Below are 288358 nucleotides of genomic sequence, written 5' to 3'. Positions count from 1 at the left end.
TTAAAAATTTTTAAGAATAATTCAACTGCAAACTTTTTTAAACCAACACGAAAACCTACAAACTTTTAAGCAAGACAAATCGACAGACGGGATGGACCTCTAATTCAGCCGCTATTTTAGGATGAATGTCCAAAGAGCTGTTTCTTGGGTCATTATTAGACAGGGTAGCAATCATCCTATCAACTCAAGCGCTTTTCTTTCAAAGCAAGCAAGCTTTAAGCAAAGGTCTTTTTTTCTTCAAAATGCTTAATTCCAATAATGACGACAAGCCCTCCTCCCTAAGTGCTGCAATTGCTCCTCGTTCCTCAGCTGTACAGCATTTTACTTTTCCAATAGCTTTTGACTCTCTTAACAATATTTAAATAATTAAAAACAAATTAAAAATTAATAAAAAGAATGAAACTTAACAGCCTTAGAAATAATAGAAATGTATGGTCATAAATGTTCTGTTTCTTAGCAAAAATAACATGCACTGCACATTTATATCACAAAATATCATGTGACATTGATTAATCGTTATTTGAATTCCAAAATGCATATAGAGTCAGATAGCCCTAGTTTTCTAATTTATATTAAGGTGTGCAAGCGAGTTCATATTTCCATAGCTGTAAGTATTCACTTATATAATAGATTCTGCCCGAAAGACATTATGCAAGGTCACATTTGTTACTGTGTAATAAAAAAATGCCCAAAAATACAAAGCTTTTGGTATAAAAACATGATTTGGAAAATCTTGGGTACGTATTTTGGTCCTGGTTTACCATTTCACCTGCAAAGGAGCTTCAACGATTTGAGAGATAAATTTTAAGATTTTATAGAAAAGACATGAAGATTGTAAAATGACCCCGCTACTCCAATATATGTTGAACTAAACCGACCCAATGGTTTAGGAGCGTGAAAAGACCGGATGGAATCACGGGACCCACTTTCTTCGACTTTTCTACCATCGTAATATGATGTTTAATTAAAATCTAGAGTTAGAAATTTTGCACGAATGCAAAACTTGCCATATAGTTACTATATGTCTATTCTTTGCCTAGTTTGATTTAAAATAAATGAAACGTTTAAGTTGAGGGTTCTACATTCACATAGCTGTAGACACTTCCAGTACTGTTAATAAGTTTGAAACACACATTTAGAAGCACATCATCAGTTCCAAATAATATGGGTCATAGCCTTGAGTCATTAAAACAATCAAAAACCTTGAAGACAATTTCATTATCCTTTGCATATACTTTATTATAAGGTACATCTGCTTTTATAATCAAATATGAAATTTTCATTGATGGCCCGAGGTGTCATTTAATAATTTATCTTAAATCCTTCGTCTGCCTTACAACAGAATACACACAAGTCTTTTTTGTGAAGAAACTTTCAATAAATACCCATACTTTGAATGATAATGGAAAATAGTTAAATTTACATACTCGTACTTATGCTTAAATAATTAAGATAAGAAATTAGAACTCATTTCATCCCCTAAAATTGCATACATCACATCTTACAAACTCGATACTTACCTTCGCCTCTTTGTAATATGTAAATATTCTAAGTTTGTGCAAGGTAATGGGAAGCCTTTATCAGTTTGCTTGTACCCATCTTTAGTTTGCCTCTGGGGGACATTTTGCAATATTGACATAATCAACAGTCGACCATGCTATGACAAATGTTCCAACTCATACCAATTCTTGTAATACATCAATCGGTTAACCGTAATGGATTCCATCAGGTGTAACTTTACCCTCTCCCCTCCTTACTAACAATACTATAGACATAGAAGAGTAGTTTTTGTTCATGAAAACAACCCCCAAAAGTGGGTACATTTAATATTTCTTACGTTACGTTCATTGCTCAGATATTAAGCTAGCTATAATATTCTGTCTGTTTGTCTGTCTATTACCATTACCTAAACTGTATAGGCTTGAAAACGTAAATACCAACAGCTATGGCCGAAATAATAGGTATATTTCTTACTTTTGAGTTTTGCTTTTATACTTAATTATATATAGATATATACATAGATAAATATATTATTATTTAGATTTTGTACAATAAATGGTTTTATACAAAATGATTATGACATGACTGAAGTAAAAGAAATTCTGTACTTAGATAACCTTCCACTAGTTGTAACATTCCAAAGGACGGTACAGAGAAATGATGAGAGCTCGAACAATTTATCATTATTGCCAAGACTCTATTGGAAACCTCCAAAAGCGTCGACTTTTAGGCAGCGACTAGACATCAATCTTCAGTAACAAAATGCAGACTTTATCTATTTGGTAAATATAGTGAAAGTATCCCATCCTTAACAAAAGAGGAGTGAACAAATTAATAAAACTGAAAGGAGTTTGATGAAGAATTCGAAAAGCTTCAGAAAATCTAGTTTGCATGGTTGAGGAATTTCTCAAGATCTTCTCAATGTTTATTTAAAAATAACTACATTTGGATTAAAAAAAAGTGTAAGGAACTGACACAAATAGGGTATATACACATCAGAAATGTGAAGGCTTTAAAATTGCAAATATCCCACAGAATTGTTTAAATAGCAGTCCAAAAATCATCTGGTACACCGGCGGCGCTACACACACACTTCAAGGATTAACTTAATCAAAATACGGCACCGAAATTTTGTCATTATGGGTCACCTCTATTAACCAGTGACGTTTAAGAATCTAAATTAACTTTAAGAGAGTTAGAATAAAAGTTGGGATGTCTAATGGATGGAAAAACTGCAGTGGTACCTGCTGTATTCTAGTTCAAAATCAAATGTGGTGGCGCAACAGTCCGTTGTGAACCAGGGCCTAGTGACTTACAACTCTCAACCATTCCTGTGTGCGAGTAATGTTGTCAGGAATGGAGGGGACCTACAATTTTATGCCGAATCCGAACGGCTAGTTTGAGAAAGCAATTTTTCATGACAAGAATTACTCTTGAAGGAATTGTCAATTCCTCGCAAGAGGCAGTACCCGCGAAAATTAAATTTTTTAAATTAAGGTGGCACAGGCAGGGATTGAACCCAAGACCCCTTGCATGACAGTCCAACGCACTAACCATCATGCCACTTAACTGTATTCTAGTTAAGCTGTATAAATATGGAACTGTTGCGCTCAAAGAACGTCTAGTTACATTGTTTCAACAAAGTTATGGAAGGAGACCAAGTAGTTAAAGAATTTCAGGATGCAATTACATATATTAACAATCCACAAAAGGATCGGCTATGGGAGCTTTGAGCTACCTCGAAATTCCTTTTCTTAACGCAACGTATAATATATTTTTAAAACGATGCTACATAAGCGTCTCACAACGTGGACAGAAAAGTTTTAAAAGAAATCAAAGATCGCCTTAGATTAGGTCTAAACCATCGATAATATAATATTTTCATTCTTAGAAGTTTATTCTATGTGTTTTTTCGTCAACTTCAAAGCAGCTTTCGACACAATTAATTGGGGTTCTTTGTTTTATAATTTGAATGGTTTATGAGAATCACTCAAATTCTGTCGTGTGCTCGAAAAGTTTGTACAAAATAACTCGGTAGTGTGGAATGTGGCGGAACTTTCTGACTGGTTCGCAAAACTGCAAGATTAAGGCAGGATTGTAAATTGAGCCCGACCTCATTTTCGCTTTTCATCAATTAGATTTCTGGTGGCGTCGATTTCGACGGAGTTTCTATCAAAGTTCTATTATTAGCAAATGATATAGTTATGTTTGCTTATTATCCAGAAACTCTGCAACTCATGATTAAGTGGTTATACTACTACTGCCGTTTATAGAACTTAATATTCAAACTCCCTACATATGGCGTTTTTCTGTTTTAGTTTAGAGCTGAGCACTGAGCAGAGTCTGAGCGAGCAGAGTAGAGTTCTGAGCAGAGTATGTTCAGAGCTCTCTGATTTAATTACAACACTAAACTGTTATGATATGGCATGTCAAATGTCAGACTGTCAAACGTAAATACTTGTTAATCAAGAAAAATAAAACTAGGTTATTGTTCAACAAAAATGGATAAGGCAATTATTTTAAGGGAAGTATTTAGTTTGTTTTTTGATGATGAAGATGAAGAAGATGAATAAAATACTGTGAAAAATGAATTCAAGGCTAATTATAAAAAATGAGAACTATGCCGAAGTAGTGGTTCCGAGATTCTTCGACAAGACTTTCAAACAACATTTTCAAGTAAATCCGATTGTATTTGAAATGTTGTGCCAAGATCTTCTTGCCATGGAAGAACATAATTATGGACCTGATAGGGAATCTACCGATATAGAAAACAAAATTATGATCACTTTATAGTACTTAGGCAATCCCGAATGCATGAAGTTTGTATCGATGGTTTTTCAATACACTTTTTACTAAAGGTACAAGGGCGGGTCAATAAGTCCGTGACTTTTGGAATAAAACACAGATTTTTTGATAAAAAAATAATTTTATTTTTCTACGTAGTCTCCCTTAAGCTCTATACATTTGGTCCAACACTTCTCTATGAAAAAAAAGATTTGTTGAGGTCCTCAAAATAGGCCTTTGTTTGCGAGATGACATTGGAGTCAAATCTTTTTCAACCAAGCTATTTCTTCAGGTTTGGGAACAAGGAGTAGTCGCTCGGAGCCAAATCTGGAGAATAGGGTGGATGAGGGAGCAATTAATAGCGTTATGATTATAGATCGATTGCAGATAGATTAGGCGTTTGCATTGCAAACGTATTCCAAATGATCACCAACATTTGTGATAATCTCATTCTATTAAATAGGGCGAAGAGATTTATAAAATGGCCCAATTCAGATGAGGCTGCCATAACGCATTATTTGCGGAAAACCCGTTTGCCAGGTAACAATCACAATTTGTTAAATATTATTTTATATATTATTTATTTTTGAAATAAAATATTTCCAGGAGTAATTGGATCCATAACGAAAAAGTAAGCAAAAAGGAACGGCTACATTAAAAAAAAACGGCGAAAAAAGAAAGCAAACAACTGCTACATTTTATCAATCATTTTTTTAAATAATTCTAAAAATTTATTGGAGACTTCCATCCGCTCACGATGTCGTTTTTGGATCCTATCATCAACTTAAATGTTCTTCCTCCTTCTGTAATAAGTGGTGGATTTTTCTACTTGGACGTCAGAATTTTCGGAAGAAATAACAACCAGGTGATGAATTTCGGGTGCTCGAAATAGAATATCATGTATTGAATCGAAGTACAATCAACACTTTCTCATGTTTCCTGTTGACTCGTTGCCTTCTTTTATTTTTTTGTAATGACGCTTCAGCCTTTCCATTTACGTTAGAGTCGACATGCTCAAATGTTATGTTAACAACGAATTCTCCGTTAATTTGTTGGCCAATATATTGAAATATTGGTTTCTTGACGCCTGTTTTCTTTTATCAAATTATTTAAAAAAACAGTCATATCGTTGGTCCTTTTGACGCCTCAAATAAATTTGATTCATAAAAATGCAATATGCAATTAGTTTTTTCTAAATTGGCTTACCTTCTGCACTAGATGGACCAGCTTCTTCCGCCATTTTTATTGTATTGACGATGATTTTTTTTTAATTTCCCGATTTTGTAAATTACTTGTGCTCATCATTTTACTCCGTTTACTCTGTTATTTTTTTCTGAGCCTCACAGAGCGCGCTCTGAACATGTTCAGAACTAAAAAAGAAACACGAATTTAAAGCTCTGAACGATCAGAGCTCAAAAAGAAACACAATTATATTTTTGACAGTTTAAGATCTGTTTAAGAAAAACGCCAATAGATGAATATATTGCAGGCTTAACCATAACCTAGAAGATACATTCCGATATGAGAATATTTTAAGCATAATCAGTCAGGCTCCGCAGTGAATTACTCACCCTAAACTTCATACCGCTAGGAACAAATTTACCGTTGGAATGCAGAAACTATAACTTAAGGGAAAGGGAAGACATTTTTCATTTCGAAGTTGTGAATGTGAAAAGAATTCAAACTAAAGCTCGTAAAATCAGCGTTCAAACTTGAAGATGACGGCATAATACTTAAATGTTACTGCTCTTGGGTGACCATGTCACATATTTGATAATTTTGTAAATGTTAAACTCTACATTGGAGAGTTGTTCTTGAAATGGGGTAATATTTAACTCTTCTAAAAATTGTCAATTTGATTAAATAAAAAATAGGACTTTATAATTAAATATCAAATATTATGGAATCTTTAACAAATAAAATCTATTGACGTTTTTTTCTAAAAATTTAAAATGTATTTAAACCAAGTATTCCTTTTTATTTGACCATTCTTTAATAAAGTCTGCAGCAAACGGGCTCCAAATTCTTGGTAACCAATAAATTTTCTTAAAACTACCAATTCGGAAACTTTAACAAAATATGAAAATAATTAGATTTTGAATTTGTTGCCTTACACAAATGATGTTATCTTAAGATATGAAAGACGATTTTAGTATGTAATGTACTTATTATTTTGGCCCTAGATGTATTGTATGTGTGGGGATCTCATGTTGATATTTAATATGCAAGTGTGTCCCATTTGTTAGAATTTTGTCTCTAATCCCGTTGTTTTGCATTTGTGTGTTGAGTGTAACTGTTTATGTTACCCTTATTATTATACCTAATAGGATATCTGTATAGCGGTAGTAAATTATCTGACATTTGATGTGGTCATAATAATTCTCCAAGTCGTATTTATATGTAGAACCTACCTACATATACAACATTAGTCATATTCAACTTAGTTTCGAATATAATTTTCCCAAAAAGGGATGAGCTTTGAGCTATCCTCTGCAGGACAATAAGGTTTTTCAGATACATATTTCCTTTGTTTAATCGCACATAACGATAATAGCTATACGCAATAAATTGTCAAATGTTGTTCCGTATAATAAACTCACCTTAATTATAACTATTTCTGACTATAAAAACAATTTTGCTTTTATTGAAGGTACAAAGTCGGTAGGTTTTAGCGTTTGTTTGTTAATAATAATACCTACATAAAATGATGACGATAATAACCTTTGACTGATGAAAGACAGACTTACTGCTATATATTTAATAGTTTCAGTAGCAGGCTGTCAAAGAATATATTTCCAAAGGCGTGCCGTTTGATGAATTTAAGATTAGGCGATGAGCGTTTAACCATTTTGAATTAAACACACAACTGTAAAACATGAGCTCCGTATAAATATCAGTATTGGTCACCTTTGCTTCAGAGTAGTTTCTCATCGACACAAAAAAGTTAATATTTTGTTTTGATGTATATAGTGACTATAATTGACACCTCCTGAGAACAAATGGTTAAAGAACTTAATAAACCCCAAAATAATGCAACTTTCTTAATATACCAATAGACCAATTATAAATAACAGCATCATGTTATACATTCAAATAAACTGATAATAATTTCAATAAAAGTGATTCAAAGTTGCTCAAGTTCCACAAACGTCCAAAATACACCAAAATATTTGGGGTATTTTTTGCAATTTCTTGACATACATTTCAAATGTAAAAAATATGCAACTTTTGAGTGTATTTTTGTACAGTCAATTTTAATTCCGTGTATATAATAACTCGTTGTCGTTTATAATCTACAGTGGCTGGTACACAAATTAAACCAATTTTCGGAACATAAATTATTCTAGTGGTAAACAAATTACTATAAACGGTTTTTGGCGCTAAAAGATTTTGGCGCCCAGTCGCTGCCATTTTTTTTGGTGACATCTGTTAAATCAGTTGTTTATGCCAAATCATCATAGCAAGTTACACGATTGAAGAACATATTTAAATGATAAAGCTTTTATTATCAAAATGATTGTTCGTTAAAGCAAACGTTGCGCGCATTGCTTTAATTTTACGGTAGACGTAGTGGTCCTTAACAGTCGACTATTCAACGTTTGGTAGCCAAATTTGAGACGACAGGTTCAGTAGACAATCATCCAGAAATTTAAGAAACGTACGATTCTCCGAGAACATCGCCGCGGTCCGGGAAAGTGTACAACAGAACCCGAGGCAGTCTATTCCCCGCCGTGCACAAGAGCTCGGCCTTTCGCAGACTTCAAATTGGATAATTTTGCGTCGGGACTTGGGCCTACACCCGTACAAGATCCAACTGACCCAGGAGCTCAAAGTTCATGACCATAGACAACACCGTTTATTCGCTGACTGGGCTTCAAATCGTTTGGAAGGTGACCCCAATTTTGGCCGAAAACCATCATTAGTGACGAGGCTCATTTTTGGATGAATGGCTGTGCTAACAAGCAAAATTTCCGTATACGACACCACGACATCAACCCACACAAGGTTATCTCTCGGAAGTGCGAAGGTCATGCAATTTGACAACGCTAGAATTTTTCCTGTGGGGTTTCTTGAAGTCGCAGGTGCGAATAAACCACAATCGACGATGCCCTCAAGGTGAACATAACACAGGCCATTGCTCAAATTCAGCTAGATCTATGCCGAAGAGTCTTTGAAAATTGCACCACTTCGATCCGTGAAACCGCAAGAAGCCCAGGCGGACATTTGAATGAAGTCATATTCCACACTTAATACCATGCATGCGCATTTTCAAAATATATATTTTCAAAAATAATTATACCAAATTATATACCAGTGTGATACTTAAGTGAGTGGATACCACGCCTCTGAATGTATAATCTTAGATCTTTTTAAAACGGCTTTAGATATACTATACATTACTCAACTGCGAAATTCTAAATTTCATCATACTTCAAGAAATAAGAGAATTCCACGACCACACGTCAACAACTCAACTGAACTTCATTACTCTACAACACTTAGAAATTGTGTAATTTACGATATTGTAAGCTAATTTTGATGATGGGCAAGTCAGTTATGGTTTTTGAGATAACTGAAGTGCTGTATCTTGAGGGCTACATTTGCTTTAAGCTGAAAAACGTATGTTAGTAAGTAAGTGTGTTTTTAGTAAGAATTTCAATTTTAAAGCTCCTCGCTAAGTTGATACTGAAGTCACTGTAGGTCGAAAATCTGCTGAGTTTGTTCCTATATAAATCTAGCAGTCTAAGAACTTGATTGACTTGGCCCTATCTTGTATCGTATATAAGCCACATGGTGTTCCTTTTTCAATTATGATGCAAATATTTGTTTTAATCAATAAATTCATTACTGTCGATAAATGCCAAAAGCAATTCTATTTCCATACATAAAAATCCTCATATCAATTTGATGTCTAGAAAGGTATAAGATTCTCACATCCTCTACAAAAATTCCCCTAAACATTCCTTTGAATCTTTAGTCGCATGTGCATAAATATGTTTGTTCATTTCTAAGAACCTGACAAGAAGACAAGAACTCTAATTGAATCTGACACTCGTTTTTATTACACAGAAGAAAAAGTTATATTAGATTGAGGATTGTATAAGCACAGTGGCATATCCGGGACAAAAGAGATCAACTCCTAAATTTACGTATCTATTTAACGCAAATAAAACAATAAAAACATGAATTGATTTAACAGTTGCAAGAGTCATATAACTTGCAGCAGCAACAGCAGCAGCATCCCTCTTGATATGGCAACTATAATACTCCTTATTATATTATTTATTTGTTTGTTGATATGTTCTTGTTCGTATGGGTTCTGTTCCGGATTTTGTCAGCAATGATTGTGTACGTACGTAATATGGATTTGCGAATTCAATCGTAAAATCATGGAAAGAACAAATTTACGAGCTTGCAGTAAGTGAGTATAGAGCGATGAAGTTATAGGGTGGGGATTGGGTAGATTGGGTATTTTACACACATTACTTGAGTACGGGGTTGGAGATGCTTTAGTTCTTGGTGATAATGTCTGAGTATGTTGTACACAGGCGTATGTAATATGGATATTAAGGTGGAATCGAACGGAGATATAGTTATCAAGCTATAACGTTGTTTTAGGATGGAACCAGACAAATTTTGAATTCGTTGCTCAGCTGCCGCCAATATTTTACAGAAATATGAAAACCATTTACGATTGAGACATGTGTCTGTGCCAGAGCCAGAAAACTAGATTAAATTGACTGTATGGTGTTACGTAAGGTTGTCTAAATTTTCCAAGCAGCCAGCGGGTGATAAAAGATATATGTTTCTTTGTTTTCGATTAATGGAATTGCGCGTGGGGACTGATTTGCAACAAATTGAAAACTTTTCACTTGGCTTAGCTTCATTAAATTCTGTAAAACACCTTACCTACCTATGCTCATTTTATGATAACATAAAAAGTACAAAAATAAAAAAAAAGACTGTCATTTAAAATAGTCCAAGTAGCCCAAGTTTGGATACCAATTATTTAACTTTCAACGAATTTGATGCGCTGCCGTTCACAATTCTTCGTGGCTTCTACTATCTAGTCAGCGAACACCCCAAGGTATGTCGAAATTTTTTAGTTAAGCCACCTAAATTAGTTGTCAAGCCAACTTGGATTCCTGACGTTGCATACCGTTCAGTCCGCCAACACTCCATGAATGTTTCTTTGCTCTGACCCTATTAAATATGATGTCTGCTAGTTTTACAAGAACCGTATGGCAATATAAGAGAGCCAACTGAAACTGTCTCAACGACTTCTTCAGGATCGTTTAATGGTAACTATGCTTCTTCGATAATGACGTGGATTCCAGCGCAGATATAATTACAAACTTATTAAAACCTCATGGTTTGATTCGTGCAGTGAAGAGGTTAAAAGGATTAAGGAGGTACTTTTCCGGACTCCACTCGGAATAAATGGAATCAGTAAAAAAAGCTCTAAAGTCATGTAACGGACTTACTCAAGCATTGCATTTTTGTATCAGCAGAAAATACTACAAAAAATACTACAATGTCCCAAAATTAGTAAGAATTACAGGTCATTTGTAAAAAATGCGCGCAACACTACGTCATCGTCGTTTTGAATGGCACAATTCTTGTAATCTCAGTAGAAAAAGGCAATTTGCTTGCAGCACAGTTTGTTGTTAATTCGATGTTACCAAAGAGTGTAATTACTCCGCCTGTACGCTCAATTCGAATTGAATTAAACTGGTTCAGATCTAATAACCACAAAATAAACAATGGTGTACCTCAGGGTTCCATTTTGTAACCGACACTCTTAATTATTTTTGTAACTGATAGCTTGTCTGAAAATTCTTCCTCACTAAATTCTTTCGTTAATGACATCAGCATTTTATATTTTTTTTATAGATTCCCATCCTTGATCTTCCGATGTTGTCCCAAAGGCGTATGATAATCTAATTAAATTCTGATCTTGACATCATTGTTCAATGGGGACCTAAAAATAGTGATGAATTTAATGCTTCGAAAATTCAATGCTCTCTACTATCACAAAAGAGTTACCCCACCCAGCGATTCCACTACCCATGGTCGGTACTTCCATCGAGGAGACTGAACAGCTTTCAGTTGTAGGTATATGCATCACAAACCACTTGTTGTGGAGGAATCACATATTCGACTTCGTGGAAAATGCTAATAGTTAATGTTATCTCAATGGATACAAGAAGTTCTTCTGATCTGGCTACAATTAACAAAGCTTTTATTCGTCCTAAACTTATATATAAGTCTCATATTTGGGCTGGTGTCCAAAAAGCGTACTTCAGTCTTTTGGATAAAATTGAAAAGAGAGCTCTAAAAATGATAAGAAATCGTTCTATTACCGAGACATTTGCTTCTCTTGAAAACCGCCTTAAGTTCTCATGCCTATGATTGTTTTATCATTATTCTCATAGCCAGTGACATTCTTCTCCTCAATTCAACTGTGATTTCTTTTCGTCTAGGAATGATTATCAGTTTATCCTTGAGCCTAATTTCGAACGTACTATAAAGTACAGAGATTCTTTATTTAGCCGCACAACACGAATGTGAAATGCTTTACCATACTAAATATTTCCCACCTATTATAATGTGCAGACATTCAACACCTTTCAAATTCTACCCTCCCTTCGTAACTGCTCGCACTGCGTATGATCATTATAAGGATATTCATATCCCCTTGAGTATGCGCACAATCAAAAGAAAGTCTTGTTAGTTACAGTATTTATAAATCAAGAACGTCTGTACCGATATGACTGAACATTGGTGGGTAGGTAGTTTCGAGCCAGGAGGCGGACACAGGATACTGTTTATTCCGTTTTACTTGACATAAATAAGACTTGGAAAAGCAAAACGTAAATGACAGCTATGCAATATACGTACATCTCAATTTATGATCGGCATATTATTGTATTAAAAATTATTTGTCTATTACTTGACAGTCACAACTATCTGTTAGCTTCAAACGATTTTAACAGATGGCAACATCTGTTGACTGGATTGACAATACTGTTGTTATGGACATACAGAATAGACGTACCTGGAATTCCACTACATAATCTTCGATAAAAGATTGGTTCACCTATAATTCTCCTGCGTGGTTTGAATCTACCTTAATTATGCAACGGCACACGTTTAGTCATCAAAAAGATCAGCGGAAATATTGTTTGAGGCGTTGCCACACAGTCCAATGATACAGTCAGATTCTACCATATCTTCAAAAGGTTACTGTTTCAAATTCGTTTAGATTTTGACATGTCTAAAACCGTCGAACTAATTTGTGTTACCGAAAAACAGGTTAACCAAAAATATTGTGCACCGATTAGTTCTACATTAAATTAAAATTAAAAATATTTGCAATTCAAAGAGCAATAAATATTCTTGGAAGATTTTAAACTATCAGCCCTACCTACCTAATTTTTAAGTTTAACTGTCGAATGAACTTAAAAGCCTTGTAATATACTCATTTGTTACAAACTTGAATACAAATAATAATACATTTATTAAACAATACAATTCTTTTGTTTCGATGTTCGCTTTACATCAACTGTACGAAAATAATGAGTTCAAAATCTTTCCTTTTGAAATCCCCAACCAGTACATTTTTATACCAGCTTAAAAATTTCCATCTTCGTTTGTAAATAATAATTTTATTGTAATAAAGGGTAACGGTATTTGAAAATCAGTCATGAAGGTCGCCATGCTCCTTTTTGCAAATGGCATTTATGTAAAAAAGCATTTTGGTGCCCATGCCTGATGTTTTCCTATCGTTCCTCTTTAATAAAGGGTGATTTTTTTGAGGTTAGGATTTTCATGCATTAGTATTTGACAGATCACGCGGGATTTCAGACATGGTGTCAAAGAGAAAGATGCTCAGTATGCTTTAACATTTCATCATGAATAGACTTACTAACGACCAACGCTTGCAAATCATTGAATTTTATTACAAAAATCAGTGTTCGGTTCGAAATGTGTTTCGCGCTTTACGTCCGATTTATGGTCTACATAATCGACCAAGTGAGCAAACAATTAATGCGATTGTGACCAAGTTTCGCACTCAGTTTACTTTATTGGACATTAAACCAACCACACGAATGCGTACAGTGCGTACAGAAGAGAATATTGCGTCTGTTTCTGAGAGTGTTGCTGAAGACCGTGAAATGTCGATTCGTCGCCGTTCGCAGCAGTTGGGTTTGTGTTATTTGACCACATGGAAAATTTTACGCAAAGATCTTGGTGTAAAACCGTATAAAATACAGCTCGTGCAAGAACTGAAGCCGAACGATTTGCCACAACGTCGAATTTTCAGTGAATGGGCCCTAGATAAGTTGGCAGAAAATCCGCTTATTTATCGACAAATTTTGTTCAGCGATGAGGCTCATTTCTGGTTGAATGGCTACGTAAATAAGCAAAATTGCCGCATTTGGAGTGAGGAGCAACTAGAAACCGTTCAAGAACTGCCCATGCACTGTTTGGTGTGGTTTGTACGCTGGTGGAATCATTGGACCGTATTGTTTCAAAGATGCTGTTGGACGCAACGTTACGGTGAATGGCGATCGCTATCGTTCAATGCTAACAAACTTTTTGTTGCCAAAAATGGAAGAACTGAACTTGGTTGACATGTGGTTTCAACAAGATGGCGCTACATGCCACACAGCTCGCGATTCTATGGCCATTTTGAGGGAAAACTTCGGAGAACAATTCATCTCAAGGAATGGACCGGTAAGTTGGCCACCAAGATCATGCGATTTGACGCCTTTAGAAGAAATTCGGGCTATTCCGGCTGAAATGCTCGAAAAAGTTACCCACAATTGGACTTTCCGAATGGACCACCTAAGACGCAGCCGCGGTCAACATTTAAATGAAATTATCTTTAAAAAGTAAATGTCATGGACCAATCTAACGTCTCAAATAAAGAATCGATGACATTTTGCAAATTTTATGCGTTTTTTTTTAAAAAAGTTCTCAAGCTCTTAAAAAACCACCGTTTAGTTAGTTTACAACACTATAACAAAAAACGTTCCACAGCAAAGCTTGGCCGGGTTAGATAGTACCAAAATAAAAGAAAGTTGTATTTTGTTGTGAATCGCCTTTAGTGTTATGGAGCAATTAGTCGTCAAGTCGTTGGCTTCGTTTTCAAGGCTTTCCTTCAAAAACTTTTAACCACGACCCATAGATCATTGATATTTTTTAGGTTTTGACTACCAAACCTTCCCTTCGATATCTAATCACAGATTTTGTTTTAGATTAAGGTCGGGGGACTGAGCAGGCCACTTCATAAGAAAATTGTTCTTATCTCGAAACATATTACTTTGGTTTTCCATTTGTGTGTTTTGAGTCACTATTTCATTGGAATATCCATATTTGAGCGACATTTCACCGTCTGCATTGGTTTTAAAAGTTCGTTTGAAATTTTTTAAATAATTTTATATTCAAAACTGAATATTTTCATCCGTTTATCGTTTTTAAGACTCTATTGCTTATGTTAAAATGTAAAAAATTAAAATTTCGTTCTTCAAGAAACATATCCTTGCTTCATTATGAAATTAATGTAATACAGTTGTGTTAAACAGTCGTGTAATATAAATGTAAGTATGGTTAAAAACGTTTATTTTTTTAATTCAATTTTAATTTTCACAAACCATTCAGAGAATTTTTTCCTTTTCTGTTCCAAAGGATTTTATATAATTTTCATAATTCAACCAAAGGCTTTCAAAAGTTAGTTTTCTTTTTTTAAGTAAGTTACTCAATATGACCAAAAGTCCATCAAATTCAAAAAAAAAAAGGAAAAACAAAAACATTTTTCTCAACAAGTGACTCGATATTTACCCATAAAAACTTTACAAATTCAAAGTTGTAGTAAATTATCTTGTTACGAGGAACTTTCTTTCCTTTACTGATGGAATCAATTTTATTTTATTTCTTTTATCCTTCTCGCATTCACCCATCACCATCAACTCCTAATTATCCAACCAGACACGAATTACTAGGATTACTTTATCCTAGAAGCAACAAGGACAACAACAAAAATATTGTAAAAAATAAATCCTAAAGATTGAAAGCTAAATTGGTGAATAAGGAACCCAAAAAAAAAACATGAAACTTGATCCTTGAATTTAATGCTCTCTCTTAAATTGTTTTTTTTTTTATTTTTTAAAGTTGAGAGTTCAGAAAAAATAAATGAAATACAACTTTTCGCATCCACGGATACAGGAACCAAAGATAAAGAGACACTGTGCTGTGAAGCGTGGAGCTCATTACCCATCGTAAAGTAATTCATTTCCTTTCGATCTATGCCAGATATACCTACTTTATTATCTTCGTAAAGGTAAGTTTGATACACTCCACGTTTATCGATTGAGGACATTTATGTCAGATTTTTCTTAAAATTATTACTCTCGTGTTTTGAGAGCAATTTGAAAAGTAATGTTAAGTATTTAAGACAATTTAAAACGGTTGATTCTTTTTTTCAGTTACTTAAAAGGAGGTAAGGATATCTCTAATTAAATGCCAATATGACTCAAATTCCAAGAACTAGTGTGTATTTAAATATATATTTTGCTTTAGATCCTTTATGGTCTCGTTAAATAGGAGTTAATATTTTGTGAATCCTATATATATGCATATACAGTGGTGAAAGGAAGTAAAAAGGACCTGTTCTGCAGTATGTAAACGGAGAACATTTTAATTGAACTTATTTTATTAGCGTTCATGGTTGTGAAATTTACGAGAGTGAAAATTATTTTTGATATTTAAATAAATTGCACTTTACCATGGTATCGATTACGGCGAACGGCAACGGCATCGATATCCTTTGTCGTCCTTGCATTATACCTTTTAGCAAGGATATTTTAATTTTTTTTTACTATTTCGATTTTCAAAACATGCAAAGGCAATAACTTCCAGATAAATTTTATGCATATAAATAAATTCACTTCGGGTATTTTTTCTTTTCTTTGCAGAGACTCGTTATGTTTTTAAAACATTTTCAGGATGTGCAAATATATATAAAAAAGGGATTTTTTAATTTTCTACCATTTCTAATGTCATAAATGAAAATTAAAATGAGGAAAATCATAAAAGAATCACATGTGAATGCGATAAAAGTTGTGAAGCGTGAAAAGAGAATAATAATACGTATACCTCCACATACTTTTCCTTATATCGCAATACTGATACGTTTGTATAGATGTAGAATGGTAGCGGTGGGCGGCGCGGCGGCGTCGCGTCGTCATTGGTGCTGGCTATCCTTGGGGATAATATTATAAGGATGCTGTTTATATCCTTAATTTTATTTTGTCTTCCATTCAAATACATTCACCATATACGTATTCCATGGGAAATGAAAAGTGCGCTTCTATGGGTAGTTAAATTTTTTGATTTCAAAATAAAAGCACCTTTTTTTAAAAAAGAGAAAAAGAAGAACACAAAATATAAGGACAGGATAAAGGATAATATAAAGTCTCCCGAGTATTGGGGGTGCCATCATTTCCCTTATGATCAGATACAGATTTTAAGACGGTCGAGGACATTAAGTTTAAATGCTGCGAAATAATTTCAGTATCTACGTTTATAGAATGTTGGATTCTTTTGATAAGGACATACCTCCTTACATATCTTGAAGTTCAATCTGTGAGTATAGAAAACTTTATATGCCATCGAATCAGGCAATATAATGTATTTTTCTTATTTTATTGAAAGGAAGTTCCAGTATTAAAAAGTGCACGATTTGGGGTGATGAAATTGGGCAATCTTCTTGTTTCGTATCGTTAAACTTTTTTTCTTTCTTTTTAGATGTTACACTTGAGAAATTTACCCATTAAAAAGAAATAAATTTAAAATTGAATAGAACCAATCAATTAAAATCGTTGATTTTTAGATTTGTCGTAAAGAATGTTCTTTTCAAAAATGGATATAGGTAACAGGATAAGGGTACTAAAATAGAACTTTTAGTATTGTTATGTATTTGAGGGAATAAAAGGGGTTATCTGCTTTGTTGGAGTCATTGTAATGTGACTAGAAAAACGTAAATGGAGGGAGACAAAATAATAAAAGACAAGGAATTCACAAAGCTCTATAAATTTAAGATATACTTGAAAAAGAAAATATATTATTCTTTTATTTGAAATTAAGTCTCATTTTGATTTTTCAAAAAAAGATGCTGGAATGAGCCAAGACTGATAACTTGCCAGAAGCCAAATTTATATTTAAGGTTCTTCAATAAGTTTGTAGCCCAAAATTAAAATTTAAGCCACTTTTTTTTGGTTTTCTGGGCGTTTAAGGAATCTATTGTGGCATTTTTGGCATTTTGTTTATAAAGTGTCAGATGAATTTTTTAGTAAATGAAAAGTGTCGAAAATCAAGTTAAACCAATTTGTACCTATTTTTTTTGTTGTTAAATTAATTAAACAACAACAACCAGGGTAAAATTACAAAATAACTTTGGTCATAACATATTCAGAGTTTAATTGAGTAAAAAAGGAAATGAGTTAAAAAATAACCTGCTCGTTACAAATAACCCGAGTGACGAATTTCAGTTCATATCAATTTACTAAAATAAAAAAACTTAAACCAAAAAAAACAATAGCGTTATTATTTTGCGAAATATTGAGTTCAACAAAATATTTCACTTTTGTATAAGGTCCTGTACTAAATTACTCACGCATTATAACCGTTTCTTGGAAAAAATCCAATCCAATCCAAAACAGTTCTCTTTTTATAAATCATAAAATAAAAAAAAATATTTGTCACCTCGAACACTAATTCAAAAATTATTGTATCTCCAAAATAATTTTGTGCAATGAAAAATAACTTTTTCAACATCTGGTAAAATTTTGAGAAAAATCGAATTCAAATTTTTTTATAAAAAATAAAAACCTAATTATTATGGCTTCCAACAAATTTTAGCTTATAAGAAATATTGTTTCCAACATTCTGACAAAATTTGAGAAAAATCAAATTGACAGTTTTTTAACAAAAAAAAAAACGATACTAAGAACTACTTTTGACTCAAATAGCTTTTTAAAAATTAAAAATTTTCAAACTAAGCTTTCTCACAGAAAATATTGTTTCCGATATTCAATAATTTTTTATAAGAAACCAACAGTCCGTTCCTAAAAAAACCCTACAAAAAATAGTACGCAAATTTGGTATCCAATCCATTTTTTGTTCGACTAAAAATCTCGTTTTTAAAAATATATTTTGAAATCAAACTATTTTATCGTATTTAAAATATTGTTGGTAATTTAAAAATGTTGCTTAACTTTTTGAACAAAACATGAAAACCTACAAACCTTTTAAGTAAGACAAACCGACAGACGGGATTTGAAGTTATCAGTGTGGGTCGCATCCCATCCTCTTTTTATACAGTAATTTCTAGGCAAGATTATAGAATTTGACGTTGAGCTTAGCCAAAACCAAACTGTATGTTAATGTTTTTTATGACTTATTAAAACCGTTTGTTTTTTTTTTCAATTTTTTCAAAAGACAGCTTTTAAAGTGTTTAAAGATGGGATGCAGAACTTCTTGATTCAAAACATGGTATCGATATTTTTTCGCATGAGAGACATATCCTATATGAGGTTCCCAACCTTGGCTACCATTCAAAATATTGATACATGAGTACAGCAGTGCCTCTATAGTTTTCTAGTTGATCACGATCACCTTTTTGAAAAGAAAAACGGAAGTTTTAAAGCCAATTTAAAAAAAAAATCAGAAACTGTCCCTTTATTATATTTATAATCTATTGACGAAAGAAAGTATATATTCCAAAAGCTCGGGTGTTGCTTGCTTATAGAATTCTACAGGAATATTTATCGCTATGCTTTTTTGCATATAATTTCAATCAAAAAAGTTTGTAATTTAATTATTGTAACTAAGGAAAGTTACCATTTTGTTAAGTGGAGAAAGTAATGTGGCCATTTTAGTCTTTAAAGGTTATTCCATTTAATAAAAGAAATTCAAAATCTTTTATCATTTCCAAAATACATTTTCCAATTGGATTTAAACAAGTATCTAAAGAATTTCTTTCAATTGACAACTGACCAATTTTTAGGCCAATTGAATTTTAATAATCTCTGATACGAGCATCCAAATCACCTATTAGAATAAGATTTGAATGATAATTACTTTATGCCAATTCTAAAACATAAAGGGTCCGGCAAAAAGATCTCCCATATTTAAAAGGCAATGACAAATAAATAAACAATTTAACACACAAATTTTATTGAATTTTTTAAATAAAATATGCCATTTTACATTAAATTAAATAATTACTTAGTTTCAAACATTATATCCATTAAAATATATTTATAAAGACTTTCCCGGAAGTTTTCCATTGCTCTTCTAGTCATTTGTGGTGTAATGGCTGCCACTTCCTGAGTGATTGCCTCCTTAAGTGCTTCCAAAGATGTTGGGCGATGAGTGTAGACTTGGGCCTATAAATGTCCGCAAATTCAGCAACAACACACCAAACTGTCACATAAGGGCTGTGAAGTGGTCGTTGATGAATTTCTTAAGGGTTTTCTGTTGCCCAGTACCGATAAATGGAAATGAGCCTCGTTAGACGAAATTAAAACAGCACCAATGTTTTGAAGAATGTCTTCACAAACAGCTCTGCGAGTTCCAAAATCTCTCTCACTTAATTCTTGTGCGATCATCATTTTGTAGGGATGCATATGAAGATGTGTGTGCGAAATTCGTCTTACACTCCTATCAGACAATCCAAGGGCATCTGCATGTTTTAGTGCTGAACGCCTCAGAGATTGCTGGATAGACGCACTTGCCACATTATCCGGAGTTGTTGCGGTTAAAGGGCAGCCAGCCAATTTTCTCTTTAGCGCAGAATCCGTTGCTCTAAAGTTTGATAACCAAACTTGAATTGTTTTTTCATCCGGAACAGGATCATGTCGTCCAAGTTGCAAAATGCTCCCTGAGTAGTAGTCGCAGAACCACCATTACGGATATATTCCTCTACGACAAATGCGCGATGCTCACCGTGCCACGCCATTATGATTACTAAAAACGACACGTAGACCTCTATCTATCTATACCCGGAGATCGTGCAGCTGTCAAATGACTCACACTTTGGTTTATTTTAAAAGAAGTTCGTTCCTATTATTTGTATTTAGATGTCTTCACTGTACCTAGCGTCTCGTTGGGATAAAGAATGTGGAAGAATAGGCAGCCCTAAGTTGTTGATAAGTTGATAAACTTTGTAAAGGCGGCCACCTTTAATGACCATTTTGTCTCCTAATTTTCATTTAAAAATTATGATATCTCTACTCGTGAGTCAAGAGACGGGATAAACTGTATATATCATGCAATTAACTTAACAAATTGTTTCACAAAACATTTAATAAACAAAGATTTGTGTAATTCCTTGTATTCGACCCATCATCATCTATAAATCAACCTAATAACTTGACAAAATGTCAATCTATTGTGTTTGTTGTCACTTTATATCCATAATAATTAAAGTCCTTCTATAATATTAATGTACAGTCACATATGTATTTATATTTAGATTATTTTATGTTACATGTTAATTTGCTATCAGCAATTTAAATGAAATTACACTTCATGTCTATTGAAGCAAAAACATTTGTACCCTACCTATAAATAATGTATAATGTATTGTATATAATATACACCTTTCTATATATATGTATGTTGGCTTCTCGTATTGCAAATAAATGTTTGTAGAAATAATTTACTTAGTTGATTGCAAATTAAACTTGATACGATTAATGACAATATCCTTATCTAATGGCATTTCAATGCTTACACCAACCAATTCCAATATCCATACCTACCTTCAAAAACCCCCATATCATTCGAATATTTAAGTTCCTAAAGGATATTTGGATGTTTATCTCCTTTCTCATTTCTCTATATGCATCTATTGAGTTTTAAGATTATTATACATTGCTTGATGCAGCTTAGACACATATACATAATATGTATGTGCAAAACAGCACCTTGCAACTAATTGCTAAATGACCGATTAATACAAGGCCTCCAAATTAATTGTAAATCTAAAGTGTGCATTCTCTTACTTACGAGTATGTGCCATTTGCAGTATAATTTTACCAATGCCATTAGGACCAACTATATCTTTCCTGGATGCTGGCTGATGCCAAGGGAATAGGTATGATTCTGGACATTTATTAAATGAATATTGGGAGAGATATTGTAATGCAAATGCGCATATCTGCATGCATTGCTATTTATTCATCTAATGAGCAGATATCTGCAAATGATAACTAAATAAATGTTTGCGGTAAGTATCTCGATGTGGTTCATTTTAAGAAGGAAGGGATATGGGCGAAAGCAATGTAAGACAATGCAATAGTTTCTTTTTCGTAAGGGTCCTTAACTGTTGTTAAATCATCATTATTTCATTAGTAATGCTTCGAATTGGAAGCAACAATAATGATTTGATATGACATGAGAAAAAAAGGCTAGGATATGATCCACACTCATAGCTTCCCAGCGTTTAACTTAAAGTTGATTACTTATTATGTTCAATAAGCCAAATTTTCATTTAATAAACTCTCCATTGATATAAATAAATCTTCGGATCTGGAACTGCAACGTCAAAGTATGAAAAGCTCATTAAATTCCGATCTACACATCATTGTACTCAAAATCAAATGGGGTGGCGCAACAGTCCGTTGTGAACCAGGGCCTAGTGGCTTACAACTCTCAACCATTCCTGTGTGCGAGAACTGTTGTCAGGAATGGAAGGGACCTACAATTTAAGGCCGAATCCGAACGGCTAGTTTGAGAAAGCACTTTTTCATGACAAGAATTACTCATGAAGGATTTGTCAATTCCTCGCAAGAGGCAGTACCCGCGAAAATTAATTTTTTTTAATTAAGGTGGCACAGGCAGGGATTGAACCCAAGACCCCTTGCATGACAGTCCAACGCACTAACCATCATGCCACGGGTACTACTACATCATTGTACTATGAAGAATTAAAATCGTGTGGAATTGAATGTTTCGAAAACCAAATGCTGTCTTGTATCGTTAAAGCGATATAAACCCTCTTTGAATGACGCTTGCATCAACGAAACGGAAAATCTCGACATCCTCAGAATGTGCATCAGCAACCACCTTTTGTGGAACGATCACATACGCGATTTCGCCATAAATGCCGCAAGATGTCTAGGTTTTTGAAGACGTTGCAAGAAATTTTTCTCTCCGTCTAATTTAACTACAATTTACAAAACCTATATAGTCCGAAACTTAAATATAACTCTCATCTCTGGGTTGGTGTTCCAGTAACTTATTTAAGCCTCTTGGACAATACTCAAAGAAGAGCTTTTAAAAGGATTGTTGACTTTAACATCATCAACACGATTACGTCATTCGAACATCCGCGTAAAGTTTGTTTTCTTTACCATTTTAACTTTATTGTAACGGACTTTGTGAAAAAGCCAGTTGCATTCATCCCCTTAAACAATTTAACCGTAATACCCGTTGTTCTAGGAATGCCCATCAGTTTTACCTTGAACCCAACCTTGGCAGAGATTCATTTTTTAGTCGTACTACATGAATGCGGAATATCTTGCCATGCTCTATCTTTCCCTGCAGTGTTCAGGAATTCAAAATTGGAACTGACCCACAACCAACCAAAATAGAAGCTTTCGTCTGGAATGTTTAATTTTTAAAAAGAGAAAAGTAAGTCAAAGTTTGAACAAAATTAAGGAAACAGCAAAAATAAATCTAGAAGAAATGCCAAAGCATAACAGACAAATGGAAATAAAAACTAGAGCTTAAAACCAAAATTTTGGAGTTTGAGATTCACAGGTGCGGGATTTTTTAGGGGCCCGTAAGATTTAAAGCAATGAGAAGAGTGTTTTTTTAATATACTCTATAATCATCATCAACATACCTATTACCAATAATTTTTAGGGGCCCGAAAATTTAAAATCATTCATGCTTTCTTGATCGGGTTCCTGTTTCCATGTTATCTAAAAATCTATCAATCACAAGATTGCCTACCTGGGCCTCTGATTATTATTAGGGTACATTGTTAATATTTAATCGAAAATTGGGCAACTCTAAACTATTGAAAGAAAGTTGTACGAGTACTTAATTCTTTCGCTTTTCTTATTTAATTTAACATAAATTTCAAATTTATTTTATTTAAACAAATTTTAAAGTCAAAATAAGAGGCGTGGAAAATTAAAACGAAACACAGATATTTATTTCGGTTTTTGTTTTTATAAAGTTTCTTTTCTTCTATTTTTGTTTTTGATGAAAACGAAATTTTTGGTTTCGGGGGGCCGGAAAACCCCACGCTAACGTTTTTCAATTGTGGTTTCCCTAATATTCATTAATTAATACTTTGAAAAAATTATTTACTAGAGATTTGAAGGATATCAAATCACTTCAAAATGTGTATATTAAACTAGCCATACAAAAATTCAATAGATTACATAATAAAACTATGACCGACATAATTTTCAACTTGCTTAGCAGCAGTGCCCAACGTTGGGATATTCTTAAGAAAAATGTGCCCGGATCCCTTCACAAACTTTCCGATACAAGATGGTCAGCTAGAATCGAGGCAGTGAAACCATTTGCAAATCATCTCAAAAACACTAGAACATCGTTAGAAGCCTTAAGTGATATTTATTTAATTACTGAAGATCGAAGAGAGGCGTTTTAAGATATATGCACAAATTTGAATGCGTCCTGATGTCTTCGATTTGGTGCTAGAAAGAAAGTATAATTTTTCAATCCAGAAACATGACTATTGAAATTCGAAGTCTGGATCTCCGATTTGAACATTATTCGAAACGGATGGGATCAAATTTTATCTGAATGCAAAGCAAAGGAGATGTTCCAGAATCGTTCCCATCAAACCGAAAAAGGCAATTGAAGAGACAGACGAAGAAATAAATTTAAAGAGAAACACCTTTTACGTCATAGTTGATTCAATTATACCTGGAATTTCTCGTAGGTTCGTTACGATGAAGAATTTGAATGCTATATTTTTATTTTATGGCAGTTTTCAATAATGGACGAAATTGAGATTAAAAACTCCGCTACAAGGTTCATCCAAAAGTATAACTCGCATGTGTCTCAAGATTTAAAAGAAGAAATAATTCATATAAAACACATTTATGAAGCCAATTTTGAAGCAGAACTTCCGCCTTTGAGTTTGCTCAATGCTATTTATTCCCAAATCATCGAGACGATTTTGTATGTTTTCCACCATACTTGTAACCGTAGCTAGTGCCAAACGTTCATTTAGCGTTCTTGCCAGGACAAATAATTTTCATCGTTCGTGCTCATCAGTTTCTGGACTTGCTACGCTATGCATCGAAGCACCTTTGGCAAGGAAATTGAATTTCGATGCAATTATAAGTTGTTTTCATGCCCAGAAAGCTGGAAAACCTAATTTGCAAAAAGAAATATTTCATTGAATGCAAACTAACTCTAATAAAAACATTGTGATAATATTTAAATATAAAGAAAAACAATAATGAGTATTTAATGTAAACCTTTTAAAATACATAGTTTTTTTTAAAGACAAATTTCAAATACTTTTACATCGTTCTATTTTATTTTCATTGTAGGTAATAGATCTTTAGGCTAATTTGTGTTAAATAGTTAATTGATCGTATTATCAGTTACTAACATGCCGTTGGCAATATCGAATTGAATATATGATTCTGTTCGGAATCTGATCTACTCGCAAGTATAGAATTATTTTCTATCCATCTTCTATTTCAAATAAACTGAACGATACCCGTGAGATTGATTTAATGATTAACACTTTTTTCTGTTCACTTTGCAAAAAAACATATTATTATTTCCGATAATTCCAAACAATTTTATGTTATTCGTAGTTAAAATTAGAACGTACCATATCAGTAGACATGAACTTTGAAAAAAATGGTAAAAATGGGGGGCCCGAGATTTGACCGCCTTGGGCCCGGCTTTCCTCTCGAACGGCCCTGTTCACGGGCACGAAATCACCTTGAGGGAAAAAATTGATCTCTGATCTTGAAGTTTAATAATCCTAATTTTCCTTGTCCATGTTTTCTCCTTGTTTACTTTCTTCGCATTCGATGACATCGTTAAAGGAAATGCATACGTTATGCATGGCAGAACATACATTAACAATTTGGGTTACCTTCCTATATTTTAGATGCCGGGCGGCTTACAAACATCGAAATCTGTTTTTGAGCAAATCTATCGTTCTTTTAAAGACGTTTCGTGCTTTACATTAAGATTTGGAGTTGGTGTTTCTAAAAGGTGTCATCAACCGAGGTTCTGATATCCTTACGAAATTGAAAATATTGAATTATATTTCTCAAAAATCTTATTTTTTCTTCATTGAACTCCTTATCCTTCGTTTTCAAAAACACATCTTTAAAATCTCTTGTTCTTTTACTAACGCTTGTTCACTGAAATTACTTTGTGTTGGCAAATCTAATTTCAAATACATGCTTCGATATGCTTCAAAAATTGTTTGCGATTCGTATACTATGAATCGAAAAAACCGCCACCGATCGGAAGTTTTTAAATATTGTACATTTCTCCCGACGGATACCTTAATACTACTGAATACCTTTATTTGATCTCGAGATATTCGAGAATACCTTTTTTTTTTGTAAAAAAAAAAATATCTATCTTCGTAGCCTAATAGTTATCTCTCAACTTCCAATCCCAACCATTCAGTGGCGTCTTAAGGCATGGACCCGGTTGGCTAGGGCCCAGGGCCTAGCAGTTATTAGGCCCCCGAATGCAACAAGTCAGAATGAATGAATTTATACAAGAATTATACAGAAAACGAAATATAGTAGTAACAGAAAAAAGTTTATTTTTACTCTCCGTTCCGTTGAAATTCTCCTCCTCAACATACACACGCTGTGAACATTATTTTAACAACTCTGCTATTTCTAGTCTACAGTTCTGCAAATGTGTTGGCAGTACACCCTTTGACTTTTGTAATTCGGTATCTTAAAAATTGTGATCCCATATCGTAAAGTTCTTAAAATGTATACATTTTTAAGAGCATAAATCTAAATATTTGGGTGACACAATCTTGACATTTCTGGAAAATTATTATAAGAATCTCTAGGCCTGTCTAAGAAAATGTCAAAGCTGTTCCTTTGACATTTTAACAGAAATTTGGAGGACAATATTAGAAAGAATTCATAAAACCAGCAAGAGCAAGAGCGAAATTCTTGGGAACAGTTTTCAAAAAAATACCATAGAGATGTTAATGCTAAAACAATTCAATAAGGATGTAAAAACAGATCTTATACAATATCAAAATTGATCCGTATAATTACAGTGGATAAAATTGGAAACACATTTTCAAATATAGAAACTGCCTGTAGAATTTTTGTGTATCTTTGATGGTTTTAAACTGCAGTGCAGTTAAAATAAGAACTTCGAAGAACAATGCTACAAGATAGACTAAACAGCTTGTCAATTTAATCAATGGAAAATTAATTACTGCAAGAAATTGAATTTGATGACTTAATTCATGATTTTGCAACTGACAAAGTCAGAAAAGTATGACTTCAATAATATTTTATTGTATGAAATAAACGTTAGAAATCAACCAAAACAACACAAAATTTATTAAAAAAATCAACTTTAAAGATAAATGTTCAACTATTGAAGGTAAATTTAAAAAAATATAAAAGTATAAAAAAATATCTGTTTTATTTTCTAAGTTCTTTTTAAAAGTAAAAATATTTAAAAAAAAATACAAATTAATTTTAAAATGATTTTTTTAACCTAAAGAATTAAAAAAATATATTTTACCTACTTTTTTTGGCCCCAAATCATATTGGCCCAGGGCCCCGAAAAGACTAAAGACGCCTCTGCAACCATTGCTGTGCAACTCATATTTTTTACCGTTTTATATCAAATCCAAAAAGGTAACTTTGAACTATTTCCAGGAGCGGTCGACCAAAACTTCTTTTCAAACACTGCATAGCCCTTACTTTGGAAATAAGTTAATCAAGCTCAAAGTAACTCATTTAATTTCAAAAAAAGAAACTGGGATTTTTTAAGAACAATTTCTTACGATAATAACAAAATGAAGCACAGAAGGAAATCATTTTGAAGACAATATTTTGAAAAGATATTTGAGTCGAAAATAAACGTTTAGCAACTTCTACTATTTTTTTTTGTATGTTCTCATTTTTTGTATTAAAAACTGTCTATTTAATATTTCTCAAAATCTTAGCAGATGTCAAAAAATTATTCTCCGTTGCAAAAAATTTAAATTTCGGAGATAAAATCATTGTTTGTTCGTAAAATTTTCTAGGTGACAGATATTTTTTTTCATTTTTTTTTTATTTATAAAAAAAATCTTTATTGATTATTGTTTTCAAAACTATACAATATGGACGACGAAAAAAAACGTTTTAAACGTACGGAAATACTCGAACATAAGTACACACGCACGCACAGACATCTCTAGAAAAATATATTATTATTATGACTCTAGGTACCTTGAAACGTCGAGAAATGTCAAATGTTCAATTCGAAAATCGGGCAGATTACAATAACTTCCTATAGGAAGTTAAAAAACCTACGATTTAAAAAGAAAACACTGTATTTTGTACTGCTACTCATGTATGTGATGAGGGCCTTGACTTAACGTGCTCTTTGTAAACCTCTAAATGTTTCTAAATTCATTGAATGCTTTTATGTTTCTCACACCAACAAATATATAAAATAACTCTTTCGGAAGCACCCAAACGACCATTATTGTTGTCTTTTAAATTCAAGTAAGTATTTATTTATTGGTGTGTATTTCCTGCCGATATAAACATGTCCGAATTTCCTCCCTCAAAATAAATTTAAAAAAGAAAAAAAAAAAACAGATTTCTTGTAATTGCAAATTCATGGCTTCTTCGGCTACTCCCCAATTTCATTGTATATTTAGTTTTTCTCTGCAGAATTGTTCTCCTATAAGGATAATCAATTTTGTTGTAATTTAAAACGAACATAAAATAGATAAAGGAAATCACTTCCATTTTAAAATATTGCATCCGACAATACACAATGACTTCCATACAATGCCAAATGTATAGAAAAATAAAAAATGAACCAAGTTCCGGTCAATTTTTCATTCTTTATAAAATCATTTTCTTTTTTACTCTTTTTTTGAAAAATACTCGTATACAAAAGAAATCTCACTTTTGGCCATTAACAACTTTTTCCTGCTATGTCGTCTATCGTATCTAACCAATAAAACAAGGCTAATCATGTGAAAGAAAGAAGGAATTTATCATGACATCCTTTACATTGATTCGTCTTGCCAAATGATACAGTCTTGTGAGCAACCCTCTATACCTTCTGTACCCCACATGTGATATCCTTTTTTACGTTTTATCAAATAGTTCATCACAAATCATCATCACATTCACTCGTATCCTTTATGCATTTTAGCACTCACAGGATTATGAATTGAAAAAAACAAAGTTTAATCGAGAAGAGCAAGATAAAAAGCTCTGACATCCTCCTCATTTTTAGCAAGCGATATAGGAAAATATTATTGTTTGTTCTGCTCCTGATGATTATCCTTGAAAACACAGAAATGCTCTCACTCGGTGTTTTTCTTTATGCTATGATTTCTAGATCCTGATGATAGAAAAGTTGTTGGTTTGTTGTTTTATTTTCAAAAACAAAACTGGCACATCAAAGACGAATTATACAAAATTAAGAAGACACAAACGAAAAAACACCACCCATCACCCCAACCCTTGTGTGTGAGTTGTGTTGGCGTATGGTATTTAGACCCTTTTTTAGACAGGGGTGTTTGATGGTGCTACTTACTACTTATTCATAGTGAAAGAGCATCTGTTGATGGTTTCAGAGTTTCGAAATAATAAAGCTGATTTCAAAAGATGCAAAGATGACAAATTTGGTCAATTAACTATGAAAATAAACATCAGCCCAATGTAAGTGTTTCTAAGTGCCAACCTCAGGATCATAGGGATGTGGTTTATGCTATTGCAAAAGAGGATGAAGTGATGATGAAATGAGAGATGATGTTTAGAAAGGCAAATTAGATAGAACCAACAAAACGATATAATGGTTGTTATGGTATCATTGCATATTGGTTCAGTGGTTCCACGCAACGTAGCTTTATAATTTGATGAGTCTTTCCATCAGAGTCTCTGAACCCTTTTATAGTACTTTTGGTTTTGGAATTAAGGGTTTTGTTTTGGTTTGTTTTTAGTTTCTTTTTTTTTTTGTTGCCTTATATGTTGGGATTGGCCTTTGTGTTGGACAATTTTCAAATTTACGGTTTATTTATTTTCTTTTGCGAATAATTTTTAATCCCATAAAGGTTGTTTAAAAATTGGATTAAACATACATACATAGGTATATATATAAATTAAACATCTGAAGCAGTTGGACGACTGAATGTTGAAAGGGTTGAAGATTTTTGAATTATTGATGCGTTCGTAATATGCACAAAAATATTGTTTCTTTTGGAGTTTTATTTTTTAATTAAAAAGGTTCAATTAAGCAATTTATGGTTGCTTAAGTCGGTTTAAGAGATTTAAGAAATAATTTTGGAGTGAAAAATAAATATATTAATTTTGTTTGGAGGTGAACAAATTAAAAGTATATGTAAATTTGTTATTTGTTAAATAAATAATAAATTTAAAAATCTATCTATATTTTAAAGAGTATTTTTTTCTCAAAAATGTTTATCAAAGGTATCTAAACTACCTTTTATTGGTTCAAAGTTCGTTAGCTCATAGTTTGGCAGTTACTCACTTACTTACCGTGACGCTACTGTCCTGGCCTTCAAACAGCATCCATCTCCAGCCAGCTCAGTCCCTAGCTAGCAGCCTCTAGTTTCGTACTCCAAGTTGGTTGGGGTTCCCTCCCACCTGCTTGTGCCACCTGAGCCGCAGTCTTCCTCTACTGCACCGTCCTTCGCTAATAGATTCGAAGACCTTCCCGGCTGGAGCGTTGATGTCCATTTGCTTTATCAGCCATCTAAGTCTTAGTCTAAGGTCAATTTGGCTGTACAGCTCTTACCGTTCGTCGTTGTATCTTCTTCACCACCCTCCATCTAGGCAGACGGGACCAAAAATCACCCGAAGAATTGTTCTCCCGATTCATCCTAAGACATTATCATCTTTCTTTGACAGGGTCCAAGCATCAGCGCAATAAATGAAAGCCAAAATGATCAGTGTCTTATAGATATTGACTTAAGATGCTCTAGAGAGGACTTTAAAACTCAATTAATAATCCAAAGAAAAAGAGATTTCCAATAGTTATTCTCCGTTTGATTTCAGCGGTGGTGTCGTTGTCTAAATTTATAGCGGTGCCTAAGTAGAGAAAGTCCTTAGCTACCTAAAAATTATAGCTCTCAATGGGGACGTTTCGTCGTTGTTTAATGTCCTTTTTTTTGATGACAGCATATACTTGTTCTTGCCCTCATTGACCACTAAACCCAACTTCTCCGCTTCCATCCCAATGCTCAAAAACGCTCTACTGACATCATGCTGTGATCTTCTAACTATATCAATATCATCGGAGTATTCCAGTAATTGGATGAATCTTTCTAAGTTTGTGACGGCTGAGTTTTAGACAATTCTATGAAGAACGATGTTGAAGAAGTTGCATGGATTGTCTAAAGCCTCTTTTAACATCAAATTTCTCGGTGAGATCTTTTCTTCTTAAATCTTAATAGATCAGCGTGCGGATAGTTTCACGGAATGATTATTGAGACATTGCTCCGTAAAGCTTTTCCTTACGTTCACATAATAAATCAGAAAGGATCTTTAATGTTCAGAAGACTGATGTCTTTATATAGTTGGCGTAATTTAGAGCGTCTCCTTTCTTCTTGTTTATTTGGCAAACTATGCTGATATTCCATTTATCGGACATGATTTCTTCCGACCATATTTTTTAGATACTCCCTTCCAAGTCATCGTCTTTTTTTTTTTGAATAATTCAGCAACGATGCGCCGTCAGCTCCAACAGCTTTGTTGGACTGCAGTTTCAATATAGGAGGAATTGTTGTTCTTCGTTGCCTAGGTAAAATGGTTCTATCTCCCTTACTGTGGAATTCGATTCGTCATCGCTGTTATATAATAAAAAGAACGGCTAAGTACTTTTCTAGACAAGACTTACTCTTGGGAGGTTTGTTAATCCTCACAATAGGCCGTACCCATGAAAAAACTTAAGATTCCACAGACAGGGTTTAAACCCATGACCTCTGGCATGACAGTCCAACGCACAAATCATCACGTCACGGGTACTGAAACTTTGTCCTGAATCCATTCTCGTATGTGCTGTAGAACTGGCTGTATCTGACTTGTCAGTTTAGGGCTTCCGCTAACTTGTCTATTATGGCACCTAACATTCCCCGAAAAGATTCATAATTTGTTGTCCATATTTCGTTTGCTTATTATGCGAGGCTTGTTGGTGCTTCGCAACTAGTATATTTTTATGTGGTCAGGAAGTCACCCCAACGGCACAACCCCAAACCTGGAGGTCTAGATCCTTAGGACGAATAGCTGGAGAAACCACTCCTTACGGGTCTGCTCTCTAAATATGTCGTAGAAGTCCTATAATGTGTTTACTAAGTAGTTCAACCTAACTGGAACTGTAGACTCCACCGTTGATTGCATCTCGGGAATTCGTCCCCTGCCATCTGGATAAGGAGAGGTGCCTAAGTGGCAACACCTTCCCCCCCCCCCCGGCTTTTGTTTGCTACCATCAACAACTTAAAACTGGGGTTAGAACCCAATCTCCAGTTAAGGTACTAGGCGCTCGATGTTCTCCCGCGGGGAATTGAGAATAAGAGTTGATATACAGGTGGGTTTTTGGGAAAAAACTGTGGACGCTTGTTTTTGGTTCATTTCAATAAAATAAAAGAGTATGAAATGCGACCCATACTGATAACTTCCCATCCCGTCTGTCGATTTGTCACGCTTAAAATTTTGTAGGTTTGTGTGTTGGGTTAAAAAGCTGTGATTCTTCTATTCTTCTATATTTTTCATATAAAGAATTAATTTTTGAAAAGCTATTCAAATTGAAAGTGCATTTTTACCGAGTTTTAGTATTGTTTTTTTAAGGTTTTATATTTTTAAAAAAAAATTTCAATTTGATTTTTCTTAAAATTTTACCAGATGTTAAAAACGTTATGTTTGGCTGCACAAAATTGGAGATAAAATCATTTTGTATGCGTAAAATTTTCGAGTTGACACATTTTTTACAGGTTTTTTCATTTATAAAAATATACTTCTTTGGTATCACGTTACATTTTATTTTATAAAATGTAATTCAATTCACTAGCGTTTTTTGTTCATGAGATATTTAGGGTTAACCAAAATGTTTACCTTTTTTTAAACTGCTGTGGTAAAAAAAAACACCCATGCAATTTTCTTGAGAACCCTTTCTGCATATTTCTGTATTATTATCTGAATAACAAAATTTATGGACGACAAATAAAGGTAGCGGACGTGCGAAGGTAAATACTATATTTTAAAATATTAAATAGAAACAAAATAATTAAGTAGTAAAGTATCGAAATTCCAGAACCATATCAAGTTGTTGGCATAGAACTTTTCTAATAGTTTCAATTAGAGTAATTTTTAAAAACATGTGGGGCCTTACAAAGTTAAGAATACATTACATTTTTTATACATTTTTTTATCAATTTTTTGTCTTATTTTTAGTTTGTTTTTATCGTAGAAAAATAAATTTAAGGCCTTAAAGACCTTTAATGTTTTATACCACAATTCAAAAAACCATAATCGACTATTTAAATTTCCAAAATTTTGTAATATTTGGTTAAAAATTCCTGCACGAACACAAAAACGTCTCATCTGATTTTGGCAACTGTCTTCTAAAATAATTCAGAACAAACGTTTTATGAAGATTCGATTTTGATTTGAAAAACAATTATCCCGTTAATGCAAATCAGTTAAGTACACCTATGCATACCGTCATTAAAAAATATTGATGTTTTAAAATTTGTTTGTTTACGTGTGTTTAAATTATACTGAAATAAAACAAAATTTACATATTTTAAAAATTGTATTAAACTGTAGGTTTATTTTTTTTAAAACTTAATCAAAATGAAAAATTATTTTAATTTTGTAAATAACAATTAAATAAAAATAAATAAGCTTCAATTTAAATTAAAAATTTTAAATCATTTAATTCACGAATTGATTAACTAGAACATTACCTATGCACTAAGTATAATAAGCTATTAGTTAATCAAAACATTTCCCTTAATCCTCCTAAGTAGGGATAAACATAGCTACAAATATATAATTCACACGTAGGTACGAGTATATATAATGGCAGTAATTTCCATGCCAATAATTCGATTACCAAAATCAATTTGATTATAATATTTAAGCTCTTTAATTGCAAACAATAAAATATAATATATGAAAACCAAAGAGAATGGGAGAATTAAGTGTGAGATATTCAATTCTATTCATTACAGATGATGATGATAATAATGATGATGTAAATATTGTAATTCAAAGTTAAAATCCGATTTCATTTAAATGGTGTGCCTGGTGTGTCCGTTCTCACGACGACGACGACTGGCATTACAAACGACCACCACATTTGGTTTCTGCATCAGTGAAACAACATATAAGCAAAGGACAACAATCCTGATGTGGTATCTTTCAAAAGGATTATAAATCCCTTGTCTTTTTTTCTTCTTTGGGTTAAAAGCGAAAACGCTTTTTATTTTAAATCTGTAAAACCTACATCAAAACCATAATTGCTAACAATGGTTTAAGTCAAGAGTGTTGACCACAGTGCACAAAAGCGGGACACACAAATACCCACCTTTGCCCCACTCGCAAACAAGGGAATTATTGGCACGTTAAAGTCTCCATACACCTCCCTTTTGTGTGCCTTGGCACCGTGTTCCATTACTGAAATTGATAAAGTTACTGGTTTTCAAGCTATTTAAATCCTTGTGCGATTTATAGTTCAAAACAACCATAAAACTTTTATATATTTTGTTTTAATGCTCCTGAACTGCTTTGTTTTTTTTTTAAGTTCACATAAGCTGCAGCAAGTAACCAAGCTCCGTATAATTTGCAATAAAATTCATAGCAATAAAAGAATTCAGAAAACTAAAGCTTTGAACATTGCTAGGATTTCTTTTGCTGTTCCTTTTTTATCATATCGAAGAAATTCGAAAAAGATTTGAATAGCGCCATTATACCAATCGAAGAGCCAACTTTATGACCCAGGAATTCGCGCACCATAACTTGGGAAACGGGAAATGGGTCCGTATGTGACTCTTCTGCATTATATGGCAGTTAAGTAATTGCAGATTTTATGGGAAATTTGGCCAAGTACCATGCCAATACCATACCGATGACAAGGACCTTATATCCTTGTAAATATCATATGAAAATCATTCTCTCTATTTCCACTAAAGTATGTGATGCGGGCAATGAATATATGAATGCGGATGGGATGTACAGTATATGGTCGTAAAAATTTGCATAAGGATATTTTCTCACTTGTTTTTTTCTTTTATCACGGAAGAGCAAAAATACAACATTTATTTTATTTTTGTTTTTAAGGAATATTCAAGTTAAAAATTTTAATGGGATTTTGTTTTCCATGGATAGGGATTAAAAGTGATATCCTTTGTGTGCCAAAGGATGTTTGTTTTACGTGATGGTGTCTAAGTCTCTGTTTTTCAAAGAGCGGACAAACAATCCGCTTTTTCACATTGATTTATCCTTTTGCCTTTGGGACACTATAATATATCTTTGGAATTACTGTTTTTGCTTTTTTGGGACAACCAACATAAGGTCAGGGAACAAACATAATGTTGTCTTCCCGCATGTGCATTCTGTCTTTATAGGAGTAAGGATAAGACTCCTCATCACATGTTTGTAGGTAGGATGTGTCTGGGAACAAATCGTGTTACAAATGGTTGTAAATTTTGTAGCTTTTAATGCATTGCTGTCAAGTTACAGGCGCCAAGCAACAGTTAACATTCGAATAAAATATATTAGTCGCAAAAGATTAAGTGTTTGTATAAATTCGTGTAAAGTATTGTCTCTTTTTATACTATATGAGGATTATGACTTGTATATGGTGTTCTTTTTATTTTATTTTGAAGGAATTTATAGTGGTACTAATAAAGTCAGTGTAATTTATAAGAAGCTTTAAGGACACTTTTCAAAGGATTATTCAATTGAATTAATAACCTTTGTGTTTTGTAAGGAGATTAACTCTAGTTAGTGGTATTGAGTTCAATATTAAAAAAATGTTTTTTTACTGTGATGACGTCCTCATAAACATCCAGAGGTACTCATAAATGTTCGGTTTGAGGTAATAAATGATACAAGTATGGTTGTCAAAGGTCAATTGCTTGCAGAGTAAGCGTATTTTCTTGTAAATTAACTTGATTGAAAACACCAATAAAGTGTCAAACGTAAAGGGTAGGTAAGTTAATTTTGAAAAATACGTTCATTTGATATTCATGTCACTATTCAAAATATTGTTGCATTCCTCCAACTAACGAAAATTTGCGTTAAAATTAAGTCCTCGGATTTCCCGTAAGTTTAGATACAACGGTACAAAGTGTATTATATTTTCGTTCTGATCAAAGTTGCAAAGTGAACACACAAGACTGAAATCAGATCTTTACGGTCTTTAATTCAATTCTAGTATTTCAGTTCTGACTTTGTCAAGCTCATTTCTGAAACTGAAATAATTGTTTTCACCTAGGGTAAGACTTAATTGTCAATAAACACTCCTTGCCGTTCAAAGAGAAAAGCTTTCCATACAATTCTGATACAACTTTTTTTGTCTATTTGAGCTGTGCAGTAGCATAAAGACATTTTTAATTCTTTGATATTATCGGTTCGCAATGTGATCGGAATCATACCAGTTTTTGACTAGGCTGTAACCACTACAAAAACTTATCCTAAGAATTCGTTTCTGATGGTTAAGGTCTGGTCGACTTATCGATTTGATAATCCGCATTTGCCTTTAAGTTTTTAGAAAAAATTAAGGTAAGCGAGACTCCGTATGGATGGCATAATTATAGGAAATTGGAAACTGCATCAACATAGTTTTTACTAAATAAAATTAGACTTTTGTTTTTTCTTTAGTATGTGCACGAACATTTAAGTAAATGTAAGTGTGTGTATAACCAAGATATTTAAATTCTTCCACAACTTCGATATTATCGTCGCCAAAGGTCCAGTTGTGACGTTAGCCTATAGATCTGTTGCATGATTTAAAAACCATAGTTTTAGACTTCGAGGTATTTATTTTGAGATCCCAACTATCACCGTAGTTTTTTATCTTATTGATTTGAAGCTCTAGAGTAAATGGATTATCCGACAAGGTAACGAGTTCGTCTGCATAAATGACCTTAATATCAACATGACCTTTAGTAATATCTTACATATAAAAATGAATCGCAAATCTGTTGGTTACCTCATAACTCAAAACGCCTGAACCAATTTGGCCAATTCTTTTTTAAATGTTCGTTGAAGTTCAAGGATAATTTTTACGGTGAGAAAAATTCCAATAATTGCAGGAAAAACTATAAGAACAGCCCTTTTATTTTTCCCATACAAATGTTTTCTAACTAAACTAACTAAACGTAGTCGGGTTAAAGAATTTGACTTCAAGTCATATCAAATTAAAAATAGAAGAAAAAAGTGTTGATGTCGATTTCCTGTTGTTTTTCTTGGATTTTTTATTACCTTATCTACTGAGTTTGCTTTTGTCAACTGATAAACGGCTGAAACGAGTCCGTATATCGTGTTTTGTGCAGGGTGTTAGTGTTAGTGTTTAGTGACAAAGTAATTTTTATTTGATGTGCCTCCTAAAAGACCGATCGTATCGTATTGTGTTGCGCAAATGGTAAAGTGAAATTGATATCATTGCATCCACCGCCAGAGCCATTGTACTCATTTATTTCAGGAATAGGAACAGGTTCCATTCACTTTTTAACACATATTCCAAACTATAACAATTGCTTTCAAATTGCTTCGTTTTGGGCAACAAATCTAGTTCGGGAAAATTGAATGCCAACTTTCAAGGTATGTATTATAGCAGTAGGTAATTTATAATTATTTTAGCGAACAAAATTTTCTATCACCTAAGTTAAGATGTTTATTGATAGATATTAGTTACAACTAAATATATAATTTTTAAGATCAAATATTATTTAAGTTTGATCACTGATAATCCATAAATGTATACCCCATTGCTTATTTATTTTATTTTATAGTGTTTGGTACAAAAATATTTTTTTTTTTAAAGAATGGGAAATCCAAATATACAGATCAGTGAAGAAATTTACAATAAAGCATTGATTTCAATTGAGGACATGTTTTTGATAGTAACAAACTATTTATTCAATTAGGCCTGACCAGGTCCAATCGTCCAATGCATGATGCTTTTAACCAAGAGTTGCATCGAGAAAAACCGTATGATATCAACACTTTGAAAGAATTAATTCAAACAAATCTTCACCTGTTGAATGAACAACAGAAGTATGTATTTTTTACCCTTATGAAAGTAACAAATGATGAAACTGGAGGGATTTTCTTCTTAGATGCCCAGAAAACCTTTTTTGATTTCAATAATATTAGCAAAAATTCGCTCACAAAATAAAATTGCACTTGCGCTTGCTTCGTCGGGAATTGCACCAACTTTGCTTGTAGGTGGTCGGACAGTCCATTTAGCACTAAAATTGTCATTAAATATGCAGAGCAATAAAATTCCAACCTGCAACATTCCGAAGAACTCTGCAATGGCAGGCAAGGTTTTGCAGCAATGTAAGTTGATTGTTTGGAATGAATGTGCGATGGCACATAAAAAATCTGTGCAGGCTTTAGAGAAAATCTTAAAACATCTACGAAGCAATAATATCATATTTGGTGGTGCAATGATTTTATTAGCAGGAGATTTTGTCAAACATTGCCAGTGATTCCACGATCAACGATAGCTGATGAAATCAATGCAAAGTCTTCCAATTTGTGAAAACATGTCAAAGTTCTTAATTTAAACAAGAATATGCGTGTCGAGTTGCAAACATATTCTCTAAACAACTCATTGGTAATGGCTAATTTCCTATAGCCATGTTGATTGACTATATTTTCTTTCCTCAAAGTTTTTGTCAGTTAACGCAATCAAAAGACGAACTTATTCAGAAGGTGTTTCCAGATGTTTTTCAAAACTACAGAAACCACGATTGGTTGAGCGAATGAGCTATATTGGCTGCAAAAAACATTGATGTAAACGAATTGAATTTCATAATTCAAGAACAAATTACAGGCGAACCGAGGATATATAAATCAGTTGATTTGGTTACTAACCAAGATGATGTAGTCAATTCACCGGAATTTTTAAACTCGCTGGATTTGTCAGGATTGCCTCCTCACAATCTTCAATGGTTGGATCAATAGTTATAGTGTTGCGAAATATCAACCAACCGCGTCTTTGCAACAGTACACTGTTAGCAATAAAAAAATAACTTCAATTAAATAATGTTGGCATCATTGAAATTTGACGAATGGCTAAGCTCGCTAACGATAATATCATCAAAAAAGAAATTCGCTTAAACATTCGAACTCAAGCGAACGTTAGCTTGGCTACTCATAATGAGGGCATAAGACAGTTTAACCCCTAAAGTTCTTAGCTGATCTCTGTTACCTTTTTTAAAAACTGCTGACATTTTGGAATACCTTATATATTATATTAATGAAACTTAAGATGTATTTCAAAAAATCAGAAGTGGTATGTTTATAGAACTCAACTGGGATACCCTCAGGACCAGATGTTTGTAATTTTTTTTATTTTTATCAAGGACGATTTTAATTCCATCATTGTAAATGAAGAACCTAATTCTGAGATGACCACATTTTGGATGGCAAAACTAATCATTTTTGAAATCGGATTGGGCAATTGAAGTTATAATAAATCGGGAAAACATTTGCCTTTGAAAGTGAAGTGATCCGAAAAAGATTTTAAATGTTTACACATTATCAGTTTCGAAGCTACGTTTTGTAGGTACTTATCCTTTTTCGAGTACAAAATCGTTTATATTCCTGTTGTTACAAATGTTTGGTAAAAGGATAATTTGTTTTTCTAAAAAATTTCAAAAGTACAAATGATTTTCGTTCACCTTTTTTGCATTCATTTGTATACGATTTTGTCTCTCCATATTAACCGTTTGGCTTGTACTATCAAAAGTCCAAGTGACGAGAATAGGTAGGAGTGGTTATAAATTAGCTGGAACACCTTTAAAGTTTTCTGTTGAAATAAGACATACATTTATGACTTAACAACCTTGAGCAGAAATAAATGTTAAATTATCATCTGAATCATTAGGAGTAATTCCATTCAATTTATTACAACAGATATGTAACAATTTTATTTAGAGAACTATTTAAAGATTTTCTTTCAATAGGAAATTATTTTAATAAATTGGATTCTGGTATTCACTGATACGACGATTCCAGTCCTCAATAATCATAAGGTTTTCGTCATTTATATCTTTTATAAGAGTAATTTGATTTTCAAAGTTTTTAAAATGTATACTAATATTTGTATAATCATTATTAACACCTATGTTATATGGCTTGCCACTCTGCACGAATCAAAAATAGCCCCTCTTATGCAACGCCCATCCAAGCCTCGTCACAAAAATAATGGAAGCAGATGGAAAGCAACATTTATTGTTCTCAATATTAATTTCTAAAACAAACAACGTATGTTCTACTAAGACTGTAAGTAAATCAACTTGGTTATTAAAAAGATTTTTAAAACTATGTGTCCGTCAAATATACCTCTAAAACAGTTTTATGTCTTTAATTAAGAGTTAGAGAAAACTTACCAGTATTCCATGTAATATTTTTTTCAATTTCTTTCAATCCCAAAACATCCACGAGTCCCTTTTCATAAAATAATATCATTATTTGTATTCAATTCACATCGTCAAATAAAAACCAGAAGTCGGCAAGGCAATAAAATTGTGTTTCTCGAACAATATAAGAGGATACAGGTCCATTACTTGTTGTTATATATAGGTATAGGTATATTATTTACCCCCAAAGAATCACACAAATATAAAGGGTGTGGATTTCGAAAAGGAATTAATTTGTAACCTCTTTTATGGGGTAAACCATCATGTTGGACTACTTTTGGCAGCCGTTTTGTCTCGCCACACGATACAGGATGATGACTACAACGACGACGACAATGTTATACAGCCTATGCGAATGTGCGTCTTAGGAGTTTCGCAGGATGAAAATAAATGATTGATATCTTTGCACACTTTCTTCTGTATATTTGACCAATTCCTTCGTTTAAATGATTAATTATTCGCGACAAAAACTTGACATTCCGGTATATGCTTACTATGTTCGAGGTTATATCCTTTGGACAAATATTTGTTACAAGAGTTCAAGATGGTTTGATGTGATTTCACATGAACATAAAGCCTAATCTATTTGCTCGACAACCTCTCTCTAACGTTCGGATGGTGAATGGGAGGAATTAGAATTGGAATTGGAATTTTCAAGCATTTATGTAAGATGTCAAAGCTTAAGAAGATAAATCATTAAAACAGGTTCGCTTATCAGTTCAAAACGAATAAACCAGATTGTCGTCCCAGAGTTAGCTAAATTGAATTTCAAACAACAACAAACAAAAAAAAGACGAATAATGAAAATAAAATTAATAGAAGCACACAAATCTGTGATTAATGAGCAATTTAATTAGTCCTGGCAATTTCCATTATACTTAGATTTTATGCGTATAACCCTTTTTGTTATTGGTGTGTGTGATTTTAAGAAACATAAACGAAGGGATCTTTGATTATCCTTGATTCGGGTTCTCTTAGAATGAAATCTCTGACAAGACATTGAACATAATAGGGTAAATTGCGAAAAAATCCAGAAAGAAAAGCATCACAGTATGGTATGACTACACGTCTCTTTCGATTAATGATTCCTTTGACTGTTTCCTTGGCAGTGACTTGGGCCGATATAGCTGGAAATCTATAAATAAATTATGTTTTTTTAATTGATTTTTGTTTTGATTCTTTCAACAATTTAGTACTCAGTTAGTGTGAAGTAAAATTAAATTATTTCGATATCAATAATTGTTTATCTTTAGTACTTACCTTAAATTGAGTATGTTCATTAGATCTAATCGTGTCGAAACAAAATAAGGATAAACTGTAGTGAAATCAATTCCATTTTCATGATTTTCTTGACGTAATTCTTCTTCCAGACCCAACATAAGTCCTGTTACTGCATATTTCGTCGCTGTATATACAATAGCACCAGGAATAGGATGAAGAGCTATACATTTAAATGTATGATATTTATTTTATTAATTTGCAAAACGTCATTTTTTATACCTGACATTGATGCTATTTGAACAATATGTCCAGTTTTTCTTTTCAACATTCTTGGAAGAAATGTTCGTATTGTCTATATAGAAAATAAAACCGCACTCATTACATTTTTCATATCGTAGTTAGTATAATTTTTATTTAAAATAGATACTCACCCAAAAGTTTGAATTTAAATTGACATCAACAATTCGTTTTATATCAATGGAATTTCCTTCTCTTAAGGAAGCCAGTGGCATAAGACCAGCATTATTGACTAAAATATCAACTGACCCTATTGATTTTTCAACATATTCTTTTAAGTCTTCAACTTTTTCAGAATCGGAAACATCAATCTTTAATAAAAATAGAAAACAAATTTTTAGAGTTAAAATAAACAATCCGAATTTTTCGATATTCTTATATATTTTTAATTAATTTTTCAAAATTAACAATACCAATTATGAAAGCCCGAAAAACTTTGTTTTTGATTTTTGTATGTTCGTTGCAGCATTAACGGTTGGACCGACTGATATGAAATTTGAAATATGTTTAAATGATTGCAATAAAGGGTGTACAAAAATGTACATATACATCGAAATTATGGTGTAAAGATTTTTCTTGTTTTTCTTTGTTTCCCTAATTTTTTGGTTTTCTATCTATGAACATATTGACAAAGTTTAAAAATATATTTTCCATCTCAATTAACTACTTTCAGCGGATAGACATCCAAACTGAAAGACATAATTTAATATCAAAAATTGACTAGAGACAATTTTGTAAAATTTTTAAGCTTAAAGACTTAACACTGTACTGAACTTTAGTTCAAATAAAAACTGGATAGTTTAATTAAACCTTTGAGTCCCAAATATATTTTTTTTGTTCATACTTATAGCTATACAAATAATCGACAAGCAAACTGTTTTCTATCCATTTTCACTTCAGGCTATTTTCCAAAAAAATTATAGATTATTTTAGTAAAAATGCTATTAAAATAAAAAACTTAAAACAACAAACACTTTTTTTTGTTAAATGTATATTAGAATTTTAAATCCAATATTTGAAAAATTTAACCCATGAATAAGAATAAAGATTTTAACTATTTGTATAAAGTATAGAAATCAACTTACATATCGAAATCAATTTAATTATAACATGAAAATCAAAAAAAAATGTACTCACCGAATAACTTAATGATTTAACATTAAATTTCTGTAACAATTCCAAAGTTCTCTCTGATGCAGCTTTATCAATATCCGCTATTATAATATTACATCCACATTGTGCTAATTCCAATGCAATAGCTTTTCCAATTCCATTAGCCCCTCCCGTTATCTTAACAAAAATACATATACATTCTTCAAAATCATTTAAATAATAAATCCAACATTATTCCATTACTAGAGCATTTTTTCCACTTATTGATTTTGGTCCACGTCTAAACCACACACTTATTGGTAAGACAAAGATTTTGACTAGAACTATTAAAATAACTTTCACTATATCAAAAATAACTAAAACAATCAATTGTATTTTTTCATAATGAGTTTTGGATTTTAAAGGAAATGCCTCTTGATATGGAACCTTGCCAGCACTATGAACGTTTAACATTTTTTACAACCGAGTCTAACCGTGCCGCGAATACGATTCACAAATAACTGGTGTTAATTGAGAAAATAAAACCTCTATTTATCACATATTTTTCGGGCACCTATATAAATATTCAACAACAATAATGTTAAGTGCATTGGATAAACAACGATGATGTATTGTACTTTGCTTCAAGCTTAGAAATTAAAGATAGATACCTATAACCTATACCAAAGGCTTGGGGTGTTTATTCTTTGTTCTTATAATTATCAATACTATGTGAGTTATGAAGTTTTACAAATATTTGGTTAACATTACATGAATTAAGTGGAGAAAAAAAATAAATTGAATCATTATGCAAACAGATAACTTAAACTTATATTTGACTTCTTTCCATGAGAATCAACAAGAAAAACGCAAATAATGAGCAACAGCTCAGAATGATTTTATTTGTGAAATTAATTATCATTTTGATTATTCTTTCGTTATTTTACTCGGTTTTATAAATCAAAACAATTGTTAAGATTATGAAATATATATTTTTGGTAAAAGTTTTATATTATTTTGTTTGTTGTTTTTACAGTAATTTTTCAAAATAATTTAATTGGGAATAAAAGAAATAATTACTTGTTTTTATTGTATTTCGAAACTAACGACTAACTTCAAACAATTGTTTACGATTATACTTTCATCTTTAACAATTGTTCAACTTGATTTTCTTGAAACTTAATTAGGAAATTAATTCACCCTCTGTCATCATATATGTACATATATTTTGGTATAAAATCAAATAAATGCATTCATCAGACGTTATTTTCTAAACATCAAATTGCAATTTGATCTGAGTCTATATCAAATCAACCGGAAGTATCTATACACATTTACAACCCATATGATACTTTCATCAGACTTTTCTCTTAAACCTTATTCACGGTGCATAACAACGCAAATCCTTACAAAAGCCATTTAATTACAACATTCTCCTGTTTTATTAGCCCCTGCCATCATCGTCATCGTCGTCGCACTAAACACCCAACACACATTCATCCCCATCTTTAACAACAATAGAAATAAAACAACAGCAACTTAACAAACAAAAAAAAACAGGATGAACCATCAAGCAATTGAACAGCCACATCGAAAATTATCACCTTCTACAACAATGCACCTTTTTCATCAGCCTTTATTTGGATCTTGAGATTGGGTAAGGGGTATAGACTTCCTTTAACATTATAACAAGTAATCTGTCCAACCCTTAGCCAAAAATGGGTATATTTTCTGAAAATAGCATCTTATCGTAAGGACCACCGTGCCTAATGAGAAAAGAACAATCAAGTGGCGCATATTAGAATGAAAGACCACGAAGAAGGACACGATGACGATATGACTACTTCCCCATAGTAATATTGGTAAGTACTCAAGAAGATACTGAACCACTTTTGTTGATATTAATACACCAAAGATACGAAGAAAACGACGACGAAGATGACGGGTGTACGGTGACGGTGCTACGAAGAACATGAACATGGAACGAGATGGACGAAAGGAAAAAATGTTGTCTGTCAGTCAAATGCTTGCAACACTTATTTTAATGAAAAATTCTAATTTACCGATATCACCCGAGTCCAAGAAGACACAAAATAGATACAGATACCTATACCTAAAACAATCTTTTAGATACACTCATCAACGCAAAAATATGTGCATAGTATGTATGTACAAACAAAATATAGCCATTGTGTGACAAGCTAGAACTGCGAGAATTGAAAGACTCCCTCTGCAGCACGGCTATTTTTATTACTTTCATCCCCTAGATCGTCAGAAGATAGGAAACACAGGAATATACGGTAAACATAGAAGACCCCCACGTCACTATGAACATACATATAGCTCCAACAAGTCATTATGTTCCCTATCGCATCAAGTTAAACATGCAGAAAGCAGATGAAATGGTCATAGATACCAGACCAATGGTTATCTTCGTTTTTAGAGTACCAACAATTTTTTGGAGAACTAAGTGCTATAAGGATATAGTAGATATAAGAAAAACGAAAACATTGGAAGAATGTGATTCAGGGAATTAATTAATACATTTGCTTTCCACTTCTTCGTCTCTCCCGTTCCTGCTGCTGCTTCGAATGAAAGGTTTCCATTTCATTGTGTTTGGATCAGCCCCAGCTCTAATATCAAACCTCCTTCAACTCCCACACAAAGTGCAAGTGTCACTTTGGAAAAGCCAAAAAGTCAGAGTATAAGGACTTGAAATTAGCAGCGATGTTATATTTTGATGCTATAGCTGGCCGTTAATAGAACATACTTTATAGACCGCAGCTTCCAAAACCAACCAACCGGTCACGTTAATCTCTTCGGTTCCATCAATTTCTTTAGTCTTGTGAGGATTGTCAGTCTTATCAGTCATGTCATTCTTCTTAGTTCTGGTCAATGCTATCAGGTCTTATTAGTCTCGTCAGTCTTGAAAATAATGCATACATTTTTCGAATTTAAAGACACATTTTCTGACTGGTGATGAATTCGCATCCCATGCCAACAACATCTGGTGAGTTATTTTCGATGGAAGGACTAAATTCCCTCGTAATGGAGATGATCAACAAATTAGGTTTATGCAAAACTAAAGTAGAACAATTAGAATAAAAATATAGAATTTTTGAATTTTTTGAACCAAAATGCAGTCTGTAACAGAAACATGGTTAAGATCAGATTTATATTTTCCTACACCTAATTATACATGCCATCGCGTAGATCGTTTTGATCAAATAGGTGGAGGTGTAGCAATTTAAGTAAGAAAGTCAATTCAACATTCTCTTTTGCCCGTTTCTAGGACTCGATTAGTTGAGAATGTTGGTGTGGAAATAAGGCTAAGGAATCATACAGCAATAAAAATGTTTTGTGTGTACTTCCCAAGAAAAAGGAAAGAGTTTTGAGCAAATAATTATTAGAAACGAAAGCTACATAATCGGAGGTGACCTCAATTGCAGACATAGAGATTGGGGATGTATAATTCGTGCAAACTCGTGGGGTAATGTTTTTGCTTATATGTCTTGTTAGTATCCGTTTTCTATATTGTTTCCGTTTAGTCCAAGATATTTTCCGTCTGGGTCGAGAGGTTCACCTTCCGTTCTTGTTCTGTTTCTAACAAATGTACCTTCATTTTTTACTCAGCCCGAAACTATAAATGATTTAAGTTCTGATCATATTCCTGTTTTTTGTAAAATGAACGAAACAGTAAAAACCAGAGAGCAATACTTTCTGGACCTTAAAAATACTAATTGGTGTCGTTCTAAATCAAAAATTAGGTCCAAGTTTAGGCTAATTCCATCTGATTTGAAAATAGTATCTTCAAAAGAAGATGTTGATTTTCATGTCGATTTTTTCTCGAACAAAGTTCTAGAATCAGTGCAGACATGTGTACCAACAAAAAATGAGAAACCATTGTAATTAAAAAGACGGATTATATTTTAGCTAATATTTGTATAAGGAATTCTTTTGAAAGACAATGGCAATGTTATCGCTTACAAGAGTACCGCAATGAAATTATGTAAATTTAAAAAACAAAACAATTGCAGAGGAATTGAGTAAATTCCGAAATAAAAATTGGAATGAGAAACTTAGTAAGTGGGAAAAGAATGCCAAACCTTTCTGGAACATATCAAAAATTATCAAAAATAAAAACTGACAAATTCCTAACCTTCAAAATAATGATGAAGTTATTTATCAAAATTCAGATAAAGCCAATGTCCTTGCAATAACATTTTTGAAAAATTATGGTATATCTCAACACCTTAGAGATGATCCTATTAAAATACAAGTAAGTAAAACAGAAAACACAGTTCACTCACAAATCACTGAAACTCCTAGGGATCAGTATATATCCAGTGAGGATCTTAAAAACATCGTTTCAAATTTAAAAGTCAAAAAAACAGATGGGCAAAACATTTATCTTAAAAAACAACCAAAAGCAGGGCTCGAATTTCTTACGTTTTTGATAATCGCATGTCTCAAAACGCAATATTTTCCATTGAATTGGAAATGTGCAAAGGTAATACCGATTCCTTAACCTGGAAAACCGTCAAAACCTTCAACAAGCTGTCGACCAATAAGTTTGCTTAGTAATATATGCAAAGTGTTCGAAAAAACTTTGAAATGTAAAATATTACGAATCGTTGATGCGCAAATTATATTCAGAACGCATCACGGTACTAATCAACAGGTATTTAAAGTCTGTGAACAGATTAAAAAAAAATCGATCTCTTGGCAAATCGACTGGACTTATTCTACTTAATATCGAAAAGGCATTTGACTCAATTTTGCACAAGATGGTATATTTCATGTTTCCTTCGTATCTAGTAAAAATTATCCAAAGTTTTTTGTCCAATCGTAATTTGCTTTCCTCAACAACAGTTCGTCTAACTGTTATCAAGTCAACTATGGTGTCCCTCAAGATTCATTACTAGGTCCCTTACTGTACAATATTTATACCTACTAATGATATTCCTAGATTACCGGGTTTTCAGATAGCCATATTTGCGGATGATACAGGCATCTTTTCTTCGCATGAATTTATTCTTACCATTGAGACAAATTTAAAAATGCGATAGAATTTATGACTATTATTACACTAAATGGAAAATAAAGCTGAATGCTGACAAACTATAAGGCATCTTTTTCAGAATAAAAAGAAAATCTTGTAACTTCAACTTACCGTTAATGGTGTGAATGCTAAATTGGTACTAAGTGTGAAATATCTAGATCAAAAACTGACTTTCAGAGGACATATTGCCAGAACTTGCTATAAATATTTTGTATCCTTTTATAAATAGAAAGTCCTGTCTAAGCAACGACAATAAAATGATAATCCAAAAAATAGTATTCCAAGCAATACTTCTGTTTGGATGACAGGTTTGGGGGAAATGTGTAAATTGTCATCTTAAAAAACTGTAAGTATCACAAAACAAGCTTCAAAAAATGATACTTCCACGATATCATTCAACCACAGACTTACATGTTGAATGACTAACACTTTCTTGTTAAATTGTAAAGCCTTTTGAAAACCCGCTCATAAATCAATTGATTCATTAACCATTTTTCCGATATGTTTAAGTTAGTTTGAATTATTCGTACTTATGTTTAAATATTACTCGTTAAATTGTTAATTTATTCATTTATTTTCTCTATGTTCATCATTTATGAATTATTTGTCAATATATCTATTTATTAATTTACTTATTTATTCAATTATTTACTTATTTATTTATTTGTTTATTTATCTGCCTATTTATTTCTTTATTTTATATATTTATAAATGAACTTATTTATACATAATTTATTCATTTATTTATATTTATTTATATTTATTTATTAAACAATATGTTATTTCTTACTAACATCTTACTAATATATTAAAATATATTTATCAACTATCATTTTTTATACTAACCTTTTTTCTACTAACAAACTTCTAAACTAAAGTCTAGAAATCTAAGTTTTATATGAGTCAAAATGTACCTGCCCTTTTCAATTTGCGTTGAAGACTATGTTTGCATTTTTCTTCAAAAATATTACTAAAATTATTATTATCATTATTCAGCAGAAAGATATATCAAATATCAAATCTCTGTATGTAAACTGTGCGGTAGCTACCAAATGTTAACTGTTAATACGAAAATAAAGAATATCTATCCATCTAAAGATAAAGTTTCACTTTAAGTCTTTTATTGAGTCTTAAATAAAAGAACAACATTTACTGAGTATTCATTTTGATGTTTGTAACATCCCTGTTTTTTTTTAATAATATATTTTCCTATATTTGCACTTTTTTCGGAAAGACGTTTTTATTCTTTCTGTTTCTAGTTTTTAGGGCGTGGGACCGTGATTGAAGATTACACTTTATATATACGTAGCAATACAGCAATCCAAAAGAAATGTATAAAATTCATCTTAAAAAGTAGAAATTCCTTAAGGATTCCTTTTTTCCTTGCAAATTTCTTTACTTCGTCGTCTTCCGTATATAGTCTCTTCTTACTTCGTCTATGATTATGAATTTTATGATAATGATGATGATTATGGTGAGTTTGAGAGTTGAGTTTTATATAAATTCAAGCAACAGTGTAACACAGCGAACAAAGACCACTTGATATAACGAGACAAACACAAAAAAAGTAAGAATCCTTATGAAAAGCCGGCCGACTCTAAACTTGGGAATATAATAATAATAAGACGAGAAAATGGAAGAGATGGAAAATCTATTTGGGCATTCTGGAAGTCTTTGAATGAATTTTAATTTCGTGCATATTTCCCAGTTATTATATTTTTATATATACCTATATTCCTTTTTTGCTCCTTCATCTCAATCCTGGGGATGCATTCAACACAATTCATTAAAAAAAAAAATTAACAGAACTTTGATAAAGATCGCCATTTGCATTGTTGGAGAAGTCGCTTCCTGTGAATTCACCTGATTTTATTTTTTATTTACAGTAACGTAAAATGAAAAGCAGAAATGCCACTCATATTTTTGGACATGTAATTCAGTATTTTCTTTTTATTCATAAAATTGTACAATGAGCTTTTTATTTTGACTTTTTTAAGAGCTGTAAAGGGTCTTAGCTCTAATGGAATTCCTGCTTAATTTTATAGTAGGGTAGAGGGGATTTTTATAAAAGACTTCTCTTTATTTCCTCATCTTCTCAAAAATAAATAATAAGTGTCTAAGAATTTACTCTTGTCCAATATTTTTCGAAAAAATAACAATAAAAAATGAATTGAAGATTATTAGAGGTTTACTCGTGATATTAGTTTTTTTTTTACCGATTGGTTATGTAGTGAAGCGTTCCATTACCGTAAATAAAAAACATTCAACTTGTGACACAAAAATGTGTGTCAATTTTCAGGAGAGACGATTTTGCGATTTGTTTTAAGCATTTTTCATTGTTATGAGTTCTACGAAAACTTTTGTAAAATTAACTTTTAAAAAAGAGGCTGGGATGCGACCCACACTGATAACTTCCCATCCCGTCTGTCGATTTGTCTTGCTTAAAAGTTTGTCTATATGTACTCGTATCAATTTTTACCAAATTTGCGTACTATTTTTTGTAGATTTTATTTTTTATGAAAAAACGGACTGTTGGATTTTTATATAAAAATTACTGAATATTGAAAACAATATTTTCTGTGAAATAAAATAAGTTTGAAGCCAATAATTTTAATTTTTGAAAAGCTATTTGAGCTGAAAGTAAATTTTTACCAAGTTTTAGTATTGTTTTTTTAGAGTTTTATTTTTTGTAAAAAAAACTGTCGATTTGAATTTTTTTAAAATTTTACCAAATGTTGAAAACAATATTTTTTATAAGATAAAATTAGTTTGAAGCCAGTATTTAAAATTTTTGAAAAGATATTTTAGTCGAAAATCATTTTTTACCAACTTTTGTTAATTTTTTTCGGTTTTTTTTTTTGTACAAAAACTGTCAATTCGATATTTTTCAAAATTTAACTGAATGTTGACAACAAGATTTTTTGAAAGATAAAAGTAAATTAAAGCCAATATCTCAGAGTTTTGAAAAGATATTTGAGTCGAAAATCAATTTTTACCAACTTTTATACATTTTTTTTAGGTTTTTATTTTTTGTAAAAAAAAAACTGTCAATTCGATTTTTCTCAAAATTTGTCCTAATATTGAAAACAATATTTCTTATAAGAACAAATTAGTAAAAAGCTATTATCTCAAAGTGTTTAAAAGATTTTTGAGTCGAAAATCATTTTTACCAACTTTTCCTATTTTTTTTTTTCGGTTTTTTTTTTTTTTTGTACAAAAACTGTCAATTCGACTTTTTTCAAAATTTAACTGAATGTTGACAACAAGATTTTTTGAAAGATAAAAGTAAATTAAAGCCAATATCTCAGAGTTTTGAAAAGATGTTTGAGTCGAAAATCAATTTTTACCAACTTTTATACTTTTTTTTTAGGTTTTTATTTTTTGTAAAAAAAACTGTCAATTAGATTTTTCTCAAAATTTTATCAGATGTCAAAAACATTATTCGTCGGTGCACAAAATTGTTTTAGAGATGAAATCGTATTTCAGTCGTAAAATTTTGGAGGTTCAAAAAATCAAAAAATGTCTGCCTTATTATCTGTATAACAAAATTTATTTGAAGTCGATATCTCTTGTGGTTCTTGACCTATGGACGACGAAAAAAACGTCGCGAACGTACGGACGTACGAACGTACGTACACACACACGCACAGACATCTTTCTAAAAATCTTTTATATCGACTCTAGGGACCTTGAAACGTCGAGAAATGTCAAAATTTTCAATTTGACAAATCGGACCCATTACAATAACTTCCTATGGGAAGGTAAAAATGAATGGTTAACATTTTAGCTACATACACTACACTTTCTTTCACTGTTTTTTTCTCAAAGTGTGGAATTTAAGCTAGAAGTCGTATTAGAATATTTGTCTGTACAACCATAACTTTTTAGACACCATATTTTTTCTCTTAACACCTTTGTAAGAAACGTTCTTACATTTTTTGTAAGTTAAGATCCGAGGGCAAGTACTTTACTCGTAAATTGATTACTTTCTACAGTAATGAGAAATAAGTTTTGGGAAAAAAATGCATAGGTGTTTTTATAAATTCTCTCATCTTCAGGCCTTTCCAGGTGGATGACAGCCTTTTTAATTAGAGACAACAAAATTACAAGCTGATCAATTTCTTACTATATTTCTTAGAAAAGTTTCAGGAACGTTAAATGCAAAAGTAAAAAAAAACCTTCGGAAACTTGAATTTTTATCCCATTTTTAATAAAGTAAAATAACTGTGTGTTTAAATGTCTGGATTGTTGAGCTGGAGTTCTAACTAACTTTTTTTGTATCTCTTCGATCAACGAAGAAAGATATTTTGTCTGGTTTTCTGGTGTTTTGAACATTCTTTGTTCATTTTTTCCATTTTTTTTTCGATACATATGACTAACCCGATTTAAAGAAAGTCTTCCGAATAATTTTTTCCAAAATCTTGAATGAAGCTTTCTTTTTGGTGTTGCTCCAGAATTTTAAACACACATCTTACTAATATTATAATTTTTTTTTGACAGGAGGAAATCTTCAAAAGACACTAGACACCAAAAAGTGTTGGACTCTTAACCACTAAAACCACGTCTTCATCAGGATCGCCTTCAGATTTTTCTTTCTTAACTTAGTATAATCACTTTGGGGGAAGTTTAAACTTTTAATACTTTCCCATGTTTTTTAACACCATAAGCTCATGATGCTTGGTTCTTCTTAATCTCCGAACATGGTTTCTTATATTCGAGACGGTTGTCTGGTTGTGCGATACCGCGGATTTTTTAACCATTTCTATTTGTAAGTCACGATGTAGATCGGTATTTCTTATGTACCAAGGTGCATTAACTATTCCTCGAAGGACTTTGTTTTGGAATTTTTGGATGATTTTGGTATTTGTTTTCTTTGTACAGCCCCATAATTGGATTCCATAGGCCCAAACAGGCTTTAATACTTGATCATACAGCATTATTTTGTTTTGGATTGGAAAATCAGAGTTGTTACCAAGCAACCAATACATTTTTCTATATTTGAAGTTTAGTTCTTCTTTTTTCTTTTTGATGTGCTCTTTCCACTTAAGCTTTGCATCCAAAGTCATTCCAAGGTATTTGGCCGTATTGGCGCGAGGTACAGCTTGATTGTTAATGAATATTGGAATATTGTTTATCTTTTTATTTGTGAAGTTTATATGTGAAAATTTTGTTTCATTGAGTTTGATACGCCATTTTTCGGTCCAAGCTGTCACTATGTCGATGGCATTTTGTAGTTTTACTGCTGCCTTGGAGACACATTTGTCGGTTACCGAAATTGCGGTATCATCTGCAAAAGTAGCCATTATGATGTGATTACCAACTGGAATGGTAAATACTTGTGTATGGTAAATACAGGGTAGGAACTAGAACACTTCCTTGTGGAACATCGACTTCTATTTTCTTCAATTCCGATTGTTTTTGATCGTACCTTACACTAAACAATCGGTCTGAGATGAACGATTTTAAGATTTCAAAGTACTGCCTGGGAAGATCCCTTTGCAGTTTGAACTCAAGTCCCTCATGCCAAACCTTGTCAAAAGCTTGAGCAACATCTAAGAAAATAGCTGAACATACTTGTTTTTCTTCTAATGCTTTTTCTATTACATCCGATATTCTATGAACTTGGTCTATCGTGGAATGTTTATTTCAAAAGCCAAACTGATGGTTTGGGATTAACCTTATTTCTTCTATGATTTTGCTTAGCCTCTTCAGAAGAAGTTTTTCAAAAACTGATGGTTTGGGATTAACCTTCTTTCTTCTATGATTTTGCTAAGTCTCTTCAGAAGCAGTTTTTCAAAAACTTTTGCCATAATTGGTATAAGCGATATTGGTATGTAAGCCGTCACTTCTGTACCTGGTTTACCTTGCTTTGGTATGACAATTACTTCAGCAATTTTCCATGGTAATTTTTTATTTGGTAGTTGATGTAAACACATACTTTTTATATCTTTAAGTCTTACAACTGGTATTTCACTTTCATCTATCTTATCAACAAACTGTAAGTTATTTTCAGCCGCGTTTGATGAGTATGGCTTAAAAACATTCGCAAGATGTTCAGCGAAAAGGTTGTCTTTTTCTTTCGGGTTACCGATCCATTTCCCATCTTGAGTTTTCAAAGGCGAGTTTTGTAACTGCGGACTTTTCAGGCGCTTGGCTGCTGCTTTCCATAGCGAGAAATCGGTTGAAGCATCTGTCGTTAAATTCCTTAGGAATGTACTGAGGGAATCATTTTTGAATTTGTAAATTTTTTTTTTAAGATTATTGCTTACACGGTTAAACGTTGTTTTATCATCTAGAAATCTAGTATTTTTCCATTTTCTTCGAGCTCTTCTTTTCTCTATTATTAACTCTCTTATCTCTAAAGGATATTTTATTTCGTTTTGTCTTCTATTAGAAAATGTTGGAGTACTTTCTTCAGCGGTCTGTTGCACATCAGCAATAAATTGTTCCACTTCATGGTCATTTGCTCGATTGTATCCATGGAAGATCTTAAATTTATAAAACTTAAAAGCCTTTCTTTAAAATCACTCCAGTTTGTTTTCTTATTCACAAGCTTTGGATTACTTTTTTCTAGTACTTCCGATTCACTTAGTGATAGAATCACTGGAGTATGACCTGATGACAGGTCATAATTACCTTCTACACTAATGTGATTTCGTTTGATTACTTTAGCTACGAAAAATTCAATAAGGTCTGATATTTTTATAGTATCGGAAGTTAGTATAAATGCGAAAGTAACTCTGTCTGTCTGTCAGTTACTCAATCAAGCCTAAACTACTGAACCAATTTGCATGAAATTTGGTATTTTTTTGATATCCGAGAAAGGACATAAGCTACTTTTTACCCATGTAGGCCGATCGCTTTTACGCCTTAACTACTGGACAGATTTAAATGAAATTTGGTAAGGAGAAAGTTGATATTTGAGAAATGACATGAGTTACTTTTGACCTAGGGAAAACAACGCACTCCCATGGCAAAAATTACTTTCCAGAGAATCTGATCGCTTTCACTCCTAGATTACCAAATATTTGAATAATATGTGGATAAAATTGTTATTACTGGAAAACAACTTTCGAAAAACATCAAGATATATGTATATATTACGTGGAAAAATTTGTCTGAATTTGGGATGACCAGACCACAGAGAATTGGGGAAGTGAGCAGTGATTTAGTTCGAGAATTAATTTATGATATTGTCGCTCCAAAGCAGAGAATAACAGAGGATGTTCCACTTTTAAATTCAGAACAAAAAATAGTTTTTGACACAGTTATACACAAAATTTCCAGCGGTCAAGGGGGTTTGCTATTTTTAGATGCTCCAGGAGGTACAGGCAAAACTTTTCTTTTGAATCTATTGTTAGCCCAAATTCGAAAAAAAAAATGGAGTTGCTTTAGCAGTATCTTCCCCAGTAATAGCAGCTACGCTTTTAAGTGCCCGACGACAGCCAACGCCCTCGGTTCTGAAACTGCCGTTGAACTTAGCTCATGAGGAAACGCCAGTATGTAATATTAGCAAAAGTAGTGAGCGTGTAAGAATGTTACAGCAATGTAAACTATTGGTTTGGGATGGATGTACAATGTCCCACAAAAAAGCAGTTGAAGCACTAGATCTACATGGGAGGGATGGTGGTTCTCTTAGCTGTCGACTTAAGACAGACCCTGCCGGTAAATACATCGGCAGATCAAATAAACGCATGTTTTAAAGCATTTGTGTTATGGGTACATGTACAAAAGTTTTGTCTGACTACGAATATGCTATACACAATGATTCTCAAGCAGGACAATATGCTGCTGCTCTTCTAAAAATCGGAGAAGATTGTATGCCAACAGACTGTAAAGACTCGATTACGTTGAGTCATGAATTCTGTCAAATGTCTGTATCACAGATGAATTAAAAAGTAATGTCTATCCAAACCTGCATATAAATATTGACAATCGAGAGTGGTTGTGTGAGAGGGCAATTTTAGCTCCAACTCATGATATAGTTAGCCAGATAAACGAACAAATTATATCGAACATGGAGGGAGATATCGTCGAGTCCCTCTCAGTAGACAACGTTATGGATACGGAGCAAGTAACATCATACCCCATAGAGTTTCTTTATTCTTTGGAATTATCAGGGGTGCCTTGTCATAAGTTGAGATTAAAGGTTGGTGTTTCAGTCCTGTAAATGAGAAATCTTGACGCACCAAAGGTATGTAATGGTACACGGTTACAGATTAAGTAATATTATAAAAGCTTTAATTATGATTGGCAAATCAAAAGGAAAAACATTTTAAATTCCCCGCATTCCGATAATTCCAACCGATTTGCCATTTCAGTTTAAAAAGAGTGCAGTTTTCTATGAAATCAGCATTTACAATAACAATAAATAAAGCTCCGGGGCAAACGCTAAAAGTTGCAGGTATAAATTTGGAAAACAAAACTGTTTTTCCCATGTAGCGTGCTCACGAGTCTCAAAAATCTTTACGTTCTGGCCAAGGAAGGAAAAACAAAAAACGTCGTATATAAAAATGTATTGCAGTAACCTATCTTCTTCCTAAAATGTATTAACCTAACTTTACCTACAAAAAAGTACAGCTCCGGTTTTTTCTTTCTACTATCCAAAAAACTATTTAATGCGGACGAAGTCGCGGGTAAAAGCTAGTTTAACATAAAGATGAGTTTTTGAGCAAAATGTTCTCTAAAGGAAGCTGACAAAATAGTAATAATATAATAATATAATATGTTGACCTTACATTTATATATTTCAAGTGCTAAAGTGACAACTTTAGTTATTAGATTATTTCTTATATATGAAAGCATTCCATCATTCAAACAGTTTTTAAATACGCCATACTTAAGAGCTTGAAAACAATAGCTTAGATGAATGTTGGTGCATTTCACGCAGAAGTGTTAGAAATTGTGTTGAAACGTAGCTTTTTTAGAAAATAATATATTCGGTTCTTGTTGGCATTTCTAAAAATGCAAAGAACGCTCCAAAAATATAGATCTATTATTGCTATCAATTTAAGTCTGCTTACGCGTAGATTGGAGCTGATGCTAGAAGACAAAATCTAAAAAAAATACCGTTTTGCGTTACCATTTTGAAAGTATTTTAATCTTAAAGGAGTCAACAAAATTTAAATATTGTAGGGAGAACAATGTTTGGTTCTTGAATTTAAACGAAAAAGGTTAATTTCTCTAAAAAATAAATACAAAAAATGATGGCAAACAAATAAGTAAAGAGGAAACTTTAGTATGGCTCACAAATTACACATTGCAGAATGTCTTTTCACTTTAGTTCTCGAGAAATTGGAAGCTTTTACTTTAAATTAATAGATAGGAAACGTTTATTATGTTTTTGAATTAGCCAGAAGTTTAACAAAACTGTCACTTTTGCTGCATTTGGGAAATGTATATTTTTAAAATACGTGTCTAAATCGCAGTTCTTTAGCACTTAAAGAAAATTCACTTCGAAAGATTTTCCAAGTTAGAAATTGTGTCAAAACAAAGACATAAGTGGTTTTTCACAACAAACCGCTTTTAGTAAATATCTTCAAATTATTAACACATCCTTAGATGAAATCTATACTTATACAACGTAGTACCCGTGGCATGATGGTTAGTGCGTTGGACTGTTTTGTTATTGATATTAGTTTTTTCAAAATTTTCTAATAAAAACAAAACAAATAAAATTTAAATTGAAGTAAAATAGATCTTAAGGCCGAAAGGCATTAGTAATTAGTGTTATAGTTTAGCTTAGAGTGTCCGTATGGGACCATTAAGTTAGTTGTAAGTTATGGAAAATTAGGCTAGTTTTATGAATTTTTGTCTAGCTTTAAGATAGGTTTAAGATTGAACTAATAAAAATGAATTAAAAAAAAAAAAAAAAAAAAATTAGTGCGTTGGACTGTCATGCAAGGGGTCTAGGGTTCAATCCCTGCCTGTGCCACCTTAATTTAAAAAAAATAATTTTCGCGGGTACTGCCTCTTGCGAGGAATTGACAAATCCTTCAAGAGTAATTCTTGTCATGAAAAAGTGCTTTCTCAAAAACTAGCCGTTCGGATTAGGCCTTAAATTGTAGGTCCCTTCCATTCCTGACAACAGTACTCGCACACAGGAATGGTTGAGAGTTGTAAGTCACTAGGCCCTGGTTCACAACGGACTGTTTTTCATTTATAATAATATAAGATGGGTCATATCCATTAACGCAATACGATAAGTTTTAAATACAAGGAAAATAGAAAATTATCTCCCATATGACACCTACAAACCACCACCCCCCCCCCTCTCCCTGTATCACACATTGGTCAAGCGATCTATTAATTAAATAATTTAACAGGAATAAAATGTTAGGGGTACTAGCTTGAATTAATGGTCCCATACTTATTTTAAATACGATTCTGAGATACGACCCAAACTGATAACTTTTCATAAGTGTCCTTAAAAATTAGCAAAACAATATTTTCTTTAATAAGCTAAATAGTCGTCAGAACTCTTAGAAGTATGCACTCGATTGAAGTTTAAGTTGTTTTGTGTCAAGTGTACTCCAATTTAGTAGTAATTATTTTAGCATTTAAACAAAAATGTCAGCTAAATTTTGAAATCAGTCCTTCATGTAAGATAAAATAAGTGTATTTGTTCTGAAGATGTTTAAATTTCAAACAAATTTTGAATGTATAGCTTTTAGTAAAAATTTGTTTCAACTTGATGTAAGATACCTTGACATTACTTGAAAACAGACAGATGACTTTTCTTTCCCACCATTATGTTAGTTCTTATCCTAAGACCATCAAAAATTTTTCATTACTTAAGTACCATGGAATAATAATATTTAAATGATGATGAAAATATTCTATCAACTATGCTCAACATATGACACCTAATTAATATCGCACGTAAAGTTATTCATTTTTGAATTTGTATAGAAGACTAATTCACACACAATTATATTTTACCATTGACTAACTTTGCAATTCAAAAACCCAGACCCATTTCATCCAACAGCCAAAATACTAAGTACTTGTAATTTATATCAACAGTCTTAGACACAAAATTTCTTCCTGCAAACAAAAAGACCGACAGCCAAAAATGTTAGCATTTATCATTTTGATTACCAAGCATATATTTGGCGTCTATCTACTGCAAACATAGTCAATGTCAACATAAAACGAAGGTGATATGTGACTTATATCAGAGTAGAAAGTTTCAAAACAATAAGGGTATAATATAAAAGCCAACAGCCCTTAACAATGTGTCCCAACAAAGCAACAATCTAAAAAGGACGAGTGGCTGAATTTAAAAAAAAAAAGATGGAAATATTTTGCATATGAATGGAATCAAAATGATTTTACCAGAAATGAAGAATAGATTTTGTGGTTGAGTAATGATATGGAGAGAATAGTGAGTCCTTTTTTTGATAAAACGATATAAACAAAAAATAAAACCATTGCATTTGACACTGACAAAGATCCTTAAACAGGCACTAAGGTGTATTTGTATAAACATACGCGAGAATTCGAGTAATTATTCATTTTGTCAGGAATATTATAATATTTCTGTGGTGATGATGATAGGCGAATGACTGAATTTAATTAGAATATGGATGCATTACAATTACGATATTCAGATGAGAGAGTTGGAACTAATGTCTACAGGGTGTTCCATATTAATTTTTACTTTGAATTACACCGTGTTTGAAAAGCAAATGAAAGAAATGAGGTTGGTTAGCGACCAACATTGATAACTTCCCATTGGTGCCATTCTTTTAGTATTTCTTAGTATTTTACAAAACATTAACAACATTACTTTGTGTATGATGAAATGAAGGTTGAAGTCAATATCTTTCTCCGCCTTTAAGATACTTTAATTGAAACCGCTTTTTTATCAGTTTTTAGTTGTTTTTGTAGAAAAAAATTGTAAATAGCATTTTTTCTAAAAAAAATAACTAAAACCAAACAACAGTATTTTGCAAATGAAAAAATAAGTTTGACTTTAACATCTTTTTTTCCCGTGATATTTTGGTCAAAACTAAATTTCGGTAGCATTTTTGAAGGTGATATTTTCTTGCCCATAGCTTTTTTCTAAGAAAATTACATTTTCTTAACAACAATATTTTGTATGGAATGACACAACTTTAAAGCCAATATCTTCATTCTTTCTAGAGATATTTGAATCAAAAACCAGTATTTACCAATAGATTTATCTAAAAATGTTGCCAAATGTTAAAAATAATGTTTTGTATATGTACGATAAAAAATACAGATTGAAGCCAATTTCTTTGAATGTTGCAGCAATATTAGAGTCAAAAATAAATTTTTACTAAGTCTTTGGTAATTTTTTTAAGTTTTATTTTCATTTCAATTTTCCTTAAAAAATATATTCTAGATGTCAAATGTTTTCGGAGGTAATATCATTGCTCGGAAAATATTTAAGATGACATATATTTTTGTACCAATACCATTTTGTATCCCTTCAATTTAAATAAAACCGAAAGGGTTTTTATTTCAAGAGTTATTTTTGGTCAACCGAAATTTCGGGCACTTTCAATTGTGCATACAAGTATAATGATGATTTTTATAGTATTTCAAAAATGATGGAAGTAATGGGCGTGGTTGTCTGACCTATTGTGGAATAATATGAAATTCATTATCAATTTGTTAGGTAAATATAATTTTATCCAGCAAAAAAAGATATTTGAAACTGTAAACGCGTTTTTCTCGAAATGCAATTTTTCAAAATAGCTGACATCATAACGAAACGAGAAATTCATCGATCGGTTTTAAATTGATACTCAGTATTATATTTACTATACAATAATAAAAAAAATATACTTTTATTCAGAACTACGCCATTTTCTTTAATTTTTGATATTTGCAAAAATCGTAGGTTATTGTATAGAAAATAACTTCAACTTAAATAACTGTATTGAATTTTTGTGTTTCTGCAACTCTTTTGGCTGGAATCTGCCATGTTTAATAGGGTAGCTTCTTTTTTAATTGGTAAAACTTAGTGTGCAGCTATAGATACAAAGTTATCAAGATCTATAAATTATACATCTGACATACCTCAGGGCAGCCATCTGGATCCTCTTTTATTCATAATTTTTATTGACGACATAGTAACCATAATTAAGTTTTGTCAACGCATAATAAATGCCTATGATCTAGAACTTTATATCGATATAAATAATTATAATGATTGCCTAAATGTATGTTTAGCGTGACTTAAGCATCTAGCCCAATTGGTGTAATGAAAACAGCTTAAAACAAATTAATTTAAAAAGAGGCTGTGATGCGACCCACACTGATAAGTTCCCATCCCGCCTGTTGTCTTGCTTGTTGTAGTTTAATTTTAAAGACTAATTTTGAAAACTAGATTTTTAGTCGAAAACCAAATACAAATTGGATGAATGAAATTAATTTTGCGAAATATTGAGAACCGAACATCAATTTTTACTAAATTCGCGTACTATTTCTTGTAGATTTTTTTTTTGTATGAAAAAACAGACAGTTGGATTCTTAAAAAAAAAACAGGCTGGGATGCGAACCACACTGATAACTTCCCATCCCGTCTGTCGATTTGTCCTGCTTAAAAGTTTGTCTATATGTATTCTTATCAATTTTTACCAAATTTGCGTAATATTTTTTAAAGATTTTATTTTTTATGAAAAAACGGACTGTTGGATTTTTATATAAAAATTACTGAATATCGAAAACAATATTTTCTGTGAAATAAAATGAGTTTGAAGCCAATATTTCTAATTTTTAAAAAGCTATTTGAGTCGAAAGTAAATTTTTACGAAGTTTTAGTATTGTTTTTTTTTTTAGAGTTTTATTTTTTGTAAAAAAACTGTTAATTCGATTTTTTTCAAAATGTTATCGAATGTTGAGAACAATATTTCTTATAAGATAAATTTAAATTGAAGCCAATATTTCAAATTTTTGAAAATTTATATATATAATTTACAATTTAATTGAAGTCTCTAGTCGTTATTGGTACGTGAGATATTTAAGGTTAACCAAAATGTTGACCTATTTTTTTAAATTGTTATGGTAAAAAATCCACCCAATCAATTTTCGTGAGAGTCCTTTCTGCATTATTATCTGTATAACAACATTTATTTGAAGTCGATATCTCAACTAGTTCTTGAGCTATGGATGACGAAAGAAACATCGAGAAATGTCAACATTTTTAATTCGAAAATCGGACTGATTACAATAACTTAAGTTAAAGTTAAAAATGCAATGTCCTAACATTTTCTTGAAGTTTATCGCCTTTTATCTATGATTATAACCTTAGAGGTTGTAAATTAAATAGAGTAAATCAGTTTAAAGATATTTGTGTTATTTTTTACAACAAATTAAAATATAATGCAGATATCGATTATAAATATAATTGCAAAAACTAATTCACTAATCGGTTTTATAAAAAGAAACCGTAAGGATTTTACATTTTTTATATTTTTAAAATTGTAATTAGTCTGTTAATCGATGCTTGTAGGTGATAGTTTCACTCTTTTCACTCTGATACTAAGAACAAAAGTGTTTAACTCGTAGTAAAAGTTTAGATTTTCCCATTTTTGCCAACCAAGAAGCGAAAAGGAACTTCACGACTGTTCAAAATTGCTTAACGATTTTTTGACTGCAAAATGTTCAGCATTTTTGAAGTGCATTTTTATAATTTCAATGCGTTGTTGAAGTGTGTAATGCTGGCATACCAATTGCTACATTTAAACTATTGCTAGTGAAGGACGCTATGAAGAAGGCAAACATCAGATTGAATAACATAAGATTTAAAGCGATCAAGGTGCTTTCTAAGCGGCTAGGCGTATTCTCAAATGACTTTTGCAGAAGCTGATGGATGAGGAAGAGAAGGAAACAGCTCTTCACCTTCTCTTTACCTGCCCTCCTCTTGATCAAAAACGCAAGAATTATTTAGGAGAGTTCTTCTTCAACGATCTTAATCATATTAACATAATCAGCCTCTAACGTTTCGTAAGGGACCCAAACTGGTGTCATTGAGCTTAAACCTTAAACTGTCCTAAGTGTGTCCTAATCCATCACGGACAGCCATTATTACATAACCTATTTTTATTTTATTTTTTAAATATTGGCGTTATTTTAAATGTTAAAAATTATATCTTCAAAAGTGTCAGCTGCACAAATAGCGAGATTTTCAAAATGAAACCACTTATTGGAAAATGAAACCTTTACTAAAAGATTCATTATATATCCCGGTTTTATTGTTTATTCGTGATTATCGCGATAAGTTGTATTGAGTTAAAAGAGTGAAACAATTCTTACGTTCTTTAACTAGCATAGTTAAAACTTTCTCAGCTTTGACTTGACTGATTGATGAACTTACGAGCTTCTCTACAACAAAAGTGATTTTCAGTATACATCAGTCTATAAAAACAAATTCCTTTATTTTGCTGAACAAAAATAATCCACGGCAATATTCAAAACCAAAACCCTTTCAATCCTTAACGCCCTGTTAGGGTGTTACAAAACATTATGGCTCCGTGATAAATTATCCATACTTTTTTGTCTTTGATAAGAAAAATGATGTTAAGATAAACGCAATTAACGAACGCATATGGGAATTTGTTATTATGTTGGTATATCTGTCTGTATGTGAAAAATATAAACGAAGAGATATGTTCTGCATTATAATCGCATAGATATTTATGCAAATATTTTATTTGCTTTTTAGATTGGAATGGATCTGGTGGTAAATGATGTTGATGATGATGATGATGATGCGCCAAAATGTACGGTACGTATCTTCTCACACCATCCTTTTACAATTCAAACCAAACAAAATGAATTTGCATATTTTAATAATACAAAATGAAACACTACCACCATACTCCATTAATTTTCGTCTCCTTGTTTTTTGTACATTTTGTACAGCTTTTTTTAATCAGCTAAAGAACTATGCAATAGGTTCAGAGATGGAAAATTCCTTTAGGTAAATATCAACACCCCATCTCAAACACCACTAATTTATGCAAAAGAAGAATTCATCATTCTTTCACATCCATGTAACCCTTTTTTCCCAAGTTACAAGTGCTTGACTTTACATAAGCTGAAAGATATGTTAAAAAAAAAGGTCCCACATGTGAGTACTTGTACCTTCATCATGAATTTGCGTTCTGGATTTGGAAGTCACAGCCTCGCAGCATTTAGAAAGGTATTAGCAATTAAGCATTGATTAATGATTCCTGGTGCCATGTCATGAGAGAGAAAAGGATTCATCCCGATAATGACATGACAGTCAGTGGCTTAACATAATACGGTAGGTAGAACGTATGGATATCACAGATATACGAAATATCCTTCCGAACTTTGACAACAATGACTTTGCCCATATTGTTAAATTGTGTACTTACTATACGTTGGCATATTGGCTTCAAGCTTCAAGGAACTTCCAGGAGTTTGTCTAGATTTTCCAAGGATTTGTTTGTTATCCTCTGATAATGCATTTGAACTTTCAACCCTTTTACTTTTTTGTCTTATTGGTGTATTTTTCATTTCTTTGATTGCGATGAGTCCTGAAGAAGTGAACAACAAAAGATTTGTTACGGAGATAAATGATTCGAAAATAGGAAGTGGCATTTTGCATTTAGTGTGTTTTTTTTTGTTGACCAAAATTGTATCTTTAAATGAAATCTTTAATTTTATCCTTTTATAACATGTAGAGTTTCTATGAAGTTGTGTTTTTGTATCTTTTCTATTGTATCTGACTGGCGACAGATATAAAGCTGCAATAAAAATATCACAATGATGTGTCGGGGCGATGTTTTTATATCTCGAATCAATTGTGTGGGGGAAAAATAAGTAATTTTTCATCTTCTTTGGCGAAAATTCTTTTTGTACAATTTTTCTTTTTGTTGCTGCTGGTGATGCTGCTTGTTTCCCTTAAACCAAAAATACGGATGTGTCAGAAAGGAAGACGATTGTTTAAGGATATCAAGAAAAAAAGGCTATATAGGGGATGAATCCTTATAGAAAAGAATAACAAACCAGAAATAGAAAAAAATATAGGTCAGATAAATAAATTTTATTTCTTTTTGACATTTTCAGTTGTTCGTATTTACTCGTTCTAGAGCTCTAAGCTCTACACTCTACAGCCTAAACTATGTATATTATTGTAGAACATTTGAGATTTAATCCTTTTAATTAATTGAAAAAGATAGATTTATGGAGTGTGAATCTCCAGTGAATCGGTCGTTTTCGGAAGTCTATATTCATTAATTATGATTATGTTCTTTTGTTCTGGCAATTAACGAATAGTTTTATATACGAATATAAGGCGGAGATTTTTACGAAAAGATGAATTGTTGTTGGAATATTGTAGATGGGGAAGCTGCAGTTTCCATTAGGGTATGATTAAGAGGCGTGGACAAATAGCTTTAGTTTTGAAAGTTTGGTGAATTATTTATTGGAAATCGAAAGATTTATTACGGTGATGATAAAAAGAAACAAGCTTTTAATAGATGACCATTCTCCTTAAGTTCTGAATATTTCTGAAATAATAGCTTCCCATTACCGCCCTTTAAAATGATTATTAAATTCCCATAGAAAGTTATTGTAATCGGTCCGATTTGTTGATTTGAAAATTTTGAAATTTCGTGACGTTTGCTAGAATCTAAATGAAAGATTTAAAGAGATAAGTCTAAATCTTTTTTCGTTGTCCATATCTTAAGAACCTGTAGAGATATCGACTTCAAATAGAATCTGTTATACTGATAATAATGCAGAAAGATTTCTACATCTTCTCATTCTCACAAAAAATTGAGTGTATGGTTTTAAGCATAGCCAGAAACTTATTTTTTTAATTATATATTATAATGGGTTATCCATGTTGCGGTTTCAAAAGTATAGGGCTGAAATTCGACATCTGTCAAACTAAGTTGTTGAAACAATTTGTTGTAATTTTTCAGTTGAAAGTGTGACATTTACGAAAATGGATCGCTTAACTATCGTACAACGCATACAAATTGTTAAAAGCTTCTACAAAAATTGTGATATTTCCACAGCCATTTACCGTGCTTTAAGAGAAGATTGTGGCTAACACAATCGTCCAACTACGCAAGCAATTGCCAAAATTGTGAACAAATTTGAAAAGACTGGATTGGTTACAGATATTGTGCATCATCGTTTCGCTCGTAAGACGGAAAATATCACAGCTGTAAGTGAAAATGTCGCCGAACAATCGAATGTATCGATTCCTCTTCGTTCTCAGGAATTAGGACTGCCTAAGGGTACATTATGAAGTATTTTGCGTTTGGAGCCTACACCTGCATTAAGCTCACACAAGAACTTAAGCCAGCTGACCACTCACAACGTAGTAGGTAAGTCGAATGGGTGCTTGAACAACAGGCGGAGGACGGCGATTTTCGAAAAAAAAATTTCCTTCAGCGACGAACCACATTTCTCACTCGGGGGTATGTCAATACAAAATTGTCGCATTTGGAGTTCTGAGAATCCTTAAGTAATTGAATTTATTCACATCCACAAAGAGTCATTGCTTGATGCGCTCTTTGGACCGGAGGTGTGATAGGACCTTACTTTTTTTACAACGACGATCAACGACTGTCAAAGTCAATTTGGAGTGTTATGGTCATATAATAACCGATTTTTTTGGCTGCTTCTAAAAAGTATGACTTGGAGAATATGTGGTTTCAACAAGATGGTGTCACATGAAACTCAACTCGGTCGAATATTGCTTTATTGCAAGAGACATTTACCGGTCGGGTAATTTCTCGTTGTGGAGATATCAACTGGCCACCAAGATCATGCGATTTGATACCGCTGGACTTTTTTGTGAGGCTACGTCAGGGCTGGATTAAGGGCTTGCGCCCAGGTTGCCCTCCATAAACAGGGGACCCCCACAATAGAGACTTCGGAAATTTTTTGTCTATAATGCTAACTAATAAACACCAGTACACATCTTTTCCTTTGATATATATTTTTTTGTCCTTTTACCTTTACCTACAGCCTACAGTACTTTGTACATACGTGATTATTTAATTATATTAATCTTAAATAACAGAAATCATTGCTCTCGTTAGTCTTGTCGAGCTGAGGCTACGAAAGCCTAAGCCAACGGCTATTCGGAAATCGAAAAAGCTCTAACCAGCATATCTTCGAATAAAGACCAAAAGACATTGTGAGGAATGAAGCAACGCACCTTCTATAGAAGATGAGTGGTGTCGAAACCGCTTTGTTTGCAGCATTTTGAAACGATATCTTGGAGTGATACAACACTACAAAAAAAATGTTGCAAGACCCGAAAATAATTCTTGAATCGGCAATGTGTGCACTAAAATAATTGAAATCATTCGTGGAATCCAAACGAAATGATTATGATAAATACGAGGAAGCAGCCAAAAAAATATCCAGCACCCGCACCAGAACGAGAAATGTGAGGTGGAATCCGCTCGATTACGGGAAAACACAAGACGTAAATCTGTCACCCAAGGAAAAATGCAAAGTACAACATCCAAATGTGGCTCACCCTCGGCCACGAAGCGTTTTTCCTGTCCGTCAACCATACCCGACTCCACCTCTATTTCCAGAGTTCGTTCCTAGTGGACCAACTTAACGTGGGGACACTCATCACAAATGGTCTGTTGCATCATCTGGAATCACCGTGGACCCATGTTTCGAGTGACCATTTCCTGTAGACAGCTGCACCTTCTCGTTCCAGACGCTGGTTTCATCACATGCTTATTGCGAACGATCTCCACGAAGTTGCCCGAATACAACTTCTCCCGATTGATCATCATTTTCATGACAATATTCTCCCCGAGAGGAGTGTCATGCTGTTGGGAATCACCATTGCCGAAATGGAAACAAAAATCACCGAAGAAGTTAGCAAAAGGATCCGAACTGTCCATCATGCCGTCCTTCTTCAGACACTCCTCGCCACATTGATCGTAGGTTTGCGCTTCTCCGGGTCCGATAGAACTTCATAGGCAGCGCCGTCCTTGTTCTTATCGGGATGCAATTCTTTGGCTTGTTTGCGATATGCTTTCTTAATTTTATTTGTGATGGCGGATTTTTTAACATTTAAAATGCGATAAAAATCCCGACCGGCCAAGGTACCCACAGCACAGAAGATAATTGGATTGCAATTGCGAGATATACTGCGCGCATATTGACTTGATTCTTTTATGAGTTAGTTTAGATTAATTATATATTTACAGACGATATTGTTTACGCTTTCAAATTTTAATTCATTTTTCTTTAATAACTTTTCGTTTTTCTCTCTCGGAACGAAGAGTTTTGCAGTTTTTCCTTCATCCCAGTGATTGACCAGCTATCCGTTTCTCTTATTGAAAGATTTCATGCCTATGAAGCTGTACGTTCGAGATTTGGATTCCTGAATCACATCGAGAAGATGACTGCTAAAAATTTGCACGCTGCAGCAGAGGTATTGGTAAAAATGTATCCGCAGGATTTAGAGCCTAGTCTTTGTAATGAGTTGGTTCAATTTGTGTCTTTGATTGAATCATACAAAGAGGATAAGGACTATGGAACAGATCAATCGCCTGAACTATTTTACTACCAAATTCTCCTAAATCAGTATTTCAGAGCTACATTCCCAAACCTCGAAATTGAATTGAGAATGAAAATTATAAAAATAGGCTCCTAACCATGATGGGACATAACCGTCTAACGCAGCTTCCTAGCATTAAAAGCGATTTACTCCGAGAACTGGATTTCAAAGAAATCATCAACGATTTTTCGGCGAAAAAAGCTCGAAAGGTTCCGTTCGTGAGCCCTAAAATTTAATTTTAGATAATTCTTTTTTCCCTTTATATTTATATGTGTTTGTTCAATACTAAAGGAATCTGCATCATTTCACAATAAATTATTTATTGAAAACCCTAGTAAAAAAAATTATTTACTTTATTTTAAAAAATAATTTGGGGCTAGAGGGCCTCCGCTTCTTTACTGCCCCGAGGCCTCTGGACCTCTAAATCCGGCCCTGGGCTACGTGAAAAGCCATCCTTATGCAGAAAACTCTCGAGTACTTAAAAACCAACATTCGTCAAGTAGTGGTGCGCGTGGTGGTCATTTAAATGATTATTATTTTATGAGATTAAGATTTAAGATACCGTTACTTTGATCTTAAAGACACAACAAAATTTAAAAATTGTAATGACAGAAATTTTTTCTTCTTAACATTAAGGAAAAAAGATGCATTTCTTTAAAAATTAAATTAAATTAGTTTTGCACGTTGCAGAATCTTTTTTCTCAGTTCTCGAGAGATTCAAAGCTTTTATATTAAATTCCCAAACCTCGAAATTGAATTGAGAATGAAAATTATAAAAATAGGCTCCTAACCATGATGGGACATAACCGTCTAACGCAGCTTCCTAGCATTAAAAGCGATTTACTCCGAGAACTGGATTTCAAAGAAATCATCAACGATTTTTCGGCGAAAAAAGCTCGAAAGGTTCCGTTCGTGAGCCCTAAAATTTAATTTTAGATAATTCTTTTTTCCCTTTATATTTATATGTGTTTGTTCAATACTAAAGGAATCTGCATCATTTCACAATAAATTATTTATTGAAAACCCTAGTAAAAAAAATTATTTACTTTATTTTAAAAAATAATTTGGGGCTAGAGGGCCTCCGCTTCTTTACTGCCCCGAGGCCTCTGGACCTCTAAATCCGGCCCTGGGCTACGTGAAAAGCCATCCTTATGCAGAAAACTCTCGAGTACTTAAAAACCAACATTCGTCAAGTAGTGGTGCGCGTGGTGGTCATTTAAATGATTATTATTTTATGAGATTAAGATTTAAGATACCGTTACTTTGATCTTAAAGACACAACAAAATTTAAAAATTGTAATGACAGAAATGTTTTCTTCTTAACATTAAGGAAAAAAGATGCATTTCTTTAAAAATTAAATTAAATTAGTTTTGCACGTTGCAGAATCTTTTTTCTCAGTTCTCGAGAGATTCAAAGCTTTTATATTAAATTTAAAAAAAATATGAAACATTTATTATATTTTTCGATTAGCCATTAGTTTAGCGAAAGTGTTCCTTTTGCTGCTCAGACATTAATATTTGTGGCAATCAAAATTAAAATAATAATTTATATATTATAACTTAGTTTAAGAAAAACTCAGTATTCAAACATATTTGATATGGAATTTTGTTTAAATAATCAAACTTGTTTATCGAGTATAAACAAACTTTATTGTATAAATAGTGTTTCAAAATAAATAAAAATCAGTTCTGACTTGAAAGTTAAAGCCAACACATCTCGTTTTATTTTAACTTTCTCACCGGGTTCTACATATTCTTCAAATTCGTAATTAAAATAAAGTTCTAGAACATCCAAAGCAAGTTCTTTTTGAAAATCCTAAAAGTTTTTATCGTTGAATTGGTAACGACGATGAAATTCGTATTTATATAACTACTACTGCCTAGGCCCTATGGCTTATATGACCATCCCTGGATCGTCCAATAGTCAAAAGTTAATGATTTTGTGCTACGAGATTATGAATTCAAGAGAATTCCTACGAAAATTGAAACAAATAATCTTCCAGTGGAGACCCCTACGACCACCAGATCCACCGTTGTTGAAACGTATAACCAAAACTAATTAATGATTTGATTACAACATATTTAAGGTTTTTATATAACAAAAAAAAACGTCGTATTATACTTATATTGTATCTTAAATATTTGGAAACTTGTTTCTGGTAAAGATATTTTGATTATAGTTTACTTAAAAGATACTTTTATAAATGCCTTTCGCCTTTCGATACCTTTTTCTTATTTAAACCTATTCTTGTATAGTAATTATATTTCCTATAACAAAAAACTGTACCCCAATAACTTATTCCTTATCATCTTCATAAATGAGGTCCCATTAAAAATAAAATTTTAAATTCCCCATCGTCCAAAACTCATCATCAATTTAAACCAAAAACAACGACAAAAAACATAACCAACTTCGTATCGCATCTTTTAAATGAAAAAAAGTCTTAAACTTTGTAAACTTATTTTTACCGGATGTTGCCGGCCGAGGTAAAAACACAAAAACAATTCAAAAATAAAATATCTAAGAACTCGAAAACAACAATCCCAAAAAAATCCTCATAACACTTATCTTTTATGAATTTTTCCCACTAAAACGGCATGAAAAATATTTCACTTAAATATAATCTAAGGGCTTGAAGAGTCTCATGCAAATAATGGAATTTGTATAGAGGGACACGACAAAATACTTCTGTCCGTCTCTACTTTGATGTTGCAATTTCCTGTCCAACAGAACAGAGAGTATACAAAAAATGAACACCATGCCATATGATATACGAGATACGACTCCACCATAGGTATGAAGCTGGTCTGTTGGTGTATTTTCAAAAGTCTCCCCTCCTCCCAAAACAACTTCCACGAAAAGCAAAGTTCTCTATTGTCGAAATTAATTGCGAAACCTCAGTTTTCATCTCAATCTCCCTATTCCGGACTCTTACCATCAGCTTACCGCGCCTTTTCCTAGCTTTTAGACTGTAGGTATAAAGAAGTCCCTTATGCAATACCTATAGTGATCCTGAGCCGTGTTGTGGGTACAGATAGGTTTAGGTATATACGTATCTACATAAAAACATTTCTGATACAAGTGTCCTGACGAACATCATCATCATCCAGAAGGACTCAACAAACGGTTGATTTGATATTTGCAGAAGCCAAACCATCGCAAGTAAGCAGCTTGGGGCAATTATCGTGGTCACTAATGGAGGTGCTCTTTGGGAATTGTTCTCGTATGTCGTCCGTCTGGAAAAAATATCGCAAAGGGTCCTTATCATTTACAATGGCAAATAAAGGATAATTAGGGTAAACTCCCATCATCGCATTTTGCATTTAGAATTGTAATGATTGTACGACTCTATATTATACGTTCCATAAGTACCTTCGCTCCTTCAAATGTTTGACGCTTTTCATCCGCATCATAGAGAGGAAAAAACGAGAGGCCAGGACGGTAGTTGGTAATCCAGATTGTGGAATGTCCAGTGGGCTGTTTCATTTGTTTTTCCTCTAAGCAATTTTTTCTAACTCACCCCTTCTTGTTTGATATTAAACCCAGACATTATATGAGATGGTCGGAGATGTAAGTTTTTCATCAGCTTCCCTATGTCAATATACACACTTTTGACGAAAGGGAGCTGGAAGATCCTGATTGCTTACATCGTACATAATGAAAAGCCCCCCATTCCCCCAGTTATACATTCTAATTGAGGTGCTAATGCAACTGGAACACTCAATTTCTATACAAATGGATTCCAATAATTGGGATTTTGGATGTGTGGTTGGAGTGGGGGTTAAAGTGAATGAAGTTGCATCACAACTCACATAAAGGTCTTTTATAAAGGAAGAGTAATTAGTGTTTCTCCGACGAAAACCATAAATCAATCTCGATGAATAGTTACACATCTAGAGGGTTATACGAATTATATTTCAAGCTTTGTGACAGTCATCATATAGCATCGTTGCGTTCGTTGATTCCTCAGACTCCTTCTTTGGCTTTCTCTAAAGATGATTAGAGTAAATATCCTTACATTTACTCCTTCAGGATATCATCGGAAACGAAGGAAAGGCACTACATATATGAATATAACTTTACTCTTTCATAAAACATAATTTCACCAATGCACTTTGAGCTTGCAAAACATCTATAGGTTAGGTAGGTTATTTGCTTATTTGAAGCATCATAAAGCTGAAGCCAGAGCAGAGTAGGAGAATCTCAATTACATTTGCACTTGGTCTTGGATCATTTATGCATTTCGGCGCACGCTTAAGTTTATTTGCAGATACATTTTCATCTGAATGATATTTGCTTTTTAGTGATGAGGCTGGTTTTATGGGGACAAGGGATGACGAACGAACCTATAGCTCTTCATCTTCATATATAAGGAGTGTCTGGATGATGTTGGCCTGGCCTGAAATTACGCTTTTCAGTTTTGAGAATGTAAATATTTTTTACTTTCAAGATGTTTTAGTATTCTTATTAGAGGGAAACGAACGAACGACGACGACGTTAAGTAAACATTTTAGAACTTATGGTTTGTTTGTTGTTGTTGTTTTTGTACTTGAACTGACGATTGAGTACTGGTATTTCCGGTGTAGAAGTGCATGTGCGGTGCACTCTCATAACATATTTTAATGTACAAAGGTATCTCATTAAGGTGAATAATATTATGTGCGTTGTTGAAGAAATATACGTATAATGATTGTTTTAATATTTTGTTTATAATGTTTTAAGAATTAAAAATATAAGAGGTCGTGTGTTGCTACTTGGTTTTATTTCTAAAAAAATAGACTAAAAAAATATGTATTACAGTCATATTTTCACTATTTGGCATATTGTAAAAAAAAGAGGCAGGGATGTGACCCGCACTGATATCTTCCCATTCTGTCTGTTGGTTCTTCTTGCTAAAATCTTTAATAAAATATTCATATCACAATACACACATGTGTGTATTGTTAAGAAAATTGTTAGTTGAATTTTTCTTAAAAGTTAACAACAGGTTTTTTCCTACAATAAAGCTGGTCTTGTAAACAAATCTTTTTTATGTAATTTTTATAAATATATTTGTAAATTTCAAATTTTCTTTTTATTCGAAACTTTTGTTTTATTTGAGAATTTTAAAAATTATGAGAAATACTTCGTAGATTATAAACTTAAATGGATATCTGCTACAAAAACGCTCAAATTTGAAAGAACCATTGGTGGATGCCTGTTTGGCAATAAGAAAAGTATTGAACCCATCTATCAACTAAAGTATGTAACAACGAATAACAACTAAATTCAATACCTTTTTATTTGAATTGTAGTCATTGGAATAGAGACTTTACACTTCTTAAAAACTTATTTAATGAGCTCGCATCCAACAATTTCATTCTCGGAGGAGATTTCAATGTGAGAACAGGCACAAGAGGAATAGTGGACGAAAACTTCATTCCTACATCGTCGATAATGGAAAGAAGATATTTAAAAGATTCTGACTGAGACAGTAACTGCACCAAATTTATTGAATTTCTTGATGATATTGATTCATTTATTCTTAATGGCAGAGGGTTTAGTGACAAAAATATTGGATACACTTTTGTAAGTAGTAGAGGTTCTTCAGAGATTGACTAATGTTGCCCTTCGTACGCAATCTCTAGTTTGGATGAAGAGTTTAGCGTAGATTGTGTAACCTTCTCAGATCACATGCCATTAATTTGTTTCCTAAAATCTTCAGTAACAGCAGAAAATATCAACCAACGAGGTATCTCCAGAATAAAATGGGATGACCAAAGAGGTGTTGTTTATAAACATAAATTCGAGTCACTTGAATCCTCCATAATAATACCAATAGATTCAATTGAAGAACGATGCAACGCATTCAAAGGCTGTATTTATGAAGCAAACGGAGCTCCCATACAACAAAACGTTAAGTTTGAGCCAAAAAAACTTGTTTTTTATTGTTTTATGGACAGGAAAAATTCTCTCTTGAACACCTTAAATCATTCAGAAAACTTAAAATAAATTAAATTGGGTGGCGCAACAGTCCTTTGCGAACTAGGGCCTAGTGACTTACAACTCTCAACCATTCCTGTGTGCGAGTAATGTTGTCAGGAATGGAGGGGACCTACAGTTTATATGCCGAATCCGAACGGCTAATTTGAGAAAGCACTTTTTCATGACAAGATTTACTCTTGGAGAACTTGTCAATTCCTCGCAAGAGGCAGTACCCGTGAAAAGACTTTAGACGGCATAGGCAGGGATCGAACCCAAGACCTCCAACGCACTAACCATCATGCCACGGGTACTTCAGAAAACTTAACCTGGAAATATGACGTAGAAACTACTATGATGCCAACAAGAAATATAGGATTTTATGTAGAAATAAAAAAACAGCTTATTTCGTTAGCCTTTCTAAGAGCCTTGAATCTGTTCATTCAACCCGAGAGTGGTGGAAGATTGCTGAGCAAATACGCGGACAGTCGATTAAAACCACAACGTCAGTAAAAGTAAATGAATTTAAAATGCATTTTGAAAGCTCACTCTCGCAATCAAATGATTCAGCTACTATCTCATACGCTCTTCCTCAGCGACATGTTCCAGAGTTAGATTAGCCCATTGAACCGCACGAGATATATTCTGCTATATCATCAAAAGCTCTTAAAACTTTTGGTTTGGTTGGAATACCGTATGAATTTAATAAAAATGCATGTCCATCTCTTATTGAAGAAATACAGAAGTTATTCACTTTCAGATAATCCATTACATACCCGCTTTTAAGAATAATAAATAAATAAATTGGGTGGCGTAACAATCTGTTTGAAAACAAAGGCCTAGCGACTGACAACTCTTAACCATTCCTGAATACTGTTGTCAGGGATGGAAGGGACCTACAGTTTTAAGCCGAATACGAATGGCAAACGCTGTTTAAGAAAGGAGTTACAAATGTTGTGTCAAACTATAGAGGCCTTTCATTTCTCGATACGCTCTATAAGCTCTTTATTACAGTTCTCTTGAACAGACTGTCACCTTGGTAAGAAAAAAACAACATCATCAATGAATTTCAAGCTGCATATAGAACCAACTATTCTATTGTGGACCATGTTTATAATCTTTCATTCATAATTCAACTTCAACTCTGCCAAAAGAAGAAACTCTAGGCTTTTTTCATCGATCTTGAGGCTGCTTTTGATAGCATTGACAGAAATGCTCTTATTTATAAGCTATCGACTCTGGAAATATCTTCGAAGATACTGGCTACTATAAAGTCTCTTTATAAGGATACTACTGCAGCTGTTTGGGATGGTTCGTGTTTGTCAGACTTCTTCCCCACTAGGAAAGGTGTTCGTCAAGGATGTGTGCTAAGCTCTCTTCTTTTCATTCTTTTCTTAAATGATCTTCATGCGGAACTTCCAATCGGTATTGTAAAAGTGTCTAATCAATACAAGTATCTTGGCGTAGTGTTTAATTACAACATGTCTTGGAATGAGCAAACAAACAGATTGGAAACTTCTAAAAATTCAATCAATGCAACGTGGTCGAGACTTCAAAAGTGCAAAAGTTCAAAATATACAATGCCACCTCAAAAGCTTTTATGTTGTACTGTGCTCAAGTTTGGGGATACCGCGAATACAACCAAGTCGAAAAGTTGCAGCGTTTCGTCATTAAAAGATAATACGCCTAACTATGCTCTGCACATGAAACAGATTGACCGAAGGGTTTCCTAACGTCCCGCCAGCTACATTTTTCTTTCATAAATATTCCTAATTATAGTGACCCAACATTTTATCGAAAGCCATTATACACAAGAAAATCTTCTGAGCTAAGAAATGGTTATATCTTTTTCATGGATGTTCGTTGGATTTTTCTTTTGACATTAATATACTTGAATGGCCCAGCTTACATAACATTCTCTTACTGAAAATAAAAGAAAAACACTGGACTGAATTTACAGTTAGTGCGATACAGTCTCATTTTCACGATGAATATTGCGACTTGATGTACTCTGGCATACCGAACTACTTTGATGACTCCAATTTACGTGATATGATTTCGATAATTTTTAAAGCTCGCTGCGGGCTCCTTAATATGGATGTATTGGAAAATACCATGCACTTCATTGGAACCTGCCCAGTATTCAAAAAGTACAGAAGAAAATTTCTGGGCAGAGCGGCATCCTTTCTCATTCTCAACGTTCTTAATGGCTACCGCTACTCAAACATATATTCTTACTTATATCAGAAAAGCGTTAATTAAATATTGCAATGTTATTATAAATTAGTTTTTATAACATACATATGTATGTATATGTAATCTACTTACTAAGCTTTATATTTTTAAATTTCCTTTTTAACTTAAAGTTATTGTGAAAATTAATTTTAAACCAGCAATACTCATTTTAATCTATCTATCTTTTTCTATCTTAACTACAATATTTTGCATATGACTTAATAGTTTGATTTCAAAATATGTTTTTGTTAACGAGATGCTTGGTCGAAAATTATTTGTTTTTAATTTTAGAAGCATTCTTATAAGGGGTTATCCATTTTGAGGGTTCAAAATTGAACTTTAATAAAACACATACATATAAAATATTTTGTTTTCTTGATATTTCTTTGTAATTATAAAGTTTTTTTTGACATTATGAGTGAAACTTTGAATTATTTAAATGACCACCACTCGAATTGTTGCAAGCATCGATTCTTTTTAAAACATATTAAATGCTATCTCAGCCATAACTTGACTAATGTTGGTTTTTAAGTGCTCAAGAGCTAAAGGTTTTTCTGCATAAGGACGGTATTTCGCGTAGCTATACAAAAAAAAGTCCAACGGTGTCAAATCGTATGTTCTTGGTGGCCAAGTTGTGTTGAAACGACATATTTTCCAAATCGTATTCTTCCATAACATTAAAAAAAAGTCGGGTATCATATGACCATAACCCTCCGAATTGACGGTAGCAGTCATTTCATCGTCGTTTTCGAAGAAGTAAGGTCCAATCACACCTCCAGTGGTTGGCACTAAAAAGCGAGTTTTTGTGGATGTAATGGCCTCTCTTCAATTACTTGAGGATTGTAAGAACCCCAAATACAACAATTATGTTTATAAACATACCCAGCGAGTGAGAAATGTGCTTCGTCGCTAAAGAAAATTTTGTTGGAAAAATCGAAAAGCCAATCCAACGCCTGTTGTTCAATCACCCATTCGACGTTGTGATTGGTCAGCTGGCTTGAGTTGTGTGAGCTGGCAAATGTAGATCCAAATGCAAAATACGCCATAATGTGCCGATAGACTGTTCTAAATCCTGTGAAGGATGAGGAATCGCGTCTTCGGCAACATTTTCACTTACTGCAGCAATATTTTCAGTACTACGAGCCAAACCATGATGCACATGCCTTACAATATCTGTAACCAATCCACCCCTTCAAATTTCTTCACAATTTTACCAATTGCTTACGAAAATCATAATCTCCTCTTAAAGCACGATATATGGCTGTGGCAGAATCGCCATTTTTGAAGTAGGTTTTAACAATTTTTATGCGTATAGTTAAGCGATCCATTTTTGTCGTAAATATCAGACTTCCAATTGAACGAAAAAATTTAGCAACTTAGTTTGGCAGATGTCGAATTCCAGCCCTATACTTTTGAAACCGCTACGATCTACGAGTAAGCAGACTGATAACGATAGAAATAATAGACTTCTGAAAATTGAGACCGAAAAAGATTTTGTTTTATTTTCCAACAAAAAACAAGATCATATTTTTCTGGCAAACTTTCTCCTTTTTTTGGTTTTTGGTGCATTTACATTTTCGTAGCGTTCTTCGCATTTAGATAAAAAAAATGTATATTTTCGGAAAAGCTGCGTTTCTTCAATTTCTGACATTTCTGTGTGAAAAGCTCCAAGAATCATTTAGAAAAGAGTTGGAATCTAGGAATGATTTCATATGTAGAGTGTCTTCGAAATTAAATAGTTGACCATATCTTGTTGGAACAGTGTTCTACAATAATTATGGTATTTAAATTTTGTCAGCTTCTTTTCGCAACAATAAAGCACATTTTAAAGTGGTTTTCAAAAACTCCTCTTTTTGTTAAGTGTTTGATCTCCCTGATTAAAATTCCGGATCCAGACTTGCATGTCAATCGTATCATTTTCATGAGTCCAGTCCATGTCTGTATCAAAAATTCTATCGCATTTATTATAAATACAATCCAATATCAGTTGCTTGAGGCATACCAAGTCTATATTTTAGAGGTCTCGAACTAATCTGTCACTTTATTCCAATTTCTTTTGAAGTATTAACATTGTTGAAGTATTAACATTGTTCAGCATTCACTTCTTAACAGAGATATAGTTTTCTTAGAAATGACAAACTATAACATTTATCGCATTTATAAGTGAAAAAAATAAACAAGTTATAACCAAGAAAGGTAAGGCATATTGGTATAGAATTATATGTGTGTACCTACCATCAAAGCTTTGTAAATTATATGAACTTCCTCAGTAAAACCCAACCGCTTTTTAAGACAAGCATTTCTTAGAAGTTAATAAAAGGCATAAATAACCTATGTTAATGACTTTTCAATTTCCGGAGTAACACTTAAAACAATTTTACTTTGATCAACTCTCAAATTGCTAGATTTCTATTTTCTTCAAAGTAAGAATCCAATTCAATCTTTGTCTCTAATCTATGATGTGGTTAAAAGTAACTCGATACAATTTACTTCAAATCAACTTCATCTACACGTATAGTAAATATAAAATCGCTAATCGACTCGAAATAAGATCAAACATTCACAATTGAATAACAATACTTTACTCAGCATTTTTCCAAGGACCTCTTCTGTTACTCTTCAAAAATATATAGAAGCACATATTTTCAAACAAAACTCTTCACTTATTCACATTCATTTCATCCAAATAACAGACATTTTAAAATATACATACCTCGAAAAGACATCAGCAACAAACATACTTACATTAAAATAAGATTCAATTGAGCTCGTTTTCGTTGAAACAGACGAGAATTCTCTTCCACTTTTGGCTATAAGGACAAAATCACTTCCACATAGAAATCTTACGAAATAGCTTCCATCTCCTCTATGATGGAGGTAAGGTGTGTGTATATCTGTAGCCAGGGTATATTTATGCCAACAGAAAATCTATTGAGAAAGGAAAATTGAAAACAAAAAAAACACCTTTTGAATTGTATTTGCAATGAAACCCCCAATAACAAATCTCAATCATTTTCCTAGTCTAGACTTGAAGTTGAACTTCCAGACCATACGTAAAGTATTTCCTTTGTTCATCGAAATCTTCTCTCCTTTTTTTGGTCGAAGCATAAAATATTTTAAACCACACCACCTTCCAATGGGGGACGACGACGCTCGACGGGCGGTGTCGGCAGCATTACCGAATAAAAAAAAAAGGGTATTTTCTTATGAAGAGGGTACTCATCTGCATGTGGATGGATGCATTTGAAGAATCTTTCAAGGGTTTGACTTGCCGGACAATGGCGATGTTGTGGAAAACATGGAAAATTGTGCAAACCACTACGAAAAATGTATCCTGATGCGAGAGAGTTAGGGAAATTGAATCACTTGTTGAAAAGGATTTCTATACGTACGACTTCTTGTCCGGCTGGAGTATTATACCGGAAACATGCTTAAGTGTCGATTTTATTCATGGAAATTTTTTGACAGATGGATTAAAGTGAAAAGTGAAGTGAAACGAGTGCGGTTTTAAAAAAGGTAAAAGAATTCTTGACCACAAATTTGCGTTCATTGTTTAAGACTTTAATGTTTCTTCTTTTCAGCACTTGTTTTTATTTTTATTTTGTTTTTGGAATAAAAGCGACTTTCCATTTGATTAAAATAGTATCCCAGATGAAAAGAGAAAAACGTGACATTTCAAAAAACAAAACAATCATTAATTACATTGCGCTCCATAAGAACGAAAAAGAAATCATTTATAAAAATCCCAAATGTCCAAGAATGGCACCGGCAAAAGGAAGCTTTCAAAGGTACATTTCAATCCGCAAAAATTGTATCTTTCCTCTAATGCATCCATTTCTTTGGACAAAATTTTCGACTTGTTCTCGTTTATCTCTTACCCTCTTGAATTTCCATAGCTTGAAAATACACGAAAAACGTTCAAAATATTTGCTCTAAGCTTTCATGGAACTAATTTGGAAGTCATAGGGAAGGAGCTAGTGAGACAAATGGAAGTTCGTTCAAGTAAAAAAATCTATCCTGTCATGGTAAACGGTACAAAAAAGAATACGGATGAAGACCAAACAATTTCAGAAGGTTGGAAATTACTTTATGGGAGTCTTTAGTTTTTGTTTCTTGTTCAAGTTATTTTTTCTTAAGTTTCTTTTTTGATTCTTTTTGCAAACTAATTGACTTAATGAATTTCATTTAGAAGTTTCTTTTTTTGTTTTTCTTGTGTTCTGCCACAGCCACAGCCACAGAGTTCGAGGTGGAACAGCAACAAACTTATCAGATTGAAGAAGGTATAGAAAGATGTAAAAAAGATTTCGAGTTGGTGTGGGTAAGTCTTACAAGTACACTTAGTGAGGATTTGAGAAGATATTGGAGTGAGGATAAGGATGAAAATATTGAAGAATCTGTAAAGACAGACGACGACGGTGACAAGTCTGAGGAAATTTTACCCAAGAAAATCAAAATATCTGATTTGCAAATATTGAATTCAGAGGTAATTTGTTTTCTATTATTTGACTTAAAAATATTCCACACTTTGTTTTATTTTTTTTTCAATCAGATAAAAGATTTTCAAACATGTGATTACTTCATTGTGCTAATTGGTAAATTTTCAACTGAAGTATTAATTAAGCTTCTACTGTAAGTAGTTGACATTTATTTGATAGTCCTTCTTGATATTGTATTTAAAATCAGATGCTCAGCCCCCTGAGTTTTCTTATAGGACAAAAACCCGCTCCAAACAAAATTAAAAATTGAAACAGGAATTTGTAAATAATACGTAACATATATCATACATATCTTCAAAAATTTCGTACTGCATCTTCTAGTTCCTTGTATCAAATAAATTTAAAAAAAAACAAAAAAAAATTAAAATTGTTGGTCTAAATAAAGCTTGGAAGGATACAGGATCATTGGTTTCCATGCGCCCTTCGTGACCCTTCTTGCTTAGTCTACACAGAACGAAAAAAGTCATCCTATTGACTATTTTGGTTGTCAATTTTCAGCCGATAATCGCGATAGTCAATAGAACAATTTTCGGTTGTCAATTTTGAAATCCGAAAGATTTTTACAATTTGGTAGTCAATATGACAACTTTGGTTGAAGGAATTTGAAACTCCGGTTTTCATATTGACTGTATGACAGCTGCGGTAGTCAATATGACAACTGCGGTAGTCAATACGACAGCTGCGGTTGTCAATATGACAACTGCGGTAGACAATATAACAATCCTCGATAGTCAAATTGTTGTCATATTGACAGCTCTCGTCCTTCTGCTTGCGTACCTGTTGTTTGGCTGCATTTGCTTGCGTCATTCCTCATCAAACCACAAAACATATCCTTGGTGTTGTCATCCTTCCATTCTGTGGGGGCGTGTAGACATATTAGGCAGATGTTGCCGAATTTAGCCTTCATGCGGATAGTCATGAGGCGCTCGTTGATGCACCCATAGCTCAGGACTTTTTACTTAAAAAAATAAATTGGGTGGCGCAACAGTCCGTTGTGAACCAGGGCCTAGTGACTTACAACTCGCAACTATTCCTGTGTGCGAGTAATGTTGTCAGGAATGGAAGGGACCAACAATTTTAGGCCGAATCCGATAGGCTAATTTGAGAAAGCACTTTTTCATGACAAGAATTACTCTTGAAGGAATTGTCAATTCCTTACAAGAGGCTGTACCCGCGAAAATTAATTTTTTAAATTAAGGTGGCACAGGCAGGGATTGAACCCAAGACCCCTTGCATGACAGTCCAACGCACTAACCATCATGCCACGGGTACTGCCGGACATTTAATTAAGTCTGGCTTTTTTCGATATCAGTCACAATAGTCAACATCGCAGTTGTTCAACTTCTTTTTTTCTAGCCCATCTCATCGCATTTGCTGTATGGCAACCGTTTGCGTGGGTTGGCAACAGTAAATGCACTTGGCTTTTTAATGCTTCGCAACTGTTTTTCTTGATGTGGTCAGGAAATCACGCTGAACTTCAACATTCAACCTGAAGGACTAGGTCCTTAATTTCACGGGCAAGAGCCGGCATAACCGCTCGCTGATAAAAGTTTTTTGAGAACAACATGTGGACTCTTGTGTCCTCTTGACATGACATTTTCATTGATAAATGATATTCCAACTTCCATATCGTCAAAATAGTCCTCTGTAGGGAAATAAAAAGATTTGTATCCTATTCCTGCTAAACACAAATTCGGACAATCGAATTTGATACAAATGATAGTTATGTTCGCTATTTGACGTACATGTTCAACAAAGTCATGTTCAAACTCGTAGACTTTAGCGTTTCCAATAATAAAACTTTCTTTGCTGAAAAGCTAGACAAGAAGAATATACGTAGTTTAAAAATTTATCAAAAATTAAGTGTAATTGACAAAAGTCTGCATCTGTTGTTTCTTTTAATTCTTTAAATACTAGCAGAAACAATTTCATGGATGTAATAAATCAATTTAAGTAGTTTTTGTGTCCACATCTGCAAAAATATTCTATGACTCACATTTTAATTAAAGTTTTCTATAAGTTCTCGATTCGAAAAGAGATGATTTAAATATGCAAATTTTATGCTCAAAATACTAATTCATTTAAGAATACACACAATATTTCTGCTTTTCAAAAATTGTTCCAGACTTCTTTTATTTATTCATCAAAAACGATGCACTTTTCTGTCGCCAGCCAAACTCCTTTCAATGCATTTTACTTCAAATTCTTAAAAACTTTTGAAAGCACACTTGACCAAACAACTAAAATAAAAATAAAAAAACATACACACTCGATCAAGACAGTTGACACTCTTGAAAATGTAAACTTTTCAAACTATAACCATTTCTCCACTATTCCAAATCATATAAGTACCTATACGTATGTTTATTGAGAGTATTCACCAAACTTAAACAAGTTTGTACCTTCCTCCTTGAACATTTTAATCCCCCAAAATCGATTTCAGAAGCCACCAACCCTTGCAAGCAATAATTCACTTCATACCATGTCCAGAATCTGACTTAGAGGTAAACTTTCCCAAATTGCATGAGGATATCGATTTCTTAAGAAAATCTCCGGATACCATGAATGTTGGTATTTTCATTGAAAACTTAAATCAGCTTCCCATTCCCAAGAATGCTACGAGTACCACATCTGAATATATTCAAGACTCTGAACAAGAAGTACAAAAATACTCCCAGCAAATTTACGATCAATTTACATGGTATTTGTATGACATTGAGATGTTAAAGCAACAATTTATCGTTTACCAAACTGACTTTGTCGAAATTAATGATACCGAATTGCCAAGTCAGGAAGAACTATTATGGTCTAAGTTTGTTCAAGTAAAATTCCACTCGAACAAGGATACCAATGATGCTGCTGCTACTGATGATGATGATGCCGATGATGGTACTGGTTCACCAGCTGCTGCAGTGGGTGTGTTTTTGGATAATTTATTTACGGCAATTGAAAACCACGCCAATTTGGAACGAAAAAAAAATTCATCCTCTTTTTGTTGCTATCTTAGCCCGTTTTTGGAGAATGATTACAGCAAAATTATCGTTGAGGAAGCTAATGAATTACTTCATTCAGCTGTGGATAATCAATTAAATTTGGTGACTTATTGGAAGCTGGTTAATATGGTAACTAGAAGTGGTTCTAATTCGGACTGTGAAAAATGCAATACTGAATATGGAATTGACTTGCCCAAATTCTACGAACTCATGTCATGGGAATCTTTCGTTCAAAGATTGGAAGCAAGAAAAATTGTGTATGATGAATGTTGTCAAATTGATGTGTCAATAGAGTGTAAGCTTTTTGTTTTACGAAGATTTTTCGACAGAGTTGTCAAAGTCACAGAAAAATTCCATCTTCCTACAAGATTGTGCTTCCGAGACTTTTGTAGCCACATAGCTCCCAATTTAGCAGATTTTCTAAGAAGCTTCGAGAGTGGCGCTACAACTTCCGTCCATCCAAAGTTTTCTGGCTTAATTTTTAACGAGTGTTTACAAGAATTGATTGTTTCTAAAAACATATTTCGATTTAAAGATGGATTTATATCTTGCGTAATGGAAAATTGGTCAAATGAGGAACAGAAGATCTCAATTAATATGTTTTTATTCGCCAATTCAGTCTATTTTTATCCCCAGAAAAATGGTGCTACTTCAAAATTAAGGTTCGTAGCAAAGAACAATTTAAGTTGCGACATTGAGTTATACCAACAAGACCAGCTTTATCCAAACATATTCATTCAGTGGCCTAATGGTTGTCAAGTCAGGTACATAAATGTCGACAACTTAGCAGCTGTCGAGCAATGTTATCATTCGAAAAGCCAACACTCAGAATTAAAACGTCTTTATACAATGGAAGGATTTGTTATATGTTATCTAAGAAATGAAACAATAAAAGTTCTTACACCAAATGGAATTATTTACAATCTTTATATAATCGAAACTATTTCCTATGCAGATCTGTATTTTGAAAATTCTAGTCAACACGAAATTCCCAACGAAATATCAGATCACATTGATTTTGTTCGAAATTTAGAAAAGTATGGAATATATTGTTCAAATTGTGATGTTACTTTAGCTGATGGAAGAAAACTTAGATTTAGTTTGAATGGAACTTTTGTAAGTGATTATTTATTATTTAATTATATTTAACAAGAGTGTTTTCCTTTTTTGTTAGCAAAACGAAGTTGATCAATTTATGATTTATGAATGGACGGATTATTTTGAGAACAAGAAATTCCTAGACCGTGATGATGGTGTTAAAATGATATGGACAAGTGATTGTTTAAAATGTTACTATCCTTGTGGAACTTCAATAACAACAAAGGTTATTGAAGATTGTATAAGAACTAATTTTGGTAGGTCAATATAAAATATGTATAGAAAATATTAGACTGAACAACAGTCAACACCAACACAGAGTTTTTAACTTAACATAGAATTTAATCTTCGAGGAGATGAGTTTTAAAAATATTTCCAACATTTGGTTTACTGCATTGTTTGATTTCAGATTTAAAACTAAGGCCCCATAAAGGTAATTTCAGATGAGAATTTTGTAATTGAAGATTTAAAATGTTTGTATTTAAAAAGTTCTCCAATTTGAAACGTAAGCTTTAACTTTCAAATTCCGTGCCTATTTGGGTTGATTTCAAATTAAGAGCAATGAAAATATATCTTCAACCAAAATCATGCAAAAATGGGAAATGGGCCTGATTCGATTCTTGTCACTACTAAGGCATAACACTAGTAGTGGCGTGTATCGAATAGCATTCTGTGGTTCAAATCAGTAATATTTTTCTTATAGTCTTTGTCTGTTTTGTTTTTTTGCTATTCGTTTATTTGCAATGGCTGGAAATTTCAGTTTAGATTATTGTAATATTCGTGGGCTTAGAGCGAATTTTCTTTCAGTGTACTCCCACACTGCTTAAAACAGGTCAGCTGTAGTGGCACTAAGTGAAACCCAAGTGGGTGAGGATTCCGATCCCATTGCACTCTTTATTCAAGGATATAACTTGGTGCCATTATTTTTTCCCACCATTTTGAATAAGCAAACCATTCACTATTGGTTCCTTTATCGAAGCATCAATCTAGACAGAGTGTCAACTTCTCGTGAATTTAATGGTTTGTCTGATTCCATCCAAAGAATTGTATCGTCCTATCCTCACACTGAAACCGTTGTCACGGGCGATTTCAATGTACACAGTTCTTCATGGCTTCAACATTCGGGCCAATCAACACCAGAAGGAGTGTTTCCTGATATCTTCGCTGAGTTTAATCACCTAACTCAGCTTGTCAACGAGCCCACTCGTATATCCGTCGTGGTAGGTCAAGCAGAAAACATTCTTTTCTTGTTTCGTACCCCTAACCCTGATAAGTACACTATTAGTATTCTATCTCCTCTAAGCACATCTGACCATTGTGTCAAATCAGCAAATTTATCGTGTAAGAACTCTTCAGTTAAAGAAAGAGCTCCTAAGAGAACCGTTTGGCAATACGAGAAAGCCAACTGGGATGGTCTCAATATTATTTTAGGATCTTTAACTGGTCACTATGCTTCCTCGATAGTGACGTTGACGCCAGCGCTGATATGATCACAAGTTTGATTCTCCTGGGAATGAGAACCTTTATCCCGAATAGGGTTAAAAGTATCAGACCTAAGGAAAACGCATGCTTCTATTTTGTAAAGAGGTTATTAGGGTCAAGAAGGTATGTTTCCGTCGTTTTAAAGACAATCCAACTGAGGAAAACTGGAATAAGTGCAACGCCCATATTCGACGGACCAAATTTTTACATGACCAAAAATTACGGCAAAAAATACTTCAATATGTCCCAAAGGCAGTACAAATTTTTGGTCATTTATAAAAAATATGAGGAATTCTTCCTCTTCCTCATTGTGAATGACACTCTATTTGATAGCTCTTTAGAGAAGCAAATCTCTTTGTTAGGCAGTTCGTGCCAATTCAACGCTGCCAGTGAGTGTTATGACTCCGCCTGTACTTGAGCGAGTTAGTGATTCTATAAGGGCAAATCTTTTTTCGCACTCGTACTGTAGCGAGAGTCCTAAAAGATCTTAATATACATAAATCTGCTGGTCCGTTCTGAAGAGGTGTTCTTCAACGCTGGCAAAACTACTGCGTAAGCTTTTTCATCTGTCCTTGTCTTTAGGTCTCGTTCTGAGCGGATGCAAAACCGCATTTGTCCAGCCTATTCCCAGAAAAGGCGATTCTTCCTCACAGTGTAATTACCGACCGATTGCACTTACGTCCCTTCTGTCCAAGGTCATGGAAACGCTGAATAATTATCAGCTCAAGAAATATCTCTAAGATCGAAAGCTTCTTAATGGCCGACAATAGGGTTTTCCTAGCAATAGGTCCACTGGTGATCTCATGGTTCATCTCACCGAACAGTGGAACAAATCTTTAGATAGTTTTGGAGAAAGTAAGATTATTGCAATTGATATTTCAAAGCATTTGATAGGGTTTGGTATCAGGCTCTCTTATCGAAAATGCGTGCTTTCGGTTTTCATTAATCCCTCCTTTATTGGATTAATAATTACCTTTCGAATCGTTTAATAAAATTTGTATTTGATGGATTCAAGTCTGAAAACCACAAAATAAATGCTGGCGGGCGTGCCCCAGGGCTCTGTTCTATCTCCAACACTCTTTCTCATTTTTATTAATGATCTTCTGTCTGCAACTTCTTATCCAATACATTGGTTTTGTTTAAATGACGATAGTACTCTTAGCTTTTCATATTCGTTTTCAGATTCAAATCCCTCTTCTTCGGATGTGGAACTGCAACGCCAAAATATGATAAGCTCATTAAATTCCGACCTAAACAGCATAGTACAATGGGGAATAAGAAACCGCGTAGAATATAATGCTTCGAAAACCCAATGCTGTCTGGTATCGTTAAAGCGAAATATACATCCTTTGCCATTATCCATACAAATGGCACTTGCATCGACGAGAAGAACATCTCGATATTCTCGGTATGAGTATCACCAACCACCTTTTGTGGAACGATCGCGATGTCGCCAAAAATGCCGCAAGAAGTTTTAGCTTTCTAGGGCGATGCAAGAAGTTTTTCTTCCCTTCTGATCTGGCTGGAACACGCTACAATGATTGGAAAGGCGGAATGAGAGACTTAATTTCAGTCGTTCAGAGTATACACACCTCCACCAACTCCTTCATTTGTTATTGATCCATCCGTGTGAAAGTGGATTGACTCGGCCAATGTTGTTGTTAACCCACTGCGATGAAGCTTTGAGGCGATTAGCTATTTGTTTGCTAAGAATAGAGTATCCAGATCTGCCCATGGGTTAGTTTGAAGCGGTCCGCTTATACATAGGCAAGCTGAACGTTGGACTTTATGTAATTTTTCACTACCTTGCTGTATATTAAATTCGGTCTGATTACCGATGTGTATAGCCAATGCCTAATTCGAGGTTGTAAGACCCATTTATTACCAATAGCTTTTTTGTAAGAAAAGACAGCTACAATAGCCTTTTGGAATTGTATTATTGTAGTGCCCGTGTCATGCGAGAGGTCTTGGGTTCGATCCGTGCCTGTACCACCTTAAGTTTTTTTTACGGGTACTTCCTCTTTGCGAGGAATTGACAAATTCTCTAAGAGTTATTATTGTCATGAAAAAGAGCTTTCTCGAATAAGCCGTTCGGATTCGGCATATAAACTGTAGCTCCCCTCCATCCCTGCAATTACTCGCACACAGGAGTAGTTGAGAGTTGTAAGTCACTAGGCCCTGGTTCTCTACTGTTGCGCCACCTACTTTGACACCCAGTCCATACCGATCAGACCAAAGTATTAGTTTGCCTGAGGCGTTTTGTAAAAGTACTTTAAAGATGCTTTCCTGAAACGGCTATAGCAACGTCATCCACATAGGCATTCACTCTAAAACCTTCCGTATTCAGACCAGATAGGATTTCATTTCCCACCAGGTTCCAGAGGAGAGGGGATAATACACTACCTTGCGGCGTCCCTCTGCTAACGAATCTTCTAGCAGAAGAGTCGCACAGTTTTGATGTAATTATTTTGCTAGTCAACATTAAAGGAATAAGCTTTCCAAGCGAACCTTCTACGTTTAGAGATGTCAGTGCAGATTTGATTGCAGATGTGTCCACGTTGTTAAAAGCGCCTTCGATGCCAAGGAAAGCAACCATAGTGAACTCTCTTTGATGGTGGAGGGAGGATTCGATGGTGCGTACTAAAGTGTATAACATCGTTTCTACCGATTTGCCTTTACAGTAGGCATGTTGTTATGGAGATAGAAGTCTTGTATCAATACTTGCGCTTAAATGGATATCAATGAATCTTTCTAGGGTCTTAAGAAGGAATGATGATTGTTACATTCGAATCTTCTTTGGTTACCAGTTTGACCTTTAATCACTCTATCTTATTTTCATTCAATATATTTTGAGAAAGGGAGAAAATTATGTGCCGTCAAAATGAGTCAAAACAGAAGTCTTCAAATACGGCGGCGTTTTTGTAATCAGTCAACTAAACTAAAAATTATCTTTCCATGGTTCACCAGATTGTCAACTTAAAATTGATAGTTGATAAATATCAAAGTATAACATTTAACCAGCCAATTAATTAAAGCTTTGATACTATCTTAGCTTAAGTAACTATCGATTCATATTTCACATTTGTTTGTTTAAACAATTTTGGACTTTTTAACTATTTTCATATTTTTTTCAGAATGTGAAACTAATTTAATGGAAAACATTTTTAAAAACCCCAATCCAACCTTCGTTGCAAAGGTACATTTGTTGGTTCTTTTACATATTTAAGATTATAATATCAAGCATGAATAAACATTATTTTTAATCTTCAACCTAACTTATTCTAGGGTGCAAACAAAGCCAAAATGCAGGATTCCTATGTCACATATAATCTCAACTATTTAATGCAACATAAAAACTACGCGACTGTTGAAGTCTGTGGCAAAGATAAAGTGGAAATACATTCCCCGAACGGATTTAAGCTCATTCTTAAGGAAGATCGTATCCAATCTGATGATTTAGACACCACTGCTTCCACCGATGACGACGCCACCGACGTCACCCAGAGTACCGTCGTCGTCCTCGTCATTGACATTGGAGAAGAACTTTCCTTTCGTATTGCTTCAGGCGTATGCATCATTCATTCAGGCGTCTCCGTTCCAGAAAAGAAGTGAGTCTTCTTCCTTTTCCATATACATATACAAAGTTCACCCACGCAAAATTTTCATCACCAAGTATGGATGTACATATATAAAATCTGCTGCCATTAAAAACTGCATAGAAATTTCAAAAAACAAGAAACAGAAATGCGTGAACATTTTACAGAACCATAAAATTATGTGCAAATGAGAAGTTGATGATAAGTTCTGTTAAAGCGCTCATATTCCACTTGGTATGGCACATCCTTTAGCATTTGTCTGGAAGAATATGCGGTTGCAGGGAATGCACAACACATCCTATAACGTACCCATAGTTGGCTTTATTATTTTTACGATAGTTAGGATTAGAAAACGCACATTTCAACATCCTTCAGCCATTGTGTTTCTCTCTCGATTTTGTCATTATTATGCAAATGGAAATGTTATCAAGTAGAAAATTGCACAAGCATGAATAATTCTCATCCTACTTTCATCCTTGGCGGCGGCGGAATGCCACATCAGATAGAGTTGAATGGGGATTTAAAGTATTAACGTCATGTACATTGCACATCACCTTCCTATATGAAGATAGAAAATAAAGGTTAATCCCTTTGAGATGAAGAAAGATTCAAAAGGTGGTTAAAAGGATTTAAGAATTCAGCAATTCCTTATTTTGGTTTAAATTATTATCACCTCTAAGTCATAGAAAAAAGGTGACAAATTTTTCGCTGCGTGGAAGGCTCATGAATTTTTTATTTAACTTAATATAAGTTCGAAAGTTTTATAAATAAATAAATTAGGTGGCGCAATAGTCCGTTGAGAAATAGGGTCTAGTGACTAGAACTCTCAATCATTCCTGTGTGCGAATAATGTTGTCAGTGATGGAGGAGACCTAGAGTTTTAAGCCTAATCCGAAAGGCAAATTTAAGACAGCGCTTTTATGGATAAGAATTTACTCTTGGACCATTTATCAATTCCTGGAAAGAGAAAGTAGCCTAACTTTGAGTGGCATGGGCAGAGATTGAACCCAACGCCTCTGTCATAACATTCCTACGAACTTACCATCATGCCACAGGCACTACAATTTCGATTGTAAACATTTCTGTAATGTTAATTTTGACATTTGGAAAAGTGCTAGTTTCAGATCAAGATCAAATCATTTTTTTTTTTTGCTCCGAGAGATAGAAATTTATCTAACCAGAGTTTTCTTTTCAGAAAAATTGATTTGAAGCTTAACTTGTTTCCCGATGTGACAGATAATTTCCTTACATTCCAAAATAAAAACGCTTCAATAAATCTTAATGCAAAAGGAGAAATGATTCTAAGTGGAATTGATGCTGAACCATCACCCTATGAAGAAACTTCATATCTCTTAAGCAAAGACAATTCTTTCGGTAAGTTTTTCAAAATCAATGGCAAAAAGTCATTAAAGAAAACAAAAAATGTATGTATATTGACAAAACATGGTAGAAAATGTTTGAATGAATATTTTACTGAATTTCCTTTGATTAGAAATTCAAATTATTTACTGATTCTGAAAAAAAGAAAAATTTATTTCAAAATTAGTTTTTGTTTTAAATGTTTCCGTGTATTTCCGTATGTAAATTATGTAAATTAATTTTCCTAAACAGAGATTTAAATGGGTTTTATAATAAGGGGTTTCATTTGGAGTAGACAGCTATGTGGCAGCTGTCATTGGGCGCATTCACAAAGCTAGTCAAAATTCAACTAGCTTTGTGAATGCAAAACTACACTACAAAGATAGTCAATCTGGAACTGTCATATTATTGACAAATGCAAATATATAAAATAAGAAATATTTTTGATTTGATAACTTTAACTTATCTTTTGTGTTTTTAAGACACAATTTGAATGATTTATGTTCTTTGTATTTTAATACTGAACGATTTATTTTATTTTGAATTAGTGCATTTTACCGAGCAGCTGATTGTGAAACGTCAAAATCATTCTCCACTAACTTTGTAGCTAATTTTTTTTACACTACGTCGGAGGGGAAATTTCAACTACTTTTGTAGTTAGATTTAGCCAATCAGAATCCCTTGATTACGTAGCCACTAGCTTTCTGAATGCGACCATTTATGTTTGGATTTGAAAAATAAAACGGCGTTAAGGCTAAACGCTTCAATAAAACATTGGACATGTTCAGACAACGTAAGGGACTTCACTGCATTCTTTGAACGTAAACTTTGACCAATTCAACTAGTTAGTTTTTTAAGTGTTATAAACTTCAAACTTAACTTCACAAACCTCTACCTTCAATTGATAGTGCAACAACTATCAAAAAAGTGCTCCTAAATTGAGCATTAAGCAATTTAACGATTAAATTTCAAATTTAAATTATTTATTCATTTTCCAATTTTAAACGGAGTCCCCTTTTACAAAAAACATCAAAAGGAACTTTACAGAAAATAAATAAATCACATGGTAATAAAGTTCAGCTTTCAGTTAAATGAACAATCATGATAAACTGTCATTTTGACAGATATCGACTTGAGTTGATAGTTTGGGAAATTTTTCTTGACTAACTTTCCAGCCAACTTTCCATTAAAGTTGCCTTAAGCGGAAGGTAATTTTTTGACAGCTGCCCGATCACATACTAGAAACTTGCTTTACTTTCAAGTCTTTTATGTCGTCTGAACCTGCCCATTGATCATTGAAGTCGTTAACACCTAAAAAGAAGCTCTTTGAGATCATCGTGAAGCACTTTCCCTGCCGGAAATTAAACTATTGCAAATATTTAATGAGTTGTATAAGATTCCAATGACAAACGTCTTCATCTATGTAGCTTGCTCCCAGTGACGGTGCGTCAATAAGACGTTTTAGACAGTGTCTACCCTCCAGATTTGAAACAATACTTTACTCTCTACAGTACCTAAATACATAACTTTAAAAATGATATGCATGGAAAAAAACAAAAATTTGTACCTAATTATACTAATTCCTATTTTGATTTCATTAAGAATAATATTTCCTATCCCATAGTACCTACTTCTTGTCATTTTTTGTCTAACCCATTTATATGTGTATCTACAATCTACATTCACACCTATTTCTACTTTTATTTATATCACTACCTCACATATACCAACATCATGCTATGCTATGATGGACAGCGTTACCACTTCTTAAAAAAAAGTGGAAGTAGATTTTAGGAAAAAAGTGAAGTAGATTGAGAAAAATCGAAGTAGATTTCAAAAATTAACTTTTTCATATTATTCTACATATTTTTAAATTACATTATTTCAACAAAAAAATAGAAAAAAAATTAATTATTTGAGGCTTCATATCATATACTCGTACTTCAATATGTTAATGTAACATTTCTTAAATCTTGGTTGTTAGCAACGAAAAAGCAAAGATTGGGCTCGTGTTGGTCATATCAAATTACTTTAGGATGTTTTTTTTGCAAAGGACGAGATCTTAAAGAAATAGTTATTGGAATCGTAATACAATTTCAGTAAATTAACAAACCTTTTACCTTGGATTTGGAAAACTTGAACATATCTTTTCATGTTGAAAACAAACAATCAAATCCAAAATAAGGCCAGGGCACAACTTAAAACTTTAACAAACAGAAATAAATAAAATGCACGACTGGTTCGCATGAACCAGTGTAAAACTGTTTCCTGTATTGAATTAAAATGTAGCTGCAAAAAAGTTTGTTTTCAAAAAAGTATATGCCATTTGATTTTTCAAGAAAAAATAATTTTTTTTTAAATTTGCGTTTGAAAATCGTTTTTTTGCCAGACGACTGGCATTTCAAGAAATCAAATTTCAAAAAAAAAATAATATTTGTTTTTAAATTAAAAACTATGATATTTTTGGCAGAAAAAATAAATAGTTTAGTTCTTGAGAAAACTTAAAAACAAAATAACGGTTCTAGCTGGGATGGAATTGCGTTTATATATTTTTTATATTGAAAGAAGCTAAATTAAGAACACAAATTTTAGCAAGAATTTAAAAAAATATATCGGTTTGTTTTTGAAAAAAATCGAATTATCGATTTTTGACCGTACAAATTTGTATTGAAACTACTGTTATTTTTAGTTTCAAAAAATCGGGGAGCACTTTTTTAGTCTTCTCTACCATCGTAATGTCATGTTTGTTTAAAATCTCGAATTCGAATTTGTTTACGAATGCAAAACTTGCCATACGGGCCCTATATGTATGATAAATAAAGATATGTATTTACAAAATCAAACTATGTAAATTTGTTATTGGGAGATCGATAAGCTTTGTCGTTAAGGATTGTTTGAAAACGAAACAAAAACAATAAAAAATGTTCGTCTATTGAAAAGTGAAACGATGAGAATTAGGGCATTATTTTCTAAAATCAAGTCGTTGTTATTAAAATACGGCCTAGACATTTTCAACAGCCCTTTTGAATGGAAATTGTGATAAAGGTCCTTCTAGGCCCTTTGATGTATGTCGATAATGACAAAAGGGTTACACTAGAATACATTAGATAAGACGTTACTTCACTGCAAATGCAAATACTCAAGCGATTTTTGATTCTCTAGAAAGTTTTAAGACTACATACAAGAGTGAGAGAAAAAAGGAGTAGTTTCAGTCTATTTTTATTAAAATTGAAGTAGGTAAAAAACGAGATATTGAAAATGAAGTAGATTTCAATATTTTGATGATGGTGCGAAGTAGGAAGTAGATTTTAGATTTATTTGAAAAAAAGAAGTAGATTTACTTCAATTGAAGTAAAGTGGTAACGCTGATGATGGATAGCTTGGCTCTACATATATATGACTGACTATTAACGAACCTCCCGAACGAACACCGAATACCGAAAGTACGAATGGCACGACACGAGTAAAGACGAAGACAGTGTCTTTGTTTCCCTTTAAAGTTATATGAAGGGAAAAGGGTTAGCTTATCATTTCCAAAAACTGATTTTGTATGGAAGCTAGTAGACATAAGTGAATCTGTCTAATCGCTTGTTTGTTTTGAAAGTAAATTCTTAATTCGAATTTTTCATGAAGAGAACGAGTGTCAGTCAGGAGGAGTAGCACAGTGAATGTGATCAACGCAGCACGCAGCGGCAGCGGCAGCAGGCAAGTGTTACCACTTCTCAAAAAAAAGTGGAAGTAGATTTTAGGAAAAAAGTGAAGTAGATTGAGAAAAATGGAAGTAGATTTCAAAAATTAACTTCTTCTTAATTATTCTACATATTTTTAAATTATATTATTTCAATAAAAATAGAAAAAAAAATAATTATTTAAGGCTTCATATCATAAACTTCAAGATGTTAATGTAACATTTCTTAAATTAAATCTTGCTTGTTAGCAACGAAAAAGCAAAGATTGGGATAGTGTTGGTCATATCAAATGACTTTAGGATGTTTTTATTGCAAAGGATGAGTTCTTCAAGAAATAGTTATTGGAATCGTAATACAATTTTAGTACATCAACAAACCTTTTATCTTTGTTTTTAGACAACTTGAAAATATCTTTTGATATTGCAAACAAACAATCAAATCCAAAATAAGACTAGGGCATAACTTAAAACTGTAACAAACAAAAAAATATAAAATGCACGACTGGTTCGCATGAACTCGCTCATGTATTCAAAAATGTCTGTCTAAAACTATTTCCTGTATTAAATTAAAATGTACCTGCAACAAAATTTGTTTTCAAAAATGTAAATGCCATTTGATTTCTCAAGAAAAAATACAATTTTTTATTGAATTTTAGTTTAAAAATATTTTTGGAATATAATTGTGAACTTATTATTAGACGACTGGCATTTCAATTTTGTAAAAAATGATAACCCATTTTCAAGAAATCAAATTTCGAAAAAAATAATATTTGTTTTTTAAATTAAAAATAAAAACCAATGATATTTTTGGCAGAAAAAAAAAGTTTAGTTCTTGAAAAAACTTAAAAACAAAATAACGGTTTTAGCTGGGATGGGATAGCCTTTATATATTTTTATATTGAAAGAAGCTAAACTAAGAACACAAATTTTAGCAAGAATTTAAAAAAATCTATCGGTTTGTTTTTGAAAAAAAAAATCGAATTATCGATATTGAGCTCTGTCGGAAGACGTTGCGTCTTACATGTGAATTAAATTATTTCCATTTCATTTTGATATTGAACTCTGACAGGACAAGTTAAGGTCGTAAATTTTTGAGATTGCCAACCTGTATTGCGTAAATCAATACATATTTGTAAAATGGATTTTTCAGGAAATGATGATATTTTTGAGTATTTCTCAAATGATACAAATGTAAAGTTTTCAATGCTATCTATAGAAGATAAGATAACTATTAATTCATTATTACAATGCGAAATAATGAATCAAAATTTGTGTCTACCCAGTCAAATGGACTGCCGCACGTCACTGCTTGCTCCTAGCTATATGTCTCCAGTTGGCTTTAGTCACTTTCCGCAACCTGATCCACAGTGGGCGTGGATTCGAAGACTTTCCGTAACGGAGCATTGGTTTCCATGCGCTCTACGTGACCCAGCAATCTCATTCGTTTGACTTTTATCCTTCAGCTTGTCGTTCCATCTTCACTTCTACTAACCTTCTATGCATACGGGACAGTAGATCACACGAAGAACTTAATGACCCAATTTGCTCTTATCCGCTTTTTCACAGCCCATACTTCTGCACCGTATAGCAGGACGGGGATGATGGAGGTCTTATGTAATATAGCCAAACTTTGGTGGCTCGAGAGAGGGCTTAACTACTTAATTTCTTAACACAAAGAAACAGAGGTTAGCAAGAGTAATTCATCGTTTGATCTTAGCGCTGACCGGTGTTGTTTTCTGCCTTCATAGGGGAGCCTAAGTAGACAAAGTCCTTAACTACTTCAAAACTACGTCTGTCGATGGTGGCGTTTTCTTGATGACAGCATGTACTTTGTTTTGCTCAGTTTTGACGCCTCAGCCTCAATACTCACAAAAGCCCATCTTGGATAGTTGGCTTTTAGAAACCTTGTTGAACGAGTTGGATAGCTGTATTGAGATAGCTGTCAAAAAATAAAAACAACTTTCATCTGTTCACAAAAAGCAGAGAAACATTTAAGCTTCGAATTCAAAGTAGATCATAATTACTTCCTAAAATTCGGAGGCAAATAGCTTCTTCATTGTCTATTATGTATCGAACATCTTCAAATACAACTTCAACTAACATTTTGTATCTTTTTGTTTATCAACAAAAACAAAAAGCTGAAATCAATTTTCGAGTTTCTTGAAATTCAACCATGTGTTGGATCAGCTGTTCTGTTAGATACCTACATACCCCAGAAATTCTTGGTTACCTTTGGATTCCTTTTTTGACATCTAAGCTGTTATTTTACACGTAAAACATTAACCAAAAGATATCGGTATACCCTATCTGTCAGAGATTGAACGCAGCCACTGAGTGCTTCCGATTATGTCAATAACATCAGCATATGTCAATAATTGGACAGTTTTGTAAGATGGCGTTAGAGCTCTGCACTATTCTTTGAAGGACGATGTTAAGGAAATCGCGTGATAAATCATCACCTTGTCTAAAGCCTTTTTTGACATTGAAAGGTTCTGTTAAGTTGTTTCCAACCTTTATGGAGCAGCGTGGTCGAATTCACGTTCTTCCAGGACAAACGGACTAGTTTGGCAGGGATGCTAAAACTAGACATGGCTCTATATAACTCGTCTCTATAGATGCTGTCAAATGCAGTCATAAAATAGATGAAGAGATGGTGGGTGTCGGTTTAATGCGCTTGGGTATTCTCCGTAAAGTGAATATTTGATTGACTGTGGATTTTCCTGGTCTAAAATCACACTGATAAGTACCTATCAGGTTGTTGACGATGGGTTTAGACGTTCACATATTAAGTCAGAGCAGTATGTATTTCTATAAAGGCCTGTTCAAAACATAACGCGTTCTGGTGAAATGGTTAGAATGCGCTGCTTCCCTTTGCATTCGTCATACGCCAAACAGAACCCAGTCAGCTTTCAGCGTTCCATTGACCCAGTTCTAGGAGTCAAGGTATTTTTGTTCTTTGCTTTTGAAATTTACTGCGAAAAAAATAATTCAGCAATCCAATTAATTCAAGTATCCTTTTAAAACAGAAAAAGTTAGGAATTATTGTGAAGATTTTCTAAAAGCTTTAAATACACGACAGACCCAATAAATTGGCATCAAACAATTTTGACATTTACAAAATAAAAGGAGGGAACATTAATTATGTATTTGTTTCCTTAAACTTGTATATGAATGAGATAGTTATTATTTAGCGAAAGACCATTGTGTAAACAGACAGAACTACTTGGCTCGTTGTTTCCCCACACATGGCAGAGCCGTTCCTCATTGCTTGCTGAAGATCCAAATAGATCGACAGAGCCAAAACGGGCCATCTCAGTTTCCCCACAAACGGTCCATTTTGGATCGGCTACGGTCCATTTGGCTTTATTGTGTAAAGATATAGCTTAAGAGATTAAGTTGACATTTAAAAAGAAATGTTTGTTTTGTTTTCTCTTTCTGTAATGACGTTTGACCTCTTGTTCTTTTTTTAAATTTACAAACTCCGATTTGATCATCGTCGCGTTTCATTTTTAACCGCTAGCGTTCTGTTTGATCAACAACATATACTTCTATAGGAGCCATTCCCTTGGACTGCGTTCTACTTTACCAAGCTTCAATATATCAGAGATTTCCATTTATCACTTTTGCTGTCAGAAATCTGATTATCGCACAATTCAAGTAGGATGAAAATAAGTGATAAAGTTAATTTGATTTCTAGTTGAAGCTAAAGAGTGATGGCCAACCACAGCCGCACTTTAAAAAAGTAGAGCCTTTGATAGGTTTCTTACCGGCTTTACGATATTTTATGGTACCCACTGTCATAAAGCGTTACCTAAAAATTTGCATAACGTAATGTAGCTTTAAGCCCCCTGCGTTGAGACAATAGTTTACTTTTATCTAAACAAACGAAATTGCAATTACAATAAAGTGGTCAGCTGTCAAAGCGTTAAAATGAGGAACATAGATCTAATCAGGCGTTGGGCTCGAACTTACGATATTTACGATCTTAAGCACAAAGTTTGAGGAAACATTTCAGATTGACTCATACCATAAGAGTCGATCTTTTCTATTCAATATGTCAAAGTTGGCTGATTGTAGCTTAGCTAAGAATTGTGTTTAAATACAAAAATCTTAAAAATATAAATTTGCCAAAGTTTTGTTCAACGGTAGAAATCGTAAATGATCGCTTGACCCAGCTGTCAAAAAAAGCCAATGATTGGTTTTAATGATGGAAACCAAAGATAACTTGCCCTTAAATTAACAGAATAGTGCTAAATAAGTTAACAAAAATGTATTTTATCTTTAAGGCATCGAATTTATATCAAAAAGAAATTATGACGCTTTGATTTCAAAATACAAAAGCCACAAATATATCTACAATAATCGAACTCAATTTGTTTTATTGAAAACAATTTTACCAATTGATGAGACATTTTTAATGTTGAATGCCTCAGAAACGAGCACCAAAGATCTAAAACATTTTCAACCAGTAGTGTGTCACCAGCATAAATGTCATCAAACTCAAGATCGTGTATTTACAGCAAGGTACATATATTGTTTGAAAAACAATTAAAATTTATTAATATAGTGTTTTTTGTTTAATTTTCCAGAGTTATTAATAAACTCAATCATTCATTGAAACCTTTGGCTTTAATTAAAAAAATTGATTTTAATGAAACAACACTGGAAAATCAACTAAATGCGTGAGTTTGTTTTTCTGCCTTTCTTTTTTCAATCATTTTTGGAACAATACTTTATAATTTTTAGAGCCCTACACAACTTTTTCGGTGAGAAACCTAAGGCTGAAAACCCCCTTTGGAAAATCAAAATTATGAAATTAAAAGAAGATTTAGTTTATCGAAAACAACGAACGAGATTTTACAATACACTGTTGAAATATAAGATTTTTCCAAAGTATTACGAATTTGAATCGTTGAATAACGATGTTAAATTGTTGGAAAACAACATTTTGGAAAACCTGGAACAATAAAATATATTCAAATAAATAACAAATAGTCTATTACTGCCATCTAACAATTCATGGTAGTTACAAAATTTGTTTCGAAATAATCTACACATCAATACTAGTTCGAGTGTAAGAAAACTTTCACAACAAAACAAATGTCATATTTTGACATGTGTCATTTCAAACAACCACACATTCGGTCCAAGAAACGATTTGTTACTAGTTTAGAACTAAAAATAAAGAATTTTTGTTAATTAATTTGTTTTAATTTAAACTTAAATAGTTAAATAAGTTAATTAAGAAAATAACACAAAACTTCAATCACACATCGTGCACCTGCCTACGTTATGTCTGCTGAAAATGCTAAAACAACTTTCAAATCAGTTTCAATCAAAAACGAACCAATGACACTCAATGGCAGTGCTGACGCGACTTTCCGGCTCTCTTCGTTCTCGATGCCTCGAGATTTGACTCTGGGTGGCGCTGGTCGTGGAGGACGTGGGGCCGGTGCTAACAAAAAAGTCTTCACACCAAATCTCAATGTTACCCGCAACAAAAATGCGTAAGTTTCCTCTCAACCTTCATTTTTTTTAGATGATAATGATTCAAGTGTTAAACTAATGCCATACATATTATTGTTATTATTTTGTAGGAATGTAAAAACCTCGAAAGACACATCGGCTCGTGGCAGGGGCCGTTCTGACCGCGGCAAGACGGAGCGAGGTCGTGGTCGAGGTGCGGCACGAGGTGGCAGTAACCTCATTCAAACAGCTGGTGTTTTCTCCGAAGGTGCTGGAGCACTGAGCTTGAGAAAACAAATGTCCAGCGGTTACAGTCGTTCGGATGATGCTCCGTCGGCGATGAGAAAGCCCACACTCATCAAACCCGAAGGTGGCTTTAAGATCGATGTCCGAGCCGAACAAGAGCACATACGTGAGCTACTTGGTGACTCGGACGACGATGATTTCGGGGACAAGAAATCAGATCCAGATTGGGTTCCAATTAAACTAAGTGAAGGTAAGTCTAGGAAATTGTTCAGTCAAATATTCGTCTCTCTACCACGTGCATATGTCTGAATATCATGCACCAGAGTAGGTAGAATCTGTTCCTAAACAAAAATGCACATTCCTCCATTCCACTACTGTAGAGATTGAAAAAGTGTCTTTATTAGTTTGGTATGTTCGGTGATTCGGGTGCCACAGAAAATTTTATCTCCAAGAACAAAACGTTTGGCTAATTTTGTATAAATTCTTACAGCCAAATGGAAAGATTTTAAAGTTGAAAAGGTTGAGAAAGTTGAGAAAATTGAGAAAAAGGAGAATGATGATGTTGATGTTGATGAAGTGAAGGCTGAAGTTGTTGTGGAAGGTAAGAGTTGTTGTGTGCGCGGGAGCAAAGGTTTGTTTTCTGTATGTTCGTGCATCGTCTTATAAACTGCTTCGTGTTTTATCTCATCTTTATCTTTTATATACCTTCATATGCATCGCATTTATTTTCATTGCGTAAAAGCTTTTAAATAATTTTGTTATTTTTTTGTTTTGTTTTTATAATTTTGGTCTATACCTTAAAGTTCCCTATGAACAATTAGCCAAACATATATTTTACCACCTTTACTATAATCTCATATAAGTTATAATTTGAAGCCTAACGTAATAGTGACCTCAAGCGACACACAAGATGTAGTGACTGACTGCAAATAATTAATTTGAAACAATATTATTTTGTAGGATCTTTTAATTTAACAAATAACTATTGAAAAACAGTGCACTCATTAAGAATGAAGTCTTTAGTTCGTGGGAGAGTGGCAGGGAGAATTGGTTACTCCAAATTGTATGCTAAAAGATGGGAAAGTTCTCAGAGTCAGAGCTGACGAGCTTGAACTCGCATTTGAGATCGATCGAGCAGACTCGGACTCAGTTTCATATACAAAAAAAAGTTTTTCACTCTCTACAGTTCTGATTCAGTGATTCTTAAGGACTTGGGAAAAGAATTGTTTATTTTAATGCTTGTACATTTTTCATCCGCGTTGCACCTAGCCTTAATTAAGGACACCGAATATGCACGTGGAATGTTATCTCCCTTAACAAACCACGTGCGGCCGAAGAATTAGCGGAGGCCCTAGACCGCTAAAAAGCAGACATCACCGCCATCCAGGAAATACGATGGGATGGGCCGGGCAAAAAGAGGATGAAAAACTGCGACATTTACTGTGCTGACTGCTACCGCGAAAACCAACAGCGCTTATTTGGATGCGGCTTTGGCATTGGAGCCAAACTTAGGCAAGGCGTCTTGAGCTATAGGTGCATCAATGAGCGCCTCATGACCATACGCATCAAGGCTAAATTCGGCAACATTAGCCTGATATGCGCGCACTCCCCCACAGAAGAGAAAGATGGCAACATCAAAGACATGTTCTTCAAGCTCTTAGACAAAATATATGAACAGTGTCCTAACTACGATATTAAAATTGTCCGAGCGATTTTAATGCCAAGCTAGGGAGGGAAGACATCTTTGGTGGAATAATCGGGAAAAACAGCCTGCACGATAACACTTCCGACAACGGATTCAGGTTCATAGATTTTGCTGCGGGGCGAAACGTCTTGGTAGCCAGTACGCGTTTTCCACACCTCAACATCCACAAAGGAACTTGGAGTTCTCCAGATCAATCTACCGTCAACCAGATTGACCATATTGCGATCGACGCCCGACACGCTTCCAGCATCATGGATGTCCGAACTTTCCGGACCACTACCTCGTTGTAAGCAAGGTAGCACTTCGGTTTTCCAGACCCAAGGCATAACAGGGAGGTGCTGGGAGATGGTACAAAGTCGAACGGCTACAATCGCCTGAGATCGACCGAGTTACAAGTAACCTCTCTCGATATTCTCTGCCGCCAACACAATGTATCGAGAACCACTGCCAACAATGCCAAGATACAATCAGAAAATCCGCCTCTGACGTGCTGGGTTTCAAGCAACCACAACAAAGAACCCCTGGTTTAATGAGAAATGTTGGCAGGCAAATGTAGCCAGACAACATGTACGGAAAGCGGCGCTGTATAAAAGGACGAGAGCTGCTCACGAGCTCTATGAGCAGAAGAGGCGAGAGGAACACCGACTTCTCAGAGGGCATGAGAAGCGTCCGGTCGAAAATGTTGAGAGGTCTAAAAGCGGGAATGAAGTTCGAGAGTTTTATGAACAGGTGAAACGAAATTCACAGGTACATAAACCTAGAGCCGAAGGCTGCAAAGGCGAAAGTGGAAACATCATAGCGGAACCGCAGTTAACGCTGAGGATATGGAACAAACACGACGACGAACCGAATTCCGCTGTCAGGCAGGATGATCCATTCAAGCCAACAATCCCGTCCTCCCGACTTAGACGAAGTAAAGATTGCCATATCTAAGTTGAAGTCTAATAAAGCCGCTGGAGCGGATGGCTTGAATGCGGAGCTCTTTAAAGCTGCTGGAGATAAGTTGGTTAGGAGCATGCACCACCTTATCTGTAAGAAAGCCTGCCCGATGAATGGAACCTCAGTATTGTTTGCCCGATCCTGAAAAAAGGAGACCCTCTAAACTGCACCAACTATAGAGGAATCAGTCTACTTAACATCGCCTATAAAATCTTCTCTGCCGTCATATGTGAAAGTCTAAAGTCCATCGTCAACAACCTGATAGGTCCTTATCAGTGTGGTTTTAGACCAGGAAAGTCCACAGTCGATCAAATATTCATATTACGGCAGATCTTGGAAAAAACCGAAGAACACCCTATTGACCCTCACCATCTTTTCATCGTTTTCAAGGCCGCATATGACAGCATCTACAGGGACGAGCTGTATAGAGCCATGTCTAGTTTTGGCATCCCTGCCAAACTCGTCCGTTTGTGCAGGATGACCATGGAGAATTCACGCTGCTCCATAAAGGTTGGAAACAACTTAACAGAACCATTCGATGTCCAAAAAGGTTTTAGACTAGGTGATGCGTTGTCATGCGATTTTTTTAACATCGTGCTTGAAAGAATAGTGCAGAGCTCACACGTCAACACTAGAGGCACTATCTTTCAAACAACTGTCCAATTGCTAGCAATGCTGATTACATTGACATAATCGGAAGAACTCAGTGTGATGTCAATGGGGATTTTGTGAGTATTTAGGCAGAGGCGGAAAAATGGGTTTAACGGTTAATAAGGGCAAAACAAAGTACATGCTGTCGTCAAAAAAGGACATAAAACACCGACGTCTTGGCCAAAACGTCACCATCGACAGACGTAACTTTGAGGTAGTCAAGGACTTCGTCTACCTAGGCTCCGCCCTAAACGCGTAAAACAACACCAGCGCTGAGATCAAACGACTGTTTCTTTGAGCTAAGAAAGCAATTGAGTGGATAAGTCCTCTCTCAAAGGGCCAAAGTATCGCTATATGAGACCCTTATCATCTTATCATCTCCGTCCTTCTATACCGGGCAGAAGCATGGACTATGACAAAAGCGGATGAAAGCACCTTGGGTCGGTTAGAGAGAAAAGTTCTTCGTGTGATCTACGCACTAAATTAACAAAAAAAAAAACCCTAAATCACCTCATCATTAGAGTTTCAAAATTCGTTTCTGGTGTTTCCAGCTTTACGGATCTGAGATTTGTTTATAAAAACGATGATATAACAATGATAGGCATTAGACCTTGCGGCGGTGTTCATATGAAGCAAAAGTCTCGGTAAGAACCCTTTTTTAATTCTATCTAGAAGATTCAAGTACGTTACTGGGGTGTCAGCGAGGATGATAATCTAAAAAACGAATATAGAAAGCTGAGAGTAATATCATCCAGCGAAACAATTTAGTGGGTTAGAAGTTTCAAACAAAAGATCATTTATAAAAAATAAAAAAGAGTGTCAGAGACAAATCGGAGCCCTGGGGGCACACTATCGTTTATTTTGTGGATATCAGATTTGAACCGCTCCAATACTTGAATTGAAAGATCCGAAAGATAATTATAAGAAGAGATTCATATGAGATCACAAGTGCATCTATTGCTACGAAAATCGTACTGCCGGTCATTAAGAACCTTTTGTTCTTCAAGATATTTCCTAAGGTGAAAATTGATCAGAATTTACATGACCTTGGAAAAAGTGACTGAATTGCTATTGGGCAATAGGTAAGGAGAAATGCTTTTTTCCATCCACATTTTTACCACCTTTAGTACATTGTAGTATTTTTTGCCGTACAGGTCTTTCTAGCTTGTTTAAACTTATTCCGGTTTTCCTCAGTGGGGTTGTCTTTGTATATCCGGAAACTAACATCTTGAAGTTTTATTTGGGCTTAATAGATATAACCTTATTCGGGATAAAATGTTTTATTCCACAAAGAATTAAGTTTTTAACAATATCTGCCCTGCAATCCAATCCTCGATAGTGACAGAAGCATAGTGACCGGTTAAAGGTCCTGTAGAACTCGTTGAGACCGTCCCAGTAGGTTTTCTCATATTGCTTAACAGTTCTGGTAAGGGTTTTCTCTTCAACTGTTTTTTTTTGGCATAACAAATGTGCAGATATGACACAATGGTCTTATGTGCCTAGAAGCGTTAATACACTGATCGTATATTTATTAGGATCAGAAGTAAGAAATAAGTCTAGAGTGTATGCGTCAGGTGGTTTAACTCAGCAAAAAACTCGACATATCTTCCTCTGCTTATTGTCTGACCAGAATAGAGCCGTCACAAAGAATTGTGTACATTGAATTTGCCCGTAACAACGATCTCACTAAACTATAAACGTGAAGGTTAAACTACGAATAATAGGTCGATTCCCCAACCTGAGTCTCGCTTAGTGCCAAAAGAGCCCACGAACGTTGTATACAAACATGAACACAAAATAACACAGTTAACTATGCAGCAGATTTCATTTGAGCACTAAAACTTCTCAATTGCAATAAACGAATAGTGCGCTTCCTGAACCCCAAACAAAATATAATTATTTCGTTTTATGCACATACCCAGAACTGAAAGCTGTAAGATAATGGCATACACCTACCTTTACTTAAATAACTTCAAAGTTTATTTTCTTTGTTTTTAAAATTTTAACAAAATTGTTCAAAATACAAAACGGTTTGGTTTAATTTGGGGTGTTTCGCAAAATTTCGTGTTTGAAAAACAATCCATCGATTTCTTTTCGCTTTTTATAGAATCTAGGCTCAAGTCTCGAGATTAATTTTATTAACGTTTGACCACAGTATATCAATTTATCGGTACGTATCGCATTAAAGTAGTGTTTGAAAAAATGCTTTTAGTTTTGATTCCAGTCGACGAAAAATTCAACAAATGACAAAAGGTTTCAAAATAAAAATTGAAATTGGAAATAATAATTATTCCAGTTTAAATAAAACAAAGTATTTTAGTAGTTTTTTTAATTATTCGTTCAAACAGAATAAAAAGTAATAAAGGAGATTAATTTATAGTAAGTTAAAAATTTTTAAATTAAATACCTGTAAAATGTACAAAATTGTTTTATTTATATATTACGAAGGTTAAAAAAATAAGATTTCAGAGATTTGGCTTTCTCAAAAATTGCATTAAACCCAAACATTGATTTTTTTTAGTTAAAAAATAAGATTACTCAATGCTCATGCTACTGCAATTTCATAGATCTTATTTTTCTGAACATTTCATAAGACGTATTTTTATTTATTAAATAAAATTAGCATTTTTGTATTCACTTAAACTATAACCAAAAATATTATTTATACTATAATCTACCTGCGACGTTACGTTACCCTAAAAAAATAGCTTTAAATTTGAATTTTTGCAGCTTCATTTTGAATCAACTCATTTTGCAACCCACCTTTAAAAAACTCATTTTAAATATTTATTTAACAAATAAAACTTTTTAACCGTTTCTTGAACAGAAAAAGAAAAGCCTGATGCCATAATGCAAAAGATTCAATCTCTGCATCTCAATCGAACCGAAACCAACACACCTCGATATCCATTGACTGTGGACGATCTTCTCAACAATACTCAACCACAAATATTTATGATGCAGGTAAGATTCCTCCAACTAGTGAATTCTCTTAACCCCATCCCTAAAATATCCATTTTTGATTTTATAGTTACCAGATACATTACCCTGTGAGGATCCCGATGACAGTCCAGAGAATCCACCTAGTACTAGTAAAGAAACACAACCTCCTCCGGTAAGTTCAAAGGAAACTATATTCTGAACGATATAATAAACAAATGTATGTTCTTCTTCTTTTAAGCCATCGGAACCTTTACAAAAGAAAAATCCCCTCAAGGATATGGTCGAAGGTCAAATAGGTAAATTAGTTCGCTACAAATCAGGTAAACTGAAGCTAGTCCTTGGCGAGGCTCAATTCGATGTTACAATGGGCATAGAAACTGGATTCCTACAGGATCTAATGTCAATAAGCACAAATCGAGAAGAACGAAGTGGAAATATGATTAATTTGGGACCAATTCAAGCCAAACTGACTGCCACTCCTGATTGGGAGTATCTTCTTAAATAAGAAACAAACAAAGAGACAGAGAGAGAACAAAAATAGAATAGAATTAAAAAATAAACAAACAAAAATATGCCGGGATTTAAAAAAAAAAAGAAAAAGAAAACATGAAAATTTGTTCTCTTTTCGGGATATGGACATGAAGTTGAAGATAAAGACGAGCAACGAGAAGCAACAACAGAAAGTGTACGATAAGAAGATAGTGTTTTATAAATTATGTACACAATTCACATGAAAAAAACAAGAACAAGATGAAAATATTATTTAATAGATTTATTTGTTAAAATAACTGTTGATCTAAGCTATAAATTTTTATTTTTTCTATAAACGAAATGAACGAATTACTTTTTGCGACTACAGTAGCAGTGGGTTCCTTAATTGGCAGCTGCTGCAAGGAGCTCAGGCTGAGGTTGTTTCTGATCGGGTGGGCCACCAGGGACAGTGGTGCGTCCGTGGTACAGATTGCCACGGAGATCGATGGAGAAGTTGAAATCCAGAGGATTGGCCAGAGCCGTTTCTATTGCCTGATCGATATTCTCTCGAGTGATGAAGGTCTTTGAAGCTTCCTAAAAGTTCCAACAATTTTGATTAAATTCTTGTTTTTAAAGTGATTGAATATGTTACCTTTTCTTTTCTGACAATCTCCTCGATGCGTTGCAGACGATCTTCCTCACGTTCCTTCGCCAATTCCAACCTCTCTTTGATGTATTCTCTTTTAGCGGCATTCTCCTTCTCCAGACGAAGATTACGTTCGGCGGCAATTTGGTCATTCCACTCTTTGTTTAGATTCAAACAGCGTTGGAATTCTGCTTCCTCTTCCTCTACTGACATCACCAAATGATCAGCTGTTGAAGTTTCACGGATGCGTTGTGATTCTTCACGTAAATACATTCGCATCGATCGCATTTGGGTTCTAGATTGAGGGGCATCATAAGCAATTATGTCATAAGATTGGATGCAGTGCCTAACTGGTTGTTTCTTTAACTTACTTGTAATGATTATGCAATCGTAGCAGCTCGAGTTTTTCATCCATTGATTGGGGTTTCTTTTCGGGAATGCGGAATACTTTGCTCTTGGCAACTGGCAACCAACGAGGCTTGCGGCGCCATCGGACAAATTCCAAGCCAATTGAACAATTTGTAATTTTAGTTTCACTTGTTTGTGAAAGCACCGTCAAGGCGGAGCGAAACATAATTATTAATTAATTGGTTTGTTTTGATTTTCTTTGGAAATTCGGTCTGGATTCTGGAGTTCTGATAACTTTTTAGAGTAGACTTTTCTTAGGTTATTTTTGAAGGGTTAGATGACAGTTCGATGGTGGATTTGGTGGTGAATTTTAGAAGTGTCAAACTGAGTTAATCTGATACAGCGGATGTTGAAGGGTGTACATTGGCTGTTTTGCAAAGGTTGATTTATTTTGTCGTATAGATGGCATTTCAAAATAATCGTTTTTATTTGAAATTCATTTTTCGTTTTCAGGTTTTTTAAGGATCACTACTTTCAAAGTGCGGAGTAAATACAAACAATTTAGTATTGAGATAAATGATTGAAGATTTGATAAGTAGAGAATTATGAAGAATTTTGCAAAACCTTTATTCTCAAATTCTAAAACGACTACCAGCTGAGCTACAATATACCATTGATATAACTTCGCCCATCATTGAGATGATCTTTAAAAGTTGTATAAATCTGGTCTATATACCTCGGCGCTGGAGAGATGTAAATTTAGTTTTCATTCCCAAGTCGGGCAAATGCTCGCATGTCAACCCTAAGGACCTAAGACCTATTAGCCTATCATCTTTCATTCTCAAAACTCTGGAACGATTGATAAGGTGGTGTTGTGTCCCCTGTCTTGTGGAACATAGTGGTTAACCAACGACTAATATCCCTTGAGAGGGATGGCTACAGAGTGGTTGCGTATGCCGATGATGTTGCTATCGCTGTCACAGGGGAACATCCTAATACACTGAGAGACCTCCTCCAAAATCCACTCAATATGCTCACTAGATGGGCTGATAACTGCGGAATTAGTATTAATCATCAAAAAACAGACCTCGTCCTTTTCACACGGAAATACAAGATCCCAGTAATTGTACCTCCTTCAATGAAAGGTATGCCACTAATTTTTACCAATGAAGCCAAATACCTTGGTCTGATATTGGACAAAAAATTAAGTTGGAAATCCAATATACAGGAAAGAGTTAAAAAAGCTACAGTAGCTCTTTTCCTTTGCAAGAAAGCTATAGGAAGCAAATGGGGTTTTCAACCTCGCATAACCTACTGGCTATACACATCGGTCATCCGACCAATACTTATGTACGGGGTTGCAGTATGGTGGACTGCACTGGAGAAAGTCACATACTGCGACATACTCAGCAGAGTTCAGCGCACTGCATGTCTCTGCCTAAGCGGGGCATTGAGAACCACACCCTCAGCAGCGTTAGACGCTCTCCTCCATCTGACACCCCTCGACATCTTCAGTAAACAAGTGGCAGCGAGTACAGCGATAAGACTCGACGCCTCATCTCAATGGACCAACAACAATGTGGGACACTCCATCATTTTGAACCTCTTTGGTTCTATACCAAAGTACATAGACTACACTATACCTAAACCTCTATTTGGAAAAAACTTCCAGGTATCCATTCCATCCAGGGATGAATGGGAAGACAAAAAACTCCTGGATAACAAAAGTATTCATTTTTATACAGATGGATCTAAGACAAATGAGGGAGTTGGTAGTGGTGTGTACTCAGAAAAGCTTAATCTAAGCATCTCATTCCGCCTCCCTAATCATTGTAGCGTTTTTCAAGCGGAAATTTTGGCGATCAAAGAGGTTCTCTCCTGGCTAAGAGAAAACGTGATATGAACTTCTGATATCCGCATCTTCTCTGACAGTCAAGCTGCTATCAAATCCCTTGACGGTGTCTCGACCAAATCTTTGACAGCCCTAGATTGTCGATCGTCTCTTATGGAGATGGCGCAGCAATTGGGTGCCGGGCCACAGAGACATCACAGGTAATTGTAGAGCCGATGAACTCGCTAAAAATGTAACCGTCAAACCTATTTCACCTGAAAGGGAGAAGATAGCTACATGTAAACTTATGCTAAAAGAAACAGCTTTTGCGATAGCAAATTCTAGGTGGCACAGCTTACCAACATGCGCAGCCACAAAACTCATATGGCCTTCACTGGACCTAAAGCGCTCTAAAGACTTGTTATCTCAAAGCAGACTTCATATTAGCTCGCTAATAGGTGTACTTACAGGACACTGTCTTATGGGCAGACACGCAATACGACTTGGCGTAGTCTCAAATGACTTCTGTAGGATCTGCATGGACGAAGAAGAAGAGGAAACAATCTCTCTACTCTTTTGATAATCCCAGCGAACTAGCTAAAAAGGATATTAAATATCTTCTTCGCTTTATAAAAAGCTCAAAATGGTTCTACTAGTTAGAAGTAATTCTCTAGATTCATGTGGTATCACAATGGGCCTTTCTCTTGGCCTAAGTGTGTGGATTCTAAATCCGCAGCCACGTTAACCTAATCTAACCTAAGGCTTTTAAAGAGGAGATTGATTTTAAATGATTGAATTTTAGAATGGTAGGGAAAAATAGAGTTGGGTAAATCATTCCAAATTCGTATTCCTCTTGGGTATTCCTGGAAGTTTGATTATTACGGCTGAATTGTTTGAAGACAGGTTTTATACAATTTATATAAGTATTGGTGATACAACAAAGTTAAGAAAGATATGAAAGAATGCAGTGTTCAAGCAATGTACAATTTTTGTTATTGCTTTTTAACAAAAAGAAGTTCTTTTTCTTTTAAGAAGACGTCTCTGTCTAAATATGTGAGATCCATTTACTAAGGACAAGGAACTTTGGAAATGTTAGGTATGTACATTAACAGAGCACGAGCAGCATTAGCGGAGGCCTTAGACTACTTGAACAATAGGTGCATCAACGCGCGCCTCATGACCATCCACATCAAGGCTTAATTCGGCAACATTAACCTAATATACGCACACGCCCTCAGATAAGATGACAACAACAAGGACATGTTCTTTGAGCTCTTGAACAAAGTATATGAGCCCAGCCAAAATATTAATATTGCCCTGAGCGGGAGGAAGGGAAGACATCTTTGGTGGATTAACCAGGAAAACCAAACTGCAATACAGCTCTTCCGATTAGCGATTTAGCCAAATTTTGCTGCGGGAACTTGGAGTTTTCCACTTTAATCTTCGACGAGACGAATTTGTAGCAGTTCATTGTTCAATGTTTAACATATGCGGTTTTATTTAATTATTGGTAGGTAAATAAATAAGTAATTAAAATGGTAAGTGCAGAAATGTATTACAACACGAGTAGCGATGGTGATGATGATGAAGAAGGTGGAATGCGAAGTTTGCGTCTGCATCTGTAGCTTGAGTTTGTGTTGATGTATGTCCAGTTGTAGTCGTCAAAGGATTTGGAAGTAAATTGGGCTGAGATACACCAATTGCATTTCCGTTAGGGTTTAACCACTATTTGTATTTAAGCAAATTTGCTACAGCATCTTCCAGCGGAGATAAAATTTGCAATTGGTTTGGACCTCCTGAAATTGCTTTTATTTCTTTTGAATTGTTTAATTATTTTCTTCTTCACTTTGAACTTAAAGTCGGTCCAAACCTGATTAAAGAAAACATTAAAATATTTTTTACATTAATGAAACAAGCGATCCAAATCTTTTGCCAACCATCTCCATCTCTCTTACTGGAGGACTCTTGCGGTTCAGCTGCTCAGCATGGAATTCCATTCCCTTTTTATGTCAGTTTTGTTGATTCCCTCCAAAAATACACAAGCCAACTGCTTGTTGCTCTCCATTAGCTCGACGAGGGCCTGGAACTAAGTCTGATTTGTTAATTTCAACTGCAAATGTGAACAAATATTTTGTTTTTGTTTATCGCAAATAAAGTACTAATACATTCCATAAAAGAAATTATTTAGCAACAAATTTTCAAACGAGAGATTCCCTCGCTTTTTTTTCATTGTCGTCGTTTCCTTTCGTCTTACGAAAAGCTGAATGAAAGCGTTCAACACACTTGATGTTTACTCACGACAACAAAACGAGTGACAAAAGTTGAAATCGACTTATGGAATATATCACTTATATTTTGCTGTCGTTTACGACATCGATAATAGGAGTGATTATAATCAGTCACCAAAAAGAAACCCCTGGTTTGATTAAGCATGTCGGCATGCAGATAAGACCACTTCTGCATAACTGTATAACGGCGACAACGGCGAATTCCGCTGTCAGGCAGGATTCAAGATTCAATATAGACGATGGAAGCAAAAAATTACTTCCTCCTGATTCAGACGAAGTAAATATTGTCATATCTCCGCTGGAGCAGATGGATGGAATGTCGAGCTTTTCAAAGCAGCTGAGTATAATCTGGTACGGAGTATGCACCAACTAATCTGTTAAATATGGTCTAAAGATAAATTGAACCTAAGTATTGTTTGCCCGATAATAAAAAGGAGACCTTCTTAACGTCAAGAACTATAAAGGAATCACAGTACTTAACATCGCTTGAAAAATCTTCTCTGTCGAAATATATGAACGTCTAAAGCCCATCGTCAACAATGTGGTAGGTCCTTTTCAATGTCGTTTTAGACCAGGAAAGTTCACAGTAGATAAAATATCAACTTTACCACAGATCCTGAAACTACATTAAAATCAAATCGACACCCACCATTACTGAATTGATTTGAAGGCCGCATATGACAGCATCTACAAGGACGGTATGTATAGAGCCATCTCTAGTTTGGTATCCCTGCCAAACTCATCCCTCAGTAAGCCATGTTTCAAGTATCTGATTTCCCGGCAACCAAAATAATGCTTTACAATTCCAGCTTTATTGGAAAGTTGACTTTAAAGTTAGTCAAGAAATTTCCCTACAAAACAAGTCAAGTAAACTTATGTCAAAATGACAATTGATCATGTTTTTTCATTCAACGGAAAGTTGTGCTTTGATTCATTTTTTATCTGCTAAATTTTATTGAACGTTTTGTGTAAAAGGGATCCTTGTAAAATTGGAAAAGAAATAAGTAATATTGGGCAGGTTCAGCCAACATAAGGGGCTTCATTTGCAGTCAACTTCATTTTTTGAACGTTACTTCGCAAATCCCTACTTTAAATTCATAGTACAAAAAGTACCAACAAAATTACTGCCTTCAAAACACTCCTCAGACAAGCTACAAGTCCACCAAGGTTTGTATTTTGTTTTGTAAAGAAATATAAGTTATTTCTTTTCCAAATTGACAAGGAGGCCTTTTACAAAAAGCATTAACTAAAGTTGTGCAGGAAATAAATAAATCATATAGTAATAAAGTCAGGTTTTCACTTGAATAAAAAAACATTATCAATTGTCTTTTTGACAGAAGTAGACTTGACTTCATAGTTAATGAGATTTTTCTTGACTAACTTTCCAGCCAACTTTCCATTAAAGTTGCCTTTTAAGTCCCTTACGTCGGCTGAACGTGTCCATTTCTTTACATTACAAAAGGCAAGTCGTGAGGGACTTGAACTTGTTTAAGGAGTGTTTTGTAGACTATAATGTTTTTGATCGTTTTTGTATTATGAACTGAAGGTATAGGTTATTGAAGTAAAGTTCCAAGTTTGAAATGTATGACATTTGAAAAACTAACTTGATGCCTTAGTCAAAATGTACGTTCAAAGAAAGCAGTTGACTGCCAATTTAGTCTTTTATATTGTTGATGTCAATGGGGGTTTTTGTATTGAGTCATAGGCTGCGAAATCGGGTTTAACAGTTAATAAGGGCAAAACAAAGTATATATGGTTATCAAGGAGCGATCTACAACACCGAAGCCTTGGTCAAAACATCAATATTAAGGTAGTTAAAGACTTCGTCTACCTAGGCTTCAGCGCTGAGATCAATAGAAGAATTACTCTTGGTAACCGCTGTTTCTTTGAGCTAAGAAAGCAATTGAGATCGAGCTAGATGGAGAAGTTGTTGGTTGAGGCCCTCGTTCACACATGTCTGGAGCGCCACCTTACGTAAGTAAGACTGCTGAGTTAGACAGTTATAAAATGCCAGTACTCCCAACTTGAAACCACGAAATTATATTTTTTCTTGATATAAGTTAAACACTTAGTATTCCTCTGTTCAAAAATATGAAGATAACTTATTTGATTTTCAAAACAATCAGCTTCAAAATAAAACAACTCCACCTTTTTTCTTTTAAATAAATTTCATTTATTCTAAGACTAAAATATTTCATATACAAATAGAAATAATTTGTTATACAATTCATAGTATATATATATTTATATTATATAATTTAAAGAAACAAAAAATAAGATCAATGAACAAATATATATAAATATATATATTTTAATTTAATTTACTCTTAAACATCTAAATTTTACGTGTAAAACTAAATAATGTTATTAAATTTATAAGATTCATTATTATTATTATTAACTTTTTACTTGTAAAACTATTTAAGATTATATTTCTATGTAAACTTTTATTATATAATTACTAAATTCAACAAACAATAAATTGTATTTATTTTGTGCCTGTCTCCTTACAGCAATTTTAATTACCAATAAAAATAATTTGTGTGGATTAATTAAAAATAAAATAAAATTTAAATTAGAAAAAGAAAATAATTTAAACAAATAATGTTTCTTTATTAAAATCACAGTGCCAGCAACGAATATCAAATTGTGGATGATGCTTCGTGCTCCACCATAGGACGGAATCGTTTGCTGTTTTTCTTTTTTAAATTTATTTATATCTATGTCTTCAGTGAATACAATAAAAATGCTGTTAATATTTAATTAAAACAACAAAATATGCAGTGAGTTAAAATAATAATAATTAGAATTATTTACATATTATTTTCCATTTTGTACTCTCATAATTATATCATTTTAAATATAATTACAAGTTTATCCATTTTTGAATCGAATTAAAATTTACGTAACGTAATGGAAGACAGAGAGTTTAATAAAGTGAGGATATTAAAGTTAATGTTAAATTTAAAATTCATTTAAAAATTATGTGTTTCATTAATTCAATACAAACAAATTATAAATCTAATTCAAGAAGATTTTGCTTTTTGCCCGGTTTTGTTTTTGTTTTAAAGAATGTAAATTTTAATCAATTATTATTTATCTACTAAATACTCCAGCACAACAGTTGTACACAATAATTATATATTTAAAAATTAATACATAACTAAAATTTGACGACATAATGCAACGAATTATTATATATTTTTTGTTTTTAATAAAATATGCAATATTACTTTTTACACAGTCTTTCTTCTTAACAAAAAAAAAACAACGTTTAAATTTTAAACGGACTATAAGGTAGGTTGGTGGTGGAGGTGGTGTGAGATTTATATTAATTAATTTAATTTTTTGTTTTTAATTAAACTTCCGTACTATGCGTTTGTATTCGAACTTTTTTAACACTGCCATTTCGATTCATTGGCGGTGAATGCCCGGATCCTGAGAAACCTGGATTCTGTATACCCAGAGTGTCCTTTGGTCGGGGTTTCTTTAAACTGGATCGCAGAGGTGACCGGGTAACAGATTCGACTGTTGAACCGTTCGACACACTTGTTAGGGTTGTGTTCATTGATGCAACACTACCACCATTTCGAATGCCGCTGTAGGGTTTTCCTGAGGCATCTGTTACAGAGACTCCTACAAAAAAAAAATATACATTTTGATTACAAAACTGGAATAAAATATTAAGGGTTATAAAATAAGAAGTTTTATTTTGAATAGTTTGCTATCTGAGCTGTCAGTTTAAAGCTGTTATCTTTTGACATTTGAGAATTTAAAACTACAACATTACTAAAAATTGAACAAAACACAATTTAATGGCTGCGTAGAAAAATAGCTGTCAAAAAATAAAAACAACTTTCAGCTGTTCACAAAAAGCAGAGAAAAATTTAAGCTTCGAAGTCAAAATTGTTGTAAGATAAAACATTGAATGGATAATTCAACTGATTCGTCGGACGATGATGAATTGATAGGTGCGTGACAATTTAAGAAATAAAAGATAACCTTAATCTGTAATCTATGTTAAATTTTTTCTTAGCTAAATTGGAATTGTATACGATTAATAATTCACTTTTAAAATCTCCGGTTTTAAACGATTTACGTTTAACAGAAAACTGTCTTAACAGAAACGTGGACTATTATGAAGTGATAATACCTACATATAGTTAATAACTACCTTCTACAATTCGGAGGCAAATAGCTTCTCCATCGTCTATTATGAATAGAACATCCTCAAATACAACTTTAACTTACTTTGTGTATCTTTTTGTTTACAAATACAAAAAGCTGAAATCACCTGATACCTGTGAATTCCTTTTTTGACATCTCAGCTGTTGTAAACAGCTTTTATTTTACACGTAAACACTAACAAAAAGGTATCCGGATACCCTCTATGTCTGAGATTGAACGCAGCCAATAACGCTCTGAAAATGTTTAAATTTACCAAACAAAAATAGTAGTCACAGTTTGTAAAAATTAAACACTTTTAGGTCCTTGTAAAGCACCTTATCGATACGAAGAATTGAAACCATTGGTGCGGCGAGGAAGGTTAAAAAGGAACCGGATCCTGAAAAACTCGGCTTCGTGTTTATGTTCATTAAATCTACTAAACCAATAGGGTCTATGATACCAATGATAAGTTGGTGGGAAAATATTATATCGGTGATATGACAACGTTGAGAAAGCATTTGCAGGCTTAGCAGTTTTAAGCGGTCTTCATAAGGGGGTACGATTAAAAGATCATTCCAAGGCAAATTGAGCAAGGCAAAAGGAAGAAATCGCCGTTGTATAGCTTCAATTCTTTATGAGTGCGTTATTTGGAGAGATGACCATATCTGGCTAGAATGTTAAAGGCTTGATATAAGTGATATAAAGAAGTAACGTATGATCTATACGTCTAAGTTCCTTAGACCAATGTTTGGTAAGGTCAAGAGAAGTCTATATGGTAGGTTCGAGGAAATGAAGCTGAACATTAACAATAGAAGGTCAAAGATTTTTGTTTTGTTAAGTTCCAGACAGTTTTTTTGCATCAGTTAAAAAAAATCTTCACGTTATGTTGAAGAAGAGAAAAATCTTCGGAATAAGGGATCGCTTTGTTTATTTTGATGTCGTCAGCATAGATGGAAATATCAGAAAACGAAATGATGCAATACTTATGTACGTCATTGATGGCAAGTATAAAAAGAATTGGGCCGAGATGGCTAAAATGAGGAACACCTGACGATGCGTGGATTGGATCAGACACCGCTTTGCTAAAAACAACTATGTATGTAGGATATAATCCACTCAATACAAATTGTTGGAAAGCCAAGAGCTTTCTATTTTAAATTGATAATTTGGTGCCTGATCTTGTCAAAGGCCTTACTTTAATCAGTGGTTATGAAATCAACTTTAAGACTTTTTTCTAGCGCAAGGAAGATTGATCGTGTTGGACCTGCCCATTAAGAAGACGTGTTGGATAGGGGAAACAAGAGACTCACAATGAAAGTAAAGAGAGTTGTAAAGGACACTTTACGCAGAAGGTTTAGCAATCGGACGGTTATTAGAAATATCATTCTTACAACACCTTTAGAAAATGAGGATTACAAAGAATTCTTTCAAACCAGTTTGCGAAAGTGAAAGTTGGAAGCGTTTCGTAAGGGGTTTTTAAAGTACAATAGAGCATTTCTAAAGAAAAATAGCCGGAATTCCATTGGGTAGGAATTAGTAGAGGAGGAAGTAATAGAAAGCGCGACCAGAGACGTTTGTTTAAAATTGGGTAGAGATGTGTAAAAATCTAGACCGGGTTCATCTGAACCATTACTATAAGGCTAATATTTTTGGATCAGATGAAGATGTGCCAAGGAAATTGAGTGTTTAGGGATTTTTTTTGACGTTAATGAATTGGTAAAAACTCTTTGGTTCTGAGATGAGGCAAGCCTCCATCTTATTAAGATATCCCTAGTTAAGGGATTGGCATAAAGCTGAAAAGGAAGAAGATGCTCGTTTATCAAAAATCAAAAAAATCAAATGGGGTGGCGCAACAGTCCGTTGTGAACCAGGGCCTAGTGACTTACAACTCTCAACCATTCCTGTGTGCGAGTACTGTTGTCAGGAATGGAAGGGACCTACAATTTAAAGCCGAATCCGAACGGCTAATTTAAGAAAGCACTTTTTCATGACAAGAAATACTCTTGAAGGAATTGTCAATTCCTCGCAAGAGGCAGTAACAGCGAAAATTAATGCTCGTTTATAGTAAAGGTAATTAAAAGGGGTCTGTAAATTGAAATAAGTTATCCATAACCTATTTCTGACATTATGGATGCTGCGCAGTTTTTTGTGTACTAGGGAGAAAGTGAAATACAGTTCTTTTGTGTTTTGAAAGGAAACCTTTGGAAAAGACAAGCAAAAATAGAGATGTAGAAGATGAAAAGAGCTATTTCGATAGGCGAAGGCGGTATTTAATTAATGCTGATAAGAAGCGTATTTAAATGATGAAAATCGGCTTTAAGAAAATTGAAAGTGGAAGAGTTTTCAGCCTGAATAGTTGGATTATTATCATCCAGACAGAAGAAAAAAGAGAAAGGAGGATGATACTGATCAAGGACGGAAAGAAGATGAGTGTTTTCAGACACGGAAGAATTAAATGGATTCGAGGAGAAGTCGAGGTCAAGTTGTCTACCTAACTTATTGAAGATACTACTAATTTGGAATGAGTAATGTATCCGTGAAAATTATTTATTTTTGAGAAAAGAAATAAGAGAGGATGAAACATGGTAGATTTAAGTCACCGAGTACGATAAATTCATAAATAATTTCATTTTGGAGAAAGATCTATCGATTAGAAACACTAGGTAGGTTGAAAGGAACGATTGAGACATTGAGATGATTAGGAGTGAGATCATTATTTGAAAATCCACACGAAATCAGAACAAAGGTTTGTTTCTGTAATGTTTAGAATTAGGTATTCCAAAAACGACATTGAACCGTATTTTTTCTAAGGACTTAATCCCGAAATTGGATGACATTAAGGTGAATGACATTTATTTTTAACAAAACTGCGATGTGTGCTATAGAAGTAACGAAACAATCGTAACTTTGTATACGATAAGTTTCTTGAAAACGTTATAATGATATTGTCTTTAAAGATGATTTTCACGAAGCTATCGAAAACTGCTTGTAAAATATGTCTTTTTTTTAATATCCATATGAAACCTTTTATTGGAAAATTTATAAGTCAAATTGGATTTTTCATATTTACCATTTCTCGTTCGTCCTTCTTTAAATCCAGGATTATTGAATGTAGTAGCATTAGCTGGTGATGTATCTATAGCCATAGTTGGGTCTCCTTCAGGTTTCCTTGAAAAGAGCATATCATACACTGATGCCACAAAAAGGGCTATTGTTAAACCTATTACAGCTATCTGTATTAAAAAATGAAAATAAAATGAATATTCATCTAAAGTAATACAAATGTCATGAGATTCTTACTTGAATATAAAATGAAACTCCTCTCGTTACTCGAAATCCATATTTTTCAGAATCATCTATTTGTACAGCAAACAAAATTGTTGCAATTATAGCTAGAAGACCTTTAAAAAAAAAATTCATTCAATAAATTTAAGAAAAAGTTGTTAACAGTGGAAATGGTGCATTTATATATTGAACTTACATCCTATTAATGCCATAAACATCTTAAACAAAACCAAAGAAGTATATTTCATCACAACCTTTTCCCTTGAAGATATCATTGCCATTTGTATAATTGCCAGAATACAATATATCCCCAATGCAACCGTACTAAGTACCGCCAGAATGCCACTTACAAAAACAGAAGCTAAAATTTAAAAAAAAGGTTATTTTTAAATGTGAAACATGCACAATTGTTGCCCTTAGCATAAAAGGGTAAGTAGGTCAGTGACGTGTTAAAGTTAAAAGTTCAAAGAAAATGAAAAAGAGACTTACAAGCAAGTTGAAATTTAGATACATCACTCCCACATTTTTCTCTGTTGTACGTCAATTGTTTGCAAACTTTAAATAAACTAAAGTATCCTCTATCGGTGTCGTAATATCCACCTGAATGAATGATAACAAAATTGCAATTAATTAATTTTAAATGAAAACACAGATAATTTATTATTACGCACCTGATGGAGTGTCGTAATGGCCCCATATTGGTATTCCAACTGCAGCTGCAGCTAGAATAAAGCAAATAAATCCCAAGCAGGTTATCCCCGCAGCGTAAATAGAAGTTTTCGGTCTAGCCATTTCAACTTCAGCATAATTAAACGATCAATTAATTTGGGTGGAATTAATTTTCTGTTTTTTTGTTTTTCGTTTCCATTCAATTACTTCAATATCAATTATAATACGACGATCTCTTGATTGTTATTTTCTGTCGAAGAAAAAAGCCAGCAATCCATTTATGAGACCTGAAACATAAACAAAAATTTTGTTAGTTATTAGATAAAACTAATTTAAAACATTTGAATCATGAATGAGTTATACAAAGTGCAGAAACTATTTAAGAAACACTCAAAGCTTATTTATAAATGTTTTGAAAAAGAATTTTTACTTTGTTATATTTAGAATAATTTTTTGGTTGAACTTAAAAATTAAACAAAAAATACTTTTTTCAATCTTTTTATAAAAATGTTTGTGCTTATAGTTTGTTGTTTTTTTGTTAATGTTTTTTAAAACATGTGAATAAGAATCCTTTGGATACGGACAGATTCACTATTAATAACCCACACCAATGATTTAAGGCGCCAACGAACTTCGGATATGCACGTGGAATGTTAGGTCCCCTAATAGATCACGTGCAGCCAAATAATTGGAGGATGCCCTAGACTGCTATAAAGCAGATATCACCGGCATCCACAATATGCGCTGGTATGAGCCGGGCAAAAAGAGAATAAAAAACTGTGACATTTACTATGGTGATTGCTACCGAGAAAACCAACAACACTCATTTGGATGCGGCCTTGCCATTGAAGCCATACTTAGGCAACAACAAGTCTTGAGTTATAGGTGCATCAACGAGCGCCTCATGACCACCCGCATCAAGGTTTAATTCGAAAACATTAGCCCAATATGCGTACACGCTCCCACAGAAGAGGTGGTTGACCATACCAAGGATATGTTTTTCAAGCTCTTGCTTGGTGGAATAATCGGGAAAAACACCCTGCATGACAACACTTCCCATAACAAATTCAGGCTCATCGATTTTGCGCGTGGCGCAACGTCATGGTAGCCTGTACATATTTTCACACCTCAACATCAAAAAAGCAATTTGGAGTTATCCAGATCAATCTACCGTCAACCAGATTGACCATATTGCGATCGATATGCCAATATCATCGAAGTCTGAACTTTCTGAGGAGCTAACATCGAATCGGACCACTCACTACCTCGTTGTAGCAAAGGTATCACTTCGGGTTTTCAGACCTAAGGCAAAGCAGGGAGATGCTGTGAGAAGATACAATGTCGAACGGCTACTTCTTCTCCTCTTTCGAAGTTCTCTGTCCCTTACCCAATATATCAAGACCCAGTGGCAACATTGCCAAGATGTAATCTGAGAAGCTGCCTCTCACGTGGTGGATTCCAAGCAACCTCAAGGTAAACGCAAAATGGAGTTGCATAGAAGGACGAGAGCTACTCACGAGCTCTGAGCTGAAGAGGAGGGAGAAACACCGACTTTTCAGAAGGAAAAAGAGAGAGGTTCAAAAGCAGAAATTAAATTCGAAAGTCTTATGAGCAAGTGAAACGAAATTCACAAGTACAAAAACCTCGAACCGAGGGCTCCAAAGACGAAAATAAAATCATCATATTGGAACCGCAGTCAATGCTGAGGACATGGAAGGCTCACTTTTGCAGACTGAATATAACCTAGAAGACGAACTGAATTCTTCTGTCAAGTGTGATAATCCATTCAATATACACGATGAATGCCAAGTGTGGTTTTAGACCAGAAAATACACAGTTGATCAAATATTCACATTTCAGCAGATCCTGGAAAAAACTCAAGAACATCAATTTCAAGGCCCCAGCATCTATAGATACGAGCTGTTAAGAGCCTTGTCTAGTTTTGTCATCCTTGACTATGGAGAATTTGGGCGGATCCATTGATGCAACAAAATTTGGATTAGGGATTAACGAGTAAAAAAAGTACATGCTGTCATCAAAAAAAAAACACAAGACGTCACCATCGGCCAGACGTAACTTTAAGGTAGTTTAAAACTTTTTCTATACCTAGGAATACCTATGAACACAGAAGACAATACTTTCTGATATCAAACGAAGAATTACTCTATTTTCTATGGACCAAGGCAGGAATTATTTAGTAGAGCCCTCTCTCGAGTGACTATATAAGACCCTCATCGTCACCGTTTTGCTATACGGTGCAGAAGCATGGACTATGACAAAAGCGGATGAAAGCACCTTGGGTCGTTTCAAGAAAAAATTTATTTCCATGATCTATAGTGCCGAATGCATAGAAGTTGAGTGGAGGAGAAGATAGAACGACGAGCTGCACGGGCTGTACAGTGACGTAGATTTGACCAGAAGGATAAAAGTCCAATGACTGAGATGGCAAGGTCGCGTAGAGCGCATGGAAACCAATGCTCTTGTCTAGAGAGTCTTATCAAATCCAAGCGCAGTAGAGGAGGACCGCGAATCAGGTGGAAAGTGACCTCACCGAACTTGAAGGACTCAACTTGAGACACCTAGCTAGGGACCGAACAAGATGGAGAAGTTTATTGGCTAGGCCTTAGTTCACACGTGAGTGTAGCGTGTAGACCACAAAAATGATATTGAATCAATCAAAAAGTTCTAGAAATTAAGAAATTGAGGAACTAAAATGTGTTTGTTTTCCGAAAATATTCAATTTTGATACATATACATTTATCTTTGTTTTTAAACGATAATTGCCTTCTTTAAATATTATCCTGGTATTAATAAACTAATGCCTAACAGTCACCATCGCAAGCATGAGAAAGCATTTCTTTTTCTTTTGTCAGTATGATTTACGACCTAACAAAATGATGGTGTTTTTAATATGCAGAAAAACTAATTTAAGCTAATTGATATTAAAAATAAAAAGAAAACAATAGGAATAAGATATTTGCGTTATCTTCATAGCTTACGGTTTGGCGTAGATATTTTACTTTTTTGTCTTAATTTAATCCGGAAAAACAAAACGACAAACATAAATCTTTTTTAATAGCTCCTTAAAACCACCTTAAATAGATTAAAAACCGCCATAACTTTCACATCAAACCAAACCAGAAAATAAAAAATAAAGAAAGAAACTAAATTTTGCAAGTCTCTTCATTAAGTGTTGGCATATGTATGAAAGCTTAGCATAACAATAAACGGCCATTTACTCAGTTATATTATTAAACATATTATAAGTCACTCGTTTATTTGCTTAATTAAACATTAAATTGTAGATAGTCTTACCAACATAAAAGATTTTATTTACATAAGGAACTCTTTATGCATCTATTTTCTCCAAGGAATTTTATATAAATTACGTAAATAAAAAATTATGTTTTTTTGCAATTCAAATCATTAATTTTGAATGAAACAAAAATAACTACAAGATATAAACATAAAACATAAAAACATAAGTTTAAATCTCGTTTTTTGAAAACTTCCAGACACATCAAAGTCAAAACACATCATCAATTGAAAACCACAAACTATTCACATGTCACATTATATTGAAATTAATGTTTGTTTATAGAAATAAATCTTTTTTTTTATAGTTTAAACAAAATCTCTACAAATGAGTTTGTTTACCTTATGTATTCTTCCCACACTGAATTAAAACAAATTGACTAAGCAATCAAAAAGAAAGAAAAACTATGCATTTTTATTTTTACTTTCAAAAATAAACAAAAGTTCATCTCTAATCACTTCGCAGTATTGTGACCTCCTTGGTTTTAGCCCATATTTAGTCATGGTGAAAGTTAATTAAAACATGATGTTATCTCTGTAACATTAAGGAAAATCCATTTAAGGAATCAAAAATAACAGTTAAATAATCACAAGGATTATTCATGACGTCATACTACAGTAAGACAGTGGAATAGTTTGATCTAACAATTAGAGAAATATTAACAAAAAAAATTTAATTTTTAAAAGGAATAGGTTAACAGTCTTAAATTTTGATGTTAATTTTTGTGTTTGTCCTTACAAAAGTCCCTAAGCCTGAATTTTTTTTAGAAATTTTAACTACTTTAGATAATTTGGGCGAATTTCAGCAAAATTATTAATATCAATTATCAAATATTTGCAAACCTCTTGTATTGCCTTTTTGATACTATGCAAGGTCTATCGTCTCATAAATTCTATAGTTTATCAAGAAATTATCAGGGGGTTTACTCAGATTATCTCAATGGACAATTGCATAATCACATCTCCGAGAAACACCAAGCTTTTCTTGCAAAATTGCGGACTGTGACTGCAAAATATTCAGAGACTAATATAGTCTACAAAAATGTAAACAATCTTCCCCAAGACGTCGTAATACTGACAGAAACTTGGCTGAATAGATTTATTCTTTAGTCTTGGCTTTTTGATAGCTTCTATAAAATCATAAGACGTGATCTTCACCACATTAATAACTTCAACACTGTTTAAGGTGGAATTCTTTTAGCGATCAGAAACGATATTATTTGCTACCTGATGGATGACTTAAGGTCTACCGATATTAAAGTGTTTTGCATGAAGATTAAACTGAGTCTGAGTCTATTATATCGGTTTATATAGGCCCCCAAGTTCAAGTAACGACATTTACGAAAAATTGAATGACTGTAGAGAAAGCATCTACGTTATATTGGAACCTGAAGATAAAATTTTGATCGAAGATGACTTTAATCTACCATACCTGAGTTGGGTTAAATTTGGAGACAATAACTTTTAAGTTTCAGTTAATGAGAAAAGTAATATTGAGCTTTCATTACTTGATGATTGAGCCAGTTCAATAGAGTGAAATTTGTTTAGAACGAACACTGGATCAAGTATTCTACAATACCGTGAGCGCTAAAACTACGATATTAGCCCCAGCTGTTAAACTAATACGTAGAAGATCGACGTTATCCCGCATTAGATATTGCGCTTAATTTTAACCTTTCTTCTCCATATTTTATAACGCTATTTGTTTTTGTAGAACTTTTTCATTTGTTACGTAACATTGACGGGAATCAATTAGTTTTTAACTGCAATATGTGCAATTTTTTTAATACTCTTAAGCTGTTTATACAAAACTATTCCTCTTGAAAGGGTCATGGCCTAATTTAGGTCTCGAAAACATACAAAATAAAAAAAAACAAATCCTGGGTAAAATATAATTAGGCGAGAGCTAATCAAGACTCGGAAACTTTTATTAATTCTAAAACGACTATTTACAGAATATTTATTTATTTATTTCTAAAATAGAACAACATTTAAATCTAAACCAGATAGTTTCTGGAAATTCGCTTGAATTTGTAAAAAGAAAACTTATGCCTAGCCAAACTCTTTATCAAATTCATCGTTAACTAGTCATTATCCTAAGGCTATCGCAAACTATTGCAATCGTCTTTAAAGAAGCTTTCATAGATACAAACGATAAGAACAGTTCTTACTTCTTTTCTTCTGAAGTAAATTTTCCTCGCTTTAATTTGTCGTATTTCGTAATGACTATTTGGATCGCTTTGTTGTAAATTTTTGGCGTCCCTCAGGGATGCCATTTAGGTTCAATTTTATTTATAAATGATTTGGTTTGGATCATACAAAATTCGTTTCGTTTTAAATGTTGACAGGGGTGTTGAGTTTAACACGCAAAAAAGTACCCTTTCATTTTAATTATACGTTTGATAGACGTCATTTAAGTACATTCTTTATTTTTATATTTTTTATATTTGCTGATTGAGGTGTTATTCTTGATCTTTAGTTAACATTTAATGAGCATTTAAGCTACATAGTAAATAAAGCAAATAGGATCTTACGATTCATAAAATGATTCGGTCGTGATTTCCGTGACCCTTATATGCTTAAGCTTCTCGTTGTTTCATTTGTAAGACCTATACTTGAATATAGTTGTGTAGTATGGTCACCTTATTACTCCGTTCATATAACAAGACCTAAAGCAATTCAGAGAAGATTTATGCGATTTTGACTTCGTTCCCGTTCAGGTTTCTAGTTAACAAATTAAAACAAATATCATTTTTGTAATGCATTGTTGAATTGTTCCGTTTTTAGTTGTCACATTTCAATTCAACTTAAAAAAAGGCAACTTGTGAGATAGTAGGATATTCAAAATGAAGCTTTTACTAATAAACTCATAGGTGACCGAATCTTCTCAAGAAATTAACCCATTCATATGAATTTCGATTGACAACGCCTTGTTTACGAAATAGATCAAGTTTCAAGGTATCCAAGCAACGAACGAATGTTATAAAAATCAAAATTTGCCTATTTGTCGGCATAAACTAATATAGCTAAATTCAGGACCCTTAAAATTATCCGGGCTGCGTTAGGTCGTATTAATGAAGGTTCAATTAACAGAACCACTTGTTCTAGAAATAAAGTTGTCAATAAGTTGATTTTGCAATTGATTGATTTTTAAACACTCTGACAAGTTGCGCAACCCGTCTTGTTCGATTATTTTGTAGCGAATCTAAGCTCCATGTAATACCCGTCTAGTGGTGGTTAAGGTGTAGGGATGTCACGCTAGAGGCCTTAGGCTCAATGCCTGCCAGTGCCAGGCCAGCTTAGTTAGAAAAAGATTCTTGTCATGAAAAACTTAAAACTGTAGGTCCCCTTCATTCCTGAGAACTTTACTCGGACACAGGAATGGTTGAGAGTTGTAAGTCACTAGGTACTAGTTCTCAATGGACTGTTGCCACCTAATTTATTTATTTTTTAATCCAAGCTCCATATAACAATTTTTCTATTTGACGAAGCCATTTAACCAGAAATGAGCTTCATCGCTAAACACCGTAAAATGTACGAAGTGCTGTATATCGTTCTATAGTTAAACAATAAAAGAAAGATGATTTGCAAGACTTCACTAACAAGAAATTCAACAGTTTGACATTTTCAACTGTCAAACAATAGAAACCAACTATCCAAACCGCTCATGCAACTTAAAATGAAACAACTTATATAATAAAAACTAAGCTTTGCATTGAACAAAAGTTTCTTGAGAAAATTCAAAGTGTAATATTTAAATTTCTTAAACTGCGTCTTTAGATTCTTTGCCAGTTTCAAAATCTTTATACCCTACAGTTCCGCCATGTTTCGCACCATTATGGCAAAAAGTGATGTGCGTGCAACAAATCTGATTATAAAAATCAACTGAAAGGTACCAAGTAACTAACGTATCAAAAAAACAAGATATTTGTTAATTTTCTTTATAGTACTACCGTGTTTAAGGAACATTAAAACCATTTCAAAATAGTAACACTCTTGGCACATTCTCGCAATGAACTAGGCCATTTTAACAGAAATTATCGAAGAAATTGAAAAAAGTAAAAAAAAAACAAAAGTTTATTCATTTGCCAATGCGGAGCACCAGGTCTTTGTAAATTTATACGTTACGTTGTCGAAGGAACTTTTATTGATTTTCATCAAATTCGTTTCTAAAGAAACTCCCTTACGAAAAATAAATAAGTGTAATCGATACAGTCCTACTGCAATGCTATTAGTCAATATAATCAGTCTACAGTTCGCTTACACACAAGAACGCAACACAACCAAAGTCACAATACGTCTCTAAAGAAATTGCTGAAGCTTCCTTTGGCAACTTCCAGAAGTTAGGTATTGCGTATATGGTATGGGGAAACCCATGGTGCCATGTTTTTTTTGTCATGTCAGTCTACGATAAAACCGCAACTTATAAATGACACACATTTTTAAGTCGTGCGTTGTCGTCGCCAATTTTGTTTATATTTTGTTTTTATATAATGTTTTATATCATTTTTACAACCTTGCACTGTCATCATACAAAATGACAAAATGTCTCGGAAATTGAACTTATAATGCCTTTTAAGTAAGTTAAGACCTTGAGCGAGCGCAGCGCGCCCTGGATATTAATTTTTGATTTAAGCTTTTCTCCTTTGTGTCTATGCACTTTGTCGATGCATGTAACGTAAGTATGATGTAAGTAGTCTCGACTTTGTGTAGCTCTTTTTTGATCAATTACCTCTCTAAGAGTAATTTCTGAATATAATTATGCTATAAAATTCTCGTCTAGAAGTCATTATAGTCATGCATGATCCATATAATGGCAATGTGTCAATCCCTGTAACGTTGTAATATGAAGACAGACGGGACTTTCTATTGTTAATTAACATTCGTTGTTATAATTTATGAACTTGTATACTATAGTATAGACGATTTATTGGTGAGAGTTGAGTCAAGTCGAGGTAGATTAGCATGTGATTTTAATTTTCTTCAATGGATTATTAATTACTAGGTATGCTATGGCAAAACTAAAGTCAATGACACCTCCTACGCCCGTGGAGACAAGCCACTTTGTAAGGGCACATTTTATACTCAAATGTAGAAGGTACCTTAAAAATCATTACTTTTAGATTTTGTTAACTATGAAGGCTAAAGAGCAATATTATAAAGGAACATTCCAAAGGTGCCTATATGACATAAAGTTGACTTTATCACGTACCTGCCTCGCTCATCAGCAATGCAAGTTTTCTAATTTTTAAAAGATATAAGACATACTTATGGCGAAATTCATGTGGCATCTTATTTGTTACGGGTTATCTATTTTGCAGTTTCAAAGGTATTGATCGCTTACCTTTGACAAAGACCATACAAATAGTTAAACTCTACTGCAGAAGTGATGATTCTACCACAGCCACATATCGGAAGCAATTGGCAAAATTGCGAAGGAATTTGAAGAGACTGGTTACAGATATTGTAATGCTCGTACCAATGAAAATATCGCTGCTGTAAGTGTTGTTGAAAACCCGAATGTGCCGATTCCTAGTGATTCTCAAGAATTAGGACTTTTTAACGGCACATTATCTTGCATTAAGATCTACACCTACAGGGTCCGGGGAAAAAACCTCCCGTATTTTTAGACGTATATGTATTTAAAGCTATTTATAGATAAAATGGTATTCCGGTTATAGATAGATAGAGGCCTACGTGCCGTTTTTCGTAATCATAATGCCGTGGCCCTTATGTGACAGTTTGGTTTGCTGTTGCTGAATTTGGTGTTTAGGTCCGTATTTTTCGAAGAAAATGGGCAAAAAGTTACAGTTAATGCGGATCGCTACTGTCACATGATTGAGACCTTCCTCCAACCAAACTTAAATCAGTTTACTAGGAACCGCAAAGAAGTCTGGTTCCAATTAAAAAAATTCAATACAATTTTTCTGTTAAATTATTTATTTATTTGTCATTGCCTTTTAAAATATGAGAGATCTTTTTGCCCGACCCTGTACTTTCATGTAATGTCCAGTTCGCGAGTGCGTGAAGTTAGCCCCTCTTTTTCGATTTTTCTACTTTGGAAAGTTTTTCCAGGTTGTTCCCGGTTCGTTCCGCATTCCTCCAAAGTTTTTTTTGAAAAATACCAAAAAAATGGGGGTTTTAGACACGAAAAATATTTTTGACCTAGGCGCTCCTTTTTCAAAAATGTTTTTTTTTTTTGAAAATTGTTCCAGGTTGTTCTAGTTCTTCTGAACATTTTCAAATGTTTGGACTTTTATGATCAACATTTTAAAGGATATGGGCAAAGTTTGAAAACAATTTTTTTTGGAAATTATAATTTTTTATTTTTTTTAGATTCTAAAAAGTGTTCTAACCATTGTTCCAAAAACTAAGAGCCATAAAATGTATATTTTAAAAGATATTGCGGCCGATTTATTTTTTTTTTTTCAAAAATACAAAACACGTCTGTCCATTTTTTTGTTGTTTATTTTTAAAACCTACATTTTAATAAAACGTGAATAACAGAATAGGCTTATAAACTATTATTTATGCTGATGATCGAACATTAAAAAATTTTCGATGTCTTTTAATTTTGTAAACATTATTTTAGCGCCCCTTTTCCAAAAATCAAAAAAATTCATGTTATAAGAAAAATCGCCGTCCTCCGCCTGTTGTTTAGGCACCCAGTTGTTCCGGTTCTCTTCTAAATTGTACCAGAGATTCGTTTCTTAAAATTTATTTTGGAAAAGGGGTGGGCGAGGAGCATTTTTTGTAATTTTTTCATATTTAAAATCATTTTTGAGATTCGAATCTCTGGAACAATTTAGAAGAGCGCCGGAACAACTGGGTACTTAAACAACAGGCGGAGAACGGTGATCTTTCAAATAAAATTTTCTTCAGTGACGAAGAACAATTCTCACTCGGTGGGTATGTTAATAAACAATATTGTCGTATGTGGGGTTCTGAGAATCGTCAAGTAATGAAAGAGAGGTCATTACATCCACAAAAAGTGAGGAGTGAGAAATTGCCAACAAAACGATCCGCAGAAGCCACAGTTTTTAATTAAAAATTGGTACCACTGGAATAAGATCTGTCAGAATAATAATAAACAAACACACAAGTAGAAGGAAGTTTTGTGAAAATCAAAAATTAAAATAACTTAACAAAAAAAACTAACTAAAACTAATAAAATGGACAATTTTCAAGAAGAAATGTTAAGAAAACATGTGGAAATGGAGATTCTATAAAAAAAAGTTCATTTAACAATTGCTTCAAGGAGGGGGTTTGTTCGTAAATTTTACATGGAGTAGGCAGCATTTTCTCATATGGTGCTGAACAATTCAGTTCTTCATTGCTTAAGACGAATCAAACTATCTCACTTGCACTTCATAAGAAACGTCGAAACACCATTTGCATTTTAGAAAATGCTGTCAAACTTAAACATTTTTAAATCTTCTTCTGCGGTGGAAACACCATGAAGATTTATTTTATCTAAACTGAGATAAACCTTTGGTGGAAACATAGCAAAATTTAAGTATCTTTCCTATTGTTATCTCTTGCAAAATAAACCCAGTAAGTCCATTTTCACTAACAAAACTAAATAATATCAACAGTAACAGATTGATTTTTTTCCCAATGGAAAATACATGATTTCAAATGCACAACTAATCAACGAACAGTGCCATCGAGATACAAACGCAATATCAATCGTACCAACATGTGAGAACGAAATCACATAAGATCCATTCGAGACTCGTATAAATGTCAAAAACCCATCCATAGTAAGAATCTACTTTAACTTTTATCTGTTGTATTCATACTGCGGATATTGTTTTTGTTATTCGTGTAAAATCCTACTATATTATTGATAGTATTCCAACAAAACACGGGTATTGTCTATTCGGAGCGTTGTGGTCATATTATAACCAACCTTGTTTTACCTGCTATTGAAGAATACGACTTGGAGAATATGTGTTTTTACCAAGACGGTGCCACCTCAAGCAAATATGGCTTTATTGCAATAGCCAAAACAAACATACGTCAAGTTATGGCTGAGATACCGCTTAATATGTTTCAAAAAATGTTCGAAAATTAAAAATAAATTAAAAATATTTTATTTACGTTTACTTTTGAAACCGCAAAATGGACAACCCTGTATTTGTAATTTTTACTCAAATATTAATCGAGTTCTTATGTACACAAGTTGAAGCTTATTTTATCTAAATTTGGCTTCTACTTAAAACTATGTCTTATGTTTAAATTAAATTAGATTGCGCCAAAGCCCATTAAGAACTAAAACACTTAAACCGCATTTTTTATTTTCTAACTAAAAATATAATTCTTCGAACACAAATAAATACCAAAAAGATTTAAATACGTGTATTAACCTATTTTTTCTTAAGAAATTAAACAAACAAAAATAATAACAGTAACTAAAATAATCTTTTAAACAAATTTACAGTCGTTGAACGCATACGACACTCCTGTTATCGATGCAAATTTTTATATCACCATAAAATAAATTACAAAACATTAAAATAACGCTTACCACACCTGTTGTGGTTAATATATTATATTTTAATTAACTGTGCCTCACCTGATACTATTTGCAACTTATACGTATGAAAGGTACCTAACCCACTATCTTTTACAAAATTTACGTATTCTTAACGTCAATACTTGCTAAATTCTAATGACAAGTAAAATTTTGCCTAATATCTCCTACCTTAAAGCCAAGACTATTCCTATGAGCATGTAGTAATGAGAAGTCTCAAGTTGCAAGCCGGAATGGTTTGAGGGTGTTATGAATGTTGAAATGAAAAAGGCGCCAAGGGGCATAGATGTTATTTTTCTTAAAGCTCAACATTTTTTTTAAATAGTCTGTTAATTTACATATGTGTAAATTTGACAAAAATAACATACTTTTTATTGGAGTCTAGACGAATTTAAACCATTTTATATAAAAGAGGTTTTTTTAGTCGTAAACTAATTTAACAACTTACAACCATTTTACTAAAGTTACAATAAAAAATATCTACTTTTAATATTAAATGTTATGAAAGTCTTTCAAAATTGACTTAAAATGACTTTTGAAACAATGATGGTTTTAGTAAAATACTTTTACATTAACAAATTTTTGAGGCAATCATTTGATCATAGTAATAATTATTTTAAATTCTTGGCAGAATTGCACTACTTGAAATATTTCTTTTGAATTGGATTGGTTGATGCTTTAAAAGACTTTTAAACAAAATATAAAAACAGAAAAAGTGAATTTCAAACCGGGCGCCATTTATCGAAAGTCCAACTCTGTAAATATAATGCACTCATGCAAATAACAATGAGGCTACATTATGGTCTATGCACTTTCGCGAGTTGAAATACACAAAAAATTAACCGCGCACTTTTGTGTGCTATGCGTGTATTATATCTCTACCACCGAACCGCGCTATACCGCGTTGCAACAGCGTTTCTCCTATGGGAATGGGAAGCTCGTTTGGAACACGGTAGCCTAGAAAACGATAGACATTAATTTGTTATACGGAACGAATGAACAGAATACAAAATGAAGTATGGTCTATTTTATTATAAGCTTAGGAAATATGGCAACCTAATAAAACTAATACTATAAAAAAAAGTTAAAACAAAATATGAAATTATGATTGCTAATACCATGTATGTTTTCAAGTTAATATGTGTCTATATGTATATTTCATATAAGATTGTTTGTTTTATAACCGTCAATAACACATGTCTATATTTGGAATTACAGGTTATTTGGATTTACTTTTGCCGGTATAACCACATTCCAATGCGTTGCCAATATATTCAAAATAACAAATATATCTCAGTATTATACAGGCAACAAAAATGGTATTGCTCATTCAAATTGACCACTAATTATAATGGAAATAAAGAATACAAATGGTTACCTGCACCTTCCTTGTAAATGCATTTTGAATTTTTATAATTTCTTTTTAAAACGTTGTTAAATATTTTATTGAAAATTAATTTAAATAGGTTTTCTTAGTTACCATAAGTTAGGTTTTAAATATTATCCAAACCAATTATAATTTAAATTTTTTTTATCATTTTTGTAGAAATTTCAGTCTGACATAATTTTGTATTTGGATAGCTTTGGTTAAAAATCTGTAACCGAATCATACTAAAAAAGGGGTTATGAATACCCTTATAATAATAAGACATAGTACGAGCAATAAGAAAAGAAGGATAATATTTTGAAGGAGAAACCGATGCCAATTTGTTTTTGAAAATATGGAACCTGGTAAAGCATTCGACATTCATGCAGTACGGCTAAAGTACGAGTCCCTTTACTTAACAGTACGCACGAAATGGGCTAAAGGGTAAACTGATGAACAATCCCACAAGAACGGGTATTACAGTTGAATTAATTGAGGGAGGAATGTAACTGGCTATATCATTAGAGCATTGCTTATGAAAGTAACGATTAAATAATGAGGGAAATGAAACTTTACGGAGAATATTCCTGACACAAATCTAGTTGAAATACCTCAACACGATCACCCAATTGATTTAAATGAAGTAAAGATTGCGATTGAATCTTCAAAAGAAAACAAAGCACCGCGTGTAGACTGCTTAGCATATGAGTTTTATTAAAATGAGAGCAATTCTTTTATTGGGGAAGTTTATACTCTGCTGAAAAGAATCTACGAAACAGGAACAATGCCAACATCCTACAAAAATCAATTATCTTTTTGCTCTTCAAAAAAGGTGACGCTAGTCTCGTATCTAACTATCGTGGGCTTTCATTTTTAGATACCCTCTATAAATTATTCACTTCTGTTCTCCTAACTCACTACTTGGATTGAAAACAACAATATACTCAATGAATACCAAGCTGCATATCGAAAAGATTATAGTACCATATATCAGATATCCAATCTTTCGTGTCTTATTCAGCTGCAACTAATCCAGAAAAAGAAACTTTATGCCAGAAAAAGAATCTTTATGCTTAGTTAATAGACTTAAAAGCTGCGTTCGACAATATTCACAGAAAAGCTCTTACGAAAATGGTTAAAATTAACAAATTATTATACCAAAATACAGTTGCCACCGTCTGTAATGGAAGCAGTACCTCTAATTTTTTTGGAACGAGCAAAGGCCTTAAACGAAATTGCGTTCTGAGCGCTCTGATTTTTGTCTTGTTCTTAAATGACCTACATTTTGAACTTCCCATCGGAATACATGTGGAAGGAATCGGTGTAAATGTTCTTTTGTATGCTGATGATATTCTAATTTTGACTAAGAGTCCAGCTTTACTTCAAACAATAATAAACAAGTTCAGCAGCTATTGCTATAAATATAACCTTGAAGTTAATTTTGAGAAATCTGAAATTATTATTTAAAGGAATAGAGGCCGAAGAGCATTAAGTGAATAATGCAATTTAAAAGGTGTGTACTTATAATATGTCTTGGTCTGAACATCTGACAAAGAGGGCTCTAAGTTCTTGAAAAATAAGTTAGTACCTATATGTATGTATTACTATGCTCAAGTATGGGGGTATAAAGAGTACATACAATGTGAAAAGCTTCAAAGGTTTTTCGTCAAAAGATGTTTCAACATACCAGATAATACACCAAACTTCGTTATAAACATCCAAAAGCATTTCTTACTACCCTAGAAATACATTTAAAATATTTGAGAAAAGTTTTCAGTGTACCCAGCTCTAGATTACCACGCATAGTTTCATCCGCAGTACTTCGCAAAAATATTTATTGAGCCCAGGAATGGTCAGCCTTTTTCCTGGCATCGTTGTCAACTATAAAGCAACTAATTTAGATTGCAAACATGCCCAGAACATGCTTTTTATTAAACTAAAAGAACAACAGTGGTAAGATTCTACCGAACGTGCTTAACAATCGCAATTTCGCAATGTATCATAAACAGAGGTAACCAACTATTTAATGACTCAAATTTACGATAAATGATAAGTATGATCTTAAGAACGAGGTGTGGATTACTTAACTTGAATGCCATTTCAGCATGACACTGTTGTAATCTATTGTAACACTGAATCTTCTGATATAGTGTAGATCTAATTCCGAAATTTGTCGTGTTGATGGATGTTGTTTCGACTTCTCACTTGGTGGTTATAGCTATACTTCTTGAAGATAAGCTAAGCAAAAAATATAAATTTTAACGCTTTAACCTGACAAACAACTATAACAAGTTACTGTCATAACTAATTTTGAACACCAGCATAATCTTGTTTTTATAACCACTTTTTTTTAAATACAATTTATTTATCTATCTATCTAGAAAAGTTTACAATTTCAATTCCAAGCGAAATCATCTCAATTATTGGCAGCATTAAACTATCAGCGAACTGTGCTATAAGAAATCTGACTTTATCAATCGAGCTTACAAAAGGGTGTCATTCTAAACGATGACATATACGAGTAGTATTGCACCAGTTTTGTACAAATGACTAGACATTTTTACTAACTTAAGCACATTGAAGTATTTTTTGCCGTAGTTTTTGGTAATGCAAACATTTAATGCATGGAATATTTCCATTACATTGTCTTTATAGCTTGTTTAAAACTTTTCCCGGTTTTCCTCAGTGCGGTTGGCTTTCTAAATCCGGAAACTTACATCTTTGAGATTAATAAAGTCTTTGCAGTTCGAATCAAACCATTAGTTTCTTTTGGTTTGATAGATTTCCACAAAGAAATAAGTTTACGTATTATCATATCTGGACTGGAATCTACGTCACTATCGAGGAAGCATATTGACCATTTAATTATCAGATTATTATTATTAATGCAAAATTTAACAAAACCAAATAAAAAACAATTAAGGGAAACAAAAAACATATTTAAAAAAAAAACATACATACCTACATAAGTTTTATGTAGACCTTAAAACAAATCTATTAATTAATTTCTTTTGTTTTTGTATCTATACACTTTTATTTGAGAATTAATAAGAACTAATAATATGTTAGAGATCAAAATATTAATACCAAGAAGAGCTTTTGTCAGTAGATCAACTTGTTATCATTTTTTTTATTCAATGTCATTAATAAAATTAATAAACCTAAACGTTCTCAGCTTTCAATTTTTGTTTTATAATTAAACGCATTAAAATGTCTTTTCATGCCAAATAATATGTGTCATTGTCACATATGCGAGTTTTTCTTGTGTTGTATTCATTAATACAAATGAAGGTCATTTTAGAATTACTCACAATTAAAATATCTATAGGCAGATTGTTGTTGATGGGTTAGATTCCCACACTATTTATGTTCCATAATAATAATAAGTGCTCATCGAAAACAATGCATTCTATGTAAGCAATAACAATAAGTATAACTACCTACTGTTTAGCATAGGTTATGTGATACGACAAGTTTTAAACATTTGCATTTAAAGTCATAACCATAACTTTAGGAAAATTTTGTGTAGAAAAGAAATTAACTTTATTTTGATGCGAATTATTGTTACGGGGATTGTTTTTTTAGGAATACGAAATATTTTTGATTTAAGTTTGTTTAAAATCACAGAAAATTTAATTTTTAATTTTAATTGTTGATATGAAATATGTATAAATACCTGCCGGTCATAGACTAGAAGCAGGCATTTTTGAGAAGTAAAATCAATAATTCTCAAGTTACAAAATATATTAGAAAAAAAAAATATGGTAAATTAGCACTTTCGTGTCATCGCATTGCTTCGCTCATATAACTTACGGGTAAGACAGCCCAACACATTTTTAATTATGTTAAGGTCCACGGAATATGGTGACCAAGGCAGCAAGTGTACGTTTTGGATCTCAATTAAGGATTTTACTTCTCGGGCTATGTTTATTGGAGCGTTGTCCTGCTGAATTGGTCCAAAAAGCTAGCTTTGGGGAATACTGATTAAAGCGTTGCTTTGGTAGGTTTTTCCAGTCATTTTTGTACCTTGGACTAGCAACTCTATAGCGCCATGAAATGAAATTGAGCCCCGTAACGACTCCTTCTGCGCTATGGTGACGGTTTAAGACCAGTTCCTCTTTCCTCAGGTCATGAAAATAATAATTATAATCATCTCGCCTATCAATTTTTTTGTAGAAAAAAAATAACCTTAAGCCAATCATTTGCGGTCACTCCATTTGCACATCCCAGCTCATGTGATCTTTTACGAAAAACAAGCGTTGCCTTTTCCTTACGTCACTAAGTGGTGGTCTTTTCTTAATATTCAAGCGCTTTAAGTGTTAAGCAAGATGGCGAATCATCCATTTGACAGTGTATAATCTGACCTTAACTTAGCTTCTTCCCTAGTTTTAGCTGCTGATAAAGCTAAATTTGTTGCAATTTTAAGGATACTTTGCGTTTCGTGAAGTGTTAAGGCAGAACAAGTGTTTCCTTTATAATTTTTTGAGTAAGACGTTGGTTTTTAAATAATTGCTGACACAATGATCACTTCGATTTTTTTCGGGCTATAGCAAGGTATGAAAGATCTTTAGAGCAATACAAATCTATTCTTGCACTTTCATCAGTGCAGTGTACGTAAGTGTGCTTTTTAGATAATATTAAATTTGATAACATAATTTTTAAACATAAATGACTTTAAAATGTGCCTGTTTTCTTTAACAATACTGAGACTGGGTTGTGGTTAAATGATGGCTTCCGAGAAGTTGCTTGCTTCCTGTATGCCCTAAATGTGGGACAAACTCCAACAAAGATGTATTTATTCTCGGTTGCAATTTTGGAAGACTGTCTGCTTTAATAATGAGACCATTTATCTCTTGTGCGTTTTAATCAAGAATTGGAAACCTCAGGGTAGGATAAGTTGCAGTAATCATCATGGAACTGCGACTGCTTCGCATTGCTTATGAATATACTCCAATGTTTTTCTCTAAGCATTTTTAGCAGGACTTTTTGCTAGTTACTTATCTGCAATGTGTTAAAGGGTATTCAATTCACGCTTCTGAAAAAAAACCTCCATTAGTTGGCTCAGTAGATTTTCTAACGAATACAAATTTTTAAAAGGATTTTGGGAAGTCTATTATTCGGTAGCTCCATGACTCTGTATATAGTAATAAAAAATGCTGTTTAATTGTTGTCAGGAACGATTTTGGAAGTCCTGGAGTAAAAAAATGGATCTGAACTTTTCCGCAGTTAACAGAATTGTTGAATTAAATTTGTTTCCACGAATCTCTTTTGCTAATGTCCACCATTCTTTTAAATTGTTTACGGAATCTAGTTGATTGCTAATGTTTTGAAACTATTTACGTTTTTTCGTCGTGTACAGCTTTTTATAAATTTGTTTGGAAACAGTGTATTAATTCTGGAATACATCAAAATTACATTATCTAAATAATTTGAAATTCTTAAAAGTTGTCTTTCAATCTGATTTTTTGATCAAACTTTAACTTTTGACCACAACCTATTCCATTAGCTTCATAGATGCAGTCTTTTATTGCATTACAACTATTTTCTATTGATGAAGAGGTGAATATCCTGCTTCTTAAGGCTGTTATAAAACGTTTGACATTAGTGTAACAATCCGTCCATTTAAGCCGGGGAAGGTAGTTCGTATTTGTTGCAATATATATCTACACGCATTGTTTTTTTCACTGAAAACAATTACCTTTAGTATATCACATTTATTATTATAACTCGTTCCATACTAACGTTAACAATTCCTATTAACATAATATTTCCTTAAAATCTAAAACTTAAACTAGATTGTTTATATTTTTTATATATTATGATTTGCTGAATTAATACATACGAGTAAGTTCAATTTGTTATAGATTTCAATTAATTGATTTAAGGTGCTATGTACACCATAGTTTGATCTGCTAAAATTAGTATTCAATGGATTTTGGAGTCTCATACTTGAACGATTAAAACTAAGGTTTAAACTACCAAGAACTGATGGTGATGAAATTTGTCCGTTTCTTATTCCAACAATAAACCAAAATTGCAAGTACATCCTATGATTTGTCAAAGAAGGAATATTTATGAGGGAAAGTCTTTTTGAATAAGGCGATAATGTTTGAAGATCTGGAAACCACTTAAGGGATCGTAGACAAAAAAGTAAAAATATTTTCTGAATGGATTCGAGTCTTGTGACGTGTACGGCGCGCGTAGTAAGGTGACCATACTATACAAGCATATTCCAGAACTGGTCTCACAAATGAAACAAAAAGGATCACAAAACCCAGAACTCTATTTGCTTTTTTAACTATGAAGTTAATATGTTCATTGAATGTTAGTTTAACAACACCCAAGTCAGAAAATACATATACTCTACTTAAAGGACAAGAATCAAACAAGTAACATAAAACGATTGGAACTTTTTTTGCTTGTAAAACTTACATTTGTCAACATTTAAAACAAGACGATTATTATTGCACCAATCCCTGAATAATATTAAGTCTTCTTGCAAGAGAAGACAGTCAAACGTAGAGTTAATTTTTTTTAATTACAATGTCATCAGCATATATTTTAGGACAGACGAATTTTGTATGATCGAAACCAAGTCATTTATAAATAAAACAAACAGTATAGGACCAAGGTGACTACCCTGGGGGACACCAGAATTCACAACAAATGAACATGAACACTCATTACGAAATTTAACACTATAACATCTATCTTGCAAATATGAACAGATCCAGTTTATGAAACTGTCGTTAAAACCTTTACTGTGAGTTTTAAAAGTAATGTTTTATGATACAATTTGTCAAAGGGTTTGCTGAAATCAGTAAAGATACAATCTACGATTTTTAAAAACATCGAAACAAAAGGACGTATAGTTAAACAGATTAGTAACAGTTGAACGCTTTTTAACAAAACCATGCTGGTTATCACAGATAATTGAACTACAGCGAAGAGAGAGGACGCTACATAATATTGACTCAAATAGTTTAGGTATCACAGATAGTTAAGCAATAGGTCGGTAGTTCATTATTTTGTTTTTAGGACCTTTTTTGTGTACTGGTATTATGAAAGTGCTCTTCCACATAAAAGAAAACAACGAGTAACCTAAAGACGTGTTAAAAAGAACACATAACGGATGTGCTAAATACGCAGCACATTTCTTTAAAATGTATGATGGTACATCGTTGGGACCAGGACTAACATTTGTCAAGTTGTAGGATACTATTAAAGACTTATAACGAAATTGATAGAATTGATGTGGGGCAAATTTGAAATAATAATAGTATTATGATCTTCAAAAGCATCTTTGAAGTAGTTTGCAAACATGTTCACAATTATACCCGGCTCATTACTATTTGATGTCAAATCACTTGCTTTCTTCTTACGATTAATGAATGTCCAAAAACTGTCAGGATTATTTCAAAGGTTAATTTCAATTTTAAGAATATAGTCAGCATCACTCAAGTTGTTTCATCACTTTCGGCAAGAAATGTTTTAAGATTCTCGAAATCATCTCTCCAGTGATTGCAGTTTTTCTTTCAAAATTGTGACTGTGCCATTTTGTATAAACCAAATCTAGTCTTCATTAATATCTTTCTATTTCGGACATAGACAAGGATTTCAATCATAGCTTGGTACCTATGGCCTTATTTTAAAGAAAGGATGTTTTATTAGTTAGTTAAATTTAAAATGTTCTGATTCAATTTTCACTGTTTCGTCTATAATTTATGTCATCAGTAATTTTACAAAACGGAAACATTTATATGAACACATAATATGTAAGCTATCTATATCTAAATTTTTTAATTGTAGCTCAACACAAAACTAAGCCTATATTTGCATTTGCAAAAATATGTGCGTAAAATGTACACATGAACAGAAAACTAGAAATTCACTGTTATTTCGTAATAAGAATGACAATATTCAAAATAGAAACATGTTGAATAATTATACAATTTTTCAAAGGTAATTTGACTGATGGAGATACCCTTTACAACCGCACTACTGCCGCCGCCACCGTCGCAGCCATAAAACTTAAAAACTAAGCTCCATAAGCGCAGTTTGCTTTCGGAATTCCGAATCAACATCATAAACCGGCATCTGTTGTTTGTCCGTCCGGTTGATCAGCGCCTGGCACAAGTTAATTTGAATCAACAACCTATAAAGCAAAACCTCCAACAACAACAAAAACTAAAAATAATAATAAAACTAATTTCAATTGAAGCACCACTAACAATTTAATTACCATATTCTTTCGATGCAAGCAAAATGCAATAATATTATTGTAAAGCTCTGTCTTTATCTATGTCTGTCTAGTCTTCTGGCTGGTTGGTTGACCGGCTTGGTTCTGTTTCTGTGGTCTACTTAACTAGTGTGAATCGAGTCCATTGAGACGAAGCCAAAAACGAACATTTGGCCAGCCATGAAATCATCATAGCCCAGGAATATTTGATATTTATTTCGAAAAAATTCAGAAGAAAAGCTGATTACTCCAAAACTATAGGTTTTTGTAAGAAGGATTTAAGCTCTTCTACATAAAAAAGATTACACTAATCGACAAAATTACATTTATTTCTGTTGCACAAACAAAAGAACACATTTTTTAAAGAATCAAGATATCATAAATAAAAAATGCTGAAATAACCAAAACCTAGGTTTTTAAGACTAAGTCAAACTCAAAATATCTCTTTACAATAAATTGCATGATGATTTCGAAATGAACAAATCTTACTCTTTTAGATAACTTAGTTTTCTCATCAGTTATGTGTCTTTAATTCTATATAAAGTTTCAAGAAAAAAAACTTGAATTTGATACTTTAATATTTAGTTTTTATAATCCGTTTTGGACTTAATTTTTAGTGCTTATTTCGACTCTAAACTATAATTTTAGCTATCTCTTTAAGTTTCATGAAAAAAAGCGTTTTCAACATTATTTTTATACTTTAAAAACTTGTTAAAATAAATTCGTTATAAGAACAAAACTAACTTTTAAACCATTTTGTTTATTTCTGTTGAAAACCATCTATCAAAAATTGTTTAGTAATTCTTTTAGATTTTTGTAAGACAAGTCTTATCTAAAAACATTTGAAGTTTTTTCGAATATTATATGAAATGAATATTTCAATTGAATATTGAAGAAAAGGATTAAAGATTCAGAAAACCATCACGGATTTAATTAAAAAAAAAATAACTTTATAAATTCAGATACCTAACTTCTACGTGTCTTTTGAAATTTTTGAAAAGTGATATCTCAAAAACCTGACGTGATAAATCAATTTGGAAGTCGGATTTGAATTAAGGCCACCAAACCCCATTGGAAAAATTCAATTTTAATGCCAGTAAGAAAACCTTGTCGACCAGTATTATAACGCTTTGTTTTGTCTTATTGATAGATTTTGAGAAAAACGGTATAAAGGAAATAAAACTAAAGCTTCAAGCCAAAATTCAGTTTTGTCGAAATTTTATTTTTGAAGTACCATTTTTTATTTAATTTTCCTGGACTATCATTTGTTGTTATACATTAAAAACATTAACTCACACGTAATTGTACATGAATAAAAGTATGCCATGATCTCATTACCTATCGAATGCAATGTTTTTATGTAAATTTACATAAATTTGATGGCTTGAGATGACTTAGAACTGATATTCGGTTATTATTGCTTTGAGACCTTTCTCTGAAATTAATTGATTTTTGTCTATAGAGGCTCAGTTTAATTGGGGTTTATTGCATCTTTAAAGGGCCACTCAAGTGTCAAAATATTTGAAGTGATTATAGTATCTATTTTCTCTATAACATTTGTTATAAAAGATTCTTAAATTCAAATCTGACCTTTTAACAACCCATATTTCATCATGCCCTGACCTATTATGCAATAATAAAAACTAAAGTTTAATAATTACTGGCCGGTTGTGTATGTACAATTATTATTTATTCCACAAGTTTCTATTTCAATATAGATTCCTATCCTAGGCTAGGCTAGAGAATTTAAAAACAAAAATATGGTACTTCAGCTTGAGTCGTGTGCGATGATGATGATTCATGTTCAACGTGGGAATAATAATTGTATTATTGTGAAAATTCAATTAATAGAATAATATTCATTGTTCTAAAAATGTATATGCATACTTTGACGACAGCTCAGAATTTTCTCAGCTCATAAACATTAAGCTACAAGCTAACAAGCACGTATATAGCTTATAAAAGTTTTATAACTATACTTAGTGACAGTGATATCGAAATAATTGGTTTGGAAGGAATTTTCTTAGTAAAACGGGGAATGTTTTTTTTTTCTCAGCTTTTGAAAATGTATAAATTTAATGAGCTAATTTTTTAAATCATTTACCTGCCAATTTAAAAATAATTGAATAATTTATGGGATTATTTATGGGGAACTTAAAATCATTGTTTGTAGAAAATGTTTACATTTTCATGTCAAGTGAACATTAACCAAAATATATTTCACACGAAAAAAACATTATTATCATTAATTAATAGAGTTTCTTGCTAATATATGTATATTTTGGACTATTTATCGAAAATGAGAAAAATATGGAATGTTACTCAAAGGTCGATAGTGTGAATTTGTTAAATGTAATTTGTAAAGAGTGTGGGCTGTAAAGGTAATTATCCAGCTAATCCAAGCGATCTAAAAATACACAGCTTCACTTAAGAACTGATTAAAGGGGGTTTTCATTTTTTCAAAAATAAAAGATTTTGATAGTATTATAAAATATTGGTTTATATCTTTAAAACAAATTGACTCACACGGTGATAATTAAGAAAAATCAAGATTAATTTTTACGTCTCGAATAAGTATTGTAGATGTTTCGCATGATAAAGTTTATTGATCATTATTTAAAAAATGTATTGTAATAAAATTTTCTTCCACTACATATTTTCGTAAATCAAAAAACAACAATTGAATTTTTCAAAATTCTGTATCTAATATTTGTTTTAAACAACATATTAAAATAAACGGTTGCTATTAATATAAGAGCTTAATTAAAAACCGCCTTAGAATCTATAAATTTGATTAAAGTAAACAAAAATGTTAAAACTCTCACTATTGTTTTTTTTTTTAAAGGCATTCTCCCATAAAGCAGCAACTATAATTATTATTAACAACAATAATAGCATCAGGCAAAAGAAAAACGAACCTATATCTATTGAATATTATAATTAAAATACAAAATGCTGTAGTTGTCATATCTTCATCTATAGAGCTACCTTTTTAGTAATCTCAAAAGCATGAATCTTTCTTTGTCTAACCATGAAAAATGTGCATCATGCGAGGGAAAAAGTAATTTTATTGGTTGATTTTTGTCATTGAAAACTAATAATCATGGTTTTAAACACCGATATAGTTTAAAGGGTGATTTTTCATTGAAATCTCATGATTAAATAATTATAAACACTGGGGCAAAATTTAAAATGATTTTGTAAAATGTTAAAGCCATTTTAGGCAATTTACTAAGCTTGAGAGATGATTCTGTAATATTAAACGAATTTAACATCCAACTATCTCTTTACAATTTATTGAAGTTAAAATCACGGAATAGCTACGTTAACTTTTAGAAATTAGCTAAATTCAAATGACATCTGTGCTATTATTCTCATAAGAACAGTCGATGGAAGGGTTCAGTCTACATTTGGGAATTCTTTTTTTTTATAATAAGCGCACACTCAAGCGGATAATGCTTCCCTTATTATGTAGTATGAGAGAGGGGTAGAAAGGAGATGTCGGTGCACATTGGTTTTGAATGCCTGAATATTGCAATAGCTGGGAAAGACAGAGTTTGGCAAGGAATTCCACATTCGCATAGTACGGCTAAAAAACGAATCTCTGTACTTGACAGTACGACCGAAGTTGGGATCGAGGGTATATTGATGAGCATTCTTAGGAGCGCGAGTATTACGGTTGAACTTATTAAGGGGAGGAATGCAGCTGGCTATTTTTCTAGAGCATAAACCATTAAAATAACGGTAGAAGAGGGTGAGACAAGAAACATTTCGACGATGTTCAAGTGACGTAAATGATCTAATGATGGTAATATCACCAATCAATCTAAATGCTCTACGTTCAATAATATCCAAGAGGCTTAAGTATGTTGCAGGAGCCCAGGTATGGGAGTTATACTCAAGCTTCGGACGTATATAAGTCTTGTATATTTCGCTTTAACGATACAAGACAGCATTGCGTTTTCAAAGCATTAAATTCCACGCGGCTTCTTATTCCCCATTGTACAATGCTGTTTAGCATTAGGTCTGTTAAGCTTAATTGCTTAGTTTATTTTCAGGAACTGTCACTATGAAGACATGTTTGGATTGGGATGATAGTTTTCAATAAATGGGAATAAGCAATTCACTAGTTAGAAAAGATAAAAGGAACTTTTAAAATTTTTGGAGTGTCTTAGTATATTTCTGAATATTTAACAACTTGTAACCTAGTAAAATGTTAGGTACTTAACTATAGGTTCTTTAAAATGTTGCGCCACTTTTGTTGGTAAAAATTAATTTATTAAAAATGTTAAGTTATTTTTCAATAATTCTGAACTTCGAATTGAAACTTGTTGTATTTATTTTTTATTTATTTTTTGAATTGAAAACTTTTGATATTTCTCGACGTTTTAAGGTCTCTAGAATCTTAATCCATAGTATATCCGTTCGTTCGGAACGCCTTTAACATAGTTACATACACTCCGATTCAACTGAATATTCACGAACTTTTTAGAAAATGATTTCTTTATTTATTTTTCCGTCTAGCAACTCCTTTACTCGTACGATGTTGCTGGGATGCGACCCACAATGATAACATCCAATCCCGTCTGTCAATTTGTCTTGCTTGAATAGGTAGTTTAGTTTGAAAATCTGGTTTTGTTAAATTCATTTTTAGTCGAAAACAAATTTTTTAAAAATCTTAGTAGCGTTTCTTAAATTTTTACAAATCGGATTAATGAAATTAATTTGAGAGATATCAAGAACCGAACATCACCATTTACCAAATTTGCGTCGTATTTTTTGTAGATTTTTTTGAAATACCGATAAAAGGACTCTTGGATTTTTATAAAAAAAAAAAACTATTGAAAATAATATTTTCTGTGAAATGAAAAGTTTGGAGACAATATTTTTAATTTTTTAAAAGTCGAAAGTAAATTTTTACAAAGTTTTATTATTATTTTATTTAGATTTTTATTTTTTGTAAAAAAACTGTCGATTTCATTTTTTAAAAGAAAAAAGTAGAACAAATTAGTTGAAAGCCATAATCTCAAAGTTTTGATAAAATATTTGAGTCGAAAATCAATTGTTACCAATTTTTTTAATTTTCTTTTAGGTTTTTAGTTTTTTGTAAAAAAAAACTGTCATTTTGATTATTCTCAAAAGTTTACTGAATGTAGCAAACGAAATTTTCAAAAGATAAAAGTAGCTATAGCCAATATCTCAAAGTTTTGAAAGGATATTTGAGTTGAAAATCAATTTTTACCAACTTTTATTTTAAAACCTTAACTTTGTTTAGGTTTTTATTTTGTGTAAGAAAACTGTCAATGCCATTTTTCTCAAAGTTTTCCCTTATGTTGAAAACAATATTTCTTATAAGATAAAGTTTTTGATAAGATATTTAAATTGAAATTCAATTTTTACCAACTTTGAGTGACAGTTTCTTTTTTTTTAAAAAAACTGTCAATTTGATTTTTCTAAAAATTTTACCAGATTAAAAACGTTATTTTTCGTTGGTTCGTGAGATATTTAGGGTTAACCAAAATTTGAACTAACCGGCTGATAAAATTGGCCAAAGTCTTAATAGTTTTTTATTTACTTAAAAAAATAAAGATTTGTACAGATAAAACACAAAGTAAATAGAATTACAAAAAAAAACCTTAAAAACGTGCAATTTTAAGGCGTGCATATTATTCTTGTGATTCTGGGGCAAAAATAAAATAAAATACTGTCGTAAACAGTTTTAAGTGTTATTAAAATTAAAGCCATCTTACATGAAATAAACTCAAGACAAAAAACCACTACTTGACGAACAACGGAAAATTGTGCTACTATAGTTTTTCAAAATTCAAATACTCTTGCAAGAGTAATTCTTGTCTTTCTTAAAACTTTAAGTCTCCTCCATTCCTGACAACATTACTCGCACAGGAATTCTTGAGAGTCGTAAGTCACTAGGTCCTAGTTCTCAACAGACTGTTTCTCCACTTAATTAATTTTTTTAAGTGAGCGTTTAGCGAAATATCGTTGAACTTTCTCAAAAGGCTGTAGAATTCATACTTGATCTAATTTATGAAATGATTCAAAGCAAAGGTGGAAGAACCCACTACCAAGCTTAACTTGTTTTATTTCAATCCAATAACAATTTAAATGTTTGTAATAATTTAACTGACTCAAACAAATTCTATTTCTCCTAGTTGAAATCTTTGCAGATGGGCGAAAGAAAAATTGGTGGTTGAGTTTGGATGGTTTAAAAAAAAAGTGTTTCCAAAATATTTTGTGCACAAACCATGCCGAAAAAATGCATGCAATGAATTTATGAACAGAGAAGCTACTGCAAGTATGCGGCAGATATACAATATCAAAACCAGTTCATAAATGTCATCAAAGTTGGCGCCTATAAAAAAGAATGACAACAATACTTAAGTTTTTCTTTGAGTTAGGCAGGTTTTGGTTTTTTAGTGTCTTGATAAAATTCTTTCAAAATGACCAATACAAATATTTTATTAGGACTTATTTTAAATGTTTTGAGTTTGTTGGTTCGTGAGATATTTAGGGTTAACCAAAATTTGAACTAACCGGCTGATAAAATTGGCCAAAGTCTTAATAGTTTTTTATTTACTTAAAAAAATAAAGATTTGTACAGATAAAACACAAAGTAAATAGAATTACAAAAAAAAACCTTAAAAACGTGCAATTTTAAGGCGTGCATATTATTCTTGTGATTCTGGGGCAAAAATAAAATAAAATACTGTCGTAAACAGTTTTAAGTGTTATTAAAATTAAAGCCATCTTACATGAAATAAACTCAAGACAAAAAACCACTACTTGACGAACAACGGAAAATTGTGCTACTATAGTTTTTCAAAATTCAAATACTCTTGCAAGAGTAATTCTTGTCTTTCTTAAAACTTTAAGTCTCCTCCATTCCTGACAACATTACTCGCACAGGAATTCTTGAGAGTCGTAAGTCACTAGGTCCTAGTTCTCAACAGACTGTTTCTCCACTTAATTAATTTTTTTAAGTGAGCGTTTAGCGAAATATCGTTGAACTTTCTCAAAAGGCTGTAGAATTCATACTTGATCTAATTTATGAAATGATTCAAAGCAAAGGTGGAAGAACCCACTACCAAGCTTAACTTGTTTTATTTCAATCCAATAACAATTTAAATGTTTGTAATAATTTAACTGACTCAAACAAATTCTATTTCTCCTAGTTGAAATCTTTGCAGATGGGCGAAAGAAAAATTGGTGGTTGAGTTTGGATGGTTTAAAAAAAAAGTGTTTCCAAAATATTTTGTGCACAAACCATGCCGAAAAAATGCATGCAATGAATTTATGAACAGAGAAGCTACTGCAAGTATGCGGCAGATATACAATATCAAAACCAGTTCATAAATGTCATCAAAGTTGGCGCCTATAAAAAAGAATGACAACAATACTTAAGTTTTTCTTTGAGTTAGGCAGGTTTTGGTTTTTTAGTGTCTTGATAAAATTCTTTCAAAATGACCAATACAAATATTTTATTAGGACTTATTTTAAATGTTTTGAATGCAACAAATTAATTTATTCATACATTCCCATGAAGTGGAAATATTATAAAATTTAAATATTTAATTATTTTACGTAATCATCTTGTTCTGACTTTTTCCGGCAGAGTGGCAACGGAACCAAAATGACTACAGTTTTGATCGCAATTCATTTGTCAGGCTGTTTTTTTGAACAGAGTTACCGACTGCAGTAATGCAGTGTTTTTACATTTATGAACGCAAATCTTAAATTACTGCTGCATTTTTACATTAATGACTACCCTGTATCTCTAGAATCAGCAGAGATATCGCCTTCAAATATATAAAATGTTTCACTGAACTTTTCTAAAGTGATTTACGACACAATATGAAATAATTCAGTTGTGTTAAAAAAGGTGCTACTGCCGTGAAAAGAAGCCGGATGAAAGAAGGCCAAATTTTAAGAATTGGTCGTATTTCTCTTTTGTAAAGTGTAATAGAGCCAATTTCCAACATTTAGCCTTATTACACTTAAACAAAGTGAAAAAGCAAAGACATTTTTCATGCACTCAACCTCGCATCTACTCCAATAGTGTGTCTAGGCAGAGGGATACATATGCACCTCACCGTAAAATGTGTTGGCCTTGTTTCTAAAAATAATTTTGCCTTATTTCTTTTTTTCAGAGTGCAATATGTCTGACTACTAAAAATTGACCTAATTGCACTTTTGTAACGAGGATTGAGGCTAATTTTCAAAAGTTGGTCGTACATATTTCATTTGGATATTACCTAAAAACATAGTATTATTCCGATTTACCCTAAAGATGATATGATTTATTTTCATTATTTACACAAAAATCCATTTTAAAAATTCAAAATGTTTTTTCTGCTTTAATTATTAACTTCAAAAACCATTCCGAAAAAATCAGATCGTAATTTGATTTTTATGGCTGAAACACAAACACGCCTCAGCTTCGGCTTAGCCTGAAGTTAACGAGTTCAGCCATAGGAATTCAATTCATGCTATCACAATGAAGCTTCGACCTCACGTTTCATTTGAGAATCGTAAGGAAATAACGTAATGTGACTCCAAGCGGGAGCTCTAGTTCAAATTTGCTGAACATTTGCTTTATCTGACAGCTCAACAGCTGTAAAAAAGTCAACAAACAAAATAAATTTGCTTTCGGAGGGATTTTCATTGGTTATTATAGGCTGAGTAAGCTACTTCAGCGATAAATTTAATATTTTCGATTTTAAAACGTGTATTTTTTTTATTTTGACAAAAAATAACAGCTGCTAATGACAGAAGTGCCATTTAAGAAATGTCATATTGGAAGTGTCATTCAAAGCATCCTCGAAGCAGGCCAAACGTAACGCAGACGAAGCCGACGCTGAAGCGTATGTTTGTGTTTCAGCCATAATTGAATCAAACTTCCGACAAAAAAAAAACACCCTTTAAATTATTATGATGATGCACGGAAAAAGAAATACACATAAAGCTTGAATTTATACAATCCTACTATGCCTATACAAATTTCTTTGTTTTTAGGAATTCTGAAAACTATAAATTGACAATCTACATAACCGCCGTTATACGAGTAAGAAGAGTTGTTGTGTGTCTTTCTTGTTTACATTTTTTTTTTGAGTCTTTTGTTTTGACCATCTTCGAGTTGTAGGCCAGTGACCTTTTAAATTTCGATTTCTATCGTTGGCTTTTATTTTTGGTAGTATACCTTAGCACCTTTATGTTGATACTATAAGAGTCTCCAAAATGCCTGCAACATGTTTTCCCCTTTCTTTCTGGAAATCTACCGTTATAATGTAGCTATGCATAAATTAAACTTTTGAATTCTATTATTACCTCACTTGGTTGTTCGTGTTTTGTGTTTTTTGTGTGTATGGGTAGGTAAGTTGTTTTGTGGTTCCTATGCGACGAAAAATGCAGTAAAAGACCAAAACCAGAACGATTATGTACATAAACTTGATAAAAGAGTCAGAGTGGGTTTTGGGTTAGGTGCTGATGTCGAGATTTATCCAGGTGGAACATTTTTAGTGACAAAAATTTCAAAACAAAAAATTGGTTCAAAATGTGGGTGTGGATCTGAGATTTTTGTTATATTTCATTTTGATCTTTTGTTTAGTTTAATTCGGAAACACGTGATGCGTGCGTAATTGGGTATTGAGTACTCTACCCATGTTTATAGACATAAAATGCACTTCCGCCCGCAGCAGTCCGCACACGTGTTCTCTGTAAAGATCATTTCAAAACGTCGATGGCTTATTCCTGTCTCTGAATATGATCGCTGATGGTGCGTATCGTAGGTATAACAAAAAACTATACTTATAAAAAGTTTTCATTTGGTATAACGAGGTGAAGTTTATTTCACTTGGTTGCATCCAGTGAACAATTTTTGAAATGTGTTTATACTTTTTTGGTTGTTGTTTGTTTTTGAATAAGTTGCCCTTTAAAGTAAACTAACTTGATGGGTTAGTTTTTTATTGTTTTTTATTTTATTTTTGCACTTCCTTACTTCATAAAAAAGTCAACTCAATGACATTTAACAAAATCTACTTAAGACTTGTTTTGCATGTTGATGACCTGATGACAAATGGCGGATGTATACGCAACTTATGGAGTATGACATCATGTTGAATGTCTTGGCTTAGTAGTTTTTGTGTATTTTTTGTTTTTGGTCTGGTAGGTTAACCGGCATTTTTATTTTTGCATAAACTTTGGACTGTAATTATTTAAACAAAAAAGAACATATCTTGATGTGAATGTGAAGAGAAGTTACAAACGATGTAAGGTTTAAATCTGAGAAAATCAAGTTTTGTATGTTTTGAGAAGGTTCTTTGACTTACTCGTAGGTATATTATTCGTCCGATTTGATTTTTCTATAAAAAATAAAAAAAATTAAATTACATTACTTTTAACCACACTAGACTATGGGCAAGCTTGCATCTTGAATGTAACGGTTCGTCCATTTTGCGGTTTCGAAAGTACCTATAGGGCTGGAATTCGATATCTGTCAAACTAAGTTGTTAAACTAATTTTTTTTGTCAGTTGAAAGTTTGAAATGTATGAAAATGGATCGCTTAACTATCGCGCAACTCGTACAAATTGTTAAAACCTACTTAAAAAATGGTCATTCTGCCACACCCACATATCGTGCTTAAGAGGTGAGTATGGTTTACATAATCGTCCAACTACGTAAGCAATAGGCAAAATTGTGAAGATATTTAAAGAGACTGGGAATGGTACAGATATTGTAAGACCTGTACGTCATAGTTTGCTCGTACCACTGAAAATATCGCTGCTGCATATGAAAGTCTTGCCGAATACCCGAATGTGCCCTTAACAGCTGTCAACTTACATAAAAAGACAAATCATGAAAGTTCTACAATTAGATTTACTGCACAGAAAGATCGCTTCTGCCACCTTATCCACATTTCTGTCAAAGGATAATTTTGACAATGCAAGAGCCCTGGATTAATAACGGCAAGTTATGTGGTCTTAAATCTAAAGACCACACAATAGCTATTTGTATGTAAAGGGACCACAGAAGGTACAACATTTATAAATCTTTTCATCCTCTCTTACCATTGTAGCGCTGATATGATGGTGGTAGAAGTGCTTGACAGTTAACACTTTTTAATAACTCTGATTCCAATAAGGTTACAAATTAGAAAGTGTCAAGCAATGTTACATTTTTAAACCTGAGACTGCTTACATTCGAAATAATGTAAGACATTGAAATTCTGAATGCCAGTTGAAACCCCAGAAATTAAACTGGGAAGCCATCATAGTGGCCATTTCCTTAGATCAACATGTGGAACTAACTATTGGAAGTTTCTCAGATATTAAAACTTCTGCCATTTAGACCACTATGAAAACTCTTGCCCCATATTCCAAGGAAAAAGAAAACTTAACTCCGTATGATAGTAAATAACAAGGAGGTTATTTAACAGGGCCAACATTTAAAAATGAACTTGCTGATTGGGAGCAATTAAAAATCAGCAAAAATCAACATAAAAAACAGCCATCTATGCAAAAAGAGCAGTTTTGTCTAACTTCTGAAATTACATTAAGTCAACAAATAATAAATATCGCTGCACGTTTCCTAAAAAAAACCGACTCTGGGAGAGTAGTTAACGAAATATTAAAAGAATTAAGTGTAAGTGGATTAAAGGCTGTATACCTTCAGTTTGTGAACTTCTACAATTACGTCTTAATATGCTCAGTAATTGTGTCAGTCTATTTGGGCTTAAAGTCAACTTAAGACAGAATTGCTTCTATTTACAGGAAAATGAAACATTTCGATAAAAGACTGACCTATTATTTTAGTGTATCCCTACACATTTCAAGTGCGGAAAACATCTGAAAGGAAAACATAAAAGAAAGATAGAGAAAAGCTTCAGTTGCCTTCTATGTATACCTGCAGCAGAATGTTTTGTTAGAAGATAGGGTCCAAACCCTAAAAAACCATTCTGTGGATGTGCACTGCCATTGTATTGAAAATACAACCTCTTTTCTTAGGCGCCAGTTATAGCTATCATTGGTTTTCATCATTTAAAACAAACATTGAATTTTTTTTGACAGGTCGTTTATAGCTATCACTAGAAATTTTTGTCATTGAACAAAATTTCCTGATTGTATTCCACCGACAAATTTTTACTGGCAGAAATCTGTCATTGGAATTGTGTGAAATTGGATCACAAATCAGTGGAACGATTCGTTTCACTTTTGAACAAAAAAAGTATCAGCTGTTCAGGGAAATGAATTTCTGTCAGGAAACTAGAAGAATTCATTTTAAGAGAAAAATAAATGTGCAATTACACTTTTGTTTTCTTTGTGTGATTTCCCATCGATCAGTATATAATTTCTAATCAAAGGGAAACACCATCAAATATCGATTCAAAAATTTGTCCGGATCCATTTCAATCATAGCTATAACTGGCCCCTTAGAAAGATCAATACAGCTTCCAGATTACTGCAGTGTATTCCAAGCAGAAGTACTTGCAGTTTCTGAAGCCGCAAAAGATTTGTCTTCCTACAATTTGAAAGACAAATGGTAGCCAAGCAGCAATCCAGGCCATATCTGCCACTGCCGGGTCCCAGGACACTTTAACATTGACGGTAATTAAAAGGCAGACAAATTGGCCAAAAGAGAAGTTAAATGAGCAAATACAGCAAAGATAACTTGAAATCGCAAACAGCAGGTGGTAAGCTCTTAAAACTTGCAGAGTTTGTAGGAATCTATGGCCGAAGATTTCCAAAGGTAAAACATAATTAATTTTGCAACTAGGTAGGCATCAGCTATCCTCACTCACTTATTGGGCACCCACATGCGCATTCCCAAGCGTAGCCAATAAAAGAATGACAATATTAGGAAATTACTTTTTCGAATACTTATGCAACGTCTCATCCTTGCAACCTAGAGAAATTCTTAGATTTTCTCAGAAATAAAGATGGTTCAGGAAGGTGTTCCTAACTAACCTTCCCATACCTTACCCAATCTTTTCCCTTTTTTGCGGAGCACAAAGAGATCCAGGTGAGATGTTTTCTCGAACTTTACAGATTCGTCACCTCATACGACCTAACCTAACCCCAGATGAATATTCAAAACCGGGTACAAACATAATTGTTCAGGAGTGAAAATTAATTTATCGGTTTTAAGAAATTGATGCTTAGTAAAAGAGTTATAAATTTACTAAAACCAAGTATACCCTCGAAGTCAATAATGTGCTTGTAAGAGAGTAGAAATAAAACTAAATGATTATTCCTTTCTATAAAAGTCATTTGAAAACTCAAAGTATTGAGATATTAATTGAATTTTGTTCATGCAAGTAGAAATTGATTCAAGACCTATAAATCCTCCTTCGAACGTATACATATGTACATATAATACACCAAACATCATTAATATGATAAAAGTTCTCTTAAATATAGGAAAGTTTATACAAAGTTCAATATACCTCAATATAAAACGTCTTACTATATTGTTTCGTATTTATTTACTTACCACTCAACTCAATTGCATATCACTAATTGCATTTTTGTCACCACACCTTTATAAACTTTTTTGTTTTTGTTTTATATGCATATGGACTAACTTATTTGAATAACTTATAAACCTTATAAACAAACGATGATGATGATGCTGTTGCTGTGCCTGATGTGACTATGAAGTCTACTTTCATTTTATAAACTTACGTATGTATATAAAAGCATCAACTTTAACCACAAAAATAAAATTCTCACTTAGGTTACACTCAATGTTAATAAAAGCGTTAACGCACTTAAGTTTCTTTCATGTTTTTGGGTGCAACGATCTTTGAAAACGTTTTTTGTAATATCAAAATGCTTTCACTTTGAATTTACAGCCATGGCCAATATAAAAGGAACAAAACTGAGTTTTTATATTTGAACCATTTAAATGTTAGTGTTGAATATTTTGTAAATGTTTTCTCAATTTGTGAATTTTAAAAGGCAATATTGGATATCATTATTAACTTCCCATAGGAAGTTATTGTAATGGGTCCGATTTGTCAAATTGAAAATTTTGGCATTTCTTGACGTTTCAAGGTCCCTAGAGTAGAAATAGAAGATTTTAAGGAAGATGTCTGTGCGTACGTCCGTGTCCGTACGTCCGTTCATCCGCTACGTTTTTTTCGTCGTCCATAGCTCAAGAACCAGAAGAGATATCGACTTAAAATAAACTTTGTTATACAGATGATAATACAGAATGGGCATTTTGGTTAACCCTGAATTTCCTACGAACCAAAAACGCTAGAGGCTTGAATGCAATTTTATTTAATATACAATAACGTAATATCAAACCGGTATATTTTAGGAACACATTCACTTAACGGTTTTTTTTATAAATCAAAGAAAACTTTAAAAAAATGTGTCACCTTGAAAATTTTACGAATACAAAATTATTTTATCTCCAAAACAATTTTGTGCAACGAAAAAAAAACGCTTTTAACATCTGGTAAAATTTTCAGAAAAACCTAATTGACAATTTTTTTATAATTAATAAAAACCTGGCAAAAAAATAATACAAGCTTTTCAAAACTTCGAGATATTGGCTTTAAACTACTTGCAAATTTCTGAACCAAATCGAATTAACAGTTTTTTTTTACAAAAAATAAAAACTTAAGAGAAAATTTAACAAAAATTGGAAAAAATTGATTTCCGACTCAAATATTTTTTCAAAACTTTCAGATTTTGACTTTAAACTACTTTTATCTTTTAAAAAATATTGTTGTCAACACTCAGTAGAAAATCTATTTAAAAAAAAAAATAAAAACCTAACAAAAAAACAGCACTAAAACTTGGTAAAAATTTACTTTTGACTCAAATAGCTTTTTAAAAATTATAAATATTGTATTCAAACTAATTTTATTTCACAGAAAATATTGTTTTCGATATTCAGTAGTTTTTTTTTTTTTTAAAAAATCCAACAGTCCGTTTTTCATTAAATAAATAAAATCAACAAAAAAACATATTTGGTAAAAATTGATGTTCGATTCTTGATATCTCTCAAATTAATTTCATAAATTAAATCTATACAAATGTAAGAAATGCTACTAGAATTTTTATAAATTTGTTTTCGACTAAAAATCTATTTAACAAAACTAAACTATTTCTTTATATGAAAAATATTGCTGGTAATTTAAATTTTTTTTAAGAATAATTCAACTTACAACTTTTTTAACCCAACACGAAAACCTACAAACTTTTAAGCAAGACAAATCGACAGACGGGATGGAAAGTTATCAGTGTGGGTCGCATCTCAGCCTCTTTTTTTAGAATTCTTTTAGGTCGAGCTATTTAGAAAAACAATCGCTTGTTTCTTTGAAATCAGAGCTTCTTTAACTCTGCAGTAGATATGTATTTGGGGTCGTTATCCTACTAAAAGCACAATCTAAGTTCATATTTTTATAGGCAACATTCCATAGCAGAACTTGTGGCTTTATGGTTAATGTCATAAAACCCTTTATATACCACAAAAGAGTTTTTTTTTTTCACGCGCCCTCTCTTGCAAGGAATTGACAAATCCTGCAAAAGTAATTCTTGTCATGGAAAGTGCTTGCTGAAAAAAGACGTTTGGATTCACCATACAAACTATAGGTCCCCACCATTGCTGACATGAATTCCACACAGAAGGTTGTAAGCCACTAGGCCCTATCTCAAAAGTTGGATATCTTCAGGTTTCTTTAGGATAAAATGTTAGGTAAAATTCTTACAAAACTTCCGTCTACTTTTTAATCCCACCTTTAGATGTGTCTTTTTGATGTAGTCAAAATAATTTGAAGATGTTTTTTAGTATAGTGTTTCACTGAGTCTATTGATGTGAGCCTTTAAAACCAAGATTGAAATTTTTACAAAAAAATTGTACTTTTTTAACCATTACCAAGTCAAGTGTATGAAATAGTTTTTAATAAATCTTTAAAAAGTAAGTTTACCTTATAATTCAATTGAGTTAAGAAAATAGTTAAACTCATAAATTTGAAAGTGTTCCTATAATTTTGACCATAGCTTTAAATGCTCTTTAGTTGTATTTGCTTATTTTTCTGTTTGATACAGGTGATATTAAAAAAGGTTAAAAAAGTATATTTGCTCCAGACGCATATGAAAGATGTTAACCCCATTAAGAAGTGTGGGCATAAGAATCAAACTGAGAAAAAAACTTGAAAATTGTGTTTGAATATTTTCTATGAATATTTCATTAAAGTTTATTGTAAGATTTTAAGCTTTATATTCTAAGCCTTTGCTTCTTCAATTCCAATCAAACTTATTTTAAACGGATACAAAAATCAGTGAAAATGTATAAATTAAAAAATAAAAAGAAAACATTTAGACTTTGAGTGGGCACTTTAAATCAATTTTCAACACGTTCTTTCAGTATAAATTTATGTAAAAGTTCATATCTATCGCCTGTTACAAAATAAGGTAACAGCCTAACAGGTAAACTATAACAGGCTCTGCGATATTCTTTGGATACGAGTAAATGTGTTAAGTTAAAAATCTTGAACCACGAGTAGGAGTGTGTTGTATCTATACATAAACGAGGAGTTACATAGGTATTATAAGTTGCATGAAGCATGGTGCATTACTTGGCCTAATTTTTGCTTCATTTTTTACTCTAAAGGTGTTCAACATTCACTTCAAACAATGAGCCACTCAAGACGAAAAAATAAACTTTTTCAATTAAATTGCTGTCAAAGTTACAGAATTAGTGAACCTTCCTACACAGTTAAGGGTTTAATGTTTTTCCTTGTGTATATTTTATATAAGAATCTGTATACTTATATGAAAAAAGCAGAACTATAGAAATATAAATCTGTACATTCATAAATATTTTACATTAATTCCCAAAGTTCTATCGTCATGTAAAAATAAAACTTAAATGAAAAGATTAACCTTAATCCTAGCAAACGAGGGGGAAAATAAAGAAAGAAAATTAAGGTAGAAATGTATATATGTATGTTGGTAGTTGCTTTCTACAGAAAAAAACCTTTAAAACAAAAAGAGTGTAGGTACTTTTATAATAAGTACACGGCATAGACTTTTTAACATTCCCTTAGCACAAAGGCCAGCATAAGGTACGCAATTTTTGAATGGTTTGAAAATAAGCTTTTTTTGTGTTTTCTTTTTATACGGAAAATTTACCTTTATACGTTAATGAGTAATGTACCCAGATAAATCTATTGAATAATTTGAGTGTTGAGAAGACGATAGTAGATGGCTGTATTATGTAGAAATTAAGTTAAAAGGTGAATCCTAGTTATCCAAGTTACGAATTATTATTTAACATTTGTTTTATTTTAAAAGTCGGACAATTAACTATTCTTTTGAGCACATCTTTTACTGTCTTAATCCCTAAAGCCATAGCAAACTTGAAACAGTCTATAATGTATATCTGGGGTTGTGGAATGCAATAGGCTATTCTATTGTCATAGGAACGCCTAGTTTTGGACGGATGATGGCCCTGTAAGTTACAACTACATCCGAAGGGGTGAAGGGGTGAACTTTGGGGAAATAAATCCTTAACACTCAGCAGCAATTTTGTCCAAGAAGAATATGTGATAGTTCCATAAAAAGTGATTTCTAACGCACATTCCCAGTATTGAAAGCAGATTAATTCATTTTATGAATAGCGGAATTGAAGTAGGGGTTACGCTTTGATGATAGTCAATAGCGTTGAGTTTTTGAAGCACTTAAAATCTAAATGTAATGGACTTATCATAAACTGTTGTTATACCTGTGGCATGATGGTAAGTGCGTTGGACTGTCATGCCAGATGTCTTTGGTTCGATCCCTGCTTATGTCATCTAAAGTTTCTTTCACGGGTACTGCCTTTTGCGAGAAATTGACAAATTCCCCAAAAGTAATTCTTGTAATGAGAAGTGCTTTCTCAAATATTCCGTTTAGTTTCGGCTTAAAACTGTAGGTCCCTCCATCAATGACAACAGTATAGTCGCACACAGGAATGGTTGAGAGTTTTAAGTCACTAACTGTTTAAGGGGCGAAATGCATCTGCCTATTTCTCTAGACCATAAACTGTTAATATAACGACTAAAAAGGGTTAGACAAGAAACCTTACGAAGATATTCAAGCTAGGTAAATTAACTATTGGCGATTTTATCATTTATCACCAATCAATTTAAATGCTCTACGTTCAATACTGTTCAAAACGTTTAACCAAGTTGCAGGAGCACCATCCCAGAGAATGGTTAGTGGCACACATATATAGAATGTCGACATGTTCCGTCTCATTGATTGATTGCAAGTGCCATCCGTTGATAATGGCAAGGGGGTATACCTGGCGCCTTAACTATACAATACACCATTGGGTTTTCGAAACATTAAATTCAAAGCGGGTTTTTATTCCCCGTTGTAAAAAGCTCTATAGGTTGGAATTTAAAAACCTTAGAATACAATCATCAGCTAAACAATGTATTGGTTAGATCATAAATAAAAATGAGAAAGAGTGTTGTAGATAGAACAGAGCCATGGGGCACACCAGCATTTATTTTATGGTTTTCAGAAAATTCAAAAAAGTAATTACTAATCCAATGAAGGAGGTTTTCATTTTCGATAAGAGACCCTGATGCCAAACCCAACCAAATGCTTTTGAAATATCAAGTGCAAAAATCTTACTTTCTCCAAAATAATGATGCTGCGAAAGCCATACTTTCGGTCATTAAGATTCTTTCGATCTTTGAGATATTTTTCGAGTTGATCTTTAATCAGCGTTTCCATTACATTGGAAAGAAGTGCGATCAGTCGGTAATTAGAGAGTGAGAAATATTCGCCTGTTTTGGAGATGGGCTGTATAAATGCTGTTTTCCATCCCCTCGGAAAAAGACCTGTACACCTGTAAATATGGAACATCTTACGCAGTAGTTTTCCCAGAGTTGAAGAACATCTCTTTAGAGCAATAGAGAGGATACTATCCTTACCAATGTATTTATGTGTGATCTCTTAGGACTCTTGGGATAGTACGAGTGGGAAAAAAGATTGGGCTCATAGAATCGCTTATACTCTTAAGTACAGGGGAAAACACTCACTGGCAGCGTTGAATTGGCGGTAAACTGTCCAGAAAAGGTATTAGTTTTCTGTCAAAATCGAACAATGGAAGCCTTTGGGACATTACAGTAATTTTTGCTAAAATTGTTGATCACGTATAAATTTGGTTCGTCGAATATGGGTGTTACAAGCCTTCCCAGCTTGCTTGTACTTTTTCTGTCTTTCCTCAGTAGGGCCCTAATAACCTCATCTAACCATGCGTTATCCTTAGGTTTTACGCTTTGAACCCTGTTTGGGATAAAAGTTCTTATTTCCAGGAGAATCAAACTTGTGATCTTATCAGCATTGGCGTCAAAGTCACTGTCGAGGAAGTATAGTGACTAGTTAAATATCCTGAAATACCTATTGCGATCGTCCCATTTATCTTTTTCCTAACGGTTCTTTTAGGAGCTCTTTCTTGAAATGGATAATTTTTAAGATGTAACAAAATAGTCAGTAGCGTATAGAAGAGAGAGAACACTAATAGTGTATACCTATCAGGGGCAGATGTAAGAAAGAAGTCAATAGTGTTTTCTACTCAACCTTCCACTTCCACCAATATTCTTTAAATTAATACCAATTAACAAAATAATAGTTGTTAAGAAATTCTTCCTTTTTCTTGCACAAATTTCAGTTCAATCATTATATGCCCAGATATTGTTGACAGGCAAAAATGGAGTCGATCTAAAAATATTGTACTATTCGACACAAAAAAAGTAATGTTGTATTAAACTTCTTTAAGTGAAAACTTGACTAGTTGCAAAAAAGATTCCTGTACCATGGCCACTCTTCTTAATATAAACTTAAACATATGTGCTATGATAACCCTTAAACAAGACCGAAATTCAAAGAATAATTCTCTATTTTCCAAAAACTAAAATAACATCCGAAACAAAAGAAAAGAAATTAAGTAAGGTTCGTAAATAACATAACCCTTTCAAAAGCAAACGAACCTTTTCTTATTCTTCAATAAACAAACCAATTTCCTTCTACGCCTTACTACTTTTAACCAGTTTTAGATAAATTAATCTATCTATGGCCCATCAAACTCAAAATTATGATTTATCAAATGCTTCATTACTCACTCACTGTTTATAACCTAATGACTATTTATAAACTTCTTCTTCTTCTTTATATGTAAGTATATACTATAAACAGATCTCCTTTAAAACTTCAAGTACATTCCTCCATCATTTCTAAATATGATATAGGTAAGGTATCCATTATATAAAAGCTATTTTATATTTTGTTTCTATTTCGTTTATTCATTTTCCACCAACGCCTAAGTGAATTAATTAATTAATTTTGAAATGTATGCCTTCATTTTTTGTATCCTATCCTATCTTATGTTTTACGGAGGGAATAAATTTGGCACGCTATAAGATTTATATTCTATTTCAAGTTCATTATAAAAATCAGCCAAACTAATTCAGCTGTACCTATGAGTTTATAATATTTTAATAATTTATTAATCGTATCCCTCGACTCCTTGGACTAATGTGAAAATGAGCAAACTACAAATACTTTAATATACCTTTGACTTTATTTACTGTATAAATAGTTCTCATGTGAATATTCCCAGATTGTTGTTTACTTTTTTCTTCTTTTATTAATGACCATAGTTTCTTAATAATGGATTATGATGGAAGACATGTGAAAACTTTTATTTATTTATTTTTATTAAAAAAAGAAGTTCTAAGACAACGGTTGCCAAGTATTTTATTTACTTTTAATTAAATTGAAAAGACATACAAATAAGGCCTAGTAAAATTTATTAAAATCAATTCTAACTAAGACTTTGAACACATTGCTGCTGTATCTAACAAAAATGTTATATATTTGAATATGGCGATAAATCTCAATTAGATACTTTGATATTTGTGAAAAAAAGGTAAAAAAGTAAAGAAAATTTCTAGATGTGCCATTTAAAATAATATTAGAAAAATGATAATCGGTTCAGTATAGTTCGATAGAACGAAAAAACCTGTAATTAGCTTACAACTTTCATGTGGGTGCGGTGGCGTAGTGCGTAGTGCACTAGCTCCTCACACGCTAGATAGCTTGTTCAAGCCCAGCTCGGGCAAAAGTTCTTCAAAAATTAAATTGAACATAAAGCGATTAAGCACCACTAAAGGAGTCTGATGATGATGATGGTTGGTCCCCGTTAAATAGCTATAACTCCAGCCTATGAACTTGGTGGTAGCACACACAAGTTGTTGTTGTTTCATTCTAAATATTCAAAATAATATTTGTTTTCCAATTACCTAATCAGTGCCATAATCCATAAAGTAAAAGCAAGTATCCAAAAATTGGCCCTATTGCACTTACAAAAGTGAAACATTGCCAATTTTCAGCATTGTATTGCACTTTCTCAAAGTAAAAGAAGGACAAATTATCTTGAGAAATAAGACCAACTTATTTTTAGGTGCCGTGAAATAAAGCCAAGTGAAATAAGGCCAAGTTTAAAGAATTGGTCTTTATTTCAATTTTGTAGAATGCTATAAGGCCAGATTTTTAAAGTTGGTCTTATTTCACTTGGCCTTATTCCACGGCACTTTATTTTTACGGTAAGGTATGTAGAGAAGAAACATGCTGCCCCCAGCGTACACCGTACTTAAATATGGACAGATAAATTGACTCTAGTACACTTCACAAAAGTGAAATAAGGCCAATTCTTGAAATTTGGCCTTATTTCAATCCCGCATAAGCATAATCGCCATTTAAGAAACTTCGAAAAGTAGGTAAATACAAAGTTTTTTTTCTCGAAATGTTCGGAACGTTTAACCAACTAATTATGCCATTTTTCTTAGGGTTTCATATCACCACAATGTTCAAAAAATATGAGTTGGATTGTTTTCCAATTCTTTAACATCTTTAATTAATATAAAAGATGGAATATTCAAGAGTTTTATTTTGATAAATGGCAACCATGAGCAAATCAATAAAACTTCAAAGCAACTAAAAAGATTTTTAAGTTAAAATTTATTTTCAGCTTAAAACCTTAATTTTTGAATGAATCTTTGAACCAACTTGATTTAAGCGATCTTGGATGAGGAAAAATGTTCAGATTTTCGATTGCAGAAAAGTAAAAGTTAATTTTAAGAAACGAATCTGTGGAACAATTAAGAAGAGCCCCGAAACAATTGGCAAAAAGTTTTAAAATTTTGAATTTTAAAATAGGGGACCCAAGAATATGGTTAACAGATAACAAATAGCAGTCTTATTTGGGCGTATCTTCTTTGTTTTTGAAAATTTTCGAATGAAACTTTGAATTATAGCATAATCATTATTTATTTGGTCACGAACTGAGGAAAATATGGTTTGACTTGGACATTTTTTGAATTTTTTATTTTTGGAAAAAATGAGCAAAAATAATATTTACAAAATTAATAGAGATTTTTTTATAAAGTTTAACCATCAGCAACAGTTGTTTATTAGCTAAGTTTTTGGATGGTTTTTGCAGAAGTGCTTATTCGCACTGTTTTCAAATGTATGCTTTAAAAAAATTTATTTACCATTTTTGAAATCAAAATTTGGAGGCGACATCTTTTAAAATATACATTTAAGATCTTCAAAAAAAGGGGGGCGATCAAAATCAGTTTTTTGGGTCTGAAACCCCCAAATATGGGGAGAGATTTAAAATTTTTGTTTAAAACTTTGACAATTAGCGTTAACAGTTGTTTATTAGCTAAGTTTTGTTTGGTTTCTGCAGACGTGTTAATTTACATTGTTTTCAAATTTATGCTTTAAGAAATAATAACTGGAGAAACGAATTTTGAATTTTTGAAAACATAATTTTGAGGCCATATCTTATAAAATATACATTTCACGACTCTAAGTTTTTGGAACAATATTTGGAACACTTTTCATAACCTAAAAATAATATAAAAGTTTGAATTTTGCCCCTTACTTTTTAAAATTTTGATCATAGAGGTACAAAATTTTGAAACAATGTTTGGAACAACGCGGAACAATTATCACAAATTCGATCTCCGAAAAAAGGGGTGGCCCAGGTCAAAATCACGCACTCCGCGGATTCTTGAGATATGGTCGAGGAAAGAGGTAACCCCAACATGCGGACGTACGAATATGCATACACACGCACACATCTTTTCAAAAACAATGCAATTTCTAGGACTTTAAAATGAAATAAGTTTTTCTCAAGACATGAGAAACGAAAACAATAAAATATTTTTTTAAGTACGGATTTTTACGGAATTTAAGACCTTGAAAATGAAAATTTCGCAGATCACTTCCACAATTTAAAGTTTAATCGACAAAACTTGAATGATAAAGATTTAATTGATTCGTGAGTTGGCAATTTTGTACTTTCATGCACATTCTTATTTCATTAATTTACAAAAAAAAGAGGTTTTCTTCATTCATCAAAAAGTTGGCAGCCCTCTTTTTAGGTCTAAAAATAAATATTTCACTAAAATTTGTTTCTGAGTAATTTTATTTGTGTGCAAAGTTACTCTAAAATTAATGAGCCGAATTTGACCATTACCTCTACCAACCTTAATTTTACTTAGATCTTAGACGAAAAATAAAATGTATTCATTTCAATTTTCAAAAGAACCTAACAAATTTATTTAGCGTTTTGCGTTTCTTTTTTTAGTAAGGTCTTCAATCAAAATGAGTTCACCAAACCTAGGACATAATTAATTTCACACCCTAGGATGACCTATATGTCAAAGTAAATAAGCATGTACCTATATATATACATAGTTATGTTGTAGACAGAAATTCTTTTTTTCTATTGTTGTTAATATTTTATTTTATTTGTTAACTTGTCTACTTGTTATATTCATAGGGATTTATATAAGTATATAAAGACTCTCATCATGACTATTAAATAGGTCAACGTGAGTTGAAAAAGCGTTTTGGTCGTGTGGTAGAGCACGTTTTTTTTGTTTTAATGGCATTCAGAGCCATATAGATAAATGTTAACATGGTCTAAAGGCAACATTTTTATTTGACATGCATGCTTAAAGAATATACAGGGTATTCTGCAGTCTTCTATATAGAGGAGGACCATGCGTTCTTGATGAGGTAATTTGAAATCCAAAAACTCATGAGGCTAAATCGGGATTTCTGTTCGTTTTAAACTTAAAAATCTTTTATCTTTTACTTTGGGCTTTGAAAGCCCAATCTGTTTGCTTTAACAAATAAAATGTCTTTAGGAACCCATATGGTTCTCTTGAATGGGGAGAACCGTGAAACACCCTGTAAATGGATGGTGTCGTTCACTTAAATACTATGGATGTATGAATAATTGTATATGTATGTTGACCAAGTAATTTGACTATGTCACGACTAAAAGTTATTTCGTTGGGTATATTTTCCTTTCTGTGATATTCAAAAGTAAACTTTTTCGCTAGTCCAAGGAATATTTGTGTGGTGTGCAAAAGTTTTATATCATTTAAATATAGTTCAGGTAATAACGTTAACATTTTTGAAGGTTTTAAGTCATACTACAAAAAAATAATAAATATTCAATGTTTTTACAATATTTCAACAATAAAAACTGCCTAGTATTTGACAATATTTTGAGCTAATAACGCCACAAGCAAAAATGGCCCGGAACATCCGGATACTTCGGATACTAAAAAATCCAACATAAATATTATTTTAGGATCACATGTAAGAATCATCGATTGAAAATCTAAGTCTATATTTAAATAAGAGAGAATGAGGCTGTTTTGATATATTTAACAATAATTGTGAAGTTGTGGATACTTTTGCACAATTCGATCTTAAACTGAAAAGTTATTTTCATAATTTTTTTAATAATGTGCTTGATTTGAATTTCGTGGATTCAGAATTGTGTTTGGGTATTGACAACTCGTAATTCGTCACCACATTCGGCGACAAAGCATCGAACATACAAAATGCTGGCTTATCGGTAGGTGCTTTGTGGGGCCCAATTAAGAGTGCTTACATGGAAGCTGGAATTGAAACTATACAAACACAGACAAGAGCTAGAGATTCATGGATATCCCAAGACACCTGGGACTAAATCACATATCGAAGAACACTTAATATTAGAATCAACTTAGAAAGTGATGCTTAGCGGAAACTGATTCTACGAAACGAGTATAGAGCATCACATAAGACAGTGCAGCGGTGTGTAAGACGTGACAAGAGAGCAAGGATGGACAAACTTGCGGAAAATGCAGACATTCTGCAAGAAGAGGGGACGCAAGGGAGCTGTATAAAATCACCAAGGTCATTGTCGGACAGCGTTGTAGCACTAACACTAACTATCCCGTGTTAGATTTGAACAGCAACCTTTTAGTGACGATAGAAGATCAGCTACAAAGATGGAAGGAGCACTTTTGTGCCCTGCTAAATGATGACCACAATGCAGAATTTAATCCACAATTGAACAACATGCGCAGATCTTCTAGGGGTATTGACAGCAGTCCCCCAACGAGTGCAGAGATAAGTAATGCGATGCATCTCCAAAAAAAAAACAAAGCATCTGGACTTGATGGTATTCCCGCAGAATTCCTTAAAGCAAACCCTCAGGCAGCTTTCCGTAAATTGCTTAAACTAGTGCAGGCTGTCTGGGAGAGTGAAAATTACCCAAGGGACTGGAAGGATGGAGTTATTGTAAAGTTACCAAAGAAAGGATACCTTAAAAACTGTAATAACTGGCGCAGTATCCCAGTTCTGTCCGTTTATCCGAAGTTAATGGCAACTATTATTCTCATAAGGATTAAGTTCAGAATCGAGTTTACCCTCAATAGGCACCAAGCGGGGTTTCGCAGTGGCCGATCGTGCGTCGACCACATCAACACCTTGCGAATCATACTCGAGCAATCACCTGAGTACCAATAACCACTGTACCTAATTTTGTAGATTTTGAGAAGGCGTTTGTTAGGGTCAATCGTGAATGTATCTGCAGATCGCTTATTGCGCGAGGAATTTCTGAGAAAATTGTCGCTGTTATTAAAGAATCGTACAACAACGCAAGGTGTTTTGTGTTCCACAATGGACAACTTTCCGACTCCTTCTATGTGCGTCAAGGAGGGAGACAAGGAGATGTCTTGTCACCAATTCTGTTTTTGCTGGGGATTGACAATGTGATGCCTGCCACGTTGGGTACAAATGAAAGACACGGTATCCAATGGAGTCTGTTTGACAAGCTTAGCCACATAGATTATGCTGACGATATGTCTCATGGCTAACAACACGGCAGCCTTAAATCAGATGTGTAATTCACTGCAATCAAATGGAGAGTTGGCTGGCTTAAGGATTAACACAAATAAGACCAAAGTAATGACCACGGGCCAAAGCACACAAGTTATTCCAAGGCAGGGGACCATAGAGGAGGTCGAGCAGTTTAAGTATATGGGAAGTTTGGCGATGGCGGAACGGACCTGGATGTTAACACTAGAAAAAAAAGCCCGTAATGCATTTGGAATCTTTTCTCCTGTGTGTAACTCTAGCAAAGTATCGCTACGCACCAAGTTGAAACTCGTCGAATCCAACGTCAAATCAGTGCTGTTATATTCTTCTGAAACATGGAAATGCTCTGAAAACATCTCTAGCAGACTACAAGCTTTCGCTCTATTCTGAAGATTCAGTGGCCGCAAACCATTTCTAACGTTGAGCTGTGGAATAGGATTGGACAGACAAAATTGGACGTAGACATCTTGCAACGGAAATGGCGTTGGATAGGTCACACACTGAGGAAACCGGACGACAAAATAGCAAAATAATCGGTCCAATGGAATCCCCAGGGTAATAGACGCGTTGGTAGACCCAAGACAACTTGGAGGTCATCAGTTTTGAAGTGGGCTCGGTCTCAAGGTATTCAATCATGGCCACAGCTGAGGTCGGTTGCTGTGCGTCGGGATAGGAACAATCTTGTTGCTGCCCTATGCTCCAGAAGGAATTAAAGCGTTGCTGTACTTGCAGTCGAACAACATATATATGTATATATATATACTGACAAAGCTTTAACTTTTTCCAAACACATTTCAAAACCAGTGTGTTTTAATAAAAGATTTATCAATATCAATAATTTACAAAAAAAAAATAAAGTTTATAAGCAATGTCCGTCATCTTAACAAACAACATCGAACATTGCAAAAGAATATCAATACTTTGAATAAAAGTCCTTACAATCAGTATGTTGAATATAATTTCAAATCCAATAATAAAAGTTTTTGGAAATTTATAAACGCTTAAAAATATCAAATAACATTCCTTATCTAATGCTTCACAATGTCATATCATCATTTTTATTCCGTTTACTTAGTTAATATTTCGAATATACTTCTTGATGATCAATATTATAACTGATAGTTTTTTTTTAATACCAGAAGTTTAAACCTTTCAAACTTCGGAAATTGACCAAGGGTTCTCTGAAATTCAAGTTGGCACACGACTTTACATGGATGGAATCGCTCCTATTATCCTACAGAGGTGTGCTTGAGTAAGTCTAGTTCCTTTGGAAATAATTTTTTTTCGTTCCCTTGAAAGTGGTGAGGTTTTGAATACATGGAAACCTTCTTTAACTACACCAATATATAAATCAGGAAATAGGGAGACAGTTTGTAGATATCGGTCTATTTGTAAGAAAACAACAGATTCCAAAAGATTTTGAAAAACCAATAAAAGAAAAACTTACTCCAATCCCTGAAAGCATTTTTTATCTATGGTAAGATGGGTCTGTTGCTGGAAGTTCTACAAGCGAAAAACCTAACAACTTTTTCTTATGATGTATTAAATAGACTTGAGAAAGGGTATCAATTTTATGTTATGTAGACGGATTTCTCTAAGACATTTGATAGGATTCATCATGATTTAATGCTTATAAATTTAAAAAAAATAGGTTTCCACTCTAAATTTTTAAACTGGATAGATATATACTAACATTCGCTTAACCTATCACTGCTTCCTCGGGTGTGCCTCAAGGAAGCCATCTAGGGCCTCTTTTCTTTTCTTATTATTTATCAACTACATTCCCAACGTATTTTTAAATTTTAAGTATTTAATGTATTTGGATGATTAAAAGTCTTAAGTTTGTATAAAAACAGAACAGGATTACATTTTATTACAAGAAGATCTTGAGAGATTATCGAATTGGTGTTTGATTAACTCCTTACTCCTTAATATTGCAAATTGTCAAAGTTTAACTTTTTCTCAATATCGTTCATCAATTACTATTGTTATAAATATAATAACAGTAAATTCTAAAAAGGAGCTTGTTGAAATTCTTGACCAAAAGCTTAATTTTTTAAAACATATAATAAAGGGTGATTTTTTTGAGGTTAGGATTTTCATGCATTAGTATTTGACAGATCACGCGGGATTTCAGACATGGTGTCAAAGAGAAAGATGCTCAGTATGCTTTGACATTTCATCATGAATAGACTTACTAACGAGCAACGCTTGCAAATCATTGAATTTTATTACCAAAATCAGTGTTCGGTTCGAAATGTGTTTCGCGCTTTACGTCCGATTTATGGTCTACATAATCGACCAAGTGAGCAAACAATTAATGCGATTGTGACCAAGTTTCGCACTCAGTTTACTTTATTGGACATTAAACCAACCACACGAATGCGTACAGTGCGTACAGAAGAGAATATTGCGTCTGTTTCTGAGAGTGTTGCTGAAGACCGTGAAATGTCGATTCGTCGCCGTTCGCAGCAATTGGGTTTGTGTTATTCGACCACATGGAAGATTTTACGCAAAGATCTTGGTGTAAAACCGTATAAAATACAGCTCGTGCAAGAACTGAAGCCGAACGATCTGCCACAACGTCGAATTTTCAGTGAATGGGCCCTAGAAAAGTTGGCAGAAAATCCGCTTTTTTATCGACAAATTTTGTTCAACGATGAGGCTCATTTCTGGCTGAATGGCTACGTAAATAAGCAAAATTGCCGCATTTGGAGTGAAGAGCAACCAGAAGCCGTTCAAGAACTGCCCATGCATCCCGAAAAATGCACTGTTTGGTGTGGTTTGTACGCTGGTGGAATCATTGGACCGTATTTTTTCAAAGATGCTGTTGGACGCAACGTTACGGTGAATGGCGATCGCTATCGTTCAATGCTAACAAACTTTTTGTTGCCAAAAATGGAAGAACTGAACTTGGTTGACATGTGGTTTCAACAAGATGGCGCTACATGCCACACAGCTCGCGATTCTATGGCCATTTTGAGGGAAAACTTCGGAGAACAATTCATCTCAAGGAATGGACCGGTAAGTTGGCCACCAAGATCATGCGATTTGACGCCTTTAGACTATTTTTTGTGGGGCTACGTCAAGTCTAAAGTCTACACAAATAAGCCAGCAACTATTCCAGCTTTGGAAGACAACATTTCCGAAGAAATTCGGGCTATTCCAACCGAAATGCTCGAAAAAGTTACCCAAAATTGGACTTTCCGAATGGACCGCCTAAGACGCAGCCGCGGTCAACATTTAAATGAAATTATCTTTAAAAAGTAAATGTCATGGACCAATCTAACGTTTCAAATAAAGAATCGATGAGATTTTGCAAATTGTATGCGTTTTTTTTTTTAAAAGTTCTCAAGCTCTTAAAAAATCACCGTTTATTTATAGTAGCAAAAGTTATCTCAATATTGGGAATTACGCAATTCAAAAGACTTCTTTGATCCATATACTTTAAAATTACTTTTAAATCTACTCATGAGTATGGTAGTACTATTTGGTGCCCTTCGTATACAGTTCACTAGATAGATATGCCTTCCTATGGAACAAGACGTACATTATTTGCAATAATGCCTCTCAACATTCGACGAAACTTCTCTGGCGTTATGTTAATTTTTGATGTATTTTTAAGTAATATTCATTGTTTTTATATTTTAGCCTTAATTAATTTCCATGTGTCTGCGAGATTGCTTAGAAACCGATTGTTTTTTAAAATTCAATATCACGGAACAAATTATGCAGTCAAAGCACTTTTGGGTCGTCACCAACCGTGAAGCACCTTGAAAACTGACAATACTCAAAGTGGTGAAAAAATTAAAGTTATAATAAGCGTTACTAAAAAACAACAAAGAATATTTCTGCTGTAGTGTTAATAAAAGCGTGGGAATTAAGCATACCACATACGACTTCTCACCGCCTTTTGCACTAAGAATTGGGTCCTTATGCTTTTGAAGTTTTTGAAAGTCAGTTAACACAGGAATTTTATTCAAAACCCTTAAGATTAAGTAAAGTTATAACCCTATACATAGCCGAAAATGTGCGAATTGCTTATCGAAAATTTCATATTGGCACACCTTTCTTTTTACACTGAATAGAACATCTATTGGTCTTCTTTAAAAACTCTTGTTTTTCAAAATCAAAATGAAACCTTTTGTTTTTGAAAGCAAGTTTGTTTGTTCAGACAATTCTCGGAGTAATGATAAAGCAAGTTGATCTACTGAGACAATTTGCAACTTTACTTCCTAAACTTTTATCACGTTCTGCTAATTCCTTAACTTAAAACATACAAAAACAACTGCAGACATGTTTACAAACCATACCCAAATTAAAAGTTATACACATTTATCAGACGGTTTTCATTTTTTTTTTTTTGCTGTTTAAGGCAAAACCTTTCCAAAGTTTTTGGGTAAATTACTAATTTGTAAACTTCACTTAACTTTATTTTTTTTTTAGAAACATTATTTTTAAACTTAAAATCTTCTATAATCCACGTAGGTACCTCCTGATGCCTAAACAACGAATCCAAAACCATGTTAAAGTAATTTTTACTTGTTCAAATAAATTGTTAGAATATCAATTTAAAATGCTGATGGGAATAAAGCATTTTGTTGCTTTATAATTTTTTTTAATTTAATTAAAAAGAAATGAAAATAAATTAGGATTATTTTGTTGGATCATTATTATTTTAAAATTCATGTCATGTGTTTTCTTATCAACAATTCTAATTAGTTAAAAGGATTTAAGAACCAAAATTTGTGTTGGAAAATTAACTTTAACATAATTAGAAAAATTACTTAGTTATACCTACTGCTTATGTATTTTTGACATCTACATGTGTATTTGTATGAAGGGTCCCTCTTTATTTTATAAACTTGTCCTATTTTTAATAAGGTTATGCGAGTCACAATACGTATAGCTTATCCCTCTTGTAACCCGAAGGCCAAATATTATTTATTTGTTTACTTTTAATTATGCGAATATTCTTAATTCTTAAATATGCATATTTTTTGTTTAATTTAGAGACACTCAATGCGTCATAAATATTTAAAAACGTGCGAGCGTTAGGAAAATAAGAAAGGATTTTAGAGGATAACGATGCATGTTGGCCTTAAGGTTCTGAACATCAAAATGGGAGGAAAAAACGGATTTGGCCAAAGTATTTCACATTCTGGAAGTTCGGTTCAAAAAAGAATCTGATGAGAATTCCTAGAAGTGCAAGTATTATTACTGAATTGTTTAGAGGGTGGAATGCAAATGGCTAATTCGACAGAAACATTGCAGTGATGTAAATTGTTCGGTTATAGTAAACACGCCTATTATTTTCAAAGCCTTTTTTAGAACTCTATCAAAGAGATTAAATTTGTTATTGAGTGCGCCTGCCCAGATTTGCGAGTTATATTCAAGCTTTGGGCGAATGAAGGCTTTGTAAACTGCAGCCCGATCAGAAGGGGTAAAAACTTTTTAGCAGAGTCGGAGGTATCCTAAGCACTCAACATCATTTTTGATATGATATGCGATAGGTGGTACCCGTGGCATGATGGTTAGTGCGTTGGACTCTTAGGGCCGAAAGGCATTAGTTTTAAGTGTTATAGTTAAACTTAGAGTGTCCGTATGGGACCATTAAGTTAGTTGTAAGTTATGGATAATTAGGCTAGTTTTATGAATTTTTGTCTAGCTTTAAGATAGGTTTAAGATTGAACTAATAAAAATGAATTTAAAAATAAAAAAAAAGTGCGTTGGACTGTCATGCTAGAGGTCTTGGGTTCGATCCCTGCCTATGCCATCTAAAATCTTTTCACGGGTACTGCCTCTTGCGAGGAATTGACAAATTCTCCAAGAGTAACTATTGTCATGAAAAAGTGCTTTCTCAAAATAAGCCGTTCGGAGTCGGCATATAAACTGTAGGTCCCCTCCATTCCTGACAACATTACTCGCACACAGGAATGGTTGAGAGTTGTAAGTCACTAGGCCTTGGTTCTCAACGGACTGTCGCGCCACCCAATTTATTTTTTTTTTTATGCGATAAACATACCGAGTACTGAAAGTTTATTAGTTTCCTGGATGCAAGTGCCACTCATGGATAGTGGAATCGGAGGTGTGTTGCGCTTTAACGATAGGTGACAGCAATGAGTTTTTGAAGCATTGAATTCTCACTGTTATTAATTTCATATTGGACAATACCGTCGAGATCGGAATTAAATGAGCTTATCATATGCTGGCGTTGAAGTTGCACCACGAATTACAACGACGAAGAATTATGAAAAGCTGAGGGTACTGTCGTCAGAAAAACAGTTTAATTCAGAAGTGGCAGATAAAACTTCGTTTATGAATATTAAGGAAGAGTGGCGGAGACAAAACTGAGCCCTGGGGAACACTAGCATTTATTTTATGAATCTTAGACTTGAAACTTTTCAAGGAAAGGTAGGTTTAACATATAGGTACGTACAAAGTGTACTTATTATAAATAATAATACAAATAATTTAGTTGTTTAAGAGATTAAAAAAAACTAATTTTCCAATCATCAAACAAATTCTATCAATTTCTCTACTTTTCTCGCATATTGTAAGTAACCCACGAAAAACCATAAACCAAATACTTATACCTATCTGCATCTTCATCCTAAAGCATTTACATACCTACCTACATACGTTTATGTAGGCTACAAGGCATATGTATATCGTTCCTACTTAATCTTTCTCAATTGAAACCTTTTCCTAAGTCCAATAAAATAAACAAAAAAAGAGAAACTTCATCATCGTCGTCATTATACCCAACAATCTCCCAACCGACAATAAAATATTTACATATTTACACGGTAAATTAGCTGCTGTTGCATAGATGTTCCTTTTCTTTATGGTTTATTTTTGTGTGTGTCTTTTTCATCGCCACAAGATGCACATTCGTAGAAAAGTTATGATAAGAATAAGAAACAAACAAAAATACAAGTTAACATCGTCTTACAGTAGGCAAACTTTAAGGAAAAATAGTTACTGTTAAATCCAGAAAGACACACAAAACAGATCTATAAAACGACGACAACAACAATAAGATACTCTTAAGAAGCCACACTACATAATTCTAGAAGTAGGTCAACCCTAACGACATTTTACTTTTTTTTCAATTTTTCACGGTGATCAGAAATGATGATGGAAGAAGTGTATACGTAAAACATTTTTCATAAGCACGATAATAATAACGAACACTATGGGACAAAGTGAAATAAACATAGGATAAATAGAAATGTTCCTTAAGAGTCAACACAGGTAAATTAATGGGCTGTCTAATTGTCTAATTGACATACAATGTCAACGATACCTATGAGCTTTTCGTGTCAGAACTGCAACTTATAGTTGTATGCCTAATCCGTTTTGTTTTACCTTTGGAAAATTTGTCAATTCATTTCACATTATTTATTCGTTCATACTTAATAACTGTAAGATACAATATCTTATAAATTAGTTACAAGCTTAAAGCTTAAAATACAGATTGGGCAATGGGCACCATAAACTTTGCTACAATTCCATTTACCTACATATATGAATGTCCCATGTTAGAGAGTGTTTAAAGTTCACTCCACAATGGATGCATTATACATCAAACGACTTCATATTTCTTGCCGTTTTTTTGAAGTTTCTCTTCATTTAGGCTTGCCATTTTATGATGGAAAGATATACGAGCCAAGAACGAGTCGAAATCATCAAAATTTACTACCGAACTTCGTGGCCACAACGTTAGGAGCGCTACGTCCAATTTATGGTCGTCACAATCGTCCTAGCAGGTCAACAACTGAGAGTCTAGTGGAAAAATTTGAATCCACAGAGACAGTACAAAATTTGTAGGTGCCAGTAAGACAAGGAAGTACTCATACAGTGTTGAGAATATTGCTGCCGCTGAGGCTTCAGTGGCGGAAAGTCCAAATGTGTCTCTAACACGTCGATGCGTTGGGCATCTCTGTAACGTTGTTGTGCCGAATATCTTGGTATCTATCTTGCTATAAGATCTTGGCCTACATCCTCACAAGATTAAATTGACGCAAGAACTGAAGCCGCTTGACTACCAGGAGCGTCGTATGTTAGTGAATTGGGCTGAGCAACAGCTTGAAAATGATTCGGATTTTCACCAAAAAATCATTCAGTGATGAGGCTCATTTCTGGCTGAATGACTTCGTCAATAAACAAAATATGCGGCAGCAATTCACACGCCTTGATGGCGCAACTCAAAAAAATTACGGTTTGGTGTGGTTTATGGGCCGGGGGCGTCATTGGACCGTACTTATTCCGTAATGGTCTAGATCGGCACGTTACTTTGAATGGGAATCGCTCCTGTCTCGGTCATGCGATTTGACGCCTTTAGACTATTTTCTGTGGAGCTACGTCAAGTCTATGGTCTATGCCAACAAGCCAGCAACGATTGATGAAATTCGTACGAATATCTGTTCTGCAAGCGTGCTCGTGGTGGCCATGCCAAAGAAATTCAGTTCCATACATAATGGCATAGAACTAACTTTCGCAGGAATAAAGAATTTCATTGATATCCAAAATTGTTTTTGTTTTATCAAAAAAAAAACTTTTGGAGCGCTCTTATTAACCAGATATAACAAAATTAAAGGAAAGTAAAAGTCTTTTAAGAAATCGCTACACATTTTGATTTTTTGATGTTTAAAAAAAAAACCTTTTAAGTAAGACCAATTTAAAATTTGATATTAGAGGCGTTATGCACAATGAAGCCAAGAGGACAACTGAAATAAAGTTACAAGTCGTCGGCATACAGATTGACGGGAATAGTTTTTGATCAAACTTTAAAGTTCGTAATAGACAAAAAATAGTAGAGGACCTAATATCGACTCTTGAGGCACACCGGATGAAGTAGGCAAAAAACTGGACAATCAGGCACCAATTTGAACTTCTTGTTTTGTTTTCTGTTAGTCAAATAAAAATATATACAAGCCTAGCGGAACTTGCAGACAAATTACACTGCTGCATAGGTTTTAACATTGAATGACCTGGTTGAGTTACAACAGAATAAACAAAATTAAGAAATACTAAGAAAGTTACGTCATCACCCAAAGGAATGCTGTTGTACAGCTGTGATAATATTAATTTGTTTCTGCAAAATTTTCTCAAAGATCTTTGACGGATAGGGTAGAACTGAGGGGGGATATTTATTAATTTTCTTTAGAATTTTTAGGCAGTGGTTTGATTGTTGCTGTCTTCCAAAGGTCTGGGAAAACTCCAGACGTCAAAAAACTATAAATGTCTGGCAGCAAAATTGGCAAAATCATTAAAAAAAATGGTTAATATTGTCCAGACCAACCGCAGTGGACAAAGAAAGCAGACTTTCAACAATATCAGAAGCATTCACTGAACGAAAACTGAAACTAGGGTGATCTAAATATTTCCTAAACAAAGTTGTCTATTGTGAGGCCCTACGATATTGTCAAATCTGTTCGTGTCAATTGTCATACAATGATGTGAGCTTACAAATAAGTTTGAAAGTATTGCCAAGAACATCATTGTCAGACTATATTTGATGACGTTTGAAATTGTCAGATGACAGATGTAATAAATTTTAACCCTAGAAAACCTACCCATGGTTCTGTATCACCCTGTGCTTAATTTGATTGATAATATTTGTTTAGACTATCAAATTAAAATGTGTGCCAAATGGGTTCAATAGATGTTTTAATAAAATATTTGATTTATTCTTTTTAAATATTAATAAAAGTAAACAAACAAAATGTAAATAGGCTTTTTATTTAATAATATCTTGAAATAAAAACAGGGTGTCCTGGCACCCTGGGTAGGAAAAGTCTACTTTGAATATGTGTATAGTGTTCTAGGGTTAATGGTCGCAAAACCGTATCATCTAAGGTTTTTAGGCCTGAATATAATAATTATCTACCCATTAACTGTGTATTTACATGGTTGTCAGAAAAATAGCATATGTCTTAAAATGTATTATCTTCTTTGAAGACTTGTAGCAACTATGTAATTCGCAGTTGCTCTATGTAGCTCGGATTATATGGAATCCCGATTTATTCGGGAAAATAAGCGTCAAGACAAGGTGTAATGGTCGTGTTATTTTTTTGTCAAAGATAGAGTATAGAATTCATTGACACGATGGATGTTATAAAAGATATTTGGTTGGGCTTCAATTTTTGGTTTTGCTTTTTTTTTGATTGGGTTTTGCTTCTCCCCGATCTCTCTTTCTTCAGTGGATAGTGATGGAGTTGGTAAAGGTATTTGAGTGAAATTGCACAAAACAGTTTATGCAACAGGGATTAAACAATGCGGTCGAAATAAAATACAGTCACCGTGATCGATTTATATTAATTCCTCATGACTTCACGAGCACGATCCAAAAATCTTAACACAGAAATCAAAAGGGCAACGAGTGGGATCTAAGACCGAACAACGGATGCCATCAACCAGACCATCAAGCTGCTGCCTGCCACATGACAAATGACAAAATGTACTCCAGCTCAAGACCACAAAGTCTTTGGCAAGAGATCTAACAGTTGTTTTAACAGAGAGAAGGTATCTAAGGTATCTAAGGAAGGTATTACAAGACTCATTTATTTAGAAAAATTGTACCACCACCGCACTATAGTCATCACGCTGTTTTCGATCCATTCATTGACCTCAGGTGGATTTTATTCTTCTTCCTACTCAAGTTGTAGGTAAGAAAGATAGATACCTATGCTTCATTTATCTTCTAGGTAAAAGGTTCCTCTACAGCGGATGGTGTCTTTCTTCGAACTCCGTCTACCTATTTATCTGCATCTTTCATGTCTCTCTAGAAGTCTGGGTTGGATAAGTGAAGTGATCTTTTTTTTTTGTGAAATATAATATTCTATCGTAATAAAGTTTTCTTCATCATCATCATAAACATTTTAACATTACAACAACTATTTGTGTGCTTTGTTATGGGTTACTAACATCATCCGTAAAGTTGCTTCTTGCTTCGCTTCTGTATCGCAACTTTATATGTTGAGGCATGAGAATCAGAACGTTGGATTCTACGGTTTCGTTCTACTTTTAGGTCTTTTTTGCGGTTTCACAAGTGAATGGGTGCTATAGGTTTAAAAATTGAGGAAAAAACATTCTAATACTGGAACATTGAACATGTGGCGGCAAACGGACAAGTATAAGAAAAAGTACCATCCAGAAGATACAAATAAAAAATAAGTAACGAACAAAAATAAAAAGATTTGGTGAATGTATCTTAACCTAAGCAGAAAGTATGGAATAGAGGGACAACAATTTGCACGATTTGTATCTTAGGAAAAAGTTGTCCCAGAAAAACCACAGCAACTTTAGTTTTCATGTCTAATAAAGGGTGATTTTTTTGAGGTTAGGATTTTCATGCATTAGTATTTGACAGATCACGCGGGATTTCAGACATGGTGTCAAAGAGAAAGATGCTCAGTATGCTTTGACATTTCATCATGAATAGACTTACTAACGAGCAACGCTTGCAAATCATTGAATTTTATTACCAAAATCAGTGTTCGGTTCGAAATGTGTTTCGCGCTTCACGTCCGGTTTATGGTCTACATAATCGACCAAGTGAGCAAACAATTAATGCGATTGTGACCAAGTTTCGCACTCAGTTTACTTTATTGGACATTAAACCAACCACACGAATGCGTACAGTGCGTACAGAAGAGAATATTGCGTCTGTTTCTGAGAGTGTTGCTGAAGACCGTGAAATGTCGATTCGTCGCCGTTCGCAGCAATTGGGTTTGTGTTATTCGACCACATGGAAGATTTTACGCAAAGATCTTAGTGTAAAACCGTATAAAATACAGCTCGTGCAAGAACTGAAGCCGAACGATCTGCCACAACGTCGAATTTTCAGTGAATAGGCCCTAGAAAAGTTGGCAGAAAATCCGCTTTTTTATCGACAAATTTTGTTCAGCGATGAGGCTCATTTCTGGTTGAATAGCTACGTAAATAAGCAAAATTGCCGCATTTGGAGTGAAGAGCAACCAGAAGCCGTTCAAGAACTGCCCATGCATCCCGAAAAATGCACTGTTTGGTGTGGTTTGTACGCTGGTGGAATCATTGGACCATATTTTTTCAAAGATGCTGTTAGACGCAACGTTACGGTGAATGGCGATCGCTATCGTTCAATGCTAACAAACTTTTTGTTGCCAAAAATGGAAGAACTGAACTTGGTTGACATGTGGTTTCAACAAGATGGCGCTACATGCCACACAGCTCGCGATTCTATGGCCATTTTGAGGGAAAACTTCGGAGAACAATTCATCTCAAGGAATGGACCGGTAAGTTGGCCACCAAGATCATGCGATTTGACGCCTTTAGACTATTTTTTGTAGGGCTACGTCAAGTCTAAAGTCTACACAAATAAGCCAGCAACTATTCCAGCTTTGGAAGACAACATTTCCGAAGAAATTCGGGCTATTCCGGCCGAAATGCTCGAAAAAGTTACCCAAAATTGGACTTTCCGAATGGACCACCTAAGACGCAGCCGCGGTCAACATTTAAATGAAATTATCTTCAAAAAGTAAATGTCATGGACCAATCTAACTTTTCAAATAAAGAATCGATGAGATTTTGCAAATTTTATGCGTTTTTTTTTTTTTAAAGTTCTCAAGCTCTTAAAAAATCACCGTTTATATGTATAAAGGCAGTCAAGTCACTAAAGTCTTATGTAAGTATACCTTCTTCAACCTATATAGAGAAAAAGAAGAGACTTCCTCAATATTCTTCTATTTAACTATTATTTTTTATTTTTTATTTTTTTAAAACCAAATGGCGGCGGGAGGGATTCAGGGAATGACAAGAAGATATTGTAGCGATTTATTTCCGCTGCTAAATAGATTTTTATCTAACAAAAGAATCTTCTAAGTTACAATAAGTATACCTTCTTATAATAACGACGCAGAAAAAAGCGAAGTAGAAAAAAGCTATAATTTTTGTTAAATTGAAATAGTCTGTAAATGAAGTCATTTTCTGTGGGTATGAAATTGGTTTTTGCGTTATAAATGGGCTTTATATCTTCGGATAATATATTTTATACTATAAGTACCTACTTATATTTTATTTTTCAGAGGACACATTTTATTTGAAAATCAATATCCATGAAAAGGTCTTTATTATGACGAGTATTTATGGTTTTGTATCGGGGATTTTAATCCCGTGCCAGTGGATTATTACTTAATGAAGCAAGGAGTACAAATTTAAATGTCTTCTAATCTTCTTAATCGGAAACATGTGGCTGGAATTATTTTACATAGGAATTGGTTAACAAAAAAAAATTGGAAATAATTTTAAAGGAAATGGAATTACTTTCGTAAATTGTTGAAAGTTTTGTGAAGAACAAAATAAAGAAAAACATTTTATGTGAACAAAACCTGCAGACACTAGTAGCGATGTAAGATGTTGCCAAACGCACTAGACTAGACGGGGACTGGGGTTCCTTCAAGTCAAATCAAAAAATATTAAAGGCAGAGTCACAACTAACCAAAAGAAGCGCTTGGGCAAAATTTTGCGACGAAATAGAATGTACCAACAAGTAGCGAGACTTCGGAAAATTCTAGCAAACACTGGTCAATGGACAGAATCTTGTCAGGAAAGCTTAAAACTCATGGAAAATACCCACTTCCGGGGCTGTTGAGCTATCAACCTACTCTGTTAATATAGTCCCGACCGGTTCGATAACAGTGGATAAGTTTAAATGGGCCATAAGATCCTTCATTACCATTCAAATAACCAGGTACAGAGGGCATCTTTATTATGATGCTACAAAAGAGCCCAGATCCAGTAATCTCACATCTTTGTGATAAATTCCATAAGGACTCCAGATGGGGATATGTTTCTAGGTTGTGACGCGTTTTCATTCCTAAAGCTGGTAAACACAGCCACACTACGGACTATAGATCAATTAATCTTATATAGTTTACTCTTAAAACGTTAGACAGACTGCTAGATATCCATATCCGCCGTAACCTCGGGCCTAAAGTTTAATATCCTTCACAACACATCTATTCTAAAGGCAATGTGTAGAAACAACCCTCCACTGCGTCCTGAGAACTATAGAAAAAACCCTCCATGATAAGGAGTATATACTGGCAGCGTATTTAGACATACGAGGGGCCTTCAACAAAGTACAAAACAGTGTAGTTGAAAAAGCTCTCAAGGGTCTAGTAATAGAACAATCTATTATAGGTAAGCTGGATCATGTGTATGTTAGGGAATAGACAGATCAATAGCGAACTCGGAGGCACAGATATCAAAGTATCAACATCCCGATAAATACCCCAAGGAGGTGTACTCTCAGTTCTCTGGATTTTAGTCATGATATCGAAATCCTTACCAAACTCGAATACAGTGGTGTCAAAGCAGTGGCCTACGTTGATTACTTAACTCTACTGACGATAAGAAATTCTTAACTACTATGATATAAGTAAACAACTGAACCAAGCTTTATCCAAAATTTATACATGGACAAAAAAAAAAGAACTGTGGTTTGACGATTAACCCCCTCAAAACAGATATAGTACTCTTTACCAATAAGAGGAAAATACCAGGTTATATTTACGAGTAATAGTAAAGGAGGAACCCTAGTTAAATTATAAAATCAAGCTAAAGAACTAGGAGCAATCCTAGATAAAAAGCTAATCTGGGATCCAAATACATTGGAGAGATCCAAAATAGCTCAGATCGCATTCTACTTATGCAATACAATCTTCAATGATGTCACGGTCTTGCAGCAGATGATAACCCATCTGGAAAGTTACTGCATTAAATGGAGCCTAGAAGTAAATCTATCTAAATCTGAAATAATGGTGTTCATAAATGGTGGAAGGTTATATAGTCAAAGAAATTGGGCATTAAATCGAGAAAGAATTCGAATCGTCTCCAACTATACTTACTAGGAGTTTTACTTTCACCAAAGATGTCACTTTCAAAGCACGTAGAAAAGATAAACACTGCAGCCAAGAACAGCATAAGCTCGACGTGGCAATGCTTTCCAGCAAAAATAAGTATCAACTTTAAAACCAAATAGAAACTATTTCAGGCGGTTTATAGAGCTATTCAAACCAACGGTGCTCAGATCTGGGGCTTTGGAATGTTCGAAGAAGTGGATAAACTTCAACGCTATTTTTTAAAATTGCCTACATTTACTCCAAACTAATCTTTGGCAACGGAAACTGGGGAGGAGGACGGATATTACTATTCTCTTGATCTTTACCTCAGATATACGAGTATATCAAAAACATTATTGGAATACAGTGCAACAGACTACCGAATCAGCTAAAAAAAATACTTTTGTGGGAAAAATTGTTCTGGGTAAAGGATTTGAACAATCTTGGATATTGCTTTGGACTGCGTTGGAATGAGAGATCTACTTCTTAAATTGATTGGATCCAAAAAGGCAATGATCTATTGCGGCTGTTGAAATGAGAGGGTCAACAAGAAAACATAATAACGGCACCAGAGAGCAGTACGCGCATCTACAAACATTTGGATCAGTTATCAATGTCGTAAGTTTTGCATTTTTAACTTCAAAAGAAACTTAAAATCTTATTTGAAAATGTTAATTTCTAGATATTTAGTTGGAAATAAAAAACATTTTGCTATTACAACTTATCTTCAATAGAAACTGGGGACTGCAATCGTCAAGTGGAATGCGTTAAAGAAGCTAAAAATCTATAAACCCTTAGAAGGGAACCGAGAATAGCATGCCTATGAATAACAGGAGCGATGAGGATTTCTCTGCAGGAATGGAAGCAATACTCAATCTTCTACCCCTGAACATTTAGCCCTTTGGATACGAAAACCAGGTTTCTTTTCTGAAACACTCAATCCGTCCAACTTTTTCAGAATCCCCAGCAGTTTCTTTCAAGCCGATGTTGGCAGTAACAAACGCTGCAAAACAGGCATCAATTATGGCGTTATTACTTCTTTAATAATCTCAAAGAACTGGCAGGCATTTCTGGTTAACGCCTATTGGGCTTTATAAAAGCCTTTAAATGGCTTGAACAAGAAAATTCAAAGACATCATAGGTTTTTATATTTTATTTTCAGAGAAGTTTAATACTTTGGGGTTAAACAATGGATCAACATGGATCTAAGTCATCAATCGTCAGCTCATTTACCTTACCTAACGTAACCTTGAAACGAAGGGGAGGCTTAAATAAAGACATAACCAAACTGAAAGTATATTAAGAAGACTTATAAGACAAGCAATTAGCCAGTCAATATTAATAACAGTTTGAGATTAAGAAAAGTGATGATAGGGCTTGTGAGACTAGAATAACTAGACTGAAAAAAACTGAAGAAAACAGCTGAAGAGAACAACGATCAACGAGAATGAGAAGAATTTGAGACTGTTAAAACTTAAGAGATTCACAAGATACTCTCACTCGGACGGTCCTGGGCCTCAACTAACATGCGTCCCATGCCAGCTCGTACATTAGCTAGTTGTCTCCAGTTGATTAGGGTTATCTCCTACCTGCGTGTGCTACCTGATACGTTGTCTTTCTCTACAGGGCCGTCCTTCGAGATTGGATTCAAAGACCTTCCGGACTGTAACCTTAATGTTAATGTTTATTGTACATTTACGTACAGTTCGTAGTTGTATCTTCCCTTCCACTACCTATCTATGCAGGCGAGACAAAAAAAAACCCGAAGAATTTTTCTTTCTAAGCATCCTACGACGTTCTTATCTTCGTTTGACAGGATCCAAGCCTCAGAGCCATAATTGAGAACAGAGAGCTGACTTTACTACTCAATTGTGTTGTAACTTGTAAGTCCAAAGAAACAGCCATTTGCAAGAGTTGTTTTTCGTTTGATTTCAGCGCTGGTGTGGTTGTCTAAATTTATAGCGGTATAAGTGTTATAACTGCCTGTGGTGACGTTTTGCTCAAGACGTCGTCATTCAATGTTCTTTTTTGATGATAGCATATACTTTGGTATTTTAATCATTGTCCACTAAATCCATCTTCTCCGCTTCCGTCACAAGGCCTTGATCTTCCAATTATGTCAACATTACGGTGTATCCGTGTAATTGGAAGATTGTGCCTCAAGTGTTGACGGTTCAGTTTTGCACAATTCTTTTCAGAACAATGTTGAAGAAATAGCAAAACAATGCATCACCTTGTCCAAAATCTTTTAAACATCAAACGCTTCAGTGATATCTTTTCCGAACTTGATAGAGCAGCTTTGAAATCGATAAAGAGATGGTGGGTGGGTATCGATCCTTGGGTTTTTCCAAGATCTGCCGTAATGTTGATATTTGGTCAGTGGGGGACTTTCCTGGCCTGAAACCACACTGATAAGAACCTATCAGTTTGTTGACGAACGGCTTTAGACGTTCACAAAATACGACAGAAAGATTCATACATGCGATTCTCCTTTCTTGTATATTAGGCATACTATGTTGAGATTCCACATGTGGAACATACGGCGAGTTTCTTTTAAACACTTGATTATGAAGTTATGATGTGTATTATAATTAGGAACGCATAAATATATGCGTTCAACGGTTAAAATTATGCGCATAAAGAACCAACTAACACCTCGCATCTTATAGCCAAAGACTTGTTAAGTATACCTATGTGAAAAGTTGTTAACCGGATGTTAATACTTGTAAAGCGAAAAGCATCATAAATTAGTTCTTTTAATTATATGCGTTAAATGTTTTGAATTTACTTGCTTACCAAACAAAAATGTGAAAACTTCTTTATAATTTCCAGTTTTGTATCTTTAGAGAACCAAAACACATCTCTCGTTAAATCTTTTGAGTAAGGAAAAATAAAAAGTATGACTTGGCATAATGCTCAGATAAACGTACACTGAAAAAAAATGATTTCTTTAAATTAAAACAAACTAAATTTATTTAATATTCACGATGTTGACTAAAAACCTCTGCTTATATTATAATTTAAAATGGCTCCCACAACATCTTAAAGCCGATGAAATTTTTGAGATGAATATTTTCAAGACGAAAAACGAGACAAACCAAAACAATAGAAATTGTAATGATGATTATATACCCATGGAAATAAGACATACACCTACTATACGTCTTCTATCAAAAACGAAAAGCATTTAAAAAATGAGGAACTCTTCATTCTTCTCTCTAAAGTCCAACCCTTAGCAACGACAAAATTTCACTTTTCATAAACGAAAAAAAATAAATTCAAATTCCATATGAAAGGAAGTTGTTATAATTTAAAGAAAAAAAATAGTTTACGCATGACACGAGTTCAAGGCATATTATTACACTGGCTGGAGTATTGTAAAAGCTTGAGATTTTATAATTGCCACCCACATCTCAGCGACTTTATATTTGAAATATTTTCATACGATTCTATAATTATCGTGCACCTTGGGGTGTATTTAATGTTTGGTAAGACAAAAAATACTCTTTGTAGTCTTTAGCCTCTGCTAAGAGTTCATGAGGAAATTAATTGTCTAAGAACTGACTGAAATATGCCACCCCCAAAAAATTGCCTTCTTCTTTTTCTTTGACTTTAATAAACTCTATACCTCAAACTATACAAATTTTATGATTTTTTCAAAGTTCTTGAATTAATTAGTGAGATACTGTTCAGACAGAGTTTAAACTTTAAGTTATCCCACTCTATACTAATTTCTTTCGATCTTTCGTTATTTTTTATGGGTAAAATTTAAATAATTAAGAAATTCCAAGACAAAGTGTTTTTTTGCTAGCCATGACATTTTTTACCTAAAATACTCTATAAATGGTTTATGGTATTGTTTTAATTGCTTAGTTTTTATATTTCCTTTAAAAACTAGACCAAAATAAGAAATTAAAAAATGTGAAATGATGACTTTTTTTTAGGAAATTTCATGACTTTGATAATGACGGTTTTTGTGTACCTACCGTACCTTTACCAAATAAATGCTTAAAATATGTACCTTGTTAGAGCCAACAGCAAAATGAAATTTTATATTAATTAATGACCGAATAAAATGACAATCACGATGATAAAATCACAATTTAAGAAACTCCAAACAGAATTCATTTTTTTTTCTTTCAGAACGAAGTATACTTACTTATAGATGTGTTTATATATTTTTATGGGTGAAGAATTTCGTGGTCGTTTTTTATTTAATGATGTTCTTTAAAAAAAGTCAAATAATGTTGTAGGCACTAGGTACCTACGTTAAAAAAAAACAATTGGCTTAAGGGAAAAGTATGTCAATAGCTTGTGTTGGAGCCATGTCAAATGAAAACGAGGGATAAATATGAAATAATTCTCGTAATGATGATAATTGAAATCATAAATCTTGAAACCATAAATATGTTTAAAGTTCTTATCAAGACTTTAAGAAATAACAAATAAATTAAATAGTCTTTAATGATTTCACAAATGTACCATTTTGAAAAAAATCCATGAAAAGTAATGATAACGAGAATTTGTAAATTTTCTGAAAAATAACAGTTGCTCAGGTTTACTAATTGGCCTCTTTCACACAAGACGGTTTCGTCCATACGGTTAAAATCCGTACGGTTTTAATCCGTGAGCCATTGAAAGTAAACTAATAAAATTAACTAAAGCTTTTACACTGGACGGAGACGGGTTTTTTCCGTACTGACGATTTAAAACAGCGGTCTTAACTACTGAAATATACGGCGACTGTGTCGTCGCCTCTCGTGTGAGAGAGGTCATAAGTTTAAATAGAAAATGTAGGGCAAAGTCCTTCGCTTATTTAAAATTGTTAAGACGATCTTACAACGAAACTCACAAATTACAAATTACCTTGAACAGAATAAAATATAAACGGTGATTTTTTAAGAGCTTGAGAACTTTAAAAAAAAAACGCATACAATTTGCAAAATCTTATCAATTCTTTATTTGAAACGTTAGATTGGTCCATGACATTTACTTTTTGAAGATAATTTAATTTAAATGTTGACAGCGGCTGCATCTTAGGTGGTCCATTCGGAAAGTCCAATTTTGGGTAACTTTTTCGAGCATTTCGGCCGGAATAGCCCGAATTTCTTCGGAAATGTTGTCTTCCAAAGCTGGAATAGTTGCTGGCTTATTTGTGTAGACTTAAGACTTGACGTAGCCCCACAAAAAATAGTCTAAAGGCGTCAAATCGCATGATCTTGGTGGCCAACTTACCGGTCCATTCCTTGAGATGAATTGTTCTCCGAAGTTTTCCCTCAAAATGGCTATAGAATCGCGAGCTGTGTGGCATGTAGCGCCATCTTGTTGAAACCACATGTCAACCAAGTTCAGTTCTTCCATTTTTGGCAACAAAAAGTTTGTTAGCATTGAACGATAGCGATCGCCATTCACCGTAACGTTGCGTCCAACAGCATCTTTGAAAAAATACGGTCCAATGATTCCACCAGCGTACAAACCACACCAAACAGTGCATTTTTCGGTATGCATGGGCACTTGGGCAGTTCTTGAACGGCTTCTGGTTGCTCTTCACTCCAAATGCGACAATTTTGCTTATTTACGTAGCCATTCAACCAGAAATGAGCCTCATCGCTGAACAAAATTTGTCGATAAAAAAGCGGATTTTCTGCCAACTTTTCTAGGGCCCATTCACTGAAAATTCGACATTGTGGCAGATCGTTCGGCTTCAGTTCTTACACGAGCTGTATTTTATACGGTTTTACACCAAGATCTTTGCGTAAAATCTTCCATGTGGTCGAATAACACAAACCCAATTGCTGCGAACGGCGACGAATCGACATTTCACGGTCTTCAGCAACACTCTCAGAAACAGACGCAATATTCTCTTCTGTACGCACTGTACGCATTCGTGTGGTTGGTTTAATGTCCAATAAAGTAAACTGAGTGCGAAACTTGGTCACAATCGCATTAATTGTATGCTCACTTGGTCGATTATGTAGACCATAAATCGGACGTAAAGCGCGAAACACATTTCGAACCGAACACTGATTTTAGTAATAAAATTCAATGATTTGCAAGCTTTGCTCGTTAGTAAGTCTATTCATGATGAAATGTCAAAGCATACTGAGCATCTTTCTCTTTGACACCATGTCTGAAATCTCGCGTGATCTGTCAAATACTAATGCATGAAAATCCTAACCTCAAAAAATTAATTAATCAAAGCGACTGAGAAACTTTTATACTGTAAGGACTGAAAGTCATTCTGGTACAATGTACGGATTTTGGGAGGTCGCAGCAAGTAACCGTCTTTAAGTATTAATGTTGACGACCTGGCCACAAACTTTGAAGGTTTACTACTGCCAGATCCTGAGAAGAATTCTCTCAGTTTTGCCCTGCAAAATGTTTCAATCGATGAGCTAGACTCTCCTCTTACCATGGTTGAGATGTTGGCATCTCTAAGCAAAATGATAAATAACATAGCATCGGGTTTGGATGACATTTCTATCGAATTCTTAAAGAATTCAACTCCTGAATTTTCAGAGCGTGTGTTGGTGTTATTAAAGAAAATGTTTACAGAATAGAAATTTCCGAGCTACTTTCGTTTGGCTACAATATTTATAAATAACTAAATAAATTAGGTGGCGCAACAGTCTGTAGAGAACCAGGGCCTAGTGACCTACAACTCCCAAAAATATCTGTGTGCGAGTAATTGCAGGAATGGATTAAATAGTAGTACCCGTGGCATGATGGTTAGTGCGTTGGACTGTCATGCGAGAGGTTTTGGGTTCGATCCCTGTTTGTGCCACCAAAAGTTTTTTTTACGGGTACTGCACCTTGCGAGGAATTGACAAATTCTCCAAGAGTAATTCTTGTCATGAAAAAGTGCTTTCTCAAATTATCCGTTCGGATTCGGCATATAAACTGTAGGTCCCCTCCATTCCGGCTACAATATTTCCTATATTTAAAAATTGTAATCCGAGTTCAGCAGAAAATTATAGAGGCATTTCAGTTCTGAGATCACTAAGAAAACTGTTTGCACAAATGTTGTACGTTAGGCTTGTGAATTGGAATGAATGAAATCATTTGATAAGTCGATATCAGGCTGTTTTCCGGGCTGACCTTTCAACGATTGATCAAATGTTTGCTCTTACGAGCGTTGTCAGGCGTTTTATCGACAAAAAGAAGCCACTTTTTTAGTCGACTTTAAAGCTGATTTTGATACCATCAACAGAAGATCTCTTTTATATAAGCTAGCAGTTATTGGTCTTCGTGGACCCTACATCGAAATTTAAGGTTTTTGAGGCAACCGTGAACAGTTGCTTTTTTTATGGGAATAAAGTGTATGGATACAAATTTCTAGAGGATATGGAAGTTATTGAAAGATACTTTTTCAAAAGAATCTTCCGGCTGCCTCGTAGCACGCCTAATTGCACCATATATGTTGAGTCCGGGCTTCCGCAAATATATGTTAGAAATTTAAAGGCCAACGTAATAGTAATATGCGCAAGCAAATCCTGCTTATATGGATATTCCCCTTTAAGAAACTGACATGCTCTTGCCACAGCACATAATTTAGCAATGAATCTAAATGCAAACAACAAAGAAGAATGGAGAAATACTTTTTACAACTGTATTTCGATGGTTGAATTCCTCATGTACAAAACTTACCGAAAGGTTTAGGAAATAACTTTCTAGAGAAACGTATAGCCGTCTTCATTTAACATTGGGTGATTATAATTATTTCTGCTTCTGATATATGTTTGATATTCAAAATACGGACTGAAACTCTTGACCTCAACTACAGGGCACATAAAACTGACATATATGCAATTTTTTCACTCTGCAACTCAAACCAAAGTGAAGATGTTTACCATTTTTTTAGCAACTTTTCCTTTTTACAAGAAATCCGTAGACTTCATTTTGATAAAAACTTCTTTTCGTCGGAAGAATGTTTACGTGTTTTGACGGGGAGTATGGTTGCAAATTGCTGTTACCCTATGTCTTCCATGCAAATAATTACAGAAATTCTTATTTGAGTCTGCTTTGATGTATCTCCTTAGATAAAAAAAAGAAAAAAAGTCTTGTCTTAGCTTAACTAAAAGCCCCAATATTCCATAACTTAAACCTCTTAGAGTTAGAGTTTTTCCGTTTAAGCTAAACTAAAAGTCCATATTCTTAGAAACCTTTCCACTTCCTCTCCATCTTCGGTTTTTTAGATAAAAAAAACTTAAATATTTTGAACAATTATTTAAAATTATTCTAATTGTTAATTGTTTTCTTTTTTCATAGTAAGACGTGTTCATTTTTAACTATTCTTTTTCTTCTTTAAATTACTTTGTCACTTTAACAAGAAAACATTAAAAAAGTTGATCACATTTTTGTGATATTATTTATATAATGTACTTTATTTTATATTCCATAATTGTATACTCTTTTTTGTCAATGTAAATGTCTTGATAATATTCGGCTAACATTTATTAAGCCCGGTAAAGCATTTTGCATTCATGAAGTGCGGCTAAAGTAAGATTTCCCTTACTAGAATTTTGTGTATGTTATAAATTAGACTCAAGGCGTAAGTTGATTTTTTTATGCTTTCGCATTCTTTATGAAAATAGATGGATAGATAATGAATAGATTGCAAGAAACACAAATTGGTTCATAAGATAGGGTTGCCTTTTATTTATAAAGCTCGGAAACCTCTGCGGATATGTGAATTTCACTAGAGTTTAGGACATTTAAAAATGTTCGCAGATAGATCATTAGGAGCAATAAGACTTCTTGCAACGATGGATAAACCCTTTTGGCAATTATTGATAAGGTTAAAATTATAGAAAAGAAAAAGATGTGTCTAAAAAGAAATTGGTGTTTAGTTAAATATTAAAATTTTAAAAGAATGCATTGAAAATTAAAAAGTTTGCCAAAGTAAGTTTAACAGAAGCCAAAAAAATTAAGAAAAACAAAATACGGCAATGTTAAAATGGGTCCCACTTTCGGGATTTGTTATCAATCAAAAATCTAAATGTTTTTCTAAATCTTTAGGACAGCATAATTTTAAGGGCAGTACTGGATGGCTAAATAAATTTAAAAGATGGTAAGGTAGTAAATTGTCAAACAAAAAATTGTATGCGAGGAAGGGGCTCACGTAATGATGAAATATGTCAAAATCGGTTTGAAAACGCTTTTAAATTTACTGACGTATACAGCTCTGAGAATTTTTTTAACGTGGCTGAAAAGTTTTTTTTTTAATCTTACTTAAGAAACAGTGGCTTTTAAGAACGACAAAAAGAAGAAAAGCAAGGACAGAGACACCTTAATGGTTGGATCAAATATGTCAGGTGATGAAAATTGAAGCCTTAATTGATTGGGACGTACTGTTCTCAATCACTTAAAGTTTCTCTCTGAAATCTTTGCCAGTTGATTATTTAATTTTTAAAAGCTCTTGGATGACCGATGAACTTTTCCAAAAATGGATAAATAAAGAAGATCAGAATTTTGTCAAGGACGAATAGTTTTATTTTTTCTTGACAACTGTCAGGCGCATTCACCAATGATTCAGATTTGAAAGCAATAATGTTAACATTTTTAACGTTAAGTTATTTCATGTGAGAAATTAGATTCATCAGATGACAATGCTGCAATCAAATTTTTTCGAAAAAGCCCATTTGATAATTTCCGAAGTTTTATTGCATCAAGATTTAAATCCTCAGATGATGCATATTTTTATAAAAAAAAAAGAGTCTGTGATGCGACCCACGATCTGTCGATTTGTCTTGCTTAAAAGTTTGTAGGTTTCCGTGTTGGGTTAAAAAAGTTGTTAATTGAATTATTCTTACAAATTACCAACAATATTTTTCATATCAAGAAACAGTTTAGTTGGAAAATCTAGTTTTGTTGAATAGATTTTTAGTCGAAAACAAATTTTTACCAATTTTAGTAGCACACGAAAACAATATTTTCTGTGAAAAAAAAGTTTGAAGACAATATTTTAAATTTTTGAAAAGCTGAGTCGAAAGAAAATGTTTACCAAGTTTTATTAATTTATTGTTCATGTTTTTGTGTTTTTCTAAAAAAACCGTCAATTCGATTTTTCTCTAAATTTTACCACATGCTTAAAACGTTATTTTTTGTTGCACAAAATTGTTTTGGAGATGAAATCATTTTGTATTCATAAAATTTTCGAGATGACAAAATTTTTTCAGTTTTTTATTTATAAAAGAAATTTAATCAAAGTCTCTAGCGTGTTTGGTTCATACGATATTTAGGGTTAACCAAAATGTTCACCTTTTTTTTAAACAGCTATGGTAACAAAAACCGACCACGCAATTTTCTTGAGAGCACTTTCTGCATCTGTATAACACAATTTATTTGAAGTCGATATCTCTTCTGGTTCTTGAGCTATGAACCACGAAAAAACGTAGCGAACTTATGCACGCTTTAGACATCTTTCTAAAAACCTTTTATTTCGACTCTAGGGACCTTGAAACGTCGAGAAATGGCAAAATTTTTAATGTGACAAATCGGACCCATTACAATATGGGAAGTTAAAAAGATCTCAGAATGATGTTTTTTTTATTTTCAGACACTTATTTTTTTAAATCTAGACTATTCCTGAAAGTAGCGATTAGAAAATCTTTTTTTAACGCTCGATTAAAAACTGTTTTACATTTTTGGCGCCATTTTTCAAAAGTCCTAATATTATCTATGTTCACATAAGGATTTTTTACAATAATTACTGACGTTAAATTACTTTATCTCATTTCCATTAAAATTTTAAATAAAAATCAAAGTTTATGACCCAAAAAGGGTTCAATGTTAACACAATCTTAGAAACCTTCCCCAGCACATTTTTTCCAAATGTAATCTACAAATTTTTCTTCATAAAATATAAATATAACAAATAAATTTTGATTGCACACTAAAATATTAAGTAATTTTTCATGCAAATTCTAAAAGTCTTAATTGCATTTGCAAATCGAGCCTATTTAAAAAAAATGTATTCCTGAACTCGTTTAGTTATTGATTAAATAACCAACTTGCCTATGTCTGAAACTGAACTTGCACATGTCGCTAGTTTAACTTCTTTTTGTATAAGAAGCAATTTTATATTTTTTTTTATTTATTTATGCATAAAACGAGTTTGTTGTTTTTGTTTTTTCTATTTTCTCTCCTCAACAACTTCAGCCTAAAGTTATTGTAGATATAAACTTGCAACAAACTATCAGCATCGAAAATAAAAATACATGCAGCATGAAAATGACATCCCAAAACAACAACTTGTACCTTAGCTGATACTAACTATGTATGCAACTATTCTGTCCCACCAGCTTCTTCTCCGGTTTTCCAAAAACCTAAACAACCTGGTTGATTCCTATACACTTTGCTACACCATAACCAAACCACGACCACTCACCACAACAAGCATTGGAAAGGAATATTTTAAAATTCGACGACAACTTTTTGGAATGTATTTTGATAATTGGTTTCGAAGTGCAATCAAAACGACAACATGCTTCGCCAAATTGTCTAATTTTGTCACACAAGCCAATTTAGTGCGGATGCGGAGGAAGCCGTGCAACTATTCATAGAAGCAAGAACCAGAAACGACCTCAAGCCAACCAAACTAAACAGAGAGGAACACACAAGCGTTTTTATGAAAAAGTATCTAAGTAATGCTAGATTCTAACATCACATCTCCACGCCATTGCAACAAACTTGCCTGGTCTCCTCGCCACGGTACTGACTATTCCAAATGGAGCCCATAATACTAGTCTACGACTAGATACTACAACGGGTTCCAAGTTCCAAGCCCCCAAGCTTCGCAATTCTTCCATGATTACGCGCTCAAGTACTAAAATTTTTAAATTTATATTTTTAGATGGTGGCTAGGATTATCATTTGCGTTGCGTCTGACAAGTTTATTACTCATTCAATGCAATGCCAATGGTCGGTCCTCTCCTTCTCGGTGCACGGGAAGTCAATATAATAGTGAATCGAAAATAAAGGTGTGTGGGGGGGGAAGTGGGCACAAGTGAGCTTGCCCCGGCACATCCACCCCACCTCAATATCTGAATATTTTGCCACAAAACTTTCACGAGTGTATTCGCTCTTCACCAACACACTATACCGATGACACATTCACACACAACGCACACACTCACAAAATAAACACACCTGAAGACTTGAACGTCAATTGAAGTTAACCTGTTTGCGCGATGCCGGCTGGAACTGCTTCACAATGCGCCCGTCTTCGTGCTTCCACAAGCCACAAGCCAAAGCCGCCTGCTGCTGATCAGTGAGCGACAAAAATGTCCTTCTTCCTCTTGTCTTGCCAAACGATGAAAAAAAAAAAAACAAAAAAAGATAAAATACTTGTGGGGCTTAAAGTCCAAATATTACGCGCGCTCAAGTCGTTGGAATGTTGACAGAACTTAAACACACAGGACCGCAAGCCGATGCGAGATGCTAGATGCGACCAACAACCAACCACCGATAACGACAGACGACGACGATATCGACGACAACGACGACGCGACCGACGTGTTTTCTTGTGGAGCTAAAGGTGATAAAGGGGCTTAAGGGGGCAGATTCTTAATTTGCAAACGTATTTGAAGTCCAATCACCAACTTAGATACAACGGAGCTGAGCAGGCTGGAGAAACGATCGTATCCACATGCCACAGGTAGAAAATACCGTTGCACTAGTATTTGTGTGTAGAGATTTGGTGTTAATTCTCTCCTTTTTTGTTTAATTTTTATTATTTTCTCCACTCTACTGCTTCCTATGCCTTGACTTCGTCAGAAACCGCGGAATTGCAAATAAATAAATTCAACAAAAAAAAAACAACAAAAGCAGATTCACGACTTGAACATCGACACGGTTCAGCCAATCGTAACGAACATTATTCTATATTTTATTTTGTTATTTCTCAGAAATGCATATAAATATTTTCTCCACTTTTTTTAATTTCAAAATTTTATTTATTTTTAAATAAATTAGAATATTTATTTTCAAAAATAAACATTTTTTTGTTGTGGTTGTTGTTGTTTATATATCACTGGGATTTTGCGTTTTGAACGTGGCGCAAAATTTATTTTTTGACAAGACAAAAACCAAACGACGACGCAACGGCACACATCTCCTCGGTGTAAGCCAGAACTCTAACTGGAAATACGAAAAATCCAAACGCACATTTGATGTGGAGCCGTTTGCTGGCATGGAGATGGGGTTTGGTTAGGTAGAGATAGAGATAGAGAAGACCGAAACAACAAAGAGCGGTGCGGTGGTGAATGTGGCAGTTAAGACAACAAGTCCACAGCCAACATGAGGCAGAATGGCTGATGGGCTGGCACACCTTGTCGTTGTTGTTCTGTGACGTTGTCTTGAACATGTTTTTGGTTATGAATGAGGTGGGAGGGGGGGGGGGGGTCATTGTTTTAAATGTGAGAAAGCTTTGGCAAAAAGACTACAACTTTAGAAGTCAAACACATACATGTTGCATCGAACAGTTTGATGTTGGATAAAAGTGTTGCTGTGGAGACTTTTATCATAGATACATGAAATGCGGCCCTACTTTTACTGTTAAATTCCTTTTAAAAAAATTCAAGTAAATACTTGGAAAGCAGTAAATACTTAAAATTGTATCCATTAAAACTTTTTCTTTCTAGAGGAGGGTCATTTATTTCTTGATTTAAGGTATGCAACGCTAACATTTGACACCTTTAAAGCTTAGCTGTCATTTGAAGTGTCAAAATACTAGGTTTGTCATTTTCTATGACTGGTGAGTGTTTTAAGGTTTATTAAAGCAAGCCCTTGTGAGAGCCACTTCCTATGTTCATATGAGCATGGAAGAAAAGGAAGGCAGAAACGCATAAATCTTCTCTGAATTACTAAAAATCTTGTTATATGGATGGAGTAGTAAGATAAACTTAACGAAACTAAACAACTATATTCAAGCATAGGTCTTATAAATGAAACAAAGAGACGCTTCAAAACGTAAAGGTTTTAATTTAAATGCTCATTAAAAGTTCAATTGGTATCAAGAGTAACCAATAAATCAGAAATCACAGGGGCCTTCCTTAAGTTGCATATATCAAACGTGTGATAAAAATTAAAGGGAACTTTTTTGCGTGTAAAACTCATGGTTTTACACCTGTCTGCATTTAAAACGCGATGATTTTTATATCACCAAAAATCCCTAAATATTAACATAATATTCTGGCAAAAGTAAACAGACAGAAGTTGATTTTATTTTTTTTTTTTTTTCAAAAGCTTAATGTCATCAGCAAAATCACCATCTATAAGACACTCATCATCCCGGTTCTCATTTATGGCGCTGAGGCCTGGACCCTGTCAAAGAAAGATGAGAGCGTCTTAGGATGCTTCGAGAGAAAAATTCTTCGGGTGATTTTTGGTCCCGTACGCATAGATGGAGAATGGAGGAGAAGATATAACGACGAACTGTACGGGCTGTACAGCGACACTGACCTAGTTAGAAGAATTAAAGTCCAACGGCTTAGATGGCTAGGTCATGTAGAGCTGATGGAAATCAACACTCCAGCCCGGAAGGTCTTCGAATCCAATCCCGAGGGACGGCGCAGTAGAGGAAGACCGCGACTCAGGTGGCGCACCCAGGTGGGAGAGGACCTCAACCAACTTGGCGTGCGAAACTGGAGACAGCTAGCTAGGGACCGAGCTGGCTGGAGACGCTTATTGGTTGAGGCCCAGGTCCGCCCCGGACTGTAGCGCCACCTTAAGTAAGTAAGTAAGTAATGTCATCAGCATAAATAAGGATGGAAGAATTTTGTTTGGTCGAAACCAAGTCATTTATAAATAAAATCGGACCTAAATGGATTCCCTGAGAGACGTCAGAATTTACAACAAATTGATCCGAATACTCAATACGAAATAGAGCACAGTAAATTCTATTTTTTCAATATAAGATCCAATTTAAGAAGTTGTTGTTAAAAGCTTGATGGTTTTTTAATTCAACAATCAAGCGGTTATGATTAAAAATACCTACTCCTGATCCTGGCCAGCAAACTTCAACACTTGTAAACTTTTCTTCCGCATTGCATGAAGCTTGAACATTAATGGAGTAGTATCCCTTACGGTTAATGTACTCCTCATAATAGGTCAAAGGTTTCCTTATTCGGACATGAGTGCAATCTAAAGCACCAATTGCATAAGGAAACTCGTACTTCCACAGTATGTGGGAATATAATCCAATTCTTGGCCTGGCTTGCAATTTCTGCAGAAACTTGCTGCACCACTCTAGAGACCGTAGATTGATGAACTCCAACGTCTTCACCAACTCCAATTTGGAACCCCGGGTCTCCTGTGTATCGCAGAAATGTTCTTATTTTTTCTTCATTTGTGAGAGCACCACCACGCGTTTCTGAGGTCGGGCCCAAAAATTCCTCCGTTAACAATCGCAAACCTTCTTCACTAAACCGGCACAAACGACGAAAATCATCACCTTTTGGACACCTTCTTTCCTTATAATTTCTTTGTCCGACATAATTAATTATAAATTCAGCCATCCTTACGGTTTTATGTGAACTGAGTCCGAGAAATACAATGCTTAACAATTTGTGAGATCGATCTCATGTAACCAAGTGTTTACTCAGCTTTTTGCATATGAAAACGAGCACAATCTCATGGCGAGCTTTCGTTTTGAGATCGATCTCATCCCTCTGAGATTGAACTCACCAAGTGAGATCTAACTCGGTCAGTAATTATTTTTTTGCATAATACCTTAAGAAAGTTCTCAAAAAAGTGAGTAAAGAGTTTGATCTCATCTTTTTGCATACGACCCCTTGTGCCTGGTAATGCATTCTACATTCGTGTAAATCGTGCGTAGTACCCGTAGCGTGATGGTTAGTGCTGATGGTTAGTTGAGCTTCAGCTCATCTTCAATTCGATAAAAAAACAAAAGGTCAGCATGTGTCGATGGTATATCCAACGTTGTACTAGAACATTTACCGATGGAGGCAATTGACATTTACACCACACTCTTCAATAATGCACTGAATAATGAATATTATAAAGTGCATTGGAAGACCGCTGTTGTTCATCCTCTCCCGAAAAAGGGAGAGGACAACTCCAACCCGTCAAATCTTCGGTCGATAAGTCTTCTTCCGAAAATATCATCAATAGGGTGGGATGGGGACAACAAAATAATTCCGGATAAACAGTTCGGGCTCAAGGCGGGTCATGACACAATTCATACTGCGTCTAAACTCTTTCTGATATCAAATGGAATAAATCAAAACAACAATGCACAGATGTGGTCTTTACCTAAAGCTGTGCAGGTTTGCCATAAGCAAGCCATTGTTGTATATACTTTATGATATGCTTAACGGTAGAAAGTTTGTTGTCAAAAGTGGCAATGTAACTTCTAGCACAACATTCTTAATTAAAAAGGGTCTTCAACAAGGAGCGGTGAATTCGCCGATTCTCTTCAGCATTTACACCAGCGTTCGGACGATCTAATTGCGTACAGAACGGCCCGAAAGGTTGGGGTTATTAGAATTCTCTTGCAGGGTGATTTTGACAAGATTCAGCGATATTGCGACGACTGGAAACTGAAAATAAATGTCCATAAGTCGGAGAAAATTCTGTTTCGGACTACGTTGGCTAGGACCACGAGGGATACCTGCAAGAACTGGTGCAAGATGATCATCGTTGATCTTCACGGGCAGCCATTGGCGAGCAAAAGTGTAGTGAAGTACCTGGTTAGATAAGTATTTATATTTTGACAGACATATAAATGCTGCTCAGACCAGGGCCAGAGGAACCTTCGCTCTGACGAAACGGCTGTTTTACAGCAGTCTGCATGGCCCTCATACGACCGATGATCGTTTATGGTGTCCTGTGTGTTTCAACGGTGCCCCTTTTCAGATGGAGAAGTTTCGGGAGTCAGAGTAATAAAACTCGTTCGAGGTCAGATTGCAAGAGCTATGTATGTCTTCGACCAATAATTTAATTTTTGGGGCGTTCTATCCGAACAACGAGTATTTTGAGAGTGCACGCTTGAGCGGCCTTTTTCCACCAGAGGCATTCCTCTTTTTAGATAGATGCGGTCTGATACAGGAAAGATTGGCAGTTCCGCTAATCTACCTCGTCAGACGACAAACCGTGCATAGGCGACTCCTGTACAATCGGGACGTCATGGCACAAGGCGGAGTAGAGCTCTTTCGGTTCAATAGGGCTGTGTCCTAACGGGACTGAACTGATAGGGTGAAGCAGGAGAACCAGTTTTGGTGGCTTCAATCGGCACTTAATAGTATGAAGTCGGAATGGGGTCTTAGGCCTTGGCCGGCTTACATACTTTTTTTTATAGTTTTAGGGTTTAGTTTTAAGTAGAATAGGCATGAAATGTGTGCTACCTATGAGACAATGCAGTATTTTTGGTCAGGCAAACATTTTTTCGTCGAATATGACCGTTAGTCTATTAAGTTTTACTTTTAAAAAATGGATGATTCTGTATTAGTATTTACATTTTCATTTTACTACTTGTAGATTTGAACACAGTTTCGTGATATTTACTGAAGTTATTTTTTCTTTGAAAATAATTTCATTCTGTCATCAGGTATTGTTTATTATTATTTAAACATTAAAAACGGAAATAAAATATCGCTAACATGAGGTAAGTTACATAAATCAATAAGCTACATAATCTACTATATTTATAAATTTGTTTCCTTTATTCGTTTAACCTTTAAATAGTTCTGAAGACCATACTTCTACAAAAGGATGTTTTAACATTTTTAGTTATCATTATGAGGGGCTATTGATAATAGGACCACCAATATTATTTTCGCCCGTTATGCTTATGAGCGACGAAGTTGTTAGTAGTAATTTTTGTAAAGTATATTTTAGGAATTTAATATTTGGTCTTCTAATGTTCAAGGCAAATCGTTGCATGTACCTTTTGATGGTCATGGCTGTCTATTGGATTTTTGAAGTAATTCCTCTTGGAGTAACATCTATGCTTCCAATAGTTGCATTTCCTTTGATGGACATTATGGTAAGTTTATGCCTTAATCATCTCATTCAACATTTCTGAGTCATTCTTAATTTAAGCCAACCGGAGATGCATGTCGACTTTACTTTAGAGACACACTGGTTATGTTTGTTACCAGTATTATGGTTGCTACTGCTATAGAATATTCAAAACTTCATATACGTTTGGCTCTTAGGGTCCTACAAATTGTTGGTTGTAGTCCTAGAAGGTATTTCTAAAATGTTTGATTATGGACTTTTGACCTTGAAGATTATTAAAACTAATTGTTTTTAAAGACTTCATTTTGGCTTATGTGCTGTAACTACGTTCTTGTCAGTTTGGATAGCTAACTCAGCTTGTACCGCTATGATGTGTCCAATTATTTATGCTGTTTTGGATGAATTGGCATCAGTAATTCTATTAAAAATAGTTCAAAGAAGCTATAATTCAATTTGTTTCATTTATTTTTTTCTAGCAAGGATTGATTAAACAATATGATGAGGCCGATGCAGATCTTCCCAAAGCAGAGTAAGCAAAAGTTTTTGAAATTTAAGTTTTTCAAAAGATTACATTTTTCATGTCTATACGCTTTCATTTATGATGTACACCTATTTAAATTTGAAGTATTTAAATTTTGTCAACAGTCAGGATCTTTCTCAGTTATGAAAGTTCTTACTTATTGGCTTGTTAAGTGTTACACATTAATATTTACCAACTATCAATTGATACTTAAAATTCAGTATTTCTGTTTTTTAGGAGACGACCGTCAAAGATTGGGAATTGTTTTTATTTAAGTGTTTCTTATGCATCTTCAATTGGAGGCATTGGATCACTCATTGGAACTCCTACAAATCTAGCTTTTAAAGGAATCTATGATAGGTGATTTTTCAACAAAGTATTCTTAACCCAAACTTAACGCTTTATTATTTGACTTTTTTAGTCGATTTCCAAATGCGACAGAAAAATTGGACTTCGGGATTTATCTAGTTTACGCATTTCCCTTTGTGATTGTGGGTTCTTTGTTAATGTATTTGGTCTTAGAAATGGCATTTATGGGGATGTTTAGGTTAGATGGCTTGAAAAGATTTTATTACAACATGTTTTTTTATCAAAATTTGTTCATGATAGACCAAATAGCCAAGCAGCTAAAGAAATTGAAGTCGGTAAGGAAGGTGCAGAAATCGGTAGGAAAGTAATTGATGGAAAATATGATGAACTTGGACCAATTACAATACACGAAATTAGTATTGCAATTTTATTTGTGTTACTTATTATGCTATACATTGGACGAAAACCTGGATTTATGGAAGGATGGGGGAGTCTTTTTGAAAATCCGTAAGTAGCTTTTTTTTAAGCGGTTTTAGCTTTTTAAATTTTGATTATATACGATAACTTTATTTATTTATGTATAATAATTTTGCACTCATTTGTAGACAAATTTGAACGGCATTTTTTTAGGAATTAAGCGCAAATATTTTACTCACACTGATGATATAATTCAGATTGTTAAGTGAAATTTTAGAAGATTTCGGCTAATATTAATTTTCTCTTTCTAGTTCAATTAAAAATTCAGCTCCAACTGTTATGATCTTAATGATTATTTTTTCTTTCCCTGCAAATTATAAATTTCTTAAATTTTGGAAAGGTAATAACTTTTTATTATATATGTGAATAGCTTAGTAAAGTTTTCTGAGGAAAAAAAATATATTACAGAGGAATCACTTGAAAAAACTCCAGCTCTGTTAACATGGCAATTTATTGTACCCAAAGTACCATGGGGATTGATTTTTCTTGTTGGTAAGTCAATGTCATTCTTAAATGTTAAAGTTTTATTAAATTTAATATAAACATTTGATAAGAAAAGGTGGTGGTGCAACACTGGCAGAAGGAAGTAAAGTCTCTGGAATGGCAACTAAATTAGGAACATCTCTTTCTGTATTGGATTTTCTTCCGCCATCAATTTTACTTTTGGTAGTAGTAACAGCAGCAGTTTTGATAACAAACTTTAGTGCAAATGTTGCAATTGCAAATATAACTGTTCCCGTTTTGGCTGAAATGGTAAAATATTGTATAGTATTCTTATTCTTATCATAAAAATATTAAAATTTTGTTTTATACTACTTATTAGGCAGTTGCAATGAAAATTCATCCATTGTATTTAATTTTTCCGGTTGGAATGGCTTGCAGTATGGCATTTATGTTACCCGTTGGTACACCGCCTAATGCTCTAGTACAAGGATATGCAAACATCGAAACAAAAAATATGGTAAGACGATATGTGTATATATGTATGTATAGGTATACATATATACAAACATTGATGTGAGCCATAATAGCTCACCTTAAATATTTTTGTATAAAATTTATAAAATTTTTATTTAATGTTTGTGTTAGGCAATTGGTGGGCTATACGCATCAATAACAACTATTTTAACAATATGGGCTCTGGCACAAACCTGGGGTGTTTTCGTCTACCCAAATACTAAGAAATATCCTGATTGGGCAGATATTGAAACTAACGCAACACGATCCTTGGATATCTGGGATGAAGTTTAAATCACTTTTTGCATATTAATTTGTCATTTCTTTCAAAATATATGATCTTGTTTGTTGTGTCAATATTTTTTTGTATTATAATTTATTAACCTAAAACCCTCTTCTAAATTATGTAGAGTTGTAAATAAGAGAAAAAGAATATAATAACCCACCTATAAGATATAACCAAAACAATGATATACCAAAACATCAGAAAACTTGCCTTGATTACAAAAATGTATGCCCAAGACGTTTTGGTTGCCACGATATCTGAAAATTTTACACATTAAAAAATGTTTTGAAGACTTGAAGAAATTGACCACAGGAATAGAAAATGTTAGTAATCCTTTTTCGGATACAACACGTCGCGTCAGCAGAATGATAGACTTTTAAACATCTGCCCTTGTAAATGTGCATCCCACCGAAAATGTTTGACTCATATTGAAGATGTTGAGAGAAAAAAAAAACGCGACATATTTTTAAATGAAATCAAAGTTGATGCCAAGAGATTTGAAAATAAAGTCACAGAAAGTGAAGACATGACTTTGAAATTTTCATCTGATGAATCGATGATGAATGATTTTTTCTATAAAATAAAAGGTTTGAATTGTATTCAATTTGTTGATGTAATGAGGTTTTTGTATTGTTAAAGATGAATCCTTTAAGATCGCACATACTAATCAGGAGAAGTGTTCTGATATAGGAAAAAAGTCAGGTTTTAAGTTAAAAATCGTAATTGAAAAAGTTTAAAATGCGTCTAGCAATCAGAAAGCTAAAAGTAAAACGTCTAGCACACACTTTTTGTATGTATCACTTAGGTTAGGTAAGGTTGAGAATCCAAACACTTAGGCCAAAAGAAAACCATTTTGAGCTTATTATAAAGCGAAGAAGATATTTGATATCCTTTTTAGCTAAGTCACTGGTATTATCAAAAGAGTAGTCTCTCAGATGAAGTTTGCGTCTTAGTGAAAGAGCAGGGCAAGTGCAGAGAAGGTGAGAGATTGTTTTCTCTTCTTCTTCGTTCATACAGCTCCTGCAGAAGTCATTTGAGGCTACACCAAGTCGTATTGCGTGTCTGCCTATAAGACAGTGTCCCGTAAGGACACCTATTAGGGAGCTAATATAAAGTGTGCTTTGTAATAAAAAGTCTTTAGAGCGCTTTAGGTCCAGTGAAGGCCATATGAGTTACGTATGTGGCTGCGCACATTGGTAAATTGTGCTACCTATAGAAGCTGTTTCTTTTAGCATGAGTTTACATGTAGCTATCGGTATACCTATCTCCTCCCTTTCAGGTGAAATAGGCATGACGGTTTCGTTTTGGCGAGTTCATCGGCTCTACAATTTTCCGTGATGTCTCTGTGGCCCGGCACCCAACATAGGTGAATGTTAAATTTCTGCGCCATCTCCAGAAGAGACGATCGACAATCGAGGGCCGTTTGATATTTGGTTGAGACACCATCAAGAGATTTAATAGCAGGCTGACTGTCAGAAAAGATTTTGATATCACGTTGTCTTTTAGCCAGGAGAGAATCTCTTTGATCGCTAAAATGATTAGGGAGGCGGCATGAGATGCTTAGATTAAGCTTTTCTGAGTACACACCACTACCAACTGCCACTGCTGAGTTTGTCGTAGTATGTGACTTTTTCCAGTGCAGTTTACCATACTGCAACTTCGTACATAAACATTGGTCGGATGACCGATGTGTATAGACAGTAGGTTATGCGAGGTTGAAAACCCCATTTGCTTCCTTTGGCTTGCAAAGGAAAAGAGCTGCTGTAGCTTTTTTAACACTTTACTGAATGATAGATTTCCAACTTAATTTTTTTACCAATATCAGACCAAGATATTAGGCGTCATTGGTAAAAATTAGTGGTACACCTTTTATTAAAGGAGGTACAATTACTGGGATCTTGTATTTCCGTGTGAAAAGGACGAGGTCTGTTTTTTGAGGATTAATACTAAGTCTGCAGTGATCAGCCCATCTAGTGAGCATATTGAGTGCGTTTTGGAAGAGGTCTCTCAGTGTATTAGGATGTTCCCCTGTGACGGTGATAGCAACATCATCGGCATATGCAACCACTCTGTAGCCTTCCCTCTCAAGGGATATTAGTAGTTGGTTAACCACTATGTTCCACAGGAGAGGGGACAGAACACCACCTTGCGGAGTGCCTCTACTGACAGACCTTTTTGTTCAAATTCCCCCAACTTAGAATTGATGATCCTGCCTTTTAGCATTAGATTAATCAACTCACAGATTGAGCATTCGATGTTTAGGGTCGTCATAGCAGATGTGCGGATAACGTTGTTGAAAGCGCCCTCAATATCCAGAAAGGCTACCATAGTATATTCCTATTGCTCTAGGGAGTATTCGATAGTTCTTACCAAAGTGTGCAAGGCTGTTTCTACCGATTTCCCTTTGCAGTAAGCATGCTGCGACATTGGATAGTCTCTTATTAATGCTATTATACGTATATGGATATGAATCAATCGTTCCAGAGTTTTGAGAATGAATGATGATAGGCTAATAGGTCTTAAGTCTTAAGGGTTGACATGCGAGATTTGCCCACTTTGGGAATGAAAACTACTTTTACATCTCTACATCGCTGAGGTATATAGACCAGATTTATACAACTTTTGAAGATCATCTCAATGATGGGCAAAGTTATATCAATGGTAAGTTGTAGCTCAGCTGGTACGATTTGATCTGCACCTGGAGATTTATAACGTTTGAAACTATTCAGAGCCCATGTCAATTTTTCTTTTGTAAGACCTTGACGAAAAGTTAAGTTAATACCCGACCCAAAAATGATGTATCACTTATGTGGTTATTATTTCGATCTCAAAATCAGAAAATGAGTATTTTCAAACTCTTACCCCAAACACAGCTTAAAAAAAAAACCTGCCATGTTGAATGTTGAATTTGATATAATTCGCGTATTCATTCACATCAAGGAACTTTAGTTATCACTCCACTCCCAAAATTTGCTGCCGGCTCTAGGTCTAAAAGAATCTACAACTGATCAGTTTCATTTTCTTGATATAGCTTTTAAATCGTGGAACAAAATATTCAGTGATGAAAGCCCATAATAGCTATAAATGGCCCCTAAGAGCTGATATTTCGCTTTTAAAATTGCACAAACCAAATTTTCAGTTAAAAAATGTACTTAAATTTTAAATTCTTGAACATGACACATCTCAAAATTAAATACAAAAATTTGAAATTGTACCTACAATGTACACTACTTTTATATTCAACTTAATTACAATTTTGATGAAAACATTCAAAGACAAAAAATGTGGGTTCTGGGATAAAATAAGCTCCAATAAGTCAGCACCATTTTTCTTGAAAATAAACTGGTTGTAACCGCTTTTCTTAATTCAAATAATAAGGCCCTAAGTTGAGCCTATTTTTGCGGACGCCTGTGAAGAAATCCATAGATGAGGACTCCAAATCGAAATTTTAGATAGATCCTGAAAAAGAAAAAAAAAAAACAATTATTATAATGTTTACAAATAATAAAATGTAGTGTAAAATAATAAACACAACAAGAATTAGTTACCTACCATGTTGATTTGAGTGTTGAGTTCTGGAGTTGGTTTGGATTTAAATGGCAGCGACCACTAGTTGTAAAGACTTCGTACTTTATACGTTTACCTGGGTGTCGACTTGAAATAGACCATTTCGGCCAAATGACAATTCTGGACTTGGATAGAGATTTTTGAAGCAAAGAGATGGTTATAGAGGTAGAAAAACTAAAATATCTAAGGGTTTAGTGATATTATTTGTCCAATAAGTACTTTTTGTTTATTTTCATATTTTTTTTTTAAGTTTAACACCCAATTCTAATTTGAAAATAAACAATGCAATTATACCTTTGGGAAGTATGGACAGACCCTCTAAATAAGGAGAATTCCAAAAAAAAAAAGAATTCTAAGTAAGGAGAATTTAGTTCATGTTTGAAATGTACGAGCGCTTAAGACGATAGAGAGAACTTTTGATTTCAACGAACTAAAAAGCAAAGAGAACATTCTTTCTTTTTATCAGCTGCCGTCTAGACGTGTTCTGACTCTTCATAAAATATTATAATTGAATTGTTTAAAGTTAAGATCTTATCCGTTTGGATTGTTAAATAAAGTAAAAAGTACTCAACTACGTTGCGTATTGTTTTTAATGAATAAAATAATGTACGTCACACATTTTCACGCCACTAAAAAAGTTACTCGCAAAAAATACGCATAAAACGCAAACCAAACGTGCTATATACATACATACTTCAACTTTGACCTCTAACTTAAAGGAAGATCCCCCTTCTTAGACATATGATAACAAATGAAAAAGTGTTGCCACTTTTTAAATTATAACTAAATTCCCGAATCTTATTTGCCACACCTCGTATTGTTAGAAACCTTTGTTCAAAAGCAATCATATAGGCAAGTCTAAGCTTGATGTACAATTGAGAAGCACCTATTAAGTAAGTTAACTACCAAATGACAAATACAAATTAAGCAAAGTTAACTCTAAAATAGTAAGAAAATTTAGAATGTTCATCATCATCTTAATTTTGACTTCGTCCTTGTTTACGTTTCTATTAAATAATTGTTTGTGTTATTGGTTGAAATTTGAAGCATTGTGCTTTCAATCCATAAGTTGTATGGTAATAAAAGGTAAATCCCATACGATATGTTGAGGCCCGAGAGCTTAACCTCTGAGCTTATAAGATTTGTTAATATTCAGTAGTCATGCTCATGGCCTTGAACTGCTAAAAGTGTGATGATATAAAATAAGGGTAAGTTAAAGCCTAAACCTCTGAGTTTATAGTCAAGAGTATGAATAAAAGTTTACTTTGAAGTACTTTTTTCAAAGGTGAATTTAGATTTTTGGGAATATATTTTGTTTAAAGGCGGATTGATAAATTGACACATTTCACAGGCAAGTAATAAAAGTTTCCATTTTATCAATATTTTTGTTTTTATCTGGTTTTAGGGGCAAACCGTTGTTAGGACTAAGTTTAGTTGATCGAGACACACTCTCAATGCCCAAATCTGTTACAAGTTGACTGGATAATTTAAATCAGTCTTCATCACCCTTAACTTCTTCTTCTGAGACACTGAATCTCATAGATGTACTAAATATCGAAAGTGTGTTACAAAAAACGATAAAGGGGCAGATCATAATTGACTTTTACAACAAAAATAACATCTTGGATAATAAATGTCAAAAGGACTGGGTCCAATGCATATTAGACGAGTGCCTAACCAAGAGAGTTGTCTTAAATTGACCCCGTTACAACGATGAAATAGGATATTCGTTGGTTTTTTGATATTCTGTTTTTTGCTTGTGTATACTAGTGCAATGATTGTAACAATGATTTATAAGTAATGATTTTGCTTTTCTAATCCAACACTTCTTGTTGTAACACTTCTGTCTTAGGCCGTATTTATTCAATCCCCATTAAATTTAAACTCATCATTAAAAAAAAAAAGATTTAAATGTTCATGCATATTTGAATAATTTCCAATTTAATGAAGAAAAAATATATTAGGACTTATACAAGTTAAACAAAATTATATTTAAAGTTTTTTTCATTAAAAATAATGTTTACAATGAACCTAGCTTAATTCCAAGTATTGTTTCACGTTCACGAAGTAGGGGATTTACATGAAAATTATTGTGCAATCAATATCAAAAAGGTGGATTGACCTTTAATTTTTATTTTTTAAATAACGGGCTCAAAGCTGTTCGCCCTAAACTTTATTTTAAGAAAATGTAAAATATTTTGTAGAAGTGTACTGTAGTAAATAAACACTTTAAACTATAAAATTACTTTTTATTTTTAGAAATTTTCCAGCTTATGAACAATTTATTTACAAAATAACTTGTTTGTATTTTAAGATTATGAAGTTCACAAAAGGTACTACCAGTGGCATGATGGTTAGTACGTTGAACAACAGAAACCTGACAAATACAGAAATTGACCAACATTTACAACAGATGGACGAAACAATAAAACGAACGATGGAACGGACAATTCCAAAGTACAAAGAACGGGACCAAATGGACGCTTACAGAAACGTGACAATTAACGCACTACGTAGGCACAAGAGTGGCTTACTGACAAGACTCAAAATCTTGTACAGACGACTTACAGACCCACACGACTTGGAGGTTAGGACACTGAAATATTCAATAAAAAATGTCAATCTGTTGATTAAGGAGAACTACAGGTTATCAATCAACAAGTACTGGGACCGCAAGATCCGGTCAGTTAATTCGAGTGACCCTAGTATGTTCCCCAAAATCAACAAGATATTCAGGAAAAAAAAAACGATAATGACCTTCCGTGTCTTAAGCTCCAAAGAAGTGAAGAGAACAAAGACGTACTTATGACATCGCAAATAGATCCACAGGAAGCCATCTTTGACGATGACTTTTACATAATTGAAAATCCGAAGGAAAAAGTGGAGGCGGTGGGAGCTGCTTTCCAGCAAGTGTACAAGGTGAATGTTAGCATTCGCCCCAACCACGACCTGGAAAACAGAGCCCTACTTAATCACTTTTACCTTTGAAATGATATGACACAATGGCGATCTGAGAACCGCGGTTTCATGAGGTTCAATGACGATTCCTTGGCAAATGCCATAATCGCCGAGCCAACGGGACCAAGTCCCTTGTTAGTGACGAAGGTTGAGCTTCAGCTCATCTTCAATTCAATAAAAAACAAAAAGTCAGCAGCCGTCGATGGTATATCCAACGTTGTACTAAGACATTTACCGATGAAAGCAATTGACATTTACACCACGCTTTTCAATAATGCACTGAATAATGCATATTATCCAGTGCATTGGAAGACCGAAAAAGGGAAAGGACAACTCCAACCCGTCAAATCTTCGGTCGATAAGTCTTCTTCCGAGCATCAGCAAAGTCTTCGAAAAGATCATTAATAGGTCTCTGACTAAGTGGGCTGCGGATCTTGACCCCAGAGTTAAAGGTAATTTGCTACATGGCCCTCATACGGCCGATGACCGTTTATGGTTGCCTTGTGTGGTTCAGCGTTGCCCCTTCCCAGATGGGGAAGTTTCGGGTGTTCGAGCGGCAGTGTTTACGACGCTGTACCGGCTTATATCGCACAGTCGAATCTTCTTATGTGCATTACTATTCCAACGAGGTCCTATACAACGGGGCTCGAATCAACAGAATTGACAGTTTCGTGATAAAACTCGTTCGAGGTTTAGAGTTATGTCTTCGATCAACAATTTAATTTTAGGGGCGTTCTATCCGAACGACGAGTATTTTGAAAGTGCACGCTTGAGTGGCATTACTCTTTTTAGACAGATACGGTCTGATACAGGATAGATTGGCAGTTCCGCTAATCTATAGGCGACTCCTGTACAATCGGGACGTCATGGCACAAGGCGGAGTAAAGCTCCTTCGGTTCGGTAGGGCTGTGTCCGAACGGGACCGAACTGATAGGGTGAAGCAGGAGAACCAGTTTTAGTTGCTTCAATCGGCACTTGATATCGGGTAGTAGGGATGGGGTTTTAAGCCTTGGCCGGCTTACATACTTGTTTTATAGTTTAAGGGTTTAGTTTTAAGTAGAATAGGCATGATGGCACAAAAAGAAATAGAAAAAAAATACAAAACAGAAAAAAAATACAAAAAAATAAAAAAAAAACATTGAAAAAAAAAACATGGAATAAAAAAAAATTTAAAAATACAACAAAAATGTTAGATATTTAGATTTGCTGCTGTGGTTGTTCTAGTTTTAAGTAGTTTATAGGTAGAATAGGTAGTTTAAGTTAGCTTTAAGTTTTATATTAAGGACATTATTTTAAGTAGTTTTTAATTAAAATTAAAAAAAGGTCTTGATATTAGTTTTTTTTCAAAATTTTCTAGTAAATACAAAATAAATAAAATTCAAATTAAAGTAAAATAGATCTTAGGGCCTTAGTAATAAGTATTATTGTTTAACTTAGAGTGTCCGTATGTGACCATTTAGTTAGTTGTAAGTTATGGATAATTAGGCTAGTTTTATGAATTGTTGTCTAGCTTTAAGATAGGTTTAAGATTGAATTAATAAGTGCGTTGAACTGTCATGCCAGAGGTCTTGGGTTCGATCCCTGCCAATTCCATCTAAAGTCTTTTCACGGGTACTGCCTCTTGCGAGGAATCGACAAATTCTCCAAGAGTAACTCTTGTCATGAAATAGTGCTTTTTCAAATTAGCCGTTCGGATTCGGTATATAAACTGTAGGCCCCCTCCATTCCTGACAACATTACGCGCACACAGAAATGGTTGAGAGTTGTTAGTCACTAGGCACTAGTTCTCAACGGACTGTTGCGCCACCCAATTTATTGTTTTTAAGTTCACAAAAGCTTAATTTTCTTAGAAGATTTGCTGCTGTGATTTTTTAATTTAAACTCCAAACATTAAATGGTTAAAAACGTAAGACTGGTTCAATTTTTGTTGAAAAAGGAAACTGAAACGAAACCAAAAACATAAAAATTATATTTACATTTCATGCCCATATAAATAAGATATTTGGCACACAAAGATCAGTTCCGTATTTATTATTTTATGGTAATGCAAAATTAAATAATATTTTTTAAAATTAAAAAAAAAAGTATTGTACAATCTACTGGTAAACGTATGATTTTTAAGTAGTGAACATCTTGCTTTAAAAAGAATTAACTTGAAAAACTTCATTTAATTTTTACCTAAGAGAAGTCTAAAAAGAAACAGATTTTCTTTATATTCCTAAAAGTTTGATACCAAAGTGTGAAAAATCTTAGTTTTAATTGAAGGCGCTTTAAATTACGATATGCTTTACTTAATATCAACTTTCCAAAAGTCTTTAAAAAATGTGATTAGAATAAAACCAATTGGAAAACGGCTTGTTGTAGCGTTGAAGATACATTATTTGTATGCAAATGCATATCAAAATAAGATTTTTTCGACTTGATAAAATACTCAAAAGAGAAAGATTTTCTTGCAAAACTAAACGGAAAAACCTTAGATATAACTTTACCGAAATCAAGTTATTTGTCCAATTAGTTTAAGCCGAAAGTCCGCTTAGCAAAAAACTATAAGGAAATCCACTTAATTTAATACAGATTCCACTTGTTTTTAGCAAGTCTTTTTTCTCCGTGTATGTTTGCATCCTTAGAATGTTAGACAAGTTTTAACTTGCGAGCTAAACCTCTGACCTTAATCATGTTAAAAAACAAACGTATTCGTTAATTTAAATAATAATTTTATTTAAACAAAAAAAAAACAAAAATTGATTGAAATACAAATTTGAGGGCATCTCTATGGTGTTTTTGTCAAGAAATGTCGATTTGCTATTTTGCATTTTTGTAGATATTTGGCAGGGTCCTTAAAATAAAGACGGTTTTTTCGTCTTGAGTTATCAATCTTAATAAATCTAAAGTTTCATAATTTGTTTCCATTTATTTAAAGGTGCAAAAGAAAAACTTTTTCTCTCGTTATTAATATTATTTTATTTAATTTAACATTTTAGATTAAACAAAAATTAACTAATTTTACCACTTATAAAATAACAATTTCTTTTTATTTAAATTTTTGTTTGATGATTTTTATGCATTTTCAGTCCAGTTATACACATAGTTTATAGTTTAGTTATACAAAATAAAATTATTTATTATAATATATATCATATTTTTAACAATCCTACGCCATTTTAAAATTAATATTACTGTTTTCTTAAATTAAGCATTCTTAGATACCTACATACTTATTTTTATGAATATTTTATTATAAAAGTATTTTTTTGTTGTGGTTATACAAAAATGTGATATTATTGTTCAGAAAAATTCTTGTCTTGAAGTTTTGCAATTGGTTTTTCTGTCATGATTTGTTTTTTATTATTGTGTTTTTGGGGAAAGGTACTTTTTGTTTTCGATATTGGAACTTGTGTAGGTACCTTTGTTTCTTTATAAATTTTAGTTAATTTTACAAAAATATGTTACATGTGGGACTAAATGCTTTCATTTATAGTTTTTGATTTAAAATTTATAATTTAATTGTTATTTTTTAAGAAGTTTTATCAAGATTAAGAAAGTAAATGCTTGATTTCTTTTCGGGAGTGGCAATTTTTTTAAAATATTTTAGATTGTTCTTAAATAATTGTACATACATTATAGAGAAATACAAAAATCTTAAAGTTAAAATATATACTTATGTATTTTTTATTTTGTCCTACTTTACTATTATTTTAAATTTTTGTTGCATTCGCCGGAATGAGTGCCCACTCAGGGAATGTATTAAGATGAGGATAGACAATTGGGCCCCATGTTAGACAGTTGATGAAAAGAACAACAACACTGGCAATTGTTGGACCTATACCAGCAATAGCCTGAAAAATATTAGTAAGTTAAGTTTGATTTTCAACAATTTCTAATTATTTCATAATCTTACCATATCCTTTGTACGGATATTAGCATATCCTTGCACCAAAGCATTTGGAGGTGTACTAACTGGCAAATGGAAGGCCATACTGCAAGCCAGGCCAGCAGGTAGAATCAAGTACAATGGATGGATTTTAATGGCAACAGACTGAAATATGTATATTTTTTTAATTAGAAAATATTTCGAAAATATCATAAAGTAAACGTGGGTTTTAAACTTACCATTTCAGCTAAAACTGGAATAATAATATTTGCAATTGCAACATTTGAACTGAAAGCTGTCATAACAACTGCCACTACAATAACTACGAATAACAAAACCACTGAGGGTAGAACTTTAAGTCCACTCAAAGCATTTCCCAAAAGCGCTGCCATTCCACTTTTTGCGCTTCCTTTGGCAAGGGCAAATCCACCGCCAAGCAAGAATATCAAACCCCATGGAACTTTGGTTTGAATGAATTTCCATGTGATAAGTCCGGGAATGGGTTTGTTTGGAACTGGTCCTAAGCAAAAGAAAAAAAAACAATGTCTTTAGGTTAATTTTTGTTGAAAAATTGAGAAAAACAAATATTTCAAAAACATACCTTTTCCACCGAAATAATTTAAGAAGGCATAGTTTGCTGGCAGGATGAAGCACATAATCACAACGAAAATAGTTGGCATGGAATTCCGGATATCCCTAGAAAACAAAAAAAGTGGCATGTTAGAATTGTAAGGTTTTCGGAATTTTAATGGTTTTATTTGCTTGCAACTTTTTAGTCGCTACATTTTGAAAGTTTGTCTTCTTATTTTTAAAATTAAATTTTAACATTTGATCTTAAAAATATGTAAACTCTTGCCTCTCTTCTATAACGAAAATCAAGTTGGTTCCAGGTAAAGATTGTAAACAATAATTTGACTCAAAGCTATTCCATTGAGTGGTAGTGAGATAAAATATAGAAATAATGCCAACATGGGCTCCGTCAAATTGTGAACATTCTTGTGAAGACTGCCCTTAAGCCCTTTAGGTGATTTTTAAGTTATCTTATCCGCTTAAAATGTTTCCTTCACTTAAAACTACCCTGGTTTTAATTTATTTGTAAATCACAGATTGACATAGAACGAGCTCAAATGTAAAAAGATTTTATCATCTGGCATTTAATCAAGAAAGTCCCTTGAAAAAGTTTGTCAGCAGATTTGTGATTAGAGGCCTCCAACCTACCGATCTCTCGATTGGGTAGGTCATCATACGGTCGGCTCTATTTCCTTTTTTGAGAGAGAAAAAATCTTGAAAATTGACGTCATCAATAACCGATTTTTGGCTTGTAAGAAAAAAAGTAGGCGGACTTGTGTTTTGTACATTTTCTTTCAAAATGTCTGATGAAAAATTGTCTAGAAAAATTGTTTTGATCTCCAATTTTCAAGGCAACATCTCAAATACGCCAGACTAAAGGCCAATTTCTCTACAAAGTTCAAGTCTCTAAAATTCGGTTTATTGACAAATAAAAACTCGATTGAGTTCTAACTTGTTTCTTCGTCAAGTTTTTAAGCGTAAAAACTATGATTTAAATCTCTGTCTGAGATAGAACTTCGATTACGTAAACCCAAGACTTTGGAGGTTTAGAAGATTAGAACTCTGTTCACCAATGTTTTAACTTCCTCCAAAGGCCTTATTTTAAGAGTGTTTCCGGTTGTGGATTAAATTTAAGACCGTAAGGAATCTTAGACATCCTAGTCGCAAAATATTTTTTAAAAAATATATAAACATGGAAGGTTTTTCAAAAAGTCATAAACATTGTCTGCATAATGTACAACGTTCTGGGCACACTGAGTATTCATAAAGTGCCGTATACTTTAGTTTTAAATATGTCGAGAAATAATATTCCTATATGGTCAACATAAAAGACTCCATTTGCAGTCAACTGCATTCTTTTAACGTAAATTTTAACCAAGGCGGCTAGTTAGTTTTCAAGTGTCATGTTGGAAAATCTATCAGGAAATCTAGTAGAATCTAACACGAATGACAAAAACAATATCCGCAGTATGAATACTACCGATACAAGATAAAGTAGAATCTTACTATGGATGGGTTTTAACATTAACACGAGTCTCGAATGGATCTTATGTGATTTCGTTCTCAAATTTTGGTACAGTTGATGTTGCATTTATATATTGTTTGGAATCATGTGTTTTTCATTGGGGAAAAAAATCAATCTGTTACTGTTGATATTATTTAGATTTTTTAGTGAAAATGGACTAACTGGGCTTATTTTCCAAGATAAAACAATATAAAAGATAATTAAGTTTTTCTCTGTTTCCACCAAAGTTTTATCTCAGATTAGATTAAATAAATCTTTTTCGTGTTTCCACCACCTAAGAAGATTTAAAAGTGAAAGAAGATTCTAGAAATTTGCCTTACTTTTAAGTGCTTTTTGTCGCTTCAAACTGCCCAATATTTATAGAAGACAAAATTCCTGTTATGACATTATGCACATCTGAATCAATATATAAAAATACTTAAAAATTATTGATATATGTAGTTGCAATAATCTTTTGGCTGAATCTACAAAACACACGAATTCGTGAAACTTTTTTTCTATCATTTAAATTAAATGCATCATATGATATTTTATAGAGATTGAAGGACTTATTTAATGAGTCTAGTTTTCAAGAAATTGTGAAAACATCAAATGAAATCGAAACCAATTTCTTTTGATCTTTATTGTAGTAAAGACGTTCAGTGAAAAACGAATATGTGTATATGTATAATAGGTTCCTAGTAATTGATTCTGTGCCAACTTCTGGCTTACTCCTTTCACAGTCCAATTTTTAATGAACTCCAGGAGCACAGATTCATTTATTTATAATAATTCTGAACGACATTTCATACAAATATTATTCAATGTTCGTACGATCATTTTGAAAGTAATCATATAAAGTTGTTTAGAACAAAGTACCTTTCAACTATAACACGGCCATCCTGCAATTTTCATCGTTCTCGATGAAACAATCCATAATCGTCATTATATTGAAACAAAAATAATAATTTGGGAACAATTCAACACAAATAGTAAGCTCAGAGGTTTAGCTCGCAAGCGTAAACTTGTCTTGTACCATTAACAACAAACCTTAGTAACTCAGAGGCACACAGCTTGTCTACTAATATTCCCAAAACAATCCACTATCAGCAAACTATAAGCTCAGAGGTTTAGCTCACAAGCGTAAACTTGTCTTATTTTACCACAAAACCTAAGTAACTCAGAGGCAAACAGCTTGTCTACTAATATTCGCAAAACAATCCACAATCAACCAACTATAAGCTCAGAGGTTTAGCTCTCGAGCATAAACTTGTCTTACACCATTTAGCCCAAGCACACATAATATAATAATTAACAAAAACCAAAAGTTCTTCAAACTTCAGCCAATTACTTGGTAACAATTTAATAAAATTAAATAATTTTCTAATTTTCTTTTGGAACTGGTCTAATAGTTTCTCTTGCAGCAACTATAACAATTTTGGAATTGATTTTCTTCAACTTGTACCTGTCAATCGGCAACACGCCTATGACCTCGTAAAGACCTTTAAAGTGAACGTCTAGCTTAGACTTCCGTATTTGATTGCTTTTGTATAGAACGGTAGCACCTATTTCTAGTTTAGTTGGAGTACATTTACCTTTGTCAAACCTTGTCTTCATTTTTCCAGCATTTTCACGAATTCGTTTATCTGCCAACTCGCGTAAAGCATCAAAATTGTCATATCCAGTTTCAATGTTTAGGTCTGCAAACAAAGCACTCATTTCAGGGGTTCGTCCACTGATTCCAGTTAAAACTTTTAAAGGTGACAGTCCAGTTGTTTTGTTGATTGTTGTGTTAAGGGCCAGTTGGACTCGACTGACATAGCTTGTCCATTCCATGTGAAGTTCCAAATTAGTCCGTAAGAGATTTGCCACTGTATCAACGTATCTCTCAACTTGTCCGTTTGCTCTACTTATACCCAGTGCAATTGTGTGGTGTTCAATACCATATGATGTACAAAGATTTTGAAAATGTTCGCTTGTGAAGTTCGTTCCCTTGTCACTAATAATTTTAGCTGGAACTCCAAACAGCATTACAAAGTTGTTTAAATGTTGAATAGTTTCTTTTGCTTGTAAAGTCTTGCACGGAAACAAAATTACAAATTTTGTAAAGGCATCAACGAATATTAAAATGTAACGGTTATCTTCCTTGTCTTTTCCATGAAATGGACCCATACAATCGATATGAATGGTGTGGAAAGGTATCGGTTTTTTTTCAATAGGATGCAGTTCACACTGTTTTTTTCCAGAGGGTCTTTTTGCTACCAGACAAATCAAGCATGATTCTACAAATTTTCGTACATTTCTTGACATCCTAGGCATCCAGAAATGTTCTTTCATCTTGGCAAGCGTTTTTTCCCATCCAATATGACAATTATCTTCATGATAACGTCTCATTAATGATAAACGACAACTTTGTGGCACCAGTAATTTATTATTTTCCCCTTGAATTTTCCGGTACAATAATCCATTATTGATGACGTATTGTGAAGTAGTATCCAAGTCTCCCCCCTTAATTTTTTCGATTATTTCAATGCAATCAGCGTCGGAATACTGTTCTATATTAAGCCAATTTTCTGATAAACTGTTAAGTTGATAACAAGTCTTTTGTGGTGGATTGCGGCTTAAATAATCGGCATGCTGCATAGTCTTGCCCTTACGATATATAATGTTGAATTCAAAGTCTTGCAAATAGATCCACCATCTAGCAACTCGGGACAGGAGATCTTTTTTTTCTTTAGTTGCTTTCAATGCATTGCAGTCTGTTACAATAGTAAACCTGATTCCTAGCAAATAATTTCGGAAATTTTTGACAGCGTTTACTACAGCAAGCGTTTCCTACTCGTAACTGTGATATTTTTCTTCATGAAGTTTTGTACTTTGGCTATAGTAAGCTACTACATGCAGCTGTCCATTTATTCTTTGGAACAAGATAGCACCATAACCCAAAGCACTCGCATCAGTGTGTAATTCAGTAGGTTGATTTGGATCGAAAAACACTAACACTGGCCTGTCAGTCAATTGCCTGATTATATATTGCCGAGCTTCTTCACACTCACTTGTCCAGTTGAATTTAACAGCATTTTTTGTTAATGCGGATATGCACCTAGTTTTAACAGCAAACTCTGGAACAAATTTCCGAAAATAGCTGGATAGTCCCATAAATTGTCGAACTTGTTTCACATTTGCAGGTGGAATTGATTTGACGAGAGCTTCTATTTTTGACTTTCCAGGCCTTATTCCTTCAACAGAAACCTCTCGGCCAAGATACTCGATTTCAGTTTTCAAAAACTTGCACTTTTCAATGTTCAACGAAAATCCACTTTGAGTCAATGCTTTCAATACTAAATCCAGGTTTTTGATTCCTTCCTCAACAGTTGATGATGGTATTAAAACATCATCCATATAGACAAGAGCTGTTTTGTCCTTCAAGGTCCCCAGTGCTTTATTGATAGCTCGTTGAAAAACAGCCGGAGCATTGGCAAGTCCAAATGGCATCCTTAAATATTCAAAGTGTCCATCAGGTGTAACAAAAGCAGTTTTTTCTATTGAACTTTCTTCGATTGGTATCTGATGAAACCCTGACGCCATATCCAAAGATGTAAAATATTTGTTGCCAGAGAGTCGATCTAATTGGTCTTCTATTCGTGGTAAGGGATACCGATCTTTGACAGTTGCACGATTCAATGCTCGATAGTCGACACATAGACGATGTTGTCCATTCTTTTTCTTCACCAATACAATTGGACTGGCAAATGGTGAACTGCTGTCTCGAACTATATTTTGACTCTTTAGTTCACTTATTATTTGACTTACTACTGTTCGCTCCGAAAAAGCCATTCGGTACGGTCTATAATTTACAACTACTTCTTGATTAAGGCGAATATTCAATGAACCAGTTTGTACTTCTGTTACTGGAAATCCTTTCACAATGGATGCAGAATATTTGTTTAACAAACTTTCAACTTGAAAGTTTTGGTCGGGAGTGGCTTCACAGATCTTCTTTGTTAATACGTTAGATGATGAAATCAGATGGTCTTTTCGCTGCAAAGTTGATCCATGCATATCAACTCTAATTTCTAGTGATGAATCACTTAAAACATCTCGTCCAATTATTATTTCGTTCTTCAGATAAATTTCTTCAATTATATAGAAGGTTATTTCAGTGTTCAGTTTTTCAAATTCAACCAGCAGAGTCACTTTTTCTGTCAAAAGGATTGGATGCTTGGAAATACCTTGGATGCTTGGAAAGTGTGCAACCCTCTTCAGTGACATTTGATTTGCAATATCCGCTCTTAGTAATGAGCAATCAGAGCCAGTATCCAATAAGCAATGGTATAATCTTCCTTTAATGAACACATCTGTGGTATTGTCAGCCATCAAAACATCATTGCACAAATTAACTTTTCTTTGATCAGCATTTTGTTTAGACCAGCAAGTTCTTTCATCATGTCCAGCTTTATTGCAATATGAGCATATTTTAACATTCTCAAGTCTTTCATGCTTAAAACGATTTCCTGAACTCAATCGGGGGCAATTTGCTTTGAGATGTCCAACTTTTCCACACTTGAAGCACTTTTTTTCTGTCTCTAAGCGAGGCCTCTTGTTCTGAAACCCAAAGTTGTCTTCATCACTAGGTTTGGTCTTGAATAATCTTTTATTGTTTCCATCGTTCAATACAGATGCATCTTGTTGTCTTCGAGGTGGCTCACTAATAGATGATAAATGATCTATTAAACATTGAATCGAGGTTGGCATGACAAACATCAGAGAATTTTTTAATCCCAAATTTGTAATGCAACCAATAATTATTTTGACAATTTTATCTTCTGGAACTTCAAATGGTAACCGGTTTATCTGTGATACTTTTTCCATCACAAAATCAGAATAAGATCCAAATTCTTTGCTTTCTGAATTAGCAACTTTTCTGAGTTGAGCCACAATGTCCGTCCCACTTGAAAATGCGTGAATAATAGATGATCGTAAGTCAGACCAAGAGTAATGCTGATATCCGTATTTGTCGAACCAAGCTTTTGATCGCCCCATCAAAGAAGAACGTACACGAGGTAGAACATCAAAATCCTTCAAATTGTCACGCTCAATTCTTGTGTCAATGTCAGAACACCATTTGATAATGTCCACTCGTGAATGATCGGGATCAAAAATGGGAAATCCAATGATGCCATCTTCTTTCCGTTCCTTAAGTTGAGCAGTCTTCAAAAACTTCGACAGTGCATCAGCTGTGATGAGCATTGTGTTATTTTTTTCTTGACAAACGCCCTCCAAGATTTCTTCTTCTTCATTGTCCAAATTCTTCTTATTTTCCATCACTTATAAAATATTTTGTTTTGTTTTTTTTTTTTTCTTTAAAATTTCTTTTTATTCTTCCTTTAGGGTTATCCCACTTCTGATAATAGGTTCCTAGCAATTGATTCTGTGCCAACTTTTGGCTTACTCCTTTCACAGTCCAATTTTTAATGAACTCCAGGAGCACAGATTCATTTATTTATAATAATTCTGAACGACATTTCATACAAATATTATTCAATGTTCGTACGATCATTTTGAAAGTAATCATATAAAGTTGTTTAGAACAAAGTACCTTTCAACTATAACATGTATGTACATTTTATCAAAAAAACATCATTTAAAAAAACGCCAATCTAAAACGAAATCCATCAAAACACAATTTTTATTTTAAAAAAAGTGAGGATATCAATACTAGATCCTTAAATAAATGTCTGCTACATAAAAAAACTGACAATTGTATTTAAGTTTGTTTTTAAAACATCTGATTTATGAGTCAGAACCAGCTACAGGGTGCTAGAAAAATATCTTAAAACACTTTTGAATGCAGTTCCATTCAACTGAAATCTAAAATTACTAGAACTCAAAAAGTGATTTTCAACAGAGTTCTACAAATGTGATTAGATTTGAAGAAATGCTAGAGTTCAAAATATTTTTAAAATGAAATTCCAAACATAAACCGAAAATTATTAGATCAAGTTTTGAATTTATTTTAGACCTTCGATAAGAAATTAGGCCGTAAGACCACTTAAGAGTATTCAAATCTCTTTTCATTAGTTTTTTAGAACTTCGTCAGTTTTAGAAAATCTCTAAGACGTTAAAGTTTTGGACTTAATTTTCAAGATAAAACGTGGGTGCTTTGAACTATAGGCTATACCCAAATATCACTTTTTAATTTAAGTAAACCATCATATTTCTTGAGAGGCAAGAGGTTTTTTTGAGCAGTTTGAGTTAGACATGTTTTCAAAAAATAAGCCTACTTTCCCTTATCATTAGAATTTTCAAATTTACGAACTTCAATATTATAAATTAAATAATTTCGTTGAGAAGATTTAGAAATAATAATCCAATTGAAATATTTTTAGATAAAAATAAGCCCTTATTGAAATATTTGAATCTCCAGTAAGGCAAAATATTTGAACCTCAACTCTAATAATAATTTATTTAGGGTTGCTCGAAGATTTTTTATTCTGTCAAGAAAATAATATGAAACGATATCATTTTGACGATATTACATAAAAGTTTTAAATTTTTTGGAAAACAAACGAATAACATCCGTCAAAATGAAATTGTTTGATTATGTTTTACAGAATTTAACAATGTTTACTCAAACAAATTATCTGTACAAAACATTAACTTACTTCTCATTCAAAATATCAGCCCATCCAAGGAAGATACCAGGTTTCCGGGTAAAGTACATAATAACCATCAAAATGAATAAAATCATAACTTGAATTTCATGAATACTCATTGGTCCAAGTTCTTCGTATCTTTGATCGATGACTTTTCTAGCAACATCAGCACCATTTCTGCCAATATTTACCTCAGCAGCTTCTTTACTCTTTGGCCTTTAATTTAATAGAAAGACTGATACAAAAAATATTTCAAGCATAGTATAAAAAAAAAACTTACCTAAAAAGACCCATGAAATGCCATTGTAGAAACAGCCACATCAAAAATGTATAAACCAACATTGAAGGTACTGAGTAAAACATGAAAGTCGGAAAGTCCAAATTATCGGTGGCAAATTTAAATCGTCTGAAATTTGTTTTGAGTTTTTAGGTTAAAAATATTGGTTTACAAAAATGTTATTTGAGATAAGAATCTGTGAAATTTGTAAAGGAAACACCCAATTCATTTTATGAAACACTTACCCTTCATAAAGACTTTTGAATGTAAGATTTGTCGCTGTTCCAATAACTGTTCCACAACCCCCCATCGATGAGGCATAAGCCACACCAAGGAAGTAACAAAGTGTAACTTTTGAAGGATATGGTGGTCTAAATAATAAATAAATAACAATTTTTTAAAATTTATTTGTTTTGTTCTTTGATTTATAAAGACACACTTACTCTTCTTCTCCATCTTTTTTGGCAAGAGACTTGTATTTGGGTGTTGTGTACATTGTACATAATCCTTGCTATAAAATGTATAAAGGTTGTTTTAAAAAATAATTGAGTTTGTATGTTTTATTATTTTGTTTTTTATTAAAACTTACAGCTTGAAGTTCTTCTAAGACAGCTTGAGCAATTGGACACATCATGGCAGTACAAGCAGCATTTGATATCCACATAGATAAGAACATTGTTACCGTTAAAAGACCAAAATGAAGCCTATAAAAAACCAAAATAATAGTATTGATAAATTTTAAATGTAATCAATAAGCTATTAATACAATTTAACAGAATCTTAAAAATTATAACTCAACGAGAAATATTTCATTTATTTTGTAAATAATTAAATTTAAGTACATTTTTTGCATAACTTATTTCAAATAATTCAGTTTTAACAAAATGAGGAACTCTGAAATTGTCATAATTTGTTGTTTTGTTTATAAATAACTCAAAGGTTGGTATTCCAACTCTCACATAACAGACATTCGTTTGTAAATAAATAAAATAAAACTTGAATTGATTATAAACTATAGACTATTCTGATCTACGCGATTCATTGCCTAATAACATACAATAGATTTTTCTCAATGAAATTCTTGAATCTGTAACCGTTATATATATATACATTTTCCTGTAGCTAACTATAAACATGTTGCTAATTAAAACAATGTAAATGAATTCCATATGAGGGAAAGTTATTGAGTCGTAAAAAAATTAAACAACCCAAACCAATCATAGCCTCTACTTATTTTTTATGAACATTTTATTTAATATTTAACAGAATATGAATAAGTTGAATGACTTAGTAAATGTTGCTTAATATCTATAATATTAAAACAGTGGTAACAGTAGGTTATTTTAGTCGGTCAAATTCGAACTGAACATTTTCAAATTTCTTGATGTTTCAAGTTCACGGTCACGACATTCAAGCTTATTTTAAATTTTCCGTAATCAAGCAAATCATTCACTATTGCTGCCTTTTTCGAAGCCCTAATCTACACAAAGTATCAACTTCTCATCCAAAGAATTGTTTCGTACTACCCTTGCACTGAAGTCGTTGTTACGAGTGATTTTAATGTACATAATTCTTCATAGCTTCAACATCGGGCCAGACAACACCCAAAAGAGTGTGAGCTGAGATCTTCCCTGAGTTGAACCACTTAACTGAGCTGGTCAACGAGCCCACTCGAATATCGGACGTGGTAAGTCGAGCAGACAATAGTCTCGACTTGTTTCTTTGATCCTGAGAAATACACTATAAGTGTTCTATAGTGGTTCTAAGAGAACCGTTTGGCAATACGTGAAAGCCAACTGGGACGGTCTCAATAATTATTTTAGGATCTACTTCTGATATCATCACAAGTTTGATATTCCTGGGAATGAGAACTTTATCCCAAATAGGGTCAGAAGCATCAGACCTAAGTATAACGCATGTTTCGATGCGATGTTATTAGGGCCAAGTAAGTGGATTTTCGTTGCTATAAATCCAACCCTACTGAAGAAAGCCAGATAAAGTTCTAGCAAGCTATTTATACATGATCAAGAATAACGGCAAAAAAAATACTGCAACGTTCCAAAAACAGTGCAAATGTTTGGTCATTTGTCAAAATAAAGAAGCACTCTTCCTCGGTTCCTACGTTCGTTGTCAATGACACTCCATTTGTTAGCTCTCAAGAGAAAGCTTATCTCTTTGCTAAATAATTTGTTGTCAATTTAACGCTGCCAGTGAGTGTTACGTCCCTTCTTTGCAAGGGTAAGAAACGCTGCACCTCAAGAAATATCTCAAAGATCGAGGCTTCTTTATGACCGATAGTATGGGTTTCGCAGCAAAAGGCCCACTGGTAATCTCATGATGCAGCTCACCAAACAGTGGATCAAATCTTTACATCGTTTTGGAGAAAGTAAGATTATTGCACTTAATATTTCAAAAGCATTTGATAGGAATTCCTATCGGTGTATACTTGTTTTCACCTCGGAGAGTAAACAAAAAAAACTTCTGTTCTGGGATTGGAACATTTCTCATTTATGCTTATTGCTAGCCAAGAACTGTGTTTTTTTTAAAGTCCCATTGTAATTGTAATTCTATATATATTCAGGTCAAGCCCTAAATTTAGGTTTGAATTTATTTATGAATAGCCTAAGGAGTTTAGAGAACATCTATGAAAAAGCCCCAATGCATTTTCATAGAAACTATAGTTAAAATTTTCCCAGTCAGATTTTTTCTTTTCGCTATATAACTGAAAGGTAATATATAAATAGTTAGAACAGTGTTTCTGACTGGAAAACTTATGAAAACGATGCATAAAGCTTAAATTTTAATTGACGAAAACATGTTTATATGTTTTTGTACACAGTCAATATGCTAGCAAAAACACAAATATTTTTACTTTTGTACAAAAGTACTTTTTGGCTTATGAAGTTAAGTCTTTAAAAGCAGCAAACTAGCTTAGTGAAATGAGGTAAGAATAGCTTATCACCTATTCACAAAGCTATAGCAAGTTGGTCGAGCTTCAGCTCATCTTCAACTTAATAAAAATCAAAAAGTCAGCAGGCGTCGATGGTATTTCCAACGTTGTTCTAAGATATTTACCCGATGGAGGCAATTGATATTTACCCCACGCTCTTCAATAATGCACTGAAGACCGCTGTGGTTCATCCTCAACAAAATAATTCCGAACAAACAGTTCGGGTTCAAGGCGGGTCATGACACAATTCATGCTACGTCTAAACTCGTTTCTGATATCCAATGGAATAAATCAAAACAACAATGCACAGGTGCTGTTCTGGTTGATTTGGAAAAGGCTTTTGACACCGTATGGTTAGAGGGTCTTTACCTTAAACTGAGCAGGCTTGGCATAAGCAAGCCATAGTTGTATATACTTTATGATATGCTTAACGGTAGAAAGTTTGTTGTCAAAAGTGGCAATGTAACTTCTACCACAACATTCACAATTAAAAATGGTCTTCAACAAGGAGCGGTGAATTCGCCGATTCTCTTCAGCATTTACACCAGTGATCTGATAGGTAGTCTTACAAAGGCAATTGCGGCGCCGACGATCTAGTTGTGTACAGAACTGCCCGAAAAGTTGAGGTTATTAGAATTCTCTTGCAGCGTGATTTTGACAAGATTCAGCGATGTTGCGACGACTGGCAACTGAAAATAAATGTCCAGAAGTCGGAGACAATTCTGTTCCGAACTCCGTTGGCTGGGGCCACTAGGGATACGTGCAAGAACTGGCGCAAGATGGTTATCGTTGATCTTCACGGGCAGCCATTAGCGAGCAATAGTGTAGTGAAGTACCTCGGTATCTGGTTAGATCAGTATTAATATTTCGACAGACATATAAAGGCTGCTCTGACCAGGGCCAGAGGAGCCTTCGCTCTGACGAAACGGCTGTTTTTTAGCAGTCGGCTTGACTTATATCGCACAGCCGAATCTTATGTACATTACTATTCCAACGAGGTCCTATACAACGGGGCTCGAATCAACAGAATTGACAGTTTCGTGATAAAACTCGTTTGAGGTCAGATTGCAAGAGCTATGTCTTCGACCAACAATTTAATTTTCGGGGCGTTCTATCCGAACAACGAGTATTTTGAAAGTGCATGCTTGAGCGGCTTCATTCCACCAGAGAGATTCCTCTTTTTAGATAGATGCGGTCTGAAGATTAATTGTCAGTTCCGCTAATCTACCACGTCAGAAGACGAACCGTGGATAGACGATTCCTGTACAATCGGGACGTCATGGCACAAGGCGGAGCAGAGCTCCTTCGGTTCATTAAGGCTGTGTCCGACCGGACCGAGCTGATAGCGTTAAGCAGGAGAACCAGTTTTGGTGGCTTCAATCGGCACTTGATAGTGGGAAGTTGGTATGGGGTCTTAAGCTTACACACTTGTTTTATAGTTTAATGGTTGAGTTTTAAGTAGAAACAACTTTTCTTTTGAAAGTTGGATTTGCTGCTGTGGTTGTTCTAGTTTTAAGTAGTTTATAGGTAGAATAGGTAGTTGAAGTTAGTTTTAAGTTTTATTTAAGGCACTAATTTTAAGTAGTTTTTAAGTAAAAATAAAAAAAAATATTGAAATTAGTTTTTTTTTTAATTTTCTCATAAACGAAAATAAATAAAATGAATTACAGTAAAATAGAGCTTAGGGCCGAAAGGCATTAGAATTAAGTATTATTGTTTTACTTAGAGTGTCCGTATGGGTCTAGAAAGTTAGTTGTAACTTATGGATAATTAGGCTAGTTTTATGAATTTTTTTCTAGGTTTAGGATTGAATTAATAAAAATTAATTAAAAAAAAGTTCGTTTGACTGGGGGTCCTAGCTTCAATACTGCCTCTTGCGAGGAACTGACAAATCCTACAAGAGTAATTCCTGTAATGAAAAGTTCTTTCTCAAATCAGCCGTTCGGATTCGGCATATAAACTATAGTCTCTTCCATCTCTGACAAGATTAAACAGTTGTGAGTTTGTAGGATTTATTCTCATTGGAATGTTGCGCCACCTATTTTTTTTTATGATTAAAATTGACTTCAAATAACTAGCTTATATTTCTCTAAATGTGTAATTTAGAGTTGTTTCTAAATCTTCTTTGTTCTCTCACCTAATAACAGTAATTAACTTCACTTCATAATCGAATGATATTCCCAATCGAACACAATGAGGGTTCCAACAATGTTGTTCATCCACAATCTATTTTCTTTGAACATCTCTGAATAGCTGACTACATCCAACATTTTCCAAAGGTGGTGAGTATGCACATTTTCTTGCAGAAGTATTTTTCCCCACATTTTTTTTATGGAGTCAATACATATGAAAGTTGGTGTTCAACATCACAGCTTGTAGGCAAAATGAGAGCAATAGTCGAACAGTCGAACTCTCTCGATTAGTTTTGTTTTTCTCTAGGGCTGGCGTGCCCCAGGGCTCTGTTTTATCTCCAACACTCTTTCTCATATTTATTAATCATCTCCTGTCTGCAACTTCTAATCCAATACATTGTTAAGCTGACGATAATGCTTAGATTTGTATGTTCGTTTTTAGACTCACATTGTTCTTTTTTAACGGTTTATGCTTAAGAGAAATATCCAGTCGCATTGCTCCCCTTAAACGGTTCAACCGTAAAACTCAAGGCTTTTTTTAATTACAACGTGGCTTATTGCAAACAATCAATTATTTTAGAGGGTCTTATCCATTCCAGTTTTTTTTTTTAAAGCCTTCCTTTTCTATTCTGTATTCACATTCTGATTTAAGAAAATTAAAACAAGTAGATACAACTGAGTCTTTTACTTAACATTAAAATAAATTCTCATCTAATAGTCAGCAATTAATTGCACGATCACGATAATAATAACTTTCAGAACCCATATCTTAATTTCCATAACTCTAAGGTCTTTATCATGCAAAATTCATATTAACAACATTTGATTCCTATTACAATAGGTATAATATACTCGTAAGCTGTAATTAATGCATTTAACACTCTTAATTATGATATATCGGATTATTTCAATGATAGAAACAAACAAAACAATAATCAAATCTACATACCTTCTGGGACTGCAGCCCACGAATTGAATAACACGTAACGCCAGACGTTTGTGCAAATTACAATATTCCACTGCAAGTGCAACCATAATTCCTCCCATGAACATCACCAATGTATCACCAAAGTACAATCTGCATGTTTCATCTGAACTCTGTTAATTATAAATGGCAAATTAGTTAAGTTTTTAAATTGTTGTATAATAAAACAAGTGTGTATATGCGTAAAGTCTTGAATTGATTTAATGACAATATCAAACTTTCACATATGATATTTTTATTATTCATTGATGTCATACCATGATTCCCATCATGGGAAAAGCAACAATTGGAATCATCGACGTTATGTAGAGAGGCAGTGCTTCGGTGACCCAAAAAATGGCCATCACCATAAGTAAATACATGCATCTGTATTCCTGTAAGAAAAATGTATAAATAAAATATATTAAAAACTATAACACGAATAAATTTATTTGTTATTCTTAATATTTTTGTTTAACATTAATTGCTTCGTCGCGTCGTCGTAGTTGATTTCTTACTTACTTCGGGCAAAGAACCTTCGAATTATTATACTCTTACTACGAGTATATAATTTGTTGCATGATAAGGGGGCACAAACAAATTGTACCTCCTCCAAAACAATGTCAACACTTTTCATTGCAAAATAACTACTGAATTGATATTGAAGGAGAAAATGTTGATCTTGCATAAATCAATTGAATATAAAACTAGGGGGCTTGGTATGTTTAAGATCAATTTAGAATAAAACTATAAAAAAAACAGAAAGTGATAAATCAAAATCTCAATAAATATCAATTAAAATCTATATAAAGTAGGATATTGTTTTTTGTTGTTGTTGTTGTTTCATTGAATATGTTTTCCTTGGATTTAGAACAAACCAATATTTCTTGAAAATAGCAACACAAACAAAAAAGTAAGACTTTAGTTACTTCAATGTTGAATTTAATGAATATTAGAGCTTCCTGAAATTATAGGCACGGATATTATTTAGATAATTATGGCATAGAAGTAAATATTATTCCACAAGTTTTGAATTTTTAGTTGATGAATATTCAAGTTCGTTATTTTAAAACACAATTTATTAAGAAATTAAGCAATTTTCAATTAATGTCCATTTTCTAGTTATTCGTAAGAGTTTGTAACTTTTTAAACTGTTAAAGCTCTTATAAATAGCTAAGTTAAATGTTAAAATTTGATGTTTTTCAACTATCAATTGACAATTGAAAGTTTTTACTCATTTTGTTTGCCTTTAATAAAATTTTGGTAGACATGTGAATTCAAAAGGACACAAGGTTTTCTTTTCAAAAACCCACCTCTGTGTATAGTTCCAGTAAGGTAGAACTACTTAGTGAACACCTTATGGCTACTACGAAATATTCAGAGCCCAGGCCTGTAACATTAAGTAAGGAGCGGTTGTACATTATCCTTAAGGTTGAAGGTCGTGTGTCAAAGTGATTTTCTGACCACTTAAAGAAAACCTGGTTGCAAAGCACCAACAAGCAATGGATACGGACAGATTTACTATTGACAACTAACACAAAAGATTTAATGACAACGAACTTAGGATATACATGTGAAATGTTAGGTCCCTTATAGAGCACGTTCAGCTGAAGAATTAGCGGAGGCCCTAGACTGCTAAAGCAGCAGACATCACTGCCATCCAGGAAATGCGATGGGACGGACCAGGCAAAAAGAGGATGAAAAAAAGCGTGACCAAGAAATCCAACAATGTTTATTTAGATGTGGCCTTGTCATTGGAGCCAGACTCAGGTACCAAGGCTTATGCTATAGTAACATCAACGCGCGCCTTATGACATTCCGCATAGAGGCTAAATTCGATAACATTAGGCTAATATGCCCACACGACCCCACAGAAAATAAGAATGATAGTACCAAGTATATGTTCTTAGAGCTCTTGGACAAAGCATATAAGCAGTGTCCTAACGATTTTAATGCCAAGCTTGTAAAAGGAGGTCCTGAAAAAAGGAGACCCTCTTAACTGCACCAACTATAGTGGAATCAGTGTACTTAACATCGCCTACAAAATCTTCGCTGCCGTAATATGTGAACGTCTAAAGCCCATTGTCAACAACCACAGTCGATCAAATAATCACATTACTGCAGATCCTGGAAAAACCCAAGAACACCAAATCGACACCCACCATGTTTTCATCGATTTCAAGGCCGCATATGACAGCATATACAGGGACGAGCTGTATAGAGCCATGTATAGTTTTGGCATCCCTACCAAACTCGTCCGTTTGTGCAGGATGACCATGGAGAATTCTCGTTGCTCCATAAAGGTTGGAAACAGCTTTACAGGACCTTTCGATGTCAAAAGAGGTTTTAGACAAGGTGATGCGCTGTCATGCGATTTTTTTAACAACGTACTTTAAAGAATAGTGCAGAGCTCACACGTCAACACTAGAGGCACTATCTTTCAAAAGTCTGTCCAATTACTGGCATATGCTGATGAAATTGACATAATCGGAAGAACTCAACGTGATGTCAATGGAGCTTTTGGCAGAGGCTTTTGGCAGAGGCGGCGATAATGGGTTTAGCGGTTAATGAAGGCAAAACAAAGTACATGCTGTGGTCAAGAAAGGACAAACAACACCGACGTCTTGGTCAAAACGTCACCATCGACAGACGTAACTTTGAGGTAGTCAATGACTTCGTCTATATAGGCTCCGCTGTAAACGCAGAAAACAACACCAGCGCTAAGATCTCACGCAGAATAACCGCTGTTTCTTTGGGCTAAGAAAGAAATTGAGTGGTAAAGTACTCTCTCGAGGTACAAAAGTGTCGCTACATAAGACCCTTACAATTCCCGTCCTGCTATACGGTGCAACAGCATGGACTATGACAAAAGCGGATGAAAGCACCTTCGGTCGGTTCGAGAGAAAAGTTCTTCTTGTAATGTACAGTCCCGTATGGATCGAAGGGAAATGGAGGAGAAGATGGAACGACGAGCTGTACGGGCTGTACATCGACGTAGAATTAGCCAGAAGGGTAAAAGTCCAACGACTAAAATGGCTGGGTCACCAATGCTCCGGACTGGAAAGTCTTCAAATCCTCACACACAAGACAGCGTAGTAGAGGAAGACCGCGGACCAGGTGGCGCGCACAAGTGGAAAGTGACCTCACCCAAGTTGGAGAGCGAAACTGGAGACATCTAGCTAGGGACCGAGCTAGATGGAGAAGTTTGTTGGGTGAGGCCCTAGTTCACACAGGACTGTACCTTAAGTAAGTAAGTTGTAAAAGGAGATGTCTTTGGTGAAATAATCGTGTCTGCACGACAAAATTTCCGATAACGGATTTAAGCTCATCGATTCTGCTGGGGGCGAAACGTCGTAATAGCTAATACGCGATTTTCACAACTCAACAACCACAAAGGACCTTCGTGTTTTTCCAGATCAATCTACCATCGACTAGATTGACCATATTACGATCGAAGCTAGACACGCTCTCAGCATTATATATTTCTTAACTTTCCAAGGAGCTAACATTGAATCTGACTACAACCTCGTTGTTTCCAAGGCAGAGAGAAAAGAACTAATTACATAGTTTAATTTTTTCTCTGTGTCCAAGGTAGCACTTCGGGTTTCCAGATTCAAGGCAAAACAGGGAGATCCTGGGAAAAAAATACAACGTTCAACGGCTCCAACACAAGAGATCACCAAACAACATAACCGTGATGCAATCAAATAAGTCGCCTCAAGTAGCCACCAACAAAAAACCCCTGGTTTGATAAGGATTGTCAGCGGACAAATACAGCCAAGCAACAGGCACGCAAAGCGTCGTTCCATTGAAGGACGAGAGCTGCTCACGAGTTCTATGAGCAGAAGAGAAGAGAGAAACACCGAGGTTCACAAAAGGAAAAAGATAGAGCAGGAGAAGCGTGCGGACGAAGATGTTAAGTTGAGAGGTTCAAAAGCAGTTCGAAAGTTTCCCGAGCAACTGAAAAGAAATTTACAAGCACATAGACCTCGAATCGAAGGCTGCAAAAAAAGAAAGTGGAAACATCATATTGGAACCGCATTCTAGTCCAAGGATATGGAAGGACCACTTTAGCAGACTGTATAACGGCGATTACGAACCGATGTCCGTCAGGATGATCAATTCAATATAGACGACGAAGAAAGCCAACAATCCCGTCTTAGACAAAGTTAAGATTTCCATATCTAAGCTGAATTCTTATAAATCCGCTGGAGCAGATGACCTGAATGCCAAGTTCTATAAAGCATGCACCAACTTATCTGTAAAATATGGTCGCAAGAAAGCATGCTCGATGAATGCAGTCTCAGTAGTATTTGCCCGATACTGAAAAAAGGAGACTCTCTTAACTGTGCACCAACTATATAGGAATCAGTCTCCTTTACCTTACAAAATCTTCTCTGCCGTAATATGTGAACGTCTGAAGCCCATCATCAAAAACCTTATAGGTCTTTATCAGTGTGGTTTTAGACTAGGAAAGTCCACAGTTTATCAAATAAATATTCACTGATACTGAAGATTCTAGAAAAACAAAAAAAAAGATCAAATCAACATCCACTATCTCTTCATCGATTTCAAGGGCGCAAATGGCACCATCTACAGGGACAAGCTGTATAGAACCATGCCTTGTTTTAGCATTCCTGCCAGACTCCGTTTGTTCGTTTAGGGAATTTGCTACTTAACCGAACCTTTCGATGTCAAAAAACTTTCATGCGATTGCTTTAGCAGTGGCCTTGAAGAAATAGTGCAAAAGTATGTACTAACATAATGCTGTAGACATTGACAAAATCGGAAGAACTCAGCATGACGTCAATGGGGCTTTTGGAATTATTGAGGCAGAGGCTGCTTCTTTGAGCTTAGAAAGCAATTGCGAAGCCCTCTCTCGAGCAAAAAAGTGTCGCTATATAAGACCTTAATCATTCCCGTTTTATAAGCAAAGCGGATGGAAGCAGAAGAAGGTGAGTTCAGGAGAAGATGGAACGACGAGATGTTCTTGCTATACAGCGACGTAGACTTAAACAGGAAAAGAAAAGTCTAACGACTGAGATAAATGCTCCGACCCGGAAAGTCTTCAAATCCAAGCCCACAAGACAGCGCAGTAAGATTGCGGATCAGGCGGCTTACACAAGTGGAAAGTGACCTCACCCAAGTTGAAGTGAGTGGAGACACATAGCTAGGGACCGCGCTACATGGAGAAGTTTGCAACGTAGTTCGCACAGCTCTTAGCGCCGCCTTAAGGAAGTATGTTAAGGATCCAATATTCAATAATCATGTTAATATCAGTTCGTACTTATTTATTACTCAAACAAAGCTAAAATATGTTCTAATTTAATTCTCTGAATTAATTTATTATTTGAAGATTGACACAAAATTACAAATGAAAAACTACTAAGCACGTCAAAAGCAAACATTCATGACAAAAACATTAATTAGTATAGTGTTTTGTTTCTGAAAAAAACCCTTCTACATACATTAATACTTATTTACAAAATAATAGAATCTGTTTAAATATGAGCAGTTGTGTTTATTTATTTGTATTATTTTCACTTTTTTTCTTGGAGCCGCTTTATCAAAAGTAAATATTTTCTAAACATTTTAATGTGTCATAAATATTGAATTTCAGAAGATCTGCAATGCCGCTTCAGAATGTCATCATGTTTTCAAATATTTGAGTGAAACATATGTTAGTAATTGTTTGTTCATTAAAACGCGTTAACCTACCTCAGAACAAAATGTTTGCATTTAAATTTTTTCAAATGTTTACTTATTTCTTTTCTTATTGTAAAGGGTTTTCCAATAAGATGTTTCTTTTTTTTAAGTAGCCCGTTGTTTGGGCAGTTATCGATTTTGAAGCTATTACCTTCGGTTCAAGATAGCTTTGATATTATTAAATATTACTACAAAAATGGTGGATATTTAACGGTCACCTTTAAGTCATTTTTAAACACCGACTTAGGAAACAAAAGTGAAATTGATAGACAAATCTAAGCTCAAGAACAACTACGAACTTAAGTTTTAAGCAAGAAAAGGTTTGTCAATTTTTCGTAGACTTTCAAAATTAGTCATTTCACAATTATTTTCATTTTATTATATTATTTTGCTGGCTGTCTGATTGGACCTTACTTATTTAAAAATAAGGTTGGCTCAACTGCAGCAGTGGATTGCGCAATCGCCTTGTGATTATTTTTAGTTTCTTAAATTGGAAGATGCGGACGACGCTTAAAATATTTAAAGATTACTTCTCCAAATTATATAACGGCGATGACGAATCTAATTCACCTGTAAGGGAGATAGCAAAATTCAACTGAAGTCCTACAAAACAGCTGGACCTGACAGCATCGTTGTCAAATTATTGAAAACAGCAGACGATGACTTAATAGGGAGTGTGCACCAACCAGCGTTGCCGCCAAAAAATAAATTTTCGTGCCTCGGTTTTTGAAAAAACCTGCCATTTATGAAATTAACGTGCCATACGAAAATTAAACTCAAGTTGTTCTTTAAAAATAAATATTAATTGAATACTATTACTATTTAAAAAAAATCACTTCCTCGATTCGTGCATGAGTAGGTATTATTATTAAAAATATGTATAAATAATATAAAAACATAAGGACGTAATAAAGCTTTGTTATAATAAGTTAAATAAATATATTATCTGAAGGTTAATATTTTGACAATTATTAGGCCTAATAATTTCATTTTATGACATTATAGCATTAATTGTTTTGTATGACAATATGTTTTCGTTGTTTGTTTTAATATTATTTAGCCTTAAAAACACTTGTTTTGCTGATGCACTTCCGTGAGGCAAACATAAATTTGGAAATATTAATGAACATTGCTTCATCAATTATATTTTTTAATTTATACAACTTAAGCCTAAACGTGTTTGAATCTTAAAGAAAAACGCTAGCCCAAACATTTTTCTTATAACCTCTTTCTCGCACTAAAGTAGATGAGAAAATTCTGATATCAAAATATTGAAGTGTGGCAAAATACTTTTTATGTTTGAATTATTTTTTAAACGCATTTATAACATTAACATTAAATTAAGTTTTCTTTCAAATTCTCGTAAAAGTTTTTTATAGAATATTTGACAATCTTTTAAAACATTGAATTTTTCGTTAGCTTCTAAATTTCGAACCTCTTCTGTGCATTCAAATCCCAAAAAAATATCATCTATTGGCTTACAGATTCCGGTTTCATAGCAAATATCATCTTTGTTTTTTGAAGAATTAACATAATCTTCTTTTAAAAAATTTTTTTTAGGAAAAATTGATGAAAAACAGTTATATCTGAAATTAATAAATTAATAAATAAGTTTGCCTGTAGAAGGTAGAACGTAATCCAAAAACTTGAAATATGATTTTATTCTGTTATCATTTAGTAGGTGAGGAGTCTTTTTGACTTTTCACTGTTTTCTTCTTTTGCAGCAAGTAGAAAAAAATGAGACAAAACCATCCAATTTTTTAACAAAAATTTAATGCCACAAATGAAAACCAGAGAGTTGAAATAATTTTTGGAATTTTGCTTTGTTTAATATTGAAATATTCTTTAAAAACTGCCATTTTACTTTGCCGTTTAGGACTGTTTTTAAAAAAACTATATACACATTTGGCTAATTCATGTATTTCTTACGCATTTGAAATACGTATTTGCAACAAATGTGAAGTGCAACTGCTTGAGCAAATATTGAACTCCCCCTTTTTTACCAATTAAGTTTGATATGGGAATATTATAAGTTTCTAAAAAATTAAGTATGGTTCTTGATAAAGTGTTCTTTTGATGAATATTGACACTGCGTTTGCAGTTTGACACTATGATGTATGTAAAAAGATTGACATAATAAAACGTGCCATATTTAAACTTTTCGTGTCACCGTGCCACGAGAAAATTTCCGTGTCAAAATGGCACGATCGTGCCACATCGGCAACGCTGGCACCAACTCATCTGAAAAATATGCTTTGAAGAAAGCATGCCGATGAGGGGATTCTCAGCCTAGTTTGCCCAGCTTGGCGTAGTAGAGGAAGACAACGACTGAGAGACAGCTACATATTTTTAACAATAACATGCCTTACATTCAGAAATGCTATCATATTTTTAAAAAGTCATTTTGCAGAAGGCTGAACTAGTATCAGTTTGTTTTGTTAAAAAAGTAATAATTTTTCGGTTACCTAAACTTTACTTTTAATTTTTATTTTTAATGTATTCACCAGTAGAACAGAAAAAAGTTTCTACGTTTTATTGGTCAAACGTGACTAGTATGCAAACTTTTATAAAATATATGTTCAATTCACAGGCATTTTTCCATATATCAAAACGTTTGTTCTTGTTGAAAGTTGAGATTTGATACTTTGTTTTTAAATACTTAGTTTATTTTATCGTTATCAAATTGTACTAATTTTTATATATTTGTTGTATTGAAAATAAATATTATTACTGTTCCGAATCTTAAAACATCAGGTTATGGGCCTTATCACGATCTAAATACAAAATAATAAGGAAATTTGTATTGAGAAAAGATGTCTGAAACGAAATTCAGTATTGAAAAGCTTCGGGGAAGCGAGTGGTAGTGAGACGGAGAAATATGCAACGAAGCTCTTAAACGCAAAATCGGAGCTTATTATTGCTTGTTGAAAAATCTATTTATCTTGATATAAGACATTGCAAAGCTCTAAGGAGATTTGGGATTCTCTTCAGAAAATTTGTCAACATTTTGGTCTTATGAGGATAGTTGGGCTCATCCAAAAGTTTTGTTCTACAAAATTGAAAGATTTATCTAATGTAGATGCGTACGTTAATGATGTTTTAAATACATCGTACAAGCTCAGTTCTGTTGGTCTTAACCTAGATAAAGAATGGATAGGATCAATGCTTTTAGCTGGTCTTCCCGAAGAATACAATGCAATGATAATGGGAATTCAAAGCTCTGGGATTCTTATTACAGGAGACATTATTAAAACCAAACATCTTCAAGACGTTAATTTGGGTGCAAGTCAAGATACTGCTTTTGTTGGCAAGAACAAGAAAAACTTTGGGAATAAGAACTTTAAAGGTCCTAAATGTTACAACTGCAACGAACGAACGAATGAGAACTATCAAGAAAAGAAGAATGCGATGTTAGGATGTTTTTCCGTCACGGCCCTTGACAAAGAAGAATGGTATTTTGACTCGGGAGCATCAGCTCACATGTGCTCAAATAGTGCATGCTTTTCAAGTAAGATGGAAAATCTTAACTCTGAGGTAATTGTTGCAAATAATTCAAAAGTCCAAGTTATAGGTAAAGTCGATATGAATGTATCTATTGGAAAATTCAAAAAAAGTGAGGTTGAATTTTTAGAAGTCCTTCACGTTCCTGACTTATGCATTAATCTTTTATCTCTCTCGAAAATTGTTCAAGAATGGATGTTTAGTGAAAGACCAAAGGGGTAATGTTGTTGCAACTGCAAGCTTGGTGAAAAATATGTTCCGGCTCAACATACCACCCAACCAAAGTGCGTACGAGTATGTTACAAAAAAATGTTCCTTCACACTTTGAACTTTGGCACAAGCGTGTTGGACCTACAAGGATTGAAACCACACAAGCTATGATTCCGAAAGTGGTGCAGAATATTGATTGCGATAGTTCAAAAATCCATTGCATCACATGTATCGAAGGTAAAATGGCACGCCTGCCGTTTAACTCAATTGGTACTAGAGCAAAATCAATATTAGAACTAGTACACACAGATCTTTGTGGTCCGATTGAACAAAAATCAATTGGAGGTTTAGAGCACATGCTTCTATTCATTGATGGTTTTTCATGAAAAGTCTGCGTATTTAACGAACAGAACACCTTGCAAAGGTATAAAAGAAAAACACCTGAAGAAATCTGGAGTGGAAGAAGAGTGAATCTACAGCTAGTACAGCATCTTAAAGTTTTCGGTTGTCAAGCAGTTATTCACATTCCAAAGGAAAAGCGGAAGAAACTCATTGCCAAAGGAAAAGAAGTAATTTTTATCGGATACTACACACACTCAAAATCATATCGCTTCTATGACGTTAAGAAAAAAGAAGTCCTAATAAGTCAAGGCGCAGTTTTCCACTAGCAAATTTTTCCAAAAGATGGTGAAACAAACGATATACCTTATTGTGATATTCTTTAAGAATATGATTCAGTGGGGAATGAAGACGAAATTCCATCAGTGAATTCAAGCAATGAAATACTAATCGAAATAAGTGACGAAACGGCAAGTAAAAACCGTTTTTTGGATGCCCAAGATGATTTTATTGTTTAAGAATCTTCAGAAGGAATCATATCTTAGAGAGGAATAAGACAATCTACCAGAATAAGAAATCCACCTGATAGATACGGTTATCTATCGTACGTGGCCAGCAACAATGATGAAGATCCAAACAGATGCTGAGGCAGTTGCTGAGGCAATGAAGAGCGAACATGTGTCTACAGCTCTTTTGAAAAATGGCACTTGGGAAATAGTTTCTTTATACCAAAAGGAAAGAAAGCCATAAATTCCAAATGAACATTTAAGACGAAAAAAGATGCAAGTGGTAATGTCGAAAAATATAAAGCTAGATCGGTCGTAAAGGTTTATTCGAAACGTCAAGGGATCGATTATCAAGAAATATTTTCTCCCGTCTCGTATGGTAGACGTCCATAAGGGTACTTGTAAGTTTGGCTGTGCGATATGACTTGGATATCGATCAAATGGATGTTGTGACTGCTTTCCTGCTAACTGAACTCAATAAATCTCCCTGAGGGTTTTGATAATGTTCAAAATAAAGTATGTATACTCAAGAAATCACTGTACGATCTCATACAAGCTAGCAGAGTTTGGAATAAGAAATTGGATGAAATTTTAAAGGAAATTGGACTTAAACAATCAAAATCCGATCCGTGTATTTATTACAAGACAAACATCACAGATACAACTTTCGTCGCTATTTACGTAGACGACATACTGATTTTTACAAACAACAAAGATGAAAAAAGAATTATCAAAGAAAATTTGGCTAAGTCATTCGAGATGAAAGATTTTGGAGAAGCTAAATTTGTGCTTGGTATGCAAATAACTCACGATCGAGAAAAGGGAAAGTTATGGATAAACCAACGGACATACTTAAAGAATATTCTCAAGCGATTCAACATGGAGGATTGTTATCCGGTATCCACACCCTTAGATATTAACCAAAAGCTTATAAAAGAAACACATCAACAAAGCAAACACGAAACTGATTACATGAAAACCGTTCCATATCACGAAGCTATTGGAAGCATTTTATATGCAGCACAAGTAAGTCGCACAGATTTATCCTTTGCAGTGGGGGCTTTATCAAGATTTAATAATAATCCTTCCTTTATCAAGATTTAATAATAATCCTTAAACGACTTTTCCGTTATATAAAAGGAACAATAAATTACAACCTATAATACACTCGAGCCATTGAAGGATGTTTAGAAGGATTTTCGGATGCTGACTGGGCTAGTGACTCAGATGACAGAAAATCAAATACAGGTTATCTCTTTAAATACCAAGGAGGACCTATTCCGTGGAATGCAAAGAGACAACCTAGTGTCGCTCTTTCTACCAACAGAGGCTGAGTATATGGCCTTGGCCTCAACATCTCAATATTGAGATTTGGTACTTTTTTTTTAAATACTTACTTTATTTTGTCGTTATCAAATTGTACTAATTTTTATATGCTTGATATATTGAAAAAAAAATATTATTACAGTTCAGAATCTTAAAACATCAGTTCTATTTAACAAAAGATTTAAAATCTAATTAACATTTCCAAAAAACTTTTTTAATTTTAGTTTTAGTATTGATTCTTTAAAGGCTAAGGAAATGGTCTAAGAACTAAGCCTGTTGTAGCCTTGGCATAAACTATTCTTTTAAGCTTTGTTACATTGTTAAACAAATTATTTAAATTACATTTTTGTATATAATTATTATCATATAAAATAAAATAATATATAATATTTAATAATTTTTTACTCACAGGTGTATAGTTGGGAACCATTATTGGAAGACATATTAAGGGAGTAAAAAATACTATAAGTCCCTTCCAATGATTTCCAAAGAAATTTGATGTCTTTTCACCGCAAGTTAGTTTTGAGTCAACAGGATCTGCCGATTCTGCCCTTATCGTCCTGTATTCGTAAACAAATATATAATTAGAAACAAATATACAATTTTGCAAAAACAAAATATAAAATTTCATTCTTACACTTCCATGATGAATGAGGGTTATCTGCAATTAAAGAGAAGAGAAAAACAAGAGTTAATATTAAAAATACTAGTTAAAACTTAAATAACAATATAATTTTATTACTAATTTTGTTTTGTTTATAATAAATGTATTTGCTTGCATAAATAAAACAGTATACTATTTTTTTAAATTTTGTAAACAAGAAACAGTTAAGAGTTTTTATGAATTCCTTTTAAAATTTAAACAATATTTTCAAATTATTTTCTCATTACTCATAGGTAATATCATACGTTACGTATAAGGTTTGTAAATAATTATTGTTGGAAACTTCGTTGTGTTTATGAAGTAATTTGATTATAAATCAATTAGCAGGAAACAATAAAGCTTCGATTCAAATAACAAGCATTTTATTTTTACGACCACTGGACTTTGTTGAAATATATATTCACAAAATTATATTGTTTTAAAAATTTATCAGAAGAAAAGAAAACAACTTTTTAGAAGCAAATGATGCAGGGAGCCAGTTAAATCCACATTTTTCGGAATTAAATCTTTACTCAATAAGTTTTTGATAAATATCTTCGTAAATTATACTTAAATTGTAAAGTCATTGGACGTCTGTAGAATAAAATATTGTTTCGTTTCTGGAAGGACAATCAATTATCAGAGAGTTCGAATCAGTTGTCTCTTCTTAAAAATATGAAGTACATATAACACAGTATATTAGATTATGTGGCGCAACAGTCCGTAGTGAACCAGGGCCTAGTGACTTACAACTCTCAACCACTCCTGTGTGCGAGTAATTGCAGGGATGTCCGAATACGAACGGGTAATTTGAGAAAGCACTTTTTCATGACAAGAATTACTCTTGGAGAATTTGTCAATTCCTCGCAAGAGGCAGTACCCGTGAAAAAACTTTATGTGGCACAGGCAGGGATCAAACCTAAGACCTCTCGCATGACAGTCCAACGTACTAACCATCATGCCACGGATACTACAGTATAAAGGGGTTTTAAATTGGCGGGTAGATTTTTCCACCCTGAAGCTGCCATTTTGCTTTGGTGACATCTGTCAAATCTTTTGTCTATGCCAAATCTTCATGGCAAGTTGCAAGATTAAACAGCACGTTCAAATGATAAAACTTTATTATCAAAATAAGCGCTCGTTGCAGACATCAACTTGGCGAATTTTACGTCGGGACTTGGGCGTACACCCATACAAGATCAAACTGACCCAAGAGCTCAAAGTTTATTACCATATAGACAACGCGCGCCGTGACGAGTCTTTAATAATAAATGGCTGAGTAAACAAGCAAAATTGCTTGGTTGGAAGGGATTTTAGGCCGGCCAGCGTCGTAATTGGTCCGTACTTGACGTAAGTGAGTCAACGTCAACAGTGAACGCTGTATAACGATGATAACTTATTTCTTACGGCCTAAATTGAACCATATGGACATAGACGACTTGTGGTTCCAGCAGGACGGTGCAACGTGCCACACAGCAAACGCCACGTCATCTACATAAATCATTTACCTGCCCTTATTGAAAAATTTAACAAGGTGTTGAAAAACATGCATTAATTGGAAACTACGGGTGTTGTGGTTACTTTCATGGAAGTTCAAACTTGTACAATTTAATAAATCAGGTGCATTAATGACGTCAGTTAAATGTTGATGAAAAACCAGAATATCATTATTAACTCTCCCTTTCGAAAAAGGCTGCATTTGAAGAAGCCTTATCCTTATCCTTATGATCTCATTCTTGAGGCAAAACATATGAAGTTTCGTTGAACATACTTTATCTAAAATGTTTCTGTATCGAACAGAAAGTTGTGCATGATTAAGAAAAGATAAAGAGTAGATGTCCTAAATGACTACCCTGGGGAACTTTTGATTTCGAAATGAAAGATAAAAATGAATTCCATGTGGTAAACTGAGAAGGAACCCCATCAGCTTAAATGTGATGATATTATGATTTGTCAAAAGCTTTTGAATAATCAGTGTATCGAGCTCTTGACATAGGGGTTCTAAGAGTATTTGAGCAATTATGCACAAATGTAAGTAGATTAGTAACTGTCGAATGTTTTCGCATAAGGTTATGTTGATGGATGCATATATTATTCTTGCAGTTAACTATCATAAGCAACTTGTTCAAACAGTTTGGGTATACAGGACAGTTTAGAGATTGGGTGTAATTATTAATGCAAGACTTGTTAACTTTTTGAAAAATTGGTATAGTAAATCTTGTGAATTTACCTGATCTTAGAGATAGTGCAATATGTGAAGAAGTGGAGATTACACTACATTTTTTCAAGACCATTGGAGGAATTCTATCTGGACCAGAAAAATAATCCAACGTTTTGTCTAACGTCATTTGAACATTATTCAAAGAAGTCCAGGAAAGCTTGCTAAAAGTTGTAAGCAAGCGCGTTACAAATTTCTGGAGTGCTAACTAAGTTATCTTTAACATAAGTAAAATTTACTAGGTAGCCATCAGATATGCGTTTTATATTAATAAATTCTCTAAAACTTTTGGGGTAAAGTTTAAGAGAACTTTCCATATCTAAAAGATGTTCCGCATATAAATAATTGTAGAAAGAGTTAAATTCTTCCAAGGGGCTAACATAGATTCATGATCTAAATTTTTGCACGCCTTGTTGTATACCATGGATACCAAAGGCTGGAAAATTTCGGTATTTTAAGAGGAACGATATTTTTTATGCGGGATTGTAATACATTTCAAAAGTATGAAACTGCAACGTCAACTTCATTTGAAATTGGTCTATTCTCAATACCAAAAGAAGATAGATATTCAGAAAGTTACTTGCTGTAAGTCCGGGGAGATAATATGGTCTTATAATAGAAGCTCCTGTTGAACTCAATAATGCTCTAAGTCTTCTGATATGACCCAGTAAATAAATGAGATGTTAAAGTTACCTAAAAGATGAATATTGCTATCCAAACCAGCGATGTTGATGATAATAATCAAGTTCAAGAGAGAGTTCGACAAAAGCTGAGGCTAGGCTTTTTGGAAGAATTTCAGGTTTAAACGAATTATTAATGAAGTTGTACAAAAATTATTTCTAATAGCTATTTGCTTTATCCACGTAACGATCTTTCCTGAAAAATAAGAACTCTTGATCAAAAAGTTCCATGTCTAAGATAATGGCATTCAACCATGTTTTAGTGAAAGTAAAATATCGTATGGAAAAGCTTGTGTGTTGTTTAAAATGTACTACGTTTTGGTAGTAGAGGGAGACCCGACAAAGTTTTTTGAATTGGTGTTGTTATTTGTTCCTACGATAAGATTCTGCTTAGAAGAAACCGTACATTCTTTTACCGGTAATTTTAAAGCATGGGAATGTTTGGGTATTGCTTCTAAAGGTCTTGGAAAAAACTGATTATTCACGTCGACGGGAAGCCCGAAAATAAAACTAAAGTTGGGGATTCTAATGAACTACTAATTCCATCGATTGAACCTATGTACATCCAAATTAGGCTGAGAGAACATAACTAGATTTTAGTCTTGAAACTAGTTAAGTCGAAGAACTAAAATAAAGAAATTTAAAAAGCTAAGAAATATCTTTTATTATATTATTTTTGTTAGGATATTTGATTTCTATAATTAAATATAAGTATTGAAGTATAACTTATCTTAAAGTTTATTTATGACACCGGATGTTTGAACAAAAAATGTTTAATAGACAAGCGTTAATGTACATCAATCAATACCCTCTCGTTTATATACGTTTGTTAAATTGCCATGCATAATTAGGTGTAACTTAATTTAATTGAATTTATATTCCTAAAAAAAAAGTCATTAAGCACTTGGAGGTACTTATATTTATAAGTATAATTACTTTTTTCAAAGCACCGTGACCCTACCTAAGTGTGTAATGGGGGTGCCATTATACTACATAAAGCTTGTCAAAATTTTAAACAAAGCTTAAATACAGGTTTGTTTACGGCGATTGATTAGATATTTAAATATTTATAATAATCAAATACGATCAAATACAAAACAAAATATCGAAACAAAGAACCTCTATAATATAGCCACTTTGTTGTGCTACAAGTATTTTCCTCTATCAATCGAATTAAACTAACTTTACCACTTAACTTTGCCACTTTTTTGTTGTTCTGCTAATTTTTGTTTTGCTTTCATTGCTGTTGAATTAGAATTTAAATTATATTTATAGAATAATGTGCATGCATTCATTAAGACATAAATAAAAGGTTTAATATTAAAAATTAAGTCAAATAAATTAGAATCGTAGTTGATTATGGTTAGGGGTAGACAGAACTGTAGGAGAAACTGGAGTCAAGTTGCTAACTTTCACAATTATTTAAATTACTTAAAGTACCCATTTTTGGTTTGAAATGTATACGAACTACGTTTAACATGTTTTAAAGCAGTGTCAGTGTTAGAAAAATAGGGAAGCATTTAAAAATACATTGGTTTTAAAGTTTTAAACATCAAAATGAGATGGAACAGGGTACAGCTTTCTACATTCTTGATGTGCAGTTGAAGAACAAAATTTTTATAACTGAAAGAACGTTCCAGTGAGAACTTAAGGTATTAAAGCAGAATTGTTAGAGTTGTGGAATGAAGTTGCCTATTTCAATAGAACTATAAAACAATTAAAAGCAACTATATATTTCCATAGTGCTTTGCATTTTTAGGTCACTTGTTTTTCATTCTTTCCAAAAGATTTAAGTTGGTTATAAGGACACCTGCCCAATATTAGAAGTTGCATTGAAGGTTTGGAAGAATGAAAGCTTTGAGAATCACAGCCAGATAAGAAGTTGTAAGCAATTTATTGAATTATCTGAGAGTTACTAATATTATCATCCTTGGAGATAGGTTAGACTTCGACTGGAGAAGATAGCATTTACTTTTTGAAGGATTAAGTTCTACACCGATATTACTTCCCTATTGGACGAACATGCTGTCAAGATCTGAATTTAATGATCTCATCACAAAATGACATTCAAGTTCCACATTCGAAGGACAATGATGTGAATCTAAAAACTTATATGAAAAGCTGAGTCTACATTCATCAGAGAAACAGTTAAATGAATTCGAAGTGAGTCAGAGAAAACAGAGCCTTGCTCTATGCTCCTTAACCCAATACTCCCCTACACAAAAATTTATTCAAATGAAATGTATTTCTCTGAAAATTGTCTACGAATACTTTTGATTTCTGAGCAATTATTATGGAAATGTATTTAAGATTTCCTTTTTAAACAAAATTCTTATAGGTGCCGGAAGGTGTGGCTTGAAAAATGTCTTTCTTGCAATTATATTATTTAATTGTTTTCGTGTTGAGTAAAAATTGAAAGCTTGAAATCATGTTTTTTTATCTTGGGACCTCAATCATTTAAACGCTTTGCACAAAAACAACTATATAAGTTTTTTTTTTTAAATAATTTCTGTTGCTCCAATTGTGTCATTAAGATTCTATAAAAGTAATCATCCTTGACCCAAATGATTAAGCTTTACTTGATGTACATAAAAAAATGTCTCTCCATACCTAAAGTTTAATATTTTTTATTTTAAACAAAGTATTGAATATTGTGTCACGTTTAATTCAAATAAAATAAACGTCGTCGTGAAGAAGTTCAAAGTCAGGGCAATTAATATGATGGCTGTATGTGATTATTATTGTGGAATAAATGTCTGGCTTGGGTTTTTTGCGTGAGTCTAGCTCAGTACTCGGAATGTCCAATAATAAAAAAAAACAATAACAACTTTTTGTTTTTGTTATTGTTTTTGAGAAATATGAACATAGTTGATACAGTAAAAATCTAAAGAATTCTTTGAAGAACGAGAAAAAGAATTTAAATCATGATCAAAGTTTGATCAATTAAAATGAGAATGCTTAAAGATTTTGACAAATATTTGTAGTGTGAGATGGGGTTAATTGGGTTCATGTTAATTGTCTACCAATGATAAAAAACTCTTTGTTGCATAAAATATTTTTGATTCGAAGTAAAACTATAAAATTCAATAGACGTTTTTTACAAACAAAACTGGACAAAAATCGGATCAAATATCTTGAGAGTAAATACAAATATTGCAAAATTATTGATCTGATCAAAACATCGACGTTGGTAAAATTTCAAGGAATTTTTAGAAAAATTAAATTGAAGTTTCTTTTTTATAAAACAAAATCATTTCAAAAATATCATATTGCCTTGAATATCTCGACAAAAATAAACTTCAATTTCAATTTTTTTTGAAATTCCATAAATAAAAATGTCAACTATTTCAAAAACAAATATCATCAATCAAGCTCAAGAGACAAACAGAAAATAAAAATGAAGATGCAATGTTATTTAGTTTATTTTAAACAATTTTTGAGCTGTTTCCTTAATATTAATCCGTTATTGCAAATCTCTTTCTGTTAAATTGCAAAATTGTTTACTTAAAATTTATTATTCACTCCAATCTCAGTTAAATGAAAATTCATTATCTTTTATTACTATCTGCAAAATGTATGCAAGTACAAAAATACACTCAACTCCCTCTAAATCGAATTTCTCTGTAACTCGAATTTTTTCGCCATACTTTTGCATTCCCCTCAAAAACAATCTTCTTAGTCGAAATTCCCTCTGACTCGAACAAATTATTTAGATTCTTGGACTATTTTAAATCTCTCTAAGTTTATTTCACAGAAATTATAAAATTTTAATTTTACAAAAGTTAACTTTAAAAGAACTTCAGTATTAGTTTGGTAGGAAAAGCTGTTTTTTTTCATATGTGGGAAATTCTTATTTTTTAACAATTCAATGTCAACTTTCAGATAAATTATGGATAGAAGAAAATTGTATACATCAAATCTTGTCACAAAGATTCGTTTAATTGAAAAGAAAAAGAGAACAGCTAAAGGCTTTAGCGTTCCCAAGAGTACTCTTTCTTTTATATGGGCAGAAGGAGAAAAACTAGAAACTGGGCAAGAATAACGTTTGCAAATAGAAAGTGTTGACAAAGCGGCACAATCTTAAGAAAGAATGCGCTGGAATTTGCAGATATCTCAGGTTTTCCTTATAATAATAATATTCTTAGCAAAGTTTTGTTTGGTAAAAGTGCTTCTGTTGATAATAATAAATCAAATGGCAATGATTGCAAACAACAGATTTTAAAATTTGATTTAAACCGGACGACATTTTTAACGTTTGACGACACGTACCTTGGTTTTGAAAGGGAAAATATGTTTTGATGGCAAGCACAGCAAAGGCTCAGAAAAACTTAAGCTCTATTGTTCTTCATCGAATACAGGTCTTGCCCACCCAAAAGCCAAGGATAAATTAAAGTTTATTAAACTTAAGTATTTAACCCTCCCTCTCCTCAACTTGGTCTTAATAATTACACCAATGGACATAAGCATTATACAAAATTTCAAAGATCATTATAAAACCGCCGAATACTAATCAAGGTTTTAAGTGCTTGGGAACCCAAAAAAGTGTATACCAGGTTTTAAAGGCGTGGTTACAATATGTTCTTTGTTTGACAATTGAAAATTGTTTTAATAAAGTCAGTGTTCAAGGACGAGACTTCGAATGATGAAGATAATATTTGATGAACTGATATTTGAAGCCGAAGGCCCAATGAAATCGAGAGAATCTGGAACGGACTAACTGAAACTGACAATATTATTTGGAGAGATTATGTTGAGGTCTATGACGTTATTGCTAATGATGCTAACGAGTGATAAAGAATATTACAAACAGGAATTGAGCTGACAGAATATGTACCAGATGGGGTTTAAAACAGCTTTTTTGAAATAGAGCAATTTTTTAAACTGGCCAATATGATGTATCAATTAAACATTACTATTTTGTTTAAATAATTTTGTTGAGATAATTATGAATTAGAAAATCTTTTGTTTATTGATTAGTTGATTGCTATCTTTGTTTTATTTAATACAAAAAATAATAATTATGACATCTCGTGAAATTTCGACTTAGAGGAAGTCGACTGTAAATATAGGTATGCATATTGTTGAGAAAAGTTCAATAAATATTAAAGCGTTATCTGATTTATTACAACTGAAAAGATCTGTTGTAAAATACGCAATCGCATTACAACCATGCAATTACGTTGTTTGATTATTTTCTTTCAATTTTTATTTTAAAATTTATTAACACTCTGAATATTTGACACATGAATGAAAGTATTAACAATCAAATTTATTTCCAAAAAAAATATTGTGTACAAATATTATTTCTACATTGCGTCCTTTTAAAAAGTACATACATGGCTTTTTCTGGAATATTTGAATTTAATGCTTTAAATAGAAAACATTAAAGTTATAAGGTTATTTACGATCATGACAGACTGATATATATTGGTAAAAACAGATTAAAAATAAGTTAAAACTATTGTAAACAAATACGAAAACCACATCAACCACAAAGCTTTCATCTGTAAGACTAAGAATCAACTTTGAGCAGTTCGAAATCAATCAGGAAGTTATACAGGCAAAAAACACTATCGCTGTCAAATATTATAAAACTATTTACTCCAAATAAAATGCCTAAGAATAGTCGCATATGTTTGCTTATTCTAGTTATAAGTTTGTAAATAATTGATAATAAGTTTAAAAAGGTTCATAAGAAATCTGGTAAAATTGTTTTAATGGTAAGCAAGCTTTCCACAAAAGATTTAAATATTTAAAGAAGAATGATGAAAACTATAGAGAACTCTTTTACAAAATTGTATTAAAAAAAAGTATTAAAAAAAAAGTGACCATTAAATATCTCAACTTCTGTCTTTTCTTATACACACATTACTCAAACTTAAGCCCTTGAAGTGAAATTAATATAACAAAAATAAAATATTCACTCTTGGTTAACCAAACGTATCACAAAAATAGTGTCAACATCGAATTAAATCACTATTTATAAGCAAATGATTTACGATCAATGCGAATAGCATTAATAAGATGAATTTAGAAATAAATATTGGTTACTGACGATAGAAATTGTCTCTTTGTCTCTGTATTATTTAAATATTGAATTCCGGAACACTAACATTTAAATACTAATTATCAAACAAAACACTGTACCTCACCTTAAAACTCTTTTTTACGTGCGACTTATAGGAACTTTATGGCAAGTTTTACATTTGTAAAAAAAAACCAACTCGAAAATTTAAGCAAACATGAGAAATCCAAAAAAAAGTGGGTCTCCAAATTCCTCCCGTCTGTCTGTTTGTCATTGCCCTTAAAACCCAAACGACTGGAATCTATTTAACAAAACTAGATTTTAAAACTAAATCATTTCTTTAGATGAAAAATATTGTTGGTAATTTTAAAATTTTTAAGAAGAATTCAACTGTCAACTTTTGTAACCCAACACGAAAACCTCCAAACTTTTAAGCAAGACAAATCGACAGACGGGATGGGAAGCTATAAGTGTGGGTCGCATCCCAACTTCTTTTTAGCTTTTAAAAACATAAGTTCTATTTGTAAAGAGTCTTTGGATATTGAAACAAGTTCGTGTGATCCCGTCGTGCACAAAAATATGACAAATTATTACTACACAAGAATGTCTGTTCAAAAATATTCTACCCTAAAGTGCTGTAAATAGATTGAAAAAGAATAACCATTTGCACTTCTTTTCAACCTATTTACAGTATCTTGAATACAGTATTATGATCCATTTACAGTATTTCGCCTTAACCCACTTTCAAGTCCACGTTTCAGCAAATTCTTGCAAATTTTTTATCGTTGGCCTTGAATGATCACGATTTAAATAAAAATCATTTTCATAACACTTTCTGAAGCTTCACAGTTTTTTCTTTTTTTTTTATTCGAATTATTCACTATCATGCACAAAGAACAAATAAAAACAAAAATAAATAAAACGCAATAAACTTGATACGTGGTAATAGATAGACAAGCCCCTTTCAATTATGTATCTAAATATTGTAAAAATATCACACTCACTTAATTTAACTACCGATTAAGGTTTACGGAATATGTTTCTGCCCCCAGCTGGTTCTTACCAATTCAAATTTCGAACTGAAACTCTTTTTGAAATAATAAAAATAAACACGATGCTGATGTGCGAAACAGCTGTCTTCGTTTTTGATTAAATAAAATAAATATCTTATAAAAATTTCTTATCTTTAAAGGAAATCCGATGATGTGAGTTTTTGTTTGTCTTATCTTGATGATTTTTGACAATAATTCGCGTATGTCAACCTTTATCTTCGCTTGCGTTAAGAAGAATAATGTAAGACAAATATGACACATCCAGAAACTAATAATATGTCTATCACGAACTGGCATTTAAGCCTCTCTTATAAAATAATTATTTAATATCATAACACAATGCTAATCAGTATTTTTTTGACAAAAATTTGATCACAAGGTGATTGTCTAAAAGAACAAAAAGACGATGATCAACTGACAACATTTGAAAACGTGTAAGTGCTTAATGAATTAAAATAATTCTAAAAATCCCACTAAAAAAAAAATTACAAAATTAAGTGTAAAACGAATTTACGCTTAAGATAAATACATCAATCATCTATTTATTATTTACCTTTTTATTTTTGTTTCATAGTGTAAGCAAAAAATTACATCAAATTAACAACAAACATAAAAACTTTTTATTGACAGATAATTGAAATGCCTATCACTAGGGGCAGAAAAGTGATAATGGTAATGATAATAATCGAAACAGACACAAAATTCCCATTTTGCTTGTGAGTTTATTATCAATTTATATTTATATATTTACACACGCTTTTGTTTTCATTAAAAAAGAAAGAAAATAAAACATTTTGTATATAAATGGCGAGAAGTGAAGCTTATTTCTGTGTCGTTTCTACAAACTTATTTGTATTTATATTGAACATTGAGTACGTACGTCAATGACATTTGGCATAGTTCAAAATGTGTTTTATATTTTCCGGTTTATTGCAGTTTGAGAAAATAGAACGTTTAATACCTTTTGTTTTAATTGAAAAGAGTTTCTGCACAAAATTTTATCGAACTTGAGCATGAGCAGATTTGTAAAGAAATCATAATATCTTATAAGATCGGTGTTGCCTAGTTTGTTTTTGACTTCTACGGGACTTCTATTAGACTACTTCAAACTTTTAAACTGAACGCATCCCCAAATGAATTACCAAATGTCAATGTAAGAACCTTAGGTAAATAGCGGGTATTTTTTAAGGGCTTGATAGAAATAGTAATTTAAGACAGAAATATAGTTGGAATGAATTTTGTATTATTCTAATTTTGTAAATAATTTCATAGCATTAATTTTTAAGCGCAATTTTTGTGATTTGTTTAGACCAATAAACTCAATTCGATCAGTCAAATGTTTCACTAGTTAACTTCCCATAAGAAGTTACTGTAATCGTCTGATTTGTCAAAGTGAAAATGTTGACATTTCTCGAGATTACAAGGTCCCTAGAATGATTTTAAGAGTAATATCACTTCTTCTACATTCTCGGAATAATTTTTCTTGACCCGACTACAAATTTTGTTATATAGATAATATCACAGAAAAATGCAACCAAAAATGATTTTATCACCAAAATAATTGCAATGCAACGAAGAATAACATTTTTGACGTCTGGTAAAATTTTATAGAAAATTGAATTGACAATTGTCTTATAAGAAATAAAACCTAAAAAAAAAACATTGCTAAAAGTTGGTAAAAATTGATTTTCGAAATAACTTGAAAAAAAAAGATATACTTGTTCCAAATTAAATTCAGAATGTTTGTAATACTCAGTAAATTAATTTTAAAAGCCCAACAGGCAGATTTTTTCATAAACATTAAAATCTAAGAAAAAAGGAACACACAAAATTGGTAGAAATTAATAGATAGATAGATAAGTTCTTTATTTTTTCAATTTTCGTATAAGTACAATATTTCATAATAAAAGATATACAAAGCATGGCTTTATAAGCCGTTTGCCGGGAAAAAAAAACTAATTAAATAAACAAACAAAAAAAAGTACAATTTGAGTAAAAAGAGAGAATATTTAACAAAATAAGTTTTATAGTTAACAAAAAAAGAAAATGTATGTAAATATAAATATTAAAGAAAACATTTTTTTTTTTCAAATTATTATTTTCATAATGTGACTTTTAGTTTAGTCAAAAACAAAGAAAAAATGAAATCATTGAACCATATGGAATAATGTTCACCATTAAAGTATATTTTCATATACTCGTATATATAGTATAAAAAAGCAATAACAGGTATTTATATGTTTAATAAAAAATGTGACTTTTAGTTTAGTCAAAACAAAAAAATTAAGGAAAAAATGAAAAATATTGGTAATGGGCTTTTAGTTTAGCTAAAACAGATAATGGTTTGTAAGTGATAAAAAAAAACAAAAAAGAGGAAAAGAACTGCATATTTCTCAAGTTTTTTTTTTAATTTAATTTTTCAATTTTATGGACTTTTAATTTGATTAAAAACGAAAAAAAAGGAGAAGATACAATCACTTTAACATCTTGTTACAACTCAGAACAAACTCAAACACTCGTTTCGATATTTTCGTGAATGTGAGACATAGCGTATAAGAGGCTTCCAGCCACGATCTCCGTTTAGTACACTGACACATTCCTCTTGGGAAAAAAAGGGAGCACACAGGGTTTAAGTCTGTTCTATGTGGTCTATAATTGAAATCGAGCATTTCCGTTCTTATCTTGAAGATCAAGCTCATTTCAGAAACTGTAAACTCTTCTCTAAAATAGTTTCTTTCACCAAGTTTCAGATTAAGTTGTCTGTATATATTCCTGGATGTTGATGCAGTCCCTCTCGCAACACAAAGCCTATACTTCGATTGATCTATAACAGAGATACATTCATATAGTGCATTTTTTATTGCTTCCACATTGTCCACTGGCAATGATATTGAAAGGTTATGTGCTACAGCAAGATCATACCAATTTTTGACCGGACTATATCCACAACTAAAATAAATTTTAAGGAGTCTTTTTTGCAAGTCTTGGTCAGATCGCTTCATAACTCTGATCATAAAATCGGCGTTAGCCTTTAAGTTTTTCAAGAAAATTTGAGGTAAGCCTGACTCTTGGTGGATAGCATAATTAGGAGTGGTAGAAATTAATGTTCGATTCTCGATATCTGATGAATAAATGAATGTAATGACTTCAAAATTATTTTGAAAAAATCAAATCAAAAAATCAATTTTTTTTTTAAAATGCTACTAAAATGGTAAAATTTGGCGTTTGACTAAAATATCTCGGGAACAAGAAATATATTTTTAAATCAAACTTATTTTTGTCTATTTTAAGTGTGACATATTAATGCTTACATTTAATTGATTTTTTAGAAAAAATTCAATCACCAACTTTGTTAACAAAATACGAAAACCAAGTACAATATCAAAAAAAAATTATAGGACATGTTTTTCGACTCAAGTTTTAGGAAAACAAATTTGACTTCAGTTTTTTTGTCATCTCACACATAATGTTGTAATTTATATTTTGTTGAACTTTTAGACAAATCAACAGACAGGCACGAATGGTATGCTTTCTGAGTGGGTCTCATCCCAGCCTCTTTTCTTCAATAAATCTGGCCGTAAGGCATCAATAGTGGCTGTCAATGCTTCAAGAGTTTCTGGTTCGACGTTATAAACCAACGATTTAATATAAGCCCATTAGAAGCAAACGAGAAGCCCTAAGTCACATGAAAGAAAGCCCACTTAATATGGCGACTTATTCTGGAAATAAAGCTGTCACCAAATTGGTTTTGCAATAAATTGATGGAACAAGCTGTATGACAAGTTAAACCAGTCTTTTAGGAACAAAATGTCGTCGATGTAAAGCTGATTAAGGTTTGGTCATCGTGGATCGCCATTAACCGTAACGGCAGCTACTTCCTCGTTTAAAAAGAGATTAGGGCCGATGATGCCACCAGAGAATTTAACTTTTAATGAGCTTCAGCACTAAACATCGAAAAATATTCATTTTTGTTTGAGACGTATAGGAACTACACATTTAGGTTTTGTACATATATGGGAATTATTGCATCCGTACAAAATGTCGGAATTTTAATCAAACATGACATTACGATGGTATTCTCTACCAACAGTATAAAACAGTGTGTCCCTCAATTCGGCCCGTCTGTCTGTTTGTTCACGCCCCTACAGCCCAAACTATTGAGTCGATGGGAAATAAAGGTTTTGAGCTAATTAACTTTTGGTCTTTATTTATGTAGTTTTTTAAGACTATAAAGAAAGTAATCGAAAATTTGAATTTTTTCAAAAAAAAAACGATAGATTTGTATTACATTTTGTATACATTTTTTTAATAACTTGGATTCTTTTAAGGGGGTATTCTGGTCTAGAGACAAGAATTCTAGGTAATTTTTGAAGTGCTGTAGAAAAAAGCAAGCAACAATTTTACCATCAATTTTTTTATACATTATTTATTCACATTATAAGCATACAAAAAAAATAAAAAAGTAAAACAAAAATCAAAATTCCGTTAGTTATCAGCTGATGGAGTGGTGCGTCTCAAAAATTTGGTGCTTGACCATACCAACGATTTTAACTCTCCTAGAAATCTGAAATCAAAAACTAAAAAAGATTATTAATCTACAATAATGCCGCAATGTCTGGAGCTACGGAAAAGTTACAAACATTTTTTTTTACAAAATGGCGAATGCCTAAAAAAAAAAAAAATAACACTCTTTTGAACATTCTTCGATTTGTTAAAAATAGTAAAAATGAAAATTTGGGGATGGCCGTAGTTCCAAACGTAGACAAGTCCCTAAAGAAGACTCTCTTAAAATTTCAAGTAAATCGGTTCGGCAGAACCTGAGAAATCGTGGGTATCAGATTCAAAAAGACAGTTCTGAGAAAAACGCGTTTAAAGTACCCCATTATGTCTTTTGTTCTATTAGTTGCAGCCCAACCGATTTGGATGGCTGCTCAGAAAAATACTTATTTCTCCGAAAATAATTTGAATTTGGGAAAATCCTCTCGAAGACATATTCTTAAATAGTTAAACTATAAAAATATGAAAAAAAAATCGATTTTTTTTTTTATTTCTAGACCAGAATACCCCCTTAAGCATTGGATTGATGGATATTGCGTTGAACTGATCTTAGGGCCGAAAGGCATTAAGTTTTATTGTTTAACTTAGAGTGTCCGTATGGGTCTAGTAAGTTAGTACAAGTTTTAAAAATTTTTGTCTAGCCTTAAGATAGTTTTAAGAAATAAATAATAAAAAAATAAATAAAAAAAAGAATTTAAAAAAAATGCGTTGGGCTGTCGTGCCAGAGGTCTTGGGTCCTGTCTGTGCCATCTAAAGTTTTTTCACAAGTACTGCCTCCTAAAAGGAATTCACAAATCCTCCAAAAGTAATTCTTGTCATGAAAAGTGCTTTTTTGAATCAGCCGTACGGATTCGGTTTAAAACTGTAGGTCCAAGGAATGATAGTCACTAGGTACTAGTTCTCAACAGACTGTTGCGCCACCTAATTTATTTTTTTCTTTCAATTTCGTTTTTTTTTTTTCAAAATTCGATTGCTCAAAATCGAGTTAAAATTTTGTTTCGAAAATTAATAAGCTATAAGAACCTTTTCACCTTTCAAAACATAGGCAATTAACATCCAAACTTCTTATGCAGTTAAAAAATCATCCTACATATAAATAACATAATTTTATCTAAAATTCTCAAAATAATGAAGGTTGACCCACGAATATTACCTATTTTAACATAGTTTTAAATATTTGACGGTTTAAGTTTAAAAGTTAGTTATTGTCTTCCAAAATATTGGTTTACAGTGTTTACACCATAATTAAGTCATAATTCAATAAATATATAAAGTGGAATTAATTTAAAGCTATTTTTATGTCTTTAATGTCAAGTAATTTTTGTTTTGTATTTTAAGACATCACCAACAAATATTATCATACAAATAAAACTACCGTTTAAAGTCTCTCTCATAAAGTTTTTCCTACTTGTTATTGCTTTATATACTTATACCTAAGTGATAATTTGTTTTACGTGATAATTATAATAATAATGATTTGATATTAAAATATTTATTCTCTCAATTAATTTTATTTACTAAATTTATTTTCATACAGACTTTAATCTATAACGCGCACAGATTGTCAGGCGACACACGAGATGAGTGTGACAACTCTTTCGAAAGTAAATACAAATTAATCAGCGAAGAATTTACACGTTGACGTTAGGTACAGACATATGCAATGCATTTAGAAAAGTGGTAATAATAAATATCGTTATTATAGTTATGTACAGGTACTGCAATGTTTGTGATTACAAAGTTATGATTTATTATATAAATATTTACATATCTACATTAAAAAAAGAAAGCTCAATATTAGACGGTGTTACCATATTGGCTCTTTTGAAGTGAATTTGACATTTTATCATTTAAAATGTCTGATACTTTAAAAAAGAATCGCCCTTAAATAGTGTAACATTAACACCACCGTCTTTGATACTTTATTTGGTTTATTTAAGAAAGATGTGTACTTCTTCAATTCAATGATATCACTTACGTAGTTTTTAAACAATTTCTGAAGGCAACAAACCAATAAAAGAAAAACAATATAGATATTCAAATTAATTATTAGTGTCAAGTACCAATCGATAGTTGATATTTATAAAAAAAAAAAAGTTGTGAAATTTATAAACATTTGAATAATAATTTATTTATGTACAGCTGGAATTTTCATTGATTGAACTAAGGCTTTTGACTTAGTAGACCATAGTATCCTGTTGAAAAAATTACTTGATGCAGAAATGAGTGGAGTCATCAATAATTCGTTAGATTTGTATCCATCTAATAAAAAAGCAGCTAGGACCTATTTTTCCTAGCGCAATTTAACAAAATAAATATAGGCCTTCCGCAAGGTTCAGTTTTGGGACCCTTGCTTTTCTTGATTTTCATCAATTCTTTTTTTAAGCAGTATGTCAAAGGAAGATTTACGGCATTCGCAGATGATAAGGACTTTTCTTATGGTTGTTAATCCCTGCTTAACTATGATTTGGACATATTAAAACGCAGCTTATAAAATGGTATTAAGTCTTAAAACAAAAATAATGTATTTTATAATATCAGAGTCACCTATTTAAACTGATTGCGATATCTTTTATCATTCATCTGGTTTCAAAAAATTCAGTGTAAACAATACTAATGGTTTTTTTTTCTAATGAGCCCTGTTCACCTCGATGCTTTCAGATTGAGTACCTATAAATACCTTGGGACTTTAATAAAAATTACTTGATACATATATTGTTCTAGACAGTTTAATGCTCTTGGTTTGTATTGCTCACGAAATATACTTGTTATGATTTACTATGGTATTGTTCATTCTAAAATTCAGTATGGAATAACTTGTAAAGGGGTGTTCTTATCAAAATAAGATCTTTTCTTCAAAAATATGTTGCACGAAATATTTGAAATAAAAATCGCTCTCATAATAAGTTCATTTTGTTTCAGAATTTAAAAGTTCTTCCTCTACGACATCTGTAGTACCATAAAGTTTTAAAGGTATTTTTTATGAGAAGTGGATCTTTCAACAACAAAAAAATGGACGACATAATTTACGAGTGAATACGAATGAATACGAGTTTAGTTAACACCCCTTCTCATATAAGAAGTCTTAGAGTTTCGTCTTCTTTTCTACAAAATCTTAAATTTTTTTTTGGATACGATCATGTTCAAATTGAAAATGTATTGTCTTAATTACTTTTTACCTCTTTTATACCTTGCACACGACTATGTTGATTTATAATATTTGAATGGACATTCGCCATTAGTTCTAGCTTAAAGCTTCGATTAAGAGTGTCTCATAATTTGTTAAATACAAAAACAAGTTTACCATTTACTCGTAGCTAGTCAATTGAAAAAAAAACTTTCTAAACTTAGATTTTCACAGGCCATTGTAAATAACAAGAAAAATTGCTAAATTTAATGAGAAATCAAGTTTAAAAAGGGTGAATTTCAATTTTTATTAACTTTAACAATTGATAATAACTTATTGTTATAATCACTTCTAAAAACAAATATTGTGGGTATCTACTTTTTAAAGTGCTTTCCAAAAAGAGACTTTAAGACAGTTGTAACTTTTAAAGAAGTCATATTTTGACATTTGACAAGTAAGCTATTAATGAAAATGAAATGAATAATTTCGTATTGAAATATTTAAAACTCACTAAAGGTGTTCCAGATCTTATGGCTTGACACTTTCATATTTGTTTAGGTGATGGGACGTGAGAGATAATGGCAACGCCAATGCTCCACAATCAGTTTTTTATATTATTGTTCCATTGGTAATGGCGAACTTTCTTCTTTCATTGATTTTAAAATAAAGTGTTTTGTAACTTTTAGTTCAATGCATAATTCACAAAATGTCATTTTATCTAAATAAAACAAAGTCTGCAAAAACATTTTAAAACATAGATACGATTCGGTCGAAGGAATTTGTTCCTGGATCCAAAGACTCTGTTTTCAAATAATGCTTATATTCATAAATTTACTAATTACATGAGTTATATTTTAAATGTAGTTTACAAATATTTTTTGTGTGCAGTTATTTAGCTTTTATTATACTTTTTATATTTCAGGCTTTCTTAAAAAAATTATGACCCACTTTCGAAAAATCGAATTTTGAAAAATATAAATCTATTGTTTTTTTAATTGCAAAGAAACGACATTTTTCGTCATTATTAACACAGTAACTATTGAAATTCGTTCATTAGTTCTTTAGAAAACTTAAAAACGAAATAACTGTTCAAATATTATTAAGAAAATTTAATAAAAATCTATGGACTCTTTTTTGAGGAAATTTAAATTTTTGATTTCTTAAAAAAAATAAACTCATAACACAAATCAGCTTAAACCTTCAATTTCCAAGTTTGAACTGAATGGACCCAATGGTTTGTGATGTAAGGGCGTGACAGACAAACAGTCGGTCGGAATCGGGGGACTCTCATTTTTCGGCTTCTCTACCATTCTAATGTCATGTTTGGTTAAAATCTCGAGTTTAAGATTTTTACGAATGCAATACTTTTTATGGAAAACCTGATTGTTGCATTTTTATAAAAATTTTACTGAATCTTTAAAACAATATTTTTTTTTTTTAAGATGAAATTAGTTTGGATTAAATATGTTTGATCTTTGAAAAGATGTAATGTTTTTTTTTTTTAAGTTTTGTAGGAGAGCAGAGATGAGCGAGGAAGTGTGGTAGTTTATAAAAAGTTTTGATCAAGATTCAGTTGTTGAGGTAACTCTACCCTACTGGGCTGAACAAGAAGTGTGGTTCTTACAGATCTATAATTAAAGAAAAATACACAACAGCTTCTAAAACACTGTCAAGAGGTGGAAGTACTCCACCGAGCTGATAATTATTTTAACTGTTTTTTTATTTAATTGTTGTATTTAACATTTCGTTTGTTTGGAATTTCCAAGTTAAAATAACATAAATTCATGTAAAGAGTTGGGCATTTTTTTAAATTTAGTTTTGTTAATTTGGCGTATGAAATCGCTTAGGTTTTTAATATTTGTAAAAATACTGTCAATTCAATTTTTCTCAAAATTACAACATTTACTGAAAACCATTTCTTTTATAAGATGAAATTGGTTCCTTTATGTCTCAAGTAAAAATAATTGTTTATCGGAGCTTTATATTTGAAGATCCTGTACTTGTTTTTTTTTTATTTTCTAGTAACTTGTTAGATTCAGTTGCTAAGTTCAACTGTACCTAAACATTAAAGTAAAGGTTCTAGTTTTTATATATACATACATGCATACAAATATAATCAGCTAAATTATTTTAGCTCTTTACTTAAAATTAAAAAAAAATAATCTTACTAACTTGACTTCAATGCTACAAAATAAAATAATTTAAACTACGATTTGTTGGTTCTTACTAGATTTGAATTTTATTTTGTTAAAATGTCTTCACTTGATTTTATCAGAAAGATTTATTGGTGATTGGTAGCATAACAAAAGCACAAAATAATAGTCTATTTTTTTTATTATTGTTGCTACAGAAGTAGCAATTGATATAAATTAATTTAATTAACTTAACTGATAAACGATAAAAAGCAACTGACGGACGTTAAATTGGACCCCTAGGAAATATCGATAAAAAATCATCCGTTGATACAAAATAAGTAGTTCTTATAACTTTGAGTTGACCGTCAAATTGTCGTTATTTTCTGACAATAATCTAAAATAATGTTAAAAAATTATTATTAAAAAAGTTTTTTTATATGTATATTTCACGCACACTCTAAATGTGTATAAAGTTTAAATACAGTGGGCTATGAAAATATAGAAGAATTTGCGAGGTGATAGTTTTGCACACTCATCTTAAAGTTTTAAATACCCACATTCTTGATGTGTTGCTTAAGACAAATCTCTTCATTATTAATTGACATTAATGGAATTTCTGGCATTTTATGCTTGTGAAAAACATAAAACATTGCAGTTGTGTTCTAGTGATATAAAAGATTACATACATGTATATACCGTGTCGAATATGTTTTTGAAACAATTATTAATTAAATTTTGAATAGAGCCTTAATAAACGATTAGACTTATTGTATTTAACTAAAGATATGTATAAACAATTTAAATTTTTAATTCCTGTTTTCTCCCATTTTTATCACTGTATGCATAATTAACTTATAAAATTCATTCATTTTGTATGCAATTTATTTTCTTCTTAATATAATGAACTGGTAAACAAATTTTAATTTATTTTTCTATGAATGAGGAAGAAATGTAATTCTAAATTCTAAGTCGTGGCCTTGTTTTTATTTGTTACTTAATCTTTGACGCACGCGGGATTTTAAAGAAACAAAATTTCTATAGTTAATTTGTCTGAGTTAAACTTTATACTGGAGTTAAAAAAAAGGGTTATTAAATTACAAAAATAAAATAGACCTTCATAACACTTATACATTAAAATATTGCGTCGCATTCACAATAATTCAAGTGCAAGGACGCTTTTAGATAAATTTATATAAAAGTTAAATTTGTCATACTACTTTCGGTTTATTTCTTATTTTATTTTTATAAATTAGGTCAGTTAACTAAGGTTCGTATGACTTACAAAAGCAACCTTAATTAAAAAATGAAAAAAAAACATTGTTCTATCTATAAATAATGAAGAAAGCTACGAAACATTTTATGTTAAAGATAAGATAAGATTTTAAACTATTACAAGAAGTTCTCCAAATATTTTTCAAACGAAATAAATAGAGTACGATTAGTAGGTTGAATTTTTATCTTGTATTTCATTACGAAGTAGAAATGGTTTTCAAAATATATGTACCTAAATAGACAATCAATCGAGGTATATTGTTTAGACAGGTATTTAAAATTGTAAACTAATTTTAAACACCCACTGATGTTTGTGTTAAACTCTTTAAAATAATTTTATCTAGCTAAACATAAAGGTAAAAAATAAAAAGAACACATTTATTTTATTTTTCAATAAAAATAACTAATAAAAATTCGAAAATAAACGATATGTATATGAACCAACATTCCTACAAATATTTTGTATCAACTTTTAATTGCGATCTTAGCAAAAAATACACTTTGTAATTTAGATAAATAAAATAGATTTTCATTTTAGTTGAACTCAAACGAAACATGTCTATTAAAATATTCTTATCGCTAAATAATTATTATGAGAAGTATGACTTAACAACCTGCCTTGTAAGAATGTATAGTAGGTATCATCTATGAAAACGTTGGGCATGGTTGAAGAGAAATGAAATCATTCTGGAACAACAAGCATATGTATGTACGTATTCAGAGGCCAGGGTCCGAAGTTATCTAGTTTTTTTATTTATGAATAAAGATAAAGTATTGTATCAAACAAAATAAATACGATAGTCATATATATGTCTTATAAATTTGTGAAATTTTTAAAACTATGTACGTATAAAATTGAGACTAGCGGTGATAAATGAAACGATCTCGATGGCTGTGTTCGTTGAGTAGTTGTGCATTTGGAATCATGTGTTTTCCATTAGGGGAAAAAATCAATTGATATTATTAATTTTTGTTTGGGAAAATGGACTAACCGGGCTTATTTTGCAAGAGATAACAATAGAAAAGATATTTATGTTTTGCTATGTTTACACCAAAAGTATATCTCAGTTTAGATTAAATATATCATGGTGTTTCCACCGCACAAGAAGATCAAAAAATGATTAAGTTTAACAGCACTTTCCAAAATGCAAATGGTGTTTCGATGTTTCTTATAAAGTTCAAGTGAGGTACATAAGAATATTTTATTTTTTTTTATTTGATTAAAATAAAACTATGTTTTTGTACACAAATTTTCAACTCGATTGAGCTATATAAAGAATTGAGACGGGCTTCAAGCTCGCTTCAACACCGCATGTTAATGTAGAAGTCTACGAACAAATCCCCTCCTTGAAGAAAATTAACTTTTTTTTATAGAATCTCAATTTCCATATGTTATTTTACAATTTTTTCTTGAAATTTGTCCATTTTATTAGTTTTAGTTAATTTTTTTGCTAAAATTTATTTTAAAATTTAATTTTCACAAAACTTTCTCCTATTTGTATGTTTGTTTATTATTATTCTGACAGATCTTCTTTCAGTTGTACCAATTTTGAAATACAAAAATCTGGCTGCTGCAGATCGTTTTGTTGGCATTTTCTCACTGTACTATATATGGAATACCAAAAAACACATTTAATTACTAACAACGCTCAACACTTCCTGTGTGCGTGTGATATTTGAACTAATGGCTGAATCACAAACACGCTTCAGCTTCGGCTTCGCCTTCTATCATGCTTGCTATCACAATGGAGTTTCGTCCTCACGGTTCGTTTGACAATTCTAAGGAAAAGAACGTAATGCGACTCCAAACGGAAGCTCTAGTTCAATTATTTGAACATTTGCTTTCTCTGACAGCTTAACAGGTGTAAAAAAATGTCAACAAACAACATATTTGCTCTTTGAAAGGATGAAATAACAGAAATGTAACATTACGTTATTTTCTTACGATTGTCAAATAAAACTTGAGGTCGAAGCATGCATTGAATTCGTGTGCTTGAACTCGTAAACGTCAGGCGAAGCAGAAGCGTGTTTGTGTTTCAGCCATTAACGTTTTTGAAATTTATTCAAGTTTAAAAGACATAATTTGTTTCAAAGATGGTTAAATTTTTTTCCTCTAATTGTTTTTATAGCGAATACTTTTTTTTTAACATCAACAAATTAAAAGTTATTATTATATATTTTGGTACTAAGCCTCAATGTTTTACATTATAAACAATAATTAATTAATCTAACACCTGTATGAAAAAGTAGTGTACAATTTCTTAAAAGAATTACATGAGCTCCAAAAGGCACAACTTTTTTCAAATAACATAACTGTCCATTAAAGTTCAGATTTGTCAAGTTTTTATTTTTGAAAAATGAATACAAACGTTTCGTCTAAAACATTAATTAAACTGAGTTTTATATATTAAGGGCCTTTTTTTCTCTGCAACTTTTGATACCACGTAATTATTTCTATTGACTTAAAAGTCACGGTCAAATAGGTAGGCAACCAACTGGCAACTGTGTATTCAAAATAAATATTCAACCAATGGCGGATTCAAAGGAGGGTCGTAGGGGTCATGAAGTTCTTCGTTTTTTCGTAGGAATTCTCTTCAATTCAAAACTAATCGTATTGCGTTGGATATGACCCCTATTTTGAATTATTTTTTATACGAAAACAACATTTGTATTTTACTTCCTTAAACTTAGTTGCTTAAAGTACTACTTTTAACTGAAGACTGGACCAATAACATTATATGAATCGGATATCCAGCCCTAATCCAAAAACACAGCACAAATTCATCAACTTTTGACCAATAGACGATCCAGGGGGTGTCATATGAGACATAAAGCTTATATAGTTAAGTTGTAGAAGAAAAGATTTCAACTAAAAATTTGTTAGTAATTGTTAGAAGAAACATTTAATAAGAGATCATCAGACTTATATTAAGTTGCCTTTAAATTCAGAAAACTAGCGTTCAATTTTATTATTAAATTTTTTTTTGACACACATAAATAGTGAAAATTGAAGTGATTTTCACTTGTGGCATATAGAAACTATATAGCAAGTTTTGCATTAGTAAAAAAATGTCGAACTAGAGCTTTTATTCAAACATGACATTACGACGGTAGAGAAGTTGAAAAAGTGGGTACCCCGATTCGCTGAGTGAAAAACATAGTAAACGTTTTACATCTATTGATATAAAAATAAGATTTAAAGTAAAAAGAGATTCTGAAACGTGTAATTTGTGAGTGCTACTTGTTTTAATTTAATTTTTTAGAGAAATTATGTACCTAAATGCACCTATTTCCTTCAATTCAAGAACCAAACATTTATCTCTTGACACTTTTTATGTTTTGTTGACGCCTTTAAGATCAAAATACGAGTAAGCTGATTCATAACGATAGTAATAAGAGACTCCCGAAATTTGAGTTGAAAAACTACGTCAAAAAAAACCGAAATTTCCATATATCTCATTCTCATTTTATGGATTTTTGAATTTTTGTAGCGTTCTTCGCATTAATAGAAACGGAAACAAGAAAAGTATATATTATTTTTGGAAAAAGGATACGTTTCAAAACAATTTCTAACATTTATGCGCGATATTAACCAAATACCCTATAAACATTTGTGTGTTAACACTTAAATATTTCATATTTTGAAAAATGTTGGAATCTTGGAATGCTTTCATATGTAGGGAACCATTCAAATTGAATAGTTGGACTATACCTTGCTGGACAACAGTGTTCTAAAATAATGTGATTACTAAAGTTGTTTAGCAATTGAAATGTGTAAATATAAGGTTAACATACATACACATTATGCTATTTAAATTTTGTTAGCCTCCTTTACAAAATATTTGTAAGCGGTGAGTAAAAACTCACTTAAGTGTGTGACCCCGCCCTGATTAAAAGTCTTGATCCGCCCTTGTATTCAATGCTGTCAAGTCGCCATTAATTCCCAACAACTTTAACAAACTTATTTTGAACACCAGCATGATGTTGTTTTTATAACCACTTTTTAAGAAAACAAAATGTGTTTATTTATCTTTCTAGATTTTTGTAGTGCAACTGACTTTGGACATTATTTATAACTTAAAAATCCAAAAAAGTCTTAAAACACTTAATTGCATTTTTATATTTTGGAAAAAAAATGTTCTCCAGTTTCCATATCGATTTAATGTTTTTTATTTCTTTTTATAAATGTGAAAAAAAGCTGGAATGCCTAAGTTTTTCTAAAAATTAACAACAATATTTGGGATATGATGAAATATTTTGATTTCAAAATCTTTTTTTGTTAACGATATTTTTAGTCGAAAAGCAATTTTTATCAATTTTAGTAGCATTTCTTGAAAGTGTGTACTTCTTATATAAACAAATTCACATTGGATTTTTCTTAAAACAACGTTAACAACATAAATAAGCACAGAATGAAATCATTTTGAAGTCAACAACTTCATTTATTCACGAGATACCGAGAAGCGAATACCAATTTTTGGTACTATTTTTTATAGATTTTAATTTTAATGAACAAAAAACTGGCTGTTGGATTTTTTAAAACAATATTTTCTATTTGCGAACGATTTCAATGTACACAATTCTTCTTGGCTTCGTTATTCTGACCAGTCAACACCGGAAGGAAGGTATGTTGAGGTTTTTGCTGAGTTAAATCAATTAACTCAGCTTGTCGATAAGCCAACGAGAATCCTTGACGTTGCAGGTCAATCCGTCAACACCCTAGACTTGTTTCTTACTTCTGATCCCAATAAATACACAGTGTATTACCGCCTCTAGGCACATCAGACCAAATTTCTCATTTGTAAAAACTCAGTTAAAGAAAAAAACTCCTACGAGAACCGTTTGGCAATATGAGAAAGCCAACTGGGACGGCCTCAATGAATTCTTCAGGAACTTTAACTGGTCAATATACTTCCTAGATAGTGATGTAGATTGCAGCGCAGATATGGTTACAAATTTAATTCTTTGTGCAATGATAAATTTTATCCCGAATATGGTAAAATTTATCAAACTTAAAGATAACTCATGGTTTGATTCGAGCTGTAAAGGGGTAATTAGGATCAGAGATGTAAGTTTCCGGATTTATAAAGCCAACCCCACTGAAGAGAACAGGACTAAGTTCAAACAAGCTAGATAGACTTGTAACGGCCACATTCGACGAACCAAATTTTTGCATAACCAGAAATTAAGGCAAAAAATACTACAACGTCCCAAAGGTAGTAAACATTTCTGGTCATTTGTAAAAAACGTACGAAACACCGCGTCATCCTAGCTTCCAACGCTTGTCCACCATGACACTCCCTTTGTGAGCTCCATCGATAAAGCTAATTTGCTTGAGCTACCGGAGAATGTCATGAGTCCTCCTGTTCTTGAGAGCGTAAACGATTCTATGGGACGAATCTTTTTTCACACTCGTGCAATTGCAAGTACTGAGAAACATTGACATACACAAATCCGCTGGCCCGGATAGTATTCCTATACTGTTCTGAAGAGGTGTTCTTCAACGCTGGCAAAACCACTGCGTAAGCTTTTCCATCTTTCCTACTCTACAGGTCTCTTTCCAAGCGGATGGAAAACAGCATTCGTACAGCCTGTCCCTAAAAAAGGAGAATCATTCTCCCCATCTAACTATCGTCCAAAAGCACTCACGTCCCTTCTTTCCAAGGTCATGGAAACGCTGATTAATTATCAGCTTAAGAAATATTTTGAAGAACGGAAGCTTCTTAATGACCGGCAGTATGGCTTTCGTAGCAATATGTCCACTGGTGATGGTGGCTCATGGTTTATCTCACCGAACAGTGGAACAAATCTTTACATCGTTTTGGAGAATGTAAGATTATTGCACTTGATATTTCAAAAGCATTTGTTAGAGTTTAGCACCAAGCTCTATTACAGAAAATGAGTGCTTTTGGTATTGATGAATCCCTTCTTCGTTGGGTTAGAAATTACCTTTTGGACCGTTCAATTCAAGTAGTGTTGGACGGGTTTAAATTTGATATTCACAAAATAAACGCTGGTGTGCCCCAGGGCTCCGTTTTGTCTCCGACGCTCTAACCGAAACAATTACGTCACTTGAACACCGCCGCAATGTTTCATGCCTTTTGTTGTTCTACCGATATTTTTACTAACAGTGTTCTGTGGAATTAGCCAGTTGCATTCCCCTCCTCAAACAATTCAGACGTAATACTCGTACTTCTCTAGGAATGCACATCAGTTTAACCTTGAGCTCAATTTCGGACGTACTGTTAAGTATAGAGATTCTTTTTTTAACCGCACATCGAGAATGTGGAATGCTTTACCCAGCTTTGTTTTTCCCTATCATTCTGATATTCAAAACTTTAAGACCAATGTGCATCGGTATCTCCTCTTTAATCCTTCCCTATTTTCCTAAAGCTCGCACTGTGTTTAAACGTCAAACATGTTAAGGGTATTAATAACCCCTTGAGTGCCCGTTTATTATGAAAAAAAGATGAACTTAGTTTGAAGCCAATGTTGGTGTTTTTGTTTTTTGAAAGTCTAATTGAAAAATCAATTGCCTTGAGATAAAATGAATACATTTTAATTTCTTTTGTCGAAAATAGTAGATTTAAAGACGTAGGCCGTTTTGATTAAAATATAAACCTGCAACGATATTTTCATGTTTAAAATACTTTTATTCGAAATCTCAAACAAAACCATCAGCCTCACACATTAACTTAACATTTCCTTATTATTATTTATTTTATACACAAAACAAAAAAAAAGAATTTCGATAAGAAATTGTGGTGAAATTCATAGTTTTTCCTTCCAAAAACCCCAAGGTTATTAGTAAACACACATTTTCGAATATAATTCTACTCAGAGGACAAAAGAAAGATATTATTGCGATAGTAAATTTTACAAAATTCTATTTTGAAACACAACAACAAAAATATTACATGTTAAAATATAATTTTACACACGGTCACGTAGGTCCAAAATTCGCTGAAGTAAAATTTCCTATAATTTAATAAATATCATCAGATATTTTGTTTAAAATAAATGTTTTAAACACTAGATTAGGTGTAGTCACTTCGGTGTACGTAAGTAGTATTTCTTTTTCTATCTTGAACCAACAACTGCAATTAATAATATAGTCAAGTCAAGTCAACAGCAAACAAACAATAGAGGTACAAGAGTCCATCTTTGAAAAATGTAGGTAGGTAGAAACAAGTCGAGTGTATAAGAACCTTTTGCTTCGTATCGGTTGTGACTATCTATAGGAATTTTTATAAAAGAATGTCTGCAGTTTTTTTCCAAGAAACGAAAACGATACAAGAATAATTACTTATTTATTAAACTGGACTGGAACTCAAACTGGAAACAAGGAAAACGAATTAATTTTAATATTTTAAACGACACAAGCTCCAAGAAGGGAGAATTATCATAAAACAATAAATAAAAACAAACGAAGGTGGAGGCCGGATAATGCACTCTTTTGGGTTAATATTCTTTAAACACAAAAAAACAACACAAAACGATGTTCCGCCAGTTTAAAAATAGAATTTTCGCATAAGAAAAAATGAAGTCAAGTCGTCTACAGTTCAAGAATACACAGAATTATCTCCCCAGCAGCACATGAATGAAATAGTATTTTTTTATATTATTTTTAAAAACATGATTCTCAAAAATTGTGAAATTCTAAAATATCAAACATAATTTTTAAATAAACACGTGTGTGTAGAAAAATTGGGACTCACTTTGTTTTCTTGAAGGAACAAAAAGAAAAGAAAAACTGGATCACACCTCAAGAAGCTTGCACCTGCAACACTCAAAGATAATGATTTTTTAAAAACACTCGATGGAAGAAATTAGAGCATTTATTATGCACAATATTGAAAACAATATCACTTTTTTGATTTTGAATTTATTGCACTTTGTGATGATGGTTATTTACGCATTGCTCATATGAAAATAAAAGGTACTTCGTACTTTTAGGTTAAAAACCCCCAAATGAAAAAAATAGAAACTGTCTAGTCTAGAACTAAACGGAAATCTAGGCTATAGAGACTGATCTCTGGTCAATGGAATGACTCGTTTTTTAAGTGCGGTGTGCGAACCGCCGACGAAACGACCGCTTTTCGAACAACTACTTTCGTGTGTGCGACGAAGAATGAGACTGAATTAGCTCTCGCACGGTTTGAAACGGCTGGCGCTGGCCACTGCTAGTGCTGCCGTAGCGTAGTGCGGAAAAGAAATTTAAACCGATGAACGATGACGATGAACAAATGATCGGCTGTTTTATTTTTTCGTTCTTATTTGTTTTGAAGATCACACTATTCCCGCCAATACTTTCTGTTACAACGTTAAAAAACAACAACAAAAACACTTTATGGTCCAACGTACAAGTCCATAAGTGGTAGCGTAATACCACAGCAACAGCAAACAACGTTATACCCACATTTAGCGTTGCCACAATGTTTTAAAAGTGTAACAAAAATGTTACACTTTTCTATATTTTCAGTTTTGATATAATAGACACGTATTTACACTCCGCTTTAAGTGAATATGCACAATTTTTGAAATTACTTTTTACATTTCTTCCAAATATTGAGAGATATTGTTACATCTGTCGATAAAAACTATTTCCTTAAGATGTTAAGAAAACAATTTGAAAAGAATTATTAAAAAGCAACCATTGAATATTTTTTAACTAACTAAATAATTTTAACTAAATTGGTGCAAAAATAAAAATTGTTATTGGATTGAAATAAAACAAGTTTCTGTTAAGCTTGGTAGTTGTTACTTCCACCTTTGCTTTTAATCATTTCGTAAATTAGTTCCGGTATCAATCCTACAGCCTTTTGATATAGTTCAACGATATTTCGCCAAATGTTTAAGTTAATTACAGAAATAAAGAATTCTTTGACTTTAAACTGACAACCATTTTCATTAATTGTAAGTTCCAGCCATCAACAAGTATATTTAATAATGTTTAGATCAGATTACATCGCTTTGGAGAAATTAAGATTATTGCACTTGATATTTTAAAAGCATTTGGTAGGGTTTTGCATCAGGCTCTGTTATCGAAAATCGCTTTTCAGGAATCCCTCTTTCATTGGATTAGTAATTACCTTTTGGATCGTTTCATACAAATTGGATGGATTCAAGCCTCAAAACTAACCACAAAACAAATCCTGGTGTGCCTCAAGGCTCTGTTTTACCTACAACACTCTTTTTCATTTGTATTAATGACCTCTTGTCTTCAACTTCTAATCAAATATATTGTTTCGGTGATGATAGTACAACTGCAACAAAAAATATGATAATCTCATTAAATTCCGACCTAAAGAGCATTGTTCAATGTGAAATAAAAAAGCGTGGAATTCAATGCTTCAAAAACCCAATCTTGTATCGTTAAAGAGGAGATATATCCCCCTTGTCATTATCCATGGATGGCACTCGCATCAATGAGACAGAACATCTCAAAATTATCGGTATGTTTGTCACCATCCTCGAGCCCTACTTAAGCCTTACTGTCAAATACATATATTCGTTTTTTTGCCGTACTACGCGAATATGGAATGGCTTACACTCTGTCTTTCCTAGTGATTGCAATATTCAGGAATTCAAACCCAATGTGAACCGACATCTACTTTTCCTAGTACTTACACTGTGTCTCTGAATAATGAGGGTAGTAATATCCCCTTCAATGTACACTTATTATACAAAAAAAGTAGGGAAGTTGTTGAAGAAGGTGCAAATTTTGTATTCTCTGTCGAAGATTTTACTATGCACACCGGGAACCTAGTGAATAGGCCGGTTAGATTATTTGGAAAAATGTTTTTCACAGATTCTTGACAGCTTTCAATATAACAAAATCTCATTCACAGTGGTGGTGGGGATTTTAACAGCTTTTTATTTTCTCAAATCCTGAAAATAAAAGGTTGATCCATCAAGGCCACTGAAATAATATAGATTTATCGACTAAAAAAAACATGTAATATCATTCTGTTTCAAAGTTATTTGAGTGTTGAACAACTCTAATAGCATAACTTTCCATTGTTGGACAGGTATTTTTATAACTCTTTTTTTAATAACTCTTAAGACTGTTGAGTGACTACTTGCGTGCGACCCAAAAAAAAAAAAAACAAAAATTAAATGCACACCTTAAAATTGCTCGTCTCAAGTTTCTATTTTCTTCTTATGTTTAATCTCTACAAATCGTTATGTTTTGATTTTGAAATACTGTTTAGGCATGTAGATTTACCCATTAATCTTCAAATTTTAGGACTGACATTGAATTTCACTTAAAACACTAAAATTGTTGATTTTCACTTTCCAGTACTTGAAAATCCTCATAAATAACGATTTAATTGTCTGTACCTATTCAGTTGATTAAAAACGAAAGTTCTTCTTTACATATGAAATACTTGTAAAGTGGGCGAAAACAAGAATCGCAGTTTTATTTGGATTTTTTTGAAATTTATTTTCTTAACATCTTAAGGGAGTAGTTAGACAAATGGACTAATGTCACAAAAAACATTAATATTTATAAAAAGCATTTTGTGGGTATTCTGTTGAAGGTGAGTTTCAAAGTTAAATTGTAATCAAATAGTTTTTGAAAAGTTGATTATCAAATATTTATTCTGGGATCGCAACTTAAATACCCAGTAGTCACAAGGTGGAATTCTCTGTATGATTCAATTTGTGATATCATCGAAAAAAAGCATGGGATTAACGGCCTTTGTCAAAAGTTTTGAATCCAATTTTTTTTTGATGTTGAATTCCAATATTTGGAGGAGTTTTCCATGATAATGTAGCCAATTGCTGAAGTACTTGAATTTTTTCAAAAAGAAGATGGAATGCTGTTTGGATTTCTACTTCCAACTTTAGCAACAGTTCGGGTATTGTTGCCTCTTTGCTTTGCCCGTCTGTTAAGGTAAAGTGGATCACGGCAATTAATCCCGCTTTCAAGGAAGCTAACATTTGTGAGATAAATTTGATCGTAGGATCAAAGGTCAATATGGTCTCAAATAAGAATCGAAATACATCATCTGCAACAGTACCTGAAAATTCATTCTTTGATTTTAGTTAATCAGGTAAGTTTTAAAAATGTTTTTTTTTTTTAAAGACGATTCTAATAATACACACATATATGTTTACGTATTTACAAAAATTAACAGATGGTATGAAAAATTGATCATCTAAGATCAAAGCTGACGAAGACGAGAATTACGATCTATATCTTGCCCAAAAATCTTCATCTTTGGACTCTCTTGAAAAGTTCCGAAACATAAAAAATCTTTTATAAAGTACAATAACTCGGTCCCATCATCGGCGGCAGTGGAGCGGCTTTTTTCCATTGCTGTGCTTATTGCCAACCCTAGAAGAGGAGCACTTTCAGACAGCAATTTTGAAAAATTGCTGCTACTGAAAGTTAACTCCTCAATAGTTGCGAATTAATTTTATTTATAAAAAAAATTGTTAGAGTACATAGACATAATTTGAAAAGAATAAAATATTTAATTTTGCGAAAGAACAACTTTTATTTCCTAAAAATATTATTGTTTCGTTTGACATGCTCAATAAACATTTGCCAAACAAACACTGCAACAAGGAACTAATGCCAAAAACACTTACAGCAAACCTCATTGTTATTAGCCAAACACCATCGTTACCTCATTGCAAAGGTACCTCAATATGTACACCTGTAGTATCTTAGTCAAAATACTTAAAAAAAATGACTTAAATAAATTAAGTGCAGTTAAAAGACTTACTGACTAAAAATTCTAATACAACAGTACAAAAGAATTTGTACTGACTAAAAAGACTAAATCCAGTTAAAAGAACTGCAGTTAATTAACTTTTAGTCATTTAACTGCTTTTTTTAACTGCCAATTTAGAAAGTAAGTACTGACTGCTGACTGTTTTATTGCAATTAAATTTCCCAGTCACAGTATTAACTTACATTCAAAAAATTAGTTAACTGCGACTTAATTGAATGCATTACCCAAAAGACTGCAGTCTTTACAACTCTGCTGAGTGTACATCTTACATTTTGCAACACTTTTTTTATCATGAATTTTATTCAAATTTTCTTTTATCGAGTGTTTTGAGGAAGTAACTGCAACTCTGATCTTATCAAATCTTTTCCAAGTTTTGAAAATTTTTTTATTGAATACAAAATTGTATGAATTAAAGGTCTGCGGCAACACTGCACTCAATATTCAAACAAACAAACAAAGTATTCAAGAAATGCACTTGATGTCTGGTGCAATAGTGATATCTAACTATACCACAATAATATATTAGACTAGGCCACCTTCGTCATACATATATATTTTGTATGGACTTTTTATCGTTTTTGTTAATTTTTTTATGACGTCAACGTCAACAATATTAAAAAAATTAATAAAGAAAGCAAGCACAATGTATTAGTTTCATTTTAAGCACTGCCAGATAGGTACATTCTTTTAAGTTTTGATAATTGATTAATTAAGTTTTTTTTAAATTAATCTTAAATATTTATAAATTTTGATTTCTTAAGAAGTACCGGAAATTCAAAACATACAATTCAGAAAAATTCATAAAGTCATTATTTGAATTGATAGTATGTTGTATCTTTTTTCAAAAAAGGTGTTACAAGTCATCTATCTAACAACAGCCCGATTTTACTTTTATCATCTATAGGTAAGGTGTTTAAAAAAGCTGTAAGAAATAAAGTGGTAAGTTTATTGAATTAAAACAAGTTTCTAAAGTGAAAGAGCAACTGAGGATACATTATTGCGTTTCTGTTCTCAAATATTCGCAAGTTTGCGATTAAAGTCAATCGATTTAGGAGTTCCACAGGGATCTGTTCTAAGGCCAATTCTCTTTTTGACTTACATAAATTCAATTTTTCGGTTGCTTTTCAAAGGTGCAAATAGTAACCTCAATCTTATAACTAATATGAACTGGGACTTAAGTTTGTTAAGGATAAAGAATTTGTTTTGCTGAGCATAATCTTATAATCAGCTCAAAAACCAAGGATATTTTTTTTACTTTATCACAACTTGTACTTCTACGTCTCCCTCTAACACCTTTTATAGTTATTCCAGCTGCAGTGGTATATTTTTTCTCGTTAAGGAATTGTAAATGAATTTGAATATTTGAAGATAATCTGAGACAATACTTTCGTGGGAATTTTGATTGTTATACTATCTATAGAATGTTTGCTATTTTCAACTAATTATGAATATTTAATTAATTTTAAGTTGCCGAGGTGCTTATTACAACAAAATCCAACCTCTTTTGGTCGTACAAAAGTGTGTTCTGAAAAGAGTGTGTCGTATGCCCCGCATATACGCTAATTGATTACTTTTTAAGGAATTGATGGTTTTTCCAAATTCGAATTTCTAAAAAGATCCGGAAATTCAAATTTCAGAATCATTTCAAATTATACTACACATGAGGATTTTTTAAATCTAGTTTCTTTACCGACTTTTTGAACTACCGCATTTCGCAAGTTTTATGAAGTGGGGTCATGTCATATTTAAAACAAGCTTCCACACTCTATCATAGTTCCAATTTTTTTGATACTAACATGTTTCTTCAGTTGTAGTTTGGTCGGCTCTAAATATTACACCATATGTATGTACATAAATTGGACAGCTGTCACTTTTGAACACATACATCAATAATAAATTGAAATTTTTAAAATTGCAGTCACAATTCGTGAAATTAAAGCACTTTTGGGTCGTCGTGAAGCGAATTTTTCAAAACCAATTCTGAAGCTGGAATATAAGCGGTTGGAATAAGTTAGTGATTTGAAGAATCTAAACAGTGAGCCCCGCCGCTCAAGTACACTCAGGTTTGTGGCGCTTCGACCTTTGAAATTAAGCATTCCACAAAAGACATTACACCGTGCTTTGCAAAAAGAAATGCATACAAATACATTTAAAAAAACAAAGTTCAGATTCGAAATCAACGCTCAAAATAAACACCAAAATGTATTTTTTAAAACCACAAAAGTGTTTTATTTTAAAAGAAATTTTTTAATGTCAGCGATCAGTAAGAAAATTTATTGCAAATTTTTGTTGCAGCAAATAACTAACATTTCACTAAAAAATTTGAAAATTAAGTTGTGTCTATTTGATCGAAAAACACTTTTATACATGGGAATGCTCCGTTAAACGTAACAGAAGCGATCGAAGCGTATTTGAATGCTAAAACTTCGGCAAAAGCCATTGCAATTATTTTTAGTTTTTCGAAGCTAGCCTTTTTTCCATTACATGTTCTATTTTTTGCTTTACTGATTTACAAGAACTTGCTGTTAATTCTGTAGATTGTCTTCACCGGATCACTTATATTTCATGTGCTGGAATTGATCGATAAACCTACTTACTTAAGGTGGTGCTACAATCCGGGGCGGACCAGAGCCTCAACCAACATACGTCTTCAGCCAGCTCGGTCCCTAGCTAGCTGTCTCCAGTTTCGCACGCCAAGTTGGTTGAGGTCTTCACAAACCTGAGTGCGCCTCTGAGTCGCTGTCTTCTTCTACTGCACCGTCCCTCGGGATTCTATTCGAGGACCTTCCGGGTTAGAGCGTTGATGTCCATTAGTTCTACAGGACCTAGCCATCTAAACCGTTGGACTTTAATTCTGCCAACTAGGTCAGTGTCGCTGTACAGCCCGTACAGTTCGTCGTTATATCTTCTCCTCCATTCTCTATCTATGCGTACGGGACCAAAAATCACCCTAAGAATTCTTCTTCATCTTTCTTTGACAGGGTCCAGGCCTCAGCGCCATAAATGAGAACCGTGAGGATGAGTGTTTTATAGATGGTGATTTTAGATGCTCGAGAGAGGACTTTACTTCTCAATTGCTTTCTAAATGGAAAGAAGTAGTGATTTGCAAGATTTATTCTTCGTTTGATTACAGCGCTGGTGTCGTTAAACCACGTGATTCAATTTTTGAAATTAATGTTACTAGAAAACCATAGCTTGTGTCGTATCATCTGATAAAAAAAAAAGTAAGATCAAATTTTTGTTAAAATCTAAACCCAAGGCCTGCGATGACGGTTGAGTGATTTACCAGCTGCATTTAATACAAATGTTTCTTTAGCGAACTTCGTATCTGGATCCAAAATTTCAATGATAACATTTGCAACATACATATCTGTTTTCTGCGAATATTGTCTCGTCCATTGAATACCATAAAAATAGATTTTTTATTTTGTTTTTGATTGCATAGATTGTTTTTTTGTACAAAGAATTTTGTGCTCGGTATATTTTTCACAAAAAAGAACTAATACTAACATTGTCAGTTTTGAACAGGGGTAGGTATATCTACCCCCACAAAAGCACCACACAAATCTCTTTCAAACTCTGTGTGTTTTGAATCACTCGAAGATTGTCCAAAAAACTGTTGCGTTTCATACTTCGTACCTATTTATGCTTTGTTTTTGAAAACAAAAATATGCATTTTCAGTGAAATATACAAAAATATGCCCTAACAGGTGATGTTTAAAAGACGAAGATTTCAATGAAACGCATTTCTATCACAGTTTCGTGTTAATAGTGATGTTAACAAAAAATATGGTCGAACATATACTTTTGGTTGCCCTATTTATTAGGTTAGGTTAGGTTATAGTGGCTGTCCAAGATGGAAACAGACACACTTGGGCCAGTTTAATGGCCCATTGTGATACCACATGACTCTTGAGCCTTCCTCCTAAGCTCAATGGAACCAGCTTGAGTCCCTTACGAAACGTGAGAGGCTGATAATACCGATATGATTGAGATCGTTTAGATCGTTAAAGAAGAATTCTCCTAGGTAATTTTTGCGTTTTCGAGCTAAAGCAGGGCATGTGCAGAGAAGATGAAGAACCGTTTCTTCCTCTTTCTCGTCCATACAGCTTCTGCAAAAGTCATTTGAGAATACGCCTAGTCTCACGGCGCGGCGGCGTGCCTATTAGACAGTTTCCGGTTATGACACCTATTATCGAGCTTATATGCGATCTGCTTAGAAAGAGCAAGCACCTTGAACGTTTTAAATCCAATGTTGGCCAGATGTTTTTTGTGACTTGACACGTGGTGATGTTGTTCCACCTGGCGCCTGCCCTCCTCACAGCGTCTTGCATTAGCAGCAGTTTACAAGTAACGATTGGTATGCCAGTACTTGCCAAACGTGGTAGCATGGGCTGTACTGTACCGTTCCTGGCCATCTGCCTTGCCTATGGCCTATGCCTTGCCTATGGCCTGGCACCCAGCAAAGGTGAATATTAAACTGTTGCGCCATCTCCATTAGAGATGATCGACAATTATGGACTGTTATAGAGTTTGTAGAGACAGAGTCCAGAGATTTGATAGCGGCCTGGCTATCAGGGAAATACGGATATCACGTTTTCTTTGAACCAAGACAAGACTTTTTTAATCTGCAAAAGTTCCGCCTGGAACACGCTACAACGATTGGGAAGGCGGAATGAGACACGTAGACCCTATTCATTACAAATAACAATTTCCAGAAACTTTGTAAGTAAAGCACTAAAAGATTTAAACTGTATATGAAAGACAAAGATTTATAGCTTGTAAATACGTCAAACAAATTAAACTGCACAGGGGTACTTTATTTACTGATTTACACTTAAAAATCGAGTTTTTGATTGTTTTTATAAAATTTTTAAAGAGCGTCTATTAAAATCTGAAGTGATAGGAGCATTTTTATGCGATATTCAGAAACCCTTAAAAAAGTATTTGTTTGTTCTTATCACAGAGAACAAATGTAATTTTGTGGAACAATGTTACTTATGAAAAATCTTTCCTTTACTCGTTTTTTTACTTAATATGACATTAGACCTCTGTTTGGAAACCCTTTCCATATCTAATTAAATACAGATTTTTCTTTGGATGCTGGCAACGCCATTAAAAGAGTTTATTAATTATTTCTCCTAAGCAAATAAACAATAAAAGTCAATTACCACATAATAAATAAGAAAAATAGTATTTAATTGGTGCAATAGTGAAAACAATAATAAAACCAAGTACAGATTCTTTGATCATGGGCATAGAGTACTTTCCAAATGAATCGGTCCTTAAGTCGATTAATTTTAGCCAGCATGCATGCCGGTGTCGTACGGCGACGCTACCGACGACGCACGCAACGCAACGCAAGCACGGTCAAAGAACTGCGAGAGAAAAACAAAATATCAAAACGCACGTCATTCATGGATAGCATGATACATGATAGCAAATTATGTGCAGTCTGGCACGTATCATATTATATACTTCAAACCCACAAGCATACAAACCTATATACTATACTATAGGTACTATACCACAAGATTTGAACCTGAAAATAAGAAATATTGCCATGATCTTCGGAGCAATGTATTTTTGATTGAAATACCGGTACGGAAAATGCACGTAGTACAGTCCCAATCTGAACGTTTGAGATATGTATTTGCTTTTCAACTTTAAGAAAAAAAATAAAACACTAAAATTACGTTTGGAGTAATTATAGACCTGTAGTACCTATACCTACCTTGTTGATAATACTATCTATTGTCCACAAAGGAAGGTCGGAATTCCCACAAGAAGGTATAGTTTAGTGGCATGCTGCTTCGACTTCGAGCCACAGGAATACTACTTATATGGAGGGACCAACAAAATGCATCAACAAATAAATAGTAATTAAATTCACGCGAAGATAACGGTTCCAATGCAATAATCACCTCATCCGGTGTAGTAATAAAAACACACTTCTATCGTTTCGTTTTTTATCAATATTGAATTCAATTTATTTATTGAGTTGCTTGAACTTAAATGATAAAGTGTGCTAGTGTGTCACTAGTTTTTTATTTTTCAAATGCATTTGAACTTAAGGCGAGAGAAAATGCAATGAGTAACGAACACAAAAATATTTGTAGCGTTCATTTTTGAAAGATGTCTTTCGTGATTAGGGTAACTAAGGATAACATTGGGTAGGTAAGCAATTGCTGAAAAGGATTCAATTTTAAGGCCAACATTTTTTTAATCAATGCGAGAAGGTTCTTATTTTGGAGGAAAATATGTTTGTGAAATTAAAAACTAGAATTTGTGCAAATCTGTCCGAAATTAAGTATCATCTAATGTTGACGATGTATGTCTTAACTAAACGGTTGTTAATAACGACTTGCTATATACAACAACAACAACAAATCTGTAAAATACCAAATAAAAAGTTCAATCTGCAAAAATTATAGGAGTTTATTCTTTAATTTGTCTTATGGAACATAAATTAACAGACAATCTCTCAGATAGCAAGCACAGAGTAGTGATGTCAGTAGATCTCGAGAAGGTTTTCGATCGCATCCCAACTTTTGATATTATTAAACTATTGCATAAATGAGGTGTGCCTAAATAAATCCATTTGGTTATAATATCCTTTTTATAGGGGAGAACTTATTGTTACATAAATAGTCTCTCTTATAACAGATCTTTTAAAACCAGAACTCAACCTAAATTTTGTTTGTATACATGAAAATAATATCTTCATGGGAGCTTCTGGAGAACCATGTACGGTGAACGGCAAACAATGCAATCCTTGCGTGGACAAGAGTAACCGGGGCAAATGCTCCCCCATGCAAAATAGAAATAGGAAAAAGAAATGCTTAACCGCAACAATCCCCCTCGAAATTCGCAACTCCACTGTGAACTTTAAAAAAAGCACTCAGAGTCCTTGGTGTTACATTCAGTGAAAACCTGAAATGGGATGTCCACATCAAAAATACCATCAATCAACTTAAGACTAGAAACAATGACCTAACAATGTTATATTCTCGTAGAAAAGGACCACATCTGGAAACTGTTCTCAAATTATCCGAAGCTTTGGTCCAAAGTACCCTCTAGCACGGGCTCACCTTATTGGATTTCGAAGAAAAACTTAGAGAGCATCGATACAGTAATAAACGAGTGCTTCCGAACATTCACAAGGACAACAACAATCGAAGCTTTTAGAAAATAAGCTGGACTTAAAGCAGTCAACAAACTAGAACAAAAACGGGAAGTAAACTTAATGAGCAAGGCCCTTATTGATGTTTCTAATCCTCTTCACACAGCTTTAAAAGAAACTTTATCGAGAAACTTAATAGTAACCTTAATTTTGACACATGGTTCACTAAGAAACATTAGAAAATCAGTTGACATACCTTTCCTTCTTTTGAAAAGACACTTGTTAGATAGTTAACTAGCTGGGGTCACAGCATTAACAAAAGTTCTTTCTACGGCACAGACCTTATGTAACTGAAAGGAAATTTATTATTACTGACAGTTTAAGTGTACCCTTACGAAATCAAAAGTTTAACCATCAATTACATCCGAAGCATCTTAAAAGAACAGCCAAATATCAAATCATCCGAAAAGTTTTCAATACAAACGAAAACTTCAAAAAATTCTGAAGTAGAAAAACAAAACTTTTTTAAAAAACATTACGGAACATTTCTTCGAATTCCTTACAAAACTCCAACAAGAGAAGAATACATAACTTTATTTCGTATTAGAGTAGGAAATACGAAATTTTAAGTCGTCACTATTTCACTAAACAGACCCCTGACGACTGCAATTATTAGCCGTGTTTTTTTGGCATTCTATAAATAGTATAGAGGAAATTCTCAATAAAAAACATCGGCAGTATCAAGATTTTTGTATTTAAAAATTGGTACAACTGAAAGAAGACCTGTCAAAATAATAATAAAAAAACACAAATAGAAGAAATGTTTGTGTAAATCAAAAGTTGAAATTAACTTTAGCAAAAAAAATTAACTAAAACTAATAAAATGGACAATTTTCAAGAAGAAATGGTAAGAAAACATCTGGAAATTGAGATTCTTTAAAAAAAAAGTTCATAACAATTGCAGATTTGACATAAAATAAAAACTTCAAGAAGGGGGTTTGTTCGTAGACTACTACATTAAAATGTAGTTTTGAAGCGAGCTCGTCTTAATTCTTCATACACCTGAAACGAGTTAAAAATGAGCTTGATTCGTCTCCATTCCGGTTGGGGATCGGAGTCAAGTCAAGTGTAGGAAAACCTATGTGGAGGAGTTGGTTTTAGAGATAATGCATTATGGTTTTTTTTTAATTCATTTTTATTCAATCTTAAACCTATCTTAAAGCTAGACAAAAATTCATAAAACTAGCCTAATTAAACATAACTTACTGGTCCCATACGGACATTCTAAGTTAAACTATTAAGATCTATTTCACTTCAATTTAAATTTTATTTATTTTTGTATTTATTAGAAAATTTGAAAAAAAAAAACTAATATCAAGATCCTTTTTTATTTTTACTTAAAACTACTTAAAATAAGGTTATTAATATAAAATAAATGCTAACTTAAACTACCTATTCTACCTATAAACTACTTAAAACTAGAACAACCATAGCAGCAAATCTAACTATCTAACATTTTTGTTTTTCATATTTTCATGTCTTTTTTTTATTCCATGTTTTTGTATGTTTTTTTTTTTTTTTTTGTAGTTTTTGTTTGTATTTCTTTTTGTGCCACCCACCAAACCCTAAAACTATAAAACAAGAATGTAAGCCGGCCTAGGCTTAAAACTCCATTCCGACTACACACTATTAAGTGCCGATTGAAGCCACCAAAACTGGTTGTCTTGCTTCACCCTATCAGTTTGGTCCCGTTGGTAAACAGCCTTACTGAACCGAAGGAGCTCTGCTCCGCCTTGTGCCAAGACGTCCCAATTGTACAGGAGTCGCCTATCCACGGTTCGTCGTCTGACGTGGTAGATTAGTGGAACTGCCAATCTATCCTGCATTAGACAACATCTATCTAAAAAGAGGAATGCTTCTGGTGGAATGAATCCGCTCAAGCGTGCACACTCAAAACACTCGTCGTTCGGGTAGAACGCCCCGAAAATTAAATTGTTGCTCGAAGATATAGCTCTTGCAATGTGACCTCGAACGAGTTTTATTACGAAATTGTCAATTCTGTTGATTTGAACCCCGTCGTATAGGACCTCGTTGGAATAGTAATGCACGGAAGAAGATTCGGCTGTGCGATATAAGCCTGTACAGCGTCGTAAACACACCCGCTCGAACTCCCGAAACTTCTCCCTCTGAAAAGGGGCACCGTTGAAACACACAGGACAACCATAAACGATCATCGGCCGTATGAGGGCCATGAAGCAAATTACCTTCACTCTGGGTTCAAGCCGACTGCTAAGAAACAGCCGAAACAGAGCGAAGATCAGTGCAGAATTTATATGTCTGTCGAAATATAAATACTGATCTAACCAGATACCAGATACTACACTTTTGCTCGCTAATGGCAGCCCGTGAAGATCAACGATAACTATCTTGCGCCAATTCTTGCACGTATCCCTCGTGGCCCCAGCCAACGGAGTTCGGAACAGAATTGTTTCCGACTTCTGGACATTTATTTTCAGTTTCCAGTCGTTGCAAAATCGCTGAATCTTGTCGAAATCACGCTGCAAGAGAATTCTAATAACCTCAACCTTTCGGGCAGTTCTGTACACAATTAGATCGTCGGCACCGCAATTGCCTTTGTAAGACTACCTATCAGATCGCTGGTGTAAATGCTGAAGAGAATCGGCGAATTCACCGCTCCCTGTTGAATACCACTTTTAATTAAGAATGTTGTGGTAGAAGTTACATTGCCACTGTTGACAACAAACTTTCTACCGTTAAGCATATCATAAAGTATATACAACAATGGCTTGCTTATGCCAAGTCTGCTCAGTTTTAGGTAAAGACCCTCTAACCATACGGTGTCAAAGGCCTTTTCCAAATCAACCAGAACAGCACCTGTGCATTGTTGTTTTGATTTATTCCATTGGATATCAGAAACAAGTTTAGATGCAGCATGAATTGTGTCATGACCCGCCTTGAACCCGAACTGTTTATCTGGAATTATGTTGTTGCTCGAATCAGCGCACTTAGTCAGAACCCTGTTGATGGTTTTTCTAAAACTTTGCTGATGTTTGGAAGAAGACTTATCGACCCATTATTTGTCGGGTCGGAGTTGACCTTTCCCTTTTTCGGGAGAAGATGAACCACAGCGGTCTTCCAATACACTGGATAATATGCATTATTCAGTGTATTGTTGAAGAGTGTGGTGTAAATGTCAATTGATAATGCATTATGGTCTGTTTATTTGCATGTTTGTGTACAAAAAATATAGTTTGGTTTAATCAAATTAAAAAAAAAATTGCACATGGAGTACGTAGCATACTCTTATATGGTGATTCAGTTCTTCATTGTTTAACACCAATCAAACTCTCACTTGCACTTCATAAGAAACATCGAAACACCATTTGCATTTTAGAAAGCGCTGTCAAACTTAATCAATTTTAAATCTTTTTGTGCGGTGGAAACACCAAAAAGATTTATTTAATCTAACCTGAGGTAAGCCTTTGATGGAAACGTAACAAAACTTAATTATCTTTTTCATTGTTTTCTGTTGCAAAATAAGCCCAGTTAGTCAATTTTCATTAACAAAACTAAATTAAATCAATAAAATCAACAGTAACAGATTTAGTTTTTTTCCCCCTATTGAAAACACATGATTCAAAATGTACAACTCAACGAACACAGCCATCGAGATACAAATGCAATATCAATCGTACCAACATTTGAGAATTAAATAACAAAATATCCATTCAAGAATCGTATACATGTCAAAAACCCATCCGTAGTAAGATTATAATTTAACTTGTATCGGTAGTATTCATACTGCGGATATTGTTTTTGATATTCGTGTAAAATCCTACTATAATATTGGTAGATTTTCCAACAAAACACGGGTTGGTATTGTAAAAAGATCCAATCAGTTCGGTACACAGTGGCGTCTTTAGGCATAGGCCCAGTGGGTCAGGGCCCAGTGCCCCCAATTCCACCAACTCAAAATGAATTAATCGTTACAAGAATTATATAGAAAACGAAATAATGTTAGTAGACAGTAACTGAAAAACACGTTTCATTTTATTCTCCGTTCCGTTGAAATTCTCCTCTTTAACATCTTAAACTTCTAAACTCTGCTTTGGTTCTACTCTTCAGTTTTGCAAACATGTTCACTTTTCAACTCACTCTATAAACAAACACAAAATTATCCAATGGCGATTCATTCATCGCAGATCATTTAAAAAATGTGAGAACTCAGGAAACTGATAAACTTCCTATTTATCAGCAAATATATGCAACTAATTCATTGATATAATGAGAAACAAGTCCTAATGAAAATTGTAGGTGAAATTAGATAGGTAAATATTTTCCCCTAAGTGTGGACAGTACACCCGACCTTTCTCATATCGACCACTTGACTTTTGCAATTCGGTATTTTAAGAATTGTGTTCAAATCGAAAGGTCCTTAAAATGTATACCTATTCAAGAGCATAAGTCTGAATATTTGGCTGACACAATTTTGACATTTCTGGAAAATCATGATATTTCAATAGAGGATTGTAGAGGACAAAGCTTTGATAATGCGTCTAATATGTCGGGAAAATATTCTGGTTTGCAAGCCAGATTAAAGGAGGAGTGCGAATTTGCTACCTTTGTACCTTGTGCAGCACATTCTCTTAACTAAGATTAGGTCTTCATGCGGGTGGTTACTGTGCAGGAGGCAACAAGTTTATTTCAAGTGGTTCAAAAAATATACAACTTTTTTTCTGCCATCGCTACCATCCAACCCATCGCTGGAATAAATTGAATGTATTTTTAGGTTCATATAGAGTTCTTAAAAGCCTTGCTGAAACAAGACGGTCTGCACGAGCTGATGCAGTTAACGCGCTCTATCATGATTCAAAACAAATTAATGAAGCCTTGACATCTATCTCTAGAGATCCAGAGCAAGCTCCAGACACAAAAAGCGAAGCGCTAAGCCTGTCTAAGAAAATGTCAAAACTGGAGTTCCTCATGCTCCACAGAAATGTGGAACATGAATTTTGTTAAATTTGAAGACTTCTTGCAACGAAAAATAGAGCGAAGTTCGAGTGCCACATATTTTGATTGGAAAAAAAATTCTAAAATCCAATTATTGACACCATTACTTTGTAATTATTAAAAATACGATCCAATTCCTATTAAAAAATTAATGCATTTTTGTTTTCGATATGACTTCAGTGGATTTGAAAAATTCTTGCGAACAGTTTTCTAAAAACCAAGAGATGTTAATGCAGAAAAACTTGAGGTAGAATGCTTGCACCTCGAAATTCGAAAGAATTCAATAAAGATGTAAATGAAGATCTTACAACAATATACAAATTGTACAGTGAATGAAATTGGGAACACATTTCAAATATTGAAGGTGAATTTAAAAAAATTTATAAAAGTATAAAAAAAATATCTGTTATATTTAAAAATATGTAAAACAAAAACACAAACAAAATGATTTTTTTATCCTAAAGAATTAAAAAAATATATATTATACCTATTTTTGTTTGGCCCCCAAATCCTATTGGGCCCAGGGCCCCTAAAAGTCTAAAGACGCTCCTGTCGGCACATACTTGCCGATTATCCGATTTATCCCCAAACTACAGACACCTTAGAACTTAAAAAGAAACAGATAGCCGAAATATTATGGAAAATTACTTAAAAATTGAATCGTATTAACATTTGTTGACTTTATGTAAATCTCAAATATTTTAACAGAAAACATCTTAATTTTCAATTGTATAGTGAACAATATGTTTTATAACAAAAAATATAATTTGAAATGTCTTAAGGATTCAAAAAAATGTTAATATTCTTATTTTTAAAGGATGAAACTTTTGTATATTAGATATATTTTGCTCTGCATATCATCTTCTCTGCAATTAAATCTGTTTTTCTACAAAACACTTTAATTTTAATTTCTTACAAATATTTTAACTTGATAAAATTCTCGTAAAAAAAACTTTTAACAAATTGTGAATTTCATCTTTTTAAAAGAAGTCGTTTGTTATGGTTTTTGAAAAACACAAATTGCCGGCATTTTTTTGCAGAAGATCATAACAATTTATCATTGAAGTCAACTTTAATTTTTTTTCTCTTAAATCATTTGAGTCATATTTAATTTGTTTAGCCTATGGTAAGAAAAGACAAGTTTCTTATTCAAATTTTACATATTTTTAAATTATTTTTATTGTTTAAATGAATCTTTAAAGTCCAAGTTAAAACGTGTTTGTTAAAATCAACCTGTTTTCTATAAATAAAGAATCACCATACAATAATATTGGTCTTATGTTCTTTATACAAATAAAACTTCAGGCCAGACGAAACCCAATGACAGAATCACCATTTCAAGTCTTGATGAAGTGTTTTGGTTCCAAGAACTAAATATTTATTTTGTATAATATATTTGATGCAGTGTTATAAAAATTGTTTACCTTAAACATTATTTATTTGCCTACTTTTATCATTAACTTGACATTTAAGTGAAAGCTCATAAAAATGAAATGCGTTTTATCGAATTCAAGAATATACAAAAGTAGAGCAGCATGAATATGGAAAAGGGGTGACCATTATTTAAAAACAAACATCCAATTATAGAA

At 33.2% G+C, this 288358-nt stretch overlaps 7 protein-coding genes and 1 pseudogene across 8 annotated transcripts; 3 read left to right on the top strand and 5 right to left on the bottom strand.

The window, feature by feature from the left end:
• Nucleotides 1-41037: 41037 nt before the first annotated feature.
• LOC129939900 (uncharacterized oxidoreductase SSP0419-like) lies at nucleotides 41038-43348 on the bottom strand. The gene is made up of 6 exons (XM_056048084.1): nucleotides 43082-43348; nucleotides 42863-43015; nucleotides 41860-42036; nucleotides 41708-41780; nucleotides 41468-41648; nucleotides 41038-41342 (listed from the first exon to the last, which is right to left on the bottom strand). Exons 1-6 carry the CDS (start codon nucleotides 43289-43291, stop codon nucleotides 41132-41134), a joined length of 1005 nt encoding a protein of 334 aa, XP_055904059.1. The 5' UTR covers nucleotides 43292-43348; the 3' UTR covers nucleotides 41038-41131.
• A 20541-nt stretch (nucleotides 43349-63889) lies between these two features.
• On the bottom strand, nucleotides 63890-71917 carry LOC129950472 (dnaJ homolog shv-like; annotated as a pseudogene).
• An 8353-nt stretch (nucleotides 71918-80270) lies between these two features.
• On the top strand, nucleotides 80271-100411 carry LOC129940662 (uncharacterized). Its single transcript, XM_056049065.1, has 12 exons — nucleotides 80271-80415; nucleotides 80524-80701; nucleotides 80854-81110; nucleotides 81177-81256; nucleotides 83567-85232; nucleotides 85291-85471; nucleotides 89831-89892; nucleotides 89982-90304; nucleotides 91488-91666; nucleotides 99626-99863; nucleotides 99929-100021; nucleotides 100086-100411. The coding sequence occupies exons 1-12, from the start codon at nucleotides 80377-80379 to the stop codon at nucleotides 100306-100308; spliced, it is 3519 nt and encodes a 1172-aa protein (XP_055905040.1). The 5' UTR covers nucleotides 80271-80376; the 3' UTR covers nucleotides 100309-100411.
• A 74-nt stretch (nucleotides 100412-100485) lies between these two features.
• Nucleotides 100486-107816, top strand: LOC129940663 (DNA-directed RNA polymerase III subunit RPC4). 2 transcript variants are annotated; one of them, XM_056049066.1, is made up of 6 exons: nucleotides 100486-100846; nucleotides 100937-101301; nucleotides 101542-101652; nucleotides 107174-107310; nucleotides 107378-107461; nucleotides 107528-107816. In XM_056049066.1, the coding sequence occupies exons 1-6, from the start codon at nucleotides 100632-100634 to the stop codon at nucleotides 107792-107794; spliced, it is 1179 nt and encodes a 392-aa protein (XP_055905041.1). In that variant the 5' UTR covers nucleotides 100486-100631; the 3' UTR covers nucleotides 107795-107816. The 2 variants fall into 2 exon arrangements, with proteins under 2 accessions (XP_055905041.1, XP_055905042.1); XM_056049067.1 differs by lacking the exon at nucleotides 101542-101652 and having other exon boundaries at nucleotides 100490-100846.
• A 230-nt stretch (nucleotides 107817-108046) lies between these two features.
• LOC129940664 (probable 28S ribosomal protein S26, mitochondrial) lies at nucleotides 108047-109091 on the bottom strand. Its single transcript, XM_056049068.1, has 3 exons — nucleotides 108778-109091; nucleotides 108413-108701; nucleotides 108047-108354 (listed from the first exon to the last, which is right to left on the bottom strand). Exons 1-3 carry the CDS (start codon nucleotides 108978-108980, stop codon nucleotides 108163-108165), a joined length of 684 nt encoding a protein of 227 aa, XP_055905043.1. The 5' UTR covers nucleotides 108981-109091; the 3' UTR covers nucleotides 108047-108162.
• Nucleotides 109092-115299: 6208 nt separating this feature from the next.
• On the bottom strand, nucleotides 115300-196723 carry LOC129954148 (uncharacterized). The gene is made up of 7 exons (XM_056067866.1): nucleotides 195742-196723; nucleotides 120997-121281; nucleotides 120815-120925; nucleotides 120522-120686; nucleotides 120341-120441; nucleotides 120111-120273; nucleotides 115300-116509 (listed from the first exon to the last, which is right to left on the bottom strand). The coding sequence occupies exons 2-7, from the start codon at nucleotides 121115-121117 to the stop codon at nucleotides 116232-116234; spliced, it is 939 nt and encodes a 312-aa protein (XP_055923841.1). The 5' UTR covers nucleotides 121118-121281; nucleotides 195742-196723; the 3' UTR covers nucleotides 115300-116231.
• Nucleotides 196724-201075: 4352 nt separating this feature from the next.
• On the top strand, nucleotides 201076-204195 carry LOC129941113 (protein I'm not dead yet-like). Its single transcript, XM_056049662.1, has 14 exons — nucleotides 201076-201217; nucleotides 201298-201418; nucleotides 201482-201598; nucleotides 201655-201803; nucleotides 201871-201985; nucleotides 202050-202102; nucleotides 202331-202453; nucleotides 202515-202640; nucleotides 202703-202909; nucleotides 203131-203219; nucleotides 203288-203371; nucleotides 203439-203632; nucleotides 203703-203840; nucleotides 203969-204195. Exons 1-14 carry the CDS (start codon nucleotides 201213-201215, stop codon nucleotides 204128-204130), a joined length of 1683 nt encoding a protein of 560 aa, XP_055905637.1. The 5' UTR covers nucleotides 201076-201212; the 3' UTR covers nucleotides 204131-204195.
• A 9786-nt stretch (nucleotides 204196-213981) lies between these two features.
• On the bottom strand, nucleotides 213982-271040 carry LOC129953989 (protein I'm not dead yet). The gene is made up of 14 exons (XM_056067565.1): nucleotides 270587-271040; nucleotides 241797-241820; nucleotides 241569-241719; nucleotides 229850-229966; nucleotides 229557-229705; nucleotides 224115-224229; nucleotides 223969-224036; nucleotides 223771-223896; nucleotides 223529-223654; nucleotides 223258-223464; nucleotides 215120-215214; nucleotides 214758-215038; nucleotides 214546-214683; nucleotides 213982-214483 (listed from the first exon to the last, which is right to left on the bottom strand). Exons 2-14 carry the CDS (start codon nucleotides 241802-241804, stop codon nucleotides 214343-214345), a joined length of 1722 nt encoding a protein of 573 aa, XP_055923540.1. The 5' UTR covers nucleotides 241805-241820; nucleotides 270587-271040; the 3' UTR covers nucleotides 213982-214342.
• Between the last annotated feature and the right edge of the window lie 17318 nt (nucleotides 271041-288358).

The sequence above is a fragment of the Eupeodes corollae genome, chromosome 1, assembly GCF_945859685.1.
Source record: "Eupeodes corollae chromosome 1, idEupCoro1.1, whole genome shotgun sequence".
In the NCBI taxonomy this organism is placed as follows: domain Eukaryota; kingdom Metazoa; phylum Arthropoda; class Insecta; order Diptera; family Syrphidae; genus Eupeodes; species Eupeodes corollae.
The sequence above is the reverse complement of the archived record's forward strand: the minus strand, read 5'-3'. Positions and strand labels throughout refer to the sequence as shown.

Coding starts and splice junctions, on each gene's coding strand:
- LOC129939900 (XM_056048084.1), bottom strand. CDS start 43,291: ATGTTAAACGTTCATAGTGCTGGCAAGGTTCCATATCAAGAGGCATTT. Junction 41,649..41,707: donor TCAAATAGCATCAATGTCAG/GTATAAAAAATG, acceptor TTAAATGTATAG/CTCTTCATCCTATTCCTGGT. Junction 41,343..41,467: donor ATGAACATACTCAATTTAAG/GTAAGTACTAAA, acceptor ATTTATTTATAG/ATTTCCAGCTATATCGGCCC.
- LOC129940662 (XM_056049065.1), top strand. CDS start 80,377: ATGTCCAAGAATGGCACCGGCAAAAGGAAGCTTTCAAAG. Junction 85,233..85,290: donor TTAGTTTGAATGGAACTTTT/GTAAGTGATTAT, acceptor CTTTTTTGTTAG/CAAAACGAAGTTGATCAATT. Junction 100,022..100,085: donor CTGGAAAATCAACTAAATGC/GTGAGTTTGTTT, acceptor TATAATTTTTAG/AGCCCTACACAACTTTTTCG.
- LOC129940663 (XM_056049066.1), top strand. CDS start 100,632: ATGTCTGCTGAAAATGCTAAAACAACTTTCAAATCAGTTTCAATCAAA. Junction 101,302..101,541: donor TCCAATTAAACTAAGTGAAG/GTAAGTCTAGGA, acceptor AAATTCTTACAG/CCAAATGGAAAGATTTTAAA. Junction 107,311..107,377: donor CACAAATATTTATGATGCAG/GTAAGATTCCTC, acceptor TTGATTTTATAG/TTACCAGATACATTACCCTG.
- LOC129940664 (XM_056049068.1), bottom strand. CDS start 108,980: ATGTTTCGCTCCGCCTTGACGGTGCTTTCACAAACAAGTGAAACTAAA. Junction 108,702..108,777: donor CGATTGCATAATCATTACAA/GTAAGTTAAAGA, acceptor CCCTCAATCTAG/AACCCAAATGCGATCGATGC. Junction 108,355..108,412: donor AGATTGTCAGAAAAGAAAAG/GTAACATATTCA, acceptor TGGAACTTTTAG/GAAGCTTCAAAGACCTTCAT.
- LOC129954148 (XM_056067866.1), bottom strand. CDS start 121,117: ATGGCTAGACCGAAAACTTCTATTTACGCTGCGGGGATAACCTGCTTG. Junction 120,926..120,996: donor CCATTACGACACTCCATCAG/GTGCGTAATAAT, acceptor TCATTCATTCAG/GTGGATATTACGACACCGAT. Junction 120,274..120,340: donor GAGTTTCATTTTATATTCAA/GTAAGAATCTCA, acceptor TTTTTAATACAG/ATAGCTGTAATAGGTTTAAC.
- LOC129941113 (XM_056049662.1), top strand. Junction 201,986..202,049: donor TTTTGGATGAATTGGCATCA/GTAATTCTATTA, acceptor ATTTTTTTCTAG/CAAGGATTGATTAAACAATA. Junction 203,841..203,968: donor ACATCGAAACAAAAAATATG/GTAAGACGATAT, acceptor TGTTTGTGTTAG/GCAATTGGTGGGCTATACGC.
- LOC129953989 (XM_056067565.1), bottom strand. Junction 229,967..241,568: donor TGGTTCCCAACTATACACCT/GTGAGTAAAAAA, acceptor TTTTTCTTACAG/GAATACAGATGCATGTATTT. Junction 223,465..223,528: donor CATTTCATGGGTCTTTTTAG/GTAAGTTTTTTT, acceptor ATTAAATTAAAG/GCCAAAGAGTAAAGAAGCTG.